This window comes from Mustela putorius, unplaced genomic scaffold (assembly GCF_011764305.1).
Source record: "Mustela putorius furo isolate JIRA1106 unplaced genomic scaffold, ASM1176430v1.1 tig00003863_pilon_pilon_pilon, whole genome shotgun sequence".
NCBI classification, from domain to species: Eukaryota; Metazoa; Chordata; class Mammalia; order Carnivora; family Mustelidae; genus Mustela; species Mustela putorius.
The window spans coordinates 18,907,943-19,196,300 of record NW_025422015.1 but is presented as its reverse complement, the minus strand read 5'-3'; the positions used below and the strand labels follow the sequence as shown (position 1 = coordinate 19,196,300).

The window sequence follows — 288,358 nt, the reverse complement described above, 5'->3', positions numbered from 1 at the left end:
TTGGGACCCTGGGACCCTAAGATTTCTTTTTCTGCTTTCTAGTGTTTATATTGGGCTTCTGTTATTTGCAGCTAAAAGTCTCTGTCTATTATAGATCAAAAAACAAATACACAGAAAACAAATATTCACTCTGGGAAAATCCAAGATATCTGCCTGTGTATACAGTTAGATAGGTCTTAGACAGTTTTTAAGGATTTTCCGGATAGTTTGACTACACTTACTATTTTCACATATTATTTACATTGAGTTGCTTTGATGATATCTGCCAAAACTTTCACACTCAATTCTTCTAGATAAACTCTAAACTATTAATTTAAAAAACACATACTTTCTTTGCATACCTACCAGAGTCTCTTTAAACATTTTACTGATCGATAGTATCTTCATCAATAGAAATGTGTGGAAGGAAGAGGGACAAAATTAAGACCAACCATTCCCACAGTTTTTATTAACTTTTTAAAACAGTGTATCAAGAGAGAATACTATGGGTTGAAATGAGTTTTCTGTATTATTTAGGGATTTGCTTACCCATTATATTAGACATGGTAAATTTTTACATTGTTTGATTTAGGGTGCTTATCTCAGATTCCCCAATCAATGTAGTTTCCTCTGCAACACTAATATTTGGAAAGATCAGGTATTTTAAAACATCTTCTATGTTATGGGTTGTCCTAAGAAAAGCATATGTAATTTCCGGTCATTTTAAGGGTTCCTATTAAAATTACGAGCATATGACTTTTGGACGCTTTGATATGCAAGATCGATTTCTGCCATCCAATAACCTACCATCTGGCATGTGAAGAGATATCCTCTCAGCGTGTTGTGGGTAATCATCAAGGCAAAAAACAGTAATTGTTCCAAAGAACAGAGCTGTGGGCGGTACCACATGAACAGGAAGCTCACCTGGCTTGAGGTGTACACCTGTCCTCTGCTCAAAAGGAGGGGACACAAAAGAGTGGCAGGACGTTCAATTTAGAACCCAGGAAATGCAGAGTTCACTTGTGTGTGTCTAAAATAGAAGAGAACATAACAAAAATATCCTTAAGTATTAAGAATTAATCCCTGTGATCTAAGCCCAAACTCAAGATAATAACCTTAACAAATCTGAACTAAAAAAGTCTTGCATTCTCCATGCTCACAGTCCCTGGGAATTTTGACCACTGGTTGGGTTGAAAACAGCAGGAACAAACGAACAATCATTCGAAGTCATCCAAACTCTTGAGAAGCAGCTTGAAGTATACAACCTGGGAAGAATGGCCTCTGCGTGTCAATCATGTTTGTCAAGAAACAAACATACTTCGTATTAATCTAGTCAATATAATAACCCGCTTTCCCTTATAGCTGTAAGCTTGGAAACTACAGTATTTCTCCCTGCCGAAGTCCTGACATATATATCCACGTGTATGTGTGTGTACTGGCTCATTATTAACCATTAATGTTTGTTTTGTCTTTTTTTATCAACGGTAAAGAATGGTTCTCAAAAATTGAGAGGAAAACACAACGCTTCCAGGAGTCACAGCAATCCATCTTCAAACAATATAAATCAAATAACACATGAGTCATACACCCAGTGAGTCAGTCAAATCCGGGGCTAGGCTAAGCTGGTGATTCATCATTAAACTGAATTCATATTCATGTTTTTCTCATCACTTGAAGGCAAACACAAGAGATTAAATTATTTCTTAAATGCATCTTCTTGACAAACACATCAGACTCACAAATGAAAAGGGTAGCATTGTTGGATGCCAAGTTTGCCTGAAGTCAATCAAATACCTCGGCACCACAAGCGCTGAGCCGTGTGTTGCGGGAGCCTCTGCGGGAAGCCAGTCACACAGGAAGACCCAGGAGAGAAACCTCAAATGCCAAGTCTTGCCCTTTTAACACATGAGGGGCTTATCAAGGAGGAGGAAGCACTGAGTTCCTGTTGCCTTCTCGTGCAATGTGGGCAGCTTACTGTATCTCCCTGAGCCCTGTTTTCATCACCACTGTGCAAATCAGCCTACGTGTCCCATCAGTTTGGGGCGAAGATTGGACATATGGTTTGCTCTCTATTCCCCCAAAGGGAAAAGAAACGAGAGAAGCATCCCTCTGCTGGCCCTGTCCCCAATACCAATACCAAGCCTCATTATGTTAAAGTGAGCTTTTTGTCTCAGGGCTCTATTTAATAACTTCTTTACCATTTGTAGCTTCATGCTGGCCAGGCTGACATTTTATTTATAGGCTGAATCATTTACATGAATCCAGAAGGTCTGCACCTGGTCTCAGGAGGTCACCAGTCACTGTCGTCATTGGGGCAGGTCTGGCAATGCCTACTGTTCTTTGCATTATGCAACTTCTTCCCTATGTGTAAAGAAAGGAGTAACTTTCTTTCCAAAAGTTGGAAGGTGAAGATGGTTTCTAACCGCATGAGGAGTAATGAGAGGTTTTAAGGATTTGATCTTTACATGGCATCTTGTTTCCTTAGTCATGGACCATGCCTGTTCTGTTTCTGTTGCAGCTTGACAAAGTGTCCAATAACCAATCAACAGTAGACTTTGTTCCTTTGGAGAGATTGTACGATGCTTACCAGCAAGACCTCCATGTCTTAACTTCTGTGTCTATCTGTTCTCCGTTTGCACTGATTATCAAGTCCAGTTGTGGGAAAACATGTACCGTGCCCTGTAGTTCTATAGATGAATCACAAAATACAGAATTGAATCAGTGATATGAAGCAGCAAGGAGCATAGATGTATTATTTCTGTTTTATATTTTCAGTTGTCCTTTGCCTTTTACTGAAAGAAGCCACAAGGACCAGCCAAAGTAGACTGTTTTGGCATCTTCCCCCCAACCCTGACTAATATCATCGAGGACATTGTCCATCATAATTCTTTGAATCCAGCTGAGTAATTTCTTTCTGACATACATACTGAATGTGCTTTGCTCTCTCTAGGAAACTGGTGTTTTTCTCCTCATAGACAAGGAAAATAATATAGCTGACAATATTTCCATTTTCACTTTGGGTGGCAAGAAACTCAGAAACACTGCAGAACCAGATTATTGCTATTCTGTTGGACCCCTTGGCTTATGAATTGGAGTCCTATTTTTTCCCTCTGATTCTAACAATATAATCCAATTTATATTTTCCTTGGCATTTATTTTAATTTTATTCTTATATGGCACATATTACTTTGAGGTCATCTCAGAACTTTTGGGATTTAAAGAAGCTTGTCAATCAGTTAATAAAAAAGCGAGAATAGGAGTTTTGGATTATTCCCATGGGTTGTTTTACGGAACCATTGCTGACAAATAGTCTGGTCCTGTGTGTTTTTGGATCATCATGTCAGGATAAGGAGGCTGGGGAGAAAAAGTCTGAGTTCTCTGATGTGTTTCTCTTGACAACTCCCATTACTTAAGAGGACAGATCCTATGTCTCTGAGCCAAACTGCCAGGATTTGCAGAGTCCTGCCTCCTTATCTTGGAAGTAAAGGGACTGAGGTTTGAAAGAGTCAATTTGTGTCCCCTACGGAAGCAAAAAAACCAAACCAAAACAAACAAACAAAAAAACCCCAAAAACCTACTTTGGTGGTATAAAATTTTGGAAGTTTTAGGATTATTTTGTTTTCCTATTTCTAGAGTCAACCTAATTAAAAAACTGTATTTTGTCTGAAAGGAAGATTGGAGTTACTTTCATAGTTTCACACCTTCTATATAGAGAGTTCTAGATTTTTCAACAAAAAGAACAACAGCAACAAAAAGCATCCGGGATGGAGAGGCACATTCACACACGACACATTCCAGAGTGAGACTGCCTCCTCGCCTGTGGAGGTCTTCACTCAGTCTCCGAGGATCCCTCCCTGCCACCCCATCCCACCCATGCCCCAAGGTGGGGACTTAATTAGAAAATAAAACATACCATGGCAGGTATAAGGGGCACCACAGAAGAAAGGAGAAAATTATACAGATTAGTACCCTCGAAGGCACTTTTCCCCTGATTTTTAAATAAGAAACTCTGCATTTTCTTTTTTCTTTTTTTTTTTTTAGAATTGAAGAGTAATTAACATACAACATTGTATTAGTTATAAGTGTACAACATAGTGATTTGATTTTTATGCACATTATGAAATGGTCATCACGATAAGTCTAGTTATCATCTGTCAGCCTACCAGGTTGTCATATTGTTTTTGACTATAGTCTCTATGCTGTGCATTGATTCTCTGTGTCTTATTTATTTTATGACTGGAAGATTGAACCTTTTAATCCTATTCACTTATTTCGTCCATACACTCACACCTCTCCCTTTTAGGGACCAGTTTGTTCTCTGTATCTATTAGTCTGTTACTGTTTTGTTTTGTTCATTTTTTTTTTAGATTCCATGTATAAGTGAAGTCATATGGCACTTGTCTTTCTCTGTCTGTCTTATTTCACTTAGCTTAATATCCTTGAGGTCCATCCATGTTGTTGCAAATAGCAAGATTTCATTCTTTTTATGGCCAAGTAATATTCCATTGTGTATATATACCACATCTTTATCCATTCATCTATTATTTGATACTTAGGTTGCTTCCATATCTCGGCTATTATAAATAATGCTGTGACAAACATAGGGGATATATGTCTCTTTGAGTTAGTGTTTTCATTTTCTTTGGATAAATACCTAGAAGTGGAATTGCTAGATTGTATGATATTTCTATATTTAATTTTTGGAGGAAACACCATACTGCTTCCATCATGGTTACACTAATTTACATTCCTACCCAATAGTGTGTAAGGGGTTCCTTTTCCTCTGCGTCCTTGCTAACTCTTGTTATTTTTTGTCTTTTTGATAACAACAAGGTGCTCAGCATTTTCTTTTTGCATTTGGCCCAACAAATTAGGTAGTTGGCTGGGCCTGGGAATTTAAAAGAAAAGAGAATCTCCAGCCCCATCCTAGGTCTAAATCAGAATGTCTATTTCCAAGATTTCTAGGTAGTTCACTTGCACATTAAAGTTTGAGAAGCACTGATCTAAAGCTATGCTATCCAGTATGATAGTCACTGGCCACATGTGGTTACTGAGGGCTTACAGTGTAGCTAGCCCAAATTGGGATGAGCTGTAAGTATTAAAAAAAACAGGTTTTGAAGATTTGGTATGAAAACAGAATGTAAAACATCAGTAACTTCTGTATTGATTAAGGTTGGCATGACACCATTTGGAGACGTTAAATCAATATATGATTTAATACCATTTTACCTGTTTCCTTTTCTTTTTTAATGTTGAAGCTGGATAATTTCACATTACAGAGTGGTCTGCCTCTGTGGCTCATATTTGTGGCTTACATTATATTTGTACTAGACAGCGCTGGTTAGACTCCCCCTCTCTACTTTTTTGTTTTCATTTCAGCTTATGTATCCTCTGTCACCTATTTTCCGGAGTAGGTTAAATGAGTCCGATACTAAAATGGTAAGCTAATGTCATCGAAAGTGCTCGTGTCTGTCCAGCACTTTAACATGCTACCATTTCTAGATATCGCTGAGTTTTAACTGGAATCTTTAGTACCTTATTCCATTGCAGGCTTCTAGAAGCTTAGCTTACATCGGCATCTCCTAGAGGGCTTGTTAAAATGCCCATCGGTTTGCTGAATCCTGCCTCCAATGTGTCTGACTCAGTCTGCCTGAGGCCGGGCCCCAGAATTTCATTTTTAACAAGTTCCTAGGTGGTATAAAAGCTGCTGGTGTGGAATCCACACTATAAGGCCAAGTGTTCATCATAACTAGATGCCAGAATTGCCTGGGTGACTTAAAAAAAAAAAAAAAATCACTGCGGAGAGTGCCAAAGCCCCACCTCCAAAAACTGGAATTTAGTTTGTTCGGGATGTGGCTATTTATTTTAAACAGCTACCTTTTATTTATTTTTTTAGTTTTATTTATTTATTTTAATGATCTCTATATCCAATGGGAGGCTCTAGCCCAACACCTAAAGATCAAGAGTCAACATGCTCTTCCGTCATTAGAAACTGGACAGAGGTATAGTAAAGAGTCTACCACTAAAATTAATGACAAATTCTTTTATTACATTATTAGTTTGTATATCTTTGAAATCAAGGTGTACAGATTAGCGTGTGAAGTAACAGAGGGATAGGTGAACAGTAAAGAGATGGTGGGCGTGGGCTCGGCTATCAGGAGGAAGGGAAAGTGAAGTTTTGGCAGCCTGAAGAGAAAAATTGACACTGGGAATATTTAAATCTCCAAAATCCTCTGAAAATATGATCATAAAGGAAGTCAAAGATTTTTGTCTTCAAATCATCTTTCTCATGTCTGTCTGCGGTATGAAAAATTCTGCATGACCACTTCCATTTATTGTAAACTTTATGTATAAACACTGGAATTTAAACAAAATATCATCACCTTTATGTACTAAGAATTTATCATTTTGCCATAAAATTGGAACTTTAATTTCCTGAGAATTTATCAAAGACGTTTTTAAAATCCCACAAAAGGGTTAAAATATGTGTTTATAGCCACTCTTCTTTTAACTAGATTTTTTATCATTTTTTTTTATTTGGGCTCTTCCAGTAGTTATTATTTTAATTAAATTTTTTACTGCTAGTGCTCATTTTAATGCACTGAGTGTTATTCCTAATGAAAGGAAAGCAGTTTAATATCATCCAAAACTCAGTGGAGCCTTTGTAAAGTTAATTTTTCTCCAAGGATGGATCTTAAAAATGCCTCAATCTTGCAGACTTGGAACCAAAGTTAAGTCAGTTTCACTTAGATGTTTAGTGACCCACGAAGAGGATTACCACCAGCTTTATGGGGCAAAGCAATATTGCCTGAGTCTAGTAAAATTCTTACTATGCATCCAAGCCCATAGCGATGGAGTTCATCCTCACTCTTCTCTTTCCAACTTCACAGCAGAAAGGATAACCTTCAGGTGTAGGTTTCCATGGAGCCAAGATGGTTCTATCCAGGGCCTGGCATTGACCCCTGGTTCCAAACACTTTCCTTCTATAGCCTGTGTCATGGTTTGTAATCATAGACCGGTATGATTATTTAATCAATGTCTGTTTCTTCCAGTCTGACCTTTGTGCCAAAAGGGTGAGCGGAGTGTTTCACTTGCACACCATTGTGTCCTGCACTGGCCAACCACTTGCCAAGCACACAATGAATGTTTGTTGACTAAAAAATGAAAATTTAAGCTGGGAACATTACAGCAAGCATCCCGATGTCTATCTCACCCTTAATCCAAATGGAGGAAACTAAGAGAAAGTTGATCGTGATTTTCACTTATAATTTGCTTATTTTTAATTATATTTTAGATGATATTTTAGTTAAAATCATTTAGTTAGAAATGATTTAGTCAGCGCTCTGATTTAGCAAGCACTTAGTGTGTTAACCACTCCTTGGTAAACAGTGAACAGGAGGAGGCCACCACATGATGCTGAAAAGTGCATTAGCTAAGAAATAAAAACAATGAAGTAGGACACAGAGACCTGACCCTGAGGAGCCCAGGGCCTGACAGAGAAGAAGCCTCACAATCAAATTACATCCAGTATGGAGTGAATTGCTTTTTCACTCTGGAATTGTGCCCACCCTGGAGAATGCCAGAGACACAGACTCTCTGATCCTTCCCTCCTTTCCTCAATCTTCTGTCTCTCATCTTCTACCTCCTTACACCCAATACAGGGGGGAGCTAAAGTATAACAAGGGATATTCCTCCCCTTTTTTTTAAGTTTTTTATTCATCTGTCAGAGAGAGAGAGACCATGCAAGCACAAACAGAGAGAGCAGAGGCAGAGGGAGAGGCATGCTCTCTGCTGAACAAGGAGCCCAACGGGGGACTGGAGCCCAGCACCAGGATCATGACCTGAGCAGAAGGCAGATGCTTAACCAGCTGAGCCACCCAGGCATCCCAAGGGATATCCCTTTAATGAAGAGCTCATATTTTCCTATTTCCTGACTTAATTTCTCAACAGAGGACCCTGACATTTTCCCCTCTTTGGATTTTTTTCTCCAATGTACATAAAGGAGAATCCCTTCAATCTTCAGTCATTTCGGTGATCAGTATTTTTTTAATTAGGTTGTCAAAACTTTAGAATACTTTTCTCAATCCAGGAGAACCAAAAAAAAAAAAAAAATCCAGTTAAAGAGTGAGCAGGTAATGTTCCTTTAACCCTTCCTGATCCAAAAGAGAAAGGCCATTTGCAGGGAGAATTGCGAGGTGAGATCATGCCCTTCTGAAGAGCAGCTATGTCCTCACGGTCTCAGAAAACTGTCCTTCCCCCCGTGACCTCACCCACATGCCGTGAACAGAGGCACACTTGGCACATGGGGGTCAAACCTGCGGCCCAGAGAAGGAAGAAGAGGAGGCCGGTGTGGATTCCATTGAAGGGGACGGTGAGGAAGGAAGAGAGAACACTAATGTGAAAATGTCACCAACGGCTGCCTTGAAGGGGAAGCCTTTTCTGTTTGAAATATCGAGAAGTTGTGTTGAAACCCATTCATTTGTATGCAGTGGTGTACATCCTCATAGACAATTACTGACCCACACTTAAACCCAACATTTTGCTGCTGATTCACACCCTCCATTTCTCGGATGGGTTTGAATGCAGTATTCCCTGTCTTAAATGAAGGAGGCAAAAAAAAAAAAAAAAAAAAGTCACTCCCTTCTGCCTGGCCCATGTTCCCCGCCTCCTGCCCAGTGCTCCTTGGCCTGTCTCCAAGGTGCCGCTGGCCCTCGGTTCTTATGCTGATCACAGCACATTCTGCCTACTCAGCCCTGCACTTTTCATAGGAAGAATTCAAGATTCCCGAGTTACCTCTCCCTTCCCATTCTCCCCGCCCATTCTCCCTGTACCCAGATCTGAGATAGCCAGCAAGCGATTTACAGATATGATAAGCTGGTAAGAGCCAAAAGAGCCGTCCCTGAAGTTGACGTTGGAAACCAGATTCAGTGCCTTTAGCACAGAGGAACCACTCTCTAAAGGTGACATTTCAAGGAGTATCGGGTAGGAAGGTGCCCAGAGTCAGGGAAGGTGGGAGGATATTAGGGGCTAACTAACAACGGAGACTATTTGGATGGGGGGAGGGGACAATCCTTGGAATACACAAATACACAGAAGATCACTTTAGTTAGTAGCACATATAAAACTCATGGAACAAAACAAAACAAAGTTGAAATAAGCATTTGGTAAACGCAATCAAAGCAAGCAAATGAGACCTCTTTGGGCTGATGGTACTCCCTGCACTTCATGTCTGGGGGTGAGAGAGTGCGGTCACCCCTCAACTGAATACAGCTTATCATACCCCAACAGCTGAGTGCTCGCTAATCAACCCTCACCCACAAGCAGCTTTAAGTCCTGGTCACTGAAACCTTAAATTCCTCCTCAACATATGCTTTTTCTTAAGACCTGGATCTTGATATAGGTTTCAACTCTGTTTATTAACTTAAGCTACAGAGAAACTCCTGATTTTCCAACCTCTGAGGGCATGCTGACTTATTTTCCTTCTCCCTTTTCCCTTTCCTCAGTGAATTTTCCCAGTAATCCTTAGGGAGAGGTGGGGATTACTTTAAATAGTCTGAGAATTACTTGAATTTTAATCTCTCAGTGATCTTTAGCCATGAAGTTAATCATTACTCTTAAAGAAGGTCACTATAACTTAGAATTGGCATTAGAACTGAACTTTTTCTCCAAAGAACCTAAACCCTTCAAACCCAGCCAAGTTTCGCAGCAATCCAAACAGCTTTTCCTTAGTCAGCCGTGGGAGGCAGGTTACAAGAACAGGCAGGCCCAGGTGAGGTTACAGTGAGCTACGTATGGGCCGAGGAATATGGGGTGAGGGAAATCAGCACCACAGTTATTCTAAGTCAGGCCTCATTTTGGTCTTAAGGCCGAAGGGTGCCCTAGCAGAGGCTTCCTCTTTCTTCTTTGCCACAATCCCTCTATCTAACCTCTTCCTCTTCCTCAGCCTTTTTATACAGAAGAAAACTTCAGTGATGAACCAACACATCATCTTATCTTCCATATTTTAGTTTGCCAAACACAGATGCCAAGGTAAATTTTCCTGGTGTCAGACTTCTTGCCCTCTCTCCAGTGTGGCAGCCCCCCGGCCCCCAAATCTCCTCTAGCCTCTCCCTCTGGCGCCCCCGGTCTCCTTGTTTTCCCGGCACTGAGACTCTGTCCCAAGTGACATCTTGCCACCTCACCACCACTGACCCAGGGTCTTTCCAGCCGACCACTCATTCCTAGGAGGATGAGTCTCGCAGCCACATCAAAAACCCAGTTTTTAATAAAGTTTCAGGAAGTCTCCAAAACAAGACAGTTTGATGGCAACAGAAGCAGTTTTATACATAAATGGCCTATGGTGACAAAGAAATCAAAAAGTTCTAGCTTTAGGCATCAGTGTGGGCAGAAGAGAAATCCATCCCTGGTAACAAATGGCCGCTGGGGTATGAATCGCCCGCCTATGGTTGTGATGGGCTCGAGAAAAAGCAAGGATAGGCGAAGGGCCACCTCCACAGCTGCATGTCACTAGGCGGTGACACCCATGCCACCATGTCCCTGGCACGATGATGTATGCCAGGTAAGCAAGATACATCTGTTTCCTGTTCTCACAAAGCTTGCCGTTCAATGGGTAAGAGACGCAATGTGATATGGCAGAGAGAAGAGTGATGTCGGAGTCCATTGGAGGAGTCCTACCCAGTCATGGGGAAGATTTCTGGAAGAGATGCCATCTCAGCTGGGGACTGAAAGCTGGGCGGGAATGACTCAAATGAAACTGAGGACTGGGAGGGAAGGGAAGAGGTTAATCTTGACCAGAACCCGGTGAAGAATGTGTGACTGGTTCTACCTTCCCAGGAAGATAATCAAACCTCATTGGAGTGAAAGACCCAGGGTCTCAAATTCAGTCAGTGGTGGGTATGGGTTTGGTCCTCAGGATAATCACAGCCCAAAGCTGGGCTGGCTTCTTGTGCCACACCAGGCCTCTCTCTAGCTGCACCTCACCTCTCTACCTGTGCCCAGCCCTCAGAGAAGCACGTGACAGGATGGAAGTGTCTGGTCAGAAAGGAGAGCAGGGCAATGCTGACCTGTTGGGATTTCATCACGGAGCTGCCAGGCCTCAGCCAGGATGTGTGTCCTTCAGATCACCTCAGAGTTCCTGTGCAAGGACAGGTTCTGGTGTCCAAGCCGCACACAGTACACAAATTTGTTCCTAAAAAAGTGCATGCAAATGATTTTTAGAAGCCAAAGGGAAGCTTTATTTAGAACAGAACTGTCCCAAGTACCTTTAAGCCAAAGTCTGGTAAACACGGTAGCATTCTCCTTTCTCTTAAAATGAGGCACACGCGGAACACTGAAGCTGGCTTTTCCTAGCTCAACAAATCTCAGGAGATCAGAGACAGTCAGAGGCAGTCGGGCAGGGGCGGTGGGCGAAGGAGCCTGATGAAACAGTTGGCTCTCATGCTGGCCCCATTCATAGGTTTGAATGACACCAAGGAGAAAATTAAGTGACTGACGTAAATGTCCATCCCTAAGTATATTTATTTAAATCCTGAATGGCAAAAGTCAAACACTGTAGATATTAATGAAGAATAAAACAAACATTTGGCTTTTTTTCTTTACTCAATGATAATAGCTTGTTCAAAAGCCTGCCTGCCCGATTTGAGGCCAGCTTCTTGCAGTTCACACAATGGACTTTCCAGTGACAAAAATTTCCTTTTTACATAAAGACAGTGCAGATAATACATTCAAGATGCATAGAGGCGGGGGAGACCTCCCTACCGGAAGTCTGTTGGCTGTGCGGGTTACAGAAAACAACACATCCATTACTTTACTTTTTACTCAGAGCCCAGAATGTCAGCCCACAGCCCTGCTAGCCAGGCAAGGCAATGGAGCACTCAGAAGATCCTGGCTGTGCTTTCAAGGGGGTTTATGTAATGTGTGTAATGTGTGCAAGACTCACAGGCCTGCTGACTGACATGGGTATTTCTGAAGCCACTGGAAGGCTTCATTTTGATGAGGCTACTTGCAAAATTCAATAAGCCCTCTATTGAAGAAGTCACTTCAGGCCGTGACGCTGTTGGCTATTAGCAGCTTGCCAATATGAGCCTGGGTCCAGACAACCCAGTAGCCTGCTCACTTTCCTTTCTAGAAAATACTGAAGACATTTGACTTAACCTAATGCTCTTCACACACATTTCTATTCCAAGAGAAATTAGGGTTCAGCCTCACCAATGCTGAATACAGACATTCCTTAGTTCTGCCATGCCGATTCATTCTGGATTTCCCATGTGTCTCTGTTCTTGAAGAAATCTGATCTGAATTCCTCCTCTGCCAGTTCTCTCTCTTCCTCTCCCCACCTCATCCCCAATCCCTCACCACTACCACCCAGGGTAAACATCAAATAAAGTCAGAGAGAAGTCAGTGAGCTAAGACCATGCCTGATACTTACTCAATGTGGAAGGTTCACATGTACATTATCACATCTGGGACTGACATCTGGCCTGAAGAGCTTTGTTAGATAGCCTCCGCCCTGTACCCCACTCCAGCCTCCAACCCACATTGGACCCCTAGACCAAAGAATAATAAAAATACCCAGTTTTGGGGTGCCTGGGTGGCTCAGTTGGTTGGGTGACTGCCTTCGGCTCAGGTCATGATCCTGGAGTCCCATGATCAAGTCACACATCGGTTTCCCTGCTCAATGAGGAACCTGCTTCTCCCTCTGACCCTCCCCTATGTCATGTTCTCTCTCTCTCTCATTCTCTTTCACTCAAATAAATAAATAAATAAATAAAATCTAAAAAGGAGGAAAAAAAAAAAAGAACACACAGTGTCATTTTAGCTCTTACATTTTAACTAACTTGCTTCTCATTTTTAACAAGACAGAGTTAGCCTATGAAGATAAAAGCAGATGTGAGTGTGTGTAAGAGGGAACTAACACTTAATAACCACCCATTCTGTCCCTGTTGCCTCTCCCAGCCTAGGGTAGTGGTCAAGAGCACTGACTTTGGACCCAAGCTGCTCAAGTTCATACCCCAAAACCATACCTTCTAGCACTGAGAACTTGGCCAGTTTACCTGGCCTCTGTAACTCTTGGTCCTCATCTGTAAAATAGCGAAAGAAACAAGCCAATCTCTTAGGGCCTCTAGGAGGATTACATGATTTAATGTGTGTCAAGCACTTAGCACATGGTAATCCTCAGTACACACTGACTATTGTTACACCAGGGGAGACAAGGGCTGATCTCAGCCAGTAAAGTTTGCTGGTTGCTGTTTTCCAAATTAAAAAACAAAGAAAAAGAAAAAGAAAGAAGAACAGAAAAGGCAGAATTTAAACAGTTATTTGTTTTTACATGTTTTCTTTTATTTTAATGTTGCATTAGAGGCATGGAAAGCATTTTGAGGTTTGTGCTCTAGAAAGGTTATGCGTGGCTGAAAGACTTTTGCAAAGTAAATATAAAGTTGGTTGGGTCCTCCATCTGTGGATATTAAGAGGCTAGAAACCAGGCAGACTCTCCAGAGATTTCCTTGTGAAAGATGGATTATACAGCCAGATCACGAGCCCCGGTAACGTATAAATAAATCTCTTTCTTCAAATCACATTTTTAGAAGATAGCCTTTTATGTTGTGGCTTTTTATAAAAATTAATTGATGTTGTGACATTTCTAGAATCCATCATCCTAAGAAGAAAAGGCTTCATCTACAACTTGCCCCCATATTTGCATCCTGTCCCTGTCTCAATGGTATTAGATGTCTCGTCACAGGGTAAGAATCAATGCAAATGCAATCTACAAGTACAAGAAAACACCATGCCTGTTAGACAGCGAGTGCCCAGATTAAATGTTGAATGAATGAATGAATGAATGAATGAATTGCTAAACGAAAGAATGAATGAAACAGTTCAACAGTGAAGCAATGAGTTGTTTTAGCAGAAAGCATATTTCCCTTGGGAATAATAAGAGATGACTTTCCAGATAATATTTAACCTAAGAGTTATTATTTCTCCATATAACAAGCCAGGAGGTTATGGAAGCCTCTCCCCTTAACAGCCATAGTACAATATCAGACACTCACAGGTATTTGATAGCAGACAAAAGGCACCTGAGCAAAAAGCACGCATGGAGTCAATCTGCCTTGCAAAGAGTTGCATCTGCAGCATTCCCAGAAGCAATCTGCTCACTCCCAGTGGTAGGACAACACCTTCTTTAACCAGTAATTCTGTTTTTCTGAAATTAGGAAAATTAAGCCCTGACTTTTCTAAGCCAATATTTAAAAGCAAGACTCTAGGACCTGTTCCTGGATATGATTTCCTCCTATCTCCAACCTATGCTGCCAAGCTTTGGGATGTGGATAAGCTGTAAAGGTTCTTGCTTTCCCATTTTATATGCCTGAGCCTGACGTTGAGAGGCTCTCTGCTTCTGCTATTCTGGCTACTGGCCAGGTGAACAGTTCATCTTAACAAACATTTTATGACTCTGTGATGGGCTGAAGCTCCCTCACGTGCTCTTCTTTGGACCCTCTGAGAAGCATTTACTTTGACTCCTTCCCACGTAAAGACACGCCAGGTCACCTGGTCAATGAAAGAGCCCTACCCTTAACTCCACAGTGTCAAAGTCTTCAGGGATCAAACTTCTCTGTCTTGTTGGTGATACCCAAAGTATTCTGTCTGAAATGCATACATAATATATGTAGATCCATCTTATCTCAAAACTTGTCTCACACTGTTACCTTCTTCTGATCCAAAAATTCCAATCTCTGGTATCATTAGTAACTAATACGATTCTTCTCTAGACTCTGGGTCCCCATAACCTGCTTGACTCTTCTCAGTATATCTAGAGGTGATGCTTGTCTTGCCTCTATGGATTTAGCGAGGAAAAATTTGTTTTAGTTCAGAGTTTTCTTACAAAGATCATCTGCTCCTTTTTTGTGTTTGATTTTTTCCCCCATTTCTTTTACAAAAATTCTCTCTTTACTCTCATATGCCAGCAGGAAAGAAAGGCCACCACAGGCTGCCTATAGCTAGAGAAGAACCTGATGATATTTTTTAACATCTATCGACATTGTCTTGCCACATTCATTATTATGATCACATGTAGGAAGATGGAGTAGTAACTTCTAAAATGCACACTGGAACTACCCGTTAAAAATTTAAGGGAAGGTCTATAATATTTGAAATTTTCCAGCCAAATTATAATTATCTCTCAATCAATAATGAAACAGTGTGCCAGTCCATGTTCAGTAGGCTTCCTGCTGGTTTTGTGTGGTCATACGCAAGAATGCAAATACCACAAGAGGCAGAGGAATCTCCTAAGGGGAGCTTTGGAACAAAAACAGGTACTAACATCTGCCATTAATGTGCATAGAAGGAAATTGAAATCAAATAGATTTTCTTGAAATTTCAGATTGGCTGCCTCAAGGTGTGGCTGAGCTAATTTGGAAAGACACTAGGTTCAGCAATTAGATTGATTCCCTGTCTCTAAGACCCAGTTGCAAATAAACTTTGTACTTCCCTCCTGTTTTTTTATAATTTTATTTCCAACTTTGGGAACTCTTAGTACACAAATGGCATTGTTGAAAGACCAACAACATGAAAATCCTAAGGAGGCAAGACCAGCCTTTCATTAATAATGGTGACTCATTAAAAGCCAGATGCTTGCTTAAAACATTCCACAGTAATGCTATGGAGACCTCTTCTACATGCTACTTAAAGATTAATACTTAACCACGTTATGGTCCAGTGCCTTCAGCTCTGTCCTGCCCTACAGCATGTACCCAAGTTTCTCACAAATTAATGGGCCATTCATCGCACTAGAGCTCACCTGCTTCCCTAGAATCCAGGATTTACTGCCAACATTCTCACTCTTCCACAAAATTAATAGAGCACTATTAGGACCCAGTGTACTCTGAAAACATCCAGCAATCATAATTCTACATTTAAACTTTTGAGTCCAAGAAATATTAATTATAAAGATAAAAGGCAGAGCAAAAGGGACCACTGTGTATAGTTCTAATTAATCTATCTTAACTATTTCCCATTGCCAAAAACTTAGACATCATGATTCAAAATAAATCAAATATTTAGAAGACTAGGAAAGAAATGACCTTCTAATAAAGACTTGTTTATTCCAGTAGCCTTTCATAAGCTATCTAATTTAATTCTCCCAAAGACCCTACAAGGTATGCATTACTATTTTTACATTACAGGCAATGAAACTGAAGCTCAGGAAAATTATCCTATTTACTAAATGGATATATAAGCACTAAAAGCTATATATAGAATGAGCATTCAAATCCAGGAACACCCAACACAGACCTTTTTCACTAAACACATATTTCCTTCCTAAAACCAACTGATAGTGCTATTATTAAAACCATCAATCAATATTTTTCCTTTCATGTGAGTAATAAAGTTAAACATACATTATTGACAGTGCTCAACTCTTAAAGGAGAAATTTTCCAAAACCTGTAGTTTCACACCTGACTTATCACCAAAATTACCTGGAAAGCACTTAAAATATTTCCTAGGCCCTATTTTAGAACTACTGAGTCAGAATCTCTGAAGAGCGGCCCAGGAATCTCCATAAGTAGAATTATCTCAAGATAATTTTCATAATCAGCCAATTAGGGAACAATTGATTCCTACAGCAATAGAGACAAACTTGAAGACAAAATGCATTATACTTTTTCAAAGTATTATAACTTCCTTTGCTTCATCTCATCCTCATAAACACCTACTGGACAGGATATGGGGCAGATATTTTTATCCTCCTTAGATATAAGCAGAAACTAAGAAAGTAAAGGAGGAAACTTAGATTATCTTCTTCCACCTTCTTAGGTAAAAATGGATGACCTAGAAAAACCAAACTGGGTTTGGATATACAGCATTAAGAATACAAATATCACCGATTTCCCTTCATTTCCTCCTTTCTCTGGGATAATTGGTTGGATAGTGTTAGACGATGAATTGTATCTTTACAAAATTTGTATGTGGATTTCCTAACCTCAGTACTTCAGGTTGTAATCTTATTTGGAAGTAGGGTTGCTGTAGATGTAATCAGTTAAGATGAGGTCGTACTGGAGTAGGCAGGGCCCCTGATCTAATCTACTAGTATCCTTATAAGATGGAAAAATTTGGACACCCATGGACATACGGAGAATACCATATGAAGATGAAGGCAAAAACTAGGATGACTCTATAAACCAAGAAAGTGCTAAAGATTGCCAGCAAACCAACAAAATCAGAGGATGGAACAGATTCTCTTTCACAGTCTCAGAAGGAACCAACTTTGCTGACACCTTGATCTTAGACATCTAGCCTCCAGAGCTGTGAGACAATAAATTCGGTAGTTTAAACCATCCAGTTGGTTGATACTTTGTGTTATAGCATCCCTAGCAAACTAAGAAATAGAAAATAACTCTCACCTCCATGAACACATTTCTTGTTCAGATTTCCATAGAGGAAAAAAATTCAATAAATAAGTTTACCTATCAAAATATGTTTGAAAGGCAATTATGATAGTCATAGGGCTTGGAAGATGTAAGTATACGCCACAGTGAATTAACTCAAAGAAATAGCTTTCTCAATGTAATTTTTTCTATTTGGTGTCTTGAAAAGCAATACAGCAAAAGAATGAAAAAGTGGGGGAAAAAAATGTCCTTATACATCCTACCCTTAGCATTTTCTCCCGACTATTTAGTAGAAAAACATCAATTTGTAGGTCTCTACCCTAATTAAGGAAGCTGTACAATATTGATAATCATGAGCCAAAGCCTCATTCCACTTAATCTCAATGTATCCCGCCACTCCCAGGCTTCTGGGGTAACAGGAATCCATATTTGCTCACATTTCCCACTTGGGGGGTGTAGGAGAAGTTACTCTTCAAATATTTAGTAAACATCACATGATAGGTCCCCAAGTCCATGTAGATGTTTCAGAAAAATTTTTGTCTCAAGATACAAAATACTGGGACACCTGGGTGTTTTAGTCGTCGAGCATCTGCCTTCGGCTCAGGTCATGACCCCAGAGTCCTGGCATCCAGCCCCACATTGGGCTCCCTGCTCAGCGGGAAGCCTGCTTCTCCCTCTCCCACTTCCCTTGCCTATGTTCCCTCTTTCGCTGTGTTTCTGTCAAATAAATAAATAAAATCTTTTTTAAAAAAAGATACAAATTATTTAATAAGATAAATTGAAACTAACATATCTTCAAACAAAAATACTCCAGAGTAAGAGCTGGAGGGTTTTGTCACACATTTGCCAAGTTCTCTCTCTCTCTCCGATAGCTCTGTTTGGCATCTTTGCAACAACATACCCATTGTTTTGGTTGACAAGTCATTTGGATTGATTTCTCTTCAAATAATAAGCATACTTTCCAGTGTTTAACAAAATTGTTTTATAAAACCTGTGTTTTACACGTATGTGGTAATTCACATTATATAACCTGATTTGGGGACACATCTTATGAGTGATTTTTATGATGCAAGTAGTTTTTATGATAAGCTATGTAACCAATTAATAACACCTACAGTGTACAGAGATTATGTCAACATAACTAGTGTTCAGTTGATTATGTAACATTTCCAAATACCAGAATGTTTGGAAATATGTTGACCAAAAATACATGTGCCTTCTCTTAGTTTGACATATCGTGGTTGTGTTGTATTTTAAAGGAACCCAACATGAAGTACTAAATCAAAAACAGAGTTCACCCAATTCTATGTTTGATCTCAAATGATGACATAACAGGGAGGTGGCATAGGAGTCACAGAACCTGGCTTGAAGTCTAAAGTCACTCTCATAATATCACTTCAACCCAGAGTACATTCATGGTATTTAATGCTTTATACTTACCTGTGTAATGACAGATGAAGCCTAAATTAGGAGAGCATGTAGAGGAAAAAACCAAAGAGATAATTTGGAATTATGCCAACGATTTAACACACAGTCCACTGAACAAAGTAAAACTTTCCCATGGAGGAACATAGTCCATGTGTATACAAGAGCAGTTAAATCAAACAGAATTACATTTTTTGGTCCTGGCTGATTCACTGCCACTTATCTACAAAGCCGCAGGATGGCAATAGAGAAATTCCTGTTGTGCAACTATTGTCCAAATGGTTTTATGGAAAAAAAAATGGGGCTATATCCTCTGGTTTGAGTCCAATTTGCTTGTGATCTGGTCATATTCAAGTTATGGAGAAGCCTGTACTCACGCTGACTACAAGTACATATAGCCAAAGTCTTTTGTGATCTGACTCTATCTTTTCTGCCTCCACTCCCACCTTGTCAGTAACCCCTCCTTCCTTCCACTCCGTGGTCTTTAAAAAATAAAATTGGGGATCTACCAGGAACTAGGAACCGTTCTGTGCACCAGCATTACAAGAGAGATAAACAAAACTTTTTCCATAGAGTTTCCATTGTCACGAAGGAACACCAAACCTAGACAAGTATAATGTGTACAGTAGAGATGGCCTTTTGTCCACCAACATTTCCAGAGTGGAGCTGTCACTGGCAGGCAGAGGCCCTGCCCCTAGTTTCACAGCCTGCCTTGCATCCAACCGTGTCCACATCACCAACTTTTGCCAATGCTATATGAACAGAAGTAATATGTATCATTTTCAGGACAGGGTTTTTAAGAACCTGCTGGGCCTTCTCCACTTACGATTCTTCCCCTGGTTCCTGCTGCACACAGAAGACTCTGAGGTCCTGAAGACAGAGCCTCAAAATGAAAGGATCTGGGCACCTGTATCCCAGGTGAAGGTAATCCACCCACTAGCTAGAACATTAGCATTGAACTCTTAAGGGAGCGTGTGTTGCACCTGGAATATATTAAATTATAGAAGTGTTGGGACTAATATTTGCAGGATCTATCATTAATCTCACTAACATAGAATATCAGGTGCCATAACGCTCTGGAGAAAAATAATGCACAGATGGAGAATGTGGAAGGCAACAGCTAAAGAGCTGCTAATCTAAACGGTGATTGAGGAAGACCTCTGTGATTGAGGAAGATGCTCAGTGAGCAGAGATTGGAAGTGAGGGAACAAGTCAAGGAAAGCTCTTGGGAGAAGCTTTTCAGAAAGAAGGAATAGTGAGAGCAAGGGTTCTGAGAGAGGAACATGCTGCCTATCTCCAGGGAAAATGCACAACATGATTGTTCAGGATGCCTAAAGTAGAGCAAACAATGGGGTTCCTTGTAGCAGTTGAGGTCAGAAAGGAAACAGGGAGATCCATCGCATGGGTCTTCACAGGACATCGTAAGATCTTTAGACATTATTCTGAATGAGATGGAATGTCATTGGGAGATTTTGAACATGAGAGTGACAAGATATTCTTTACATTGTGTGAAGATCATTCTGGGTGTTGAGTTGAGATTATGTTGTGTAGAGTTGAAAGGAATAAATGTGGAAGTAAGGAGGTTGTTGCAAAAATCCAGGTGAGAGACGCTGATGGTATAGGTTAGGATCATGGCAGTGGAGGTGAAAAGAAATGGTCAGATGTTTGGGGATATAGGGTTGAGAGAGTTATAATTTTTAAAGATGGGAGATATTATAATTTATTCCATATTGATGGAGATAATTCAGTAGAGAGGGGGAAATTAATGATAAAGTAAAGGAATAGAAGAAATGATGGAGTCTTGTCCCTGAAGAGGAGGAAGGACCTGGGCGTAGGTAAGGGAGCTAGCTTTTGACAGGAGCAGGGTTGGCATTTTTTCTATAGCAGTAGGAAAGAAAGAAGCCTATGGGCTCAGATCCTGGTTTCTGAGTAGATACGATGAAGGAGCATATGAGACCCTCTTCTGATTGCTTCTGTTTTCTCATTGAAACAAAAGGCTAAGTCATCCACTGAAAGTGAGGTAGAAAGTGTGGCTATTTTGAGGAGACAGTAAAAGGTGAACGATGGCCATTTGAGAGGGGGGTGGAGTGAACTGGTTACGAAAATGTGCTAAGAACTCAAGGCTACACTGAGTGCTCCCTTGAGTTCAGTGACCCCAGATAAGACCAGAGCCCATAGACAGGAGTTTTTCTCCAGCTAAGGGCAGCTGTTCAAGCAGAGAGTGGAGTAGGCAGAGTTGGAGCTAACCAAGGTTGAGGGCCATTGAGTCTTTAAGACAAAGTTAGAGAAGGGCAGGGGAGTTGAAGATTTATACCAGGAAATGATGCTAATGATGGCTCACGAAATTTAGTTCAGACAACTGAGGATGCTAGAAGAGTGAGACACAGTGAAAAGTTGTGGAGGTTTATGGATTCCTGGCCCTAGTGTGATCAAAGAATTACTGAGGTCCGGATACTAGAGGCGACAGATTGGAGACTTCTGAACTGAGTTGGAGAGAGTGTGGTTATTGGCAACAAGGCAATCATATCAGACTTTTTACCATTTCCATTCACAGAAGTTCAGGGCATTTCAAACTACTTTTAAATTTGCTCTTGCTAGGCCTTCTTGTTGGAATAATTCTGAATCTCTTCTTTGGTTCTTACTTACTCTTCAGGGCGAAGATCAGATAATACCTCCTTGTGCAGCTCTTCTGTTTCTCCAAGTCAAAATTAATTGCCTTAGCCACGGTGCTCACGTAATGGGTCTTACTCACCTTTCATATGAAGCTCATCTCGCTGTATCATCCTTATATGTTTACAAGTCTGAATCCCACAGCTTGTGATCTTGAAGAGGACAGGAGAATTTCTACTCACCCCCACATTCCCAAGTGATGGCCAAGAGGCTGGCCCTAATCGTTTAATCACAGGGGCCGCAGGCACGCTTGCACTACTCTAGTCCATTTTCCAGTCTCCGGTCAAAGTGATTTCCTTAAAAGCATAAATAAGATCATGTAATCCCCCCTGCTTAGAATCCTTAATGGACTTTCCAATTGCTCTAAAGATAAAGACCAAATTCTTTCCACAGCACATGTGGCCCTGCGGAACCGAGCTTGAACTCACCTCTCTAGCTTCATTGCTCACCATTTTCCCTCTGCCCTTTACACACTACCCTGTCCTCCAGTACTTCCAAAGTGTGCCAGATTTCTTCCTGCAATCTGGGACTTCTCATGTTCATTTCCCTCAATCTGGCACCCTTCATCCCTTTCAGATGTGAGTTCAAATAGCATCCCCTCCGGGATGTCTTTCCTGAATCCTAGCTCAGTGTCGATGACTTTGATATACTCTCCCAAAACCCTATGCTTTTCTCATAGCACTTGGGGGGCAGTTATTATTACATAGTTATATGGATGGTGTTTTGGTTAACGTTTACTCCCACTCTAGTCTGGAAGGCCAGCGAAGGCAGTAATCACTTGGCTCTGTTCTTTGCTGTGTTCATAGTTCCTGCCACTACACCAGACTCAGAACAATACTTCATAAATATTTCTTCACTGAATGACTTTATTAAGCTATTAAATCAATGGTTCTGAAGTTTTTCTTAATATTCTGTAAAATACAGCCAATGTGGTTCTCCAAGCCCTATAGTTTCTGTACGAATAGAAGACACAGTCAAGGGCCACCCTGGTGGCCCAGGGGATTAAGCATCTGTCTTCGGTTCAAGTCATGATCCCAGACTTCATGTCAGGCTCCCTGCTCAGCAGGGAGTCTGCTTTTCCCTTCCCTCTGCTCCCACTCGGCTCATGCTCTCTCTCTCAAATAAATAAATAAAATCTTAAAAAAATTCACACACACACACACACACACACACACACACACACAACCAGTCTTAATGAGTTTTCACACAGATCTTTAAAATACCATAACCAGACACGAGAGATCGTGGTTTGCAATTTATAAGCTATACACAGTTATTTAAATGAAGACCATGTGTAGTTGACTAAATCAAGGGCTATTCCCTCTTGAATGAGTTATCAGGAAACCTGGCTGCAAGGAATATTTCAGAATACACCCCAGGGTTAGAATCAATGCTCACTGGAGTTTTCCTGCATTAAAGATGGCAATATAATGCAAGGCAAGCATGTGTACTTTTGTGTGCATATTTAATTAAGAGCCATTTCCTAAGCCTATTGCATAAAGTGGAAAGTGGATGCTGGCTGTCTACTTTCCATATCTTAATGGAATTTTTCAGATCATAAGCACAAGGGTAGTAAGAAAAAAAATACATAATGTCTTTAGGGAAAAGCCTCATTTGTTCACTTTCATTCTCTTACACCCTAGAAATATAAATATGAGGCATTTATAAATATGCAAAATAGGCAAAATAATAAGCATACGTAACTAAGTCTATTTCTCTTTCTTAAGTTGATTTTCAATGAAGAATACAAAAACCGTTTATATCATTAAATCATTTTCTTCTTATTAAAATAAAATTCCTAGGAACTACTTTGGAGAACTATTTTAAGTTCTACTATAGAAATTTTTAAACAGCAAAGACAGTATAATGAACTCCCTTGATCAACCACCAAGCTTCCATAATTGTCAATCCTCTGCCACTATTTTTTCACCTGAAAAAAAAAATGTATGGAAAGGGAAATACCAGTAAATTCAAAAAGTTGTTTGGAGTTGTACAACTTGCCTCTTCATTCTTTGTCTCCACCACCAGCACCTCCGTGACCCGCCAGACATTAACAACTTTTTATGAAACAGGATGGACCGTGTAGCCATCATCACAGCAAAGAGAAGAGGATTTTTCAAGGACCTCTTCAAGAGGGTCCCCTAGTTAGAACATCTTCAAAGTAATGCCACTCGTTAGTACAAGACTCACATCAGAAGCATTTTGAGATGACTATGACATGAATATATTCAAGATCAATTTTAGAAATTGACGAGCTAAAAAAAAAAGAAAGAAATTGACGAGCTACTCATAATCTGACATAGACATGCTCGTGACTCACAAGCTCTTGTTGCCCACATTGTTCTACAAATCCATGCAAAATGCAGATCACACACAGCTGTTAAAATTTACAATTATACTTCCTTTTTATGAAGCAGAGTTTGAAGGTAAGTTGGTAATGTTACTTGTTTTTATGTTTAAGGAGTGATCTCATAACTTATATACTTTATTTTATATTTTAGGAATTAATCTGAACCCGGGCTATTATAATGATTTTTTAATAGCTTTTGGCCAAGCACATGAAAAATTTGGGTTGACCAATGGAAAGCAGAGATGAATATTCCAATCACCCAGCTTTAAAGTAGCTCAGGGAGGGGGCGCCTGGGTGGCTCAGTTGGTTAAGCAGTTAAGCATCAAGATCCTGGTGTCCTGGGATCAAGCCCCGCATCAGACTCCCTGCTCAAGAGGGAATCTGCTTCTCCCTCTGCCTCTGCAGGTCCCCCTGCTTGTGCTTTCTAGCTCTCAAATAAATGAACAAGATCTTTTTAAAAAGTAAAATAAAATAACGCAGGGAATAAATATATTTTCTGCATTGTTCCAAGGGTGAAGAGAGGTCCCTGGGCTTTATTTTGAACTTGGTCTAGGTAAAAATGGTCCTGCTCTGACCTTGAAGTCCACACCAATGGCTTGGCTATGCACCCTGCACTCCTTTTCCTAATGACTAAATCCCTGGCAGGCGCTCAGTCTCCTCACCACTAAGGCTGAGTGTTGTGCCTCAGACCCAGCACTCTCCCAACTCCCTGACACTTTTTTTGGATTAAATGCAGCTGCAGAGACAGCCTGCACTGATACCCACTTACACGTACCTCCATCTGGGGCTATTATAGGCTCTCAAGCTCCAGGGGCTCATGTCCTTACCCATTAGAAATTACTGATTTGGTATTCACTTTCTTGAGTTGCTATTGGAAATTTCTTCTTATTTAAATCCTTACCACGACACACAACTGAGCCTTCATCGCCTCTTGGAGTCTCCCCAGACTTTGCAGATACACCCCAAGAACCTTTTTCTTGGGTAACATGAGGCTCAGAAAGTCTCAAGTCCTAGAAAGGGTCTTTCCAACCTCTGTTCATTTATTCGCCCATGAACAGGAATATGAGTGAGGCACGAGATGCTCACTGTTCTCCACCTGACTCTTGAGCAGCGACGTCACCTCTTTGCCATAGAACTTCTCGTGGCCTTCTGAGTGAGGCAGAGGAGATGCTGCTTTGACCAGAAGGTAGCCTTTCAAGTGACTGGCTGTTCCCTCCAGAAAGGACACCTAACATGGCAGGTGTCCCTCCAAGGATTCCCCAGGAACGTCAGCCCCTCACCCTCACCCTAACCTTGCAGTATTTCCTCTCAGAGCCTCAAGTCTGTCTTAGTCAGACACTGGTAGACTGGGGCACATTCTTCACCTCCCTGAACACATTTTCCAGTATACATGTGAGAGCAGAGTGTAATGATTCAAGTAGCCAGTGCAGAGTGCACCCCCTGGTTCAGAGGTGCAGTCCGACTGCCTTCCTTCCAGTAACCCAGATCCTGGTGGGGGGAAGGGGACACCAACCAGGAACCGGGGCTGGATTCTAAGTAACACTGTTCTTTATCTTTTCTCAAGACTGCAAAGAACACAATAAGCACACTGAACTCTCTTTCTGGAATGTGAGCCAAAGAGCAGCCACAGAACTTTGTCCTCTTCCAGGCTCTGACTCCCTCTCAGTCTCAAAAGTCATTAGCCCCAAACCTCTTGGTCCCCGTTGAGGGAAAGAACCAGGCAAGGCAGTAGTTTGCTGGTTTTCCAGAGCCCTGAGCCCCAGCTGAAACAATCCCTGTCACCTGATGTGTTCTCTCTCGCTCACACACTTAGAAAAGCATTGCCAAGTACATATAGATTTCTTGGATCATTTTCAATTACTAAGACAAGGTACCAATTGTTAAAGAAAATAAAGCAAAAAAAAAAAAATACCCAAAATTACTGTGAAATCTTTTCATTCCCTGCTCTTTAGGTAATTTGTTCTGATTGCCACTATTTCAAAGACAAGATTACACACCAGGGAGGCAGAAAGATAAAAAAGGGAAATTTGTTCCCTGCTGAGGACCTATCAGAGCTCAGCTTGTGTTTGGAAGCAAAGGCAAATTTTTTTCCGCCCTAATGAAACCTTGTTAACTCTGAACATTGCAGCTGAACTGATCTACTGAGAGGACTTGCTGGGTCATTGGGAGGTTATTAGGGGTCACTGACACATCCAGAGATCACTGCCATTCTTGGCTGTCTTCTTAAAGCAAGAGACCTTAGATATTTACAACAAATTGTCCTCCTTTTGGTATATAAGGAAAGCGGGAGAACAAAATTGAGGCCCATCATCTTTTTCAGGTAAAAATCTGTATCACCCACCTTTGTAAGATATAGACTAGAACATGTGAGTTTTCAAACCTTGATATTCCCCCCCACACACACCATTTTGCCAATTCTCTCTAATAGCAATTGTCTTGTCCTACTAGGATGGTGTTTTTAACTACTTTTTGTAGGTTCAGGTTATGCTAGTTTGTTTACAATGAATCGTTGTTACAGTCACCACAAGAAACAGCAGACAAATGACCTTCAAGACTTGCCAGAAAGAGTAGCAAACCCTCTGTGTGTTAAAGTTATCTGGGTTCCACAGGGTAAGCAGGAGGCAGAGATGTGGAGCTGAATACTTCCTCTGGATTGGGGGAAGGAAAGAACACAATTATAACATTTGATCTACCACCATATTCTTGCATTGGAGTTGCATTCCCATATAACTGAAAACATCTGAAGTAAACACAGAGCAAAGCATGTGCTTTCTAGACCCCTATTCCAAGAGAAGGCAAGAGCAGAAACTCAACACAACAGCTGGGGGGTTCCATGTCATTCATTCATTCAGTGATCCTGGACATTTTAACAGGGCTTTCAGAATGCTTGTGTCATATATAAGAGCTTGCATAAGAAAATGTAGTTTAGAGCTGACCTGGAAGGCAAGTACAGAGTTCTAGAATGGCAGCTTCTCAAAAGGAAAGCTAACAGGAAAAAATAAGATTGTCCCTCCCCATCCCCCAAGAAGGCGATGCTTAGATATCAGACAGGAAAAGTAAAGGATAGAACTGTACAGCCTCTAAGATTCTTTCTAGGTCTACACTGAGATTCTTATTTAGAAGTATACCAATACGCACAGGTGTGCCGTTGTGCATCTGATAGAGCATGTAATTATCTAAATGATATTTGGTTCAATAAAAATTAGTATTTGTGTAAAAAGAGCATGCTTACACAGAAGACATCTCTAAGGTTTGAATTTTAAAAGTAAACAACTTATCCAAAAAGTCATTGAAGAGACTTCAGAAATCACCCCGCCTGGACCTCTTTGTTTTCCAAATGAAGAGTCCTTGGAAAATTCAGAGGTCCCTTGCCTCCAGGCCTCCTAGTAAGGGGCAGAGAAGGAACGGATCCCAGGCCAACTTGGAGCTCTAGCCTCTGCGGTGTGGGCCTCGGGGGTGGGGGGTGGGGGCGGTGGACGCGGACGGACCAGTTGCTTTTGCCTCATGAGGAAACAGCGTCATCTAGTGGCAATGTATCAGTCATCTAGCTGAGCCCTGATTCAATCCTCGCAACATCTTGCTCATCTATTTCTGCTGTCCCAACACAGACAATACTTCGGGCATTTTCCTTTCCCTAGATTTTCTAAAGCCCAAGCACTTCCCAGCGGGACACTTTCCTTCAAACCGCCCCCCTTGCTTATTTATATTTCTCAGGCTTCTCATGCCAAGCTTTCGACAGGCATCAGGAATCATCTCCCTCAGGTACCATCTCCGAGGTGGCTGATGTCCTTCGAGTGTTTCTTGATTCAAGTGTTTAGCAGAATAACACTCTTACTCATGATTTCAGGCCTTCTGCCAATTGATGTGTTTTATCAGAGAAATTTCCTCCTTTCTTTTGAATTTTCGGGTTATGCATTTCATTCAGGCATGCTGATAAAACACTTGCTTTTCCTCTCCTACTGACAGATAAAGGGCATTTTTGTTGCCTTTGAAATAATTCTAGGCATTACTCAGGACAGTTCTGTGAATAAGCATGGGGACTATTCTTGTTAACAGTGAAGTACATCTATTCATTCATCTTTCCTGTTCTCAACCATTTACCAATCTCTTAACAGGTTCCAGAGGCCAGACATGTCCCCTGCCTTCAGGAATATACCTTTGGAAATAGAAAACAAAATATGTCAACAAAAATTGCCGTGTATGAAAAATGCTGTAGTATTAGTTAGCTCAAAGGGAAGGGGAAATCATTCCGCTGAGGCTAGCACGAAGAGCGGCAGGAACAGAAGTGTCGAGTCAGGAAAGTACATGGTATAATAAAGGGTCAGCAAAGAATCCACTATATTCACAAAAAATAAGAGCCCAAGAAGACAAATGGAAAGTGATGTGGCAAAGTCGCACGAATTAGAACACAAAGATGCTTAGAGGCTATCCTCGGGAGCCGGGACTTCATATGCAATGAGATATCATATTATGTACCACAACAAAGAGACTGTTTTGAAGACTCCAAGAAACAAAGTACTTTATTTATTCCAGTCATTTTGAAGCTGTCTTCTTCCTAAATGGCGCCCTCCTTGAAGAGTTGGTATAATTGAGACTTTGGATGGGAATTACGTGTTAGGGCAAAAACTCAGACCTTTTGAATCTCAATTCATTTTTTTCAATAAAGAACTAATCAAAAGCATGAAATGCTAATTAGGAAAATAAAATGATTTTAAATTAGAAACTTTCTGGGTTTTCTTCCAATTTCGTTCTTGTATAAATTCTCTAAAAGCACATTTAAATATTCACAATGGTCCCTTCTAATCATATCACCCTCATTCAACATGTGCCGGCTTTATAAAGGAAAAAATTATTTGATAGGCCTTCTATTGAAAAGCAGTCATAAGAGAGATAGAAACTTTTCGGACTAAAAGATGTGATAAAGGAGAGTAAGGCAAATGTAAATCTACCATGAGCTAAAGAATAAAGGAGAAAAGCACAGCTGTGTAAAGATTTCTAGAAAAGTCTATTTCCCTTGGCTTTGTGAAGACACCAATCTCGTTGGTGTTAGAGGAGAAGATAGAATGCCAGTAAGTATCATTATGAGACAATCTTGGCAACCAATTCTAAGTTAGTAATTAAGAGGTCAACGTTTCTTTTCAAGAATTTTGTTTCTGAACTAGCGCCAGGATTTTCTGTTTTGCTTATAAAAATAGTCCATCTACCTACTGAAATCTTGACTCAGAAGATAACCCTGCTAATCCTGCAATTGTTTCTCTTATTAACCATGCTCACTGAAGTGTCAGGCCTTACAAAGCTCTTCTCCATTTCGACTACCTTTGCAATAGGTAACAGGAGCAATGGATCTGAGCTGACACTCTTCTCCAAATGAATGCCAGACATTTCATATAGAGCTAAAAGCTCAAGTCATATGATACAGTGCATTGGCCATTGCCGTTACCATAGTATTTTATGTTGAGGCTGACATTCCACTCATCAAATGAACACCCAATGGGACTGCCATACTTTGGAAGCTGCCAGACCGCAAAGCATAACTGGACTTACTCAGCTTCTCCTTGGCCCAGCTCAAGAGTCAACTTGTAGATTTAGGTGTGTCATTTCTAAATTCTTCTCTCAGAAAAGTAGTAGCCAAGTGGACCACAGGGAGGTGAGAATAACCTACAGCCAGGCTGCCTCCCAGCTTCCCACTCTACTAGAACGAGCTCCCTTGGCACTCTGCCCCTCTCAGAGCTGCCTCAGAGACCTGAAGCCCGGAATATGTAGACGTCGGCCTGTGGCCCTGTTGGCTCACCTCCATCAGTTGTAAACAGAACCAGGTGACGGAAGCCTCAGCTGGAGAATTTCTTCTCTATACTTGGTCTTCCAAGAGAGGGTATCTGCTCTATGGTTTTCACTGCCTAACAAATAAGAAATGAAAACTGTAAACATTCAGAAAAGTATGTGGGACTTAGGGTAGTGAGATTCTGCATCTTTTGGTAGCCTTGGCCCTACAGGATAGCACACAACAAGGCAGAGCCTCCACACCTCAAGGTTGGCTGTCAGGGTGACAGGTTGGGTGTCATTGCTAAGTAGAATAGTTTACATTCATCGGGACAGCCTTTTATGAGAAGCATTTATGCGGAATGAGTTCAACTGAACTACTGTTAAAAAAAAAATGCAAAATGCAAATGGATATCTACCATGAGCCCGGCACTGTGTTAGACAATGATCAATGTCCTATTCTCGTTGAACTTACAGGTGATATACAAAAAGAAAAAAAGAAAGGAAGGAAGGAAGGAAGGAAGAAAGGAAGGAAGAAGAAAGAAGGAAGAAAAAGAAAAAGAAAAAAAGGAAGCTAATCTGATCTAGAGTTTGACTCTACTGATTAGTGTTTAAACAGACTAAGGGAAAGGGGTAGAAGGAACCAAAGTCCTCATGACCCAGAAACAATGGGATGAATTCCAAAAATTATTAGATGTCTTTGACCTAGGCAGGATAGCCATTCTAGAACAGCTGACATTCCACCTGTCTGCTCTTATATGGTCTGCTTACCTGTATAAAATATAGCCCCAAAACTCTACTCAGTCAAGTCTGACTAGCATATTTCTCAGGGGTAACCTGGAAGGGGACTCTAATATCTCAGCTATCTTCAAACTATAGATTTTATAGATTACGCCTGATTTTATAATTTACATATTCTCTATGGCTGCTTTTGTTCTGTAACATCAGAACTGAGTAGTTGCAAGATAGAAATTATGGCCCATAAAGCCTAAGATATGGATTATCTCACTCTTTTTGGAAAGCTTTCCAGCCCCTGTGATGGCTGATAGACGATGTGAACCAAGTTTATGAAATATTAGGAAGGCATTCTTAAGTGCATCGTGGCCCTTAAGACCAGGAGGTCATATGACAAACATTAGGCATTGAAGACACTCAAAGACAAGCGACCTCACAGGCTGTATGTTGGCTTTAAGAGATGGAGAGCATGATGAACCCCTTCCATGAGCTGCCACTCACACATTTATGGAGGGCATCAATGTCAGACTCAGAAGAGTGTATCCACTTAGCAGAAAATCTGGCCATAGTACTAGAGTCATTTCACAGTAACACTTGGGACAACCAGTCACTTTTTCTTCCTCTACAATGAGAAATGCCTTCCTCTTAGGGACATTCTTGACCAGGATACCCTGGTATGATGGTTTCAGTGAGGGCGAAAGCTGCCCGGAGACAGAAGCATCATGGTGACAGAAGGCAAGGGTATGGTTCTCCACAATATAGCCGGGTCATCAGAGGGATCAGAAGCATGGGCTGCTCGTGATTAAATCCTGCAACATCAGCTCCCCACAGACCACTGGTGTCCCCCCAGGGGAGGTATTTGGGTCCATGCCTACCAGTAGGTAGAAACAAAGTCTGACCAGACTTTGGTCAGTGATGCCACCCAAGTCTATTGTTTCAATGCAATGGGACACACTTCTTCCTGAGACTAAGAACTGGAGTATGACTAGGGCAGGAACCATTGCAGTGGGGGAACCTCCAAGGGCTAAGCAATGCAAAAAGGACCCTTACCCAACAAAGACTGGTCACCCGGCATGGCAAGGGGTCCCTATTTCAGGCATCAGAAGGCTGTGGACACTTATAGACAGCAAAACAACCTCTTGTGAGAGGAGAAGGAGCAGGGAATTGCCAGGCCGGGAAAGGGAAAAGGAGTCAAGAAAAAAGGGTCATCATGTTCTCATGATGTGAGCTTCGGAAAAGCTAGGAAAGAAGGGGCACTGAGCCACTCTCTCCAAAGTTTTCAGGAGGTCTTCCCAGGGCTTTACTTGTCCCAGTTTGCATTCCATTTTTATTCAAGGCTTCACACCAAGGTAGTGAATCTATGCACCCCTGGTAGAGCCTGTGGCTGGTATGGTTGGCCATCTCTTGTCAAGGTGATACTTGGCATTTTGTAGTCTTGGAAGCTCTTGGCTGCCCTCCAAACCCCTAGCAGTATGAGTTCTATCTTCATCTCTGGCCAACAGGGGCTGCTACCAAACACAGGAGTGTGCAGACCCCATGCCTTGGGTTTCCTTGAGCTTAGAATCTCCAGCTACATGCAGAACCAACCAGCTGAAGGGACCCCAGGCAAGGAATGTTACTGCAGCAGCCACAGCCACAGGCAGTAAATTATGATAAATTCACACAATGGGTGATTCAGGGATTGAAGGCCTGAACTCCCCTCCTAGATAAGCAAGAGTCCAGCTTGCCAGACACAGGCCATGTAGGGCCAAGACTGACTTGGTGGTGATCCACAAATCATAGAGCTAAGGAAGACCAGAGCCAAACCAAACACCAAGCAGGCAGTCCATGTGAAATAGAAGTTGAAATGGCCAAGGTAGAAACGTGATCCTTAAACCTTCAAGGCAAGAGGTTAGAAATTGGATACCAGAGACACTGGAAGACAGAGCTAGGAGAGGCAAGCTCTGGGACATACCTGTGGCCTTCTCTGTAGGGGAATGGGCAGGCTATTAGGGAGAGCAAGCCAGATATCTGGGTGAATCTTGATCTGCTAATCCTTCTTGACATACTGGGTGTTAGTGAGTAGTAAAACTAGTTTCCACGAGAGGCTGTTCTGTGATTTTGGAGGAAGTTCTGGACTGTGAATTGGGCTATCTGAGACTTTTCCATACTTACTACTTGTCTCACTAAACAAAGAACTGCTGAACCTGGTCTTCGTGATCTCTAACATAGAGATTCAACTTCATGGGGAAGCTTCACAGAAAATGCAGTTTTAAAGGTCAGCTGGAGTGAGCTGCTTGGAGATGTGCTTTTTACGGGGCTGTAAGGTTTTATATGTGCACCCAAGGTTTAGATTCTGTTGGTGAGTGATTCAACATACTTCTTATGTAAAAGCCTTCGCAAAAGGATGCAGAAAATCTCCCTCTGCCTGTGCCACTGATTAGGTCCCCCAACTTCCAATCTGTGGTCTCTTCCAGAACTAATATGCTGTGATTATTCATAAATCAATCTGTATATTATGATGGAGCATGCTGGCAAAAGCCAGGCCCATATGGGCTTGTACAATTCCCCTAAAATCAATTATTAATGAAGTCTTTGGCTGGCAGATGTTGCATACAAGGATTGGTCTGGTGCCCACAATGTAATCTTCTGTTCCCATGAACAAATCAAGGCTATTGTGATCAATAAAGCCTTGTTAAACATTAGTAAGGGAGTGGGCAAATGGTGCGGAGTTAATAACCTATTACCCATGCTACTGTTCTTCCCTCGATCCAAAATGCCCCTTTCTTCCTCTGCTGGTGCTTGTAGCACCTGCTTGAGCTAAATAGACGTGTATCTCTAAAATCAGACACTATTCATTTATTCATGTTAAGATTCAAAGTTATTTCAACTGATCTCTGAAGAGGCTCCAGTTTGGTTACTTGAGTAATAATTAGGAGTTTCACCAGCTCAAGAAAACTGAAAAACTTGATGCTTTAGATGGGATCTCGTGTTGACCAAGATGTTTATTGGCTCATCGTGAAAGCGACAAGTTGAACAAGAGTATCGTGCATTTCAGTATCTGTTTAGTCAGAAAAATCATTGTCCATCAATGACAGAAAAAATTATCTGGCTAGTTGTTCTGTATTCAGTCTCACAGATGACGGAGGATTAACTCGGACCAGCCTTCTTAGTAGGCTCTCATTCATCAGGACTCCACAATCTGAATGTGTGGTTACTTGAATTCGGTTAAGATGCAGGGTGAACTTAGCATACCCAGGCACCCCAGTGACATAAAAAGCTGTCCACCGACAGAGAGAGCTTCCCTGTGTCAGGCCCTGATCTAAGGGCTCTACAGATACGCCTGTTGAGTCCTTATCACAATCCTATGAGATGCATTATTCGACCCCCTCCTTTTATACATGTGGAAATTGAGAAGTTAAGTACACTGTCTCCTGAATGGTAAACCCAGCCAGCCTAGTTCTAGAACCCCAGAAGTCGGCCGATGACTTCCTAAGGTACATCTTCACTTTGTTCTTGTAAAGTGCTTATTAGAATTGAATCTTTACACGTGTAGAGACACAGAGAATTTGTGTTATCTAACAGACTCAGACTATCTTTGCGCCGAAAGTCTCCACAGAGAGCACCCAGTCCTGTGGCCACTGCATACCCCCTCCCAAGGGGAGCAGCCGCCCTCTCTCTGCTCACCCCCAGGGAAAGGAATTCCGTAGATCCTGCCACACTCCCACTTCAAAGAGCTCAGACCTTTCTTTGAGCTGAAATGTACTTTTCTATATTTCTACCTGTTGGCGGAAACTCCACTCTCTGAAGCCACAATGAAGACACAAAATCCCTTGCTCACTGTTACCCACCGTCCTAAATTATATACTTCCTAGACCCTTGCTCATCACTCAAAGATCACTATTTTGAGATCCAATTATCCTGGTCATTCTTCAATGGGTTTTCTAAGTTTGGGGCAAATCTCATTGGAAAGGTAGGGCCTACAAACAAAGACAGTCATCAGAAGGCCTGAAGGGGCCACAAGGAAGAACACTTCCCGCCACATCCCTTGAGGCTCACCCTGCAAAACTGCTAGCCTCTGCCTTCGTTGCTCACATCTGATAGGTAACCCACCTCCAGTCCAGAGGAAACATTTATTTGTATTAAGCTTGCATCAAATCAAACTTCCCCTATCATATTTTTTTAAAGTGTCCTTTTAATCACAATGTAGGATTTATTATTTATCTCTAATGAATGGCTACTTATTTAAGCCCACAGAAAGACAGAAAGAGAAAAAGGCAGAGTGATATTACTGTGTTCATTCCATCCACAAATCGTTTATATAGACAATAAAAAAAACTCAAAGGCCTGTTAATAAGTTCACAGATATAATGAGATATTTTAGAAAGGATAAAGCAAAAAATGCAGTATTAGCACAGAGCTAAGCTGGACTCTAAAATATTAAAAAGTCCAACCAAAGCGAAAAGTCTGGCAGCTTTCAGACCCTGGGGCTATTTTCCTATACAGTTTCCCGTGTGGAAAAGTGATCAATTAGAGACTAAAATTTTAAGCATTTGTTGACACAAGAGTCATCTCAAATGTTACAGAGGCCAACCAGAAGTTTGTGGTCTGTGGGGTCACGGTTTTGTCAAATAACAGGTTGAATGTGGGGAAACTCACTAATTGACCCTGCTCATGTGAGCCAAAATTCTAACCAAAAAGCAAGGCAGAAAACTAGGCTTATAGACAATAAAATATTCTATTCCTCCATGACAGTAGCAGCAACGAGTTTACAACTCAAGGGGAAGAAACCAATTATTCATATTTTAGACAATTGTTCTTTATGTTGCACAAACTTTGTTTACATAATTCATAGCTACATAATCAAGATCCCACACACAAACGACAATGGATTTTATCTCGGCATACCAAAGGGGTTTAAAATATTTGGAGTAGTGTATTTTAAGATGTGGTTTTTTTCCTTCCAAATCTTTTCATATTCTTTATATCACAAAACAGATTTCAAGTTTAAAAGTCAACAAAGAAAAAAATGGAACATAGATTTTAAATAATAAAGATAAACTGCCTACCATGTAGACCGACACCCCTCTTTCTCCTCTTCCGCTTCCATTTTTTTTTTTTTTTAAAGATTTTATTTATTTATTTGACAGACAGAAATCACAAGTAGGCAGAGAGGCAGGCAGAGAGAGAGGAGGAAGCAGGCTCCCCGCTGAGCAGGGAGCCTGATGCGGGGCTCGATCCCAGGACCCTGGGATCATGACCTGAGCCGAAGGCAGAGGCTTCAACCCACTGAGCCACCCAGGTGCCCCCCCTTCCATTTTTTTGCTGCAGGATAGAGTTTGCTTGTTGTGAAGCCAAAGCTAACACTAAATTATGGTGCTAGTGGTTTTTATTAGATATTTTGAACCCTAGGAGACAATATGAAATGTGAAAGATACATTATAGAAAAGATCTTACTATTGTGTAGACCGTTCTAGGCATCAAAGGCATCTAGTTATCTAGCTGACCTTAGATGTCTGTAACTCTTACTAACCCTGAGCAAGAGGGAAACTGAGTCAAATGCAATTGCATTTCCAAAGACATTTTAAGAGGTTTATGGAGAAATTATAACATGAGTCTATTATTTTCTGACACCTCATTGTCTTTCTTTAAGGACATTTTGAATAAGGAATTAGTAAAGCTTAACATTCCCTTGTTGAACTAATGAAAGGAATAAGATCACAGTCACTGCTGAGCTGCTAATCAGGAATGAGTGTTGGGGCAGGAGAGAGGCAGCTTTTCCCATGTGTCCCACAGTGATATCGACTAAGACATCAATCTTCTTGGCAAAGATGGACAACCTCTGTTTTCTGTTTCCCTGGGGCACAAAGGCATCGGTATCTATGGCATCCCATTGGTCGCAGTAATAAAAAGGAAGAGAAATGAGATTAGTACTTAACGCACATGATTTATTATAATCAATTTTAATACAATCCTCATATATGTAGGTAGAAAAAAGGAAAACTGTCTTGCTATTATCGAGAGAATGTAATGATCGTCACACGGAAAAAAAGGCATACTGAAAATTCATGGTATTTAACAGAAGGGTTAGTAGCAGAGCACTTTTCCCAAGATCATTCTGTCTGTGGGCAGGAAAAATAAAAAGAAAGAAAGAAAGGAACTTTATATATATATAAATATATACTTATATATAAATTCATATAAGTACATATTTATAAAATATAAATATAATAAATATAAAATAAAAAATAAATATTTTTATTTATATATAAATAAATAAACATTTAATATATATATATATCTGTCTCAGGAAAACAGCATATAACAGATAAGACACATAAATAAACAGACATAAACATATATCAGGAAAACAGCAACATGCGTAAGTTTGTACTTTCTATTTAAGGTTACCCAGCCTTCTTTCCTCTCTTGTTCTGTCAACCTTCCCTCAACATCTATACCGACTAACTCCACAGGAGAATTTCATTTTAGATCCATTTTGAGTATCTGAACACTGTCCTAAAGACACAAATCAGAAGTAGATTACAAATGCAAGTAGCAAAGTTCTTATTTCTTAAAAAAATAAATTTGGGGACCCAAAAATGGTTAAAAAAAAAAAAATACGTGTGTGTGTGTGTGTGTGTGTGTGTTTTCTAGGCATCTCTCATATTTAACAAGTGTATCTCCCTGAGATGAATGATCTATGAGAAGTTTTGTCTGCCGTCCAAATGACTGAGGGCCCAGGAAGGAATGCTGTTGAGGGAGGTTTTGTCAGGGGTTTCTGAGTACAAAACACAAAACACACAATGGGAGTTGGAAAATATTTGGAAAAGTCAGAACAACAGCTCGTGTTAATTTTCAGCTGACTCTTGGCTTGCTTTTCCTCTTCACCTCACTGAGAGGAAAGGCGGAAGGCAGTACAACCCTGTGGCTAGCTCTGGGTACAGGTGATTTCCTCTAATTCCATCGTTAAGAGGAACAAGGACTACGGCGGGTGAGGTGTCTGTTTATCTGGAAACAGAAATCCGTGGCAGTGAAAACGATCTTATGTGCAATTAAAAGCAATCAGGCACAATATACCAGATTTACCTATTTGCCTTCACTGACGTGATCTACAGCGCCCAAGATTGAAACAAACAATACACAAAAACAAACAGAACCACGCAAAGAAACACCTTGTAACACAGGACTGCAGCCAAGCACTTATGGTTAGCAAAACATATTGCAGGAGTTCTGACATTTAGACTAGTGATTTCAAAGGTAATACAGCCCCAGAGCTCTTTGTGAAATTCACAGTAGAAGCCCGGTGTTGAAACGAGTAAGGCTAGAGGCTCTGTGGTTGGGATAGTGGAGAGCTGGCCCAGAACTCTGCCTGCTCTGGCCTCTCTTGTTCCCATGGGAGGCATCGGGGTCCTAAGATGGGGGAATCTGGGTCAAAGAGTCATTAATTTAGAAAGACTGTGATGGTCAAAAGGATGGTTAAAACATATCCCAAACACCAAATATTTAAAATACAACATAGGTGAAAAATAAAATGAAACTGAAAAAAAGCTTTAAAGGGAATGATTTTATTCAATTAAATGAGTACTTTAAAAACAATTCTTCAGTCTATGATTGTTTTCTAGATCCCTATTATTCATGAAGAAATAAAACCACACGCCCCAAACTCAGTTAATGGCACCAAACTTCACTTTCCCTCCACATCTCTGTGCTGTACCCACATTTCTTCCGTTACCATGTTCTGTTTGTTCTACCCTGGAGGGTCTCCCAGACCCACCCCTTCTCCATTCACCCAGCAGCTGTCCCAATTCAGGCCCTCATCAATCCTCCCGCCGCCCCACCTCCAGATCCTAAGGTGCCCATACTATAAGGCAACAGTATTGATCCTTCACTCACCTGCTCACAATCCTCTCCTAGCGCTCCGGCATTTGTGGAGCCAAGCCCACACTGCTAGGAGTACCCCAGATCGGTCTGCGCCTGGACCCTGGTTGCCTCTCCAAGCCTCCCCAACCCTCGGAAAGAGCCCTTTCCCCACTTCCTGAACCCAAATACCTCGTGCCTTTGTGTTCATGCTCTTGCTGCTTCAAATGCACTTTGGTCTAAGCATTCCACAACCCTGAAGTCATTCCCCTTCCTCCCTTTTTGACTCAGCATCTATACATCCTTCAAGAATTACTCCTATGTCCTCCTGTAAACCCCTCCCCCAGTGTCCTCAAATGTAGTAGAAACTTCCTTCTTTATGCATTTACACGTCGCATTAAAAACCCTTTTGTAGTGTATATCTCATTGTATTTCATCTTCTGTTACCAGTTTGCCTCAGTCCCCTACCCTGTAGGAGTTATTTTTTTTCACCTCTTCATCCCAGGGGTTTAGCTGGGGCTTAGCAGCACTTGAGGCATGTTCAAAGGTGAAATGAATGAGGGAATGAATGAATACAGGTGCTGAAGAAATCCAGGGACAGAGTTTACCAGGCAAAAAGTAAAGACTTCTATCAATTCACTTTAGTGCAGCAAACAGGTAAGTTCAGCCCCGACCCTGGTCCCACACTTGGTGCGTTCGCATGCGTACGCATTCATTTAACAAACATTGGTTGAGTGCCTGCATGTTTCAGGTGCTGTACTGGACACAGGAATTTCACAAATAAAATCTGCTTCCTGCTTTCAAGGAATTGAGAGTCCAGAGGATGCACCAGATGTGTAAAACATTAGCACCATAAAGAGCCATGGGAGCTACAGTGGGTAGAGGTGGCAAGTTGCAGGCCAAAGAAGGGCACAAGTATCCTACTGGGGAGGCTTCCTTGTGGAAGCATGTCCTAAGGAGCATCCTGAAAGGTAGGGTGAGGACAAGTCAGAGGAAGACCTAGCCAATCACGGGAGATGGCTCGGGCCAATGCCAGGCTGGTGAACAAGGGCACGACAATGAAGTGAAATGGACATCATTTCAGGAAAAATTGTTACAAACCCAGGTCCTAGACGTCAGGACTGTGTCCAAATTTCAATTTGTGTGACCTTTCAATATATATGACCTTGGGAATACTACACCTGCTGTAAAAGAGAAGTAATAACAGTATCCACCTGATAGGAGGGTTGGGAACATTAAGTACAATTAAGCAAAAAGTAAGTGAAATAGCATTTGGAAGGTCCTTGGAGCAGTATCTGGAACACGATGACAGCTGATGGCAGGAACTACAACACAAAGGCACAGTTCAAGACAAGTCTACACCAGCAAGCCTGCACTCCCCTCCCGACCCCAGCAGCGACTTCTACATCATGCTGTGGAGTGTGGATTTCAGTCGGTAGTCATTGATAGAGAGTCTTAGAAGAATTTGAAGTAATAAAGTGCAAAATCATCAGATCTGCATTCTAAGCTCTCGATCTGGTGTGAAGGACACAGTAATAAGTAGCAGGATGATTGACAAGAGCTGGACTGAGATGGCGGCTGGGGGCTGATGGGCAGGTACAGACAATGCGGATGTTACAGACATGGGACAGCAGGACTTGGTCCCCAGAAGTTGGAGGGGACATGAAGGAGGGGGTTGAAGATGATCCTTTGATTTCCAGCTGAAGTGACCAAAGAAGGGAAACCCATAGCCAAGAAAGGAAGCACAGAAAGTAGAATCAGTTGGAGGGGAAATAAGAGTTTCATCTGAGCTGGAGAGGTTCTCAGGCTCTGGGCTCCCTGAGGGCCACTGACAGATGAACATGGTGCAGGCTGCCCTCACAGGTGTGGAAAGCGATGGCATATTACTCACTGTGACTTGAAGCTAAGGAAAGAGACCTATCCATCTGGGAGAGCAAATAAAGTCTGAAGAGAGGAGAAATGAAGGAAAACAAGAGAAACTTTCAAAAGACAGGCCAAGGAGAAATAGGATAGAGAAATTACCGTGTCTTTAGGTGATGAAGTCATGGGGACAAATAGCTTACGAATAAATCCTCTTAAAAAGGTACTTGGAATCAACCTCAAAGATAACTAGAAGAAATATGTTCTGAAGCTCTAGAACCAGTTCTGTTGAGAAAAGACCTTAGAAGGGTTTTTGTTTGGGGGTCATCTATAAAATGGTTTTTAGATAGTTGAAATATCAGAGAATCCATCTGAAGAGGGAAAATTTAAGCCTTCATTTTAAGAGACTGAGAGTAGCCATGTTCTGTGCAGAGATCCTGAGATAATTCTAGAAATAAACAGAATGCCCTAAACTATTTTATCAAGCATACTTCATTTAGCTAGTGATCAAAGGAAGTGGTGGAGTATGGAAATGGTTCAAATAGGTGATGTATATGAAGAATGTTGCTCTCTTGATAGCCATAAATACTCAAGTCATAGGGCATAATGAAGAAGGGAAAATTGGGTTCATCCAAGGTAGATCATAAGAAAGAGGAATATATGTGTAAAATATTCCAGAAAAAAATTTCATATTCTCTCACACAGAAGCTAATTATGATTGAATTTTTATTAATGTGTTTTGATGTATTAAAGATGTCCGAGGGCTAAAAACACACATTATATGTAATAAATAAGTGATTATTTTTATTGCACACTTGTATGTTAAAGTTGTCTGCAGGTTTTAATTGTGTCTTATGCTGGCCATCTACTTCTATCCTAGCCCCCGAACAGTCACTCTCCTATCATAGTCTACAATTTTATCGTCTATTGCCTTTACACATTTACACTATATGAAGTTATCTTGCTGATTTATGTGTTCCTATTTCTTTTTCCCCCCTCATAAGAATGAAAGCTTCATGAAATGAAGGGAATTTGTCGATTTTGTCAGTCCTTATGTTCCCATCTGTTAGCAAAGTACCTAACGTATAGTAGGTATTCAATAAAGTTACATTGAAAGAAATGAATAAGGAAGTTTTTTTTTTTAATTCCGTTGTTATCAAAGAGGACTTCCCTGGTCGCCCTATCTCACATACCACCCCTCAACTCTCCCAGGATCCCAGGATCTTTAATTTTTCTCTTAGCATTCATCATCTGATACATTTGTATTTCTCTGTAGGTGTTTGTCCACCTCCCTGCCATAAGCTCACTGGCAGTAGGTTGTTATGTTCGTCTCTGCGTGTATCCTCAGTCTCAGAACAGTGCCTGGCATGAAGCTGCTCTCAAAAGAAGTGTATAAATATGTGACTATATATTCATATCTGGATGACACTTTATAGTTATGACGCACATCAAGTTCTTTCCCTACATGGAGTACATTCTTTTTCTCCTGCCTTGTGATTAAAGCAATGTCATTATCATCCCTATTCCATGAATTCTATTACATATACATCCCTTTGGCATTGTAAGTCTGGTGACACTTGTGTTCAATGTCCTTTTCCCCTTGTCCCATGCTCTGCCCTTTCCTTCTCCTACCCCTCCACCTGACACCCCTTCAAAGTGCTTGAGTGGCCTCGGGCCATCTCCCATCTTCCAGAGCCTCAGGTCCAGGCAGGAGCCACTCCTCTGTATTTTGCCTTCTTCCGTCATAATTTACCTGTCCATTTTCTCAGGGTAATGACAACTGTAATAGGCAACAGTGTGTTCCCTACACTAAAGTCATCCCATAATTTAATCCCCATGACAACCCTACAGAGTAGCATATTAGCATCACCCCCCATTATTAGCAAAGAAATAACAAGCCCCAGTAACGTGGATGATTTGCAGAGACAATACAATTTTTGAAGACCCCGTTTCAAGCCCAGGTATCGCTGACCTAAAACTCCATGTCCTTTCCACCATCCCCATCGCCAGTTGTCAAAGACAAACTAAGGTGGCTGTAGCTCAGGATGGCTTAGTGTGTGCTTTCTCTTGGAGGGGTGGGGAGGGGAATGTTCATTTCACATGGCATTGCTGGAGACCCAGTTCCTCAATGCAAAGGACCGTGTCTCTAATGGTGGGATCTGACAGATTTGTGAGAGACAGTCTTGAGCAGGGACACCTTCAAGGCAGCTTCCTTGTAATCCGGCTGTCTGAGAAACCAGCTTGCATCCATCTCGATAACCCAGCAGAAAATAGAGTAGAAAGCAAGTGTCGTGTGCCTCTGTCTCCCTGGCTAAGCCAGATTATCCTCCAGACACATGAGAGCTGGTTAGAATAGAATGGCTGGTATGAGCCCTGAGCACTTCCCACCTCATGAATGATTTCTATATTTCAGTGAGATCTCACCCTCCACTCTGAAACCATCAGTCCATCTTTTACTTTATTCATACTGGACCTTGCCTGTTTCCTCTCAAATAAGGTCCTGTCTGCACAATAATTACCCAAAGGGTCATTCTTAACCAGCTCTTTAATGTCACATGGGTGCAAACTCCTTTAAAAAAAAAAAAAGAAAAGAAAAAACACTAGACATAACTTCTGGAATAGCGTTATACAAGCACTGTATGGTCAGAAGCTCTTTGAAGCATCAAAACACATTGATGAGGCAAGTTCTGTTTTCTTAATCCGTCATTTTACAGATGATGAAACTGAGCACAGAGAGATTAAGTAACTTGCCCATGGTCACATAGCTAATGGACCCCAAGGCCGGGATTTGAATCTATATAGTCCGATGACATCAGAATTCCAAATCTTAACCCCACAACACTTAACATTATACCCATATTATTAATGCTAACTGATTAGCAAACATTTTGCCTTTTGTTCGTTATTCATTTTATAGCTTTTATTCCTAACTGTGCCATGCATGCATTTTATTTATTGGTGAGAATTCCGGGAAGATGGGAAGGGAGAAGACAGAATATGAAGCAACTAAGTAAATTTCCCAGCTTGACAGCTCTTGGATTTCAGATAAGCACTTGCACAATCCTATATGTTTCAAAACACAGAGTGTCTTATCCCCTGAGCTACTGGCTTCCCGTATTACCAACAAGCCCACTTTTTATAAAATGTGTTTGTTTTAAAGTGGCCACTGAAGAGGAAGTCTCCTGAATGAGTTCCAGATAAAGCTCAAGGTCACTCAGCTCACCAGAGACATAAGGTGGCTGTATTGGGAGTAGATTCAGAGGAAAATGGTAAGATGAATTTACACACTTTGAACAGGAAATACGCTTGAATGATGAGAGAGGGAAGAGTCAGTTTTCTTACCTCGAGAGGCCTGGAGTGATATTCTAGCCTCAGCCCCATCCCAAAGGCAGAGAATAAGGTGTGTCTGGGACTCTGAGAACGTTGAGCATCTAATACAGATGGGGCTGGTTAACACGCCACATGCGTTCAGTCGGGAAGTTTCTCGGGGCATCTTTAGGACCCCCTTCCAAGCACCCAGTGCCATGCTTGGGATCGAAGATTCCATCCTGAGTGAAGAGGAATTGCTCTCCTACAGTTTACCATTTTGTGTTGTTGACAAGATTTAACCAAATAATCTCACACATGAATATATCATCACAAATGCAAATGAAACATGAGCAGATGCTGACCCCAGGGAGGACGGATCTCCAGGCAGAAGGAACATCATGTACAAAAGCCCTGTGGTAGCAAGTCCACTGCTGGCCCAGAAGCATTTTTGTGAAAATCAGAAAAAATGTACCACTCCTCAAGACACTTTGCTTCTTTGAGAAATTATCATAATTTGCTTAATTTTGTTAGAACAAGATTTTTTACTCTCACCTTCCAGAAAGCCTGTTTATACAATTCTACATTATCTGGACTATTAATGGCATGACTATATGTTGCCCAACAGTATAATGACTGGTCATATTTGGCTTCTGAGCACTTAAAATGTGTTTCATCTAAGGTGAGTTGCACTCTAGGTATGAAGTACACTCTGGATTTCAAAGATTCAGTGAGAGAAAATACAGAATCCCTCAATGCATTTTATGTTTATTAATGACACATTGAAATTGTACCATTTCAATATATGGGGTCAGGCAAGATATTTTATTACTTTAGCTTGCTTTTTAGGTTGTTTTAATGGGGCTACAAGAAAATTTAAAATTACACATGCAGCTGCTGTCTTTGGTTCTCATGACATTTCTACTGGGCAAAGCTGACACACCCTTTGGTGGAATGGCCTCTGTGCTCCACAACCTGGCAAACCATGGTGTGTGCCCCGCATGGCAGGAAAGGACACGATGAGCAGGGGGCAGTGAGAGGAGATCAGAGTCATCGTCCCACAGAGGGCAAAGGGTAGAGCAGTGTAAGATAAGACAGAGACCAGGTCACACTGAGTCCTGTCTTCTAAGCCTGCCAAGTTCAATAAGGTTCATCCTTTGCTTCCTGTTTACAGAGGCCTCCCTTGCTTTGAAGTTTGTCTGATCAGTGATTTATTTTAAAAGCATTTATGGAGCACCTACTGTGTGCTAGGAGCTATCAATGCAAAGGTGAACAAGATAATCTCTACAGAGAAGGAGCCTATGTCTGGGGCAGATGCAGGCAAGCAAAGGAATCATTCAGTAGAGTATGAAAAGTCCTGCAGGCCCTGAATCCCGATGCAAAACAACGGCAAGCTGGTGATGACGAGCGGCTGGGCGACAGAATGTGGGGAATTCAGCAGAGACCCGCACACCCCTCCTAAGGAAAGTCCTCTGTGTGTGCCATCCCGCTGGGGGGCTCTCTCTCCGCACGACAAAACGGAACCTACCCCACCACTGGTCCTGGACACTGCTCAGTGTCCTCACATGGATGTTTCATTCCAACAGGAGGCATGAGCAGTTCTCCGCTGCACTCTGGATTGGTCTGATTTGTGGCTCTTACCACACCTTCTCAAGAGTGGAGAAACCAAACCAGTAACTTTCAGGATGCAGCAGAAAGGAGCTAGTGAAGTCTTCTCTTGAAGACACTGGGGACCAATGGTGGGTAAATCAGAGAGGAGGAATCCTGGAGACCCAAGCCTAAGGGATGTGGAGCCTGGACCCAATCTCTTAACCCCACTGCCACTCATTTTAGAATGAATCCAAAAAATAGTCCTGAATAATAATAATAATACCAGCCATACAAACTCTAACAGATGCTGTACTAAGTCACATGCATTTATTATTTCATTATACCATTATGAAATGGGTGGAACTGTACCAGTTTGTCAAGCCAGAAAACAGATTTACATTGCCAGACCTGCTAGGAGGTGGTAGAAAGATGCCACAAGAGGGCTGGGTGCAGAAGAGATGGGCTCCCCTGTAGCCCCAGAGAGAAGAATTGTTCATGCACCTGCTGCTTGATTATGAGCGTCTCGGGCCTTATAAGTCATCACTGTCTGATCCCCTGCTTCCAGCAGGGCGTCACAGTGGGGTGCTTAGGAATGGGGAGAAAAATGAACAGAGAGGCTAGGAAGGAGATATCACCTCCTCCTAATGCAGGCAAAGTGACTTCCATCCCCCACGAGAGGGAATTTTTTAAAATGGATAGGAAACCAGACTTGGACTAGACCAGTGCACTGGATTCTCAGGGTTTGTACTTACTTGTTTAGTGGTTTCCATACAGTCATACCAGCTCTCTGGAAATGGTTCCTAATCCATAAAATGCAGAGTCAACATCGATTAGCCCTAATCCCCCTACTATCTGGAACAGTCTTTAACCCATGAACACGTACAGCTGAACAGGGGCTTTCCCAAGAAGCCGTGAAACAAATAAGCTCTGGCTCTGGATTCAGTCTCCGTCTCTCAAACAATGCATCTCTGGTTTTGAGCTTTAAATATTCTTGACTCTTGAAACACATTTTCCTTTTTTAAAACTTTCTCTCTAAGAAACTAGTGATATGTTATATGAGAAGATTCTTTTCAGAAATATGCAAAACTGGATTAAGAATGGGGAAAATTGAGCTCTGGACCCAGCTAAGATCTTGAACAGACACCTGTCGCTTTTCCCTGCATGTCAAATGAGAACCATACTGAGTCCACTGGGGTATTGAAGGAAACACTCTGAATCACATGAGGGTTGGGATGAATGTACAACTCAAGGTTGCCAATTTAAATGTTAGTGAACTGGACTGAAATATTTAGACTTAGTATGAACTCGGATCATGGTAAATGACTTGTGCTGGCTCTTCTCTGAATGCTTCGCCCTTGATAGGCCATTTAAACCCCAAGCTACCCTGTTAGGGCAGGTGTGGTGATTGTCCTATCTTACACTCAGAAACAGCAGCACAGAGAAGCTCAGTGAAGCTGTCCAAGGGCAGGCTGTCGCTGAGCGGTCAGACCCGGACGATGGGTTCTTACCAACTACCCCATAGGGCCTAGAGCTCCAGATGTTAAATATGTTCTTACATTTCACTTAAGGAAAAAAAAGAGAGATAGATTCTAAAGATAAATTAGAACACTGGAAATTAAATTACATTTCTTTATGTATTCGATCCAATAGAAAGTATCTAGATCATGATTTCTGTGTATTATTGACTTAATGTTGGGATTCTTTTAAGATAGCCAAGATGACTCATTCTTCTTTCATTCAGAAATCAGTGTGTCTGATTTTTAAAAAGCAAAAAGCCGGATGGAAAATTGCTTTAAAGCTTATTTCTTACCAAAGACCTAACTAAAGTGGACAGTGTTGATTGCACACATGAATCCTCAAGGTCAAGTGCACTGAGACGGCTTGCCAGCATTGCAACCGAAGTGCATGCCAAGCCACCTCCATCCTGCCCATTGAGAGCGATCTGGAGAGGTAGAGGTGTGTCTTCACAGGCCAATCTGCAGCAAGAGACGCCCGAGTGCCCCAGCTCTGAGCAAACAGTGGCCACAGAGGGCTGACGTCAGCCACCGGGTTGGCACGTCAGCCAGGTGGGCTAATCTGCGGGGGCAGATAACCTTTGCTGCAGGCCAAGCCCGTGCCAGCATTCAAAATGGACCGCCCTGAGCTCCTGCACTCATGTAACCTCTCCAGATTTTTATTTTGGTTTGGTTAGCATTGGGTTGTTTGTTTTTGTTTTTTGGTGTTTGGGCTTTTGTTTGGGGGGAGTTTGTGGGGGTTTTTTGGTTTTTTTTTTTTTTAATACCCTACAGTAACCTCGCTAGAATCCAGACAGGAGCACAGCCTTGAAGTCCACAGGCAGGCTCTAGAGCCAGACCACCCAGGAGGGAGGTTGGCTCTGCCCTGCCCCAGCTGTGTGACCTTGATCCAAGTAACTGACCTCCCGGGGCCTCAGTGCCCTCATCTGTGAAATCTGTGAAATTCGGGTAACAGTAGCACCCAGCTCGGTGGGGTGTCTTGAGGATGAGCAGGGTAAAGAACAATGGCTGGGGCCCAGCAAGCCTGAGCTTTTATCACCCAGAGCGCCACGGGACCTGTCACAGCCCATGACACTGTTATCAGTCCTCACAGTGGAGGAGCATCCGGGGTGGCTCAGTCCATTCAGCGTCTGACTCCTGGCTTCAGCTCAGGTTCCCATCTCAGGATTTTGAGATTCAGCTCCTTGTTGTCAGGCTCTGCTCTCAGCAGGGAGTCTGCTTGAGATTCTCTCCTTCTGTCCTTCTCCTACTCTCTAAAATAAATCAATAAGTCTTTTAAAAAAAATTAAAAACATGACACACTGTATGTTAACTTTTTTTGAGATATAACTTGCATAGAATAAAACTCACCATTTCAAAATATATTCACTGCATTGTGCAATCATCCCCACTGTTTAATCCAAGGCGTTTTTTTTTATTTGCAAAAGAAACCATCCCCAAAGCAGTCACCCCCCATCCCCCTTCCCATTGTCCCACACCAAGGAATCCACTTTCTGGCTCCATGGAGTTGCCTGTTCAGGATATTTCCTATATATGGAATTTTAAAACATGTGGCCTTTGGCAAGGATGACTTTTTTTTTATTTTATGTATTTATTTGACAGAAAGAGAGATCACAAGTAGGCAAAGAGAGAGAGAGAGGAGGAAGCAGGCTCCCCACTGAGCAGAAAGCCCGATGGGGGGCTTGATCCCAGGACCCTGGGATCATGACCTGAGCCTAAGGCAGAGGTTTTAACCCCCTGAGCCACCCAGGCACCCCCAAAGATGATCTTTTAAAAGAAGGCTTTACACTTTGGAAGGGAAAGAAGAGGCTCCCACCAGCCTCCCTCCCCACAATAAGGAAGTGTCAGCCACATTGGCTTGCAGTAACAGCTTCTCAAAGGGCTGCCAGGAGGGCGCTCGGCTTGATGCGGGGATCAGAAATGGTTTGAGCTGGAAGGGCATTTTCCATTCCACATCTCACAGCAGAGACACGAGCCAGCAGCCCCTTTTATTGTGCCACCCGCTTCTTCCCTAGTCCGTCTGCAAAGATCAGCAGTGCTCCCCAGACAACCCCAACTTATTACCAACCAACTCCCTCCCGTGACAGGAGGCCTACTCCCCCAGACCTGACCTGGAGGAGCACCTTGCGATAGCTTCATAAGATGAACAACTGCTCAGGTTCAAGGAAACCCAGGCTGAGAACACCCACGGGCTTAAATACACTGGAAGCAGTTCTTCCTTTAAAATATATTGAGGCCAGAGACACCTGGGTGACTCAGTGGATTAAGCAGCCAACTCTTGATTTCGGCTCAGGTCATGATCTCAGGGGTCTGGGATTGAGTCCTGAGCCGGGCTCTGCACTCAGTGGGGTATCAGCTTGAGGTTCTCTGGCTCTCTCAAGCAAATAAGTAACTCTTTTTTAAAGAATAAAATAAAATATACTAAGACCTTCCTTTGGCCTGAGGGGTGCCATTTATTTAACTGCATATGAGGAAGAAAACTCCAGCATTTCTCTCAGACAGAAACAAATAATACAGAATAAAGAACGCCCCACTCTCATTTCCAGTTTGAGAAGAAAACAAAGGTACATTTCATTAGTTTCTCAAACCTTTGAGGTTTTGTGGCAGAGAATCCCAAGACCGAGGGAGGACATGGAGGTACGCATCCAGCCATGGGTTCACAGAGGATGACAGCATCAAAGTCTGGGCTTTCTCAATCTAATGGGGATTGGTGGGGCTATTTGCGTTTCTCCGTCTCGCTCTTCTTCAGATATAAGACACTGGACCCCAAGACCCCTCCAGCTCTAAGAATCAAACAAGTTTCTCTCACTAATTAATTGGCATGATTAATCTCACTAATTAATTGAATGTAGCACCCACATGAAATCTCTCTGCTAAGCACTTTCACCTAACCAGACCTCAGTCGGGGGAAGGAAAAATTAAGTGGCAACTTCTGGTCTGGGAGCTCCTGCTCATCAGATCTGGCCTTGAGAATTGACTAATAGATCCCAGAATGCCACTGGTGTGTTCAGCCACATGGTGATTTGACTGAAATAGAAAGTGTTTTTGTTTTTGTTTTTTAAGGTTTTATTTGTTTATTTGACAGACAGAGATCACAAGTAGGCAGAGAGGCAGGCACAGAGAGAGAGGAGGAAGCAGGCTCCCCACTGAGAAGAGAGCTGGAGGCAGGGCTCCATCCCACGACCCTGAGATCATGACCTGAGCCAAAGGCAGAGGTTTAACCCACCTTTGCATTTTAATGGTTGTCACCACAGCCACATTCTAACATCGCTTTCGGAAAACCAACATCCATCTGAAGTCTGGGTCCATGCCCACTGACAGTCAAATAGCAGAAAGGAGCATGGAACACAAACTGTGGAACTAGACCCAAGTAACAGAGCTAATTATAAAATGGCCCTAGTAGTATCAGGCTGGTTGCCATCAGCGTCTCATTGCCTTTTCTTATTGGCTGACTTGGAAAATGTTGTTTTGTTACCTGAGTGGACTTTGCCTTTCGTGCCAATGGCCAAGAGCCCCACAGCCTGTGTTGTTTCTCTGATTACGTGATTCCTCAGGCCAACTGGGATTTCTTTCTTCTAGATCAGACCTTTTTATCAAAGGACCCAGAGATGACCTCTGCACATTCATTCCTTTACAGCACTGAGGCCATCAATAAGCAGTGAGGTCACATTACACTCTGGCTGAAAAGGGCTTAGAGGCCTACCGAACACAGTGTACCTACTTCTAAGGCTGGGACTTGCCCCAGTTTCTAACTTCTCTAGAACCAAGACTTCAAAGCACTCTGGACATGTTCGGGAACAGATCTGAATATCACACATGTGTTTAAACCGCTCTTGGAAATTAAAAGCAACTTGCATTTCCAGTTTATAAACAGTGACTTAGAGCAATAGAATTCACAAACTAAAAGCAGAGCCCTAATCCTTTTGGGCTTCTTTTCAGATTTTCACATGATTTTGTTTTCCAGTCCATTTGAGCAAAACAAGAGAGATCAGCTTTCACCGTAGTCAAAATATTTTCATGAGCTGACAGAAAATTCTCCTCATGAGGCAGATAAGAGGGTATCCGTGATGTCCAAACAAGGTCAAGCAACCTTGAAGGTCAACAAATGGTTCTCAGGGGGTTGTCTTCAACCTCTCTCCTCTTTAATTGTAACAAACACAATTTTTGGTCTTCCAAGAGTTGTCTTACTGCAAATGCCCAAAATTGAAAATCTCACTCCCTCTACTCATGTTCATAAGCTTCCTCATCTTGGAGGAACCCAGGGGGACTGTGTCAAAATGATCGTTGTCAGAGGAGAAGGAATTAGAGTCAGAGAAGACTTCATTCTGTCTTCATTCTGTCTGAGTAAAGAAGACTTCATTCATTCTTCAGCCCATCAACAATATTCATTGAATCCCCATTGACTGACACCCAATTTGCCATCTGCAGGGAAGCTGCTGCATTTGCTGCTGGGAAAACAAGACACAAAGGTTCTCCTTGAATCCAGCAAGGACGTGGCTGGAGGGGGGTGGCGGGTATTGCTGTTTACACTGGAGCAGGTGGTAGAATTTTATGTAAACCAGTCTTCCTTTTTCAAGGATTCAGGGTGATCATTTTTTACTGAGTATCAGATCATTGTCAACAATCCTCCAGTAAAGGTCAACAGAGGAAAAGTACGAAGGACCAAATTTTGTCTTAATGGACTGATCATGCCTCTGCTACTCTCGTACTTAGAAACTCCTTAATCAGTTTTATCCCTCTTGGGGAGGATGCAAGTAGTGTTACTTGCAAGCACTGGAGTGATTTAATTTCATTATTTTAAGAGTATGTACAAGAGGGGCAGCATTTGTCATCTGAAACTAAGCTAAGTGCTTGTGTGCATGTTTTTCTGCTGAGATTACAGATGTTGCCTTTTGTTTTTTAAAGCAAAGAATGCATTGAAAAATGGACAACCAACCAAGCATCAAGTTTTTGTGTGTGTGTGTGTTGTTTTTTGTTGCTGTTGTTGTTTTTGTTTTTGTTTTCAATTTGAGAGAGAAAGAAAAAACACAAAGCAGGGAGAGGGGGGAGGAAGAGAAGCGGACCGCCTGCTGATCATGGAGCCCTGCAGGGCTTCATCTCAGGACCCTGAGATCACCACTTGAGACAAAACCAAGAGTCAGACACTTAACTGACTGAGCCACCCAGGAGCTCTGCAACCAGGCTTCTAAAGCCAGAGGAGACTTGATAGATCCATTTAGGCCAGGCTTTCTCAGCCTGGGAGCTGTTGTGACTTGGGTCCAGATAGTTCTTTCGCAAGAACTCCCCTGTACACTGTGGGCTACTTACCAACACCCTTGCTTCTCTCTGCTAGATGCCCGTTGTGACAAAAAGAAATGTCTCTCTCTCTCTAGACATTGCCAAATACCTCTGGGGGATAAAATCCCTCCTGGTTGACAACCACTGACATAAATGAAAAGTTGTTGGGATATTTTCTTGTTGTTTGTTGGGAGGGAGGAGGGATGGTGTAGAAAAGTAACCTGCTAAAGGATCTGAAACCCATTTCTAGGAATCAAAACATTTTCCATTCTAGAAACAAAAGAAAAGTGCGATTTGTACAGAAAGCTAGGAGCTCTAACGCAGGGCTTCTGTTAACACAACACAGTCTTGCTTCACAAGCTCCTGAGGAACAATGGGCTTATGTGCAAGGATGAAATAAATTGTGCTTATCCTTCTCTAGATACCGTGTTTCTTACCCTCAGTAGTCCACTAAAAAGTAAATCAAGCCAATTCTAGACCAAATATAAAGTTGGTCCATTTTTTTTGCTTTTGGCATTCTAGAACATATTGAAGACTGAAACGAGAAAGACTAAATCATTAATTTCTTAGGCTGTTGTTCTAATTCCATACGGCTGATGACTGGTTTGTGACTTTCCAAATATATCTCTACCACTAATAAAATGTATGATTGTGTTTCATTTCGTGTATTATAAATACAATAGGTAAGATTCCATATCCAAGTACCTAAGCAGATCAAATTATCTCTTTTTATCACCTTGTTCTCCTTCCCTCCCATCCCAACACAGACACAGGCACTGAGGTGTTTTGTTTTGTTTCAAGATTTGTTAATCTAGTTTTGATTTGCTGTAACTATTAATTTTATCCTATGGCAATAGTTCTCTTTAAAAAAAAAAAAATCAGGGAATCTCTCTCTTACCACCTCTTTAGACAGAAACTTAACTTGTGAAATAAAGCTCCTCTCTTCCTCTTCCCCTGGAAGCTGTCCTTGCAGTGTTTGAAACCACTGATATAGAGAAGAGAATTAAACTTCCAAATTTATAGTTACTATAGACAACACAATGTGTAATACTGTAAGTGAGGTTCTTGAGGACTTTAAGTTCAAAAGGACTACTTTTATATAAGGCAAGTACTCAATTAGCTTCAGAAAAAAATTCATAGTTAGATTCTAAGAGAAGGATAGACTAACATTATAAGGAAGAACAATTCTCTGAGGTTCTTAAAAGAGTAAAAATGACTGCAGTGAAAATTCTGTTTATTGTACAGAGCCATTATTCCATGTAGTTTGGTTAAAAGTCCTCATTAAATATCAGTACTCTGCTGTGAGAAGTCACCTCTCAGTTCAAAACCATACAGGGAGTACACTGAATTCCCATCTTGCCAATCCATGACCCATCTACCTCGTTTTTAGTAGTATCTCCAGCACCCTACCACCTCGGTCACCCAGGACACGTACTGTGCTTTGGAATTCTCTACAAAGGCTCCATCTGATGGGAATTTCCACCTCCTTGTCCCCATCAAGTCAACTGCCATGTTGTTTGGTTTTATTTTTAATTTAGCCTCAAACTTGCCTGATATCTATCCTGAGAATTTCTCTCTGGAAAGAGTTCTGCCTCCTTTTAGGGCCCTTGGACTTTCTGCATTGAGCTGAACTAAAACCATTGTCTTGCCTTTTCATTTTCCTCAAACTTGAGGAAAGTTTCCAAAGAGAGGTGAGTCACAGGGTCATTCCTGAAGGACAAATTCCCCAAGGAAAAGACCCTATTTTTTTCTCCTTTATTCCCTACCTTTTGGCTATAAGAGATACAATAACTTTTCAAATAATGCTTGATAAAATAGAATTGCACATATAGTTAAAAAACAAACAATGGATTATTATGAACCCAGTCATAAACAGGCCAGTCATGGGAATAAGAGCTTACTCAGTTGAGAACAGAGGATTTATGGTTAATTTTATGTAACAACTTGACTAAGTCACAGGGTGTCCAGATGTTTGGCCAAACATTACTCTGGGTGTTTCTGTGAGGGTCTTTCAAGATGAGATTACCTTCAAATTGGTATACTGAGTAAAGCCAATTAACCTTCATAATGGGGGCAAGCCTCATCCCAGCAGCTGTCACCTCACTAGAACAAACCTAGAACACTAGAACACTGACCCTGACCCAGGTATGAGAGAATTCTCCTGCCTGATCGACTTTAAACTTGAACTTCAGCTCTGCAGATTTTGGACTCAACAATCCCCATAACAGCATAAGCCAACTCCCTAAAATTAATTAATTAACTAATTGATTAATTAGAATATGAATATGAACCTATTGGTCTGTTTGTCCGGAGAGCCCTGAGTAAACAAAGAAGAGTTACCAACCATCACAGGACCCTAGGTGAGCATGACAGATAGGTCTGTCAACTGACCCAGCCCCTGAGAAAAGAGCAGCAGAAACAGAATATATGAACCACCTCAGCTTTTTAGCCCAAGAGGGACTGCCGACATCACGGCAAGGAAATGACACACAGGTCTACGGGTTGCCACATCCACAGGGGCAGAAATGGGCCAGTTTTGTGGGACTTGAAGCTCAGACTATGAGTGTTATGGGGGAAGGAGGGTTTTTTTTTTTTTTAAGAAAGAGTCCAAGGGGCGCCTGGGTGGCTCAGTGGTTTAAGCCTCTGCCTTCAGCTCAGGTCATGATCCCAGGGTCCTGGGATCGAGCCCCACATTGGGCTCTCTGCTCTGCAGGGAGCCTGCTTCTCTCTCTGCCTCTGCCTGCCGCTCTGCCTACTTGTGATTTCTCTCTGTTTGTCAAATAAATTAATAAAATATTTTTTTTAAAAAAGTATAAAAACCATACATAGAGGAAAAAAAAGAATCTGAAATAACAAAATTCTTCAGAAATATATAAATTCAATTGAACCCACTATTTGGGGACCTTCCACAGCCTTGGCGGGAGGGAGCTCATCTAAGGGACAGGCCCTAAAGTTTCAGTTTCATTTAGTTGATGGTAAATCCATTTCCAGATGGGAAAATTGAGCTGGATGACCCAGAATCCTCCACCTGAAAATTCTGGCTCAGAGCTTACCCAGCTCCAAAGTTGAGAAAGAAAGAAAAACAGAAGGGAGAATGAGGGCCACTGACAAATGTTGACAACTAACTTTTGAAATTATTTCCAGACTTCAATGAAGTAGCAGATGCCCTCCTAAAATAAAACCAAGTCACAAGTAAAAAAGATATATGCATTTAAACAAAGAAAAAAAATCCCCTAAATAAATAAAATATGGCTCATAGATACAAATGAAATGGCAGCTGCTTACAATCCTGGCAGGTTGTCAATTTCCAGTCAAATGAATGCTAGGAATATAGATAGTGACTTCATCTCAACTCTGAGACAAGGGCACTAAAATTGGCTCACTTCAAAGTTGCTCAAGCAAACCTAATCATTCACACACTGTATGTGTTGATAAATGCAAGCTGTGGAGGTAAAGAATGCTAGTTTCTTGTTTTTAATTCTTGCAATGAAAAGAATGGATTGGTTTTCTGGAATGTCTTAAGAGCCAATAAATGTTACGTTTATATCATGAAAGATAGTTTCAAAGTTTTGTTTACTGGAGACTGGGAGTTCATTTTGGTGAAAATTGATCCTACCTCTTCAAGAACCAGCATGCTTCCATCTAAATTTCTTCTGAATTGAACGCAGGTTATTTGAACTGTGATGGAGAAATAGTTATTCTGTTCTCTGCTACAGCCACAGAGCTTCTTGCAGATTCCATTTCTTCATCTTGACCCTCAGAATCTTAATTTATGAATGAAAGATTCACAACTACCAAAAATAGTCACAACTCTCACCTTGATTCCAAAGATAAGGTATTCTGGGTCAAGGGAAGACAACGTGATTGTTCCGAGAGACCTCGTTTCTCTGCTCTTGTTGATGAGCTAGTACAGAATGGAAGATTGCCAGGTCCTCTTCTCATCAGCCTCAACCAACACAACCACCATCACCAAAGAAGAGCAGGCAAGCCCTCCTTCTCTCCAGAGGAATGTAAAAATGGTGGGCCCTCTCTTGGGAAAAGTGATACCATTGAGGAGTGAGGTGTTTATCTTTGCTATAAACCTCCCTGGGATAAACCTAACCATGGAAGGCTGGCCTTGCTCCTGTGCTCATTACACACTTCAAGTGTTCTTTTCACTCGTTCACAATTACAGAACCTAACGGAAAAAGCACAAATGTGCAGACCCAGAGCTTCGGGAACAGGAAGGAGGGAGTGAAGGAAAATACAAGTGAACTTTATGACAGTGATTTCAAAGCCATTAGAAATAGTGACATGTCATCCCTTAGAATGTCCCCTCACTTTAGTGCCATTACAAGTCCCTTGCTTGAACCAGTCCTTCCCCTACCTCAGAATAATGTGCATGGTGAACTTGTAAAGGAATGAGCTTGTTCCATACACTCCACAGACTGTATGTGTGTGTACACACGTGCAAGTGTGTATATATACAGACATGCATATATATCCACACACATACAGACAAGAATACGCCATTGATTCTCATTATTCATGGTAATGATGCTCTATAAAATCACCTCCAGCACCGAATTCCTGAATACCGAAGCACTGATCCAAAGGAGAAATACACGGTATACAAGGTTAGATTCCTGCAAGCCTCTGGTCACATTTTCATCAACATATCAATATATAACTTTGTTTTATGTGTGTATCTGTTTAAAAATGCCTTCTTCAATGTGTGTTGTTGACTCATTAGCATTGAACTCACAGCCAACAGCACTATACCTCATGACTGAGGCTTATCAAATGCATGTATCTTCTCTGAAAGGCACTTCAGCTTTCTTGTGCTTAGAAACATTAGCACTTTAGCACTAAGTTTGGGAACTGTTTTAAACAGCAAAATCATCAACAAAAAGCACAAAAACATGGCAATAAACAGAGCATGCAAAGGACACTTGTTTATTGTATTAGAGCTAAAACAGAAGGCAGAACATTGCCTTTGTTCACCCTCAGCTGGGACATGAACAGTGAGCAACTCAAATCTGTCACCCCTCCATGCCTGTCCATAAATGAGAGCAAAAGCACTGTGAGTGTTAATTTTGGGGTTACCAATAAATTTTAATGAGTAGGTGAATTCACAAATACAGAGTCAGCAAATAATAAGGGTTACCTGTGCATGTATGTGTATTCATAAAATTGGTGTCGTTACTTTACAGTTTTATTATGATTTAATTAATATTTATTGATACTTATTATTAGCTACAGGGTTCTGTGGTAGATATTCAGAGTACAAAAACATATATAACTTACAATAGCTTTCCTCAAGGAGTGCAAAGATTATAGGGAATCAAACACTTATGTAAAAATGATAAAGCCAGAAGAAAGCCTGAGTGATAGAGATAATACATGTTATAAAAAGTTACACAGACTTTATTGCTGTTACAGGTATTTCATTAATTATTTTCTATATAGTCTTTTTAGGGAAAATAAATTAAGAGTTTAGATCTGTACCGTCCAATTGTGGTAGATACTAGCCCACATGTGGCTAAATTTAAATTGAATTAAATTAAAATTAATTAAATTGAATATTCGGTTCTTGAGTCTCACCAGCCACATGTCAAGTGCTTAAGGGTGACACATGGCTAGTGATTACTGTGTTGGACAGTGTAACTACAGAACATTTTCATCAACACAGAAAGTTCTGTTGGAAGGAAGGAAGGAAGGGAGGGAGGGAGGGAGGGAGGGAGGGAGGAAGGGAGAGAGGAAGAGAAGGGGAGAGGGGGAGAGAAGGAAGGAGGAAGAAAGTGCTGCTGGACAGTGCTCATTCAGGTTTTCTAATGTATATGTGCGGAGAACCAAAGAGGGAAAAATCACCAAAGGCACAAAATTTCCCACTTGAAATTACTGAAACTATAAATTATATAGAATTTTTACACAATTTGAAAAGAAGAGTTTTAAGCTTATCATTTATTATAAACCGGCAATCTTTTATGGTAGCAGCCCAGAAACATTGTGAACTATCTACAAGGTCTTCAGATAACAGTTAAATAAGCAATTTCCTGACACGGAGTCCTCAAATGAGGGCTTATTGCATATCAAAAATAAACATATTCCATGTTTCTGAGTGTCTCCCTCATTTGTTAGTGAATTATCTCAGAGAGGCGCTGAAAGTTCGTATGTACTGTGTAGTTCCTGGAGAATGAAGCAGAAGACACATGTTTAACCACAATTCTATCAATTTCTCACTTTAAACTTTGCCACACAACAATCAAGAATTTGGGATAGAATTGTATTTCATTTACTTCTGTGAGTTTCCCCCCAGAAACTTCCAAAGGTCTTCCCACCTTTGGGTCTCCAGGAACATCAGTAGCTTCTCCAAGACATATTCCTCAGGGTTCCAGTGTTGGAATGGCCGCCATTTTATGAAGGCATGAGAACGGTCCCCTCAAGGCCATAGGGCCTGGGCTTTAACCAGAAGTAAGACACAGATCTATTACATTTTTACAGCCCCAAATAAAAAAGAGCGTTCCAATTTCATTTCCAAATTCCGTCCTCATTCCCGCCCCAGGTTCAGAGGTATTTCTCCATTTCTCCTGTCTGGGGGAGCTGGGGGTGTGGTGCATAGTATCTTTCTATCTTGCACTTGGACCTTTAGCTTTAAGTTTAGAAGATCAAGAATTTACTGTCTTTTTTCTCAAGTGCAATCCTGACAATTTCCCCAAATCTCTCAACCACAGTGAGATATGGGCACAAGAAGAAGAAAAGAACATCCAGGTTGATTTCTCAGGTTTATTATCCCACCACAGACATCAACCTGCAGAGCAAATATTTCTTCAAACAAATTAGTTTTCAGTTTTACTTGATACCAGGTTGTCCCAATTCCTAAGCAATTTCCTACCCCGTTATCATCAGCAGCCAGAAAGGATATAAAGAAGGACCTAACCTGGATCCAGAAAGGCATATTGGATCAGATCAACATAACAAATGTGCCCACAGTCTATAGTTCAACCTTGGATACTTCTTTCATTGCCCTGATCTACACTACACTTCTTTTAAAATAAATAAATAAATAAAATTACTTCATTTTGTCCTAAACTTCTGAATTTACCTTCAGAGACTGCTTGACAAAAAAAACTAGAGAAATGGAGTTTTTACTCCTGAAACTTAGAAGAAATATTGCCTTCCATTCACTGCTTTAAAAAATAATCTGAGGAGCACCTGGGTGGCTCAGTGGGTTAAAGCCGCTGCCTTCAGATCAGGTCATGATCCCAGGATCCTGGGATCAAGCCCCACATCAGGCTGTCTGCTCAGCAGGGTGCCTGCTTCCTCCTCTCTCTCTGCCTGCCTCTCTGCCTACTTGTGATCTCTGTCTGTCAAATAAATAAATAAAATCTTTTAATAAATAAATAAATAATAATCTGACACACCAAGAGGTTGAATTTTTTTCTTAATCTCTATTATTCAAGAGATGTTACCAACCTCTGATAGATTTGGTTTTTAGAAAGAAAGAATGCAGATTTCAAATGTGATTAAATTAAAGGATATTAAGTTAGAGACACAGGCAACCTGCCTCAGCTAGTAGTAGGAATTTAACAAACTGCCCTAGAAACAAGTCTTCTTCAAAAGAAAGAATAAAAATTTTTAAACTAAGTCCTGAGTATAAACTTTCTGGGCATGCCATTTTTTGTTCCGAAAAATGCTTTTCAGCACAACTAGTGTTTTTCCAGTAATGGAACATAGCTATACAGCTATAAGCCCTCACCTAGGACATAAAAAGTGGTTATCATTCAAAAATAGAAGACAGCAAATTGAGTAAGCAAGTTTTAAAAGATGATAGTAGCAACCCTTTCATTTTACTGGTACCCAGTAAGAGGATTCATTCCAAGGATGAATTCCATCTCCAGGTATTGTATCATGCAGGAAGCAACAGACTGAGGTGTGATCAGTAGTTTCAGGGGTGAGAGAGTCTGATTCTTCATTTTCCTCTCTTGTAAATTACAGATGGGCAGAGTGCATTTCAGGTGACAATGCTGTCAGGGGAGGAAAAGATGCTGTCTTATCCAAGAGGACTTTGTGTCCGTGTCTGTGTGCATGTGTGTGCATGCACATGAGCTGCTCAGCAGGTAGCCTAGAAAGATGTTTTCATGTGCTCCTTTTTTTCTCAGACTCCAGCCATGCGGCATTGGGTTTACAGTTTGAGGGACGTTCAGTCTCATAGCCTGCAGTGACCACTGTGTGCAGGAGAAGGAACTCAGGTGCTCCCTGGTCTCTACCAGACAGTCCTGGGTGCGCATATCATTTCTACATCAATGCTGCTGGAGTCTATTATACTTGGCATCCTTTAGATTAGTTAGGATCTTAACACCTACTATGGGTGATTTTCTCTTAAAGAATGTATAAAACATTATAGTAACAAAGCAGATATCTTACAGGGTGGGTTTTTTAATGATTTTATTTCTTTATTTATTTGACAGAGAGAGAGGAGAACATAAACAGGGGGAGGAGCAGAGGGAGAGCGAAAAGCAGACTCCCAGCTGAGCGGGGATCCTGAGGCAGAGCTTGATCCCAGGAATCTGGGATCATGAGCTGAGCAGAAGCCAGATGCTTAACCTACTGAGCCACTCAGTCACCTCTAGGGAGTGACTTTATACTGATACAAGTCTCTCATATTTACCTAGCATATCTACTTAGTGTACACACTTAGAGTATTTAACTCTCCTCCCCTACAGGACGATATTACTTTGAGTACAAATACAAAATGAAATAAATAATAATAGTACTCAGATAATAAATCCAGAGGCTAAATATGTCTTCTATTGAACTTTGTATATATAATCATGCCAATAAACATTAAAGAAGTGATTTGGACAAAGCTGAAACATCCATAGAAGTTCAATTTTTGCTTCTAAATCATACCATTAATATTTTATTTCTTCATTTGGGGGTTTAGTTTTAAACAATTAACAATTAAAAAGAAGAAGAAAAGTCTATTTTAAAGCTCTTTGTCAAGTTCACAAAACTATATCATGTAGGATGAAATCTGTACGAACCAAACAAAATGATTATACCCTACACCCAGCACTGTTTCGCTGTTTCTCATTTAAACATAAATAAAGACAAAGTGGTGACAAAGGATAAAGAATTGAAATAATTCAAGTTCTGTTTCTCCCTCTTTATAACCTCTGTACCTCATTGTCTATTTCAAATCTACTACTTCAGTGCAACGAGCATTAGAACCTCAGGGGTTGGAGACAGAAACTTTGTCAGGAGTGAGCTCAAACAAATCCAAACTATTGTGAACTTAATCTAGAAAAAGCATGTGTGCGGAGCCCACATATGTTGGGGGCCAATGAGATCACTGGAAATTCTCCAAATTAATTTCTATGTACAATGTGAATGTTTATTAAAGGACAAGTAATAAATACTTGTGAATTTAGAGCTAATATATGTATATATTATTAAAACTTAGTAGTAAGCATAAAAATTGTTTACAACTTAAACCAACAACAGATTTTTTTTTTCCCAAGGATCATTTCATCACTGATATTGTTTAGAATTGCTAGCACATGGTGGTGATAAAATGCAGGCTGACCTGCAGTCAGTTTTATTACTGTTTTTAAATTCTCTATATACAATGGACTTCCGTATTGTTGCACAGAGACCTGACTGCTCATAGCACCCCACACTCAGAATACCACTGGCTTCCACTAATGGATTTTTTAAAGATTTTATTTATTTGTCAGAGAGAGAGAGAGAGCACAAGCAGGGGGAACGGCAGGCAGAGGGGGAAGCAGGCTCCCTACTAAGCAAAGAGCCCCTTGCTGGACTCCATTCCAAGACCCTAGGATCATAACCTGAGCCGAAGGCAGACCCTTAGCAGACTGAGCCACCCAGGTGTCCCCCACGAATGGATTTGAAAGAGCATGTACCTACAGAAACTGAATTTGCACGCAAGTTAAAAAAATACCGGAATAAACTCCCAATGGGATAAATTCCCATTGAATTTTTATAGTTTCATTTAATGATATAACATGTAGGGGATCATGGCATGTACTTCAAGAGGTTTGGAATCAACTGAAAATTTAGCTAGTTTCCATAATAACTTACAGTACTCCTTTCATCCCAGAATTTCTCCAAACATTTTTGAAACCTATTTATATTTTCATCAGGGCCCCCATTAGGGGGTCACAAGTACTGTACTTTTACACCTGCTATTTATTTACTACTTCTACTTATTGTTTTCTTTGGACTTTATTCTTTCAAACTTTAATGGCCAACTTGCGGGTTCTGGATTCCATCATTCAGTTATACAGTCTTGGTCACATTTTACAAGTATCTTCAGAGAACAAAAAGGGAAACCAAAGAGGTTGTTCTCTCATTTTTAGATAATATTTTCACCTTTTCCTCACGTCGCTAATGAGACATAAAAATGAACTGAGAAAGGAGAAAAGCCAACCCCCTCCCCTACCCCTCGGCTATAACTCAGGTTTATTTGCAAGAGGCCAACACGTTCAATAGTTTGGAGACTGTCACTAGGACCCTAGAATCACAAAGCTGCCTCCAATTTGCATTTTAAGCCTGGAGTGATCACACGACAATTGTACCTTCCACCAAAAACACAAACACACCTGCTATGTTCACCTGCTAACTACTTAGTACCCCCATTTTGTCGCACAATGACTCTCCTGATAAACAACTTTACTATGGCTAATATTTTAACCTATTACATTCCCACTGTAAGACCAATGTGTTCGTCCCAATCTGTCTATAGTTGGATATAAACAGTGGGTTGCTGGAGTCAGCTGGTACCAGCCCCCAAAAGCTGATGCTTAGGGAGCATCTCTCCCCAATTTATATTCAGTGAGGTCAAACTGGTGGTTTGAAATTGGCCATGGTGGAAATAGTTATACCACAGTAAATGACAAATGCCATAAAACAGCCCCCCCACCCCAACAAGAGGGCTAGCCTTAAAACACTGGCCAGCATACCCTTGGAGATACATACATACAAGTCTGTGGTTTTTGTTTTTATTTTTGTTTTGTTACATCCATTATTATGTCTCACAGGGAACCTCATCCCCATCCATCCTAGCCTAGCCTGCATGCACCTGGTGGAAACCACAAGAAGGCACATGCGTGAATGATTAAAAAGGTACAAGAGTCCACTGAGAGATGCACAATGGTGACCTTGACTACTTCCTCGCTATACAGTAGCAGAAGGAGAGAGGACGCCAGAGTTTTCCAGAATACATGCTATTGCTTTAGTTAGCCAATATGAGAAAGCAAATGTCCTCTGAGCTGTGAGGATGGTGAAGTGAGGATACCATTGGCATATTCAAAGGTTTAACTGAGAGAACATTTCAATGAAGACTATTTGCAAAGCGGTAGGCAGCCCTGAAAGAAATAATGAGCAATGATGAAGCAACAGAAGGATGGGAGCAACTACTACTCCTAAGCCTGAGAGGAAAAAGGAGGAGATACACTTCCTGGAGCCAACCACAGACAGAGAAATTTCCAGAACTGTGGCCAATCGTGCAAGGGCAGGGGGAGATAAATGCCCAGACCTCTCTCTCTCTGTGTCTCCCTCCCTCAACCTCTCCATGGCTCCTATTAGCCAAACCAGCCAGACAGCAACAGGCAAGAGTTCCAGTGACAGGGTCCACTGAGGTCATGTCCCAGAGCACAGGGCACGGCATCCAAAAGCAGAGGGTGAGGTTGGGGAATGGAGGTGAAAGCAAATAACCACCCCCCCCCCCAGGCTCCTAGGCTCTCCTTTCCTCTCTTCGTTTTGCATTCCTTCTTCTACCTCCACGTAGCCCCCAAGTAGGGAAGGAATCACTTAACCATGCACTCTCATGTTTTCGAAAAATAAAAAGATTTGTTTTTCTCACTCTGATGAAAAGAAGGACCCTGAGAGAAAGAAAGGGTTCGGAGGAGCTTAGCCTACCATGGCTGTAATTCCAAGCAACTCCAATCCCAAAGCACTTTTCACATTTTACTTAGAAAAGCCATATAGATTTCAAAGTGCAGAGTCGAAGGTCGGTGTCCACGCTGTCAAGGGAAAAAAAAAAAAAAATAGGACTAACATGGCAAGAATTTCTAGAACCGTCTTTAACAGGCGAAAGGAAGCTAAGACAAACCCTTCCTTGACACAGAAGAGCAATGCGGGTTCCACAGTTTTGCGGGGCCCGACAAATGGACCATTATTCCGGAATTTGGATCACTCCGCAGGGATGTGTTAAGGGCGTTTTCTTCGCTCCAGCTTGGCACAGAATCATGGATGAGCCGCTACAACTTTCACGTCCCCCCTACAGGCACAAGGATGAAGAAAATGCATTTTAAGATCATAAAAACTGTTACCATGTGCTAGCCCTAACACTCAGTAAATGCTCGGTAAAATTATAACAGCAGCCAATCTGGCGTAAGAATCCGCGCAGACCACGCAGACTTTCCCACTCACGCCTTTGGGTGGTGTTTTGGTTGGCTAGGGCGGACTCCCTAAGCGCTACAGGCTGGGGGCTTCAACAACAGAGAAGTTATTTCCTCAGAGCTCTGGAAGCTGAAAGCCCAGGTCTGGTTTCTTCTGAGGCCTCTTTCCTTGGCTCGTGGGGGCCACCTTGTCCCTGTGTCTGCCCACGGCCTTCCATCTGTACTAGTCTGTATCCTAATCTTATAAGGACACTAGTCAGGTTAGATTAGAACCTACTGGCCTCCTTTTGTCCCCCATGGCCTCCTTTTAACTTAATCACCTGTTTAGAGATCCTGCCTCCAAATACAGTCACGGTCTAAGGTACTGGGGATTAAGATTTCAACAGAGGAATTTTAAGGGGGACACCAGTCACCCCCTAATCATTAATATTTATTTCCTTTCTCCCACCCCATCCTGCCATAGCCTCCTGCAGAATGGACCTTTTTTGCCCTGGTCGCCGACTCAAAACGTTCGGTTCCTTGGTTCCTGGCTTTCAGTCCACAGTTTCTGTTTTCAAGCATCACAGGGAAACTATCAAGTTAGAAACTGCTATTTGATTTTTTCAGTTGGTAAGTAAGTATATCCCAGGTTAACGGAAACCTTCTGAGGACAATGTCGTTATGAAAGGGAGAAAAAAATCTAGGACTAACATGGCAAGAATTTCTGGAATCTTAGAAGCTGGAACTGAGAGTGTGAAGGACAGTGAAGATTTTACTTTGGATTCCAATAAATACATGGAAGGAAGGTCCCAGTGCAGCACCTGGGACCAGCGGGCTACCTCCTCTCTTCTCTCTTGCTCATGGGCAGATGTCCGTAGACCCACCTGCCATCCAGGATGGTCAGTTTCTAGCACCTAAGAAGGGTGAGAGAAGCACTCACACCGCATGCCAGCCTGTTGGAGCGCCCTGGTCCAGTGCCAGGTGATGCCCACAGCAGAGCAGGGCTCCCGCGGGGTCAATCACGTCTCCCATTCCTCTGTGTTTGGGCTCTGTGTATGCTCAGCTGTCCTGTGGTCCTTATGGTTTTCCTTAGCCGTAGGAGCTTCCAATGCAAGAGTTGCATATTAAACGTCCTGAAGGGTGAAGAGAAAAATTAAGCATGGTCTTTGAATGATTGAAATGTTATGATTATGATAAAGACTGTGGTGTGTAGTGTAATCCTGATTGGTAACAGTGAGGTCTTCCGGGACTTGCCTAAACTGAAAATACACCATCCTCACTTGTCACACACTCACATTTTCATCTACACACACACCCATGCATCTGGTGTAATTCTGATTCCCCCTATGGCTACGTTCTCCTGTGCCCTTCATTCTACCTGTCTGGTTTCCCCAATAAAACTGGGAGTCACCCTGGATCCTTCCCTCCCCCGACTCCATCAGCACCGGCCAGTTACCCTTGCTGTGGTGTACCTCCTTTCCGACCCTGAAGCCCATCCACTTCGCTCCCCACTGCCAGCACCCAGCTTTGTGCAACTGGATCACTAAAATCCTCGCCTGTCTCTTCCCTCAAGGTACAGACCTGCCTTCACATAATCTCTGTGCCTTGGGCCCTGACAACATAGTGCCTGGCACCTAGCGGGTCTTCAATCACACTTGCTAAATGGATGATTTTCTGATACAACCTCTTCATGCATTTGCAGGAACATATGGCTGCCCAGGTGGTAGGACTGGCAGGCAACCAAATGGAGGACAGGAGTGATTTAAACCCACCTCCCTCCCAACGTGATCTAATGCCAGAAATCTCCACTGGCAGAAGAGACGTAATTCTTGAGCTAAAACATCATGCTTCCAGGAGGCCTGTGTTTAAAAATCAAATCTTGTCCTCTAACACAAGAATTATCACATCCTATCAATTTCTTTGGTCCGTCAGTGAGGTTCTGAAAGGGACAGGAGACAGGTGACTTCGGACAGCTGGTTAGGTGAAATGAGATCCATGACATAAGACGCTACCCCATGGAGGGACTGGGCCTGAAGGAAAAATCACAGAAATAAAATTCAGCATTTCGGCTTTACCTCTAGAATTAGATACATCATAAGAGAGAAAAGCCGGTCGTTCTTGTTTGAGTCAGACACACAAGAGCTGTACTTCCTGTCTCGGGCATCGCTCATGGGCTCAGATTCTACATACAGAGATAATTCTCCTTCTAAACAGGAATCTAATAAAATCATGGGTCTGGATTTCCTGGAATTTTTCTGACTCTGAATATGGACTCATTCCCCAAAACGTTCATGTTCCATGTGCCCTCACGAATGGGTCATTTCTGTGGTGTCTGCGGAGGGAACGCAGGCAGGCAATGCCCTCTCACTGCTGTCAGACGCGACGGCGGCCGTGCTGGATCAAGAGTCATCCTCCCCAAGGGAAGCAAGCTTTGAATTCACCTGAGTCCAAATAGGCTGAAACAAGAGTTAATAAAATAATCCAGTTGGCCAGAAAGTGTTTTACATCTTATTTCTGAAAAGTGCTCTAAACCAGGTTAAATCACCTCAGGATCATCCGCCAGATGTCGCTGGTGGTTCGAGACCCTGCACGTGCACTGGGCTTCCTCCCCCTTCCTTCCCCCACCTCCTTCCTCCCATTCTTTCCTCACTGCCCCCCCTTCCTCTACTCCCCCCACTCCTTCTTCCTTCCTCTGGCCCCCTACCCTTCCTCCCTTTCGCCCACCCTCCGCTTCCCCCTCTCCCTCTATCTCTCCCTCTATCTCTTCCTCCCTCCCCTCCCCCATTCATGCCGTCTTTCCCTTCCCTCCCTCCTTGCCTCCCTTCCTTCTCCTCTCTTCCTCCTCCCCTCTCTTCCTTCTTCACTTCTTGTCATTCTTCATTTTTCATTCCCTTCCATCCTTCATTTATTCAACAAATGCTTGTTGAGGGCTTACCTCAGGACAGATGTGACAAAGAAGAATGAGAGAAAGATAACCGTACACCACCTGTTACACACACACACTCACTCTCGCACTTGCTCACACACTCTCCTATTTGCGGACTGGCCCTGGCAGCTTCTCAGATTGAAATCGATGCTGCCCGTTGTCACACTGCAGTTAGCGGCACGGCATACCTGATATCGAGTGGCTTTCGAAAGACCACCACAGGATGGGACAGCCAAGATGACTGGGAAGACATCTGAGTTTGACTCCTCACTCTGCCTGTGACTTTATGAATGACCTTGACCAGGGATCTGGGCTAAGAAGTCCTCACTGAAGAGAGGAAGGGTGGACCTAGATGCCTACTCATGCTCCTCTGCTGACTCTAACATCTGAAATATCCTCTCAGTGTGTGAAGGGCTCAGAGATCACCAGGAACCCGGTCTTCAAGGTCAGAAATGGGAAAATGAAAGCCATAAAAACATAACTAAATAAAGACCTGGCTCTCTGAAACCCTCGCCTATCAAGGAATATATAACAAACGTAAGCAAATCTTATGTCCACTAGCACAAAATATTCAAACTGCTATTCTGGGTCAGGCCTTTGCAGGAGCAAGGTGAACGAGCCAGAGGCTAGAGAGCAGATCGCGAAAAATTTCCGCAGAGAAGCAGCGCCACCTGCTGCTGTTCAGTGGTTCTGCACTTCGTCAATACAAATCACCAATCTCCAGTCCCGGGCTTCGGTGAATATGGAATCAGGAGTATCGATTTTAATCAGAAGCTGAGCTTTTAAACTTTGACAAGACTATCAGACTTTGGAAAGATTTCTCCACAGGTTAATTTGAGCCATATTTTAGGTTTACTTTTGCATCAAACTCTTCAGACATGCTACATATCTTTCTTTATAAATCAGCCTCAGTGATGTGTGCTAATAAAAGCCACTCAGGCAAAAACTGTTATTCCGAGTGCCTGACTAGGCTCGAAGATCTGAACTGTCCTTTAGTTCAAACTCCATTAGTTATTCAACCAACGTGGTCAGATCTCTAAATCTCCCACCAGCTCTAAAATTCAGCCACCTGGAGAAAATCATGTTATCTGTTGAGTTGTATTGGACCTGGGACATTTCATATACTGAGGGATAGAGAGACCAGTAAGACACATTCCTGATCTGTCATTGTGGAGAACTGGCATGAAAATATACACACGTAAGTAGCAATTATAACAAGTAAATAATCATGATGATCGACAAAGAAAATAAGTCCCAGGGTAGAATGGACTATAGCTGCTCGGTGAGCTGGGGTTTGAACAGGCAGCCAGAGAGGCTTTAAAAGAGAGGAAATGTGTCTTGAGCTGCAGCTGCAGAATTACTAGGATTAGGATAAATTCAGGGATTATGGAAAAAATGGGCATGCACAAAACAGAGAGGCAGAAAACATGTTAAAAGTTCTTGGCTAAAAGGAAAAGGAAAAACCATGAAATGTCATATACTTGAGAAACACCAGAGAGATTAACTCAACCTGAGTAAGACTTTTCAGAATAGAATGAGATAAGGCAGGAAAGGGAAATTGAGACATGATTAGATATTTTGTAAATGCGAGGATAGGGAGTTTGAGCTCATTCCTGTAAGTCACCGTAAAGCCCTGTAGATTTCTGGGAAATAAAATAAAATGATCAGAAGTGTGTTTTAAGAAAACCCACCTGGCAATCAGATACAGGATGAATGATTCAAAGAGGTGAAAAGATGCCCTGAATGTGGAAAAAAAAAAAAAAAAGCTGAAGAAGGAGGGTTTTCAAGGTCATAGATGTGTACCTAAAAGCAGAAAAGGAATCTGGCTCTCTGAAGGTTTTCTGTATTAAGGAATGCATAATAACTTAAAATTACTCTGAATATCAAACCCAGGGAATGCCCATTATATGGTAAGGAAGAAGAAAAGGAGTTACTGTGTACACACACACACACACACACACAGCCAAAAAGTAGCTACTGAGGGAAAACAATCCTGACCCAAAGTCTAAGAGAAGCAATAGCAATGTTAAGGTCCAGAAATATCTAGAAAGTTAAGAATTGGAAAAGAATTGGCTAAATGTGGTTAAACATGGTTACACATAACAATGTGTAATTATTACATAAAATAATGCGTCAGTAATGAATGAGCTAACTGATTGGTTGCTTGTTTAATATTTTTTCATTATTCAGGTTTGGGCAGGAAGGAAGCTTAGAAATATCTCCCTCTTGAAGCAGTAACCATTTGTGCTATATCCTCCCAAATAGATTTCCGATTCCAGGGTTGTGTCCAGTGGTGGGATCTCACTCCCATGCTAGGTGGGCCATCCAGAGATTTCTGTGAACACTCAGACACAAGTATCGTATGTCTCTCCCAGCCCCCCAATGCTTGTTCTTTTCCGTAAAACTAGATAACCACAGTCATTCTGGATAGTCTATTTTGCCAATGTCTTTCTAGAATAAGAGGGCTGAACAGGACAGTAACATCTGTCCAAGGATATGGTCCAAGAAATTTGATTGTGTGTTATGAGTCGGTCAGCGGCTTGGAAGTGATGGAGAATGATCCAGAACTCCTCTGGCCTGAATCACAATCCTGCGGTCTGGTCTGGTTTGCTGGCGGGTACTTGGATTCCAAACTCTACTTTGAGCCTGAGCTCCAAGGGAGCGGAATGGGAACTGAAGCTTTCTTTTCAAAGATTCAAAGATTAGGGGTGCCTGAGTGGCTCAGTGGGTTAAAGCCTCCACTCAGTCGGAGTCTGCAGTGGACTTGCGGCTGGGATTCTTTTTCTTAGCTCCTCCTAATGAGCAAGGTCACTTTAGTCCTGCACTTGGGTCCTTGATCGTGCTAAACCTATAGCATATGCTCTTATGTTACTCCCTATAAAGTTTTTTTTTCCTTTTAGACAGCATTTCAGCTCAGACCTAACACTGGATTTGGTACTTGGTAAATATTTAATAAATACTTAATGTTCCAATATAGAATTTTAAGTTTGGTTGCTTCGCTATTCCACCAAGAACTAACTTTCTCATTTCTTCCCCTTACTTTTTAGCTCTATCTCCCCATAAAAATCTGTTTAGGGCAATGATTGTGTCTTAGTATGCCCATTTCACCAAAACCTGACACAGCAATTGATATGAGCTAATGAATTAATTTTTTAGATAGTAGTGCAAATTCTTTCTTATTTTTTTTAAGATTTTACTTATTTATTTGACAGACAGAGATCACAAGCAGGCAGAGAGCCGGTGGGTGGGGGGGTGGGGGGTGCAGAGCAGGCTCTCCATTGAGCAGAGAGCCCAATGCGGGGCCTGACCCCAGAACCTTGAGATCATAACCTGAGCCTTAGGTGGAGGCTTCACCCACCAAGCTACCTAGGCACCCCACAAATTCTTGATGGATTAGACAGCGTATCATAAAATGAATGTTCTATTTTCATTAGAAATACTATCTCAGATATATTTTTATGGTGCTACTAAATTGGCAACAGGTCGATTTTCTTCTTATTCGTATCATTTATTGAAACTACACCTGTACTTAAGAGTCGATTTACTTGTACCTCCATACAACAGAATATGATTCAAGAGTTTAAAAAAAGTACAAACTACAGGTATGTGCTGTGCCATGGATGAATTCCAAAAATGCTATGCTTACTGGGAAAAAAAAAAAAAAACAGACAAAAGAAATCACAGGTTATGTGGTTCTATTTATACAAAATATCCAGAAAAGGCAAAGCTATGAAGACAAAACGTAAACTCATGGTGGCTAGGAGTTAGGGTTGGGGGACGAGGGGGACAATGGAGATTAGCAATAAATGTATATATTGGGGAGATTGAAAATGTTCTAAAATAGACCCATGGTGAGGGTTGCACAACTCGGTAAATTTACTAAAGAATAACTTAAAAGGCATGAAGATACATATGCAAAATATGCCATGACAATATTTTTTAAGTCAGTTTAGGTCTCTGCAAGTTTTTTAACATTTTTAAGGCTGCATGAAGTTCCAAGCAGACATGAACATCTTTAATGGGCGAGGTAGTTTTTGAATGGAGAGAGTACAGAGGCTTTTGAAGAGCACAGTACCCCCCTAAATAAATTATTAATGGCCTCTCTGTTATACCTAGGTTGAAATTGCCATCCAGCATCTGCAACACTGGAAAGGTTTTGTCTCCACAAGACCCAAGGAAAATGTGCTCCGGGTTTCGGCGCGCTACCCCATCGCAGATCTTTCCATGAGCACATCAACTGGATTCCTGTGTCAGATTTGCAAGTTAAGGACGCCTGGGTGGCTCAGTCAATTTAGAGTCCGCCTTCGGCTTATGTCATGATCCCAGGGTCCTGGAATCAAGTCCTGCATTGGGTTCCCTGCTCAGTAGGGAGTCTGCTTCTCCCTCTGTGCTTCACACTGCCCTCTCTCTTCCAAAGAAATAAAATCTTAATAAATAAATAAATAAATAAATAAAATAAATATTTGTTAGTTAATGAGGTGGGTCCCTAGGGAAGGAGAGACATAGAGTCTGATTAAAGGTGAGTTCAACATTGACATAAACAGAAACACCACTGGATCCCTTCCTCTGTCCAATGTGACTGTGTCTTAGCATAATTCTTACTTGTACTTGTTACTGTGCTGGAAAGACTCTCTTCCCACTCTGAGTTCCATTATAAGGACTCTCTTCTGTTAGGCTTTGTGTGTATCCTGTCCCTCAGGGAAGACAGACATGCTTCAGGAAGAGAAAATTGGGGAGGAAAAGCCCAAATCATCAGCCCACCCACATAAGGAAACTTACGGTGTTCACACCACCTTGTTGTCTTTTTCACTTTTCATATCACATCACGAACATCTTTCCTTGAATCGGAGCTTGTGTTTTGCTTTAGCAGTAGAATTCACACCATTTTGCTATTTTGGATGGAGAGGAGTGTGAGGTGCTGGGAGCCCCCACCTTCAGGCATGAGACCCCTGAGCTCTGCAGACATAGCTGGAAGGGCCATGATCATGACATCCACGTTCGTGGCCGAAGAGCATTTTATTTATGGATGAACTGTGACTTTTCAAACGTATTTCTTCTGTAGGACGTGGAGTTTATGCCCAGTTTTCATTATTTTAAATAAGATTGTAGTAAGCAGCAGATAGCTAAATCATTATGCAAATTTAGGATATTTTCTGAAATAAACTCCTAAAAGTGTTACTGCTGGTTCAAATACATGCACCTAGATACACAGATTGAAAAATTCCACTCTTAAAAACTTTGTGCTGATCAACTCTTAGCAGCAGAATATGAAAGTGTTTGCTTCCTTAGTCGTCAAATAGTATTTTTTAAATTCCTGTCAAAAACTAAACTAAACTGGGATGCCTGGGTGGCTCAGTTGGTTGGGCAGCTGCCTTTGGCTCAGGTCATGATCCCAGCGTCCTGGGATCGAGTCCCACATCGGGCTCCTTGCTCAGCAGGGAGCCTGCTTCTCCCTCTGCCTCTGCCTGCCATTCTGTCTGCCTGTGCTCGCTCTCTCCCCGCCCCCTCTCTCTGATAAATAAATAAAATCTTTAAAAAATAAATAAATAAAATAAATATAAAATATAAAAATCCCTCTCAATTTGAAAGGTAGAGAATTTTTACAACTGTTCATATACTCTTGAGGCTGGATAATTTTTCCATATCTAGTAGCCATGTGTGTTGTCATGTTCTTTCTATCTTTAGTTCTTGGTTTTTAATTTTTTTTTCTTATAATCTTTGAATTTTTTTTTTTAAGATTTTATTTATTTATTTGACAGATCACAGAGAAGCAGTCAGAGAGAGAGGAGGAGGAAGCAGGCTCCCTGCTGAGCAGAGATCCTGATGTGGGGCTTGATGCCAGGACTCTGGGATCATGACCATGACCGGAGCCGAAGGCAGAGGCTTTAACCCACTGAGCCACTCAGGCACCCCTAATCTTTGAATCTTTGAAAAGGAAGCTTCAGTTCACATTCCGCTCCCTCGGAGCTCAGGCTCAAAGTAGAGTTTGGAATCCAAGTACCCGCCAGCAAACCAGACCAGACCGCAGGATTGTGATTCAGGCCACAGGAGTCCTGGATCATTCTCCATCACTTCCAAGACGCTGACCGACTCATAACACACAATCAAATTTCTTGGACCATATCCTTGGACACATAATTTCATAGAAATTTCAAAGAGTTCTGCCATTTCTGAAGAGAAAGACAAACTCAGAGGTCTTAGAGGTTGTGATCAGATAAGGATCTCCCTATCAGGCTTGCAACAGAATCTTTGCAAGATACATTTAAGTCCCAATGAAGTCTTGTGTAAAGTGAAAGAGGAGGCTGGAGAATGTGGCAGCCGGCTCACCTCTGCGCGGTCCTCAGGATTCCCTTATCGCTGGCTACTCCGTTTCCTTGCCTCCTTCCTGGCTTCCTTCCCTCTTTGCCTCCCTCCTGTCCTTTCCTTCTTTTCCCCTTCCTTCCTTTCTTTCTGCCTTTCGCCTCCTATTTGGGAATACCCATACAAGATACTGTGGGGTTTCGAAATAATAAAACAATAAGCCCTGTTCCAAAGGTGTGCATAGGACATGCACTCAGAAAATAATTTAAAAATTAGCCCTTTCCTTTTGAAAGAAAAATCTTCCCATGTATGGATCCCTGTACTTTCTACAAGCTAGCAAAAAGATGCTCAAAGGTGAATTCTTAATATTTAAATTTTTTTACACACAAAGGTTACAAATGTTTGCTTTAAAAACTTAAGCACTATTAAACTGTATAAACATAGAGTAAAAGTGGGCCACGCATGCACAGTAATGTGGAAAAGACACAGACGTCCCCTTCGCCGCAGTAAGAGCATGAGAGTGCCCCTGCAGACATGTTCCCATGTATGCACACATCCGTAACATGTATGTAGCAAAATGCTGCGTAAGCCTTCTCCTTCAGTCTTGACATCTTGGCTAAAGCTCCAAAGCTAAGGAGGAGTCCACAAGTCCACACACTGTAAATTGTGCTGAGGAGCTGCCCCAACTCCCTTCAGCCTTACCAAGTTGGCCAAACTGGTCCTTCTAGACTTACCCCACCACTCCATCCATCTTCCAGAAGCAGAAGGTCAGGCTCATGGCAGGGGAAAGGGAGTCTTCTGGGTAGTGAAGTGTAAGCCTGGGGAAAGGTGCTTTGGCAGGAACTGAGATGCTGGCTTCCAGTCCCCACCACAACCCATTCAAGGAGGGTTCCATAGACACCAGTCCTAGGGAAGGAGCATCTCAACCAGCCTGTTTACTCAGCCATGTGACCGCATGAAGGAGCCCACTATGCATTCCTTAGCATATCAGCACACAAAGCTGAGAACCTGCTTCTCAACTCTCACCTACTGCTTAGAGGCCACTGAGGCCGCCTGTGATGGCAGAGCAAGGGGAGAGGACAGGGTCAGAGCAAGGGGCTCACCCACTGTCAGTGAGCTGTGATCTGAGTCCCTGGTGATTAGTTAAATATAGGGGCAAATATTGAAACATCATTGTTTAATGGGTTAGCAGGAAAATTTTTTTTAATTCAGAAAATTTTGTGTTGACGATAATCGGTGGGAAAGGCCATTCTCAGACATTATATGTAGGGATTACAAATTTAAATATCTTCTTTAGAGAAAAATGGGTAGAATCCATCAAAATTTTAAAGACATGATGCCTTTTCACCTAGTAATTCCACTTCTAGCCCTCTGTCTTACAAAACAACCACAATATTCTTCCAAGGGCTGTTGGGAGACTCTGGACGTATTCAGAGTCTCCCAACAGGGCTTGCACTAAAGGAATGTCAGTGGGGATGAAGGGGAGATGGACATAAGAGATCGTTAATAGGTCGAATTAACCGGATTTAGAGGCTGTCGTGGGTTGTATTTTGTCCCTCAGAAAGATATATTGAAGTCCTGAGCATGCATGAATGTGACCTTATTTGGAAATAAAGTCTTTGTAGATGAAGTTAAGTTTAGGTAAGGTCACACTAGTTATGGTGAGTCCTAAATCCAGTATGACTTGTGTCTCATAAGAGGAGAAGAGACAGAAGCGGAGGAGAACGTCATATGACAATGAAGACAGTGATTGGAGTGTTGTTTCTATGAGGCAAGAGATGCTGAGATTATCAGAAACTAAGAAGAAAGCATGGAACAGCTTCTCCCCTAGAGTCTTCAGACAGAGCACGAGCCCGGAGACATCTTGATTCTGGACCCCTTCAGATCTGTAAGAGAATAAATTCTTGTTGGTTTAAGCAAAAACATTTGTGGTCATTTAAGGCAGCCGGAGAAGCTAACAGAGGCCAGTTGGTTTAAGTGGTCCAGAGGAGGCAGGAGTCAAACGTGACATAGTTGTGTCAGGTTTGGGCCACTGTGTAGACGCTGGTGCTGTGAACTGTGGTAATGAGTGCAAAGCACAAACAAGCCAGAGCCGCTGGGTCAGGGCGCGGCAGGAGTAACCGGGTCCATGTTTTCCATGGTTGGTCCTCGCCCTGGGGTCTACCTACTTGGATAAGTCTGGCCTTCATTTAGAAAGAAAAACTGAGGAGATCAAAAATAGGCTGACGGGACAGGTGAGTGAATCTTGAGAAATGTCACACTTGTTTGAAAAACATCTGTATTCAGACTGGAACCAACACGGGGAGTTCTGGGAGCCGGGCCCGTTTCCCACCTCGGAGCTGAATCTCTGGAGCTGGTAGGGGTCTGCTCTGGGTCCCCGGGTGCACGTGGAAGCCAGTCAGACAGCAGGCACCCCAGAGTGTGTGGAATGTCCTGCAGGGAGAGGCGGCAAGACGGGGGTGAGCCTATCCTTCACGAGTGGGACACTCACACCACAGAGCCTCCATCTCTCACCGCGAAGCAGCAATGGGAGACACGTAAAGGATTGTGAGAACTGACATAAGCTCAGTCAGTTCAAGCAGTTTATTTTACAGAGAAGGAAAATCAGACCCAGAGAAGTTCAGTGATTTATTCAAGGTCATGAACAATTGGGTTTCAGAACTCGAACTGGAAAGTGCTCTTTTCATCACACATTTCTAAGGTCTCTTTCAGTCTTTAGATCCGATGCTTATAAAAGCAACTTATAAATAGAATAAGGTGATAGAAGTTTCTAAATAGTACCGCACAGCAAACATGGCTACTTAAGGAGAGAACTAATTAGAATTAATCAATCTCATAATTCCAAGGTCTCACATTAATTTTGTGCATTAGCGCAAAACCCATGTGGCAGGTCATGTGAAAGCAGATCAGTCAGGTCGATAGCTTCTTTGGTTCTTCGGGAGCATCAAGAACATTGTCAAAATCCTTTCATTACAAACGTCTGCATGATGGATTTTCACTGATGTTCCCTGTTACACAGCAAGTGGGTTGGCTAAAAATTTTCCCTAACATGTTCCCATCATATTTCTAAAACGAAAACGGAGTGACAGCAGCCTTGCCCTAAAGTTAGTGCCTAGAAATTGTGAAAAATAGGAGTGGGCTGCTTTCCCAGGGGATGTATTCACTGAAAACAAGCATCGCTCAGGTCAAATTGAAGCAGGCTCCAAGGTCTGAGCTGGACTTTGAGCGTGCCTGACAAATGAAGGGTGCATGCACCTGCCGGCTGTCACCTCCAGATGTGATCACAGACCAAGGCTCAGCTGCTGCCAGAAGTCACAGGGCAGGAAGCTCATCCCTCCCAGCGAGAACAGGACAGAGGAAGGCCAATCTCCGCCCCTACTTCTCTTCCTTTCTTCCTCTTTTCTTTCTCTCAGACCGTCCAGTTTCCCCCTCCTCTGCCTTTCCTTTGTCTTCATTCTTCTTCTCTCTCTGCTCCTCTTTCTACCTCTTTCCTAGTTTCCCATGTATCATGCCTCTTTCCCTGAATCCTCAACCCCAACTCTGATCTATTACTGGATATATGAAAATGAAGTCACTTTATATCAATATAAGTCAATCATTCCAATGCCTCAAAAAGACTAGCCCCATGGTAATGAGTGAGATCTGTCCTTTCCTTCTAAAAGGCTGTAGTGAGTCTAAATGGTCATAAGATGACTGCCAGGAGATCACCAGTGCAAGGAGATTGCAGGTCCCATAAAGGCAGCGCCATCTTGGTCCTTCCTTGGTTCCGTGGATGTCCAAGTATCAACATCATCGGAATCTAGTAACAGAAATTCCCAACTCCATTCCCAGTTGAGATGGTAAACTGAGCATGTGTAGGAAGTAACCCCTTCTACTTTAAACACATAGAATGGGTAGAAATACCAGATTTTTTTAAAAGTGGCAATGTGTATATGAGAACAAGACCTTTGAGGACATAGCTGTGAGAAAGTACTGAAGCCAGGTAGTACTCAGGTGTCTTGAGAGGAGACATGTTCCAGAAGACACAAGTTCTAGAGGTGAATCCCTGAGCCCCTACTCAGCAGGTGGTTAGAACTGGACTCCTTACGGACAGCCAAGGGTGAAAAAGCCAAGTGCCTGTTGGGTGCCCAGAACACTCTACCCAAAAGTTTTAAGCTACCTATCAGCATTCTTCCAATAACCTTCAAAGTTGATAAAGTTATAACTCCAGTGGACTCTCTCTGAAGGTTTTAATCTAGAGAAATGACAGAACCAAAGGAATCTTGCAACCAAACCTGCTTTAATCCTATTTTTTTTACATCTCAGCTTATCCAATAATCAGTTGGCATAGAAATAGACTATTGGCTTCTAATGCCAAATCTTTGGAATCTGGCCTGAAATCAGTCATCCTTGCATTTGTCCTAACCCTGTACCAGACATAGGTCATACGTATCCAACAGACACCCCCTGTTGGTTTTATGGACATCAGTTAAGAGCTCTATTGTTGGCAGCCTATTTAGAGACTCTCGGCTGGAAACACTGGCTGCTTCGTTGGTTAACGATATGTCTGAGCCTTTCACTGAGGGCTGCGAAATCTTAATGGAGCAGGATCCCAGAAGGGCGATCCGGGCTCATTTAGATTCTGCAGCACATACATGAACAGCTGTCCTGCTCATGTTTTTATTATAATCCTTGCTTTCCATCTGGGAGAGCTACCTCCTGAACACTTCCTTACCTGAGAAAGTGATGGTCTTCGCTTCTCACCCAGATCGCCGAAATACGGGTTTACAAAGGGCTTTTCGTTCCCTCACATCATAATGCCGTCATCTCTGTAGAATCTTATAAGCTCACAAAAATATGTTCATGGGATAACCCAAGTCCTATGTGATAGGTAATGGTACTAAGGTTTTTATCCACCAATGAGAAAAAAAAGGCTTGGGGAGGTTTGGTGACCCGCTTAAGATTACACAGAAGAACTGGGACTTGAGTCCAACTCTCTGGTCCCTACACCAGGCACCCCAATGGCCTTTACTTCCAAAGACCATGACCTTCCACTCTCTCCCTGTCTTGACACTGGTTGACATTGGCTACCTTGCACTCTTATTTTTTATTGTGGCAAAATACACAAACCATAAAATATATCAATTAGCCATTTTTAAGTGTACAGTTCAGTAGCATGAACTATATTCACATTGTTGTATACCATCATCACCATCCAATTCCAGAATTTTTCTTCCCACTCAAACTGAACTCCATACCCATTAAACAATAATTCCTATTTCCTCTTCCCACCGCCCCCCCAGCCCCAGGCAACCGTTAATCTACTCTCTGTCTCTATGAATGAGACATAGGGACCTCCTGTAAGTAGAATCACACACTATTCACCCTTCTGCTTCTGGCTTATGTCACTTCACAGAATGTTTCCAAGGCTTATCCATATTGTAGCGTATATTGGAAGTTCAATTATTTTTAAGCCTGAATAATAGTGCATTGTATGTAAATACCACATTTTGTTCACACATTCATCTGTTGATAGTTCCCTGAACTCTTACTTCCTTCTTTGGGAAATAGCACTTTGATTTTCCTTTGTGAAATTTCCTCCTCCCATTGGGTAAAGTCTGCAGGAAGCTTGAAGATGTTCTGGGCCGGGGCACCTGGGCGACTCAGTCAGTTAAGTGTCCCACTCTTGATTTCTGCTCATGTCATGATCTCAGGGCTGTGAGTTCGAGCCCTAGGTTGGTTCCACACTGGGCATGGAAACTGCTTAAGATCCTCCCTCTCCCTCCCTTTCTTAAAAAAAAAAAAAAAAATGCTCTGGGCTGGGAACAGCTAGCAAGCTGCTGCTCTCCTAGAATTGAAACCCAAGCAATATGATAAACAGAATAAAAATGTGATGGTTTTTTCAAAACACAGCTATTACCAAGCAAAACTAAGTAGTAGTTTGGGCTACATAGAAATGTCTCAGCTTGTATTTATTCCCAATCCTTGCCTTCCAGTTTTCCTTTGATTATGTGACATACTCAACAGCCAGTACTAGATTCTGCTGCTAGAAATCAAAGAACTCTAATATTCATCAAAACCAAATGAATGGTACCCCACTTCCACAGCCTCCATTCTGGCTATGGGCATGAGTTATTTTCCCCCTAAAAGAATGTGTTCTTTATATTATTTGTTTTTTTTTATATTATTTGTTTACATAGATTTGTGTGGAGAGGATACAATGTGTAGGGGATAGGGAGAAGGAAAAATCAGCTGGGAGTTTGCTGCCATGTTTTTGCCCAATGGATGAACTTGAGTTTCCTTAAGGAATCTACTGGTCTTCATTATTGCTTATTTTTATGTCAAACCTGGGCCTACTATGTAAAGACTTAATTGTCAATCGTCAGTATTCAGAGGCATTATAACTCCCTCTAATCTGGTGTCCCCGGATGCCCTGAAGGGCACTGATAGTTGTTTACAGAATGATCTCTTTTCATCAGTGAGAATCACCCACAAAATCAAATACGACAGTCAAGCTCCCATTTTTGCCCACCAAAAAACTCCTGTTTCTCTCAAAACAGCCATCTGCTCAATAAATAATTGTTGAATACCTGAAATATACCAGACACTGGGTTCTTAGGTTCTAGGGATCCAGCAGCTAACAGGACATACTCTCTGTCCTTCGGAAGCTCACCTTCTTGTGGGAGAGAGACCAAAGGCAACGTACTAATCAAGAAAACTGTAAAATTCTAACTCAAACTCAGCTGAGTGCTCTGAGAAATTCTGAAGGAGGATGTCTCCTAGTCAGGTTTGCAGATAAGGCTTTCCCTGGAGGAAAGGGTGATGGAAATGAGTTTCGGAAGATAGAGTACATAGGGGTTGTCCAAGTGGAACAGCAGGGGGCTGAGGGTTTGGGCAGTCGGCAGCCCAGGCAAAGGTACCAGCAAAAGTTGAGATGTTTGGGAAACCCGGCATCTCTGTCTCAGAAAATTGTAGCTCTTCCATTCTTATTTTACCTAAGAGTTTTCCCATGGATTTTTTTTTTTTTAATGCCTTAATGTACCCTATCTAATGCACGCTATCTAAGGTACCCTATCTAACAGCAGCTGTGTTAGACCGGTTTTGGCTGGGTCCCAGCATCTGCCGCCCATTTCTCCATCCACTTCCTTCCCTTCTTCCATGCTTGCGCCATCCCCTGGCTCTTGATCAACATGCCCGGCCCAGCTGGGAAGAGCATCTTCTGGGCTGAAAAATAAGGGATTAAAGGAGCTTCCGGCTCAAGTCCATGTGGTGGGTAGTTTCACCCTGACCTTGTGCTTGGATTCTGATAACCACGTCACTGAGATAAGACTCTGTTTTGCCTGCAGGTCTGGTGACAGCTACCCCTCTGGGTAACCTTCCTGCTGCTCCCAGCACTGTCCGGCATCAGGGCTCTGTCTTGTTTTTTCCTCTCTTTCTGTTGGGAATCAGAGGCCCGTTTGGGAATTCCAGGAGGGCCCCTCTGTCTATGACAACATGTCCTGAGGCCAATCCCAGCCCACCATAGTTTGGGAACTTCTACTTTGTATTTCTAAAGGTAACAGGTGACCCCTGGTAGGACAGGGGCCCTCCGGCTTACAGGTGCTTGCAGTGACTGCCCCCTGGTGGTCATTAACACACCGCGCTCTGGCCTCCTAGCCCGCTGTCCTGGGCATCGGGCCCTTCAGCTGGAGCCCCACTCCTTTTGGGGACATGCAGTGCAGGGTCCTGGCTCTTTCTAGTCTCCCGCAGTTAACCAGGCCATTCCGCAGCCATAGCGGACCCCACACTGAATCACAGCCGGACCACCACCCTGCCCTCTAATCCAGAGCTCTTCATACTCCGCCCACATCCTGTAACTAGTAAGTGAAACTAGCTCTGTTAACTAGGACTCAGGAACTCTGACTCATATGTAAAAAATAACTTGTGATTAGACAAGGATTTTCTTTTCATTACTTGCAGAGCACTATTATCATCAGTATGCATTTCCTTGGCTGGTCAAGAAGGATTCGTAACAACACCGTCTTCAGCTGATGTCATTCACACCTTCTGCGGACTGACAGAGACCGTGACGGTAAACCGAGAGGCCAGGATCCGTGATGATTAGATCAGTGCGTGCAAACAGATCCCCCATCGCATGTACGCCCCCTTCCAGAGGTGGGGCCAGGATTCCAGTGAGGAAGGTTATAGATGGCTGCAGTTCTCTGCTGAACACTCAAGGCTCCTGTCTCCTGCCCCAGGCTCTCCCACCCCAAGACACTCAGGGCGGCAGGTTGGGAAATAGCATCACGTCTTCCCATTACAGAGCAAGCCTGTGGAAGGAAACCCCTCACTCACAAGGAGCTCGTATTTCCAACCCCCTCTCACCCCGCCCAACCCCCCACCCATGCCATTTTGCAATCCCTGTACCAGAAGAGCACGTCAGCATGTGCTAGCTCATACACAGGGTGGACACTAAGGATGGCTAGCCAAGCTGGACTTTTCCCCTGTTCCTGCTCCCTGGCACAATATGAAGAGGAGATGGGTGTCCCCTACCATGTCCCCCTTCCCCACCACCTGAACAGAACAACCATTTCCTTGAACACTGCCCAAGCTGCAAGAGAGGCCAAGCTCAGAAAATGTGCCAGGGTACATTAGCTGTCACCCCACCTCACATGATGTCTCAGAACCTGTAACCTAATACTCGTCCCCACAATCTTAACACTTCATCTTGCTTTGCAATCCTCGGTGACAGAGATGCCCGCGTAGAGCGCCGGGGAGCCCATGATAGGAGCTCTGAGTACAGGCTGTTCTGACCATATCTGAGAAATACCTGCGGGTGTGGGAGATGGAGGGAGGTGAGGTGGGGAACGTTTGATGATACAGATATTAAAAAAAAAAAATCCAGAATTGGCGCATTAATAAAATATATCAAAAAAATAAAAAGAAAAAGAAGAAGGAGGGGGAAGGAAAAGGAGGATGAGGAGGCAGGAAAGGAATGCAAATGAGACAAAGCCAAGTCCCCTTCTCCCCCCTCTCCGGTGAAGGGTCCCCATGGGCCTTACAGTCGCTGTGACACTTGTCACTGCAAGCCTTCAGTCTGGTTCCACAGAGTTTAATAATGTTTTCTTTTTAAATGATCAACCCCACCTGCTCAATTTTGGCAAGCAGATGTCACCAGGATGGGCATAGCTCTAGCTGTAAACAAAGATGGGAGCTATGGTCCTGGTCCCCCCACAACATCCCCGGGCCCCTCCCACCTCATGGTTGCAGAATGCAGCACATGGAAGTCATTCTGACTGGGGAGTACTGGGGGCTGGGGATAGCTAGTCTAACTCAGGAATCCGTTTTCCCTTTAGCTTAAAGCTTGCCCTTTTGCTTCAGCAGCACCCAGACTTGATAAAAGAACTCCCTCTGAGCTCCCGAGGGTCCCAGGTTATATCTCCATGGCAGCCTTTCCCATCCACCAGAGGCACACAGTGCTGACACCCCAGAGTGTCTGCAAAGGCCTGACTAGGATCGAACAGGATTTAGGCAAGGTGTGCCCCCAAATCTGGGCCAGTTCAAATATGTGCATCGTTCCCCACCTCCCTCCGGCTCAAACAGTGGATGGTATCTTTAGAAATATTTGCATTTTGAAATCTCAGGCTGATATTTTTAAGGTAAGCCCTGTTGGAGAAATGTAACAGTTTGCAAATGTAGGCTATAAAGGATTAAAGACATTGTTAAAAGAAAGTGTTTCTTATAAAACATTTGCTTTCAGGGATGTGATTATTTAATCCAGGAAAGCTATACTTTGTTAAAAATCAAGTCAAGAATACGTAACTGAATGGGAAAACTCCATGCTAGAAAATAAATATCTAGTAGGGCAATCAAAGGTTAACAGGAGATCAGAAATTCCCGGAAGAAAGAAAATAAAGCTGTGAAATTCATTGTGAACCGTAGCTCCACGGAACAGAGTGAGCGTGCCCAAAATAAACAGAGACTCGCAGGACCAGGATGCATTGCTTCTGTTACCCTCCCTCAATGCACTTGGCTTCTTTAAGGAGGCGCAATGGCCAGAAATCACTCCTGTGGAGCAACCTCGGCTCCACAGAGACCCAAGACATATCTGTTTAGAGGCAATTCTCTTCTGCAGGTGCTAGAAAGGTCACCTATGCCTAAGGAGTGGAGTCATCCTCCAGGAAAGGGCTACACCATCACAATCAGGTTTTATTAAAAGTGCCTCCATGTTCAAAAATAATTTCCTTTTCTAGAATTCCAGTCTGCCTCTTTCCCACCGGCAATGAAACCCTGTGCTCTTTCGGAACTTCCCGACATTATCCCACGAGGGAAATACCAATTCGTGATAATTTCCACCTTGCATTATATATTATTTATTTACCTGACTTTGTGTTATTTAGTTTTGCTTCCATTCCTCGGTTGTTCTCTCTTGCTCCCTCACTTGGAAACTCCTTGAAGGGACACGCTCAGAATCTGCTTTTCTTTTGTGCTCCATTGTGTGAGCCTACAAATATTATGGGCATTTGAAATACTCTCATTGGGGGGCACCTGGGTGGCTCAGTGGGTTAAGCCTCTGCCTTCGGCTCAGGTCATGATCTCAGGGTCCTGGGATCGAGTCCCACATCGGGCTCTCTGCTCAGCAGGGAGCCTGCTTCCTCCTCTCTCTCTCTCTGCCTGCCTCTCTGCCTACCTGTGATCTCTCTCTGTCAAATAAATAAATAAAATCTTTAAAAAAAAAAAAACTCTCATTGGATAGTCAATGAGAGTATTTCAAATGCCCGTAATTTAGGCACGATGTGCCCCCAAAACTGGGCCAGTTCAAATATGTGCATCGTATCACACATTTAAAAAAAAAGTATCACACATTTAAAATGAAATGCTTGAGGAAACCTTTGTTCTAAGTTATTATTGAAAAGATTCCTTTCAGATACAATACTTTAAGAAAGATATGAAAAATGGCCATTTCCATTCTAAACTCATGACCTGAACTTCCTGACCACTTGATCTCGATAGACTGAGTTGGTAGACTCCTGGTGGGTTAGAGCCTTTCCTTTTCCGTAGACCTTCTTAATATGATAACACCACCCACTGGAACTTGCCTTTTTCATTTCTTCTCTAGACTAAGCCTGCAACCCCAAAATGCGGGACTTATCCTAGCGCTGCCATTTATCCCCATTCTGTGCTGTGAGTACAGAGTCTTAAGGACCCTCCTGGGGCTTAGAAAACCCAATTACCCACAGCATCTCATCACTTTTCTTCCATCTAGTCATGTTTTTCTCCCAGAACATAGTCACTCAAGCGCAACATCCAAATACTCACTTAGACTGTCATAGTTATTTTTTTTCTTTCTTTAAGAGCTAATAAAGGGGTGCTGTTTCAAGCTTCAAAAAAATATCACTTCAGGATCATGATTATTGGGGACTGAAAGCACTTGAGAAAAAGAAGACACAGGAAGTGCTCTCTGCCCTATTCCTGTCTACCTAAAAGCAGAGCATAAATTCCCCTTTTGAAGGTGTCCTCTGCCCTCTCCCATCCCAGGAAGACGAGAGCAACCCTTATCAGCAGAAACGGAGACAGGACCTAGGCAAGTCTCTGTAAATGAATTTTACTGAATACCCCTTATCTAACATTAGTTTTCCCCATTTGTTTACCTTCCCACAATTTATCATCCCTAGAGGCTCAAACCCCCTTTCCTGCATATAGTCTCGTCTCCGCAATGTGTCACCCCTTGATTTGAACGGCATATAACTCCCCCAACCCCAAGCCTAACTATTACTTGGAGTTTTCATTTTTGCAGAGGTGGGGGCATTCCCCATGCATGTAAAATTAAAAATAAAATCTGGGGGCGCCTGGGTGGCTCAGTGGCTTAAAGCCTCTGCCTTTGGCTCAGGTCATGATCCCAGGGTCCTGGGATGTAGCCTCACATCGGGCTCTGTGCTCAGCGGGGAGCCTGCTTCCTCCTCTCTCTCTGCCTGCCTCTCTGCCTACTTGTGATCTCTGTCTGTCAAATAAATAAATAAAATCTAAAAAATAAAATTAAATAAATAAAAAATAAAATCTGTATGCTTTTTCTCTTGTTAATCTGCCCTTTGTAAGTTTAATTTACAGGCCACAGGGACAGAACATAGAAGGTAGAGGAAACATTTTCCCCCCTTACAGAAATAAGAGGAAAAACACTTTCACCTAATTTTTTTTTTTTTGGGTGGGTATCAAGTTCAAAACTTTACACTAGCCACAGTCACAGAACTACCACAGGAATAAGAAAAAGGGGAACCAATGACTTCAGGGTTTTTAAGAAGTAAAGGTAGAAGCTGTAGATGACACGTCCAGGCAGTGGCCCCAGAGACTTTCCTGATAATCATGTCATCTCCTCATTAAATGGCCAGGTTATCCTACTAGAAGGCTTCATTTCTTCAGGTATTAATTCATCACTTTAGTGAGTTTAATCCAAAGCTCTCAAGTCAGTACATTTCTGATTTCAAATTCCTGTAAAATTTTTAGCTCATGTTCCCAAGTGACTTTTTTCTTATTAGATGGATTTATTGGCCCCTACTGTCACTCTCAATTTTTCAGCTGTAAAGTGTTTTCTACTCCATCAGACCCCAGACACACACTTTGAAGAGCATTACAAAAAGTCTAGAACTTATTCCAGAAGTCCAGTCACCCTTAGCCTAGATTTCTGGGGAGTGGTTCTCAAGGGGTCACATTTAATAAACTCTGACTGGAACTGTGGGCGGGGCCAGACCATACCTGTCCGAGTGGAGCCTGAGGGCCCCGGCCCCATTCCTCACCACCTGGGCCACAGCCCTCAGCCAAGAAATAAGAACTTGGCATCAGATTCTGTACTGTCTGATGAACCAAGACACCTGCCCTTTGTATTCTTTTTTAATTTTTTATTTTTTATTTAAATTTCTATTTAAATTTTTAAAATAAAAAAATAATTTTTAGAATGTATCTAACATTTATTTTTTATTATAAAAAACAATTTTTATTTAAATTCCAGTGAACATACAATGTAATATTAGATTCGGATGCATATTTTTGTTTGTGGAATGAATGTGCCTACTCAGATATCAGTAAAAACTAGCATAATTAGGACCACTTCAGCCTTATCATAAACAAGTGTGTTAACTCCCCAGGACGTGAGAAAGCTCATAGTGTCATATGGTGATTTTTATTCTTATTAAGCTCAGTCCAGCAAACACGTATTCAAGTTCCACTCTGTCTACACTGATCTGCCATTGGGATCGAAGAAATCTTGGCATGACTAATATGAGACTCCAATCCCTGATTTCCAGTAGCTGATATTCTCCAGAGAATGGAACTTATTTTCAGAACGCTTTACATGAAGCATGGAGATGAGGTTTATATCAGTTTCAAAATATGTTGATCAAAAAAGAAAAAGAAGACTGGACCACCCAAAGCCCTTCCGAGCTTAAAAATGAGATGTTGCTCATTGTGTAGTTGACCTCTGAGGCAATCAAAATAGGATGTAAAAAGCTCTCTATCGCTGCCAAGATTTAAATCATTTTTCCAAAATGGGTTTGCCAAAACAAAAGGAGGTGTTTTCTGCAGCAACCTGCTTAGCAATCCCGAGGAATCACGGTATTTTTTTAGGTCTCTGCAGCTATCTGCCCCTTCCACTTATGATAGCAAAGCATAATGAACTGTCCAAAGGCAGAAATAGCAACGCTCACCTTATCATGCCAAGGGATGTCATATTCTTTCTATAAACAATATGGTGCAAAGGTTCAGGAAGAGTGCGAGGTCTGACCTGCAGCGATTTTTCCACGACTCATCAGTTTGGACAGTTACAAGAAATCAAGAGAAGGGATTTTCTTGCCTAATGATTTCTAACCTTAAGTTCAGGGAGTTAGTCTCTCTCAAGATTAGAAGGCACGAAACACATCCTGAGGAAAGGGTGCAGTGCGTTTTCTGCGAATACTGTCCCGGGGCTGTGAACTCTCTCTCTCTCTTTATTTAGGATATCAGAGGAAGGAGCAGGACAGGGAAGGAGGTTCAGTCTGCTCAGCTCAGAGGAGGTGCCTCAGTAAGCGTTTTCTGTCGCTGCCATGGGGACTAGGACAATATCCATCCTGATGATGGAGCTCGGTCTGATTGCAGACCACCAATAGCCAGGTCCCAGCCAGTGGCCTCGGGATCCCAGAGGCTTATAAATAACCCCTCAGAACTGCTTTCTGCTGATTTATTACTACAAACCGATAGAGTGCCTTTCCCCGAAGATACCAGAAATTAATGCAGAAAGGACACGGGGAGCATGTACTTTGGTATACTTCACACATCAGAGAAATCCAAAGCTTCCAAAAGGGTTAAACAGGCTGATCGTCAGGTTTTTACCTATCTCGACGATTTCTACGTGCTTTGATTTCTTAAGGATGTTACATAGAAATCTGATTTCTCCTCTTTAGGAGTTTGTGCGCTCTGGGGCCTTATTTCCCAGTGACAGACCCTGTGTCCGATGCGTGGACACAGGTGCCGGCCCAGAGCTCCGCTCCCACTCAGGCATGTGGCAGGTGGTGCTGCGGAAACGGAGCCCCCGACAGGAGTGACACAGAATCAGTGACTGCTCCCCCACCCCACACCCCGGACCCCTTCTCAGGGGCACCACCTGTGCTGGGGTCCTCCAGAAAAGGGGTTTCCGCCCTCTTCCACCGCCCACTATTTCTGAGCTCGAAACATTAAAATAAAGTACTTCTAATTTTACGTATAAACTCAAATGGTAATTAAAACCCTTTTCTCCCCAGTATCTTGGCCTCAGTGGATACAGAGGCCAGCTGCTTACTATCTGTGGGAGGCAAGTCCAAAATAGTTACGAGAATTTGCAATTATCTTTCACTGTCCTCAGAATACCCCTCTCTCGGATGCTTGTCTATTTCTGTACCTCCAGTTCCACTTGGAGGGAGTGTTTGCTGTAGGATCTTTGGCAAGCCAGTTAGCCTCTTTGTGCCTCAGTGGTCCATCGGGAAATGGGGAGTGACACAGGGTGATCCCAGGATCCCTGGCAATGCTGCCTCGCTATGATTCAATGACCTCGCCGGTCCTTAATATTCCGAGGAGTATTTTTCAGTGCTTTGTTGGAAAACGTTGAGTCACACTGGAAAGGCAGTTACGAGATGAGGTTGGAGTGTAATGATACCTCCTGAAAAAAGATTGGACTGAGGAATGTGGACGAGGAATGCAATGAGCTGTGGGATGGAAAGTGAAATTCGAGTGAGGACATGACATATCCTTTGCTAATGGGCAACATTGGGCAAATTCCCGATGCTTGATGAATGGCCAGTTGCAGTCGGAAATAGGACTCTTCCCAGAAAGCCTGCCCATCATATCTTTGGCAAGGCCTCCGAGAAGTGAGTCTGATGCTTTGCACAGGCCCTGGGGTGAGTCAGCACTGACTGGGGTCCTGACGGGCAGAGCAGCCGAGACTGACGATATGAATGCTCGGACCCGTTAGGCTAATGGCCACGAGGACACGTTCTTCTCAGAAGGCTTGCTTTTGACACCCATGAACAAAATGTTGTCCTAAAACTACACGCTGAAACCTTCATCTGAAAAGCCTGAAGTGAGGGTCTTGTCCACAGGACACCCTAGAGGTGGGTTCAGCCCTAATGTAGGTCACAGGCAGCCACACCCATGTCCAAGAAAAGGACATGGGAACTTCCCAGCAGATAAGGAAATCCAAAGCTTTGGCGTTTTCTTTTAAAAGTCTCAGGTCAGGCTTAGGGGAGATCCAGTAGGGATGGCCTGAGGCAGGTGAATTATCCGGAAACAGCCCCTCCTGCTCCATGCGCAGGCCATGGGAAGGAGGTTCTCTTGCCCTCTTCCTCTCTGGAATGCCAGCTGAGCAGACTGGCCAAGCCAGGTGGACCAGAGGAGGCTTCCTCCCTTGACCTGACCAGGGGCAGATTTCCCAGGTTGAGCCTCCAGGACCTCGGGGGAGCTCAGATCTCTTAAGGCAACCAGGGCTCAGAGGGCCAACGACTTAGAATACTCCGGACTGTGTAGAGCCCATTCTTCCCAATTCCCACAAGTATAACCAAGCATCACTGGGAGAGCTTTTAAATACATATGCTATTATTTACAAAAGACTGTTCAAACATGTTTTAAAAAAATAAACTCAAAGGGTACCTCATGATTTAAATGAACCTCTCTCTGTTATGCCAAATAGCCCTTTGCCTGGCCATAGTTCTACTCTTCAGAAGCAACTTTGTTTTGTTTTTGGTTTGGTTTTGGGTCACACAGAGAGAGAGATTGAGAGAGAGAGAACAAGCAGGGGAGGGGCAGGGAGCCTGATGAAGGACTGAGCCACCCAGGCGCCCCAGAAGCAAGCATTTTTAAACAGTTCTGGTTTGAGGTCTTCTCTACCACAGAACTAGTCCATGTGTGTGCACCTGTGCTTCTGGCCTTACCAGCTTCAGAGAATACATATCTGCTTCCTGTGAGGAAAGGTGTGCATTTCACACACTTTGTACTCTGAGCTCACCTCCTCCATTTCACCTTCCAGTTTTTGTTGGTGACATTAACATTTTGAGATCTTAAGTGGGTCCATGCATCACTTTAAATAATCTGCCTCAATCCTTGCTTCTTGATTCATCGTCTTCTGGCATCAAGGACCCACTCCCTGTGCAGTAAGATGAGGAAAGTAGATTGCCACGGGCTAGCCTCCGGCTCACACTTTCCTCTTCAAGACTCATTACCTGATTCATCATCTGGGCTTGAACCTCTATACTGTTCTGTCATTTTAAGTTTGTTTTCTGTACTTTGTCTGTAGCTCGACTTTAAAAATTAAAAAAGCCAGTGAGAAATATTCATAATGTTAAGATTATATAAATACTAATTGCAGAACCAAGTAGCATGGGGATGCCTGGGTGACTCAGTCAGTTAAGCGTATGCCTTCAGCTCAGATCATGATCTCAGGATCCTGGGATGGAGCCCTGAGTTGGGCTCCTTGCTCAGTGGAGAGCCTGTTTCTCCCTCTACCTGCTGCTCCCCCTGCTTTTGTGTTCTTTCTCTCTTTCTCTCTGGAAAATCAATAAATAAAATCTTTTTTAAAAAAGGGGGGGTGTCTGGGTGGTTCAGTGGGTTAAGCCTCTGCCTTCGGCTCAGGTCGTGATCTCAGGGTTCCGGGATGGAGCCCCACATCTGGCTCTCTGCTTGGCAGGGAGCCTGCCCCCCGCCCCCCGCCTGCTGCTCTGCCTACTTGTGATCTCTCTCTCTCTCTCTCTCTGTTAAGTAAATAAATAAAATCTTAAAAGAGAGAGAGAGAGAGAACCAAGTAATATGTAAGACCCATAAAGATGGAAATGCAACTTTATGTCACCAAAAAATCCATCCAAAAAATAATGGAATAATGGAGTCGCTTTATTTAGACCCTTTCTTTCTTTCCAAGTCACATAGCACTTCAATTCACTTCATCTGATCATCACTTCTGAATAGTTTTGTTCCCTTTATTGTAATGGAGAGAACAGACTTGGGGGACCTTTTTACAGTTTAAAGATCTTCCAGATTGTTACACATCTTTTTAACCAGGGTTCGTCAACCACCACGTCCTGTCTACAGTATTCTACTTCGGGCCAACTGCTTTCTAGGACTGTTTGCTGCTGCTAATTTGAAATTTCTTTTCATTTTGTTCCTCAGAAGTTCTGCTGTGTGTTGGATTCGTTTTTCATTCTCCTGAGGTACAACCCAAATCACAACGGAAAGAGAAAACTCCTGGGACACGGTCTTATTTTGCCTGGATCCTTGAGTAACAGGCTAGCTGGCTACAAGATTTAGGTTCAAAATAGCGTTTCCTGAGAACTTTGAAATCTTGCTCTGCTGTCTTCCAAAATCAGTACTATTAATGGAAAATGTACGATGTGGAAAATGTGGGTTTGGGGGCTTGGGGGCAGAGCTTGTAGGTATCCTGGTAATTCTCACTGCAAGCTTTATGTTAGGAATTGTTACATTTCAGCAGAATAGCTCCTGGCACGTGGTGAGTGTCTTTCATGGGGACGTTTTTTCGTTCAGATATTCATTTTTATCATGTATTTGCTTCTCCACCTCTGTTCTCTCATCTCAGATGAATCATCAGCTTTCCGGATCGATCCCCCATCGCAACTTCTCTCTCATATGTTTCCTTTCTGTCATTCTCTGCATCCTGAGTTACTCTCTCAACTTGACCTTCCAGATTAGTACTTTAGCTGTCAGCCAAACCAATGGTTCCATTCTATTGATTTTTCATTTTATCTGGGGAGCCAATGTTTCATTTTCAAGGTCTCTCTCACGCCCCTGCTTCGCTCCTTTGGCATAGCCACGCTCTGTGGTGACTAATGTGCTGGGTGCTCAAATCTCTGAGACAAATTCAATGTTCAACAACCTCTTCTTTTATCTCTTTCTCCCCCAGTTAGTTGGTCTTTTATCCAAACAGTTCATGAGCCTTGACTGACCCATAATAATGTTGAATAAAAAGTGTACTGGTTGACTATTATAGGTAGTAGGCAAATTTATCTTTTGGGGTTTGGAAAAGCAGTTTACTGGTAACCCCCTTCCCTGGATGGAGGGGCTAACCTTATGTTTCTGCATGCAAGGGATCAGAGACAGGCTTCTTTTGGGGCTGCATAGACAGCTCAGTGTGCACCTTCCAAAGGAGCCATGGAGGGAAGACCTGCTCTACCTGGGCGGGGAAGTGCTTCGGTGGATGTCTCTCTGCTGCGAAGCTGCAGGGTCCCAAGTTATCTCAGTCTCCGTGCCACGCACCACACTGGAGACCTTCTCCCAGGAAGGTCAGCTCTGGTGTGTGAGCACTTCCTCTGGGTCTAGGAGGGGACCAGTGCAGGAGGGGCTACTCCTGAGACCCGGGAAGACAGGGAGGAGGGATCATGGAGCCGCAGCTCCTACAGAGGGTTCTGGAAGTCCTTGACACTCCAAGTAAAATCAGGCCCCACCCAGACCTACTGGATCTCAATCTGCCTGTGAACCAGAGATCTCCCGGACTGGGGAGAACTGAAAGGCACACTCAGAAGCTGGGCTCCTCAGAGTCCCTGTTCCTGCCTGCCCGGCACCTGCTTTCCATCTGGGTCACCTCTTGATCAGCCCCCCACGGTGGCTCTGTGGGGAAGAGGGGACTCACTATGCTGTGAGCTCCCCCTGTGCAGGCGCCAGGCTGTCCCCCTGCCACGACCCACAATCCACGATCCACTTTTTCCTTTCAGTATGTAGTTCCTACGTGTGAAAGAGCACAGCAAACATGCAAGCCCCCATCACCCAGCTCAGAAATAAAACTCAACAGATAGGATCGGAACCCTCGTGAGTCCCCTTTGAGGGTTTTCCGGAGTGGCCCTACGTCCAGCAGGCGGGGGACCTGGCCGCCTTGCAGCCACAGAGGCACTGCTCTGTGGGGACTCTGTCATCACACTGGTGTAGACCCACAGGGGACCCGAAATCAAAGCCACTGGTGTTCACAACTGAGCACTGGGCCCGTGTTGGGGTGATAGAGAATGGGATCTGGTCCATGGGACCACCTCATGAGCCCAGGAGAAGCTTCTGACGCTCCAGAGAGGCACAGAGGAGGGAACTGGCATCCAGAATGGCTGTCCGCAGGAAGCAGTCCCCTCCACAAGACAAGATCCAGAGCCCAGACAAGAAAGCACAGGAGCAGGGCCAGCTCCACGTCCTAGAGAACAGTCTTGGAGGCAGAACACAAGCAGGGTGGGAGGTGGGTCTTGAGGCATGGGGAGCAAAGACATTCAGTCACCAGAATGTGGAATCAAGATGTGGCTTAGGTTTCAGAAATAAGGACGAGCTTGGGCTAGACCAGGTACAAGACCAAAGATGTGGGTCTTAGAGACTAGGAGCTGCTGAAATCCCTCCTACTGCCTCTTGGAATTGCTTCTAGATTTAACTAATGAAGACTCCGGGGCGTGAGCTGGAGAACAGGGCGGGTGAGAAAAGGAGAAGGGAGCGGAGGGAGAAGCCGGGAACCCAGTATGATTCGGCACCGCTGCTTGGGCTCCAAATGGCTTGTGTTTTTCAGCATTTGAGAACAAGCCAACATATCCGAAAACCTACACAAACCACAAAGACTATTCTGCCCCACTCTGGCCCAACCCACATCCGGAAACACCATGCAACGAACACCCCAGAGCATCAGGAAGACCTCATTCCATCCCTGGAAGTTGTTTGGTGCACCTTCTGGGTGCCAGGCCCTGTGCTGGGAATGTAGACTTTGGGGGGCGGGGGGGGGGTGTTGGGGAGCAGCACTGCCTGGGCCTTCAGGCAATTCCTCTCTAGCTGGGCAGTCAGACATGCAAACGGTTGGTTTCAGTTGGTGTAGGAAGGGCTGTGCCTGAGGAGTTCCTGAGTTGCACGCCTGAGAGGGAGGGGGAGAGGGAGGGAGACACGGAGAGGAGACCCAACACAACGTGTTCCATGAACTGTAAGACTGTGGCTGCTGTGCAAGTGTGAGTGGTCAGAAATCATGGCTTTGGAGACTGAGAGCCAGCCCTGGGTTCAAATCCTTTCTCTGCCCCTTAGCATTCGTATAACCTTGAGTATGCAACTTTAATCTCTGTAAACCTCAGTTTTCTCCTCTGATCATTAGGAGACCAAAAAAAAAAAAAAAGCCACAGGAAATACCTCTATCACTTTGCATGAAGTCCATACCCCTAAAAGGAACAAAGGATAATTCAAGAAGAAGACATACGTCATACTGGCTACTAAAATTGCTTAACGTTTATTCTTTTAGGATTAGTGGGTTCTAAGCCTCATGGGAAACAGACCCGAAGAACTGGAATTGATTACACTCGAATAGAAATGGATCAAACTATTTCCTCTTCTTGCTTCAAATTTCCTTCAAAAGTAGTCATTATTTTTATTTTTCCCTGACCTTTTACAGATGTATTTAGTGGGACCTACCATTTAGGTCTGCTCGGACAAATTCCATGCTATGTTTATCATTGACATTCTTATATATACTTAAAAATGGGAAAAAAATGATTATCTGTGAATTTCCAAGAATTCAATCAAAACAATGAAAAAAACTACAGCAAGGACACAATACAGAAGGAAGCTGACAATTACTTGGCTTCCTTTTTGTGCATTCCTGCTCAGAAGTCTCTTCTTTGACTCCACCGGGAAAACAGTCAGCCTCTCTGTGACAACATGAGAGTACAAACTGCTGAGCCTAAGGTAGAGAAACCCCGCTGAGCAAAGATGTGGCAGAAATTTATGCCGGGGTATCTGCTCGCCGCACTGAACTACTGATTCTCTGCAGCCAGCCGTGGACCACGGCTTCTCCACTAGCCAGGGTCAGTGTTTAATGGTGATGGTTTTGACTTCAGTGAAAAATTCGTAAGAGTCCTTGGCTCCTTCTCTACCTACCCCAGAACTCTTCATCCCCCCAAAAGGAAGGTTGAGCTCTCTGATGAGCCAGCAGTTCGTCCAGACCAAGCCAGACTGCAATTTCTTAGCCACCCGGTGAATACGGCCCACGTTGCTGGACCACACCGTGGCCGCCAGCCCGTATTTAACACTGTTGGCTCTTTGAATCACTTCGTCTTCGCTATCGAAGGGGACGACACACGTCACTGGACCAAATATCTCTTCTTTCATGCAGCAAGATTCATCCTTAATGTCTGTTATTACTGTGGGAAGCATAAAGTATCCTGCACAATTCCTCGGGGGGAGACTCAACGTGTCCACCCCCTCACCACACAGAATCTGGGCCCCTTCCGACCGGGCTCGCTTGATGTAACTTCTGACCTGGGAGGGTGAAAACCATGATTAGCAACATCTTACCATTTGCCTTGACACAAAGCAGCAGAAAGTTTAATATTTTTGAATCATCTAGGAAATATGGATAAGGCCATTGCTAAGAAATCTAAAGTTGATTGTCTTTTTGCTCAGCTGCTAAGCCTGAGGGTGGAAGTGCTCTGACCATCACTTGGGCAGTCAGCCTCCAGACGGAAGAGGAGGGGTGTCATTTTTTTACTGTCTAAGTATGAGGCACATAGATAAATGCTTTTCATACATTCTCATTTAGTTCTCTCAAAACTCCATTAGCATTATTACCACCTATTTGCTGATGATAAAATTAGATCTCAGAAAAGGTAGATGGTTCATACCACTAGTAAACAGGAAAGCTAGAATTCACACTCAGGGATATTCAGTAATTAGATACACAAAAGAATAGTTACTCCTTGTGTGGGGTGGTGGGGAGGGGGCTCTGTCCACTGCAGAATATGGGAGATTGAATGGTGCGTAAGACCAAAGACCAAGAAAGGCTTCCGGAACAAATCCTTTCTAACTTCTAGTCTCATTACTGATTACATTCTGAAAACACATCTAGTTAATACAGAATAGCTAAATATAATGGGAAATATTATGTAATAAGTAAATCCAGTAACTTTGAGATAGTGACAGATGTTTATTCACAATGGTTGTAGAAATGACTCCTTATAAAAGGATACATATGTTTATGTATGGAAATTTCATTACAGTCACAATGATTACATTATCCTACCTCTGAGCATAGGAGAAGTAGAAAAGTGATCTCAAAAATTAAAAGCATAAAACAACGGCTAAGCAGTACATCAAAGGCAGAGTAAATTTTGAAGTCATACTTTGGATCCCTACATATCATCTATTACTCTGAGCATTCTGTCCTGTATTAGATAAGTACTCCATTGTAGAACTATACCCAACATAGAGTTATGTGTTTGCCATACAAAAATTATAAAGTACTGTTGTCTTATTTTTAATTTTGCTCTAGCTTATAGAATACTTAATAAACCATGAGGTCAAAGACTTCTAAAAAATAGAATATTTGGAACAGCTTCGTATTCCCCTCTGCTACACATTTTCCCCCAACACGTGCCCTGATCTCAAAGCTCTCCCAGAAAAAGCCCTTGTCTAGTTTGCAGATGAAAACTAAATTACATCTGGGCTTCTCTTTCCCCTATTCTCTTACTCCTCTTGAAACAACCCACTTAGACTAATTAAAAGATGTCAAAGACAGCATAATGCGTGTACAGGGGAAGTTGAGGCAAAGATCTCCAGGAGCACCTGCTGAATGCAGGGCCAGAACTTTTTTCCATGATTAAACATGGAGTGGCTTTAGATCATCTCGTCTACAAATTTCATGATTATCTCTGAGACAGTCTTGAATAACAAAATATGAAGGAAAGTGTCTGTTTTCAAAATGCAAACCTTTCAAAAATTTTAATATATAACATATATTAAACTCACACTAAACTAAATTTATTTTCTGGATGATAGAATGATATTTCAACTTGCAGCTCAGGAACTGAGATTTCAGGAAAATGTGAAAAAAGAAAATGTTGTGACCGCTAATATGCCATAAAATGTAATAAATTATAACTACAAAATTTTCTCTAAGAGCAGAGAGTAGCTAGTACTTGTTAGCTTTGCCCATAAAATCCTGGCACAGAGGTCAGGTGGGTAGGCGGGGAGCCCCAAGAGTTCAAATCCCAGAGCCTCCACCTGCTCGCAGAGGGATTTTTAATGCTCAGTTTCCCCTCTGAAAAATGGGATTAACACTCCCATCTATTCATAAGCTTAGATAAAATGTATGTAAAATATTTAGCATAATGTCTGGCACGCAGTAAGTCTTTTGAATGCCAGCCACCACTGGTACTGTTCTCGAAGAAGGTGATGATATCACACACCATCTGAGGCTTACGAGCAGGGAGACTTCAGAGACATGCCCACCCAGCAAGTCCGTTTTGTTTTGTTTGTTTGTTTTTAAATCTGACAGAAGCAGCTAGCAAACTGCCAAAGTGGACCTTTGTTAACAGCCTGCAGCCTGGCCCTATCGGGGAATGCACCTGTGAATCTGCCCTGCGCTCCGCCAGCCTCACTGTTAACACTCAGAATCCCATCTCCGATTTCCTGCATCTTTGGGCAGGCTGGCATCGAGCCAGATTTTCTGGACAGTCGCATGGAAAAGCATTCGATGGGGGGGTGGGGAAGAGAAACAAAAACAAAAAGCAACCTGCCAAACAGGCAGAGAGCCTTTTCTACCCTCCTTGTGGACAGAGTCGCCTGCATCCCTGGGAGGGATGCTGCGGAGCAAGCTGCGTCTCTGTGAGGTTCTGAGCCCTTTGCCGTGACCGAACAGCTTAACAGCTTCTGCATATTCTACTCGGACTCCTGGGTCACTGCCTCGCCATCTATCCTGACAACCACAGAGAAGCAAGATGGACACAAAGACCCCAGACTCTGCAGGGCTAGTTTGCTTCACAGCAGACACAGACCAGCTGCAGAAGAGAAGCAGGATAGAAGATGGCCGCCTGGCCTCCCCTGGGACACAGCCTCCACAGCTCTCTGGTGAGAGGCGAGGACAGATGACCACTGGTGGAACGTCCGCACACCCTTCTTGATCTCCGAAGCGGCATACCCAGCTGAAAAGAGTCCCACTGAAAAGGTCACATTTACACTGCCCTCGCTGCTTCCATTATCTCTCTCTCAAGGGCCAAGATACCCAGCACCTCCTCACAAGAATCCATCTGCAAGCCCCCCCATCATGGGTCCACCTGGTGGGAGACTCAGAGGGGACTTCATGACTCCTTCATCTGGGCACCTGTGCTCAAGGTGGAGCAGTGAAGATGACAGATGTCCAGGAGCCATTGAAGTCTTAGTAGGACTGACCCGTGGCCTCACATGGGGGAGGCAATGTAAGCCCACCTGCGGGGCACTCTACTCTAGCAGGGAGAGATCTAGTCTGTAGGACAACAAAACAAGAGGGCTCCACTGATCGAAGCAAGTTTATATATGGTGGAGTAATGGGAATACGATCTTTAGTGTTCTTCCCTAGAAAAAAGAAAAAAAATGAAATAAAATGGCCAGGGCGCCTGGGTGGCTCAGCCGGTTAAGTGTCTCCCTTTGGCTCAGGTCATGATCACAGGGTTCTGGGATGGAGCCCAGCATGGGGCTCCCTGCTCAGCTGGGAGCCTGCTTCTCTCTTCCCCCGCTGCTCATGCTCCCTTACCTGCTCTCTCTTTCAAATAAATAAAGTCTTTTAATAATAATAATTGGCCAATGATTAAAAAAAAATTTTGAAATTTTTTTTAAGATTTTATTTATTTATTTAATTGACAGAGATCACAAGTACCCAGAGAGGCAGGCAGAGAGAGAGGAGGAAGCAGGCTCCCCGCTGAGCAGAGAGCCCGATGCGGGGCTCAATCCCAGGACCTGGGATCATGACCTAAGCCGAAGGCAGAGGCCTCAACCCACTGAGCCACCCAGGTGCCCCAATTTTGAAATTTTTAACTGTGTGTACAAATCTTTCTCCCTAAAAGCAGCAGAGCCATGCAGCTTTCTGAAACGAGTACAGAGTAATTAATTGTACTTTGTTTTAATAAGCAAGTGCCTGAAAAATTATTTTCTATAAGGATCAAGTAGAAAGTCAAGAGAGGTTAATTGAAAAATCTGCAGTTTGGCGCACAATCATGTGCTACATTGGTTTCTTAGTGTGGACAACTGTATCGTGGACTTGGAAGATGTTAGCAAACGGGAAAGCTGCGTGAGTGGATATAGAAACTCTCTGCCCTGAGATTCTGAGATTTTTCTATAAATCTTAAGTTATTCCAAAATAGAAAGTTTATTTCTTTTCTTAGTTATTTGACCGAGATAGAAAATATATCATGGTAAAAATACAAGGGAGTTTTTAAAAACTTCTGTTTGAAAGATAAATTTGGGCTAATGTTCAAATGTGGTCAGGAAAAAAAAAAAAAAAACCCAAACTGCTAACTGTAAGCTTCACCATTTTCAAAGCTATTCAAGGCACTTAAGTACACTACATTGAAAGGACAGTAAGCAAACAAAATCCAACCAACATGTTAAATAAACACTTGTCTTTCCAGAATAATTTGGTTTCATAGAAGATGATATTTCTGGGCTAGGATTTGTGAAGGAGTGGTTGACACCAGGCCTAAAACCTCGTCAATGTTTCAAGTCTTAAAAAAAAATCAAATCTCATTTGTGGTTTAGATCTATCAGTGTTCTTGGTTTTTGTCCACATCTTCTGTGGCTACAATGCTAGAAACAACGGGAATCCCTTCTGATGTCCTGCAGGACTGTTTCAAACCCTCTCCTCCCTCCTGAGCCCTCAGCACCTTCTCCCTTCTTCACCCTGCTTCGTAGTTCACTGGGAAAACCAAAGAAATAAGAGGAGACCACTGAGCTGCTATACCCTTGGCTAAGAGCCTCTGTGCTTCACAGTGCTGTAAAGGTCAAAGTTAAAATGTAGTTAATCTCCCAATTGTATGCAGAGTCAAAGATTTCTACAAAATTAAGTAAAGGCTCTGTCCCTCACTAGCTAATGGACAGGGGTACATCTTCCTTGGTGGGTCTCAGTTACCACAGCTGAAAACAAAGTCTCCCGGCTCCAGCGTTCTGTGACTTATTTTGGGAGTCACATCAGGTAATACATGAAGATGACCTTAAAGACCTAAATTCCATAAACCACCCAGAGACCATCAATGACTTCTCCCACATAGACCACCACTAACTCTACCCACTAAGGACCACATAACCAGCAGACATGGCACGTCTGGAATTGCATCTGCTGTAAGCCACAGGCAGAACCCATTCCACTGGGAACTTTTATCGATGGAAATTCCTGCCACCCTTAATCCATGTCATTCTTATCCACTGACCATTATTTTCAAATTTTCTCTTCCTCGCTCTCTACATGCTGACTCCTCCAATTCTTTTATTCCGTGTACACATGGCTTTAACCTGGACAACATGTGTAGACTCTGTATCCAGAGACCATTTCCTACAGGTCAGATTTTTTTTAAGAACAGGATAGTAATGAACAACATTTCAAAGCAGGAATGTGTGCTATGCCCTGCACTGGGCTTCTCCCCAAACCCCCATTGCAGAAAATTGACTTACTTTCTCCAAATGAGCTTTACTTATCAGAGCTCCCATGCTGGCTGATGGATCAGAGGGAATGCCAACTTTCCACATTCTGGTAGCTTGTACAAACTTCTCCAAAAATTCACTATAGATGCTCTTCTGGACAAAGATTCTGCTGGTACAGAGGCAGATTTCACCCTGCCAAGAATGACACATGAGGACAATGACAAGACACACTCCTTCATGGGTAGGTCGCCCTGCATCTCTGATCACCTACCTGACAGGTGCCAGGCACTGGTCTAGGCCATGGGAGACACTGATAAACAAAACAATGCCCCACCACTACGAACAAATACTCTTGTGGGGAAGTCAGGCAACAGCACAGGTCAATGAGCTCAACCAATAATATAATTTCAGGTCATGAGCAAAACAATACAAAAAAACTAAGCAGAGGATGGGAACAGAAATCAATGGGAAAGTGCCGCTTTTAGTCCCTTGGAGTAAAGGGAGTTCTGGAAGGCCCTTGTGAGGAGGGGCTATCTGAATTGACCCTTGGTTGGTGGGGAGGCGCTGACTGGGCTAGATGCCAAGGAAGGCAATTCTCAGGAGGCAGGACCTGCTTCTCGCTGCAGGAGTGTGCTTGCAGGGGTGTGGTGTGTGAGGCAAGGCAGAAGGCAGGCAGGGCTGAGGCTGGGAGTGGAGGCAGGAATGGGGGCAGGGAGAGTAAGAAAGGAGGGCAGGAGGTGAGGGCAAGGCCCTACCATGCGGAGTCCCACAGACTCACAAGGAGTTTGCATCTTGCTCCCGGGATCATGAAAAGCCGGTGGAAGGCTTTAAGCAGCAGCATGATATGATGGATTTCCATTGTTAAAGAGTCGTTTTGGTAGCCGTGGGGAGTAGAATGGAAGAGAACGAGAGTGGAGTCAGAGTAGAGTTCACAGAGTATTCCAGAAGTCCAGGCATGCAGAGGTAGCTTGCACCAGGGCAGGACCAGCGGAGCTGGGGTAAGTGATAGGTATCCACCGACATCACCAGATTCATTAAGGGACGTAGGACCCCCAAGTGCAAGAAAACTGGTATTGATGCTCTGCGGAAGCAGGGGTTCCAGGATTTTTAGAGTAATTGAACCAACGGGATGGGTTGATGGATTAGTGAGATAGGAGGTTGGGGTAAGAACAAGGTTGAGTCCCAGGTTTTTGATGGAACCTTGGATGGTAGTGCTTTACCCCCCAAAGGCAAACCTAAGGCAGGGAGAGGAGCTGTATTGCAGGGATAGGGATGAAGGGAAAGCAAGAGTTCTGGCTGGCATGGGTTAAGGTTCGGATGCCTACTAGACATCCAAACAGAGATACTGCCTGTTCGGGGCAGAGGTGCTAACAGGAGCCTGAGTAAAAAATGATCCTTACTGTCGTCTGAATATAGTGTGCAGTCACTTACAAACCACAGTCGAGACATCTCAAATCATTATGTATGTATGGTTAGTACATTTCTGCATAAATAACGATTTTCACATTTATATTTGATCTTCAAACCATCCTAAGGATGGAATATTTCTAATTATTTTGACAACTGTGCAAAGGTGTATTGTCCAAGTCAAATAGTCACTGTTTCGGAAAAAAGAATTCTCTCTGCCATCCAGCATCACTGTAAGAACCATCTGTGTATCTGGCTTGGGAACTCTCCAGACACAAGTGTCCCCTGCCATGGGGGGGAGGGAGGGTGTGGTAAAGAGAGTTGGGGGGTTACACAGTCAGGGCTTTCCTGATTACTTAGTGCCAGGAAAGCCGAGGTAATGCCAGGATCTCTGGTAGCATGACTTTTGAGGAAATGAGAAAAGGGAAATACTATTTACTACATTCCAGAGACCGTGCAGGGTGCTTTTTTCATAATAATTCTACGGAGCCATAGGTTTCCCAGCTTACAATTAGGAAATGGAGCTTTGAATGAACCCAAGCCCAGGGCCACCAGGCACAGGAAGTTTCAACTTCAGGCCAAGTGATGCTGAAGTCCATTCATTTTCTTCAGTGTCTCACAGCTTGTCGGAGCGTGAGTGCACCCCTGGCTGAAGGAGACTACGTGTGGCAGAGATGTTTCACAGGGCCCCATTATGTTCAACTGAGGGAGAAGTGTTCACTCCTTGGGACTCAGCTCTTGGTTAAGGAAAAAGAAACCAGCCCTGGTAGTTCGCCTAAAATCTGCCTATTGTCTTGAGTTAGCCAGCTGGGTTCCTGTCCTCTTCCCCAAGGCCATTTAAAATACCCCCCCAAGAGGAAGGTTCTCTTAGCAGTTTCAAGTTCTGGCACAATCCTGGTAGCCAAGAAGCCACAGTCCATCTCAGCGCTCAGAGTACGTTTTTGTTTTTTGGTTTTGGTTTTTTGGTTTTTTTTCATGCAGAGTTCACCTGATGTCCTCTGGGCTGTATCGCAGTCCACAGCTTGTCCCTAACCCCGTGTTGTCACTAAAACACCAAAACGCTTGATTTCATTGTTCATTTGGATACTTGTTTACTTTAATGATTGAAATAGCTGTATCATAAAATTGCAAGTCTATTTTCTAAAATCTTAAAATTTAAGTCTGTTGATCCAGAAAAACGCTCTCTACAGACACAGTCAAGCCACTTTCTCTAAGAATGACTGTGAGAGAAATAATTACAATGATAACAATCACAAAAATAACCACTGTCAAGAATGGCTTTCATTCTACAACTCACAAAATCGCTACTAGAAGACATCAATACTGCTTCCAGGAGTTTCCAGGCAAGGAAATGAAGGTTCAAAAGGTAACGTAAAGCAACTTGGGCATCTTTCTTTCTATGGCAGTTCTAACTCTTCAGTGGATTCTTTGTTCGCTGCTGAAATTTTTAAAAAGCAGGCCTTTGGAGAAAATCATTCAGTATTTGTGCACACCTGCTCTACCCAAGACCTGATGCTGGGGCGTTTAAAGTCAAACGTAGCCCCAGAGCAGACTCTGTGAGGCTTACCATCTGGTCTATCTGGGTCAGTGTTCCTAACCCTTTGGGATGCCATCGCCTCGAAGAATCCGCTGAGAACTCTGGCTTCCAGAAAAACATCTCACAATTTTGGGAGATACCAAGTTGCCCATGACTCTGTGACATCAGCAACATCTTCTAGACAGGTTTAGGCATTTATTTCTAAGTGTGTGCTACATTTAGGATGCTTTGGGGAGCACAAGGTTTACTGGAGATAGGACATTCAGACAGCAAGAAGAGAATGGGGGCAACTCTATGAATATAGGTATGAAAAAGCTTAGAGGAGCAAACAGTCAGTCCATAGCTTATACCCGATAAAGCTCAAGAACAGGTGTTTGCCAAACAGAAGCTGTGATTCCACAAGAACCACAGATGGACATTGAGACAAAACAGAGTCGATGGCATAACACAATGTCAAAATCTCCTTTCCCTGAAATAGCCCCAGATTGACCCACTCACTCCTGGTTTGGCACTGTGATGAAACGGATCCAGGCTAACTGGGTCACAGAATTTTAAAACAAACAAACAAACAAACTCAAAACAAAACACACCAACCCAGAGGACACACCTGGTTGGCGAAGCTGGACCTGACAGTCGTTGGAATGCACTCCTCCAGGTTGGCATCCTCGAAGATGATAGCGGGGTTCTTGCCCCCCAGCTCCAGGGACAGCTTCTTGCAGTGCGGGGCACTCAGCTGTGTGATCCGCTCGGCCGTGGGCTGGCTCCCCGTGAAGGAAATGAGGGGTACCTCTGGATGGGACACCAGGGCCTCGCCAACCCTGGGCCCTGTTCCAAACACAATATTTACCACACCTGGTGGGACACCTGGACAGGAAACAGAACAGTCTCCAGGTCTGTATCTGGATGGGATACAGAAAAAATAACAGAAATTACAACAGTAATTCTTCTCCGTGTGTTGAGAACTTTCAGTGACAAGGAGGTTGTCCTTGAAAGTGAAGTAGTTCGAATGGAGGGGAGCGTGTTTTATGGCCGTCTCTAGTTTAATGGCAAAGCAAAGACTATAGTGCAAATCCAGTGTGCCCTAGGTGGGATATTTCCAGGTGCTTTGCCTTAGAATAATGAAGAGTAGAACCTTCTAATTAATTCATTCCATAATATTGACTAGGCATCAAGGGATCAGGTCACAGAGATGTCCTCAGGCAGGTCAAGCCCTGTAAGGTAAGAAGAACCCTGCTCCACATAGGCATTGAGGAGTCACAATTCAGTGTGAAAATGTGAAGTGCACAGAAGGAAAGATTGACTTGGCCCAGGGAAGGGAGGGAGGGCTCCCTTGGGTTCCCTTGGGCTCCCTTGGACTCCTCCAAGAAGGTGAGTATTGAGTTAAAGGTCCTGTGTCCCATGGTACAGACATACACTCTAGAACTGACTTAAAGTGCCAAATACACCCTAAAACGGGAGCCCCATCTTTCTAGCATGAGACCCTACTGCTCCCCACTGGCCCCCCCTACGCTAAAGCTCTAGTTTGCCAGATAGATTAATACCACTAAGTGCCCGCATTCACTGTGGGCCAGTCACTGCTGGAAGCGATCTAGATCTCCCAGCTACTGGATAAGGCAGGGAGGATTCATATCCTCACCTCAACCAAACTGAGGCAGAATGAGGCTAAAGGGCAGCAACTAGGAGGCAAAACCGGGGGCACGCGGTTAACAAATAAATACGTGAATGAATGAATGGAGACTTCGTGTACATTATCCAAATCAGAAATGGTCCTTGACTCTGGAAAGCTTTATGTGTCCAGAAAGAAAATCTAAGTGCAAACGTGTTGTATCTTAGGATTTAGGAGATTAGCTGAGTTTCTTTCCCATATTTCTCCAGCCTGGAAGTACAGATGCAGAAAACCTCCAACGTGTAAGGTTTTTTAACTACTTCCCTGCTCCCACTATCTTTCCCTATCCAGGTTAGACATTCTCTTCCTAACAGAAACATGCTCTGTTGGATTAAAACCATCTCTTCCAGAATATGCTTTTAGAGTACAAATAACAAGTTGGCGTTGATGATCCACCATCAACCAGAATACCTTCCCATCAAGCCAGAGCCCAGGAGTGATAACCTGAGGGGATCACCCCCTTCAGGTGAGCCTCAGAGACAGGTGTGGGGAATCAATGACTCCTGGTGGTATCCGGGGGAGCTTCCCCTCTAATGGCCTCTCCTTTACAGGCAGGTGCACACATACTGAAATCTAGCTTGGGTTGGTCCTGGATCACAAGTCACTGCCATGGAGAGCAGGCCCAGAGTCAGACACCATGTGACAGCCGCTAAGCCCGTTTTGGAGCAGAGAGGGGTCTCAGGAGAGAGGCCCTCACGGTGGTTGATGGGGGAGAAACAAGGTCAAGTTTCCCACCATTTGCAGGCTGGGGGGTCCTGCATCTCCATCAGACAGTGAGCATGTGAATATTTTCCCAATACTTTCTGATTGGGGGTGGGAGGCAAGAGAAGGTGGATTATTGGGCTTTATAAATCCGGAAGGCAAAAATGGATCAAATCACTGCTAATGTATACAACAGCATTTTAATGAAGAGTGAAGAAAACTCAGAAACACCACGTATTTATCATCCCAGGAAAATGAGTTCACTTCAGCAGGCCAGTTGCCCTCTATACAACGGCATTAACACTTTACATTCCCTTGAACTTTGGTGGTAATGTGTTTGCCTACTGGCCAGTAATGCTCAGCACCACTTTGCCAATTTGATCGAGACAGTAATGAAATGTTTCTAGAGACATTGACCCTCTACCCTTAAGATATGCCAGTTACCAGAGAAAGGAGGCACTACAATGGCAAAGAATAATTTGGTAAAACTCAGAATAGGTGGCTAACAGACAGCACGGGGCATAGATCCCCTGCACCAGGGACCGGGATGGGGAAGGATGGCAACAAGCTTCCACTGGGCAGAACAAAACTAGGAAAGGACAGAAATCTGCTTTCACTGGACACTCCAGGAATGAGGCATGCGTCTGGTGCTGCCAAGAAGAAATAACTGTTCTAGAACTATAAAAGGGGGTACTCACTGTATACTTTTTAAAATTACTTTACGTCACAGGAGGGTCAACTGTCAAGTCTGTTTGAATGCTCTGGACCTGAGGACTGCTCTATAAATATCAAGAACCAGCAGGTCTTCTTAGTTTTCTTTTGCGTCGGTATTCAACACGTCCCGTACAGATTCTTAATCCAAATGGAGAAACTGAGGGCTTAAGACAGGTGCAATTTGAGCCTTACACTCTCCGTGGTGCCCAGAGAAGAAAGTTTAGCAAAGCCAGCAGAGGCAGGGAAGGAAGGAAGAACTGTCTTGGTATAACAAGCCTATTCATTCTCAAGAAATAAGATCAACGCTATGCGAGTTCATGGAAATGTAGAACTCTCGTGTAGCCCAGGAGCTGGGCATATAGAAGGGGAGAGTGCTTAGGGAAGAGAAATCTTCATAGATCAAGATGTGGTTGACTTCAAGAGAGAGTGGTTCTGGGAACACAGCTCTGTGGCTTCGCCCCACCTGCAGGGCTGCCCTCCCCAACATAGATCACGGCACAGCATCGGCCCCTTCTCTCCACTCCAGGAAACCTATAGCCAACAGAGAGGGAAGAAAGGCCTTGGAACTCTGTAGATACTAGGCACTTAATTTTGCAAAGAATGGCATTAGAAAATGATCCCTCATGTAAAGAAGGAATGATACCCTTGGGACATGAGAGAGATAGGCACATTTCTATCATAACCTTCTAGAAGCCTAGAGCATCCATAAATGTCACCCCAAAGGCTGAAGCTGGAGGCCTCATTCCTTTGTACAATACAAGGGAAATGGGCAGCTAGACTAGGGTCATAAGGCCACACAGTTCACCCTGCCATCTAAATCCTGGAGTAAAAACTGGCTCAACTTTCTTGGAAGCCAGTATGTATGTTTTTGCTTAGAGAGATAAGGTATCCAGAAGAGGGAGGTATGCCTTCTTTCCAACCACGTACTTTATGGATATGGGTGAGCCCAACACTACCTTCTCTGTGGACTTGAAGGAAGTGCGCAGAGCAGGGTGCGTATGGAGACCTGAGCAGAGGGACCTAACAGCAAGGGGCTTTCCTATGGGTTACAAGCTAGGCTCTCCTGACACAACCCTGGTGCAGAGTCAGACCACACCCATGCTGAGTTATACCCTAGAACCTACTACCCAGGAACATACCTTGAACATTGCCAGGACACTGTTGACATAAAGAGGCCAAGGAGCCATATTATATCAACTTTCACACGGTGGCTCCAAATGTAGAGAAAACTGAGGGAGGTATATTCAAATCTCTTAAAAATACCCATTTCTAGCAGGTATCGTATAACCATACAAACCAGAGAAGTACTTAAGGGCAGTCTTATTTGCATCAAGATTGAGAAGTGGTTCAAATAGAAGATTTAAACCATCCGCTGAAGACATCTCTGGAGCAGGCTGGTGTGGGAGTTGACAGGGATCTTTAAGCCTTTCTCACTTACAGGTGTGCAATCATGCCACTGCCTGCCAGCCCCTCCCCCCTCAGACACCGGGAGGACACGGGTGAAGAAGAGGAAGGAGTGTGATCCAACCCTGTGTGTGAAGGGGATTTCTCAGAAAAGGCTCAGAGAGAGGAAAACCCAAGATGTCACTGGAACCAATTTTGGTGAGCAGATTTCTAGTCAGAATAACTTTTCACATGTCAGAGATGCTGTGGCGGCTGAGACCCACAAAACTTGCAACCCCGAAGCCAGTCCTGCACCTCTCCAACGCCACCGCTCATTACCTGCTTTCTCCAGGAGTTTGCACATCATCCACGCCGTCACTGACGTCAGCTCGCTGGGCTTGGCTATCACGGTATTGCCAGCCGCGAGGGCCGGCGCCACCTTCCAGGTCAGCAAGTAGAGTGGCAAATTCCAAGGGCTGATCAGACCAGCTACAAGAGGAGAACAGAAACACTGCCACCAAAGGCAGGACCCTCAAACTAGGCTGGCCAGACTGGGTTTATTGGCGTGGAACTCCTCCACCCTGCGTGAAACTTGGGCTTACCCTTCTAAAACCCCCACTTTGGCTTACTTGTAGCCAACTTTGGGGAAATGACTCTAAAATGTATTACAAACAACTGTGCCTCTTAAAACTATAAAGCAATACAATTTACTATTTTCTTGTTGATGTAACAGCTGTATTTATGAACAAGGCAATGTAAGCTCCAGGGCCAAGAGGCTGTCACCTGTTACTAAACAGTTCCAGAACGTGAGGAGTTTTGAGATTTATAGACTGGCCTTTACATTTTTTTTTTTTAAACTTCTCTCTCCTTCTTCATCATCCAACTGTCTAGCTACTATTTCTTTTAAGTTTTTCCATCACTGTTTCTAACCTGTTGTGGATTAAGGCATAAAATCTCAAGCTTTTTAGAATTAGTGGTAAAATAAGAGCAAATACATTCTTAGTCTGCCATGTGGGGGCCTTCTGATTAGTAAAGCCAGGAAAATTTGATGCATAGACTATGAAATCCATCTTGGCCAGCCAGAAAACTTTTTAATAAAAAATTCTCTCTGGGTTATCACCTGTTTCATGACCAGATAGAATTGCTAAATAAGTAACAGAAGCAGCATCTAGAATGTGTCTCCATGCAATGTTCTGAAACCATAAAACTTCCAACCATAAAACTCTCAAAAAAAAAAAATTTACTTTATGAATTTGTAAATGGATTCATCTTATTTATACTCTTCCCTTAAACCTATGCTGTGAAAGTCAATATATATTTTATATGATTATATTTCTCACTAGAAACTCTTTTCTTTATAGGATAACAGTTTTTTTCAGCATGATATATCACCATACTTCTAAGAGAGAAGTTTGAGTTTTTCCTAATTCCTTCAAAATGTGATTTCCAAAGAGTTCAAATAATCAAAGTGGTAATGTGTCCCATTTTCGTTCCTTTAAATTTATTTACTTTTATCCCATCATAAAATGTAACTAGTAAGTATGCGTATTTGGTGGGTGGAGGAACAGTGACATCTAGTGGATAGTTTGAGCCATTGCTCAGGTTCACTTATCCTCTAAAAGAAAGCAGGAAGCAGTTAATTCAGAGCGCCCTACGCGTACTAATTTATTTAATTCACACTAACATATATAAATATAAAATTAAAACTATTCTCCCAGCTTTTAAGACAAGAATCCTGAGGTATACAAATGTTATGAAATTGGCCCTGCACATACCCAAAATCCTTGCTCTTGACTACAAAACTCTCTGGGGGCAAAAAAAAAATGTTTTTTTAATGTGGGCGGCGGGGGGAACCTTCGTATGTGAATTTTCTCCCGGCATCCTTCTTTTCCTGCTAATTTCCCAAGAACAGTGTTCCAGGAATAAGTAGGGAATGTGAGACAAAGAAAATTAACTAGAAACAGATTTTTGAGGCCCATTCATTTTCGGCCGAAGTAGAAGTCATCTCTTTCCTTCCTCTCGGTCTGTTCCTTTAGACCAGTTCTACAGAATGGAGGGAGCATCCCTGTGCACCCCCGCAGGGCAGGCTTTCCCCGAGCACCCACCGATCCCCACCGGGGCCCGCACGGTGTAGTGCAGACAGCCCAGGTGGTCCATGTGCGTGCACTCAGACGTGTGGTGCAGGATGGAGGAGGCGAAGAACCGGAAGTTCTGCACAGACCGGGGAATGTCCATGGTTCTGGCCAGTGTTACGGTTTTCCCTGAAAGAAGCCAACAACAGAAAGCACAGTCCACCTGCTTCCCCGGGGATGGAGAAGACATGATGGTACATGTATCCCAGCTCACGCAGACGGAACCTTGGTCCTCTCCAGCCTGAAACTTCATCCCCTGACGACACAGAGAGCTGGTCGTGGTCTCATAGAACCGTGAAATAATTAGGTATGAAGTTATCAGATGAAATGGGGGGGGGGGGCGTTAAAATTAAGTGAAACCATCTTTGCTTTGCGGGCTGAACAATTCGTGGCTATCATGAATCTGCCAGATGCTACCACTCCATTCACATCAGCTTTTTCAAGTCAAAATCACCAAGCTTCTTACCTGCTAGGAGGGCTTGGAGTAATGGGTATTAAGACAGCTGTAGTTGCATGACACAATGAAACCACTTTGACAAACAGATGATGTATACTACACGTCTCCCCATCACGGGGTGGAGTCCTTAAGATGGGAACGTGCCAGAAAGGCTGAGGGGACCCCAAGGATGCTGTGTGGCCCTCACTCACTCACCACGTGCCCCATGTATATGCCCTAGCTTCTGAACTGAACAAAAAGAGAAACATAGCTTTTCTGGGTTGTTCCTTAGTTGTCTTTGGTGATTCAGGGGGACTCCCAGTGTAGCAGCATGGGCAGGAAGCATCTCCTGAAAAGTTTGGACTCAGGCTGCCTTCTAACTTTAAGCTGATTTATAAGCATCCATATCATTTTAAAAGATCTTGGGGTTTCCCAATAGATATTACTATTGGACATTTAATCCATTACTTACGCTTCTGGGAAGGAGTTAAAATTGGGAAGTTGTGTTGGGAGTTCGATACTGACATACAGATTCTTTCTAAACAACCTGCTTTTCAATTATTTTTGCTTTGAATGGTCTACCCAGAAGGATCCTCTTCTTCCCTTCACCCAACATCTACTCCCCTTGCCAAAAACCCTGGCAGTGCCTTCCACGAAATGGACAAAGTATATTTATTTCCTTGCCCCTGAAACTTGGGCTCAGCCGTGACCTGCTTGGACCATCAGAACGGGGCAGGAGTCTGCCAGATGCAAGCCTCCTGCATGGAGGCTTCTCATGGCTTCTCTGCCATGAGAAGCACAGGTGCGGCTAGACTGATGGGCCCGGCAGGGTGGGGAGGGGGGGCGACTCAGGAGGCTACTATGGAGGAAGTACCCGAGTCCCATCCCTTGTAGTTAAGAGGCTGAAGGTCACCTGACCAGTCGGAAGGAGGGCAGGCATGGCCTGCATCTGAGGATTAGTACTGCACTCTTCCTTAGGCACCGCACTGGCCAGCGGCACTCACCTTGGTCCCTGGATTCTGCCTGGGCCAGCTCCTCCAGGGACTGTTCCAGCAGATCCGCCAGCCGGTGCAGCACCTGCGAACGCTCCTGGGGGCTCCGGGCCGACCAGCCGGGGAAGGCTGCTCTGGCCGCCTCCACTGCAGCTTCGATCTTTGAGGAGCAAGAGGAAGAGGATCAGCTTAAAACCGTTGCTCCTGAGGTTGGATGAATCCAGAATCCACAGGTCCACCCACGCCTAATTTCCTCTGCCTGATTTCAAATATTCAAGGCCTCCTCATGCTGAGTTACCTGCAAAGTGGTGTTTACGTGACCAGAGAATCAGGGGCACCACAAAAATAGAGAAGAATGCTCCATTTTGACCAGGGTATTCAGATGCGGCCATTAGAAGGAAGCTATTTGAATTTTAACAGATGCACATTTTTAATCATGTTAAAATACAAAAAATTTTTTCAGTAGCGTATGAGAGAGAAAACATCACCGAGATGTGTAGAATCCCTCAGCTTTTAATCCAGATCCAACATATCTGACAAAGCCTAAAAGTTTGTTTGAAATCATATCCTCAGATTGTCATTTCCACTCAAAATGACCATTCAAGCACCTGGGTGGCTCAGTGGACTAAAGCCTCAGTTCAGGTCATGATCCCAGGGTCCTGGGATTGAGCCCCGCATCAGGCTCTCTGCTGAGCAGGGAGCCTGCTTCCCTTCCTCTCTCTGTCTGCCTCTCTGCCTAATTGTGATCTCTTCCTGTCAAATAAATAAATAAAATCTTCTTTTAAAAAAAATCCACTCAAAAATTACTTATTTTTATATATAAAGAATATGCTAACCACACAAATTATTTTATTTCACCTGTTTTAGAATTCTCTACCCGGACTATTGCTATGCCTATTTTGTGGATGAGGAAACCGAGGCACAGAGAACTCAAGTAACTCAGTAGAGGTCACACAGCTAATAAGTGACAGCATCAGGACTCAAACCCAGATCTCTGTGGTTCCAAGACCACAGCTGGCCTGCTATGGCAGAGCCACGGTCCCTGTAGCCTGCCTGGCTCTGCCCAGTGAGAGGCCTCTGTGGGAAAGGAGAGCGTCCGTATTTGAACAGATAGCTTGGAAACCTGACATTGGAGCAAATCTAAAAGGAAACAGTATATGGGAAGGTTCGAGCAAGGCCAGTTCCTGCAAGGCAAAATGAGTCTTGGGGTCTTCAGCGAAGTCGAAGCAAAGTCTATCCCGGAGACAGCAAATCCATAGCCTGTGTCTCAGCTTTCTCCCCCCTCACACGCATGACAAGACTCTAGAATTACTCACAGCTTTCTTCCACACCTGGGCCCGGGCCCAGCCTCGGAATCCTTTTCCATAGGCTTCAGGCAACCACGAGCCGCTTTCTCGCGTCACGTGACCTGACAGTTCAGCCGCCCTCTCCCCCAAATCTGATCCAAGCTCCTTCTCTGTTTCCTTTATAAACAGAGTCACTTCCAGCTGAGCTGAATAAAGGATGACATGATTCTCCTCTTCATTATAAATTATAAATGTCTGGAAAAGTGGTGGTTTCTGTTGAAAAGCTGGATCTCTACTGTGGACCCGAGGACGGGATGAAGGGAGAGGGTGAGCTGTGCTGTTCACCACCAGAAGCCCCGCCTCCCCCGGGCCTGGCTGCCCGCCAACAAGAGAAGGGCTCCTTCCTCCCGTGCTCAGTGTAAAATCTCATCTTCCTGAGGTTGTCAATACAAAATCTAAGATTTTTGCTATGCAGAAAACTCAGGTCCAGTCATATGTTCTAAGGTGGCTTATGTCTGTGAAGTATAGAATACGTATTAAATCTATATGAGCAGGGGCGCCTGGGTGGCTCAGTGGGTTAAAGCCTCTGCCTTCAGCTCAGGTCATGATCCCAGAGTCCTGGGATGGAGCCCCGCATCGGGCTCTCTGCTCCGCACGGAGTCTGCTTCCCCCTCTCTCTCTGCCTGCCTCTCTGCCTACTTGTGATCTCTGTCAAATAAATAAATAAAATCTTTTAAAAAAAAATCTATATGAGCAAAAGTTAACACCTGGAAAGCATTTACATATGCCAAACACAAAGGGCTTTGCATCAGTCTATTTCATCCTCAGAACCACACAATAAGACAGGTATTACTGTTATTCCCATTTTATAGGTAAGGAGACTGAAGCACAAGGAAGTTCAGCTCTAAGTCAAGACAGTAGATACTGAGCAGTACAGCTGGTCTTCGGAGCCATGGGGTCAGACTCTGGTTTCTGCTTATGATCGCAAAGCTATCATGTAAATACCACCGCAAATCTGTGTGTGTGTGTGTGTGTGTGTGAGAGAGATCTAGGCATCAGAGATGAGAATGTTAGCTCACTGTCATCTGTGGGATAAGGGTGATGATAGAGTCTTATTTGTAGGTTGTTATGACTCCCATTGGGTGTAATTTGTATTAGAGGGCTTAGGGAACGTGGAGCACACAGCAAAACCTGTTAGCAACACCAGCAGCACTTTCTTTAAGAGACTTTCTGTGAAACTGGGTGTGCAGTTTGTGTGTTGATGATATTTTTCAAGTGAGCAAAAACTGAGACTTGTGGGATCAGAGAGAATATTTACAAGTTAAATTGCTGGGAAATCCAAAATATTTGTTCCTCTCCTAGCAGATGCCTCTGTACTGCATTCTATCTTCTGAAAAGGCATGAACCATTAGCTGCAGAAAATATTTCAACAACATTTGTCATATTTGTCACCTTTAAAAGCACTTTGGAAAACACTTAGAGACCAGGAGGATTGGATAGCACAAAGCTAGATTTCCCACATCTATCCCAAGTCATTTGAAACAGAATTGTGGGTTACAGTTTAACCAACAGATTAGTCAATGTTTGCAAACTTTTGTCCACAAGTCTAAAGGTTTTTTTTTTTAATGCAAGACAGTTTTAAAATATTATTAATAAAAGAGAAATAGTGGCTTAGTATAAGAAGGCTTATTTATAGATACTTATTTGTATATGAAGATTACAGTTGGCTTTTAAATAATCTAGTTCTAAAAAATTGTTTTGAAGAATAAATAAATAATCTAGTTCTTTGTGCCTTAAAAAGTAAAACCCGTTAGGCATTAGATGAGCATACACACATCAGCCATATTCATCACCCCAGACATTGTCAAAGAAATAACAAATATATCCAACATTTTATAAAACTTCTTAAATAAAATTTTGCATCACTAAAAAAATTTTAATGTTTATACCATTAAGCACTTTGAGTGACGGTGTTAAATTTAAATGCAAAAATACATGGGACTTTGATTTTGCATTTCATCAAATGATCAGTTTTAAATCACTAGATGTTTTAAAGACATAAGGCATTATTAGAGGATAATCTAAAATCAATCCCTGGGTTTTTCACTTTTGCTTTAGTGGAGCAACAAGTTTGGGGTTTTTTTTGTTGTTGTTGTTTGTTTTGTTTTTGGTTTTGTTTTTAGAAATCCATGAATATAGTGGCAAAGTTAGGCAACGCTTAGTAAAGAAAAGGAAACAGAAACATGGGCCATTCTTAACAAAAAATACTTTTTACTAGACCCCTGCTAAGGACTGAGAAACGCAGCTGTGTATTAAGACGCCTCGTTGACCACTTGCGTTCTGGGCGAAGTCATGGGCTTCGTGCCAGGCGTAGGCATCCCCGTTTGAAAGCTCACCGGAGGCCACTCGCTTTTACGTTAGCACCTGCTTTCACTCACCAAAAGAAATACGAAGAGGATTTTCACTTCTATGAAAAAAACCGTTACCATACTTATTATTTCTTTCCCAAAAGCCAAGTTGCCTAACGCGGACTTCCTGAATGGAAGATAGTCTTCACTTGACACCATTTCAAAAGGTGTCATAAGAACGCTTTCGGATGCCTGGGAATCCTGCACCCTAAAAGTCCCATTACCAAGCAGACCTTCCCAGCACTAAAATCGTCCCTCTGCTAGGGTTTAACAATTCTACACCTTTTCCCATCTCCCTTTGCTCCTAGAAAAGTAACACGTAATTCATCAGCACATGAGGTATATTTCCATCTTCCCTAAGTGAATATACTCACCTCTTCTCTCTCTCTCTTTTTAAGATTTATTCATTTATTTATATGAGAGAAAGAGGGGGAGGGGAGGGGCAAAGGCGGAGGGAGAAAGAGCCTTTAAGCAGACTCTGCGCTGAGCACAAGCCCAGTGCGGGGCTCGACCCTACGGCCCGGTGATCACACAGAACCTAAGCGAGACCAAGAGATGCTCAACGAACTGCCCCAGCCAGGCACCCCACTCACCTCCTCTTTCCCACTGTTTGGCACTCTGCAATATACTTCTCCCGTGGACGGATCATAAGAATCAAGATAGGAGTTACAAGGTACAAACTTTCCATTAATGAAGTTTTCTAGCGTCAGAAGTGCCTTTGTTCCAGCCATGGTGATCGCGACCCCCGTGCCTTTCTCCTTGGCAGTTGTCTCCTTCGGTTCTCCCTGCACGCTCCTCTACCCTGAGTTAGCCCCACCCTTGCTTCCAGTCCCGAAACCCTCATTTGCCAGGCAGTGAAAGTGGGAGGTGGCCTGACGCTCAGGAATGTTCCAGTCTCCAAACTCTGAGTGAAGAAGATTTAGGAATATTTCACAGACTTCCAGTATATTACGAGAAAGGGATAATAATATGGTAAGCTAACATCAGCTTGTGTCCATGGCCCTTTAAGATGTCAGAAGGCACCTGTGTGACTCCTTTTATTGGGTTCACACTATAAACGATTTATTGTTCAAACATGGAGGGCCAGACCCTGAAGCAAGTGCTTGACATGAATCTATTCATTTATTCCACACAACAATGCTTTATAAAGTGAAGTCATTAAATCTCTGAATGGTACAAGGAATTGAGCCTCAAAGAAGTTAATTTGTCCAAAATCTCTGTTAGTAAGGCATGAACTTTAATCTGTTTATCTTCAAATCATGTGATTTTCTTCAACACATCACTGCCCTAACTCCGCAGAGGTGACTGAAGACAGACTCTCTCTTTCGGTCTCCCGTCTGTTTTCCTACCCTCTTCGTGAACAGTCCCTCCATTCTGAAATCAGCAGCTCACACCCTCCCCACTGTGCCACGCCAGTAAGGGCACAAGCTGCATCCATGCATGAATACAAGTAACCCACAGAGATTTATAGCCATGATGCATGTAAGAATTTCTATAAATTGGTAAGGGAAATGAGAAATCCAATTGAAAAAAAATAAGCAAAGTCTATACAAAACCAATTCATAGTAAAAGAGATGCGATTGGCCAAAGAAGGCCTGAAAGACGCTGCACCTCATGTTAATCAAGAGGATATGAAATACAGACAGGGGCCCTGATTCCCCAGTCAGACTGGAAAACTGTAACACCCACTGTGTGTGCAGGTGTGCGAAAGCACGTGCTCTCCCCCTCCCCTGATTCAGGGCAGTGGGGGTGGGGGGCCGGGGGGCAGCGGTGTGGTCATAGAACACCAGTTAGGGCAGTCTGGAAGCATCACCATTTAAAATGTGCCCACTTGGGGCACATGGGTGGTTCAGTTGGTTGAGCCACTGCCTTCAGCTCAGGTCATGATCCTGGAGTCCTGGAATCAAGTCCTGCATTGGGCTTCCTGCTCACAGGGGTTCTTTTTCTCCCTCTGCCCTTCCCCTCTCATGCTCTCTCTTTCTCATTCTCTCAAATAAATAAATAAAATATTTAAAAATAAAAAATTTTAAAAAATAAAATGGCTAGGAATTCCCCTTTTCAGAATCTCTTCCAGAGAATTTCTTGCTTTGGTGCAAGTAGGTAAGTCACAGGGCATCATTTTTTATTGTAATTTCAAAATAGAAAATAGAAAATACCTACCAACTGACAATTATGATACTGAGTTAAGACAACCAGCGGTCCTGCGTAAGGAATGTGATTTAGCCATTTCACTGTTAAGTGAAAAAGGAGAGCTAGTGGATAATAAACACAACAGGATCTCCTGGGATGCTGCTTAAGGGGGATGGAAGGGGAAGAGCGAGGATTCCTCTTTTTTTTTTTTATCTTCCTCTTTTTACTCCATATAGTTTAAATTTCTGGTGAACCTATAGGAATATGCAACTTTTGTAGTTAAAATTTAGTCAAATGTGAGATACCAATACTCTAAATCCGTCAGTCATTTGGGACTTTGGCTGGCTTGTTTACGTCCTCAGGCCCTCCCCGCTCCCAACTTAATTGGTCTTTCCCTAAATGATCTCCAGAATGCTTGCAGATCACGCATGCAAACAAGAGGGTCTCTGCTCCGTGTGCAATGAAGCTTCAGGCCTTTCTGCAAATCTAAAACTGCCCTGTGATGGTCTGCTGAACACAGGACCAAGCCCCTTGGTCTTTTCTCCTTTGCAGCTCAAAGCCTCTGCAGAACCTTTGGCATTAGAACTCATTTTATATAACGTGGTCACATTCTTGAGGCTCCTTCTCCCTACCCAGTAAGAAGCGGGGAAGAAGTTCAAAGATGAAAAAAAAATTTTTTCTCAGCCTAAAATTCTTAACCTTTCCTGTTCCAGGTGAGTTTTCTCTTTTCTTTCTCTCGTGTGGGTGGTTTCTGGTCATTTGGATGTGCTTCTGTTGAATACCTAGTCACACATAGAGAAAAAGGGACCACCCACATTACAAACAGATACAATGCTACACACAGTGCGGGTCTGTTCCAGGACACGCAAATACTGTGTGTATTTCAAAGTCTAATAGGAGGAAAGGGTTACATTGGGTTAGACAGCTGAGGGAAGGCCCAGTCCAGCAGAGGTACCCAGACAATATTGACATCCAGTAACAGGGAAGAGAGGCCACTATGCCTGAGATGGGGGTGTACAAAGGAGGGGTGGGTAGCAGCGGCTCCTGCAGATGTGGAGTTGGGGGGGGCAGGAGGCGGGGGCTGCAGCAGAAGCTACCCGCTGTAGCTGCAGAGATGCTGACAGAGACTGGAGACAGAAGGTAGCATCTCCTCCCTCCTCCTCCTTCTAGGTTCTTCCTAGGGGCCTCCCATTGGCAGAAAGCCAGTTGGCAAGAGATGTGAGCCATATGATTTGCAGACCCCAGCCCTGGTCCCACAGAACACAGTAGCAGGGAGCCCAGAACAGAGTGATCTCAGGGAAATACCCAGCCCAGGCAGACAGACCTTCCCTAGACTATGTCCCTGGTTCTCCCACTCTCAGCTTCTTGTGTCTTTTTTTCTCCTTCTGAACCTCCTAAAAGCGCACCTTTCTCCCAAGCACTTCATGCTCAAAAATATGCCTGACCCTCCCTTTCCCTCACCCACTTAACTGAGATTTCTCTCACCCCAGCATTTGAGAAAAAATCTGATTATGTGACAGAAGCAACAGAGACTAATGTGGATTGATTAGTCAGATTTTTTTTTTTTTGATCTTTTTGTATAGCTCATAATAATCCAAAAGATTCCAAGTAGAGGACTGCTTAAGGGAGAGCTTTCTAAAGAAACAGACTTCCTAAGTCTGGGGGTGGCATTTTCTGCCACATAATAGCAGAGTAGTGTGAGAAGATGGACCTAGTACTTCTAAAAAGGGTGGGTGTTTCTCCAAGCTTCCCCACACAGAAACAGGCCCGGCCTCTGAGCTGACGCGGGATTAGTCATAGTTGCACTTTGCACCACTTGCTATTCAAGCTTGACCTTGTCCATTTTGGCATAATCCAATGGCCCTCACCTTCCTCCCTCTGTCCTAGCAGCCCTCTTCTGTCCACACTGCACCCACTGACCCCCGCATGCAGATCAACCTCTGATCTGACTCTGGAACCAGAGCTCAGTTGAAGTGGGAGGCACTTCCTTGGGACGCAGCAACCAGCCTCACTTTGACCTGAGCCCTAATCTGCCTTCATACCCGAAATGCAGGACCAGTCATCTCTTGCCTTGTTTCCCTTAAGAAGACATAAAACCCTGGGGCACCTTGGTGGCTCAGTGGGTTAAAGCCTCTGCCTTCGGCTCGGGCCATGATCTCAGGGTTCTGGGATCAAGCCCCACATAGGGCTCTCTGCTCGGCAGGGAGCCTGCTTCTTCCCTTCTCTCTCTGCCTGTCTCTCTGCCTACTTGTGATCTCTGTCTGTCAAATAAATAAATAAAATCTTAAAAAAAAAAAAAAGACATAAAACCCTATATCCAGGCCTACAAATAGAGACCTTGCTCCCCTGTGGTCCCACCTGCCTTCCTGTACTTCTGGATGTGACCTGCTCCTGAATTCTCTGGGCTGGACCACTTGCACTCCGAAGTGGGTCCTGCTGAGTGCTGGGGTAGCGTTCAAGGGTATTCCCATTGGCAGCAACCAGGTCTGCCTCCACCCACACCCCCAGTGGACGGATTAGTGCCAAGTCTGGCACAGTAAGAATAGAGGACTCAGGACTGTACGCTCAGCTGACAAAAACTATAAACATGATCTATGGAGCTTACTCATATTCTGAAGACTAAGAGTTCCAGAATATTTCAGAAGAAGATAGAGTGTTTTCACGTCAGAGACAAAAAGCATTCCTTTTGAGAAGGGGAGGCATTCGCTGATGTAGAGCGCTCCCAGGTGTGAGGATGGAGAGCCCCGTGTGAGTTCCCTGGAGGGATCAGAGGATGGAACTCAGGAGACTTGGGAGACTCGGGAGATGGCTAAGGAAGGATGGGGAGGAAGTTAACGGGCAGCCAAGAAGTGGGTAATCCCAGGCAGAGGAATATCTATTCAGAACCCCACCTGCCTTGTCTCCACAAGAAACTTGACCAGCAGACTATCTCCTCTCCGGCCCCATGTCCTTCTCCTCCCTCCTGGTTCTGCAGTCTTTCCATGAGCCCATCTCTCCACTATAATAGGGGATCATGGGACCAGGGTGGAGGAAAGCAGGAGCCTGGCAGTGGAGGTGTGTACCTTCTCCAACAGAACATTGCTCCGAGAATCACAAGATTAAACCCAGTTGATGGGGTGCCGAATTGATATTTAAAAAGCCACAATCTACTTCGTATCCCCATATAATTTAATTGACCTCTTTATGTGGTTGGTTTTACACTGCTACTTCTACCTATTTCAGTGATTTCCATGTAAGAAAAAGTCACTTCTGAGAGCTAGAAGCTGGCAGGGCCTCACAGGCAGGCCATGGTGTTCTTCTGTCAAACATTAACAATTCCTAAATCTCTGACGTCAGACTAGGTCGCTCTGTGATCACCCCTGAGGGAAAACCCAAGTACTGTGTAAACCTTAAAAATGATGGAACTACCCCCTCTTGTGGCGAACTTGAGTGACTGCCGTCGCTGTGCGTGTTCATTGCCCTGGCCTCTTAGATAAAAGTGGGTCCCTCAGCTGCAGAATTACTCCGTTTCTGACAGCACCCAGTCCAGAAGAAACCCTTGTTTACTTGAGCCCTCCTCAAAATTACCTACTTCCACATGTCAATTCTTTAACAGGCCCTCCTTACGCCTTCTTACTGAGCTCCTTGTCCTCTGTGGTCTGTGTTCTCTCTTGCTGCAGCAAGCATCAATAGAAATAATTTTGACTAGTTGTGCCCTGGTGGTCTTTGACAGATGACGGGCACCAGCCTATGCTTGCTGAATAATATTCTGTCACGACCTCCCTAATTAAAGCTTTGGACTACCTCCATGATCTGAGCATTTACATCCTGCCTCCCCACTTCCTTCACCCCTCTCCCACAAGGACATCTTACCCTCACTTGTAAACTACACACAGGTAAAGAATGGGTTCATGGGTTGCATTCCCTCTAACTTAAAGTTTTATATATTTAGCTCCTGTGTTCCTTTGTCTTTTAAAATTTAGTGCTGCAGAAAAGACTGGGGTTCATTTTTTGTTGCTTTGAAGATGACTTTTTGGGGAGCTTTGTTTTGGTCCCAAGATTTGTTTTAATCTTAGAAATGTAAAAGTTTTAACAGAAAAAAAATGTGATTGTAATCCCTTTGTAATGTTTTCCATAAAAACATCATACTGTCTTCAACTGCAATCTTGGGTTCTATCATTTTCATCCATCTGTATCTAGACTGGTTTCTGAGGAGAATTTCAGCTCATCAATTCACTGTATGCAATTAGTATCTATTTTTACAGGCTTTGGATGTTGCTATTGTGATTTGGGTCCCCATGCCATCTCTTCTAACCTATTTTGATTCTGTTCTCAACCCATCAAATCTACATCTCACGGACACCATGCAGCAGTTAAAGGAAAACTTCTGTTACCTACAATGCACAGGAAAGAAACGTTTTTGCCTCCACCTGCTCAGAACCCTAAGCGTACTTCTGCTTTTTCCATGGAGCTGTTACTATGTTTCATAGTCATCTTTAAAAGAATTCTATGTAAGCCCAGTGCTGGCAGGCGAGAATGCAGTGAGTTCTGTCGGCCATCTCGGCCATCGCATGTCCGTGCGGGTGCTGGCAGAATCCCTGGCAGCCAGTTGATTTCCTGGCCCGATTCTGAAATGCAAGCACAACTGAATCCCCAAGGCTTATGAGCTCACCCCAGGTCAGGAAATTCTCTGTCCAACGTAGGGCTGTGTCTTAACAGACAAGAGGACAGACAGAAGCAGTGCTGAAGTTTGCTTCCCTAAGTTTTCTTTTTCCTTCACTATAAAAATAGCCCCGCACACACAGCATTAGAATAGAAATAAAAACTTGTAATTTTCGGACAATGCAGGCATAAGGAAATTAAGATCATTTGTATTGCTATCACCAGCATTAATTCTCACAATCACTTAACAATCGTTTATGTGCTAGGGACTAAGACCAATAATGAAATAATAAACAGAAAAGGTCTCTTTCCTCTTGGGACTCAGATTTCAGTAGGAGAAAATAGTGAATTATACGAATAAATGTGAAATTGCAGCCCTGAAAGTGTTCCAGGGAGAGGAACGGGGTCCTCTGAAAGCGCATACCAGCCCACCTTCTGCTACTGTGAGTAGAGTCCCGGGGTTCCCTGGGAAAGTGGTGCAGAGCTGGCCCACAGGAGCCAAACCTCACGCTTCACCTCGAATTCCAGTTGATCCTTATCATGCAGTTACATGCCTGTCTCATCAGTGTTTTCTAAAATCTTGAATAGCTTTGGCATTTTCAAAGAACCAGACTATTATTCATCCATTCTACTTCTTCTGAGATCTCTGATACAGAAGGGCTTTTGATGGCTCAAACAAAGGTTACCATTGGGCTCATCTGGCCCCTGGGACCCGTCCTTCGTGTCAGTGTGACGCTGCGGGCTTGTGCCAGTTCTGGTCCTACTGAGAAGATTCTCACTCATGTGGCTCTTCTTCCTGGAGGTGGGTGGGTTCTAAAGAATGTTTCTCACTGTTGGTGGGATTTTAAATGTTGCTCGTTTGGAGGCCACAAGCTGCCCTCTTGGATGATTTTGCCAAAGCAAAACCTGTCCCCCCCAACCTCCCCCACTATTTTCTAAACAGGCAGGTGGGAGACTATAATTTACAGACTGAATTACTTTAACCCAAGAGAATCTTCTATAGAAGTAAAATTTTACTTCAGCATTAATGTTATCCCTCCCCATCTAGACCCTTCTGCATTGTCCTTAGGGTACATTCCTGCTGGATGCTTTCATATTGTTAATTCTCCTTTGTAGTTTGTGGTACTGATAATCCATTCCCACCCCGGCTGGGCTGTCAGCACAGTGACCTGCACTCCAGAGCTCTCTCCTGCGCCTAGAATATGGCAAGCTCATGTTGAGGAAGGAGAAAATGTTTTTACATTAATATCTTCATGGATATTTTAGAGGAAAACCAAAAAGTGATGACCCAGTGATTTTTATTGGGTCTTCTGGAATGTGTGTGTTTGTTTCAGCTGTATAACCTTGATGAACTCCTATAGATCAGTAATATGCTAGGAACATTCAAATAATTTTGTATTTTTAGAACATTTTTTTAAAAGCTACTAATACATATTTTTGAAAATCTCATTATAAAAAGATCACAGAAAGGCCCAAATAGTCATTAATAATGAACATGTGAAATAACACTGAGTCAAAATATGGATCTATGTTTTTAAGCCCAGTTACTCTACAGGCAACTGAGCAGTAAAGACTCAGAGTTGAGATCAGAGAACAAAGCCACCTGTGTGACCAAACAGTAAAACCACACATAGCGAGAAGAAACACAGTATGGGAGGCAGAGTAACCCCAGAGGAATGTACTGTTATGAATATGGGTGAAGTTTCATGGGGAGGATTTCCACCAAAACCAAACTTGGGCATGCTTGCTGCTGTATGTATGTCTTGTCCCCTAGCCCCAATCTCCCACTGCCAGCACACCTGTCCCACAGGTGGTCCCCTTAATGTCACCACCCCCCCTTCAGCAAAACCAGTTGTAAACATAATGTAAATAAAAAGACCATACCTCACCACAATATAAGAAGGAATAAAATTCATTTCTACTACTGCTACCACCATTTGTTTTATGCTATATTCTTATTTAAAGTTAATTCTATCATGACCTTACATAACATGGTGGCTGTTTCTTGTTCTTGGCTGCCAGCCCTACGAGGTCTCAATCCATTTCCCTTTCCTGAAAGCACCCTCAATTTCCTTCCCAGGAATCTCAGCTATATGCTGTGGGTAATTCACTTCACACTCAACTACAAGGATGCCCTAGGTAAAGAAATTAGACTCAACGATAAGATATTTCTAGAACTTCTGGAAAACACCTGCTCTTTTAAACCTGCTCTTGACTCTTGATGAAGCCTCTGAAGATTTATGTGTGAAACTTCAAGGGGTTCTGTATGGAGTCTGGGGGCAAAACCAACCCTGGGGAAGGCAGAGTAGAGATGAGTCTTTGCTCACACTGCGAGCTGCTTGATCTAGGTGGAGTCAAAGCAAGTCTGCTGCTAGTCTTTCTTTTTTGCTTAAGTCACTGTAAGTTAGGTTTTGCCAGATTTACCAGTTACATTCCTAGTTAACATAATATATAAACAGAATACTTTCTTATCTTAGCAAGTTTATCTGAAATAACAATTACTCCAATACTTTTCAGTAAAGAAATGTGTGATCCGGGTATATTCACTGTGATGGTTCTCCAAGCAGCACATTTACACCCTGTGCATTTTAGCACATGGATGTAGTCTTCCGCAGAACTAAGGACATGCTGTTGTATATGGTAAGTCACCAACGTACAAATCACACCATTCCCCAATAAAGAAAGCTTAGCATACAGTCTATCAGATCAGAGTCCCAGGCTCGGCTGAGCACGAATTCTACTCTAAAGCAGCTCGTACTCAGGAGGCAATGCAACAAAAACCTGTTAACTAAATATACCTTGGAGTTTGCTGTTGAAACTTCAAACAAAAACATGACTTTTACTCCCAGGGGACTTGCAGTCTATAAGGTATGCGAGATAAAGTTATCATATATGTAATTCTAAATGAGAGCAGAAGAGGGTGGCCTGAGTGCTCAGTCGGTTAAGTTCCAACTCTTGATTTTGGCTCAGGTCATCATTTCAGGGTCACGAGATCGAGTCCTGTGCCAGGCTCTGCACTGGGCATGGAGTCTGCTCAATGTTCTCTCTCCCTCTACCCATCCTCTCAATAAATAAATAAATAGGAGAAATAAAATTATGGTGAGAAATAGAGGAGATGAAATTTGACCTGCTGTTAGGAAAACAAACAAACAAAAAACAACAAGAATTCATATGAAAGAGCCAAGAAACTTAGGTGAAACAGATCCCATAAAATCCTTAGGTCATTCTTAGCAATGGTGGTAAAGAATCTCAACAGAATCTAAGAAACAAAACACAGTCTGCTGTTATGCTCAAACTAAGGCATTTTATTAAAGCTGGCTTTATACTTTAAATAATATCTTTGTTACCAAAGGGACAGTTTCCACTAATTCCAAACTAAGATTTCAAAAGTTCATTTGGTAGAAGAATATTCTTATGCTCAACACCAAACACCTTTCCTATAATCTTCAGGAAATCTTTTCTTAGTTAACTAAAAAACAAACAAACAAACAAAAACCACTCAGATTGAGTACTAACTGCCTCAACAATCCATTTTATTACTTTTCCTTAAAATGTGTGCAGTAAAGTTGAACACTGTAAACATCTGTGGTATGGCTGGAAGTAGAGTTGATTTCATGACGACTGAATGTCTTCTATTACATACTTCTGATGGTTTACACAAACCTCAGCAAATCTATTCACTAACATTTCAAAGGGAAAGCCAGTTGTTTTAATGAAAGTGTAGTATTAGCCTTTCTTTGCCATTTGGCAACTTGAAATTTTTGCAGGAGTGATGATTAATACTTCTTTGCAGCTGATTATATCATTTTAAGTTTCTCTCTTGTTTAAAAAAATAACTGCACATTGTTCCTTGAACTTGAACAACTGGATTCTTTAAAAACAGAGGTTAGCTATTTCACTGCATTTGGAAACATGGTAGAAATTTTGACCCATCATTCTTTTATCTGTAAGAGAAAAAAAGAAAAGGTGCTATAATTTAATCAGTCGCATTTTAAGAAAACAAAAGGAAAATGGCAGCAATATAATCACTATGTTAAGATGAAACTTCTTTTTTCCTGTAACTTTTCCCCTTTTCCAGTCATGCTATTTCTAAGACTTACTACAATCTCTCCATTATTCTCCACAAGAAACTATCTTATTTCTAGAATGCTCTTTTAGAAAGAAAGCTTTGGCTGACTGTGAGACCATGCGTGAGGCAACATTTGCTGAATGCCAGTTACTGTGCCAAGCATTTGTGACAGCCCTTTCACTTTGCAATGGTGGGAGATAAGTTCTCATACCCAGTTTTTACAGGTGAATGAACTGAAGGACTGCTAGGACTCAGTAGGGCGGTAACAAACTTGGGCAGCTGAATACCAAAGCCTTTCACAGGTTGCAAGTGTAACTAAATTTTGATGCAACTTTAACAGAGCCCAGTGTTCAAAGTAGACATCCCATTAAATACAGTGAATAATTTTTATGCAGAAAACAGCCACATGAAGTGTTCATTATAAATATAGTATTTCTAAGATTTTAATCATGATTGTGTGGAAGTACATGTAAATTACTGAAGCTTGCTGGTTCACCTCTGGCTATTTTCTTCAAAACTCAACTGCACCTTACATGATACATCTTAGATCCCTTTCAGAAACATTCATTGAACTTTCTGAATGGATTATTTTAAATGCACAGAGAACCAGTTATTTAAAGAAAAAAAAAAAAGTAATAAAAGCTCTTCCAACAAACGAAATCACCTCCCCCAATTCATTTGACTCTTTAAGACTGTTCACATAATCTGGATTGCTTACTTACAAATCTATTTTTCAACAAACTTACTTAAATTCTGAGAAACATTATTTGTGGAGAGGACAGTTCAGAAGGGTCATTATGAAAAGTTCTAAAGCCCAACATTTTCTTGCCATCATTTAAAAAAAGTTTAATATAAATTTTAAAATCTTGTTCTACTACTATAACTGTATTCCCCTTAAGTCATAAGCTCTCAGGAATCATTCTTATGAAGTAGGTACAGAAAGACACCCGCACCCACAAGCCACCAGTCCCCTCCCAATACCTCCGTGACCACGCCTGCGGCAATGGTCGAGCCACTGTAGCGCAGCATGAACCTGCCCAGCTCCTTGAAGTCTTTGTACAGCTCCAGAGCCACCGGGCGTTGTGTCTGCAGCTCCACCAAGGCATTCTGGCCTTTAGTCAACAGTCTGTCAAATAAAAGGTGGGTTGGGAACAGGGATGGCCCACACAGGTGAATAAACACAGTAACAACTGAAAAATAAGTATTTCACATTCGATCAACAAATCAACTTTCACAAACTTCAAAAGAAAAGGTTTTTTTAAATGAAAATATATGCCCTTGTGTTTTTCTGGGCTACTTGAAAGAAATGAGAGGAATGATTCTAGATAGAAGAAGAAATGTTAGCTGGTTCATTTTACATGTACTTTTTTTTTTAACCTATCTTCTAAATACAACTCTTGAAGGATCTTATAACCAAATGCTCAAGGACCCTCCACCAAAGCTTTCCCTTTCATTCCTCATGGAACTGAGAGGTTCAGTTAATACAGAAAGTAAAGAAAAGAGGGATACAATATAAAATTCTAACAGGTAGATTATATGTTAGGAAAGTTACCTATGAAAAGGATAATCTCCTACTGCCAACAGACTATTCTAAATTTCTCTTTCCCTCCCTCCTCTCTCTCTCACATAGACTAGTGATTCTTTAACAGGGGTTCAGAAGAAAATCACATAAGATTGTTCCACAATATGGTGTTTGTAGGAAATGAAGGAGGGGGGGACAGACACAGGAGACATGAGCCTGACTGTAAACAGTTTCATACAAATACATAACAAAAATCCTTGTGTATTGGCTCATGTAAACTTACTAAAAGAATATAACCCCAAAGGGTGCATTCTGAAAAGGTTCTCTAGTTTAATTCTGATGTGCTCTAGAAGGATAGAAGATAGCAATTATAGACTCTCCTTCTGCAAGATTAGTTCAGGGACAGACAGATTAGAATAAGCCAAACTCAAGTTTCTTTTTCTTTTTTTTTTTAAATATGGAACGCTTCACGAATTTGCGTGTCATCCTTGCGCAGGGGCCATGCTAATCTTCTCTGTATCGTTCCAATTTTAGTATATGTGCTGCCGAAGCGAGCACACCAAACTCAAGTTTCTAAGAAAGTATTCCAAAACTTCCAAACATTGGTTTTGGGCAATTTCAGTCCAAAGTCCCATTCCTAAGAAAGGAGAGCATCTAATATCTTCATTATTTGCATTTAAGTATTGTTTTTAGAAAGCCTGATTCCATTCCACATAAAGCAGTTGAGTCTACAATATCCTTGAAGTGGAAATGAAGGAGAAAGACTAAATTATATTGGTGCAAAATAAGAGAAAAGCTACAAATAAGGCGCCAGGGAAAATTACTATAAAAATATATTAAAACCTAGCATCACTGAGCAAGGACTTTGTAGCAGAAGCAAGGAGGGGAAAATTCAGGATTAGATGTGATGAATCAATTCTAGATTAAGAATTCTCCAAATCACTTGTGTGATGGGTCAAACAACCTGGCTTCTGCCAAAAATAACATAGTGTATGTGAATCAAGATACTAGATTAAAACCCTGAGTGCCCCTCACTAGCTCTGTGAACCTGAACATGTTATATCACCTTTCTACACTTCAGTTTCCTTATCTGAAAAATGGGGAAAATAGCACGTGCTTCATAGGGTTGCTAAGAATGTATATCATGTGAAAGCAGTCATGATAGAGCCCAGGAAACAGTGGTCCTCAAGTAATGTTAGCCATTAGTTACAGTTCTCAGAACAGGAGCCACACTTGCGCCAGAAGCTAAAGATTCGGGTTAAAAATGAAGATTGGTCACTACACTGAAAAATGCACAGAACTATTGAGTCATTAAGCTGCACATCTGAAACTAACACAACATTGTACAGTTCAGTAAGTTCTTAAAATTTATCTTAAAAAATAAAATAAAGGACTACCTCTAAGAGAGAGATTAAGGAGTCCTTTCTTCGTAACTAATGGAGAAACAGGCCTTGGGTTCAGAGCAGTATGAAAACTCCTTTCTTGTAGCCAAACTATGAACCCATTAACCCCCTCTGGCCTCCTACACAGGTGCAAATGAGGAGGAACACCCAAAGACTAAAAAAGGGGGATTTTGGGTGGGATTCCCCAGAGGGCTAAAGTGAGGAAAACCCCAAAGCTAGAGCAGCCAAGCCAAACTGTGGTTACCCTTTATTGAATTAGGGTAAGAAACTTAATTTTCTCAGGAAGCACTTCCCTTGAAAAATCCCAACCTTGTCCCAGCCAAAGGGACCTGTCCACATTTAGGCCTGGATATTAATGGTAATCAGAGGGTAACAGGGCACCTGGGTGGCTCAGTCTATTAGTCAGCTGCCTTCGGCTCAGGTTATGATCCCAGGGTCCTGGGACCAAGTCCCACATTGGGCTCCCTGCTCAGCGGGGAGCCTGCTTCTCCCTCTGCCTGCCACTCCCCCTGCTTGTGCTCTCTCTCTCTCTCTCTGACAAATAAATAAATAAATAAAATCTTAAACAAAAAAATCAGAAGGAAACAACATGGTGGTGATAGCTTAGCTTAAAGCTCCAAGTGGATTCTGAGCAGAAAAATTCCTGGAAGCTATACAGTATGTAATTCACTTTCTTCTTAGAGTGTTCTTAGCATAGGGAATGATTCTCATTAAGGGAGTGACAAGATAGTTAAGAGGAACACTCAGCTGGAATTTGGAACTAGTGGCTAGACATAATTCAAATTCATTCTTTAAAATGCAGAACTGATTTTTTTAAGTGCCCGTTGTTTTTATATCCTCAGTATCTAGGGCCTGATGCAAACATATAAATTTATACGTAAATTTTAATATACAATTCACACCCCACTGCCACCATCCACAACAGAAATTATATCTAGCATTCATACCTAGGTAGGAGCTTAAATAGATGTTTTGTGTTTCCTTTAATCTAGTTTTTTTTTGGGGGGGTAGATTTTGGGAGCAAGTAAAAATAGACTTCACTTATCACAAACAGAAATACTATAAAAATGAATTAACCAGTAAAAAATCTGCTAAGTTGCTTGTGTTCACTCTATGCATTAAAACACTCACTTTGGCTTCTTCTTTGTGACTTCACCTGTGCTTTTGTTTAAGACACTAATCAGTCGTTTAATAACGGCAGGTTCACTGACAGTCTGGTAGTGTAACAGCACCTAAAACAAAAAATTGTCACATCAAAACACCCTTTACTGTACATCTGTGGCCTTTCACTCTGACAGTCACCTGTCATCATGTTATTACAGCCAGCGCTCCCACTGGGAACTTCCAGGGTCTCCAGCTGCTTCCTCTAAGTCCCAGCAGTTTGCCCAGGGTGCTCCCTAATTTACTAAGGCAAAGAGGTCACGGAGCCGATTCCAGGTTCTCCTCCACCACACCTCACTGTGTGAACCTTAATAGATCATACAACTTTCTTTACAGGACACGATCAGACAGTGTCCCATGGAGGAGATGCTTGAGGAGATGCTCAACAGATGCAAACTGCTCCCTCATGAGAAAGAGGGAAGGGGGATCTTGTCACAGTCAGCAAGACTTAATGTATTCACTGTTGGATAATGAGAATAAAAGACTATGTCGGAGGGTAGACAAGCTTTGAAGTTGGGACGGATTCTACAGTTTCCAGGGGTATGATTTAAGGCAAGTCCTTAAAGGCCCTTTACCCCCAACACCTCCAGCCTCAGGCTCCCCACCACTGAGGAAAATCAGATGATGGTATTTTGAAGCGGTGCCCAGGACATGGTAAACATTCAGTTAACTGATGACCTCAGATATTTGCTATTACTGTTCATGTTTTATGTGTAAGGAAGTTTAATATCAAAAAGGCAAAGTGACTTCATGTGGCCATGGCGACATGTTTCAGAGGTGAACTTTACACTGAGGTCAACTGGAGGCAGAGCCGGACTGGCTATCCTGATTTAAATAATAAGCACTGAGTGTGCAACCTGTCCGCGGTAGGGTAGTGGAAAGACCAAACACTAAGGAAGTGGCAAAGCTAAAGTTTAACTGGCTTGAAGTACCATTTTATGCTGCTTGCTTGAAGAAACACTGACACTTCTACTATGAAACTTCCTGGCTCAAACATACGTATGCACATTCAGAAAATAGAAATACCTGGCGGATCTATGGATCCACAATCCTGAACTCTAATTTTCCAAAAACCGAGTCTTTCAATCAGCTCTTGGTTAATTCTGTCCACTTCTCTCTCTAGGACAATGCTGTCCATAGTCCAGAACCATCTGCTCTCACCCGAGTTAAGATGCAGGCTCCTTCCTGCTCTCTCTGCCACCACTCTTACCGCCTCTCACCCATTTCTCATATGTCTACCAGACTGATTTTCTAAAAGATAGACTTAATGGTACCTCCTTGCTTTTTAAAATCTCAGAAACTTTAATTCCACCACAAGGCACCACGGCTCTTCTCAACCTGACCGTCACTTTCTTCTCCATCCTCATCTTTCTCCGTCTCTCTCGCATTCTCTGCTCCAGACACATAGCGCTTCCACTCCCTACATGAACCAAGTCCTTTCTAATCTTCAGGCTTTTACATGTATTTTGCTTCTGGCCAGAACACATCAGCTTCATCTGGCTAACTCTTACTCATCTTACTCTACCTCTCTTAGAGTAAAGCACTGCTTCTTACAAGAAATCTGAACCCCTAGTCTGAGATAGATCCCTTCATCTGTGTTCTGTAATCCCACAATGTAACATCTCACCTTTATTGTAACTGCTGTTTTAAGTGTCAGTCATCCCAGGTAAATATAAACTGCATAAGACTAGGAACTATGTACACCAGTGCAGTGCCAGATATTTAATCCACGCTCAGTAAATATCTGTGAAATAAATAAAAGTATGAAGGAAAAGAACACCTAAAACACATGGAGTAAATCAGTCTTGTGGTGTTCATTTTTTTAAGGCACAACTGAACCTCCATCACTCTGCAAAGGCAAATTAGTTTTGGGTTTTTGTTGTTTTTATTTTGTATTGTTTCCATTTTTTGGCATCTGACCATTATAAACTGGAAACATTCTAGAAAAATTTAACAACCAACCCTTAGGGGAAATCCATAATGCATGAAAAAGTCACATTTGGGCATCCAATAGATTCAGGGGTCAAGAGCACCAATGTATAACATTAATGTAGGTCTACATATCAAAGAAACATTTCTTTTGCAACAAACAAGTAAATAAGCAGATGTTGGCTCAGGTGTGACTAAGAAATTGGTACTGGTCTCCATCCACGGCTTGCCAAATTTGAAACAGAGGCACATAAACCTACTTAAGCTTCTTCTAACCTATTTGTGAACTATGTGTGGGTTCCATCCAATGAAGTGGATAAAGAATGAGTTGTGGCAGTATGGGGTTAAGTTTTATTTGTTTTTTATCTCCACACCATCTTACAGGTAGTAGCTCAAAAACAAACAAACAAACAAAAAACAACCCTTGTAGAACACATGAGTGAAAAAAATCTACATGTAAGTAAGTGGAAAGTAATTATATATTATCTTAACATTTAATTCATATTATATATAACCAAAGCCATCTATAATTCAAAACAGTCTGCAGCCTAATATAAAAGGAAAAGAAAGTACTGGATTTCAAAGTGGACAGTACTGAGTCTGAGTCCTGGCTTCATCACTTCTCATTCGGATAGTCACCACATCTGAGTTTCCAATTCCTCATCCTTAAGTGCAGACAACACTAACGTAAGTGCACAATCTTACCTGCAATTCCAAAATCCAAAAGATTGAAAACCTAAGTTTTCCTAATTCTGCTATACACCCATTTAACTAGTAAAACAGCACTAGCAGTAAGGCAATTTACAGTCCTTATTTATTTCACTTAGCATTAATATTAATAAGACCTGGCACAGAATGGTTAGTATGTTTGATTACAGGGTGTTGCCCATTCTCTGTTAGGGGTTTTATGTAACATACATGCATCACATCACCCTTCTATCATCTGAATATTTCTGCATTCTGAAACACAGTAGCTTGAAAAGTTTCAGGTAAGGGTTGGGACTCCACATCATGTTGTGAAAATAAAATTATAAACTATAATGAGCTACGTAATCTGTTGGGTGGCAAAATGAGCCAATTATTATTTTCCTTATACCTCCAGGTAACCTATATTACAAAGTTATCAATGAATGTATGGTCATTTAGTTTGCAACAAGGATGCCAAGACCACTCAACAGAGAAAGGACAGTCTTTACAAGAAATGGTGCTGGGAAAACTGGATATCCACAAGCAAAAGAATGAAGATGAAACCTTACTTTACTCAAGTACAAAAAATTAATTCAAAATAGATCAAAGAGCCAAACGAAAGAACTAAAACTAAAACTCAAAGAAGAAAACAGAGGGGGGAGTTTCCTTGATGTTGAATCTGGCAATGAGTTCTTATATAAGACACCAAAAGTACAGGCAATCAAAGAAAAAGATAAAGAGGACCTCATCAAAATTAAAAACTTTTGTACATCAAACAGTACTATTAAAAGGTCAAAAAGACAACCCACAGAATGAAGAAAATATCTTCAAAGCATGTATCTGACAAGGGATTAATATCCAAAATATATAAAGAAGTGAAAAGACGCCCAACATCACTAGCTATTAGGGAAGTACAAATCAAAAGCACAGTGAGATAACACTTCACACCCATTAGAGTTTGCCTCTTATAAACAAACAACATAAATCACACATCCACCAAAACACACACACACTAACAAGTGTTGATGAGGAAGTAGAGAAATTAGAACCATTGTGCACTGCTGACAGGAACATGAACTGAGATAGCTACTATGGAAAACAGTTTGATGGTTCCACAAAAAGTTGAACACAGAATGACCGTGTGATCCAACAATTCCACTCCTAGGTATACACCCGAAAAAAGTGAGAATAAGGGCTCCAACAGATACTTAAATACCGATGTTCAATTGCCCACAGATGGAAACAATCTTAACGTCCATTAACAGATGAATGGATAAACAATAGGGGGCGTATACATACAAAAAACAACCTTCAACCTTACAAAGAAATGAAATTGTGATACATGCTACAACACCAATGATCTCTGACAACATTATGCTATGCTAAGTGAAGTAAGTCAAACACCAAAGAACAAAACTGTATGAGTCCACTTATAGGAGGCACCTAGAATACGCAAACTCATAGAGAAAACAGAAGAGCAGCTGTCAGAGGAAAAGGGGAAGGGATAACAGGGAGTTACTGTTTAATGGGGACAGAGTTTCAGAAGGGGATGAGGAAAAAGTTCTGGAGATGGATGGCGTTGATGTGAGTGTACTTAATGCCACTGAACTGAACACTTAAAATCATTAAAATGGTAAATTTTACGTTTACAAAATATTTTACCACAATAAAAAAAGCATGAATTTAAAGTCTAACACATTCTTCTATTTTTTCTTCTTAAATTGAGTTTATCATATAAACCAAAAGACACAAATCTATTTCTGTAGTGTTAAGAAATTAGTCCCTGAAACAGTGTTATTTTAATTGCCTAGGAAGCCTTTTTGTGATTTAAAAACAAAACAAACAAAAACTGAAGGTTTCTTTCCACAAGGGGTAGATTAAATGACGAAACACGACTATTTTTTCTGAAACAAATTTCATCCGGGGATTCGTCAATCAATATACGCGGGTGGAATCGCATAAAACAGCACTGACAAACTTTCAATTCATACATATTTTTAAGAAAGTACAGTAGACAGGAAGACAGTATTACTATAGAAAGTTACTACTGACCTCTTGACCTCTCTGCCTCTCCAATGGCAAAAAAATTATTGCTGCATGAGTAAAACCACGCAGTAACCAACCTCTCCAGCTTCTCCCCACTGGACATATTGCTTTCTAAGAACAGGGGCATTCATTCATAGCAAATTAGCTGTAGTTTCTTGCCTATCAAACATGAATTCTAAATATTTAAAAACGAAATATTTTCAACTAAGCCATTTTTGGGGGAGAGAAACTTTTACTCCTTTTTTTTTTTTAGCACATGGGAGAAATGGAATATGGATTATAAAACTAAAATACTTTAACAGTATCTTATAATTTTTATTTGATCAAACTTACATAGAAATAATTACAAAGGATTATAATCAAAGCACATGGTTATCTCAAATAAAGGTGTATAAGTATAAAATGAATTTAAATGAGCTAAATAAATTTATTCCTGACCCCTAAAACATTACCACTAACTAAATTAAGTTTAAAGGTCAATTATTATTCTTGTCTTATTTTTATTGCAATGATGCATCAAATGGTGAAAACAATCTATATTTCCAAAGGCAAGTCATTTAATTCCACGGAGACACATTTTTTTGTCCTACAAATCTGTGCTACATAGGCTGATCAAGAAAAGAAAAGCCTAGTCTAGGGGAAAATGTCATCTGTTAAATGGCAAAAACAAAGTATCAAACTATAAACAGAGTATGGCCCCCAAACATATGAAAAAAAATTACATGTAAGAGAAGGAACCCATGTAATTCACAAGCAGTATGTATTCTAAGTAACATTATAGTATAAAATCCTCCTCCTCCCCATTAATGTGTATGTTTAAATGATGCTGGACAATAATAATCTACCAAATTAACCTCACAGCCTGCAGGGTTTGAACGTGTTGCTTCAGCCCAGTTAAAGTTAACTCTGTGGCAAGCATCCCTAGAACAGACTCATAAATACCAACGTGCACACATTTAAAAAAAAAAAAATCGCTAAAATGTAAAGTGTAGAGATAATTATGTATTATGTAATTACAGAATATTCTTATCTTTTGTGTGTTTTCCAAAGTTTTATATATATTACTTTTATGATAGGAAAGTACTATAAATAAGCATACTAAAGCAAGAACAGAAAGACACAATCTGAGAAGCTTAGTCAAATAACCTTAAAACACAATAAAAAAATCTACCACTTTCCCTAGATGAATTTGACTATTATTATCATTAGTTTGTATCCTACTGATTATAGTTCTTCTTAATGCCTCTTTGAAAAAATCCCCAGCCTCAAGGACCAAAATAAAAAAGTAAAAATGACTTTCAAAGTCTAATGTCATATTTTTCTGGATTAGAATATTAAGATGTTACTTGAAAATAACTAGAGCATTATCACTTGAAAAGTAAGTTACTACTTTTTAGGATGAAGTTACTTTGAAATTTACTTTAAATCAACGATAACAAACATTTCAAAACTTACAGGAAATCCTTTAGTGATAGGAATTTCAATATTAAAGATGAGGATTCGAGCTCTGAAACGAGTACAAGCTTTAATGGGTTCTTTGGGGCCACAAAATATGCAGCCAACACTGTAACAAAACAAAACAAAAGAGAAAGAGAGAAGGTAGTTGGAGGAAAGGTAAGTATACATCCAAGAGCAATACCTCTAAAACCATTTACAAAGGAAAACAATCAAGTAAATTGGGGACTTTTACTAAACACTCCCTTTTGGGTTAAAGCAAAGCTTTATTAACCTTACACCATTTTTATACATTATAGTTTTCATTCAAAGGACATGTCAAGTACACATGCTGCATGTATTATTTTCAGTTTTAAACAGGTTTTGCTCATCATTCATATGTTTCTACGAGTGCCTATTTTTGGCCAAATGAAATTCAAAATTAATACTCATTCTTTCAGTTTAGCGAGTGAACAGCAAAATCTATGTTTTGAGGTCCTATATCCAAAACAATGGTTGCTTAAATTCATTTTCTCACTCACTTGATCTTGATGATATCCATGCCAACCAACGTAAGACTAACATGATCACCAGCTGCCGCCCAGTCGACAGGTTCATCATGCAGAGTGATTCCTGGAAATGAGTAAGAACCAAAGCATACAGTGAAACACCTCGATATCAAATCATAACAACCAAAAGAGCTTGCCTGATTTATGCTTCATCAGTCACTACTCATCATTTTCAATATGAATGGATTGAGAATGAGAAGTGTTACCGTGAGCGTTGAGGGAAACACACTTCCTCTACACTTGACTCTTCTAGAACACCACCCTAAACATAAAGTGACTCTTACTTGTCCAAAAGAGGCTGAGTTCAGCTTAATTAATCAAAATTTTAAAACTCATTTATACAACCGGTATATTCCTTAAACACACCTATTCAAACAGTTCACTTGCATTAACAGGTACAAGCGCAATAATGCAGTTCAAATTACTTGATAACATAAAATATGGGACTAAGGAAGGTGTCCAGTAGTATTTTATTCTCTTGAACTTTGCTTTTAATTAGACAATCACCTCAACAGCCACCTGAGTTCTCTGAGGAACTCTTAGGGCATCAGTGCTCAGTCAGATGGTGCTCTTCACAGGTCCCTTCACTACTCCTGGCTCAAAAGAAATGCTTCCCAGAGAGAGAGGTGAACAATGATAACTGACTACATGAAAAGTGTAGGAAACTGAATTCAAAAAACGGTCCCAGGTGTTGCTATATAGCTTTATTACCAAGGGATAATCCTGGAGAACAATAACAAAGGGCATTACTCAGCTACCTTATTCAAAAGCTTTTAAAAGGTATCTCATATTTTCTGATTCTAAGGGGCAATAAAAGCGGTAAGTTCCTTTCCACTAGAACTTGAACCTTTTGATGAAGACAGTACACAGGCCAACCACTGTGAAAGAGTGGACTGATGTGTTTTTAGTAAATTATAACTCATCCCTATCTTTCTCAAAATACTTACTTTTTCCATGTAGCATATTAAGAAACTCTTAACTAAGTTTCCTTTAGACTTTTTATGAGTTCAAGGAGAACTTTAAGAACTCTGAGACAACCTATAGTTTTATTTAGAATTTAATGTATGTACACACCTGCATTAATCTAAGAGGGCCATAACTTCCAACAAGGCATCAGAGAGGTTCTTGACTCTAAAAAGTGTTAACAATTATGATACGAAGAAACGTTTGTTAAATTTTCAACTAATTAAATTTGGTTTTAAAATGTAAACTTAAAGTGACTATATCTGATTTTTGCTCTGAAATGTGGAACTGAACACAGGGGCTAGCTACTTACAAACAACAGAGATTGCCTTTAGCTTAAGATTCTGAGAGCTTTCATACTAGAAGTCAATTAGCAATATAAAATTGTTTAGAGGCAATCTATCAACTGATTTTTTCCCTCCAAACATGTTACACTGTCCTATATAGGATATTCATCTTCTTAAGGACCTTCTTCACTGGACAGACATCACACAAAGAAGTTCTTTTATAACAATCCATGAACCTGATATGTTAATAAAATGAAAACTTAATTTAGAATTTTCATTTGTTGGTAGCAGACTTAGTCACTTCTCTCTTTTAGGATACTATGGGTTAGTGACAGAATTGTTGAGATAGAAGGTGCACTGAAAAATCAAGTAAATGAAGCAAAAGCAAGAGTTAGAAATTGAGGACTGAGAACTTCCAAGTTGAGTTACAACAGTGGCTGTCAAGGAGTGGGGAGAGCTCAGGTGCTTCTGATACAGCTACCCCTTAAGATTAAAGATAAATTGTTAAGAGTTTTTCTGGTGGGGAAGGGACAGGAAGGAGAAAGGAAAAGAATGTGGTACTTCCAGAGTTAAATTATGATTTCAGAGGTCACAAAGAGCCAATCTGTAAGATCCAGGATAATTTTAGGATCATGGTTTTAATTCATGCTTATTGATTATTTTAAAAATTCTTGTTCTCAAAAAAGCTCATTAACATACAAACAAATTCATATTTCAAAAGTGTTGTAGCTCTTGATCACTTTAAAACACAAAAGCAGAGATGTGAACTTGTAAACAATACATCAACGGAAAATGATTCTTTTATGAAAAGCATGCATTACTGGGGCGCCTGGGTGCCCCAGTCAGCTGACCGTCCGACTCTCAGTTTCGGCTCAGGTCATGATCTCACGTTTGTGAAGTCGAGCTTCATGGGGCTCCGCACTCAGTGGGAAGTCTGCTTGAGATTCTCTCTCCCTCTGCTCCTCCCCCTGCTTGCACTCTTGAGCTCTCTCTCTAAAATAAATAAATCTTGGGGCACGTGGGTGGCTCACTTGGTTAAGCATTTGCCTTCAGCTTAGGCCATGATCCCAGGGTCCTGGGATCAAGCCCTGCATTGGGCTCTCTGCTCAGTGGGGAGTTTGCTTCTCCCTCTGCCTCTCCCCGTGCTTATGCTCGGTCGCTCGTTCTCTCTCTGTCAAATAAATAAAAGCTTTTGAAAAAAAAAAATCTTTAAAAAAATATGTGTGAATTATTTTTTATCTAAACAGAATTCTCATGATTCCTAGGCTGGCAAAAAGAAAAAAGTAAAATGGAAGTAACTTCGGCTTTCATTCCCTTACTCATTTTTAAATTTAGTTTAAACTCTGTTACCTAAACAGATATTAATTTCTTATAATCTTTAAGAAATCAGCTTTTAAAGTAAGAAAATAAATTCGAACAAAATGTACATTCAAATTTATGAACCAGTCAGGTACAACTCTGGATATAAGCTATATCCAGAGGAGGGGCACCCAGGTGGCTCAGTCGATTAAGCAACGTTGAGCACTCAGTCGATTAAGCTCTTGGTTTCAGCTCAGGTTGTGATCTCAGGGTGGGGAGATCGAGACCTACACTGGCTCCATGCTCAGTGGGGAAAATCAGCTTCGGATTCTCTTTCCCTCTCCCTCTGAAACTCCCACTCCTTCTCTCCCTCTCAAAAGAAATACATAAATCTTTAAAAAAAAAAAAATAAAAAAAGAGAAAAAGTACTGAAATCTAAAAACTTAGTATTCTCAGTATACTTTAGTTTAAAATTGTTACAAATTATTACTCTATAGTACAAAATAGATCATCAGTTTCATGTTGAAGCTGGAGGCTTAGTTGGAAGCTAGATTAAGATAAGTACAGAATTCTAAACTTTTAAGCAGAATTCAGAAGAATAACAAAGTACACTTGCAAGTACAAAGGATTTGAAGATAGAAATAGTTACCGGTCATTATGAAAGGCCATATATTACAGGTGGGAAAGCAGGACTGTGGCACGTTAGCTCAATTTCTCTTTTCAACATTAGGATTCTCTGCATTTGCATCTTATTTTCTTAGGTTTGTGCAAAAAAGAACTTTCTTGGTATAAACATGATCAAAGCTGTTAACTTATAGTAATTCTGAAATACACATTTCAAAACAACACAGCACAGCAAGAGCAAGCAGTCTGCTTTGTTACTGTCTAGTTCCAGGATGGGGTTAGATTTAATTTCTGCTACTGAATACTATTTTAAATGTATCTGTCAGGTGTCTATACATCTGGTTAAATCCTAACCAGGCTTTAAGAATCAGAAAAAAAAAAAAAGAAGAAGAAGAAGAAAATCTACCACAGTTAGAATGTTCTATGTACATTTATATACACATAGTCACAACAGAAAAAATCGTTTAATGTTTTCACATTTTTATCTTCAACAGTTAGTATCACTTTGACAGTCAGTTACAATTTCACTAAGAGGTTATTTACTCAGGAGTTAATAACTAAACTACTTTTTAAAAATCTGCTGTCTCAACTTAAAGGTTTTTAGCAAAAGAATCTTACAGAGGAATACCTTTTGCAGTACAAGTTTCATTAGGAGGCATTGCTAGTAGTCGGTCACCAGTCTGGATATAACCAGCTTCAATTTTACCAGTTACACAAAATCCAGATCCTTGATCTGCAAAACATGCCCAAATCTTACAATTCATATAGCAATGTTATCTGATGATTGCTGCTGTCAGCTACAGTTACAAGGAGTTAAACAAAACTAGCAGTGCAATGAACATTAAATAGTGATCATTTCAGAATTTTTAACATATATACTAAATACAGCATACCACATTCTACTCTAGACTTTCCTGCAAATCACAACATTCATGTGATAAAAAGTGAAATTCATTCTTTTTTCAAATATTTACTGAATGCTTACTAAGTACCAAGGCATGTACTAACCTAAAAGATGAAAATATAAGCCCCTACCCATAAAGGGTTTACTACTCCAGCAAAGAGAAAGGCAAAGACAATTACACTGTCCAGAAACAAGTATTATTTAAAATGCACAATAAAAATAGAAAAAGGTACACAAAAGAATCCATGATGAGGGGAATGACTGCACTTTAACTGGGTACTAAGAAGGGGAAAGAACAGGAGTTTACCAGGTACTTATGCATATGGGTGGGGGAGGTGTGGGGAGAAGGAAAACACTGCTGACCCAGGACACTGCGCAAAGGCACAGTGTCATAACTGCCTGTGAGATGTGCTAAGACCTACATGTCACTTATATGACATGTTTATGGGACCATAGCGAGAAGGAGAAAAAGGCAAGACATGAGGCAACAGGGATAGACAAGAGACAAATTAATAAAGGACCCTCATAAATCATGCTCAGGGCTAGAATTGCATCCTCAGTTAAAGAATAGGAAGGCAGTAAAGAATTGTGAACAGAGAAGTGATGTGTTGTTATTTCTGTGTCAGAGAGGAAAGGGGGTTGACTGAAATGCATACACTGCAGACAGACAGACGGTAGGTATTTGGGTGATGAGGTAAATGACAGATAAGGGCAAAAAGGGAGAAATCTTAAGATGATGGTGAGATTTGTCTCACATTTAATGTGAGACAGGAAATTAAGGAACAAGATCCATTTAAGGCTTGGTGAATGTAAAGTGTCTACAAGACATTCCAGAGGGCACCAATCACATCAAATTCCAAGAGAATGGGAGCCCGGGAAGCACAATCCCTGTGGAGATGTCTAGAAGCGGTTAGCACATGTACCCAGAGAGTAATATACGGATCTGGGAACCATCTAGACGCAGGAGGTACAGGACCCATGGATGTTTGAAAACAGCAGATAGACTAAGAAAAAGACTGAAGCAACAGAACACTAGTTAGGAGTCAGAAAAAGAGGAGCCTGCAAAGAAGATACAGAGAAACAGGACAACAGGAGAAAGTGGGTCACAGAAACGGACGGAGGAAAGTTTCAAGGCAGATACGGCTACCAGTCTCGGAAATAAAGCCAAATTCAAGTAAGGTGGAAGTAAGACAGAACTGAACAATGAGTACTGGTTTTGGCAACCAAAAGGTCATTTGGTAATGTCAGTGGGAACATGCTGACAGGGAGGAGTATAAGAAGAAGCCAGGAAGCAGCCCAAGGAGAGAACAAAAGATGAAAAAGCATAGTCAGCAAATATTGTTAATCAAAACATTACTTTTGTATTTTGTATTTTGAATAGATAACAGGCATTCTAAAAAAGCATTACCACATTTCTTCTACTTCTAGAATTGGGAAGCTAATAATAATGAATCATATCAATTTCACTGAATGATTTTTAGGGAAGTACCTTCATTCATCCACTTATTAAACATTTATTAAACATGTACTATGTGCCAGGCACTGAGCTAGGTCCTGCAGATAAAGACATAGAAGAGACAGTACTGACCCTTAAGGACTTCACAATCTAAGTTAAATAAAATGCACAGAAACAATTATAATACCACACAAACAATGCAATTGCAGAGGATGCAGAGAACACAGAGGGGCACCATAGGATATGTGCGTGGGGAAGCCAGTTCTGAAGCCACTCTGCACTGCCTACTCTGTGATAACGGAGATTTGGGAGACCACTGACATCTGTACTGTAATGATTATTCCAACATACAGACTATATCCTTTTAGTTATTAAGACCTTTATTTCATTTCTGTTTTATAGTTTTCTAAAGAGGATCTTGTACACATTAGACTGGAGGTACCCTGAGGGATTTAATACAACACCTTCTCTAGATGGCCTTCTAAGTTTTTCCTCCTTTGCATACTCTTCTCAGTCATCTGGTACCAGACAGAGTTTCATTTCATCTTACAGTCACTCTTTTACCTTACTAATATTTCTTTATAAGCAGCTTCTCTTTTTACCAATGTATGGTATCTATCTCCTGACTGGACCCAGACCACTACAGATGGGTAGGAGATGGGCAAGTGAAGAAAAACAGAACACTGGGCAACAAAGACTCCATGTGGTTAAGAGAGAGTTACCAATCCAGTCTGGCTGAAGGATACAGAAACTAAAGAGATGAGAAGAGAGAAAAAAAACACAGGTGGTTAGAAAGAGAAAAGATAAAGAGGTCCACACCAGGAGGATGAGTAGGAGCTGGGGAAATGACGTAAATGAAGCAAACTGGAGAGTTTTCTGGGCAGGAGAGCTAAAGAACTAGAACTATGCACTTCAAGAATAATTTGGCAATGATCCTTACACTGGCCACAGAGAAGGGAGAATATCAAGACAGTATCATAATTTCGTAAGAAAAGAGGTCAGGAGAAAATAAAAGCAGGGGCCAGAATGAAGCAGCACTAATGAGGGAGCACTTACCTTTGAAAACATCAGACACACATAATCTAAAAGGCTTATCAATAGATCGCTGAGGAGGCTTGAAAGAATCTGGAAAAAATGGCCAAAAAACCACAAGATTTAATTTAAAAGTAATTTTTGACTCCAGTCCAGTCGGCCCATTATAGACCCGAGTCTCCCAGAAAATAACTTTCTTTTATGAATACTAATAGCAAATTGACTCTCATTCATATAACACTTGGTAGTTTATGTTTTCATACAAATTATCTCATTTAAGCTTAACAACAGTCTGTAAGTTAGGTAGGGTAGGCCTGAGCCTCATTAACTAAATAAAGAAAATGGAGTATTATTTTAAATACTGCAGATGATTTCAAAAATCATAGTTGCGTAGGGAGGATGGGTTTTAAAAGACCTGGCAACTTTTCAGGATTACTTGTGGAGACTCCTGAAGGTAAGGATGAGGAAAGAAAATGTGTTTTTGTTTTTGTTTTGTTTTGGTGAGTTTTCAATCTTGTTTACATATCACTTTTTCAAAAATAGTTTAAGCTAAAGAAAACGCTTGGAGTTTTGCCCAAGCTGGTGAGAGTTGGTAAAAATTGTCACGTGTGTTTCCATAGGCAGGTGAGAAGATGGAGAAGATGATCCACTAAAGAGGAAGTCGTTAAGTAATATGGGTATGTGGGTGTTTTAAAACTCAAGCTATCTGGTCTCCACTACCCCCAAAGGATAAAGAAAAATAGCTGCATTAGGAAAATCAAGAGTATTTATCCAGTCATTTCCAAATTAATAAAGATGAAAAGTAAGATACTCATTAGACTGAATTGAAAACATTTTGTTACTCTTGATTTGCCTTTGAAATACAAATTTCTTAGTGATGCCTACAATATGTGAGGCTTTCTCTTTGGTGTGATATCACTGACCTTCTTATGTGATGAAGATGAAATCACTTGTCAATGCAAACTGCATTAGAATTTGATGAAATAAAGCTTTAAGTTTGAGAAATAAAGATACATTTTAAAAAAATTATATATATTTATATTTATTATATAAATATAATACCCTAGCTCTTCTGATTATAAATCCTATGCTTTTTCGCATACAACAATGCCTCCCAACAAGAACTGTAACTAACCATATCAAGCTTATAAATGCATCAAAATTAGTATGGCAGTATACTTACCAATTTGTTCTAATAAACAAAGTCCTTTATACCATTTTGTGAGTTCATTTGATTGAGATCTTGTGATTAGATTTTCACCACTGAGACCACTCGTAGGGATAAAAGCTACATCACTTTCCTATTAAAAAGAATTGAATATTTGAAACTTAGTACACTGCTTTCAAAAAGTTAAAAGGTTCACTATTACCATGCTGCACCTAGTCTGTAAATGCAACAATGTACTTTTTTAAAAGTAGTAGAAATCAAAGAACCAACAGTTTTCAACTGTTTTGATTTTGTGGGAAACTTAAAAATTTGTTCCAAAACACTCAAAGCATTTTAACCTGGTAATATAGGCATACTTCATTCACACTTTGCTAGAGAAATTCCTCCCCACTACTTTCCACTGTAATGGAAGTATAATTTCCATTCCTCTGTGACCTCCCTAAACCCAATTTACTAACTGCAGAAAAGTATTTTATTTACATTAAATTCAAGCCAACTTATAAAATGTGCATTTTCTATGGTGAAGTAACCCAAAAAACATAAGATATATTTGCTACCAGGCAGAAATAAAAAATAAAATTAAACATATTTAGTAAGACAAGAACACCAAATACTGGGTTTTTCTGCCATATCAGTAAGATGAGACTTGAGGTTAACTATACAAATTTAAAATTATCTTACCTTAAAACCTGCTTGCTTAAGAAAGTGCCCAAGCTTTCCAGTAATCTCTTGAAACCTTTCTTGTTGCCAATTAACCTGATAAAGATTCAATTTTTAAAACTACACTTCAGACCATGCTATATATAAAATTTAAATTTCTGCAATAAAATGTAAAGCAAGACAGTAAAATATAAACATAAAATCTATTAAATATGAAATCTATTAAAATTTAAACTCAGAGTATGAGATCTTACTATTAACATCATCTAAAAATAACTTTTCCTACAACAGAAAGCCCAGAAACAAACTTCAATACACACAGAACGTTTTGTATATGCTGTAAGTGATTTCAAATTTAAGAAGAAAGAGTGAATAATTTATTAAACTGTGCTCAGACCAACTACTGAAGTAAAATAAAATTATTGATACACCCCCCCAAGCCAAAGAGACTAAAAATGTATATGTGATATGAACTCTGTATGCTGCAGTATTTAGGATTAAGTGTAACAAGACAAAACTTACTTGGAAATTCTTGTCAAAATAAGATGAATTAATGGGTGGACACGGGGTAGACAAAGATGCCATCAAGTACATAGGAGAATCTTAGGTAACGGGTATAATATGGTATTTATTATAGAATTCTTTCTACTATTCTTTCCTTTTTTCTATTCTCTGTATTTGAGAATTTTCAAACTAATAAAAGGTGTATGTAATAATGATACTGTAAAAGAACTATGTAGAAAAGTGCAGGTAAAAAAGTATCTGATCCCAGGGTAAGAAAATACTTAATCATAAAAAAAGAATCAAAAGAAAATACTTATAAATTTGAATATATGTCAAAACATACAAAATGAAAAGTAAAAAAATTGGGAAAGTATCTAAGACAAGATAAAGGATTAATATTTTTAATAAATAAATTATACTTAAAAATTGCTAAGAGAAGTTTTAAAAAGAGCAAATTATATATATAATTCCAAAATTAAAAACATAAATGGTTATAAAGTATATTTAAATATTAACATTCAAGTTAACAAAAAAAGAGACATGCTTTGAATATGAAGTTGGAAAATAATCACTTAAAAATAGCAGTGTTAACAAATGTTTGGGAAAGTACATATACTATATGTGTTGAGAGTAAGTAACTGGAACTTTTCTTGAAGGCATTTTGATCATACATATAGCAAGTCGTAAAAATGCATATGACCTTAGGTGCAGAAATTCCCAAAGAATAAGCTTTTTCTAAGTACACACATACACACACACGTCTGGAAATATTCACAAATAGGGGATTATTTGAATAAGTTAATATATCTTTAAAACAGACTAGAAAAAAGCTTTAAAAACCACCTGTTCATACAAAAGTTCATTACTTGGAAACATGCACAAGAACATTATCATTTTTTTTTAAAGGAGATAACATAATAGCGTTATGAAGAAAAATACTTTTACATATAAAAATAAACAGATGGATCTGCAAAATGAAAAGTCAAAAGATTTCAGGGGGAAAAGGGGAGTTGGAAAATAGGATATTTCAGGTTTCTTTATACTAAATTAAATTGTGTATTATTTTATAACTAAAAACAATTTTAAGATTTTTTTAAAATTTAAATTCAATTAGCCAACATATAGTAACTCATTAGTTTTTGGATAAGATTTTAAAATTAATGTTGGAAGTGAGAGAAGACATCTTTTTGCTTAAAAATTACTTGTATCTTATGTATTTAATATGAGGATCATGAATTCTTTAAATATGGCCACCAGACTGATAAGACGTACTCTAGTGACCTCTGAGGTCCTTGATAGGGCAGGATAACATCTTAACTAACATCTGAAATGAAAGGAATGCTCATTTGCCTTCAAATACCTGATCCATCTTATTGACTGCAACCGCAAGCTGGGTGACTCCAAGAGAGCGAACCAAGAGGCCATGTTCTCGTGTTTGTCCCCCAGTCTCAAACCCAGCTTCAAACTCTCCTCTGCTGGCGTCTACAACTAAAATGGCTACATCTGCCTAAGAAAGAAGAAATAATCAAAACTAGGAATAACATCACAGCATTTTAATTCAAAGGACAGATTAGTTGATTAACTATGGTCAGACTTTAAAGGTAGACTTTAACCTGACCCCAAGCCCCAAAGCAAAACAAAAGACTTATACAGATGGATTAAAATTTAAATATAAAAAAAAACTAGCATGTGGCCAAAAATAATGACATAAAGAATTAAAAAATTCCCATATTTGATTACATACCAATTAAATATCAAGGCAAAGGAAATACATAAACAGTTAAAACATAAAAATAAGTAAAATAAATAAAAATAAAACAGGGACAGATATTTGTAAGTTATAATCTTAATATGAACTTTACTAAAACAGGGAAAATAGACACAGCTCTGTAGAAAAATAGTTAAAGGGTACAAACAAACAATTTGCTCGAAAAATACAAATGGCCGAGAAACATGAAAAAATTCAAATTCACTAGAAACCAAAAACAAAAGACATTAAAAATACATGAACATATACTTTCCTTCTCTCACTTTCAGAAATCACATAAGCAAGACTTGAAAGACAGAAAGATTTACTACAGGCAAAGGCACAGCACCGCCTGTGCTTAAGGGAGGAAGCTAGCTTAAGGGAGGAAGCTAGCTTTCTGGGGGGCATTTTCACAGTAAGTATCAAGTCTTAAAATTATATATATTTTGCTTTCCATCACTTCCATTTCCTGGAATTTATCCTAGAGAATTATAAACTATTTATGATAATGAAAAACTGTGAACAAATGAGTTCAAAAATAGCACATTCACCCTTTAAGGCAGAGAAAAAGAACCTTGACTTAACAAAGGTTCCGAACCTTTCTGGAGCATTTTGAGAAGCAGGTGAAAGACATTTTTCCTCTCACACGCCATTTACACACAAAGAAAGAAGGAAGTAAGCTAACCTTTGCCTTATTTCCTTTTCCTCTTTAGCCTTATTGACACTAGTTTTATGGGTTCCCACTATTTCTTTTGTGTTGATGCTTTTTTTTTTTTAAAGATTTTATTTATTTATTTATTTATTTATTTATTTATTTATTTGGGAGAGAGAGAGAAAGCACAAAAGCAGGGGGAACAGCAGGCAGAGGGAGAAGCAGAGAACCCAATGCGGAACTCATTCCCAGGACCCCAAGATAACGACCTGAGCCGAAGGCAGACCCTAAACTGACTGAACCACCCAGGCATCCCTGTGTTGATACTTCTTTCTGTGACTCCACTTACATCATGTGGATGCAGTCTTTGAAAATTTGCGGAGAATGCTTTGTGCAATCACAGGTGTCCCTCTACTGTCATCCTCATCAAGTACTTCTGTCAATGCACTGTCAGGACATCCCTGAAAGGAGGACTCTTATTTTTTTTCCCCCTTTGCGGTTTTTGCCTTGCAGGCCTACCTATTCTTACAGAAATCTGTTTTCCTACAATCCAGGATGTAATGACAAACTCCAGCAGTGCCCTCCAGAGCTAGCTCAGACTGGTACTAGATAATCGCTCTCTCGAGGATCCTTTTACATTCCATCCACAGTCAGCGCTCTGGTCTTCTGGTCTGAACAGAGTCCAAAATAGCTTTCCTCTTCCTTGTTTCCTCAATGACATTTTAAGTTTGTGCCATCCAGTTTTTAAAGAATCTCAAATATATTGCCATATAATCTTCACCATAATGAGAAATAAAATGGTCCAAAAGTAAAGAATTTATCAGACACTTTGCTCTGAACAGAACTTTAAATTAGAAGTACCATCCACATACTCTGGTGGGGCAATTTACACCATGATTTCTATTCCTTTTTGCTTACCCAAATATTCCTGCCTTTCTTCTCATCTAAAACTCAGCATTCATTTCCAATCCTTCATGACCTGAGACACTGAACTCTAATTTCTTCAATGAGATCCAGTTCTTTGGACAAGAATTCTTGGTTAAGAGCACAAATTGGAGCAATTCATTTGGAAATGGACACTGTTTCACTCATGTGTACTCACTGAGGCCTCACACCTCCAGTAAATTGTTTAATCTTGCTGTAAGTGTGGAATGACAATACTGTACACCTGAAAATATTACATTATATCTAAACTAACTGGAATGTAAGTGAAAACTTAAAAAGAAAAAAAAAAATTGCTCACTTCACAGAAACACTGAAGAGTAAGTGTAGTTTATATAAAGCACCCTGCCCTGACCTTCCAAATCCTAGGCTCAATAACTGTAAATCTCCTTCTCATCAGGTTTTACTAATATAACTGTCAAATTGTATTTATTTCCTTAGGTTAAGATTTGAAAATCATTGGGACGCCTGGGTGGCTCAGTTGATTAAGCATCTGCCTTCGGCTGGGGCATGATCCCAGAGTCTGGGGATCCAGTTCCACATTCGGCTCCTTGCTCAGTGGGGAGCCTGCTTCTCTCTCTTGCTGTTTCCCCTGCTTGTGCTCTCTCTCTCTCTCTCTCTGGCAAATAACTAAACAAAATCTAAAACAAAACAAAACTCTGAAATTTATTGAATTGACATTAAGATATCTAAGGCAATAAATATTCTTCCTAATTCTCTTTCCCATTACCATCTCCAAAAACTTGGGGGGCAATTTCTCTTTTTTCTTGCAGCAGCTTGCCTTTGGGAGCTCAAATGCCTACCCATCTTCAAGGAAGCCTTTCAGCACAACAAAGAGAGCTTTCCTTATCACGTATACTGTGTATATACTTCTTGTGGTACATTTGTGTTGACCTTTCGTCTTTGTATGTTTCACCTTCCTATGTGATTTCCTTGAGGAGAAGCAGCATATCGCACATTTTAGCTTATATCCCTAAAAGCCCACCCCAGTATTTTGCACACTAAGTTCCCTAATATGTTGAGCCCGTTTCTTTGTCATATAATAGAATTCAATTAGATAATTTCTGAAATCCTTTCCTATCCTAATTCCATTAGCCATGTTGAATAAATGATCTTTATGATTATTCTGGAGTCTAAGATTCTAGGATTCAAAAACATTTTACTGTAACTGTTTGTTTTGGTATTTCCCTCTCCCATTAAACTAACAAAATGTGCTTCTTAGTTCATACCCCTATATTGCTTACCATAGTCCTTGGCACACAGCAGGCATTCAGCAAGTATTCATTGAATGAAAACACACACACACAAGGAAACAAAGGGAAAAATACATTGTTTCCTTTGGTACATGAAATGGTAAATACACTAATTTAAACTAGGGATGAGGCACCAGGATGGCTCAGTTGGTAGAACATGCAACTCTTGGTCTCTGGGTTGTGGATTCAAGCCCCACCACGGGTAGAGAGTTTACTTAAAAACAAAATCTTTAAAAAAAAAAAAAAAAAAGTAAAATAAAATGGGAATAATATACACCTTCCTAGAAGGAGTAAACTACATGTATACAAAACACCTCATATAGTGTCTAGCCCATATCTGGTACTCAATCAAGAGTGTTATTTTTTAATCTTCAATATCTTGTTCAGTCCATGGATCTTAAATTATTATATTGAAATTATGTATCAATTTCCTGAAATAGAATATTTTCTCATTCATCTTCAAAATATTCTAATTTATTTATAGAACATCCTTTTTAGGTTGATGAATGCTCGTATTAACATTCCCTTTAAACAGATGTTAAGAACTCAGAAAATGCCAATTGCTTAAGTCACACTTTCTGCCAAGTGACACAGGCAAACTTTTGAACTCTTTATATTTTCCAATAACTCTTTATATTTTCCATCTTTTATTGAAAAAGAAGCTATGGCCTCTATGTACAGTGCTACTTTCATTGTTTTAATTTTTTAAAGTTATTATCTTTGATTTTTTTCAGTATCCTTAAGAATTATATAATTCTACAAATTGCAACTGTTTTTTAATCCTACAAGGAAAGTAAATAAACCACAGGGGCAAAACTCCCAAGCTTCACTGTTTCTGCTTTTAAAAGATATAGGCCTTGAAAATAAATACAGTATAAAGGCAGATATTGAAACATTCACTCCAACTCATTAATATAATATAAAGCTATATTTCATCAAGTACCTTACTAGTATTTTTACTATAAGAAATTCATGGCTTTTATAGAATAAATAGAAAAATATAATATATATATAATATATAAATACATAATTAATATGTAGTTATATAATAACTAAAAAAAGTTTTATATAGGACCAATAAGAACATAAAAATACAATCTATGTTTTCCAATTTTTTCAAAAGTTAAATTTTTTAATTTCAAAATATTTTAGAAGTTATAATCCTAGAATTATAAGCTCAGCATCAGGAAATTGCATGTACAATCAGTGTAGTATAATTCAGGAAACATCTGAATACCTGGGCTGCTCCTGTAATCATATTTGGAATGAAATCCTTATGGCCTGGAGCATCCATTAACGTAATAACTTTGGTTGTGGTCTCAAACTTCGTCATACCAACATCCATTGTTACTCCCCTTAAAGAAAACATAATATGGTTAGATCACACTATAGAAATAATCAATGCTATGGACTAAATTATTTAATAATATGGGCTAAATGATAGTCTAAATTCTTAAGAAATAATGGGAGTTTTATTACACAGTCTACTATTTTGATGAATTAAGCTACCAATTGGGGCTAGAATTTCTGCTGTAACAAAATAACATGTGTATGTCTTTAAAATAAGGCTGTAGATACCACAAGAACATAATCAAAATGCTGGATTATTTCCCATTTCTTTTTTTTTTTCCTTTTGGTAAAAGGCTAGGTAGACTGTAAACAGAGAAAGATATATGGGGATACCTTTGGAGGAAGAAACAGTAACTACTGCACACCAGAGAAGGTAAAGTGAAGAATGACTACTATCAGGAGGCAGTTTTCATCATGTATATATACAGATGCTTCACTAATTATAAAAATAAACTTATAAACTTTCATTTGCAAGGCAGATTAGTATGTTACACAATTAGAAAAAATGAAATATCAAAGGAGATAGTAATTTTTTTTAAAAATTGAGAAAGATAAACAGCAGTTTGTTTCACATCCCATTTCATCTTTCCTGGAGACCAACACAGTACCGCTTCTTAGCCACAAAAATGTAGGTTCGGTTTATAAGAAAGCCCAGGAAGAGTCTACAAAGGTACTAAGTCTTTCCAGACATCAGGAAAAGGAAGTTGGGTGGGCAATAAACTGGGTAATCATTCATCCTGGTTTGCCCCAAACAGTCCAGAATAATGGATGGGCCATCCCTTTTACTGCCAAGCGTTCTGACAATTAGAGTAATTTATGTGTCTCCCCTAGCAGAGTGTTGAGGTAACTTTGGGTCTCCCTGATCAAGTCATTCCAGCTTAATCTAAAACAATGGGCTATTTAACTTGGTGGAAATGATGCTTAATTCTAATAATCCTCAAATAATCACCCAGAATAAAAACCAAGACTTATTCTGAGCTCCTCCCAATACTGCTTTGACCAGAATATACTCTTGAGCCAGCTCTGGTCTACATTTGTAACCCTAAGGATATGAAAATGTCACTTGTTTTACTAATTTCTGTTCAACCTGAGAAGAGACGACTTATAAATATTTAACATGGTGGGATAAGTAACACACTGTATTTCTGAAATACTATGAAGGAACATACAGTGGTGAGTTAAAATTCTTATTAGGTATCTAGACGTATCTGCTATCTACAGAACCAAAGAATATTCTAAAATTGCATCATACTAAGCATAGAAAACTACCAGCAGCAAAAAATAACAGCCAACCAGTAGATGTATTATCAAAAATAAAAAATAAAAAAAACCATGAAAATTACTATTCTAGGAATTAGATTATTTTTTATTATCAAAAATAAAAAATAAAAAAAACCATGAAAATTACTGACTATTCTAGGAATTAGATAGTTTGCTCACTTGCCAGCTCAACTAAGTCATTCTAACTTAAATTTTATTGTTATCTTTGCCCACTTAACAGATGACATAAATATAACTAAAGAGCCATATATTTTAATAATCTGTTTGGTAACCTGGTAGGTAGAAATAAATTATTTAGTCTTCTAACACTGACATCATACCAGGATTCCACTGTTTTCCAATATTCATGTTCCAAAAATTTGCGGCCAACTAATTTTCCTTACTAATTGGAAAACAAACTTATGATGCGATATAGACTAAAAAAGACCAACTACAAGAAAAAAAAAACACCCACCATGATATAAAATTCTGTTTATCAAAAAAACTAAAGAATATTATGTCCCCCCCTTCATTGAGAATTACCTTATATATTATAATGTAGACTATTCAAGACTCAAGAAAATAAATACACACTTTTTTTAAAAAGTATGAAAATCCAAATATATTTTCTAATTATACTCAGAAGGAAGACAGGGAACACGGAATAATTTCTTTGTTGATTTAGGACTTTTGGGAGGACTTCAGAGTCTTCAGTCATTTCTTTGACACAGTTGATATACCTGCCATTTCACTTACTAGGTGTCCTCATTCTTTCCTGACAAAGGTGTCATTGGTTCCCCCATCTCTGACAGTTGTGACATGATATAAACCACCACTCTGAATACTCTGAAAGAAACACTTTGGCTGGGGTATATGAATAGCTGTTCTCTCCTGCAGAGTTAGCAACGGGCACAGTAACTGACTAGACTAAATCTCTATTGTAGGAAGTAGATCTAATGACTAGTTCATTGATTCTATCTCATAAAAACATACTACAGAAAGTATAAAGATGAATTAAGTCTGATAATTTAAATATACTGGTCATTTTAATTCCAGACAGAAGACAGTTTACTACAAAAAGTTACCTTCCCTTAAAGTTACCTTATATAAAATTTAGTCTTATTCATAATTTTAATTCCAAATCAAGTCAATTTAACAAATACTTAGGGGGGACAACTAAAACTTCTCCCACAGAATAATTAACTAAGGTTTTTTACTACCATTTTCCTGTGTGTGGTGTTTTTTTTTAAGTTTTTTTGATAAACATTCTTTTCAACTATTCTCATAGAATTTGGAAGAGTAGAAAATGTATGTAGATATAATGAAACTATAATAAAAATATTTCCCTCACAAAAGCTTTTCTCTAAAAGAAGTTTCTTAAAATATTTCAGGACATGTTTCATACATATTCAACACATACTATATACTTATTTAAAAGACTATATATCATTTCAAACTAAAAATTTTGAAATATAGTGACTACCTTTCCCTTTCTTCGCCAGTCTCATCCAAGACCCATGCATATGCAAACGAAGCTTTGCCAGCCTTTTTAGACTCTTGTTCATACTTATGCATAGTTCTTTTGTTTACATTACCCAGAAGATAAAGCATATGGCCCATCAGAGTACTTTTCCCAGCATCAACATGACCTAAGGAAAATTGATTCAGGATTAATACTAGGTACATTTTCCAGACGCTGTTCACATTGAGGTGTTACATGAATATGTAATCCACTAGTTCACGTCAGTGTTTAGAGTAATAAATACCAGTTTTTATCAAATGATAGTTAAAGTAAATGGAGAAAAAAAGAGTCTCTTGAGAGAGGGGGGAAATTTCCTTGACTTCTGGAAATTCGAACTGTCAGTAAGACATGGCATTTTCAGAACAGTCACAAAATGAAAATGCCACAAGCAAGTCTAATGACCTCCTTGGTAATCTGGCATTATTTTCCCCAGGGTGACTAGAAAGCACTATGATGTGATACCTCCTTGCTTGTGTCCATTTTCACCCAGAGAGACACTCAGAGTGGGAACGAGTATACATGCTGCCACCAGGAAGTGGCCAGGCTATGGCAGAGGTGACCAGGCACCAAGAAAAACAAAGGGCATTACCAATGACCACCAAGTTGAGGAGCTGCTTCCCTCCTTGCCGCTTCTCCAGTTCCGCTTTGACATCTATCTGCTGCCTCAGCTTGCCAGACTTTTTCACCGGTGTTGGTGTTGAGCTCTGCTCTTCTGATGTTTGAATGGTGTGGGATGGAAGAACTGGTTTAGAAACAGTGTCAAGAACATCAGAAGCAGCAATGCCAGTTCCTTCACTAAGATGTCCTTTTTGAGGTGTGTGGAAACTATGACCATTTTCTTCAGTTACTCTACAGAAAGCAGAGATAGGAAAAAAAAAATGTTTAAACCAACTCAACTGACACCCTATAAGGTCAGAAGGGCAGAGAAGTTGTCTTTTCTTATTCCTTATACGGAATATGTTGGTTGCAGACCAACAATGATCTCTTCTAAGTGGCCACTCTATTAAGGTGGAAATGGTAAGTAGTTAGACCCAAACCACACAAATATAGACTTGGAGGATCCCAGGAGAAAAACAGTCCAGCAAACACTAAGATAAGAAGAAAATATTCTATAAAATAACTGAATTCATGACCACATAGCCTTAGCCATATAATCCTATCAGAACAAATGCATAATGGAGATATTTTGTAAAACTTGGTACTAAATGTGTTCCTAGAGATAAAGTACTATTTAAAAAAAAAAAAAAAGCTTCATCCCTAACTCATTCTTCTAACAGGACAGAGATTAACAATCTTTTTTGTTCAAACACTATCCTTAAGGGAGCTAACTCTGTCTACATTTTCTTAATAATTTCAACAAAGAAGTTTTTATTTAATTCATTAATTCAACTAATACTTGATTTTCTAAAAACTACAACTTCTACTAGGCATTGACGTTGAAAAGAAAAGAAGATGCTGATGAGAAATTTATCTACTAATCCCAAAAGCTTACAATCTAGTGTGGGACTCCAATACATAAAGTAGACCCCAAGGCCATGTAGAATAACCTACTCGCTCTTTGATAATGATGATGCCCCCAAAAGTAAACACGGCCCTTAGTTCATTAGCTTTTTGTTATCTACAGAAACTGTATCAGTGCAATCCATCCCATGGACAGCTAGCAGCGATGGGATCTAATCAACCAGACTACAATACAGTTTACATTCCTTTCAGGGACACAGATAAACAGAAATAGGACAAAGAACAGGTTAAACTGCAAATTATTAAGAATGAAACCAATTCTATCCAATTCAATTTGGAACTGGCAAAGAATTACATACAAAAAACAGTTCATGTGAGAACAGTACATTATTTTCTTCTTATCCACAGTAACAAAAAAATGGACTCATTTTTCCCCTCTCAGGGCATTTTCATATGCTGAACACTGACCTTCATCCTAGTCCTCAGGGAAAAGTCCCATTAGTTATATTTGCAACTTCCTTAAAAACCTCATACCCACTCCCTTTCTCTCTCTTGCTTTCGTCAATCTCTACTAACAATTTTGGTGTTGTTTGTTGACACCATGTAGACAGATTAGCTTCATCTAGACCCACAGGGGAAAAAAATTTATGCATGTGAAAAGATTCCAATCCTTTTAAAGGATTTCAACAGGGTAAATTAAGTGAAATCTGAGACTATAATTTGCAAACATTTGAATGACCACAGTTAGTTCTAAAACCAAACATGACAACTCTGCATTTAGACAAGTTGAAAAAACCCTACAAATTATAATAAAAGTGTTCAACCAAAGTAACTAGACATGGGCTCTGGTTCTGATCAGACCTGGGAGAAATCACAATTTCTGGTTTCAAATCTCTGTTTTTAGTACAGAAGCTTTTCTTCAAAGGGAAGTTTATGTTAACTCCAGTACAGAGAAGAGATCCAAGCAGAACAGCTATGACTGACAGCAGGTAGAGGCCTGAAACTCAGCTGGCCCAGTGGAGGAAGGGCTTCACAAAGCAGGGGTCTGACTGGATTATTTCATGTACAACTCAATCACATGAAAGGCTTGATTTTCTCTTGATGTCATGAAAACATTCAAATAAAGTCTAAGTAAAATACAAATTCATTCGATAAATTGTACAGTTTTAGAAGGAGGTGAACCAAGTAATTAGGAAAGCATCCTAGCTAAGTCTGTGCTTAGTAAAAACTTCTATATATTACGAAGCAAAACTCAGTATTTTAAGGTTTTGAAAAATCTCTAAGATGAGGCCTAAAAAGGCTATAACTATTGACTGATATGAAAAAAAAAAGTAAGTTGGTTGAATTTTTTCAGGTGCTTTCTGATACAATTTTGTAAACTTACCTATTATTAAAAAATGACTACTCTGGTATTTTTCCTAAGCCATTGTTCCAAAAGTAGGATTATTTCTACAGGAATGTAGGGACTTAATCTTTCTTCTTCATTTATTTAAATGAGACTGGGAAGCTAATTTAAATTCAAGAGTATTTATTGTCTATGTAAGGTTCTAACCATTTATACTTAAATAAGCTTCTTCTAGAGAGGTATTTATCATCTTTAATATTAGTGAAGAAAAAGTTTGCTGTTTTAGTTTCTTCTAAGCAATGCATTACCCCTTTTTTATGAGCTGCCATTGGGAATCACACTACATAGGTATCTATGATACTGAAATCTTGACTCAGAAGCATTTTGTTATCCTTCTCTGTGCTTCCTCAAGATCAAATCAGAATTACAGCTTAAGTTTTATCCTTAGTATAAACTTTCTGAAAAATCCTATATAAGTATTTGACACCATATAGCTTGGTCCTTAAGCAATATTATACATTGCTGAGTATCCTGATCTCTACCTACAGACCTCTCATGTTCTGATGACTTCTCTCCTAGAGCCGTAACAAAATATTGATGCACAGGCTGCTTTTTCACCTTTATGTTTTTCCAAGTTTGTTTATTTATTTGTTTAATATTTAGTTTATTTATTTATTTGACAGAGAGAGAGATAGCCAGAGGGTACAAGCAGAGGAAACAAAAGAAGGAGCAGGAGAAGCAGACTCCCCACTGAGCAGGGAGCCCAATGTGGGACTGAATCCCAGGACCCTGGGACCATGACCTGAGCCGAAGGCAGAAGTTTCTCCGACTAAGCCACCCGGGCACCCCTCCAAGTTTATTTTTAAAATAAAACATATTTCCCCAAGGACTCTGATCAATAAATAAGCTATTCTATGAAAGAAATATGATGAACATTAATGGTCCCTGTCCTCATGAAGTATATAGTCTTGTAAGGTTCTGAAAGGCTTGTATTACACTTGTGAAGTACAGAGTTAGGTTGTCAAGAATTATTAACTTGTACTTACTATGTTTTTCTTGATCATTTATTATAATTATTCCCATAGATAATTGTGCACTTACTTTTAATGTGATACATTAATTTGGGTTTATTTGTATGTAAGATTTCTAAAACATTTTTCAATAAGATTATAAAATCCTTAGTATAAGGAATTATATATTCTATTTATTTTTCTTCCTCTTAGTGGAGATAATCCCATTATCTGTATGGTTCCCCAAACACAAGAATAAAAAAGAAATTTATGATTCTGACAGAAATCTTTCTGAGAGAAAAGAAATACATTAGGTTTTTGGTAACTAAATGAGGACTCAAAATTATTGTAGTGGGCTACAGTTACCCAAATTAAATGTGATCCATTTTAATTCATTAAATGTCACTCATTAAAATTTCATTCATACAGTCATTCAACATACACTGAACACTTATTCTGTCCTAGATATGGGATACTTCCCTTCACCTAATTGGAATCTAAATCAAGTATTGCTTCTATAAAATCAAAAAAATTGAACTAAGTGATCATAAAGATTCTTTACAACCAAGACTTGTGAAACTTCCATTAATTTATTTTTTTTCCATTTTTTAAAGATGTTATTTATTTATTTTTAAATTTTTACTTATTTTTTTGAAACTTCCATTAATTTAGATACAGCAATGTTATAAGGGAGAAAAATAAGGCTGCTTAGTTCTTATTTCTTGAAATTAAAAAAAAATCCTCTATTTTTTTGTTTATATTTCATAATGTTGACTCTTATCTATCTAAAGGACAGACAAAATAGATGTATAATTTATAAGTAAAGGATTTAAGAAATAATTAAACAATCTGAAAATTTTTGAAGAGGTTTAAAGTTAATGTTTAAAGTTAATGTTTCAAAGAGGTTTAAAGTTTACTGTGTTGTTAAGTCTCAAGCAACCAATTTCCCTGGCTTACAAAAACTCTTCAGAGAGGCGCCTAAGTGGCTCAGTCAGTTTAAGGGGCTGCCTTTGGCTCAGGTCATGATCTCAAGTCCTCATATCCAGCCCACATAGAGCTCCCTGCTCAGCAGGGAGCCTGCTTCTCCTTCTCATTCTGCCTTTCCCCCTGCTTGTGCTCTGTCTCTCTCTCACTGGAATAAATAAAATCTTTAAAAAGAAAGAAAGAAAGAAAAAAACTCTTGGGGGAATCCTCTTATGATAAGAACAAATGAGTGCTACTAATGTAGGATCTATAATTTCTCACCAGATTTGAAATTCTAGGTATGTTTCACTTTATATTTTGTGACTTTGTTCTAGTGATCCATTTCATTCAACCTGAAAATCTAAGAGAGTTTAAAAATTAAAGTTAGAAAAAAAATTTTAATTAATGATTACATGATTCACCAACCACTTGTATTTCCCAAACACTGCTTACCTACGCCATCTAGTGGTAGGGTTCCCAAGCTCAGAATGCTAGATTTCACAAAATTGAGGATTTTTGTTAAAATTTATTTAATTTATATGAGAAAATGGACAGTGAGATAGATTGAGTAACATGCATATTTAGTATCAAGCCTAATTTCTCAACCCCTTTTCTTTGTACCATGTCACACTGAGGACCCACGTTACTTCAACCTTACTGACACATCATGCAAAATTTATTAAGGTAGGTTCTCTTTTTAACAGTCAAGTGGAAGACAATACTTATTTCCAAAAAAAGATGGGGGAGGGCTTAAGAACTTACCCAGGCACTTCGAATCCCATAGTTTGCTTCTTTCCAGACACAGTCATTTTAGCAACTTTTGGCACAATTTCAGATTCACTTCGAGATGACTGGGAGTCTACTGATTTTCCTAATTAGAGAGTAAAATGTGAAGGGCTAATAAGTTAAAGCTGATTTCTAGAAAATGTTACATACTATATACTACATAAATATACAGCATGATAATTTAGTATTATAGAATTTGTATCTTTATACATATTATTTTCTCTAAAAAATTAAGTGAACATTAAAATGCTGAAATTCTTCTGTTACCTATATTCTGGGAAATCCCCTACTACTGGGACGCTGCTATGCTTAATCTCTACCAAATCTCTTCCTAATTTTGAACTGACTCTTAAGTTTCAGTATTAAGAGGTCACAAGGTGGTTTCTGCTCTAAGCCTTGCTCTGACAGAATACCTAGACCCTAGGTCCCTGTCTCCTACCACACCCTTTCATGCTACTAAAATTGTTTGGTCAGTTAGCAGATGGCTAAGCTATTTTTAATCTCATGATACCTATAAACTGATGAGCAAGTTAAGAGGCTGCTGAACCCCCTACTTGTGCTCCCTCTCTCACTGTGTCTGTCAGATAAATAAATAAAATCCTTAAAAATAAAAATAAATAAAATAAAATAAAAAGAGGCTGCTGAATTGTGCTGGACACTGTATATACTTTACTTGCACACAATACTAGGCTTAGGAAGATATTTGATATCTAACAGGGATATGGGGGAAGAAAAAGTGAATTAAGAACAAGATCAATTAAGAGCTAGGTCAAAGACTTTAATGCATTTGATATTTAAAAAACAGACCTGTGATTTATGGAATTCTTTAGAATGTAACTTCGTAATTTTCAGTAATATTACCATCAGGATTGGGTCCACTTAAAACTGGAAACTGCACATGATACACTGGTAAATACATGTACATAAATTACTTTTTAAGTTAGAAAAGGTAAATTAATGTATATAATGCATACAAAATGTTTGTTATTTGCCTACTCTATGCCAATCCCTATGCTGGAAATATAATGGCAAACAAAAGCAGACATAATCCCTGTGCTGAGAGAGCTTAAATCAAGTGGACAAGGTGCACTTAGTAACCAAAAATAAAAAACTATTAGTGTTAGAATATGTACACGTACCATAAGGTTTGGTGGCAGGGCCCACAAAATAGAAGCTTCCACAGGAAAGCTAAGAGTTCAGCAATGATGCTAAAGGAAAGACCTACACAGAAAGGAAGAGCACTGTGAACTACACACAAGGAAGAGTACTGTGAACAGAGAGAGTAGCCTGCACAGTGACTGTGCTGTGGGAGGCAGCGTGGACCTCAGAGGAAGTAAAAACAGAAGGGAAAGGGAACGCAGCTCACTAACTGAAGCTTAAGCGGGGACAGCGGCCAGGCCACACAGGGAGCCCTCAGGCCAGGCCAGAGAGCCTAACACTTGTTCTAACAAAATAGGAAGCCACCAAAACGATGTAAGCAAGTAAGAGGAAGACCAAGAGAGAGGAGAAGATAGAGTCAAGCTCAAGGACAGGTGTGGGCTGGAGCATCTATCTGTGATTCATCAGCACATGGTAAGTAGTTGAAGACACACACCTAAGTGAGATCACAAAGCAAGTGAATACAGACTAAGAACAGAAGTAGTTCTAGGACAGGGCCTTGAAAGAAATCCAGCCTTTAATCATTACAGGGACCCTGAGCCTGCAAAAGGTGACTAAGGAGGGCCGGGGTGGGGGGTGCCAAGGAAGCCTGGGGAAGAGTGGCTGATGGGGCTGGCACCACCCAAGTATCGGGAAACATTCACTAGTGACATGATCGCCTCAAGTAAAGGTCACTGGTAGAGTCTGTAAGAGCCATCTGGGAGAAGTGAGAGAAGGAAACATCACAATGGGTTTAAAAAAAGAAAAAAAAAGTGAAGATGAGAAAACAGAGGCAGTCCCTAGCCACGATCTCTTATCCACACTTCTACAATGTGAAAGCTCTGGAAAATTAAGGTTTTCGTCTTATTTGAATTTGGAAGCAAAACCTGACCTAAACTGACATGAAGGCTATGATAGCCCTTATTTATCCCACTTAAAGTGAAAAGTCATACATATCAAGGTCAGAAATCACAATGTGATGATTACAGGGTGCAGCCCCCCATTCCACTGAGGTTATCACACCATAGGTAGTACATACATGGTAATGCTTTTCCACATTCCAAAACTTCAGATTCCTGAGGCAACTCTGGTCCCAACAGCTTTCGATGAGAGAATACAGGCATGTGCAAATGACTCACTTAAAAAGTTTGGCTGGAAAGGGAGGGCTATGGTAGAATGGTAGCAAAAAGGTCAGCTGAGGGATGCCTGGGTGGCTCAGTGGGCTAAGCCTCTGCCTTCTGCTCAAGTCATGATCTCAGGGTCCTGGGATCGAGCCCTGCATCGGGCTCTCTGCTTGGTGGGGAGCCTGCTTCCCCCTCTCTCTGCCTGCCTTTCTGCCTACTTGTGATCTTTTTCTCTCAAACAAATCTTAAAAAAAAAAAAAGTTCAGCTGATAGAAAGGACAGCACTGAGAGGCACTGGTTGAAAATATTAGGAAGAGATAACATCCCATTACATATTTTAGAACTCCTGGGAAAGCAGAAAGGGAAAGGATATGAGGCATAGGCCGAATCTAAATTAAGACAGGTATTACTGTACAGGAGGTAGGTTTGTTTGTTGAGGAGCTGGAAGATGAAAATTCCTAATGGTTAGCTTCTACTTACTCTATCACAAGGAGCCAGTTACCTGGTGAGACTGAGGGTGAACAAGGGAAGTAAAAGAACTGGTGAAGCAAATGGTTTTCAATAGTCATCATACAAGGGGGAATGGCTGGACAGTAGTGAAGGCCCACTTAAGATCTGTGATAACACCTGAAACTGATGTAACACTGTGGGTCAATGATACTCAAATAAAAACATCTTTTAAAAAGATAGGTGATAATAAATTTATAATGGAATCACTCTGCCTTTCTTTATGACTTTTTTTTTTAAAGATTTTTATCTATTTATTTGACAGACAGAGAGAGATCACAAGTAGGCAGAAGACAGGCAGAGAGAGAGGGGGAAGCAGGCTCCCCGCTGAGCAGAGAGCCCGATGTGGGGCTCGATCCCAGGACCCTGAGATCATGACCTGAGCTGAAGGCAGAGGCTTAAACCACTGAGCCACCCAGGCGCCCCTCTTTGTGACTTTTTCTAGAAATGTTCAGCCATTTAGGAACAGGCACAGCAAAGGCATTAACTACTTCATTCAGGGTTACATTTCTACCCAACAGATGCAAGGAGAAAGCAGAGAAATAAGGCAGTTATAGGTACTGGCAAAATGGGAGGAAAAGTTATTGAAATTAATCAAACAGGAATCCTAAGTGGGATTAAACAAATAAAATGACAAAGGAAGAGTACTGATGTACTGGGATAAAGAAGAGAGGTCCACAGGTCAAGAGAAGGTCATGACCTGAGAAGCACAACTAGATAGTCGTGGTCAGAACAGGACTGTGAATTCATGATTCTGAAGGAGGGGAATTAGAATGAATTGCTAAGGAGTTAAAGGTCACTGGAAATCAAGTGGTCAAGAAACTGTAAGTCCAGGTGGGGTTTCTGTCAGTGTTTTCTCACACTGATGCACAAATAAGCTACGATCATCAAGAACTGAAGCTGAAGAAGAGTACTATAGGCCAACTGCCAGTATTCAATGAACAAGGAAGCGTGGACAACGAGGTTGCTCAGTAAATGACAGCAGTAAGGACTAATGAACAGGTGATTTAGGCAAAAGATGGGAATTTCAAAGGCGCAGAGACTTGAGGGGGGAAAAAAAAGAATGGAGGAATAAGGAAAAGGCAGTAAAGAGAACAAAGTTGACATTCCAGGCCCTAAGGTTTGAGAGAATTGAAGTGAAGTAAGGCAAGGAGTGGAAAAAACACTTGGAAAACACTGAAAATTACAGAGAGGTTTGATTTTTATGGAAGAGAAAAAAAAAAAAAAGCAGTTCCAGAGTTATAGGAAAGTAGAGAGGAGTGAGAGATGAGACAGGGCTAAAAAAGGAGGACACACGGTACTGACGACGATGATGATGATGACGCTGGTGGTAGTGCTGGTGTCTGTAGGTAGGTAAGACATCCTAAGGCAAGGCAAAGAGGCATGGTGGATTTTGGCCTCTATCCAAACAGGGCAGAAGAGTCATAAAGCACAGAAATGTCTTATTTCAAGCTATCCAGGACTAATTCCCACTTCCTACACATTTAGTACATTAAAACACTGTAATTTTGACTTAAAAAAAAAACTAAAACTAAAATGACATAGAAGGTCTTAAGCACAAAAATCACAATATGATCTTATAGTACTTCTGTGGGATGCAATAAATATAAAACCTTTTCACTTCTAGTGATTCTTATCTATAAGACATCAAACACAAGATGTAGTATTTCAAAAATTCAATTAAGTGAAAAAATCTTTTTTTTTCTCAGAGTAAAATAAGTCTAGTATTATAGTTCTGACTATCACCCATTACAGCAGTAATTCTGAAAACTTATTTAGGTCATATATCCCTTTAAGAAGCTCACAAAAAGGGCGCCTGGGTGGCTCAGTGGGTTAAGCTGCTGCCTTCGGCTCAGGTCATGATCCCAGAGTCCTGGGATCGAGTCCCGCATCGGGCTCTCTGCTCAGCAGGGAGCCTGCTTCCTCCTCTCTCTCTGCCTGCCTCTCTGCCTACTTGTGATCTCTGTCTGTCAAATAAATAAATAAAATCTTTAAAAAAAAAAAAAAAAAAAAAAAGAAGCTCACAAAAACAATGAGAAATACTTGCCAGAAAAACTCACCATACACACTAATTTTGCATGCTATTTCAAGGGGTTCAATAATTCTACCTGTAGAATCCTCCCTTTGATAAACTTGACTTGGGCTATTTTGGAAATACGCGAATTTCAATTTGGTGTTATCCACAAAGAAAAAAGATACATTCAGTAAATTCCCACTGAGCTGTTGTCAACAGCAATGTGATACACTTCCACTTACCCAACCATATTACAAAGTTCCTCTCATAATTACTTCAGACTGATGCCAGGCAAAATCTACAACTAAGTTAGAAGTGAACTAATAACTCAAATAACCAGTCATGGATCACTAAGAGACACATATGAGTATTTGAAGCCATCACATAAAAGTATGAAATGTTTACTGTGTTCTCCGACCTTCCCCAACCAACTAGAAATTCATTCACTGCATAACATACCTCAAAAAACTGAGCATTAAATTTTCAGAAAGTCCAAAAAATGTCAGTATGGAATGAATACTTGCACAGAAAAAGGAGGCATGGCTTCTAGTTCCTGCTCTGCCACACTACTTAGCTACTACCTACCTTACAGCTTAAGCAGTCCCCTTAATTTTGCTAGCTTCAGTTTTCTGATCTACAGATCATCCTCAACCTACAATGGAGTCAGGTCCCAATAAATCCATCAGAAGCTGAAAACATCATAAGCTGAGAATGTATTTAATACACCCAACCTACAGAACTTCAAAGTTTAGCCTAGCCTACTTTAAATATGCTCAGAACATTTGCATTGGCCTACAGTTGGGACAGCTTATCTAATACAAAGCCTACTTTTTAGTATAGTGGTGAGTATCCAATGTAATCTACTGAGTACTGTACAGAAAGTGAAAAACAGAATGCCTGTGTGCATACTGGCTGAAGACCCCCGTGATCAGGTGAGTTACTGGAAGGTGCAGCTCACCACCACTGTCCAGCATCATGAGGGAAGACAACACCACATTATCAACTGAATAAAGATCAAAATTCGAAATCCAAAGTATGGTTTCTAATGAATGCATATCTTCAGCAACACTGTAAAGTCAAAACATTAAGTAGAACCATTTTAAGTGGGAAACCATCTGTTACAATGAAATAAATGATTTCTGTCCAGTATTAGGTCTCTGACTCCCAAACCACTAAAATGATTTTTAAATCAAATAGCCCATTAGGAGGTAAAAGTAAAATGTGCCATTCCAGAGGAAAATAATCAATGTCCTCCCCCAAGTCATATAAAACCAATCACAAAAAGATCTGCATTCTGAAATTTCAAGTATTAGTGACTAGTGTTCAGGCTCTAGGAAAACGGAGGAGAATCAATCATCATTTTGATTTTTCATTCAGATGGAAAAAACAGCTTACCCAGCTGATCAAGCTTAACCTGCTTATTATATAGACGAAAAAATGACACAAGGAAATTAAGTGACTTCACAGGAGGTGGCAGGACCCGCACTTAATCATCTCACCCTACCTGTCCAATTCACCATTCTCAAATACTAGTTGTCTCTAAAGCAAAGCCTTCTTTTGTCCCTGTAGTTATTCCTTCATGGGATGCTTTCTCCAGGACTTCACTGCTTCTTTTCTCAACTGAGATCTAAATAGCAGTGTCTAAGTTTTCTCTTAAATACAAAATTATCTAGGTCCCTTGCCCTGAAAATCTTTTTTAATGTATATGCCTTTGTAAAAGATACAAAGCTCAATTTCCCCAGCATCACACAACTATATCATAATCTTGCTGAATTTACTGAACATGTAAACTTACATATCCACATGATTTACCTATCTCTGATTTAATTTTTTGGTCTTAAAACACACTCAATTTTAGACTACCAGCTCTTGGGAGGGTGAAAACTGTCTTATACATATGTTCACATATTCCATAGCACATGAAAACAGTACTGTGCCCACAAAAAACATTCCAGAGAGTTTAATGATTATTAATCCCTAAGAGTTTACATTTTGAAGACATGAGATAATCTACTGCTTCTGCAAATTGTCGTCAATCTCTTCTTTGGACAATAACGTCAACTTACTCTCTATTACTTGCACTTAATACCAGTCACCTCCTAACCCTAAGAGATCTGCATTCTAGAAAGCCAATTATGGGCATTCTTGTATGCTCTCCTGTTAGGTGCTTACATGTTCTTTTGCCTTCATAACAACTATGCCAAGTATGTATAATCATACCTACTTTACTTTAGGAAAACTGAGGTCTGTATTGGGTTGATTTGACAAAGGCTATACAACTGTGGCCTGTGATATAACTGGGTTTAGAAAAAGACATGAATCGCATGGTGGCTATTCTCAAAGGGCTTATATACTACCCTGGGAGACAATTATAAAGTGGTAGAGATGAGTTATAGAAACAATAAGAGAATTCAAAGTATGCATCTAATTAGGAAAGTCTTGCAACAAATGAAATTTGACATGACCCTGAAAAGAAAAAGAAGGCAAAAATAATTTGAGAAAAAGCATATTTAAGGGTCAACCAGGCAAAAATCTGAGTAAGACTGGGCTTTGTCACAGAGAGTAACAAAAAAGTATACTTTATCTTTAGATTGAGCCCAGTTTTTTTTTCTTCTTAATTTGCTTAAGTATCATGCAAGTAAGTTTAAAGAGTACATAATAACAACAACAAAAGAATGATCCAGTAGTACAAAATCCAAAGGGACTATTTTGGGAAGAAGCAAGCCAAGCTGATGCTGACGTTCATCTGGAAGAGTAAATGTGAGAGAATGACCAATAAAATGTTTAAATTAAGAATAATAGGGGACTTGAACTACCAGATATTGAGACCTCTTATAAAGCTGGAGTAAATTAAAATGGGGTCATAAGAATAGTTTGATGAATGAGAACAGAGCATCTGCAAATGGACCAATTAATAGGAATATATTTCTTATACATAAGAACAGCATTTGAGTATATACAAAAATATTTAAGAATATGCAGAGTTACAAATAGAAATTCAGTATATGCAAAGTGGTATTTCAAATCAGTGGGAAAAGGATGGGTTATTCCATGTTGTATTGGGAATACTGGCCATTCACTGGAAAGAAATGTTCTATCATATGTCTGTGGTGTATCATATATAAATTCTTTGTTGATCAAAGATATGAATATAAAGAAGAAAAATATAAAAATATATTTATAGGCCACCTCGGTGGCTCAGGTGGTTAAGTGACTGCCTTTGGCTCAGGTCATGATCCCGGAGTCCTGGGATCTGTCCCACATGGGGCTCCCTGCTTAGCAGGGAGCCTATGCTTCTCTCTCTCCCTCTGCCTGCTACTCCCCCTGTTTGTACACACACTCTCTCTATCAAATAAATAAAATCTTAAAACAAAATAAAAATAAAAATATATTTATAGGGGCACCTAAGTGGCTTAGTCAGTTAAGCCTCTATCTTCTGCTCAGGTCATGATCCCAGGGTCCTGGAACAGAGCCTCACAATGTGCTCCCTGCTCAGCAGGAAGCCTGTCTCTCCCTTTCCCTCTGCCCCTCCCCCGCTGCTTGTGCATTCTCGCTCTCTCAAATAAAATCTTTACAGAATATATTTCCTTTAGAAATATGTATTTATAATCTTTAAGTAAGACTAACAAGTTTTATATAAGATTTCTCCCTGATTAAATATACCACAAGGAAACATAAAATATGTAGGGGAAATATATATATATAATAAAAGAACTCCTGAGAAGGAAAAGTGAATTGGGGGAAATCGGAAGGAGAGATGAAGCATGAGAGACTGTGGACTCTGAGAAACAAACTGAGGGTTTTGGAGGGAGGAATGGAGGGGGATAGGTGAGCCTGGTGGTGGGTATTATGGAGGGCACATATTGCATGGAGCACTGGGTGTGGGGCATAAACAGTGAACTTTGGAACACTGAAAAACAAAATAAAATTATAATTAAAAAAATAATAATAAAAGAGCTCCTAACAAACCAACAAGAGAAAACAACTCAGAGAGAAAGAAGTGAACAATAAAAGCACCAGGTCAAGATACACAAGTCAAAGAAAGGTGTAGCAGTGGAAAGGGGAACACAAATCAGAGGGGACTGAGGAAAAGGGCTAAAAAGTGGAGGTGGTAGGAGAGAGGACAGAGAGAGAGACAGGGCAGAGGAACAAATAGATATATTTCTACTTTTTTATTAGTATCTAGAGTTGCCAAGGGAAAGAGGAAGAAGAGTGCTATCTTACACTATTAGCAAGAGCACAGCCTGATGTACTTTTGGCACAGAAAAATGTGATAAAGTCAAAAATTTTACTATGTACATTATACTTCTGGCAATGTGTTCTACATAAATATTAACAGGACTATAGAATGGTGTATGAACAACATTATTTACTGTGGTGCTATCTGTAATGGCAAAAAAAGGTGGGTGTATGTCAATAAGGGAACAGTTAAACAAATTACAGTACATCCAAACAATCAAGATATTAAAAGTAGTAAACCCACACTCATGAAAAGGAAACCATGACACATTAAGTGGAAAAAGCAAGTACAAGATTAAATAGCAAAGATGCTGTATCACTATATTATCGGCATTAAAAAGTCCACAAGAATGGAAGTGAACTTTTAGAAGTGATTACATCTAGAGAGTGATAATAAAAAGGAGGTATCTTTCATTTCAAAATGTATATACATTGCTTCTTGGCCTTTGGCTAAGATCAAGTGCAAAATGTATATACTTCTATGATAACAACTATATTATTTTTATAATTAAAAATGTTTAAGTGAAGGGGTGCCTGGGTGGCTCAGTTGGTTAAGCATCTAATTTCAGCTCAGGTCGTGATCTCAGGGTCCTAGGATCAAGCCTGCACAGGACTTCCTGCTTGGCAGGGAGTCTGCTGCCCCACCCCCAGTTTGTGCTCTCTTTCCCTGTCATATAAATAAAATTTTTAAAATGTTTAAGTGAAAAGCATACAAATTAAGCTAAATACTTCAAAACACTAAAAACTTCTTTCTACACTGTTCTTCAGGGCACTCTTGATTTTTCTTAGAAGTTAATAATATAAATCCTACTTGACAATAACAGAATCAGCATACCACAACCCAAACTCTTCCCACCGATGATCCTGAATACCACACACTACTGAAAAGTTTGTGTTCGGAAACAAAAGTGCCAAGTTCATCTAGCCAGTCATTCGATGACAACTATATATTCAGAATGCTCCACTAAGCTGAAAGAAATACTCTCGATTAGACTCTGAAGCTTCTTGACAGAAATGGCTGTAATTTTTTTCTTTCTCTCTTTCTGCAAATATTTATACTTTGTACCTCATTGATGCATGTTTGCTGACTGCTGAAGTGAACAAACAAAATCACTGCCTCCTAGCTCTTCCAATGCTCTGACAAATTTCTAAAGGAATAAGGATGAAAACTAAAAGGGAATTATCAATGTGACTTCTCTGAACAACGTCATGGTAACTCTATCTTGCACACCTCGCGTGCTCTAGAGCTGGATTTCCCAGCCTTGGTCCTGCTGATACTTCGGCAGGAAAGTTTTCTGCTGGGGGGTTAGGGGGCGCAGGGAGGTGTTCTGGCGTCCCCTCCGCAGGATGTTTAGCAGCATTTCCTTAGGGTCTACAGACACTTTCCTCCAGGTGAGGTCTGCTCTATAATTATTTGAAAAAACATTAAATACACACTCTATACCCTATAATCACCATCTCAAAAGCACAGATCCTCTCCTAACTCATCTTCTTGCCCACAAACTGATCAAATGCCTTTTCTTGTCCAATCAAGCTTGAAATCCCAGTTATTGATTTCTGATTCCTTTTCTCAAAACCTCTATCTACTACCAATACTAATTCTATTTACCTTTTCCCCATAAACATTTCTCAAATTTGTCCTTTCCTTTCCTTTCCCATCTACTTAGGTCAGGCCCTTAAGACCTCAAGGCTGATTTACCTTTCAAAACTCATCTCTTCCCTACTACTCCTGTAAGTGGACTGAAATTTTCTGGCACACGCACCTCTTGTCTTCTCACATCCAGGGCCATGGCCCATTCTATTTCCATGTTCATGCAAATACCGTTATTTTCATTAAAATTATTCATACAAGGAAGCCAAGGCTTCTTGATAATGCTGGAATCACAGAGGCCAACGTTAGCACTGTATGATCAAAGATTCAGATTCATCCTACAAAAATTTACTGAGAACCTACGAGGCAGAAACACCTGTCTCCTCTGTGTAATTGGCAATAGAATAAAGTAACTGTAGATCCAGTTGCACACTTTCATGCTTCCATAGGAGAACCCCCATAACCACTCCATGTCAAAAGCCTCCAACTTACAACAGTCTGGTCAAGTAGGTAAGACATGGACTCTGCTGCAAGACAGCCTAGGTGGAATCCAGGCTCTGCTATTAACTATGTGACTTCAAATGAGTTATAGAACTTCCTTCAGTGCCTAGGTTCCTCATCTACAAAATAACAATAATGGAATCTACCTTACAGAGATGTTATGAGATTTTAAAAAAGCCAATACACGTATACTGCTTAGAGCAACGTGTGACATATATTAAGTATTCAGTGCTCCATAGCAATGACAAAAAGCAGCATAGTCTGTGGGTCTCTGATATTACCAAAATACCAACTTCCTTTTCCTCATTTGAAACCAGGGTAGCCACAGACACATATTACTCTCTGGCAATCACATATTAATGATGGGGAGAAGGAATATGCCAACTGTGTGACACTGCGCTAGGTACTAGGATAAACAGATAAAGTAATACAACATAATTCCTATCCTCAAGAAACAGAAGTCTACTAGAGGTAACACATGTACTACCATGGGAAGTGTGACAATGTAGGAAAAATCAGTGTACAGGAAAGGTGCCACCCATCCACACTGAAAGAATTTCCTTTAAAATATTCCTAATAAATCTTGGAGGACAAAATAAGGAAAAGGGGATCAGGAAATAAGACACAATGCCTGAAATAATAGGACTACTGGTATATCAGCATGCCTGGGACACAGGATAAGAGGGTAAGTGGGTAAGACATAAGAAAGCAGGCAACACACTGAGGGACATGAAAAACACTGGGGAATTTAACTTGGTTATGAAATATAAGATGACTCACCAACATATTATGCTTAGCGAAATAAGTCAATCAGAGAAAGACAACTATCAAATGATCTCCCTGATACAAGAAAGTGGAAGATGCAATGAGGGGGGTTTGGGGGGGTAGGAAAATGAAACAAGATGGGATCGGGAGGGAGACAAACCATAAGAGACTCTTAATCTCACAAAACAAACTGAAGGTTGCCAGGGAGAGGGGGTAGGGAGAGCGTGGTGGGGTTATGGACATTGGGGAGGGTATGTACTATGGTGAATGCTGTGAAGTGTTTAAACCTGGTGATTCACAGACCTGCACCTCTGGGGCTAATAATATATTATATGTTAATTAAAAAAAAAAAAAAAAGACTCACCAACAGAATTAAAGTATTAGAATAAAGTATCAAAGCTTTTAAAACTCACTCTGACCACAGCATGGAAAACGGATTATGAAGGCAAGACTGGAGAGAGAACAGTTAGAAAACTGTTGTCCTAACACATTCAAGAAATTCTATGCATTGACCCAAAATAAGAACGATTGGAGACAATGAAAGGGATATCCAAGCTATTACAAGGTAAAATTAGAACTACTTGATACCTGGATGTATGTAAGCAGGTGAGATAAGTAAAAGTTTCCACAAATTTTCCAGCAAGGAAGAAAGATCAGATGTTTCTGTCATTACCGAAAAAAAAATATATTCCAAAGAACTAAAAGAAATCTGCTATCAGTGTCTTGCTTCTCTTGACTGGTCCTTTCATCAAGGCAAAATTACAAAAGTCCATACAGAAACTGCCTCCTCCTAAATAGACGGGGATTGCCACCAACTTATTTTTTTAAACACTGCTTAGATACTATCTCGGGTCTTGAGAGTTTTGCAAGTTAAATTATAACATGTTCTTGGCACTGGGGACACAAAGATGAGTAACAGTCTCTGTTTTCAGGTAACTTTCATTCTAAATGTGAAAGACATGTAGACAGACGAGACTGAAAGAAAATACAGACAAAGAGATTAAAGAGAATTTTGCGGGAGACAAGTGCTACAACTATAACTGAGCAAGTACCAAAGCACAGGGAGTGAGAAAGTGCAAACGGGCAGAAGAGCAAAATACATCCGTACATAGTGATGAGGAATTAAATGTCAGGGAGGCAACAAATCAAGATCTTAATCCCCAGGACTCTAAATCAGATACAAATATAGAACACATTGGGTCTGAGATTCTTGTAAGGCAAAAAGAACTTGGATAGAAACCTGGATAATCACGTTTGCAGAACAGAAGAAAGGAGAGCCCTATTTAAACACAGGAAGCAACTTATGGCCTGGGAACAGATGAGGCAGCCTCTGGAAAGGGATGGATGACAAGGCAGGCAGGCCACGGAGGAACTCTAACGAATACAGGTGTAAGCAGAAAATAAGTGTTCACATTCCTTGTAGAATCCTTCCATGGAGTTTAGATTCATGTAGTCAGGCAATTTTGTGGGCTATATTTTTAGAGATCATGTGCTCCAGTCCCTCCTTTTACAGATGAAAAATTTAAGTAGATTTCTAAAGATCACATGTCTCATGGAAATTTTGTTTCTTTTCTCTGGGCTGCTTCCAAGCCATGTTCCCCTTTCCCATTTCTGGTTGCACCGCCTCCAGACTTCATGGGCTTGATTTTCCCAAGACGGCTGAACCAGGTTTATTTTGAAGTTAAATGTATACAAAACTGCTCAATCAAATCTCTATAAACTGTCAATCCTTTGTCAAGATGATGATGATGTGATTTTAGCGAGGTTAATCATTAGTAGCTACTCAAATGCTTCAGATAAGTTGTTAAAATCAAGAATTCTGATTTCCTTTAATGTTTGCATTTCAAAATCTCCGAAGAATCTATTTGGTTAGAGCTTAGTAGTTAAATCATTCTCTGGCCGGGGCGCCTGGGTGGCTGAATGAGTTGAACCTCTGCCTTCGGCTCGGGTCTTGGTCCCAAGGTCCTGGGATCAAGACCGACATCGGGCTCTCTGCTCAGCAGGGAGGCTGCTTCCTCCTCTCTCTCTCTATCTACCTTTCTGTCTACTTGTGAGCTCTGTCTGTCAAATAAATAAATAAAATCTTAAAAAAAAAAATTCTCTGGTTAGCAAAGAAGTTTCTGATACAATTTTAAATTCCACTGGGAAACCAGAAGGATAAGCTAATCTTACCCTAATAACAAATACATGCATACTAACTCCTTAACCTTTTGCTGATGCTGATTTTCGGAGGGGAAAGTGATATTTAGGCTCTAAAGCATAAGGCTATCAATTTTAGGTTCACACGATACTCCTAAATTCTTACTGATGAGAACTCCAGACCAAAATGATATGACTTGAAGTCAAAAACCTTTACTGGATATTCTCATACAGCATATATTGTTTTCTGACTATACTGTAAAATATCAATATAAAATATGTGCCTTATCTTTCCAACTAACCTATGAGCTCCAGAAGGGTACTTTTTGATGTTTTCCACAACATCCAGTCCAGTGCCTGGTTCATACATACTAGTCACTCAAATATTTAATAAGATTACATAATTTTATAGATGGAAAAAAGTAATATATTCTCTAAGCCAGTGATTCTCAGCTTGGGAAGAGAAGGTGGAGGAAAGAACAAGACCATCCTTGTCCCTCTTCCTTTGAAAATCCTTGTCACTGGAAGATACTGATGCTGACAAAGAATTATATCTCTCAGATGTCCTGAGGCAGAAAAGTAACTGAGAATAATTTATCAGGATAAAAATAAATTTATAAATAAAGAAGTGAGGTTCATGTAGGTTAAACAATTTGATCAACCCAGATTAACATTCTTTGCAAATTACAACCACCTACCTCTTGTTGACTGGTTTCAGGTTCATACCTAAAAAGATGTTTGAAGATCTGTCTCAAGTCAGGAAATTAGTTCAGATGCCCTTCTAAGGTTCCTGCCCTCACAATCCTATTTTTAAAAATAACTAGTTAGCCTACTCAGTGAGAATCTCTCCCCCATATGCATGTAATTAATCTCTAAATAACACCAACTGTAAAAGTTATTAACACGTTAATAATATCAGGCACATCAAATAGAGGACTAGTTATCTAGGAAATAATACTCTTAAAACCAATTAAAAATAACAAAGGTGTGTTTGGTTTTTTCCCATGTAAAATTCCCAACTAAACATAAGAAATGTTACAAGGAACACGTTCAAAATGTAGGCTTGTTCTCGTGATGGCATTAAATAATTTTAAATTTGAAGCACCTATAAAGATGTAAAAACACTAATATAAAACACTAGTTTTTGTTTTAAATTAAAAATGCTTTTCACGATTTTTTAATCAGTGTTTTTCAATTCACTGAATTAAACTGGGATATAAAAATTCATTCTGTATTTAAAAGTGTGTGCCCAGACAGATATAAAATGTAAAGAAAGAATAGGATATAAAATTGTATGTATAATAATTATACACAAAAACCCAAAAACCTCAGTGAGATAAAGAATAAATATGCACAGGAAAAAATTGAAAAAAAATATGGCAAAACACAAAACTATTATCTCTGGGTAAGAAAATCATGAGTGACTTTTCCCCTTTTTTCTAATTAACTATATATTACTTTGATATTGAGAAAAATAGGTGACTAGATGAAAAGAAAAATTTCAGAAAGAGAAAATAATTGTGTAGACTTATAAGGCTAAGATAGAAACATTCAAAATATATCTGTAACAGACTCTTAATGTAAGATAAATTTATGATTTAAAGTCATTCGGATCAAAACACCATGAGTTTAAAAAACATTCAAAATTACTTAGAAAGAAAAGGGGGTTGGAGTGGTGGGGGGAGTTCCAAGTAAGTATACTTTTGCCATCAATCATTACTGTTCCTAAAAACGTTTCAAATACATCAGTACATACAGGTATACTCACACACAAAAAGAAGACTTTTCAAAATTTCAGAGAAACCAGTCTTAAATTTTCAATGAAAAACAACTACTTCAGCTATGAAATCATTTCAGTGAATCTGACTACATATTTAAATTCTAGTTACCAGATGTACATTCAAAAAGCACATCAACTAGGTTACACAGAATATACCACTTCCTTCTATATTACAGCTGCACTGACTATATGATTTATTCAGTATGAATTATTTTTTCACTTTAAAACTTTTTATATAGAAAAATTTGCCTCATCAAATCCACCATGCAGCACCATCAGCTATCACACAGAAGAAAAAGTTTCACCCCAAAATATTAATTGGGATCAGGTTTCAATATAAATATTGTTGAGCCAGCAATCTTTGAAAACTAAAAAACTTTAGATGAACAGATTTCAATCTGTATATTACTTTAGATTATATACCTTCAAGTAGCAGCCACAAAATTTAAAATCTAATATATGTAACGAATTTAAATTACAGTAGTTGAAGCATTCTATAGCAATAAAATCCTGGCTACTTCAAGAGTTAAAAAATAAAGACAGTACTATACTACTACTAATTTTCCTTTTAAAAAAGCCATTGACACTTTGTTAATAGTGCTGTGATAAAAATTTTGTTAGACCAGAATTAGAAACAAAGCCTTTTTATTTTACAGAATAAAATGTGTATTTCAAATATACATATACATCAGTATCCCTAATCATTCTTTCTTAGACCTTCTCTCACTCTAAGCTTTCCCTGAGAAACCTCATCTATACTCCTATTCCTGGGATTATCCACTGATGAGACCCCCCCTACAAATCTTCTTAATACTTCACATCTTAAATTTAGGCATGAATGTGTATTTGAGAAACACCTCAATACAGAATAACTAAATTTAATGAGCTCCTAACTGTGCCAAGACCTGCTATAATGGCTTAATATATGACTTCATTCAACATTGTAACTACCCTAAAAATAAGATTATTATCCTAATTTTGCAAATGAGGAACTTGTGACACACAAGGTTAAGAAATTTGCTAAAGACTCAAAGGTAGTAAGTGGTTCAAATGGAGTATAAATCCAAGCAATCTACACAAGTGCCTGTGCTCTTCTCCAAATTACTGTGGAAACTAGGAGTGAGAATCAACTTTCGGTTATAAAATCAGTAACACACTAAATATTTGGACAGAGGAAAAGGCACAGAAGAAAAGTCTCATACTACAGATAGGAGCTGAAGTAAGGAGAAAGTTTACAAGAACCTTGTTGAAAATTTCAGGAAAGAGGTCCAATTTAAAAAGAGGGGAGTAAAAATTAAACTGTTATAATTCAAATTTAAAAGCTATTAAATTTCATTAATATTCTCATTAACTAGGTGTTATTCACACTGCTTTATTTTGAGGACTGTAAAATATACACGTATACACACATACCCCGGCCTACATAGGTTTATCTTAATCCTTATTTCCACTTAGTCTTCAATTTCTTTCCTAAATTCTACCTTTGGGATCTTCCAAGAACATGGCCTTAAAGACAGAAGAAGCTACTGCACTGAAAAATCCTTAAAAAAAAAAAAAATGAAGTTTTAAAAGCATACACAAAAGGTCATATACTAACTGCAGACATCATCGTGAATTTTTTTTTTTTAATTTATTTATTTGACAGACAGAGATCACAAGTAGGCAGAGAGGCAGGCAGAGAGAGAGGAGGAAGCAGGTTCCCCGCTGAGCAGGGAGCCCAACGCGGGGCTCGATCCCAGGACCCTGGGACCACGACCTGAGCCGAAGGCTGAGGCTTTAACCCCCTGAGCCACCCAGGCGCCCCTCATCGTGAATTCTTATGTGGGACCAAGAGTCATTCCCAAATGATTTAAGAAGACCTGATAAAATTGAACATTACCCATACCCAGAGATAATTCCCTGCTAACAAATGTAAGGAATTTTAAAGCAATTAGTAAAAGAAAAAAGATAAAAGAAACAAGCACTATTTTAAGAGACTACTATATGGCAGAAGCTGGGTTAAATAAATCTTAATTCATTTGAAGTAGATAACATTATTGCCATTTTAAAGACAGACTCAGAAAAATCCAGTCACTTTACCAATCATGCAGATAACGAATGACAGAGCTAGTTTGCAAAACAATACTGATCTAATTTGGAGCTACTATGCCCTCCTACTGTATCACACACAACTGATCACAGCATAAAAGCTGGTATGTTGAAAATCTGGAAGAAAATAAAGTTTGACCCTTCTTTACACACCACACAAAAATAAATTTTAGAAGAATTAGAAGTCAAACATCAAAAAAAATTCATATAATTCTCTCAAAAGAAAATTTAGAATGTTTATAACCTAGAGATTGAGGCGGAGGAGGGAGGTGTTAAATCCAAGATTGGAACCTGGTAAATTAACAAGACAGATACAGTGTCATCAAGTTTTTAAATTTTTATGTAGAAAAAGAGATGATAAAGAAAATAAAGACTAGGAAAATTATTTACAATGCATACAACTAAAAAAAGCTCTCTCCCAGACACTGGCCTTAGCCATATATTTACACATATGTCTCCTTAGGCAAGGGAACAAAAACAAAAAGAAAATATTGGAAATACACCAAAGTAACAGTGAAGGAAACCATAAACAAAATGAAAAAGAAACCTACTGAATGGGAGAAGATATTTGCAAACAATGATATCCAATAAGGGGTTAATATCCAAAATATATAAAGAACTCACATAACACCAAAAAATAATCTGATTACAAAACAGGCAGAAGACCTGAACAGACATTTTTCCAAAGAAGACAAACAAATGGCCAAAAGCCACATGAAAAGATGCTCAACATCACTCAGGATCAGGGAAATGTAAATCAAAACCACAATGAAGCATCCCTTCACACCTGTCAGAATGGCCAGTATCCAAAAGACAGGACAAAACAAGTGTTGGCAAGGATATAGAGAAAAGGGAACCCTTGTGCATAGCTGTTGGGAATGCAAACTGGTACAACCACTGTGGAAAACAGTATATATGGAGGCTCCACAAAAAATTAAAAATAAAAATACCATATGATACAGTTATTCCACTACTGGGTATTTACTCAAAGAAAACAAGCACATTAATTTGAAAAGATGTATGCACCGTGATGTTTACTGCAGCATTATTTACCATAGCCAAGACATGGAAACAACCGAAGTGTCCATCAATCAATGAATGGATAAATATGTGATACATACATAATGCACACAAACACACACACACACACAGGAATACTATTCAACCATAATAAATGCATGAAATCTTGCTATTTGTAACAACATTGACAGACCTAGAGAAAGTTAAGCTAAGTGAACTAAGTCAGAGAAAAGACAAATACCACATGATTTCATTTATATGTGGAATCTAAAAAACAAATGAACAAAAAATCCCTCTCAAATACAAAGGTTGCCAGAGGGGAGGTAGGTGAGGAGTTAGGTGAAGGAGATTAAGAGGTACAAACTTCCAGTTATAAAACAGTCATGGAGTTGAAAAGTACAGCATAGGGAATAAAGTCAATTATAATGTCACATGGTAACAGATGTTGATTACACTTACTGTGGTAAGCATTGAGTAATGTATAGAATTGTTGAATCATTATGTAGTACACTTGAAAATAATACAACATTGTATGTCAATTATACTCAGTTTCTTTAAATTAGTATCTGTATAATATAAAGACTTCAAATTAGTAAGGAAAAGACTATCTAATCAAAAATGGGCAAAGGATACTATTACCAATCCACAGAAGAAAGTTCGAATGGCAAATGAATATATGAACATACTTGACTTCATTAATGATCATAGAAATGCAAACTAAAATAGCAACAATACATTAATTTCTCACTTGTCAGACTCCCCAAATCAAGAAAAGTACTAACACCTACTGCTGGAAAAGGGATGAACCACAGTAACTTTCATAAAGAATAGCCACACCTATTTAAAGCAAACAATACACCTTTCAACATAGCACTCCCACTACAGATCTATCTCCTAACATCAAAAGCCCTGGCTTATAAGGATGTTTGCAAATGTTCTATAAACAGTGTTCTTCATAGGAACAAAAATTGGGAATAAAATGAATATCCTCCAATACAGTAAATTTTTAATAAACTGTAGCATAGCCACATCATGGAATATTATAAAATCACCAAAAAGAGTAAATTGGAAATATCCCGGCTAAGAATGTATTATAAGGAAAATGAAATTACGGTATTTTAATAAAACATTAATGAAAAAAATCCGTGTATTGTCATGTCTGTTTCTACATATTATGTGAAAATAAAGAAATATATAGGAGAATCTATATCAGGCTGTTTAAAATGACTAAGTAGAGAGAAGAGCCAAAAGGGGCTTATACAAAAACATCATGAATGATGAAAAAAAAAGTCTAAATATGTTAGCCACTGGAGGGCACTTGATGTAATGAGGACATGCAACTGATGAAACATTGGACTCTACCACTGAAACTAATGATACACTATGTTAATTGACTGATTTTTTTATAAAAAAGTCAGAAGTCCTTTAAGCACCCCAGTGCATTAGCCTTTAATAGAATCACCTTTTAACTGCACTTGTTCCTTGGTAGTGAAAGAGCACTTCCTTTCTTTGAACGAAGTCAGTCAGCCCTTGGTGAGCATTTTCTATGTGCCATACAGTGTGCAATAGCACATCATGGACTATTTCACTTAAAATAGAAACTTCTAAGTTAGATACTGTTTTCTCAAGAGTAAGTGGTATTTTATACAATACCAACCTATGTAACAGCATGCACAATGCAGCACAGATAAAATTTTCAGGAACACATGAGTGACCGTCATCATCACAGCAAGCCTCCCAAAAATGGCATAAAAAAGTCACCATCTTTGACTCTTACCAATTAGTGAAAGAAAACTTCAATACAAATATATAAGCCATCAGTGAAATACAATTATCCTTTATAAAATATCAGAAATGCTATTATGATTAAAAATTAAATATAAGAAGTAAATTAGTACAATCTTTCTAAAGGGTAACTTCACAATATGTAGAAAAGCATTAAAAATGTCCATACTTTTTCAGCTAGCTACTCTATCCAGTATTACTCTATAATTATCTTTTTAACAGAATTGAAAAAATATACAAATGTACAAAATGTTTGCCGAAGCGTTTTTTGTAATAATAAATTGAAAACTTTAAGTTCCTAGAGTTAAGTGATTAAATAACAGAATACTATGAAAACCTAAATTTGCTGGCATACAAAAAAAAGTCTGGATGGTTGCTAGGGGTGGGGGGGTGGGCGGGGAAATGAAGAGCTGTTTTGAATACAGAGTTTTAGTTTTGCAAGATGAAAAAGTTCTGGAGATTGGTTGCAAAATACTGTGAATATACTTAACATTACTGAACTGTACATTTAAAAATGGTTAACTTGGTTGCATCCACACCTTGCCTATTGTGAATAATGCTGCAGTAAACATAGGATGCATATAAAAAATGGTTAATGTAGTAAATTTTATGTTATGTGTATTTTACCCAATTAAAAATAAAATTGAAAAAAATTTTTTTAAAACTTTTAAAAAGTCTATGGTACATGATTAAGTTATAATGTGTTTAAAAAGTGATGTGTGGTCCCATTTAAAAAAAAAACTAATATTCTCTATATACAGAAACAGGTACACAAAAAATGTATAAAAGAGACACTGGTATTAGAAACATCTTACTAGAAACGTTGGTTTCGCCATGTACTAGTTTCGTGGCCTAGAACAAGATGTTTAGTCATTTTTGAGCTTCTGATCCTCCAGGTGTAAAACTAGGATATAAATAATCCCTACATGGGGTGCCTGGGTGGCTTAGTTGAGCATCTGCCTTCAGCTCAGTTCATGATCCCAGATCCTGGGATCACGCCCTGCGTCAGGGTCCCTGCTCAGTGGAAAGCCTGCTTCTCCCTCTCCCTCTGCCTCTCTCCCTGCATCCCCCAACTCTCTCAAAATAAATAAAACCTGAAAAAAAACTCTATGTGATTATTGTGAATATTAAAGGAGAAAACAGAGATAAAAAGTACAATATCCGGCATATAAGTAATCACTCATATTGTCTACTGTTATTGCTTAAATGCATCAAAATGCTATTAACTCTAAATTCTGGATAATGGGACTAGGTACAATGTTTTTTCTTTCATTTCCTCATTTGAATTTTTTAGTTTGCTCAAGAAACACTATTATTTATTTAAGCTTTTGCTATAAAATGGCACCAGGCCTGCAACTACAAAAAAATTAAATTTTTCAAGATTTTAAATCAAACAGAATTGTTGCTCAAGAAATGGAAGAACACAAAGTGACTTAAAATTAAATGAGAAAGGGCTTCATTTCTTAGGACTGCTCATTTGCAAGGATTTAGAAATTAATACCTGTTCTCTATACATGAATGCCTTGTCTCTTAGTGAAGTCATTACTGGCAGAAAAAGTACTTGAAAGTAATTTCTGAATACATCACTGATGGTAAAGATGACTTCCTTAACAAAGCACTTAAATTTATCCTTAAAATACTTACCAAAACACACCGAACAAGGTTAAATTCTTAGAATATAAAACTTTGTCGTGAGTACTATGTAACCATGAAAAAAGCAATGGAGTTCAAAAGAACTCATTTTGAGTTACAATTTGCCCCTCAATATTCATATGAAATTAACTCCAATTATTTATTTTACTTGAACCTCAATTTCTTCCACCTAACCCCCAGATTCTCCTGAAGACGAGGATGATACTGGAGCTATTATAAAGCTCCACAGAAAAGTCTGTGACCTAGATCTATGTCTCTAATGGCTACCACACGGTTTTCTCATAAAAAATGAATATGAAAATTAAATACTAAAATGAATTGTTTGCTTCCATTCTACTCCTTGCTCAAGTACTTAGCAATACTTATGTACATGCATTAAGCACTCAAAAACATACTAAAAGAAGTGCTTAGGAATCAAATATGAAAGTATACACCTGTAATCAGATTATAATTTCTATGGTTGGAAAAAAAAATTAATTAAGCCTAAGAGAAAACTCTGTATTTAGCATTCATGCAATTCTTATAAGGTACTAGCTCTATCAAGATGATAAACTGTTTTGAGAATCTAAAGCAAATTATTTTTAAATTAAGCAATTAGGGTTTTAAGTTTTTCCAGTGTAGGTGTACAAAGAGAATCTTAAGACCTATCTGAAAACATTCTGAACCAGATGAGTTTCTTCAGTGAAATAAACCACTTCCTTTCAAAAGCCCACATAATTTTAAAGCAGAAAGCCAATTAATTCTGAAGTTTTCTATACAAGTATAAAATTCTTCTGATTGCTTGAATAAAGTTACTTAGTGATAAGCTAGTGAAAAAAATTTTTCAAAGAAAGATATTGAAAGGGACATAAAAATACTGTAGTTTAAATTAAATATGCCTATTTTAAACTCATTACAACAAAGGATTAAAGTAAAATGAAATATATATTTTAAGCACATTACTGAAAGTTCATATAAAAGTGTTCATAACATCTCATTATTTAAAGCTTTCTTTGTAATACAAACTTTTTAAATTAAAACTGGGATTTGTTTTGGGGACAAAGATAAAAATCTCACAAAATGCTCTACCCAAGAGGAAAGAGGAGGCTGCATCTCCTAAACATCTAATGTCACTTTCTCTTCAATTTAGTCAGGTAATGCTGAAAAGACAAATACAGCACAATAAAGAAGTAGGAAAAAATGATCCTGTTGCAGACACATTTACAATTCTGCTTTTATCTTTTTTTTAACTCCTGTACCTTCTTTCGTGAGTAACCTACCATTAAGACTCAAGAACATGAAAGTACAGTTATAAATAATATTTTACATTCAAATAGGAGAATACAGATATACTATATGAAGACTGTTTAATAGAGTATTAACACTATAAAACCTAGCAAAGCGATGCTAGAAAATACAACTTCACTAAGTAAAATTAGACTTTCTTTTCCAAATGAAGGGAAAAGAAGAAGAAACGCAAAGGGAAAAGAAAATGAGTAGATTTCTAAACAGTATGGGCAAGCCAATGTCTTAAGACAAGTCTTACCAAAAACAGTAGTTCAACTACAAAGTACACTATTGAAATAGATTTCTCCAAAGCCTCCAACATTTTTAAACAATCAGTTCTTTGAATGATCTAATTAATTTAAATAATTAATGCCTACTTTATTTGTAAGGCAATGGAAATATCAATTTAAGAACTGTAAAAACCATTAAATTTAAATTACATGATTCCTTTACCAGATTTGCAGACAGCTATTTTTCTCAATGCTTACTTTTTTTAAGGCCAACGATTTTTCTAAAAAATAAAAAATAAATAAAATAAACTTAATGTTAGAAAAAGCCTCAATAGCCATCAAAGAGTTTAACCTCATCTTACATAATAATATCCACTGTGAGGAAAACTATTTTTCTTCCAAGTTAGGTTGACGAATTATACAATTTTGAAGATAAATATTAAGATTTTTCTGTCAAGAACGTTCCTTTCAAACAATACTATATGTATCTCAATTTGGATGCCTTTGTTTAAAAAAAAAAAAAAGAGTCCGTGTTACTCAGTTTTGGAGAGTGTTTTCTCCCTTAGCAGATTTAAGGTAGCAAGGAAAACACCAGAAAACTTAAAGATATACCCAGGATTTTACTCTCTAAATATATGCTCTTTTAGCAGTCCACTCATATTAATGTGTAACAAAATTACACAATAACCCATCAAAGGTCATTTATATTTGCTATTGGTGATTTTCCATACTACATATGTTAAAAAAAATGAACTAAAATGTTAGCCGAATTAAGGAGACACATCGACATTTAATGCATTATTTTAGACATCAGAGTTCTAATTCATTACACCTAATAAAAGGCCACTTTTCACACAAGTATTAAGTTCTTGTTCCAAAATCCTAAAAGTACAAAGACAATGAAATATTCTCTACATGAGAAATAGATTTCCTTCTATGCTGCTCAGTGGTACATCATGATTAAATCAGGTTGATATGGTTAGTGGAATCATTATACCTAAGCATTTAAATCTTTGGTACAAAGTCTGCCTTATTCATGAGTCTCTCCAATCAGTCTAGTTTTACAGTTGAGAAGGCGGTGTTTAATCTGTCAACTGCTTTAAGGAAAAAAAATGTCTAGTCTCTATCCCATTTTCTACACACACACATGCACACATACATGCGCATGTGCACACAGGGTAGGCGGGGTAAGGAAGGTAGGAGAGGGAAAGAGAACAATACTAAGGATAAAAGAGAAGATGATAAAAACACGAGGAGAAAAAGTTGGAAAGCAAGCCTGCAGAATTCAGAAATACAGGGGGAGAAAACACTAGAGAAGTAAAAGCCACACTAAAAGCAGCAGAATCAGACTAGCTAGCAACATACAACACTAGAAAACAGTACAGCAATGTCTGCAAAGCCCTCCACAAAAGAAAGAGGGACCCGAAACCATTATCTCCCATGCAAACACAGGCCACAGAATCATTTTCAAATATTCAAAAATTTGGGAAACATTTCACACATATATATTTTACAAGGTGATCTGTCAAACCATATGTCAAAGTCAAATGATACAAAAAGAAACCTAATTATGAGAAATCTATTTTAAAATAACTATGGTTGGTTCGAAACTAAGGAAGTTTTGAATACAGAATAAAATTAAAATGCTATAAATCTTGGCAATAAATAACATAACTAAAAATACAGGACAAAAAGAGAGAAGGGGGCAGGTATGAGAAAGTGTAACTTTGCTGAGCTCAACTTTTAAATCCAGGACTCCTTAAATAACTGTTTAAAGTTAATAATTCAGTTAGTAGAAATTAAACATATTATAAAAGGTATAAATAAGAACTTAAAATATCAACAGAAACTATGAGAAATAGAGTGGAGATGAAGTATAAATTAATTACTTCATCTTTCATAATGAGATCAACAGGTACCTTTTAGGGTTGGAAAATTTAAAAATTAAAGTATGTTACTATGTTACAAAGACAGTACAAATCTCTAAGTTATCAAAGAGTACATACCAAGTCAAAACACAGACCACATATCACAGAAAGCATTATATCTATCCTATCATTCTCATAAATGAGAAAAACTCATCTATTAAAACAGTCTCTGGCAAACACAATTACACACATCTACAGGAGGAACAACTAAACCAAAGTGATTCAAAGCAAAAGGATGAACAAATACAACTTAGAGAAAGCAGCAATCATGACAGTAAGCAAACTGAATTTAAGTCAAAAAACATAAAACAAATCATAGAGGAACTTTATATTAATGAAGACGTCAAATCCAGACAGATCATGTTCAAAAGGCATAGGGTAAAACCTGTAAGTAGTAAGATGAAATAAAATGCAAGGGTATTATTATATTTTAACTTACCTCTCTCAGCTTAAAACACTAATTAAGGAAACAGAATTTAAGTAGGAATACTGAACCCTGTAACAATTTAAAAGTAACTAACAAGGGGCACCTGGGTGGCTCAGTCAGTTCAGCATCTACCTGCCTTTGTTTCAGGTTATGATCCCAGGTCCTGGGATGGAGCCCTGCATAGGCTCCCTGGTCAATGGGGAGTCCGCTTCTCCCCATTTCTCTCCCTTTGCCCCTCCCTGCCACCTGTGCCACCTGTGTACTCTCTCTCAAATAAATAATCTTTTAAAAATAAATAAATAAATAGTAACCCAAAAAAGTAACTAACAGAAATGTATCATATTTTGTATTCTTCAGGCAGAATTCATACTCTTGACAAGTGCTTATGAAACCATTCTAAAACTACATTGGGCCTCAAAGAAAAAACCTCAATATACTTCAATAAGTAAAGGACAGAGAGCACATTCTCTGATAACAGTACAATGAAAGCAGTAATCACAACAACAATAATAACAAAACTCCCACAACAACCTGGAAACTGTAAAATTCTTTCAGGTTCTTGGCTTAAAAAGGAAATCAAAATCAAAAATCAAAACTGTGAATTATCCAGAAAATAAAGTAACTCTAAAAGAACCCAGAAAATAATAGTAATTCTAAAAGAATCCATGAGCCACAGCAAATGCAGTACCCACAGGAAAAATATAATTTCAGAGACCTAAGAAAATGAGACAGAATGTGAACAATGCATATCTACTACAAGGATAGTGGGGAAGAATAAGGAAACGGTGGAGCTAGGACTCCAATCAAACAATTTATTTCTTAATAACAGGGAGAAATCTGAAACTAAATGACGGGTCCATGAGTGATTGCTAATTATTTTCTGAAATTTTTTGTTTGCAATCTCATAAATAAAAATTAACCTCTAAGGGTAAAGAATTAAAAATGTGTTTGAGTCAAATGTTCCACTCACAAAGGAAGGAAAAAAAAATGGAAAACAGATTTGGTAATAAGCAGATGAACTCACAAACTAATGAAAAAATACCAGTAGAGCTAATTATTAATCCAGGAGCCAGTCCTCAGAGAATAAAACAAAGGTAATTGAGAAAAAAAAAAATGGGCAGAGGGGAAGAGCAAAGTAGAGGGGAGAAAACAATATTTAAAATAAGAATGGAGATAGGGTTGCCTAGCTGGCTCAGTTGGAAGAGCAAGCAACTCTTGATCTTGGGGACCTAATTTTGAGCACCTTGTGGGCTGTAGAAATTACTTAAATAAATAAACTACCAAAAATAATTAAATAAGAATGGAGATTTAACTGCATATAAGAATAAAAAAAAAAAGACAATGTTTGCTATAATGCTGAACAAATACATTTGTGAACCATGAAGATAGTTTTCTAAGAAAAACAAAACATTCAAACTGACCCCAGAATATTGAGAAAGATAAATCCTATGATGAAAGGAATAACTTCAATGCTCTTTAAATTAATTAAGGATATAGGTGCCTGAGTGGCTCGGTCATTAAGCATCTGCCTTCGCCTCGCGTCATGATCCCAGCATACTGGGATCGAGCCCCACACTGGGATCCTGCCCAGGAGAAGCCTGCTTCTCCCTCTCTCACTCCCCCTGCTTATGTTCCCTCTCTTGCTGTGACTCTTTCTGTCAAATAAATTAAAAAATCTTTAAAACAATAAATAAATAGAATAATCTCTATTTTTTAAAAAATTACTTAAGGATAAAGAAAAACTCTAAATTCTCTATAAAAACATCACAAAGAGAAACCAAAACCCAAACACATACATACATACACATAACTACAAATTAAATTTATGAATAGATGGAATAATCTTGAATAAAATATTAGCAAACAAAATCCATCATATTAAAAGAACAATTTACCATGACCATAGGGTTGTTCCAATATTACAGGTCTACTAGAAAATCTACTAAATAAAGTTTAATGTTTAATAATGTAATATCAAAAGCCTCTTGCCATCTATAAAAACAAGTATATTTTCTCCACAAAGCTTCTGATATCATTAAACATCTAAATAACAATTTTTTTCAGAAAAGTTGAGAAGCTGTTTCCAAATTAGATAATCAAGTGGGATAAGTGACAGAAACTATGAAAAAGGAAAGAAGAAACAAGAGAGCCTACAAAACATAATCAAAATTATACAATAACTGTTACAGTAATTAAAAATCTGGTATTGGCATAAAATGAGCCAAAGAAATGGAACAGTAGAGTCCCAAATTAGATAGAGAAGAACTTAGTGCATGCCAAAGATGGCAGCTCAAATAAAGTTAAGAAAGAAAAGGGATATGTAATTCAAGAAAAGGTACCATTACAAATCCAGTTGTTCGAAAGACAAGATGCTGGTGAAGAAACTGGATTCCAATCTTACTCCCTAATGGCAGCTGGATCAAAGACTTAAAGGTGTTAAAAAAAGAAAGAAAGAAAGAAAGAAAAAGAGACAACTCTGGCAAAGGTCAAATGTATTAGAAAAAATGAATAATCTTTTAAAAAATTATCTTGTAGTGGAACAGAATTTTCAAACAAAAACCTTTAAGAGAAAGATCAACACATTCGAATGTATTAAAATTAAAATTCTGTCTTATAAAAATGACAAGCTGGGAATCCGAAAAAGTTTTTTCCATGCATATAACAATGGACTAATATCTTTACCATTTAAATACACATATGTGTATGCATATGTGTATACAATACATACATACGTTGTATGTATACACACACACACACACACACACACAAAGAGTCATTACGAGTAATAAGCAGAAAAATGGGCAAAGATTAATAGACAGTTCCCAGAAGAAGAAATAGAAATGTATCTAAATATACAATAAAGCAGTTACCTTAACTCTATTTAAGACATACAAATAAATGAAAAAATATTTTCTAATTATCAGGTTGGTGTAATACCAAAAAGAGTAATAATATTTGTGAGAATCTGAAGAGAAACACTGACAAACTTGTGAGAAGGAAATCGGAACAACCTATGTTAAAGACAATTAGGTAGTATCAATCAAAAATTTAAAGTCTATATTTTTTGGCTTAGAAATTCAATTTCTAAAAATGTAGGATGTTCATTTTGGAGTCATAGCAAAAGCAACTGAAAATACTTTAAAATGAGTATCAACAAGGGCTATTTACTGTACAACCCTATTATGGAATTCTATACAGCTTCTGAAAAGAATGAGATTGATCTCTACATAAATGGTAAGGAATGATAGGCAAAATGCTTTGGTAAATGATACAGATATAAAAGTGTCATGTATCTTTCCATTTGTCTAAATATGTACATGTAGGTACACATATGTGATATGTAAGTAAACTTCTAGAGGAATAATACAAAAGAAGCAAACTGTTTACAGATTTATTTACAACTTCCTGTAGGGAACAAGAATGTGGGACTGTATTAAGGACCACACTCACTTTCTACTTAAACCCTTTCCTACATCTATGAGCCAGACGTATTCTAAGCTGAGAAAACAGAGGCAAACACATAAAATCCCTGTACCCATAGCAACTGCATGGGGGGCATGGGGATTGGTAAGGAGACAGATAAGAAAACAATAACTGTGCAAACACACACAATGTCAGATGATCTAAGTGCTGTGAGAAACAATAAAGCGGGGTTACAAGGGAAAGGGACTACATGCACCAGGGAGGAAGACTATAATTTTACATGGAATTGTAATAAAAGGAATATAGTGAACTAGGATGCATATGAAGGTTCCCCTACACCAGGATTGGGATAAAGTCATATACAGACTACAACCTGAAGGATGGTCAGCCAGGATGAGTAATGCGGGCAACAGTACGGGTAAAACACTACAAAGAAGCAGAAAAAACTCAAGTGGCTTATTCTTGAGTGGGTTGGGGAGAGGGGCACATATGAGCAGAACCCAGCTCCTAAAAGGTCTTATAAAATAATTTTTAAAATTTATACAAAGGATAGAAAGAGCTAAATTTGGAAAAGTTACTATGGCTGTAATGTGTCAAGTGTTTTGGGCGAAATAAACCGAGAAGTAAAGAAACCAGACAATGTTTCAGTAATTCTGCCCCAAACTAATGGCCTTTAAAAGGTAAAGTAGCAATAAGGATGGAGACTAGTGGGTCAAAACATGTACAGTCCATCCTTATTACTCACCGTTTCCATACCTGCAAATTTACCTATTCACTAAAATGTATTAACCTCAAAAATCACTATGTGCTGCAGGCATTTTTGCAATCATGCCCACAAAAGTGCAGAGAAGCAAAAAATTAGAACCCCCCAACATGCACAGTCCTAGCTGAGGTCAAAAGGTGATAGATACTCTGCCTTCTTGTTTCAGCTCTCACACCATAAACAAATACCCTTTTTATGACCTATCTAGTGTCACATTTTTCATATTACAATTTTAGTTGGTAATTTTGCTGTTTAAAATGGTCCCCCCTTTAGCATGGTATGTTAAGTCCTCCAAAGTAAACATTTATTAAATTCTACCTTTTGGAAAGCAAGAATTCTAAGTGACAAATATCTTAGAAGAAATTCTTTACAACCAGATAGTTTTGTGTTTTGTTTTGTTTAATTTGTTTATAGGAACATAAAAGCAGGTATCTTCAGCATAAATTATTAAAATCCCATTCTGAAGGATCAAGTTTATCTAAAAAATCCCTACGGATAAACTGTGATGTTTTCTTATTTAAGAGAATCCCAGAATTATAATTTATTTCAATGTAGCTTTTACAAAAATGTATATATACACTCAAAATGACAAGTCTTTTACACCCTAAAAATTAAAAATATAATGTACAACTGCATACATCGAGTCTTATATAATCTTAGAAGAAAACCAGTAAAGAAATTACTATCAACACTTCCCTGTCTGGTCAACATTCTCTTTGTTTGTATAAGTAACAAAAAGCAATTTTTAGGCTACTACAAAAATGACTCCATAACCAAACATATACTTGTAGGAACACAAAACAAAAAACCGGTTGATACAGTTCTTCCTCAATGTGTAAGTGTGTACTTGTTTATTTGTAATGGTCCACATATAAATTCAGGGTCAATTTAAAAAGTAAATAATCACATAAGAACTCATTACTTTTCTCTTAACTGTGTTTATCTTAACAGTGCTCCCTTTTACATACAAAGAAAAGCACGGTACTAGTTTAATCTCTAGTATAGTGTGACAATCAGTTGGATGACCTGCCACTTGGAATACTAAACATTGAAATATAACACGCTGGGAATATTTATTACTATTTATATGAGAAGAAAAAAAGGGTAAAAGAAAAGTTCAAGAAAGGAGGATTCAAAGCCAAAAAGAGATTAGAATGAGAGTTATTAAACTAGAAGCAGGAAAAAAGTAAAACAAAAAAAGAAAAGTTAAGCAAAATGTCATGTACACAAGTGAAACCCTAGTTCTTGTCAATTAATGGAAAAGAAGAACCATAACCAAAAAAGCCAAATGAAGACTTTAGAATGCAAGAGGACAAAACATCCATGAACCACTTAAATCATTTAGATCATTTAAAGACAAAAAAAAGTGAGCAAAAATAGTAATTTTAAATATCTTTTGTATTTTATGTCACTTAGAATATAATTACAGTATCATTTACATTCCTAAAGAAAAATGCTCTTGATCATAATCAAAAATGGCTTTGCATCACAAAACTGATAATGGAATTAGAAAATAATCTAAAACTCTTAGCATACCTGAGCTACCAAGACAGCAGTCAGTCAAAAACCAGCAGTTGGTGCAGAATATGCACTTAGTGCAAGCAATCATCATCACTGGGAATATATCCATAAAGAGGCACTGGTCTCTTTATCAATGGCCAAAGGCCAAAGGAAGAAGGGACAAGGGACCTTCTCGGTTCCACTCTCTGAATCTCAGAAACTGTGACACATCCTTAGTCAATAAGGCCATATCATGTATGTGCCTCATGGACGAGTAGGCATGACAAGGGCAACAGGGAGACCTATCATTCTGCAACAAAGTTTTTCCCCTAAATAATCTTACAATCCTAATCAGTCAACAAAAGGAGACCTAGTTCACTCTACAAAATCTACTATATGGCTTAAAGGTATTGTATTTCCGCTTAAAAATCTGTTATAAAAGAAGGTAAAATAATAGTACCACTGTTCAATTTCACTATGGGTTAAGTATTTGTGGGTTCATGTGCAAAGTGGACCACTTGCATAACACTTAATCTATCTGGAATTATTGTCAGTTCCAAACAGACTCATAGAATACAATTAATTCTAAGTGGCAGATTGCCCATACATAAATCTAGTTGATGAGTCATATACTAATTTTGCAAAATTACTAAAATGTTTCATCAAGGTTTAAGGCTAGGAAAACAAAATCAGCAGTTGAGTTCATTCAAACTTTAAAATCGACCATAAACAAAACGTGATTTATATGATCTCCTAAGCATCAGTATGATGTGCACTGAAATATACAGTTAAAAACAAAACTGAAGACATCATGAAAAAAAGTCGTCAAGAACAATGAAGACATAATTCTGGCTTAAGTTTTCCCACCAAAACACTGGATATAAAAACATCATACACAGTTAAAAATATTGGAATGTCATTCTGAAAATAAACTGAAACAAGAAATACAAAAAAAACAAAAATATTATCAAAAGCATAGTGAAGTAGCTGCCAGAGAAAAATATTTCTTTACTGGGAAAAGGCCAGCTATTTCATTTTCATTAAGAAATAACATTCTAGATACTATTTTTTTCCTGCAAGAAATATTAATAATACACCATCAGCACCCTCTTACGTAAAAGACTGTAATTCCTAATTCGAAATTTCCTTAGTATTCCTGATTCCTAGAAACTATAAGTATAAATTCACATTGGTCTTAGCATTAGTAATGCCTCTCATGCTACTGATTTCTTCCCCTAAGACAGTGGTTCTTAAGTAAAAGTAACATATCAAAATCACCTAGGGACTATTTTGAAAATACACATTCCCAAATGCCAACCCTCAGAGACTGACCACCATGTCTAGAGTGAAGCTACAGTATCTGTGTTTTGAAAAAATTTCCCCAGCGATTCTGATTGTTCGCTAAGGACCACTGCTTTAAGGGATGAATTACATACTTGTTCTAGCAACTAGAAGAGCTCTTACTGGTCTACCATTGCTGTAACTTTGTCACTGCAGTATCAAAAAGGAAAATTCCACATTTCATTACTCACAGTAAAAAAAAAAAAAAGTAAGAGATCTGATAAAACTATCTACTCAAACAACATGCAGCCATACTTGAAAACACTTCCTACATACTTATTGCAGTGTGCATTTAGGACAAATGGTTTTGAAAATGTATAAAAGTAATTTAGTATTAATCCAACTTCAGTACGTACATGGTCCTTTAAAGGTTTTTCATTTCATTACCATCAAAAATGTATTTCAACAACCTCCACAGTATTCTGAAGAGTCAGGAATTTTAAAATTTTCTAATAGAAAAATTTTAAGTATTCACCTACAGAAAAATAATGAATGGGAATGATATCACTAATATTTTAAAATATAATTACGGCTCACCTATGCTATGCCACGTATCATAAGAAAAATCTTCATCACTAAACTCTAATAATCCCAAGTGGCATTTTCGTTTAAGAACGAAGCACAAAAATACTTTATAAAAGAAAATGTCTTGTTGTAAAAACTTATAAAGTTGAATGCTGAAACAAAAATATCTGAGAGGTTTGATTTCACAATATCAAGTTTCCATATACGCTTTGTAAACACACCCATTTTAGGCTATCAACTTAAATAAAGCCAGTTATCACTTAAAAGAAGATATAGTTTAAAAAAATTTTTTCAGTGCAAAAACACATATCAACTAAAACTATCAACTGACTTAAGACGATTTTAATGTAAAAATCACAACTTGAATCCCATAATACCAAGTAATTCTATAAAGACTAAATTAAAACAGAAGCTCTTCAACAGTTAGCAAGTTTTCCTTTTGTTACTATTCTCTAGTGAAAGCTTTCTTTTGATTAGCTTTTACAATGTCATCAGGAGATGCAGATTTGAAGTCAAATGGTGTTATTGCTATAAGAGGACTTATTTCTTTGTCCTTCACGTCTTGAACTTGTCTACTATAAAGAAAAGTCTTATATAGGTCAAGAGTGCGTCGCTTGCAGCTTTTCAGTGGGTAACGAAGACACAGTGTTGAAGCAAAAGCTGAAGGTCTAGCAGCAAGGGCCTTGGTCCAAGAGAGAGAAAAAGGTGGTTTCCTAGTCAAAGAGCCTTTATTGGTTTTCTTATTAGCCTTAGCAGAATTGAAACTTTTCCCTAACTTTGAACTTAAAACTTTTGTTTCTGATGTTGGAGCAACTGATTGGTCTACTGCATGTTTTGGAACAAGATGAGGGGTTTTTATAAGGACACTAAGATCAATATTTGAATCTATTCCAGGTGACCTTATTTCAGATAAACTGAGCTTAGAAGACTCCTTCCTAATTTGAGTGTTGTCTATATCAATTGTTTCTGCAATCAAATCAGAAAGTGACAAATTCTCAAGATCTCTTGTAGGAGAAGCTTTACAAAATGCCAAAGATGACAGGGATCCTGTTAATTCTGATATTCCAGTCGAAGATGGATACCGATTTGCTAGCTGTGACAGGGGAAAGGATCCCAAACTTGGATCTGTGAAACTGGCAGATGACTGGTTACAAAGATCAGATAAAGGAAAGCACTGGCTTGGATTGTTTTCTTTGTGTTCCTGAAAGAGTTCAGCTAGGGATGGACTTTCACACTGGGAAAACTGCAAACTGTCATTTTTTAAAATGGAATTCTTAGTACTTTGTTCAACTGAAGAAACACTTCCAACTTCAGTCATTTTAGCAGCGTTTACATTATCATGAGCTGTATCTTCCAATGTGCTAGTTAAGAGCGAAGGATTACTTAAACTTCCTATGCTGTTTTGTACTAGAATGCTTTGCAAATCAGGTAGTGAACTATTCTGAGTACATAAAGAGTTATTAGGTGTTATGTCCTTTGTCATTAAGGATTTTAAATCTGGTATTTCTTTGAATGAAGAATCATCTTTGGAAACACATTCAGATTCATGAGGTCTTAACATATCAGCACCTAGATTCATTGAAAACAGACCTTCCAGACTACCTGTGTTTGATAATCTGACTGATGGTTGACTTTTACAAGAATCTCTTGGCATATCATCAATTAGGTCAGCTAGTGACAGCTCTTTTGTTAACTTACATGATTCTAGTTTCTTTTCACTTTTAGGTCTGTCAAGTTTCTTTTTTTTGTGGAGTAAATAGTGACTTGGTATAACTGAGGAATTAGGATATAATCCAGATTTTCCTACTGGGCCAGAAAAATCAAAGGGTTTGCTACTATAATCCAAGTGGTTTGCAGATTGAGGACAAGAGCTTTGAATATTATCAGCTGAAACTTCAGAGGAAGATAATAAGACTCCTTACCTTACAAAAGCCATTAATTTTCAGATGAATAGGTTGATAAATGCAGAAGGCAGTCACAGCAACCAAAAGGAAACATGAAATGAGGCATTTAATTACTAAATGTTTCTTTTGATTATAACATGAATAAAGTGATCAAACATTTGATCATTATTTAATAAAAGTGAACACTCTAAAAAAACAATAATAAAGGAATTTTACCTTCCTTTAACCATCTTAAAGTGACCTTCTCACTTTGCTCACTGATATATACAAATACAAGTACCAAGTTAGTCAATATTCTAATTTTCACAAATTTTATAATGTGAGGTTTAAACATACTAAAATTATCATCAGAACTGTCAAATTCAAAATGTCTAAAAGACCAGTGAAAGGAACTTATTTAGTTCATCTTCTCCTATATTCTTAATGTATTAAAAACATGCAAACAAATAACATTCTGTAATTTCTGGAATAAACTACTAATAAAGATAAAATACTATAGACTCATTTTCATTTGGTCAGTTACAGGTACCTCCCCATCAAAATTCTTTTAAAATTTAAACAAAAAATGAAAAAACACCCTTATTTCATGTTAAGAGACTGCATACAACTTTGTTATGGTGAAAATCTAGTCCTCGGGATATAGGAAATATCAAGCCAGTTAATAAATCACCATGCTCCTACGGACAGACACCATACCAATTATTATAAAGATACCTCAGTTCCCTTCTTATGCCAATTAAATTCAAAAACTAACCCCAAATTCTATAAATTTAAAATAAAAGATCAGGCTTTGAAATGCAAGAACAGTATAATTATGATACTTACAACATTTAAATAAAACTAATACATTTACAAATGCTATAAACATAAGGGCATTTTTGTAATTAATTGTCTGGCTATTAATTTCCATCTCCTGAGCCATCAGAGTTAATAAAAAAAAAAATTTAAAAACTTTCTAAGCTACTGACAAGAAGCAACAAGTGTCTTGTCTTGTTTTTATCTGATTTTATTCCCCCCATATTCTTCTAGTTTTCAAAAAAGCAGGGAAATAATCAAAAAACAATCTTTAACAAAGGAAAGAAAACACAGCACTCAGTTTAAAGATTCACAAATGGGTAAATCAATTGATGATCATCAGGATTACTGTAACATGCACAATTTTCTGCCCATTTTTCTAAACAGCTAAAGCAAATCAAAGCCTCTTTTAAAGCATTAACTGTAAAAAAACTAAAAGAAAACAAGTAAAAGCATACCTTTTGCTATCTTCCCTGTAGATATTGCTCCCTCACTCTTGACCTTCCAATTCTGCATTTTATCTTGTTCCAGAACCATTGCCAAAGCCTTCTGCACATCAAACTTGTTCTTCAGAACGGCTTCAATCAAAGTGTCATCTGGCACAGTGTCTCCAAGCACCTCTCTCATGTGATCAAGGCATGAATAAAGACGAGCTAGAACAGAAAGTAAATAAAGCCATACCTAAATGATGTCATGAAAGAACCCTCAGTTTTCAAAACAAAACAAAAGAAGGATTTGAAACTCTATTAGGATGTCCAACTTTCCTCCTTCCTGGGCAAAAATTACTTACAATGACTATATTTTTATCCACAATATACCTATCTTTCCCTATTAGAGCTCATGAAACAATAAATATTGCTAAAAGAAAATAAATCACTTAAGTTTCTCTCCTAAATAAATGAAGATCTCAGTCAAATATTCCAGTTACTAAATAACAGTCACACAACCAATATTTCAACCATCGAGTTAACCATACACTCCTCAAAAAATATACTTAATAAAATGCAAATTTCCTTTGAAGACATAAGAGACATTTTTGTACCATTCTTACCCACAATCACTACTGTGAACAACTGCAATAAACCTAATAAATTCTGGTGTATTGATCAACAATCACGTTCACACAGGAAGCAGAGATTAACTACTCTTTACTATACCTTGATCAATTCCACTCAGCTGATGGTTCAAAAGAGAATTGGAGGACTCTTTCAGATCGTCGTAATCGTATTCTTCTACAGGCTCACCAAGGGAAGGTCTGTCACGCCGCGAGTAAATAAATTGAGCAGCTAGAAGAGAAAATGATGGGAAAATGCTGTAGCACAGCCACTTCCCAGTAAGTCTTTTGTTCCCGACAAAAGTTGAAATAGAAATTAAAGATTCTGACCTACCACCTATGGCCATTTACCCACATTCTATAATAATGGATAGAATCAAAAACAAAGACAAAATATACCATATCCTAAATCCTGGTCGGATGTCCTCAGTAACTACTCACTGGCTTTAACAACCATCCTCCTTCTTTCTTCCCATCTCTAACAGCTCCACCGAGCTGACTTTTGTCATAGTTTTCGAACACTACCTTTCCTAACACCTCATCCCTGCCTACTACTCCATCTTCCATGCAAAATGTTCTCATCTTTGGAACAAATATTTCAAACCACATACCAAACCTGCTTATCTGCATAATTAAGAAAATACTAAAAACAAGTTAATTTTCACTTTCCAAGAATTGCTGATTTTGCTTGAACCCTACAGCTGACCAAAATCATAGGCCTTAACTTTTGAACAACTCCTACTGTCAAACACTGTCTACGCTGTATACTAGTGTCACATACCTCACTGAGTTTCAGCGACTAGTCTATGCCATTCTACAGCAGTGTCATTACTTAATATATAGCTGGTATTGTAGATTTCATTAAAAGGAGGAAAGACAATATATGCCTGAGTATCATAAATAAAACGCAAGTGAGCAAAGGAGAAAATCATCACACGCATCCCAAGTGCTAACTCTTCCACCTCAGCTGGATTCCCAATGAACTCAATTCCTAGGACTGTGCTCAATTGTGAAGAAATAAAATTAAAGAATAAGAAGGAAATTTCAATACAGTATTCTACAGGCAAGGTGTTATTAGGGATTTTATATTATTTAGTTTTCTGGAAGAGCACAGAACACTGAAGTCTATACTGCTTAGTGTTCCTACACTTAACTTTTGTTCATGTTGTCAAGAAGGCACATCTACGAAAGAAAGGGAAGCTAACTCCATTCAAAGTTTGCAACTACTGCATATAAATAATGCACATACAGACCAGATAATAATACTATGGCTTATGTGTAACTCCCATATGCAGAAGGCTGTAGCATAACAGCTATCTATGCATAGACTAAATCAACAATGGCCTTATGGAAGAGTAGGAAAGGCCAAGAAAAAAAATGTAATGATGTATTTTAAAAGCCAAAAGAGCAATATAGATAACAAGTGCCAAAGAAGCACAGAAGATTAAGTAATCACTGAAGATCAGCACAGTTCTAAAAAATGAGGTAAGAGGGTCAGAAAAACTGAGGAAGAGGTGGAAGACATGTTGGACAAGAAAAACAAACAAGAGAGATACAGGACAGCTGAGAGATTCAATCTATTCTGCTACAAGGCATGTTACCTCAACAAGACCTATTCACACAAATGGTAAAGAGGAGAATGATGAGGACATAATATGCAAGTGCTTTGACTTATGAGATTTTTTTTTTCCCCTCAACACTTAGAGAGGGAGGGGATGTTTGGCATCACCTAAAAGCAGCAGGGACAAGGGAATACCCAGCACAGAATATGACACTGTATCTATAATGGGACTGCAATGCCAGAGAGACCCACAGGCTTCCTCTTGGCTCAGTTTGGAGGACGTGTGTCGCTTTGTGCATGCTTACTGCTTGGCTCTCCAACATCTGTGAGCATTTGCCTTTGCAACATTATTCATTAGTTCAACTTTTTCTCACATTTCTATAAAGATTTTTACGTTTTTTAAAATGTAAACTCCTATATTTACTGGAATATTTCTTTATTAGCAAGTTAAGGTATCTTTTCAAATGTGCAAGCATTTTTATTAAGATGATTACTGCTTTTAATAGTACTTTACAGGTTGACTCATCTGTCATGATCCTAGTTTTTCCCAGATGTTCTGTTATTTTCAGTATACAGTTTTGAAGACCATAAGGTTTTTCAAGAATACACACATTATGTTTTATATATTTCTCCCTATTTTTATCCCCCTTCAGTACAAGAATAGAACACTATTAAAAAGTCAGCATGGCTAAACAGAAGAGTCTTCCTATTTACAGACTCTCTAAGATGACCACTAATTTCATGTTAAAATCTCAGAACGAGGATGTGTCTTACAATCAAATGGCATCCAACATCATGCAACATTTAGACTGACAGAAGATTTACTTTAGGTGGTACCTAAAATTACAATATGCCTTACATTCTGTGGCGATTAATAAAATGTGGTAGTACTAAAAAACATAAACTGGGCCACTTTGTGCCTGGTGATTTACAAATTATTTTCCTAGCTATAATACACTATTCAGTTTAGCCTAAAAGTAACAAATATACTTGCCTCAACTTCCTCTCATAGCTTTTACCTGTGAGGAAAACCCCAAGAAAAATAAAAAATTAAGTGAGGGAAAAAATCAGATAATTTCCCCCAACAATTTTTACTTAGGAAATACTGACAGGAAAAGGGAAGTTGTCAATATCCAGGCTGCAACTCAACCTCAGAGGAGCTATTTTTTCCGGGTTGGGGTGGGGGGTTCTTACCCCAGATGAACACACAAACCCAACTCAGAAACCTATACTATGGCCACTGTTTTGGAAGCAGTGTTGGCTAGATTTGCTGGCAAGTGGGGAGGAAAGGAGGATAGACAAAGTCCCCCAGGAAAATAATTACTAGTGGGGAAAAATAGTCCAAATCTTTGAAGTTGAAATGAGAGCCCAAAAGGCAACAAATACAATAAAATAGTAAGAAAAAAAGCAACGGAGAGAAAAAGGATAATAAAAAATGCTATTTGTTTCTAAATTTAAATCACAAACTTTAATGGAAATGCTTTTTGAAAAATTGGGGACACCCATGTTGACGTTTAAAACTTAAGGCAGTTTAACAAACATGAAAGTTTTAAGAATTCAAAACCTGATTCAAAACCAAATTGTTTCCTTAACACCTTAAAATAAAAATCATCTAAGAGGCATTCATTAATGACACAGCTGTCTGGGCTTCTTGCTCTAAAGGTTCTGATTCAGTGAGGTTGGATATGGGGCAGGAAACCTGTATTTTTTTTTTAATTTTATTTATTTATTTGACAGACAGAGATTACAAGTAGGCAGAGAGGCAGTCAGAGAGAGGAGGAAGCAGGCTCCCTGATGAGCAGAGGGCCCGATGTGGGGCTCGATCCCAGGACCCCGGGATCATGACCTGAGCCGAAGGCAGAGGCTTTAACCCACTGAGCCACCCGGGCACCCCAGGAAACCTGTATTTTTAAAGCTGCATTTGGTCTCCCAGCTAACCAATATCATCAGGGAAGATCAGGAAATACTGGCCTACAAGCCCCCCCAGAGTCCACTCTGTACAGTCAATCAATTCCCTTCCCAAAATACAGCCCCCTCACTCAAAACCCTTCACTAAGCTGACAGGACACACCTACAATTAAAAATTGCCTTCCAGGGGCACCTGGGTGGCTCAGTGGGTTAAAGCCTCTGCCTTCAGCTCAGGTCATGATCCCAGGGTCCTGGGATCGAGCCCTGCATCCCAGTGGGCTCTCTGCTCAGTGGGGAGTTTGCTTCCCCCTCTCTCTCTGCCTGTCTCTCTGCCTACTTGGGATCTCTGTCTGCCAAATAAATAAAATCTTAAAAAAAAAAAAAAATATTCTTCCACAGCTTGCCTCCTACTTTCTTTCCTAGTCCTCTTTCCTGCTGCATCATATGTGTTCTCAAATAAGCCTCACATAGAGGCCACTGCTCAAGCGCTATTTTCTTCCTCGGAACAAAGCCATTCTTCCTCCCAAATTGACCAGTCCAATCTCCCTTCCTTCCAGAAGCCTTCCCAGGCCCCTTCATGTAGGACTATGGCTCCACCCACCACACTGCTATGGCATGTCTGAAGACGACCTCTAACATGCTAAACTAATTTATAAATTTATTAAATAGGGGTTTTCATACACATTAATACTCAATAAAGATTTTGAGTTGGAACGCACTGAATAAAGATTACTACTGCTTAAGTTATCATTGAAGACCTTTTGACTACAGTAGCTCAGATACCTTGTTAACAAATGAAAAACGAAGCAAGAGTCAATTACTATGAATGTCTCAGGAACAATCAATCACAAAAAGCCAACTAGGCTTTCCCAAATAATGCAACCCTTAAGCTATAGCCAAACAAATAATTTCTTTACTTTGTTTCCTGTCTTCTCTATAAAACCCCTGCTCCTAGCTCCATTCCAGTGGAGCACGCCTAACCACCTCCAGTTTGGAGCTACCTGATTCAAAATGATGTTTGCTCAAATAAATTCTTAAAAATTTCAATATGCTTTGGTTTATCTTTAACACTTCTAATTTTAGTAGGCAAAACAAAACCCATAACTGTTCAAATAAAGTTATATATATGTTGTTTTTGCCATCCCCAATTCCTTGACATATGTTCAATATTCAGTATCAAAGTCAATCTTTCCAAAGGAAAAAAAGCTGTAACATTTAAAAATCATGAAAACTGTGCTTAGTAAAGTTCAAAAAAATACAAGCGCTGATGAATTTTAGAAAAATGCCTATTGATAAAGCACTCAATTATCAGAATTCTTTAAGACCATGACTATGATCATCTCTACAATAACAGTGGCAGTTTGAGAACAGAGAGGATCCTTCTAAAACTCTTCATTATTTTTCCTGAAAATCACCTGGAAAATATACCACTAAAGAAGAAAAGTTTCTGATCTAATATCATCACTATGTTTTAAAAAATTTAAAAATCCCAAACCAGATGTTTTTGTTAAAAATACAGTTTGTCACAGAAAAAACTCAAAACCATTTAACTATCTCCTGCTTCAATAGTATCACTGACTTCTTGGAGTATACCAAAGTAACTCAAATTATAAAACTTTCCTGAATATGAACCACACACAAGATACACATAAAGAGCTATGAGAGACACAAGGATAAACTCTGACCTCAGGAAAGCTAGACCATGAGTGTAAATCTCAGAAAAATACCCTCAGAATGTCTGACCTCAGAATGTATCATCAATTCCTAACACAAGATTAAGCATGATTTATTCAGATAAGACTAGATAAATCAATGTGTTAACCTGCAAGATTAAGATTTCTTTCAGTAGTTCCTCCCTCTATAAAGGTTCCCACCCCTGTACAAGTCAGATTCAAGCAACTTCTAAATCTGTAGGCCTTAACTCCTCTAATTATCTCTAGAATTTCTCTCCAAATCTAATGCTACCACCCTTGTCCTAAACAAATGATTCTCAAAGCAAGCATCAACATACCATTGAGGGCTTGTTAAAACAGTAGCTGTGCTCCATTCTTGAGTTTCTGACTGAAACAGGGCCAAGAATTACTTTTCTAATAAATTCTCAAGTGATGCTAATGGCACATGGACATTTTAAGAACAACTGTCTAATATCTCCATCTTTAGTTAGTATTATAGCCTCCAAACTAATCTATGTATATCCACTCATGTACCGCCTTCAATCCAGTCTCTACTTTGTAGAAGGGATTTTTTTTAAACTCCAATCTAATTATCACACCCATATCATCTTCTCATTTCATGAGCATGTCATGCTCTCTATTGTGCTTAACAATATGAGTGATGAAGTTCATGCTAGCAGCTATCACTTAATCACCTAGTCAACTCTGACAGTATTATTACAGGAGCCCGCAAGGGTTAAGCCATGAAGTTTTCTTTAACATTGCAAATGGCATGTGTCTGAGAGGTTCCTTGGACAAAAACTTTTTTTGTTTTATTTCTTTTATTTTATTCCTCATCCCTATGCAATGTGGCCTTGAACCCCTGCATAAGGAGCTCTAAAGGAATGCTGATGAAGCCATCTGAGCTTCACACCCAGCCTTCATTCTGCTTTGTGATACTGGGGTTGCAGTCTCCAGGAAGTTCATTTCTTCGACAGTTAGCTCCTTTGGGGATCAGCCAATGAGGAAGATGCTAAAGGGAGACTGGAAGGCCAGGGGAAGAACACAAGTGCTCCTTTCCTTTTTACTATTTGTGCATCCCCCTTTGCCTCACCCACATTGCGCACTACAGTAACAGCAATTAGAACCAGTGAGCAGTCTGCCCAAAACTCCCAAAACCAGCTTCCATGTGTCCCCACCTACATCCCTCAGACACCATGACCAGCAAGCCAGCTAGAATTCCCTCTTCAAAAGGCTGAATTGTCAGCCTTTTGCCGACACCAGTACCAGCCATGCAGTCCCCCTCCTCAGAGAGTTGAATCCCCCATTTCACAGTCCCTCCTCTGAATTTCAGAGGCAAAGCAGAACCCTCGTCACAGGTCTAAGCCCCAGCTCCAAGGAGGCATTCTACAAGCTTCTAAAAAGTTGGGTCTGACCTCACCCATTTGCTCCTCTACAACTAAATGCTTCCTGAAGTTACCGCCTTCCTTGGTATTTTGCTTGCCTTTCTTGCATTTTTCACTCTTTAAAATCTGGTGAACTTCTTGTATTAAATTCTCTCTGACAAAACAACTGGTGCAATTTCTATCTCCTAATAGGATCCTGATTGGTAACAGTGTAACACTAGAGAAAGAGGAAAGGCCTTGATTAATAAGACTAAATGAGGAAAGTACAAATAAAGAGCTAGATGCATTTCAGAGGAACAAGTAACAGGATAAGAAATGGCAGGAAGAGAAGAGGTGCTAAGACAACTTGTGGAACACCTATGCTTTATAAAGAAAGTCAAAAGAACATATCTGGTCTTCAGAGACTGAAAGGGAGCTTAAAGCAAGCACAGGGGTACAGGACAGCTCTGCAGACTATATGGTATTAAAGACAAAGCGGATTTTGATACAAATGTTAATTGTATTAAGCCTTTGAAGTCACAGAAAATGAGTTTTGTGAATTATATTTATGTTGTACCTAACTATATTTAATTTTACCCTTTCCTGGCAGAGTAAAATTCAACAATGCATTTTAACCAAAAGTTTATAGAGTAGGCAGAAATATGAAGACAAATACATTGTTAAGGAAATTAGGAGAAAAGGTCTGGTCAAAGACTATGTCTTTGCTGAAAAGAAGGTATGAATGTATCATGTTTCCTTTATATGGTGTCAAGAAGAACTCTTTCAGCTGGTAAAGACAGGAGATGAAGCTCTAATGTGGAGTCCTATAGGAGCGTGAACTCTAAATCATTCTGTCTCCAGGAAGACTGACCTACATGGATTTGGTTGATTTAACAAACTGTTTAATAGTAGATAAACTGAAGTACCATATGAAGAGAAGTCTATGCGTGACACTTCAATGTTTCTAAGATTCAAGAGATTGCTGAATATATAAAACTAATTACTACCGGCCTTCAGAAGTTCTAGATTTTCGTTACTGACTAAATTACCATTTCGGTACAACTCAGATTATTTGCAAGTTACAAAGAATACTGGAAAAAACATAGTTTTCAAAATTTTCTTCAAATGTTTAAAGCTAAATGATGAAATCAAAACTTTAGTCTCTATTCATGGGTAAAGAAATAATTTTATACATTTATAAAAGTTAAAGACATTATCTTTTTAAATGTTACATAACATTATAGTCTTATGGAACACTCTAGTCCTAGAATGACAATAATACTTAACATTTTTTAACAACCAAATAAGTGGAAATCAAATTATTTTTTAAAAGTCACCTGTTGATGGCGAAATACAATAATCATCCTCTACAGACTGGCCATAGAGATCATCATCTTCAAAATCTAAAATAAAAAAACAAGAGACAAATTCTTCATAAGTTCCATTTTATATTCTTAGTTATTAACGAAGGAGCATCTGAATTCTCTCCAAACTAAACTGTCCCTCAAAATTAAAGGAGCTTGGAATGTCTATTTCTCCAAAAAATTCTAAAAATTTTACCCCAATGTAGGTACTTACTTTCTATATTCATAAAGACATACATAGTTCTTTGGTTTTTAAGCTAACTGGGTTTTCTTAAAATTCTTCCAAGTTTTCACTGCATGTGATTAAAAAATGATAGTATCAGAGACCTCAAACTTGAATCATCTCTCCAGGGTTAAAAATCTGAAGTCATCAATCATTCTTTTCACCAAGTGCCCTTCCATGACCAAAGCATTTGTTTCCCATACAACTAACTAGTATAAGGAATACAATCAGAGCATGAAAGCAGTTTTTCTTCATGTCCAGCTGGTTAATTTCTATAAAAACCATCTTATCCTAAATTCCCTTATGCTCTTTGTTCATGCTGATGGAGACTTTTTTCCTACTGACCAGAATATGCACTTTGCCCAGATTTTCCTAAGGCTGTTTCTTTTTCCTCAGTAAGGTTCTAGCTAAAACATCACCTATTTGCATATGTCTTCCCTGACCATTCTGGTAAAGCCACAAGCCCCCCTGCCACTTCCACTCTCTCGCACACTCCTCCATTTGTCTTCAAAACACTATTATCTGTTTCATTCCATGAGACTATAAGCTCCTTCAGGGAAAGGTTCTGTCTTAGCCAACTACCTGGCACAAGGCTAGAACTAAATTAGTTTTCCTTTTATTATAAATTAGTGAATCAATTTAAAACTAAAACATACAAAAAAGGTAAATATATTTACATAAATGCATTCATTTGATATATAGATTATGCCAAGGACTATTAGACATATCTGAGGGACAACAGTGAATGACAGGTACATTTCCAGATCTCTATGAATCTAAAATCTAACAGGAAAAAAGACACAAAAGCAGGCAATTACAAAATTACATGATAAGTGTCTGAGACATGAGAAATACAGAGTGATTATAGAGTGATTTGGGATCACACATACGAACAACAAAAACAGAACTGGGAGTGGGGTGGCTAAGGAAAGATCCCCTGGAATACAGTATTTAAGCAAATTCCAGAGGATAGTTAGCTAGTTTCTGACGGTATTCATATAGTAGGAACACATGTTCAAGGGATGAAACATCTACAGCAAAGAAAAATTAAATAAATGCTACTACTGGATAAAAATATGTAGCTGCCTGGGATGCCTGGGTGGCTCAGCCAGTTAACTGTCTGCCTTCGGTTCAGGTCATGATCCCCAGGGTCCTGTGATCCAACCCAATCCTTGGCTCCCTGCTCAGCAGAGAGCCTGCTTCCCCCTCTCTCTGCTGCTCCCTCTCTCCCCTCTCTCTGCTGCTCCCTTGCTTGTGCTCTCTCTCTCTCCTCCTGTCAAATAAATAAGTAAAATCTTTTTAAAAATATGTAACAGTCAATAAACTATTAGACCACAATCCCAAGTAAACACTTTATTATCAGCAAATTAATAAGGAGCCACTTGAAAATACTATTTTTAGATATGAATGCCAAGAAACTTTTCTAGGTCAGTTTTTCAACTGAAATTGATCCTAACAGTGCCACAATATAAAAAAAATGAAGAGAATTCTTTCCTAAGATTTTTGTAAAGTGGTTCTTCTCCTCAGTAAAATTCTGTAATATTTACTGCACATAAAGCATTGTTCCAGCTACTGGAATAAATATAACAATAGAGCAAACATAACAATAAGGTATGGACTATGCCCTCCTAGCACTTTTAAATTAGTAGTTAACATAGCATTAGCTGAATGAAGGCAGCCAAGTAAAGTACTACCCAAATTACAAAGAACAAAGTGAAAGTTAAATAGAGGAACCAATAGGTTTAAAGCACATACTCTCTAATAACATCATATTACTTTTAAGAATTTTCAAATTATTATTTGAAATTAATTCAAGGGGGGAAACTTTAAGATAAAAGAGAAATAAACTGAATCCTTAAAATGAGTAGAACTTTTATAACCAGAAATTGGGGATGAACTTCCTATGCTATAGGAACAGCTTGTTTATGATGTCATCAATTGTTCCAAAGAAACATGAAGGACAACCTGAACTGGAATTGCCTAGGTGAAAAGAGATTTAGCACTTACTCCCACATGCCAAGCACCTCTCCTCCAGAAGGACTTTACTTCACATAGAAATCCTGCTTAAATTCCGCCAACCCACACTGAATAAGGTGTTCTCACTTACATAGCTCCCACAGCACCTTGGGAGTAATTTTTGTAGCATGTCATACTCGACTCATCTGTTACTTGTATATTCTCCCCTTTAGAGTCTCTCAAACATCCAACTATCAGTCCCCAAAGCTTAGAGCAGTACTCTAAGCACTCCATTAATGAAGAATAAGCACTCAATTAATGTTGGTTGAGGAAATTATAAATACTTATTAATAAATAAGTTGCAATTAGGCCTATTCATATTTTTCATATCATAACCTCAAAAATAACTGTCGGGCTAAAGTCATCTCACAGGTAGCAGTGATCCACACGCCATGTTTACATCCACTGCAACACTTAAAACGGCCTCTAATCTTAAATGAACACCAGGAACATAACACATGACAAGCTGACTAGGTGACAGTCTCCAAATGTAGCACAGGGTGTTAGCTACCCTCCACTGTGGTTAGGGCAATACTGATGTTCTAGAATAATTGTCTGGCAGTGCCAGTAACAACCACCAACATATTAAGCACACTTACACGACCTGCACTTTAAAAAGCAATAGGTCTTTACTCCTTTTTTGTACTCCTTCATATTTGTTTATAATTTTAGTTTGCATGATGCTGGTGATGCCTATAATTATCCACTGTGGAGAGGATGCACTTACCCTAAACTAATTCTAACTCCTTTTAAACTCCTAGAGAACATTCATATGCTCATTTGTATTTCATTTTTTTTTTTTAATCAAGAAGTATGATCCAGAGCCCCCCTGCTTCTAGCATCGACTTTTTTTCTCCTCCCATTCCAGATCCATGATCGACCAAGAACTGGGTATACACACCTCAAGATCATCTGATCCACTTATTCACTGGGTCTTTCTGATATCTTTTTTATCATCTCCTAACTTTCCAATTTAACTTGAAACTCATAGAGAATAAGTTATCTGCTCAAGCCAGGTTTTGTACTAAGTATGTATGAACAAACAACAATTTACCACGTAAATCTAGTTACAGCAGACAGCTGAATGTAAGCATGAAGTCAACCGGCCTTTTACAAATTAGCACAGTTTCATGAGCATTTCTGAAAGGGGGGTCGGAAGACACTACCTAGAAGTAGACAATTGTCTACCCGAACTGGGAGGAGAAAATGGGGGGGGGGGATGATAATGCTTACGTGCACAAATATCAGCAGATCCCAACATTCCCAAATGTCCTTCCCATACGACGGCATGCAGCAACCTCCCTCTCCCTAAATAAAATCAATCCCAGAGGGCAGAAATCATGACTTAAAACAATGCCATTCGCGGGCACTCAGATGTATTGTTATTTTCTCCAACTGAGGCTACTCCGAATTCCAGCCTGACACCACTAACGAGAAACTCACAGATCCAAGTGGGAGCCAACGGGCTGAGATTCCAGCTGGAACCGCGAAAGTGACGTTCCGGCATGCCCTGCCACCTACCTTCATCGTAGTTATAGCCTCGGACATTCCGATGCCGGGCCATGGCGGCGGAGAGGGCGTTTGCCACCCCTTAGAAAACACACGGTTTAGATACTGATAAAGCGCCAACTGCGGCCTGGAGACCACATACGCGCCATCTTGACTTCCGGCAGGCCTCCGCGCTGAGCGCTTGCGCACGCGCGACGACTTAGCTGCGCACTGCACGACGGTAACGTCTCAGGGTCACCCGCCTCCCTGGGGCGCATGCGCAGAGATGTGCGTGGACGTAGTCTTTTAGCATGGTGCCCGCCCACAGACAGGTTGACTGACAGAGGGCTCAAAGGGGCGGGATCCCAGTCCCTCGTTTTTTGTCGGTTTGTACCAAAAACTTGGGAGCCGGCGTTCCTGACCTACGTCAGCGTCCCAGGTTATTTCCGGGGTCTGGTTTCTGATAATGAAGCAGACTGTGTACTCAATAGAAGCAGGAAACTTAGGTAACTTTAACCTTTGAGGCCTAGTTAGGGACGTAATAGGCACTCACAAATTGGTACTCGTTTAGTTTAAGAAGTAGTCCAAGATTTAGAGGGGGGTAAAAAAGGACTCTTTAAATGGGTAGATACGGTTTAAAGGAGAATCTGGCTACAATAGGTCACCATGCCTTCGATTATGTTAATTTATGGTTTTACGTATATGCTCCATCCTGCGTTAACATCTCTAGGAAGCAGAGGTCGGCCCTTGGCGAGGCAGGCAGTATCAGCATCATGAATTCTTTGAGCATTCACTAAACACATAATCACGTGTAACATGCTAAGGGTATTAAATATAGCTTTTTGGACATAGCGTTGGCCTTAGATGTCCTCATTTCTTAGCACACAAAGTGGAAACAAAAACACAAAGTGAATGATGCCGTGTAAAAAAACAACGTCATTATCATACTAAAATTACGTTTCGGTTTTAGCCTGTGTTTTCAAAATGGTGATAATTTACACCAAATTCTAGAAATGAAAGCTTCCTCAACTTTACTATACATAATAAAAAAAAGAATGATGCAGTTCATATTTGTAAGTGGCTTAAATATAATTTAAATGTGCATTTGACTGTGTCTGACTACCAAGTGTTTGTTCTTAACTATCATTGATGTTTAATGTAGCTCCAAGACAAAATTATACAAAAAAAGTTGCTAATTTTATATGGCCTAAGGGTTTTATTTTGCACTTTTAGGTAATTTTTATGTTGCAGCCTGTTTCTTTGTAAAATGGAGATAGTAATAGTATCTAACTCACAGAGTGGTGAATAATAAATTATGCTTTTAAGATGATTTCACACAGATCTCAGACGCTTTAAAATATTAGGCATTATTAAAATACAAATAGCAGCTTCTAGTGTGGTATAATTGTCAGTTATGAGCTTCAGTACCTCACTGAGGTACGAAGAGGATGAGTTATAAAATGACCACATAAACAGTACTACAAAGCAATGAAGAAGAAAATATTACTTCTGTCTGAGGGATAGTATATAATTTGCCTCTGGTTTATCAATAATGCACTCTCTTACATTCTAAATACTTTTTAGAGCCTTGACTACATCTCAAGCAATAGAGCTTCTTCAGCAGTGAAGACTTCACTGACTTCCTCAGAAAGTGTTAGGGATTTTATTCTCAGCCCCTAGAACTCTTTAGTTGTGATTTTTGTCTTGTGGTTTGATTGAAAGTACCAAAACTTTGGAGTCATACAAGCCTGGATTTCAGCGCCAGTTCTGCCACATTCTGTTAACTTTTGGGAGCTCAATTTATTTATCTGGAAAATGGGCATAAAAAGATATGTCTTCTGTTTTGTGAAAAGTAAATGAAGTGATGGATGTAAAACAGAGCTGTTACATAACAAGTTCTGTAAGAGAGGAAAATACCTCTACCTTCTTTGGGTCTCCGACTCTAAAAGCAGGAGAAAAGCATGTAAGTTTAAATTTTTGCACATACATGGGAGCCTTCACAAGAGAATGAAGATCCAAAGAAGTGACCAGAGCAGGAAGCTTTTATACCTTCTAAACTAAAAAACGGGGTTCCTGGGCAGCCCAGTCTGTTAAATATCTGCCTTTGGCTCGGGTCATGATCTCAGGGTCCTGGAATGGAATCCCATTGTCAGGCTCCCTACTCATGGGTAGCCTGCTTCTCAGGTTCCTCCCCCCTCATGCTCTCTCTGGCTCTGTCTCTCTCTCAAATAAATAAATAAAATCTTTTCTAAATTTAAATTAAATTTAAAAATGATCAACTTGTCAAGAATTGTTAAGACAAAGGGATATGGGCTATGGATAGTAAATTGTGGGGAAGTAACTAGGAAATGTATGGTGGGGCAAGAGTGTACAAAACAAGCCGAAGATAAGGGTTATTTCAGTAAATTTGTACAGATCCATTTCAGCATCAATTCCCAGTCTCTGGCGATAAGGACACTTTTTCATCCTGGTATAGGGAGGGTACCTTTCTCATAAGGGAAATGACATGGCTTGTTTTATATAGAAAAGGATAAATTTGCTATTTCTGAGGTTCCTTCAGCTCAGAACAATCAGTATGCCAAAGTCGCATATTTTGGGGTGAAAGGCTCTGGACTCCTTCAATACTCAATAAATGCTAGTTCTCTATCCAACTAATTGGAAAGCTTTATCTTTGTTTCCCCAGGACTGTGAATGTTTGCCGAGTGAACTAATGAATTTTAAAATAATAGATCCTCTGAGAAAGACAAATACCACATGATTTCATTCATATATGGAATCTAAAAAAACAAAAGAAAAAACAAATGAAAAGCAGAATCAGACCTGTACATAGGGAGAACAAACTGATAGTTGCCAGAGGGTAAGGGGGATGGGCAAATGGGTGGAGGCGCGTTGGACATAAGGCTTCCAATTATGGAACAAAAAGGTCATAAGAATAAATGGCATAGCATAGAGAATATGGTTAGTGATATTATAATTTCACTGTATGGTGACATATGGTAGCTCCATGTGTTAGGAGCACAGCATATTGTATAGAGCAGTAATCACTGTGTTGGACACCTGAAACTAATGTAATACTGTGTGTCAACTATACTCAAATAAAATAATTGTTAAAAAATGATACAGTCTCTCAGTATTTTTAACAAGTGGCATAAACAACCACACAAATAATTCATTTTTACATCAACTCATTAAAAAAGTTACAAATGAAAATAGCATAGATTACTGAAAAGTTTTTAATACTTTTATTGAGGAATCCTTGATAAACAATAAACTACACATATTTAAAGTATACAATTTGATACATTTTGACATGTGTATTTACCCGTCAACCCATTAACCCAAACAAGATAATGAACATGTCCAGATTCCCAAAAATTTCCTCATAATCTCTCTCCTGCAACCCCCTCCCCACCCCGAGGCCTCCTCACCCTGGTCCCATGCAGCAATTAATCTCTGTCACTATAGATATCAGTTTGTATTTTCCAAAATTTTACATACTGAAGTCATATAATAGGTTTTCTCTTTTATAGGTCTTCATTTGCTCAACATAATAATTTTGAGATTCATCAGTATAGGTGCTTTAATCAATAGTTCATTCCTTTTTATTGCAGAGGGGAATTCCATTGTATGGATATACCACAATTTATTTTTCCATTCACCTATTGATAGCTATTTGGGTCATTTTCAATTTTGGCTACTATAAATAGGGCTACTATGATTATCCATGTACAGTTCTTTTTATGGCCATACACTGATTTCTCCTAGATAAATACCTAGGAGAGGAATAGCTGGATGATATGACAGATTATTTCTAGCTTTTTAAGAAACTGCTGAACTGGTTGCCTGGGTGGCTCAGTGGGTTAAAGCCTCTGCCTTCAGCTCAGGTCATGATCTCAGGGTCCTGGGATCAAACCCCACATCAGGCTCTCTGCTCGGCAGGGAGCCTGCTTCCCCCTCTCTCTCTGCCTACTTGTGATCTCTGTCTGTCAAATAAATAAATAAAATCTTTAAAAAAGAATTGTAAATTTTATATGGATGGAAGTCTGAAAGGAGATAATTGAAAAAAAAGTCAGGAAGTTAGCATTATGGCCTTCAAGGGTGGGAATTAAGTGAACTAGAGCCAATGAATTAATCTAATCACAAGGGTCCATCTCCACCTGTACTGGCTTTATGGCCTTAGGCAAATTGCTTAGCTCCTTTCTAAAGGACTAATAATGGTGACATCTAACAGATATCTAATCCAGATAGTGCTGTCATTACCTAATGATCATAACTATGTTTCCTAACATTAATCAAGTGTCTACTTTTAACTTGGTAAAGTTAAAAAAAGAAAGAAAAAAAAAAAGAAAAAAACTGCCAAACTGTTTTCCCAAGTGGTTGTAATATTTTATGCTCCCACCATCTGCACAGTTCCAGTTTCTCCACTGGTTATGGTCTAAAGATGTGCTTATTTGACATTTCTATATCCTTGGTAAAATGTCTTGAGTCTTTTTGTCTATTTTCAATAAGGTGTTTTTTTTCTTATTTTTTACTTTAGAGAGTTGTTTTAATATTCTGGATAAAACTACTTTATCTGATACAATTTGTAAATATTTCTCCCATTCGTAACTGGTCTTTTCATTCTCTAACAGTGTCTTTCGAATAGTGGAAGTTTTTAGGTTTGATGAAGTTCAGTTCATCAATTTTTTAAAATAATATATCTTTTAAAATATGGATACTGTATCTAAGATATCTTTGCCTAACCCAAAGTCACAAAAATTTTCTCTTAATTTTTAAAAAAGTTTAATGGTCTACATTTAGATTTTTTTAATCCATTTTCAGCTGATCCATTTTAGCTGATTTTTGTGTATGGTATAAGGTTTGGATCAAAGTTCATTTATATATATATGCAGTTGTTCCAGAACAATTATTGTTAAATATAAAAAGGTCCTTTTCCCACTTAGGTTCATCTGCATCTTTATCAAAAATCAGTTGTCCATATATGTCTGATCTGTTTCTAGGTTCTACATTCTATCGATGTAGCTTGACACCAATACCATGTTGTCATGATTATTGTATCTTCAAAATCCTTTTTTTTTTTTTTAGATTTTATTTATTTGTTAGAGAGAGAGAGAGAGCATGAGAGACAGCAGGGGCAGAGGGAAAGGAAGAAACAGACTCATTGCTGGGCAGGGAACCCTATGTGGGACTCGATCCCAGGACCCCGGGATCACAACCTGAGCCAAAGGCATACGCTTAATGAACTGAGATACCCAGGTGCCCCTCAAAATTCTTAAAATTAGATAATGTTAATCCTTCAAACTTCTTATTTTTCAGAGTTTTCTAGCTAGTCTAGGTCCTTGACATTCTATATGAATTTTTTTTAAAGATTTTATTTATTTATTTGAGAGAGAGAGGTGGAAAGCACAGAGGGAGAACAAAAGGGAGAAGCAGACTCCCCACAGAGTGAGCAGCCCGACATGGGGCTCAATCCCAGGACCCTGGGATCATGACCCGAGCCAAAGGCAGATGCTTAACCAACTGAGCCACCCAGGTGCCCTCTATATGAATTTTTAAATGAGGTGATCAATTATTACAAATATTCTTGCTGAGAGTTTGACTGGTATTTTACTGAATGTATAGATCAGTTTGGGGAAAATTGATATTTTAACATTGTTACAAATATGTACTCTTTCAACACATGACATCATATGTCTCTCCATTTATAAGGATGTTTAATTTCTCTCAATAATGCTTGCCAGTTTGCAGTGACTAGTCTTACACAACTTTTGATAATGTAGTTCTTATTATTCCATGTGTTTTTATTCTATTATAGATAATAATTTTTATTTTTTTAAAGATTTTATTTATTTATTTGACAGAGGGAGAGAGATCACAAATAGGCAGAGAGGCAGGCAAAGAGAGAGGAGGAAGCAGGCTCCCCGCTGAGCAAAGAGCCCGATGCGGGGCTCATTCCCAGGAGCCTGAGATCATGACCCAAGCCGAAGGCAGAGGCTTAACCCACTGAGCCACCCAGATGCCCCTAGATAATAATTTTTAAAATTTCAAGGTAAAGGTACATAATTACACTATTAAAATTAGTAAGTTAATTAGTGCCATGGATACACCAAAAATGTACTTATATATGATAGGAATAAGGTGGAAAAATAAAAATTAAAAATAAATTACATTAGCATAGAAAATATGATCAAATACCTATTATTAATATAAAGAAATAGGAATAAAGCCTAAACTGAAACTGGAAAATATTGCTCCGAATAATAAAGTCACATTAAATGGAGAAATATACTATGTCATTTTAACAGGAAGAGATGCCAAATGCCCCCAAATGAATTTATATTTAATATTATCCTGGTTAGATCCTAACAATTCTTTGGTAGAAATTGACAATCAGATTCTGTAATTTAAGCAGAGCTGCAATGATTCTGGAATAGTCAAGACAATCTCAAAAAGGAATGTCTTTCTCCAGACGCCTGGTAAACACAGTCAGTTAAGTGCCTGACTCGGTTCCAGCTCAGGTCTTGATCCCAGGGTTGTGAGAGAGAGCCCCAGGTTGGGCTCTACTCTCAGCATGGATCCTGCTTGAGATTCTCTTTCCCTCTACCCCACTTCTCCCTCTCATGTGCGCACGTGCTCTCTCTCTCTAATAAATAAATCTTTAAAAAAAATGACCTTCTCAAGTTGAAGGATTTACACTATCACTAAGACTTGCTTTAATGGTAACAGCAAGGAAGACAGTGTGATATTGATTCAAGGATAGACAAATACACCACGGAAACACTATAGACAATCCAGAAACAGGTTCATACACATGTAATCATCCAGTTTACAACGAAGGCACCACTGCAGCTCAGGAGGAGAAAGGATGGTCTTGTCAATAATAGTTTGATCACAATTCTAGAAAAAATACAGAAAAATATCTATATGACAGCAAGATGGGTAAAGATTTTTAATCGGGTACAGAAAACCCTAACTAATTCATAAATTCAACTTTATTAAAATTAAGAACTTCTGTTAGTCAAAAGACATCAAGGAAGTAAAAAGGTTACGTCTAGGAGGAAATATACTACAATATATATATATATCTCATAAAAAACTCCTATCTAGAACATAAATGGAAACGTATGCACCCCTTCAAAATATTTACTCCTGCCCCAAATTAAAAATTTGTTGAAGTCCCAAATAAGCACTTTACCAAAAAAAGAATAACAACATGGGCATTGAGCATTTGAAAAGGTCCCTAACACCATTAATCACCAAAAATAAATGCAAATAAAATCATGATGGGTACATCCCTACCAGAATGACTAAACTTAATAGTAGGGGTTGGAAAGGATGTAGAGCAATTGGAAGTCTCATAAGTAAAGTACATATGCAAATTGGTACAACTACTTTGAAGAACTTCTGACAGTATCACTAAATACTAAACATATATATGCCTTGTAACCCAAAGATGCTACTCCTAAGTATAGACTCAACAAAAATTAGTACTTGTGTTAAGGAATGTTTGTAGTAATCATATTCATAACAGTCCAAAAGTGAAAAAAAAATAGTTCAAAAATGTAAACAAATGTAAGCCAAATATTTATTAACAGTGGAATAGATTAATCAGTTGTGACATACCCATTTAATAGGAAACTATACAACATTGAAAAACAGCAAAGGAGATTTTGTATATAATTTAACATATGCACTATATTCAAAATTTATATAATGTAATGTTTTGTGCTGTATATTTAAGGTTTACGCAGATTGCAATATGAAAGTTATACCTCAAAAACAAATTAAAAGAAAAATGGGAGGGAAAATCCATGGAATTTTCAAGATTATCTTTTTTTTAATAAAGATTTATTTATTTGAGAAAGAGAGAGAGTGTATGTGCACATAGAGGGAGAGTGTAAGGGAGAAGCAGACTCTCCACTGAGCAAGGAGCCTGATGCAGGATTCAATCCCAGGAACCTGGGATCATAATCTGAGCCAAAGGCTGATGCTTAACCAACTGAGCCACCCAGGTACCCCAAGATTATCTTTTTTTAAAGATATATTTATTTATTTGGGGAGGTGGGGCAGAGAGAAAGGGAGAGTCTTAAACAGACTCCCAGCTGAGCAGGGAGCCCAACTCAGGGCTCAGTCTCAGGACCCAGAGATCATGATCTGAGCTGAAATAAAAAATGGGATCCTTAATGAACTGAGCCACCCAGGCACCCATGTAGTCCACCATTCTTAAAAAGAAATGAAGGAATTGGTCATAATCATTAGGAAAGGGGAGGGATAGAGGAATGGTTGTAACTGTGACATTAAACACAGTATATAAGAAAAGTTCTGGAGCTTTCAAATTAAATGCCTAGGAAAATGTGGCCTATACTACAAAGTCTAAAATGACTTTGATATCTAAAAGGATCCCTTTGGGGTCCTTTGTAGTTCTGTGGCTGTGATTATACACTAATAACATAAATCGATTCATCTTGGTTGTTCTTACCAAATATCTATAGTATCTATAAAGATATTATTTGATTTTCCTCCTGACCTTTTTTTTGTTGTTAAGATTTTATTTACTTATTTGAGAGAAAGAGAGAATGAGAGAGAGAACATGAGAGGAGAGAGGTCAGCTGGAGAAGCAGACTCCCTGCCGAGCAGGGAGCCCAGTGTGAGACTCGATTCGGGAACTCCAGGATCATGACCTGAGCTGAAGACGTCTAGTCGCTCAACCAACTGAGCCATCCATGTGCCCCACCCCCTCCTGACCTTCTAAATTAATTCTAGAACCTTCTGTCTGACCTAATGATATGCTTGCCCTCCTTTATGGAGTTTCCTCTAGCTGCCCTCACATATTATTTTTTCTTTCTTCATTTTTTCTTCTTTTATTTTTAAGGCATAAATTTAGTTCAGTGAAAATTGGCAGGATTCAGTGAATATGCACATCACCAGGACAAAGATTTGCCCTCAAAGGGCTTGAGGCCATTCAGGGATTCCATGTTTGACAGAAGCATTCACAGCATAACTAAACAAACAAGAAGCTATTTAGAGAAGCTGAAATGGATCTTCAAAGAAGAGTCAGTGGTTGGTTTATAATTTCTCTCTGGTATTATAGAGCTTAGTGCAGAACATATCAAAACCTTGGAAAGGCAATGGTCGATCATGAACTTCATAAGGCAGAATAATTCCTGACGAGAACGAAATAGAAGTCAAAGATCTTTACATTTATTTATTTATTTACTTATTTTATTTCAGAACTCTACATTTAGATAAGAACTACTAAACAGGGAGTACCAGCAAAACAATAATGCCTGGAGAAAACCTCCTTCTTCCAAAGGTAGGTTCTTCTAATCACCAATCCTGGGCCCTCTGGTTGTCAAGCACTTTATCATGAAATATAATAATAAATGCAGTTCAGGACTTCTTTATAAGATTCACTTTTTCTGCAGTTTATGTTGTTTTAAATGTCCTAGTAATAGTTAATCCTCCAGTTTAAAAATCTTGGACTTGAAAATCATTGGAGCCACGTTACCTTCAAAATAGGTCCAGATCCTTAGAATGATATTGTGATTTCACTGCTGCCTGGGTTTCCACCTCAACTGTCACCACTCCACCCTCTTACCTGAGGTACTCTAGGTCACAGCTCCTGCTGTTAGGTTTTGAGTCCAGTCATGCTTTTCCTGCTGTAGGACATTCGCACACTCTGTTCCTTTGCATATTGCCCAGGGGGATCTTCAATGACATCATACATTCTGTGATGCCTTCCTTAGCTCTCACAGAATACGGACCCCTAATCTGTGCCCTTTATTTGTCTCAGCTGTAAAACATTAATAATATTCTAATTGTCTATGTTTGCTTCTAACCCTCTTCCCCTCCCTAACCAGATATAAATTTCTTAAAGCAGGACATTCTAGTTTATCATGTATCTTCAGCATGCAAAATAGTGGCTAGTATAAGACTGGAATAAATAAAATATATTTTGTTGAGTGATTGTTGAATAAATCTATAACAGGAAAAACATATTTGTAAGGGAGAAGAATTTCATGACTTTTTAGACCTCAGTATCAATAAGGTGCTGAAGAAACTGTTTGCAAGGAATGAGAGAGTGGGTAATATGGAAAGAGGCTGTGAGTAGAAATTTCTAAAATCTAAGAGTCTCTTAATAACCCAAAAGAAATGAAACATGTTCACACAAACATTTGTACACAAATGTTCAAAGTAGCATTATCCATGATAGTCAAAAGGTAGGACCAACTGAAATGTGCATTACCTGATAAATGGATATAAAATGTGCTATATCCATGAAATGGAACATGATTTGACAATAAAAAGAAATGAAATACTGATAATATGCTATGACAAGGATGAATCTTGAAAACATTACATTAACTAAAACAAGCCAGTCACAAAAACAAACAAACAAACAAACAAAAAACAAAAACCTATATATTGCATGTATATGAAATGCCAGCCTGGCAAGTCTGTAAAGATAGAAAGGAGGCTAGCGGTTGCCTGGGGCTAAGCAAGCAGATGAGGAGCGACTGCTAATGGGCACTGGGGGGGTTCTTCTGGGAGTGAGAGAAATGTTCTAAATTTATGTGGTGATAGTTATACAACTCTGAAAATATACGAAAACCACTTTTTAAATTATACACTTTAAGGTGTGAATTATATACATTAATTATATATCAATAAAGCTGTTATTTTTAAAAAAGAGTCTCTTTTAGTGAAATTCTGTTTTAGATAAATATTCAATCATCCTCCTGTGAAATGGTGCAGTGAGAACGTTTTGTACCTTCGTACCTTACTATAGTAATTATGAGCCACCAGGGCAAAAAAAAAAAAACCTTGTTCTACCATTTACCAACTCTGCAATGGTGGGTCAATTGTTCATTTTCTTTTCTTTTTTTTTTTTGAAAGATTTTATTTATTCATTTGAGAGAGAGAGAGAAAGTATAAGCGGGGGAGAGGCAGGGAGGGAGGGAAAAGCAGACTCCTTCCCCACCAAGCAGGGAACCCGACATGAGACTCAGTCCCAGGACCCTGGGATCATGACCAGAGCTGAAGGCAGAGGCCCAACCATCCAAGCCACCCAGGCACCCCCAATGCTCATTTTCTGATGCCTTAGCTACTGTACTGCGAAATGGTGAAAAAAAAACTGAACTGCCTTGAATAGCAACAAGGATTTGAACGTCTCAATTCCACAAAGCACCTAAACAGCTCCTGGCACACAGAAAGCACTCCAGCAATTCTTCTTGGGCCCCACTAACTACACCTCAAGTGGGACAGAGGCCATCTGGCCCTTGAATGCAATGTTGGTCCCCACTGAGATGGGAGATGGGAATGGTCTGGTTTTGTGCTTTGGTGGTGGCATCTACCACTGATGGTCTTGAACTTTACCACTTGCCTCCAATGGTAAGACCCCCCACAAGGCCTTCCCTTCTTAGTACAGGTGTGTTAGTCCATCACAACTTTTAGTACTTTCCAGTTCCTTGGCAGGGCTAATGAGTTTCAGATGTTTTCTCAGTTCTGTGCTGCAGCAAAGTGAGACTCAATAGGTCTGTCCTCAGTCAAAGCTCTCAGTCTCTGTCAAGGTAATACTGCACCATCCACTACTCCGCCTTCAGCATTGGATTCCACACCATGTCTAAGAAGCTTTCTTGAGGAACTTGCAACTTCTCCCAATTATCTTAAAAAAAAAAAAAAATCAAAGCCCAGCTCTCAGTATTCCTGAATTTATCCAATCCACCTGGAAATCTCTAACATAATGGCTCCTATGCAGGTTGAAGGGAACATAGATTTCTGGTTTTACATTGTGTTATGTTCATTGTTCCCCCAAACTTGTTGTCATATGAAAGATTCAGTGTAGATTACTCTACTAATGTTTAAAGTAGCAATGTATAGGAGCAGAGCCTGAAAGAACACATGAGGCCATACGGTTAGAAGTTGGAGATATTTAGAGGATATTCCCAATTAAATGTGTTTTTGTTATGTGATGGAATTAGTGTTTTAGTCATCAGTGAGATAAAGATAGCTAATGTTTATTTAGCACCTGCCGTATTTTAGGCATTGCAATATGTGCTTGAAAAGCTCTGTTTACCTAAAAGAAAACATAGTCATTAAGCTCCTTGATATTAGCCTTGGTGATGATTTTGTATTTAATACCAAAAGGAAAGGTGACATAATCAAGATTGTTAAAGGGGGACCACATCAAACTGAAAAGCCTCTGCGCAGCAAGGGAAACCATCAACAAAACGAAAAGGCAGCCAACCAAATGGGAGAAAATCGTGGCAAACTATATACTGCATTCCTCCGCTATCCAGAAGTAGAAAATGTTCTTATGAAAGCTTTCGTAAACCAAAATGTCACTAATTTATACAGAAAAACTTTTGAAAAATTTTAGGCCCTAAAAACCCTCTCTTAGGCTTTTCTGATACCTTAGGACACATCTTGCTAATGGATGCACAACATAAATTAAGATGAAGCACAGATGTTCACATAGTTCAAAGCTATGGCGGCTTGGCACTAAGGTGCTGAGTGTAGTTCCTGGGGTAGCAGCTTGGTGGTGCCACTCTCGCTGCCAGGGTTGCGCTCTGCCCCTCTAGTGGCTCGCTGCAAAACAAATGATGGACAACTTTTTCACTTTTCACCTTTTTTCATGAAAACAAAAATTCGTTACTGATTTCTTTCAGTTAATGAAACAGGTACTAATCCACTTTTCGTAAGAAAAGTGGCATAATGAGAACTTTCAAAAAGTAGGGGTACCTGTATCTGATAATGAATTAATATCCAAAATATACAAAGAATTCATATAACTCAGTAGCCAAAAAAAAAAAAAAAAAAAGATTAAAAATAGGCAGAGGATCTGCTTAGACATTTTCCCAAATAAGAACTACGGGTGGTACATGAAAACCCATTCAATATCACTAATCAGCAGGGAAATGCAAATCAACAGCACAATGAGGTATCACCTCACACCTGTTCGAATGGCTATTATAAAAAGACAAGACATAATGAGTATTATTGAGAATGTTGAGAATGCCGCACTGTTGGCAGGAAGGTAAACTGGAAAACAGCATGGATGCTCCTCAAAAATCTTAAAATGGAATTACTATATGATCAATTCCACTTCTGGGTATTTATCCAAAAAAATGAAAATATTAACTCAGACATATGCAATCCCATGTTCATTGCAGCATTATTTATAATAGCCAACTTAAGCGTGTATCAGTGGATGAATGGTTTAAAAATGTGGTTTAAAATGTGGTTTAAAAATATACAACAGAATATTACTCAACCACAAAAAAGAATGAAGTCTTGCCATTTATGGCAACATGGATGGACCTTGAGAGCATTCTGCTAAGTGAAATAAGTCAGAGAAAAACAAATACTGTATGATCTCATTTACATGTAGAATTATTACAATAAAAACAAAAATACAAAACAACCAAGTTCTGGGGCACCTGGGTGGCTCAGTGCATTAAGCCTCTGCTTTCAGCTCAGATCATTTTCTCAGGGTCCTGGGATTGAGCCCCACATCGGGCTCTCTACTCAGCAGGGAGCTTGCTTCCATCTCTCTCTCTGCCTGCCTCTGCCTACTTGTGATCTCTCTCTGTCAAATAAAATAAAATCTTAAAAAAAAAAAAAACCCAAGTTCATGGACACAGAGAACAGACTGGTGAAGGGAACTAAAGGGAACTGAATGAGTGACAGTAGTCAAAATGTACAAACTTCCAGTTATAAAATATGTCAGTCCAGCATGGTGACTATAGTCAATAATTCTGTATTGCATATTTGAAAGTTGTTAAGAGAATAGATACTAAAAGTTCCCATCACAAGAAAAAGAATTTGTAACTATGTATGGTTGAAAGATGTTAATTAGATTTATTGTGGTGATCATTTTACAATATACACAAATACTGAATAATTATATTGTATACCTGAAAATAATATACAATTGACCCTTGATGAGCACAGGTTTGAACTGCATGGGCCAACTTAAATGGGGATTTTTTTAAAAAAATAAATATAATATAGCACCATAAATGTATTTTTCTTATAGTTTTTAATAACATTTTCTTTTCTCTAGCTTACTTTATGGTAAGCATACAGTATATAATACACATAAACACACAAATATATTAATCAGCTGTTTATGTTATTGTCATGGCTTCCAGTCAACAATAGGCTATTAGTAGTTAAGTTTTGGGGAAGTCAAAAGTTATACACAGATTTTCAGTTGTGTGGGGTGTCAGCATCCCTAACCGCCACATTGTTCAAGGGTCAACTGTGATATTGTATGTCAAGTATACCTCAAAAAAGAGTTCCTTCACCTGACTTCCATCCATTGGTTTTCTATAGAATTAGCCTCACTGGTTTAGCTAGTGTTCAGATTTAATAAACCACATTAGAGATACGTAAAAACACACGGTAACACACTGCTGCTGGAACTTGTTCATTCTCTACTACTGATAGACTCTTGGGCAAGTAACTTGATTTCTGAGGACCCCAATTTCCTAAATGCATAATAAAGGGCCTTGAGAAACTTTCCTCTGTAGTATTTTCTTTGATTCTTTAATTTTCCATCATTCTTCTCCTTTTTTCATTCCATGCCTATCACTTCTTTTAGGACAACTCCTAGACTCTTTTCCTATATAAATTCATTGCACAATGATCATTCGCTTAGTATTTAAACACATTTTATACAAAATTATTTTGTACTTTTCTTTGATAGTTAATACATGAATTCCACTGCCTTATAACCCGGGTGACACCTTTAATTAGACCTGTGGAATTCTACCATGAATTCATGGTAGATGAATGCATTTGAAAGACACATGTTTAAAGCATGCTGAAAATACCATGCATTTGAAAGACACATGTTGAAAGCATGCTGAAAATACCAACAAATCAAAATTTAAAGTAGGTTTTTGAGAAATCTGAACTCACCCAAACTATAAATTCATATCTGTATTCCATGATAATGGGCACCTAATAGGCTTTTAAAAATACATACTGGAAAAATTCTACAAATATCAGAAGAGGAACAGATGTGGGTTTACCATAAAACTAAGAAGATGAAGCTTCAGAAGCCCTCACTTCCATGAACTACCCCCACCCCCCGCCCGCAGAGGCCTTGGGAGGCGCCAAACGAGCTTGTTCACACAGTCATTGGGTTGTGTGAAATTTCGAAACTATAGTGTACTCTCATGCATGGTAAAGATCTCAATGACCCTGCACTTCAACTTTCCTTCCAAAATAATTCCTCTCATGTTGGATGTCAATGATGTGGCCACATACATTTTTAGATTCTGCCTAGGGAAAGTTGAGGTGGGGATAGCTTTCCTTGAGTTTAGCGAAACATATTTCTTTTGTTCACACTTACCTCTACTTTATGAGGAGGACATCAACAAGGTAATTAATTGTATCATCACTTCAAAGGATATTGGTGATTAGTCAAGAAGTCACAAAATGCACTGAAGTGCACTTTAGTCAGTCCTAAACCTTACGTGACATTACTAGGATCACGTAACATTATATGACACTACCATTATGCGTTGTGAAACTGAAAGAAACTTTTCTAGATCTTCAACAATGAAAAAACCAGAAAGGAAATTTCTGTCAGCTTATGCTGCTTGAATCACCTTTCTATTCCTCCTACAGAAAATAATACAAAATCATTGTCACAGAAAGAAGAGATCAAATTACAGGCAAGCAAAAAATGTAGGAAAAAGTATCACAGAAGTGTGATAGACAATGAGTTCCTAAATATGTTATTTTTATGGATTTTTATTATATTTGTGATAGTTGTCAGTTTTTTAAAATGAATTTATAATTTTTTGAGATTCTCTTTTTCAATCTGGTTTATTTCAATGGTTTATTAAATCTGAACACTGAACACTAAATACATACTTTTTGAAATAATTTTTTAATAATTTCATATTTCTTTTTTTCAAGAAGGACCCCCAAATTAAATAAAGTATAGACTCCACCAAGGCTGAATCTACTTTGATAAGAAACATCCCAGAGGGGTGCCTGGGTGGTTCAGTCAGGTAAGTATTTGACTCTTGGTTTTGGCTCAGGCCATGGTCTCAGGGTCAGGAGAGGAAGCTCCATTTTGAACTCTGCGTGCTGCACGAAATCTGCTTGTTCCTCTCCCTTCCCCCCTGCTCCTCCCCCTGCTTGTTTTTCCTCTCTCTCAAATAAATAACTAAAATCTTAAAAAAAAAAAAAAAAAGATAAGTCACAGATAAATAATCTGAAATAACATGGCAGCTCCCTCCATTTTATTCCTCTTCTTCAAGCATTAGTCAGAAGCTGCAGTTTAAAAGTCTATAGTTTCTTAAAAAAGGAATAATGCAGAGGTAGTGGGGAAGATACCAGAAGAAAAAAAAAAAAAAAAAGAAGAGGTGCTTGATTGTTGTGTTGTTGGAAAAAGGAAGACCAAAGAAAATGTATTTGTTTGGATTGAAGGGTTGAAGAAAGCTGAGTAAGAAAAATGTTGGGGGGGAATATTTCAGTGAAAAGATGAAATGTGGATTTGTATATCCTGGTTTAAATCCAAGCTTGCTAGACATACACTGTTAGTGTACACACAAATTCATTTAGGATCTATACACCGTCCATTGCTGTGTATCATCTTGAATGCTGCCTGTGTTTGTTTAACTTAGGGATACACACTGTTCCTTTGCCATGGGAAAGAGATAAATCCACCATATAAAATGCTCCAAGGCACCAATAGAATACAAATAACAAATCAAAGGGCAAAGCATTTTTAAATGCCAAGGGAAAATTCAAAGCAATGAAAATTTGCAAATCAAATTTAAAGGAGAAAAAAGCATAAACATAAAGGTAGGGTTTGAAAAGGTGAAATAGACTCATCAGAAGTCATTTAGAACAGTGACCTGTTTGAGGGATTTTCCTTCCTTGCCTTGTCATGCTGTTTTCTTTTAAAAGGCAGTAGATGGTGATAAGCCTCCCAAGGCCTCTGCAGGCGGGGGGGGGGGGGGGGGGGGGGGGGGGGGGGGGGGGGGGGGGGGGGGGGGGGGGGGGGGGGGGGGGGTGTAGTTCATGGAAGTGAGGGCTTCTGAAGCTTCATCTTCTTAGTTTTATGGTAAACCCACATCTGTTCCTCTTCTGATATTTGTAGAATTTTTCCAGCATGTATTTTTAAAAGCCTATTAGGTGCCCATTATCATGGAATACAGATATGAATTTATAGTTTGGGTGAGTTCAGATTTCTCAAAAACCTACTTTAAATTTTGATTTGTTGGTATTTTCAGCATGCTTTCAACATGTGTCTTTCAAATGCATGGATGCTTCATGGTAGAATTCCACAGGTCTAATTAAAGATGTCACCCTGGTCATAAGGCCAGTGTCTATGAATTGTTTAGGAACTTAAATCTGGAAAAACCCTCAGAAGAAAAGAATAAAATAATATAAATCAAACCATTTAAGCTACTTGAGATCATTCTTCATAGAACTCCTTCAGAGGTGAAAGTTGGAAAGTGAGGAAAACAGAAGAGAAGCTTTTCTTTCTCCCTCATCTGAATATGTGTATAGGGCAGGAGGCATTGGTCCTCTTAGAAAATTAGGATATGGTGCAGTCACACAATAGTCCTAATATAGGACCACAGATTTTGTAGACTATCCCATAAAATGTTAACAGTTCTGAAAAAAATCAGACTGATAGAGCCCCTTGATACTGATTAATTTAGTGTAACTTGACCAAAGGTCATTTAAAAGACTTTTGGCTCCTAAGGAAAGCATTCAATGTGATCGGTTATTTTTTCAAATTTTTCTTATGTACTGACTTGTGATTCTCAGATATGATTTTAATAAGCAAGAGTTACTTTTGACTTTGGTTAAGATATACACGTTGATAGGACTAGAAGGTTTATAGTCATGTTTGCATTTAGATAAATAGAAAAAGCGTCAGTTCTTTTCAAGTAGAATGCTGAGTAACAACTAGTCCTAATGATTACCCATTACCACCGTGATGGGTTATATTTTTCTAAGATGCCCTCATCAGTATTCCACATCTAACCTTCCACATCTAACCTGTTTCGCTTACCATGTGAGGCTGGCAATCCTCCATTGAAAGATTTGTGACCACAGCAAAAGGTGTCCTCCAACGCTAAGCCATGAAAGGTGATGCGTCTTCCACCTGATCCTCTTGAGATGCTCACCCTGGAACCCAGCCACCATATCGTGAAGAAGTCAAATACCCACATGGAAAAAGCCAATGTAGGTGTTCCTGCCTTAGCTGAGATTCCAGATGGCAGCCGGCATCCACAACCTTGAGGCTTCAGATGATCCCAGTTGCTAGCTTTCCAGATATCCCAGCTAATGCTGAATGAAATAGAGAATATCTGTCCTCACTAATCCTATACTCATTGCAGATTTATGAACAAAAATAAATGTCTTTGTTTAAGCCAGTGAGTTTTGGAGTGATTTGTTATATAACAATAAATAGCCAAATAATTATCAACCCAAAAATATTTTAGGCAGAGACAGCAATAAATATCTCCAAGTTAAAAAAAAAAATTTCCACAGAGTGCCTGTGGACTCTCATAATTTATAAAAATGCTAATGGTAGTAGGGCACCTGGGTGGTATAGTCAGTTAAGCGTCTGACCATTGGTTTCTACTCAGGTAGTGATCTCAGGGTCATGAGATCAAGCCAAGAGTAGGGCTCTGCACTTAGCACGGAGTCTGCTTAAGACTCTTTTTCCCTCTTCTTCTGCCCCTCCCTACTCTCAAAAAAAAAAAAAAAAAGAAGAAGAAGAAGAAGAATCTTTAAACACAATTAATGATAAGTGAGATTTCTTTTTCTTTTTTATTTCTTTTATCATTAGCCACCATTTTGAAAACTGCCTCCTAGGTATACCAAGAAAAATCACAAAAGATCTTTCTATTCCTTTCTGTTGATAATTTACACTAAGATTACTCAGGAAGGCTGGTGTAACAAGGCCTTGATTTTCTAACTGGAAAATGTATGTTATGAAATTGTGTCCTTTCCACTCTTTCACATGTTACCCAACATAGCGATTGCCTGAAAAGTTTTAAGGAACAAATACTTTATTCAAAGTTTTATGCTTTTTTTTTTTCCAAAGGTTTATGCTTTTTTAAAAAACCACAGCTCAACAAAGAAACTTTTGACACATTTTCTTCCCAAGTAATGTTAATGTGGGTCATTCACGATTTTTCTTAAAAATATGACTAAAAGTGTTATTACATGTTGATTGTGCTAATAATTGATTCAGACTCACCACAAGGACTGTTTGTTCCTTCAGTCATTTTTTGATGAGTAAATGAAAAAGAGGGCTAGAAACTCAGCAGCCTACAGCCAACCACATCACCAAGAAAGTCTTCATAAAATTCAATAAACACAACATCCTCTGTAAGAATATTTTTAAACCTTCAGTAAGATTCTTAAGAATTGGGATGCCTGGGTGGCTCAATCGATTAAGCTACTGCCTTCGAATCAAGTCATGATCCCAGGGTCCTGGGATTGAGTCCTGCATGGGGCTCCTACCTTGCCAGGGAGCCTGCTTCTGTCTCTGCCTCTGCCTGCTTGTGTGCTCTCTCTCATTCTCCTCTCTCTCTCTCTCTCTCTGACAAATAAATGAATAAAATCTTTTTAAAAAAAAAAATATTCTTAAGAATTACTTGTCCCCTCCAGGCGTTTTAGACTAGACAGAAAGTGAGGCAATGTCATTCCCACACTCAGAGTACATTAGTGTATGTATTTCTGTTTTAATGTCTGGGTGAGTCTAGGTAAGTCACAGCTTCTTGACAGCCAATGATAAAGAAGAAAAAGCAATGAAAAGTTTGAGAGGAAAATGATGCTGAAATTATGATTAAAGAAAAAAAATCACAGGGACCCTGGGTGGCTCAGTTGGTTAAGCGTCTGCCTTCAGCTCAGCTCACCAAGTCCTGTACCGGACTCCTTGCTCAGCCAGGGAGCCTTCTTCTCCCTCTGCCTGTGCTGCCTACCACTCCCCTGCTTTGCTCTCTCTCTCTCTCTGACAAATAAATAAATAAAATCTTTTTTTTTTTTAAATCACAATCTGGCCAAAAGGCTAACAGAAAGAGCCCAGTACAGACTAGTCTTTACATTGGCCTCCTTTTCTTCTCAGCCATGGTATTTGCTTGATAAAGTCTGAACCTGTACAGAGATTTTGCCTTGGCTGGCTGCTTCTACTTCAGGAAAAGAACCTTTGGGGAATGTACTGATGTTTTAGAAAGAGAGATATTTAGAAGTAGTTAATGTGTCTTAGTATAGGCACTGGAGAGTAGGTGGTAAATGGGGGATTGAGAAAGAATCTAGATCATTCTGAGCTGTGGTAGGATGGAATCCTGGAGTCCTTCATGTAAGCAGACTCCCAGTATTTAGCATGGGTCTCAGGTGACCTAGTACACTACTTCATTTATTAACATAAGCAGTGACTAGAGAAAACTTTTTCGAGAAGAAATGCATAGGAAGACTCCTTTGTTTTGCTTCCTTTTAAGGAGAAATTTGGCACAAAAAAAGAATAACTGGGTATCATTTAGAAGCCTTTGTTCTGGTTACTAATCAACAGTCACTGTGCAACTTGAGGAAGAACTCATTTTACCCTCGATTGCCTGTTTGCTTGTTTTTAAGCAAGTTTTACTACATGACCTCTAAGTTTAACATTTCTACGATTTTTGAATAACAGCAATACCAGCTCTGTCATCTTTGAATGTGAAAGAAATATATATATAGTGTCCTTCACTAGATCTGAAAATAAGAGCAAGTTTCTAGCTTTAACACTTAGTGTTGGTATGACCTGCTTATTCTATAAGGAAATGCTTATAGAGTATGGCAAATAACATGCTCATTTCCACATATAAAAAGTTGTTTGAAATGTCTCATCTTGATTATCTATCTGGATAATAATTTTAGAATTGAAAATTTTGCCCACTTCTCTCTGCCTTTTAATATATGCTATACAAATGAAATGTAAAAAACAACATAGTCTCTGTTCTAAAATTGTTTATAAGCAATATGCATAAATTTGAACATTAGTTAAATAAATATTAATACTGAAAAATTTGCTTTCTGGGAAGTTGATGAAAGGGAACATGGGAATTGGGGGATTATAGACAGATGCCAATGAAGACTGAGAATGATTCAGGGACTAACTATAAGAGGGTGAATACTGTGCTTTACAAAAAATTTTTTGAATGGCTTAGAGGTATTTAGTCTAGAGAAAGGAGACCGAAGAAAGTTATGGCTGTTATTATCGAATATGTTGAAAACTGCCTATAGGTTACAGATCAGTTTATTTTGTGTTGCCCTAGAAAAGTGGGATTTATAAGAGGAAAAGTTTCAGTTGAGTATATAAGGACAACTTAAATGAAGTTTTTCAATAGTAGAATGGCGTGTCTTCAGAGACAGTGAATTTCCCATTATGAAAAATAACTTGTTGAGAAAATTTTAAGAATATTTCTTCATTTGGGAAATGACTGGGCTACAAATCCTTTTATGAGCTCATGCATCTCTAGAAATGATTCTGTTTTTAATTAAATAGTAAGCAAAGGCAAGAAAACATTTTCAGCAAAAAAATAGAGACTGAAAGAAAAGCTCAGTTTTGGGAATGTAATAGGTTTCCAATTAGAAAATTGTGCAGAAAAGGGAATATGAAATGGGAAAAGACAAGATGAGTAAATAGGTTTAGCCAGGCATAACACTGACCTTCAGGGTAAGGGTTGGGACCTTGCACCAAAATGTAACCAGAAGTTGACAGATTAACAAGAAGAGAAAGGAAACAAATCAGAAGAGTAAGTAAAGACCCAGTGCTAAACATGGGTCAGGCATCCAATGACTTTGAGATTGTAGCAATTTAAGTAGGAAAAGACAGGACATGGGCTAAATCCTTGACCAGGTACTTTTGCATAATTTATGCCAACGAATGAGATACAGTGGGGGAGGGACAGGAAAATGAGAAGTTGGGAAAAGATAGAGGGAAAGGGAAATGTGAGGTCAGTTTTTGTGAAGGTTAGGGAGAGGACTTTCCAAAGGACCTGCAGAATTTAGACTTTTTTTTGCTTTTGTTTTTGTTTTTATATTATTTCTGCATTAAGCAAAAGGGAATTCTTTTCTGGAAAGTAAGTAAAATCTGAGCCCTTTGTACATTTGTATTTATTTAAGATTACACACTACTCCAAGAAAAAAGTATGCTAATATCCCCACATCCTGGTCAAATTCCCAGTCAAATAATTTCATTCTCTCTGCCTAAATCCTCTGCTGTTTGAGGGAAGTCATACTTCATTTTTACTTCCTTAAAAGCTAATAAAACATGTCTGGAGTTGTTCACACAATTATACTATGTGGTATAATGGGATTCTCAGATTTTTGTAAAGTCCACAAGCTCTTTATATCCTTCAAAAAAGACTCTAAATTGAAGTTGCCAGCATTTTGCCAAATACTAACATTTTGGATCTCTATGATGTAATTAACATATGTTTATAGAGCATCATAACTAGGGAATAAAATTTAATATAATTACTTTTATAGAGCAATGTGGCATCTTCCCTTAAATTACATGATAGAAAGCAACTTCTAACTTTTCTTGTATTTTACACAATTCTCTTTGGAATGCTCTTTGGACTCACCATAGAAATCCAAGAAAACATCAACTTCTCCTTGCTCTTGGGTTTTTCTGAATTCTCTTTTCTATTAAGGCAAGACAAAACTTGGCCTGGTTGTTGGAAAATCCTGGCATCATAGGAGGGTGGAAACTTGGCCCTAATCCAATAAACTTTCATGATAACGCTCTTTCAGCTTCATATTGGTGATTTAATTTGATAACCAGAAAGAAAGGCACGACTTAACAATACATCAGCTTACTATCCAGTTTGCTTTATGGTCTGAAGTATGAAATTCTATTACCCATTGCTGGGATAAGTGTCATATCTTACAAAGACTAATCTTGTTCAGCAGATGCACTTTTAAAATGTATACATCTAATTGAAAACCAATCTGATAACAAGGACATGACTGCAGAAAGATGATTCAGTTGTATCAATGTACTTGTCACTCAGACCTCAACCAAAAAAAAAAAAAAATAATAATAATAATAATGTGATGGGGCTGGGTGGGTGTTAAAAGCATGCAAAGTCTTGATAATATGAAAACATTAACCACAAGATGAAAAGAAGAAACTTTTTTTGACGTTGCAGGCAAAATACTGTCTAATAAGTTTTTTAAGACTTTATTACATGAGTATAAGGAGACAAAGTGTCAACTTGCCTGAAAAATTAGTAAATCTTATAAGAGGTTTCATTTACTTTGGTCTTTATCATTATTTTCTAAAATGGAGATTATGCATATTGTTTTGACTCATTCTCAAATGTATGTTTGAAATTGGGAATATAATTCTTCTGTGCTTCAAACAATGCATCTAATTTTGTGTATTAGTGGGGAGGAAGACATTTCTCCTAACTTTTTAGTTGCAGAAAATGTGTTCTAACTTCCCACCATTTCTCATTTTCTCTAATTTTCTTGCTCCAGAGTCTTTGTTGTGGTTGTCAATTGTTGTTGTTGTTATTTGTCAATATAATGCAATATGATTCTGCTTGTAGGAAATACTGGCCACGTCCAATAGCCTGTAACTGAAAATGAAGGTTGTTCTCTGTGCATTCTTTAATACTTTAATAGAATACTTAATTTAACTATGTCCAATTTCACATGAGAATCTGTTCCTCTGAAAACTACTTAAACAATTCTATGGTAGGAACAATTTCTTAATGTTTGCAAAGTCCAGCTCTAAAAAGCTACATTTTCCTAATTATTTCAACCAGCCCCTCCCTACCACAGAAACCAAATCCATACGATATAGTCACACAAGAATATTATTTGATATATTGATCAGGGGACCCTAGTATTCCCAGGGACTTAATTTTTTTCTAATTATAGTAATCCATCTTTCTTCATAGATGGATAATTGATTGCTCTTTACCTGACTTTTTTCACTTCTACTTGACCTTGAGTTGACCTTACTATCTTACTGTAACTTTAAGTGGCAGAAATAGAAGTTATTCCTTCCTTCCTTCCTCCCTCTCTTCCTTTCTTCTTGTTATTTATTCTAGTTAGGAGGTTAGGAGGTTAAGAATTTAACTAAGCATGTGTTTTGGTTCACTTTTTAATATTTTTTTTGTTTGGTTGGTTATACTAGAAATTTGATTGAATAGACCTGTGAAAGAACTCATATGTTATTTATTATTATTATATCCATGGAATACCATTTCACTTCTCACATCTTTAAGAATTTTATTAGAAAAATTCACAGACTAATTAATAGCTTTTCATTCCTATGTTCATTTAAAATGCAAACATAAAAACATTAAATGAGGAGCACCTGGGTGGCTCAGTGGGTTAAGCCTCTGCCTTCAGCTCAGGTCATGATCTCAGGTCCTGGGATCAAGCCCCACATGGGGCTCTCTGCTCAGCATGGAGCTTGCTTCCCCCCATCTCTCTCTGCCTGCTTCTCTGCCTACTTGTCACCTCTGTCAAATAAATAAATAAAATCTTTTTTAAAAAAATTAAATGAATATAGACAATGTTTCTAATTCCATTTTAAAGAACTAAGCAAATAATATTGATATTTTATATTTGTGTTTTAGGCAAAGCTAAAATATGACTATATCTGATTTCCTCTTTGATGTCCTGAACCTGTAGTGCCTCTGTGAACTTTCAAATGCTAGTATCATTTCAAAATTTCCTATTATTGACTATGACTCAATGCATCATTTCTTCTTGGGGGGGATCTTTGGACTTTAAATCAGGCTTCCTAAAACCAAATGCCTAAACCTAAAGGTAAGAGTGCCTAGTAGTTGGCATTTTGGTCACAGGAAAATCAGTGGGGTTCTATACTTTCGGAAAAGGGAAAACACATTAGTGCATATATTGTCCAAGCATTTATTAACTCTTACTATATGATGAGCTTTTTATTAGAAACTAGAGATACACACTGAGAAAAGAAAAGAAATATAAAACTACGAGGATACAGCCTAAAGAAAATAACACTGTCATTGAATACCACCAGCTGTTCTCTACCTGGAACACTCACACCCACTCCCCTTGCTCTTGACTCCTTCCCAGTGTGAGTTCACTCATGCTATCCTGCATTCCTCCTTCACCTCCCCACTCCCCATCACCTGTTCAACTTCTATTCCTTTTTCAGGTTTCAACCTAAATGTCACTCCTTCAGGGAGACCTTCTCCAACTCCACAGACTCAGCGAGGTATACCAGCTATGAACTTGCGATTGTTTTTAAAGATTTCATTTGTCAGAGAAAGAGAAGACAAGCAGGGGGAATGGCAGGCAGAGGGAGAAGCAGACTCCCTGCTGAGCAGAGAGCCAGATGCGGGACGCTGGGATCACAAGCTGAGCTGAAGGCAGATGCCCAACTGACTGAACCACCCAGGTGTCCTTGCAATTTTTCCTTATAATTAATTTCAACCATTTTATTATATTAATCACTTAATGTCTATCTATGGAAATTTAACAAAGAAACATGTTTGTTTGTTGTTGTTGTTTGCTACTATATTCTTAATACCTTTCACATTTCCAGGCTTATAGTAAGTGCTCAATAAATACTTTCTGAATTAACAAATGAATGAATAGATGCAATACAACACTGATAAATGAAAAGGTATGTTTATTTAATAAATAGGGTGAGAGGGTGCCTGGGTGGCTCAGTAGGTTAAAGCCTCTGCCTTCAGCTCAGGTCATGATCTCGGAGTCCTGGGATCGAGCCCCACATGGAGATCTCTGCTCAGCAGGCGGCCTGCTTCCTCCTCTCTCTCTGCGTGCTTCTCTGCCTACATGTGATCTTTGTCTGTCAAATAAATAAATAAAATCTTTATAAATAAATAAATAAAAATAAATAGGGTGAGTAAAATAGAAAGCATTTTTTAAAGTAAAGATAAAAACATGATTGGTTCATGACTCCAGTGTTTTAACTTGCTCCCTGCTGCCTGGAGTCCACATGCCCTCTCAAATCTTTCTACAGTGTGTTATTATAACTAAGTTTTACAACTCCATCTTTACTACTTTCTGAGTCCTCATTTTAGATTATAGTACTATCAAATTATCTTGGAAAGTCTAGGCACACATTCACCTTCTTTTTTTTTTTCTTTTTTACTAAATGAAAGTTGTTTGTAATGAAATAACAATGTATATCTCTGGATACTTAAGACCAAAAAAAAAAAAAGTGTATACTGTGGAATGCCTCTCTTCCTAACATCTAATGTACTTTGACTCCCTCACATTGATCAGAAGTCCAGCTGGGATCACAAATATTAAAAAGCAATGGTCAAAATTACATGTACTGATTATTATGTCATTATCTCAGCTCGAAACCCTGTTTTGTGATGCTGGGGCTGAGACTGTGCAAAGTACACTGTCCTTTGCCATCTGACTCCTGGCTAAGCTCAGCCAATAGAAGATACTAGAAAGAGGCAGCGATGCTGGAGCTGAAGAAAGGACTTGCTCCTTCCTGTTTGCTTTCTGTTTTGTTGGTGGTGGTGTCTCAGCAAAGGTCTGTCACCCTGGCAGAGGCAAAGGTTTCTGTGTCCTGTTAGCCTCACCATACCGCCTCCCACCCCCGACCCTGCACTGTTAACCACCAGGGTCTAGTCAGAAAAACAGAAACTATGCCAAATTAATATAAGGAGAGACAGAATGAGTGTTAAAGAACTGGAAAGCAAAAAGAGGCCACTGAAGTGAAAGAGAGATAAGCAACCCCAGGAAACGGCTACCACCCAAAGGCAAAAAGGAAGAAGTGGGAGTTATCAGAACCTAGAGGCCTGCAGGAAGGGCTCAGCAGAGCCTCTGAGGAGGGGCTGTGCCTGGATGGTGCTGATGCCCAGGAGCTCAAAGGAGGAAGAGGAAGTTCACAGAGCTGGGACTCAGACCCTGAAAGCGGGTGCTGCCTGGCTGGGACAGCACGTACAGAAAGAATCTTCAGTGTGAGCCTACGCTGTGTCCACTGCTGTGATCCAGGAATAGCTACGCATATTTGTTTATTTGTTTTGGTACCAGGAGGAGGAAATAGGGTTTAGTAACCAAATGCCTAAGGGGAAAGATGGGTGAACAAAGAGCAAGCACGACATTTAATTCTTAGCAAGGTCTCTTCAGATTCAGGATCTGAATCGAATTCAGAGATCAGGATTCAGAGATCATTTCCATGAGGGTCTTCGTAAAATACAAGGCAGGAGGAATAGCTCTTAGACTTCCACACGACAAAGTATCTCGTGAACTGTAGGAAATGAGTGCTCTGTCCCCCAGTTTCTGAGAACGACCCTGTGTCACGACGAGCTGATAGAAGCTGACTTGCATGTGGTGCCGTTCAGCCGGGTGTTGCTACTGCCAAGCTGAAAATCAGAGAATGCAAGTGTTCAATAGGGAACAGTCTTAAAAGGTGTAACTGGAAGGTAAGTTCTTTCACAGGTGCTAGATCCTTCCCTCAATATTCTCTACCCTACAAATGGATTTTGAAGTAACATTTTGATTTCTCGGTGAGGTATTCATTGAATCGTTATTGATATTTTCAGCCTAAAGCACAAAGTCTTGTGTGAGATTCAGAAACATTTGTAGGTTCCATTGAGAACACATGTCCCTGCTATGAAATTTTGATTCAGTTAAAATGTGTGCTAATTAAATTAGGTATTACTAATTATGTGAAATATGGGAAACACATGTCACAAATATCGAGAGTAATTTAATACCATGCCTGTATTTACAACATACCTTATTTTTTCAGGAGGTCGTTCCCCACATAGTCTCTCACATGGGGAACCACAGAACTCAGTGGCTTCCATGCATTAAAGCCTTTGTTTTACCATAAAAAGTGGTGTGCTAACATGTCCAAAAAGAAACATGGAAGCTCTGCCACCAAATTCTAACCATGAGTTCCCCTTAAAATCTTTTAATCTTAAATTAGAGGAAGTAAGCCTTTATGGAGCCAGAATTTTTATTAATTTAAAGAACATTAAATGTCCAATCATTTGCTTTGGGGTATACATAAAAAGATGTCAAATGCAACAGAACATTTAAAAAACATTCTGAAACGCTGTCACTCCATATGCTGGAGGGCATACTGTAGTATTGCAGAGAATTGTTGGAAGCATGGTTTTCCTGTAACACTTTTTGTACTAACAATGATATTTAAGCAGACAATCTGCTCAAGGCTCCTGCCTCCTCAATTATTTACAGTCTATGTCTAATGTATGCCTGACACATTTATTTCTGTGAACAGCAAGTATTTTGATGTGGAAAGAAGCTGTTTGTAAGCATTGCCACATGGTCCTTAGGATATCTGAGCACATAAGACAGTCCTTTCTTTTTAAACTAGGAAACAAAGGCAATCCATAGACTAGAGAGAAGCACTGTTGTTTTGTTCATTTAAAATGTTTCATGGATTTTTACATTGCTTTTAACTTAAGACACGAAAGGTATATTGTACAAAAAGTAATTTCCTTTTTACATAATAAAAACGTTCTCCCTAAGAGCTGAAAATATGCCTTAACACACACACACACACACACACACACACACTCACACACACACAGTCCCTCAGGAAAGGGTAGAATATTTACTAGCTGAAGGCATTTTAAGAAATCTCTGGGGGCACCTGGGTGGTTCAGATGGTTACACATCTGCCTTTGGCTCTGGTCATGATCTCTAGGTCCTAGGATCGAGCCCCATGTTAGGCTCCCTAGCTCAGCGGGGAATCTGCTTTTCCCTCTCCCTCTGCCTCTCCCCCTATTTGTGCTCTGTCTCTTTCTCTCTCAAAAGAATAAATAAAATCTTTAAAAAAGAAAAAAGAGAGAGAGAGAAATCTCTGATCACTCACTAGCTGAGCACTGGGCTAACAGAGCAGAGACTTAAGCGGTTATGCACAAAAAAATATACAGACTTTATATAATTAGTTTGGAAAGCCACCAAATAAACAAATAGCATTAGTGACAACAAACCCTTGGGCTTCCATATTTCCACAGTTTGCCACAGTATATTATTTCAATTGTCCAATTCCTAATATAAAATAATTAGAAGACACACACAAAAAAAACAGGAAAGTATGGTTCATTCACAGGAAAACAGTAGTTTACAAAAACTGTTTCTGAAAAAACACAGACAATAGATGGCTTAGACAAAGACTTTAAATCAGTTTAAGGAACTAAAGGAAACCAGGGCGCCTGTGTGGTTCAGTCATTAAGCATCTGCCTTTGGCTTGGGTCCTGATCCCAGGGTGCTGGGATCAAGCCCCAGGTCAGGTTCCTTGCTCAGTGGAAGACTGCGTCTACCTCACCCACTCCCCCTGCTTGTGTCCCCTCTCTTGTTGTCTCTCTCTGTGTCAAATAAATAAATAAAATCTTTAAAACAACACCAAAAAGGAACTAAAGGAAACCATGCTAAAGAATCAGGGCAAGTATGAGAATGGTGCCTCATCAAATAGAGAATATCAATAAATTAGTAGGAACTATAAAAATGAACCAAATAGAAATTATGGAGTTGAAAAGTACAATAACTGAAATGAAAATATCACTAGAAGGGCTTGGTATCAAATTTCAACTGACAGAAGAAAGAATCAGTATCCTTGAAGATAAGTCAATTGAGATTATCTAGTTTAAGAAACATGAAGGAAAAGAGAATGAAGAGACATAAATAGAGCCTCAGAGACTGTGCTCACTTCGGCAGCACATATACAGAGCCTAAGAGACAGTTGTACCAAAATAAATATAATGGAATCAGTTGTACCAAGATAAGTATAATGGAAGTTCCAGAAGGAAAGGAGACAGAGAAAGGAGCAGAAGGAATATTTGAAGAAGTAACTGTTTAAAACTTTCTTAATTTAATGTAAAACATTAATCTGCACATTCAAGAAGCTCAATAAACACTAAGTGGGATAAACTCAAAGAGATTAAGAGCTAGGTAAACTGTCATTTATCATTGTCAAACTATTGCAAGACAAACATAAAGAAAGAATCTTGAAGGCCCAAGAGAAAAAAGTGGTTCACCATGTCCAAGGGATCCTCAGTAAGAGTTACATTCTGACTTCTAATCAGAGCTCATGAAATCCAGAAGGCAGTGAGATAACACATTTAAAGTGCTGAAATGGAATGACTGTCTACCAAGAATTTTATATCCAGCAAAACTGTCCTTCAAAAATGAAGAAATTGAGGGGCGCCTGGGTGGCCCAGTGGGTTAAAGCCTCTGCCTTCGGCTCAGGTCATGATCTCAGGGTCCTGGGATGGAGTCCCACATCAGGCTCTCTGCTCAGCAGGGAGCCTGCTTCCTCCTCTCTCTCTGCCTGCCTCTCTGCCTGCCTTTGTGCCTACTTGTGATGTCTCTCTGTCAAATAAATAAATAAAATCTTAAAAAAAAGAAAAACCATCAGTGGAAAAAAATATGTAAGTGAATATAAAGATAGCACACATTCGTTTTGGGGGTAACTCTTTTCTTCTTCTACTTGATTTAAAAGACAGTTGTATAAACAATCATGTAACTGTGTTGATAGGCTTCTAACAACACAGTGGAAAGGGGGGATGGAGCTATATTTGAGCAAAATTTTTGATAATATTGAAATTAGATCACTCTTAACCCAATGTCTTTTTTTTTAACCCAATGTTTTTAAATTTACATGCTACTGACAATCTCCAGAGAAACTTCCAAGAAAAATAACAGATACATATATACATATGTATATGTATATATATAGGGAGAGAGAGAGAAACAAGGGAATTAAAATGTTACACAAGAATGTGCTAATTTAACATAAAAGCAGGCAATTAATATTAAATTTTATTCAACTTTTTGGCCTAATGTGATAAAATTAAACTTCTGCGTTCCTATTAGGTAAGATGATCACATAATTTATATCAAAATCAAAGGAGTTTTGAAAGTGACTGAGGAAATTATTAATAATTATGTCAAGACAAAAGGCATAAGTCAGAACTGTCTCTTGTTAAAGGATATACAATCACCCTCCTTTTAAGAGAAATGCTTAGGTATTTTGAAAAATTTAGTTTGTATGATATATCTGGCTATAATCTCCTAGAGCAAATTAGGTACGATGATTTAACATTTTGATACAATCTGATTATGATAAATTACTTTTAATGATTTAAATATGGCCACTACCACCAGGTAAATATTTTGTCTGGGATTTTATTGGCTATATAAACCAATTTAAGGACAATGTCTTACAGTTTTCATGATACAGATTTTGTGTATATATTGTTAGATGTATCCCTAAGCATCTCATGCTTTTTATGCTATTGTAATCTGTATGTTTTCAATTTGTTTATTGTTAATGTAAAAAGAGAATTTATTTTTGTATATTGACCTTGTATTCTACAACCTTGATAGATTCACTTATTATTTCTGGCAGTTTTTTGTAGTTTTCATTTTATCCTGTTACACAAGACTAATATTTGAAAATACCAATGCTTGCTTACTGATGAAGATGCAGGGAAATTGTATTTGCAAATGTAAATTATTAATGCCCTTTTGGAAAACATTTTGATTGCATCTATTAAAATTGAAATTCAAACATACATATATTTTTAGCCTAGCAGTCTCACTGCTGGGAATCTATTTCATAGCCCATGTAAGGATACATGTACAAAGATGTTGATTACAGCTCTCCTTTGTGATAGCAGGAAATGAAGTTGATGTGACCAATAGTTGAGTGGTTACGTACTATATCCATCCGTTGCTTAAGCTAGCTTCAATGGGTTTCTCTGACTTCAGGAAAAACCTGTTTCAGCAAAGGACTGTACAGTACACCAATAATGTTTCATTTCCAGATCCTATATGTGCTGAAAACTCTCTTGAAGATTTATTACTGCAAAACAGTATTTATTCTTTATTCTTTCTAAAGCTTTGTCTTGCTTTGAGAATAGGTATCCATAGTCTGCAAAACAATTATTTGTCCCTTTCAAATTTGCATAATGGACATGCAGCTACCCAATTTTTTACTCAGTTGCCAGAGATTTTTCATATTTTGTTAAAAAAAAAAACTTATTCAAGGGGCACCTGAGCGGCTCAATCAGTTAAGTGCCTGCCTTTGGTTCAGGTTATAATCCCAGGGTTCTGGGACTGAGCCCCGTGTTGGGCTCCCTGCTCAGCAGAGAGCCTGCCTCTCCCTCTCTCTGCCTGCTGCTCTCCCTTGCTTGTGCTCTCATTTTCTCTCTCAAATAAATAAATAAAATCTCTAAAAAAAAAAAAAGGTTACTCAAATACAGCAGTGTATCTACTTAACCTACTGCTAACTCTTTTTTAAAACTCTGGTTTCTATCTCTCCTCCATTATCAATTCCTTAAAGAGAAAAACAAACAAGCAAACAAAAACAAAGAAAACTATTCTGACAGATGATGAGATTACCATGACTTCCACATATTTCCTTGTACTACCTTCTTTCATGCATACTTTTAGTGTTGGATGCTGTCTTGAAATTATTCCTAACGTCACTGTATATCATATTAAATGTCTATTTTTATTGCTATGTAGACTTTTTACCCTTTGAAAAAATACACAAACACTTTTCTAATAAAAATAAAAATGAAGCAGTAAAGAGATATTATAATCAGATCTTCTGCAAGGCCACCAGAGTACGGATGGTTATCTTTTTAGGGATTGACATATGAGAGGACTGATTTATAGCACATTCTTGGAACAAACTACTATCTGGAGGACCTAGCAGAGAGAAAAAAATGCAAAGACTTAAAGAAACTTAAAAAAAAAAGGCCACTTTTGCATAGTCATTAACTGCAGAGAATATGGTTTATGCTCTTTTAAAGAAATTATTTGAAATACCAGATGCAAGGGGGAAGTCAGAAGCAGTGACAGATGCTACAAATGGGTGCTGCAAGCTAGGCTTGTCAGGCTTAGAGAGGGACACACAGTATGGACTAGGGGAAACATGGTAATTATTTCCTTTTCTATTTTTTTTAAATCTAGAATTATAATGAAACCCCTTTTTACATTTTTCTTTATCTAATATCCTCTTGCCTAAAATGTCCTTATTCTGCTCTTAGTGTCCTGAACAACTACAACTTAAGTCAGTTCTCAGAGTACTGTATTTCCTCATCTTTTGCCATGAACCAGAGATGTCATATAAGAATAAACTGAAAACTGGTGGAAAGTACATTCTTCAGAGATAAATAACTCTCCTTCACCAAATCTAGACTACAAGGTGTGCTTTCAAGGGCTCAAAATTCTTAAAAATATCTACTGGGCTAATACTCAAGGTGACCCTTCAGTGTAATTAGCAAAGATGTTAGTTTGTTTCCTGCTGTGAGGGAAATATACAATAGTATTGAGTATTTTCATGCATTTGATATATTCAGCCAGCTAATTCATAGACAGCTAAATTCAGTAAGTATGATGGCTTAAAATGAACATTTCCAGGGTGCCTGTGTGACTCAGTCAGTTAATCATCCAACTTTTGATTTTCACTCAGGTCATGATTTTAGGTTCATGATCTCAGGGTCATGAGATGGAGCTCCACATTAGGCTCTGTCCTCATCGGGGAGTCTGCTTGAGATTCCCTCTCTTTTTCTCTCTCTCTCTCTCCCCCTGCCCTACCCTCCCTCTTTCTCTCTCTCTCTCTCTCTCTCTCTAAAAATAAAATAATTAAATCTTTAAAAAAAAAAAAAAGCATTTCCTGGTGTGCCTGGGTGGCTCAGTCTGTTAAGAAATTGCCTTCAGCTCAGGTCATATTCTCAGGGTGCTGGGATTGAGCCCCACATCAGGCTCTCTGCTCAGCAGGGAGTTTGCTTCTCCCTCTCACTCTCCCTCTGTGTTCTCACTCTCTCTCAAATAAATTAAAAAAAAAAAAAAAACTTAAAAAAGATAGTAAAGCAAGGTGATTTTCAAAATCAATGACCAAAGAAGCTTCTCAGAAGAAAGAGATAGATCTCTTTCTTCTGAGAAGCTTCTTTGGTCATTGATTTTGAAGATATATATATATCTTGCAATATTTCCTGAATATATATTTCCTGCTTCTCAAACCTTCAGCTCTTATAAGAAAAGTGCCAAATAAATATTAACTGACAATCAATACATTTTATCTATGATGGTATAGCCATGAAAAAAACCTTAAAGGTGGTGTTTACAGTGTTAATCAAATGTAGGAAACCATAATTTGGTGAAGAATGACAAAAATGTAGGAAGGAAGGAATAGCAGTTTGTGAAATTCAACCTTGACTCTACCTCATCTGTTGAGAATGAAATTTATGCTGCAAATTTAAAGCATGGTCTCCAAGGAAAGATCAAAATTAATGAAAAAACTTATAAACATGGTGGAGATGCTGTAATCATCAAATAATTGGGAGTAAAATCACTATAACTTGAGAGGTACCTTTTGCTAAAAATTACATACAGGGAATTTCACCGAGAAAACCCTAAAAAAGAAAATCTATGTGACTGACCCCTGGTTGTCAAAGCAGAGATTACCCAGGATAAACATGAGGGGGTGGCGGATTACAGCCCATTTTTTAAATGGTAACACTGGTATATGACTTTGAGTCAAACTTGGAAGTCTCTCTCCTCTACAAAAAGGCAAGTGAGGCTTTAAAATTACTGCCAATTAATGCAAGAATTGAACCAACCTGCTTTTGAATGTAAGTGCTAAAGGAATTTTTTTTTAAGGATTTTATTTACTTTTTTAAAATATTTAAAGATTTTTATTTACTTATTTGACAGACAGAGTTCGCAAGTATGCAGAGAGGCAGGCGGGGGTGCTGAGAGGCTCTGCCCCCTGCGGGACTCGACCCCAGGACCTTGAGATCATGACCTGAGCCAAAGGCAGAGGCTTAACCCACTGAGCTACCCAGGCACCCTGGTAGTTGACCTTACAAAAAGAAATGCACCTTTCTACAGTCAAATATTGGGGAAAAAGCCCAAAATGGTTTGTGTTCAAAATAGTATTAATTAATGTCTTGAATACTTTACAAATTAATCTTTAGGCTTAAGCCTGAGTATTCCCTAGCCAACTTCAGAAGATCTACTTTACCCTTCCTTGAGGTCAGCAGGGGAGCCCCTCAACAAGGGGAGTTAGGAAGGCACAAGCTGATTTGTCATACCCCTCCCCCACACACCACAGCACACTTCTTGCACGAGTTACCCATGGCTGCAGACAGAGCGATGTGCTGCATGGACTAGCTCTAGAGATGCCATGAGCAAGTTCACCTAATTTAGGCCAATGCTTTCATGTGTTTCTGTGTATGCAACCATACCACAGAAAGATGACTTCAACTGCTTTCACATGAGGTAGCTCTCCCAATGCATTTTCTCTTTTTTTTAATATAATAATTGCCTCCAGATTGACTGGGTTCTAAATGAATTGTGAATTTGGTAAAAGCCTGAACTTTGTGTTTCTATATTCCACATCTTGTGTCTGTTACTACTATTATGATTCTGCACTCTGGATTTTCAAGCCTCAAAAATAACCACAGTGTCAATACCAGTGGCTCCGTTTAGAATATTCCATCCGCAGGAAGTCAACACAGATAACTTTCACCAGAACATCCCAGCTCTCAGTGACCCTTGAAGATCTTTATATTCAAATGATGCATTTAAAAAAGACAATCACACCTATTTTTACTTAATTTCAGCCACATCTGGAAGGAAATTTATTCTGAACTCCATTACTCGAATATTATGGTGGTTACTCAATTCTTGAAACTAGGGAAAATTAGCCTGAGATCTGGAAAGAGCAGCAAAAATGATGAGGCAACCCACAGAATGGGAGAAGATATTTGCAAACGACAGTACAGACAAAAGGTTGATATCCAGGATCTATAAAGAACTCCTCAAACTCAACACACACAAAACAGACAATCATACCAAAAAATGGGCAGAAGATATGAACAGACACTTCTCCAATGAAGACATACAAATGGCTATCAGACACATGAAAAAATGTTCATCATCACTAGCCATCAGGGAGATTCGAATTAAAACCACATTGAGATATCACCTTACACCAGTTAGAATGGCCAAAATTAGCAAGACAGAAAACAACATGTGTTGGAGGGGATGTGGAGAAAGGGGAACCCTCTTCCACTGTTGGTGGGAATGCAAGTTGGGCAGCCTTTTTGGAGAACAGTGTGGAGATTCCTCAAGATATTAAAAATAGAACTTTCCAATGACCCTGCTACTGCACTCCTGGGTATTTACCCCAAAGATACAGATGTAGTGAAAAGATGGGCCACCTGTACCCCAATATTTATAGCAGCAATGGCCACAGTCGCCAAACTGTGGAAAGAACCAAGATGCCCTTGAACGGACGAATGGATAAGGAAGATGTGGTCCATATACACTATGGAGTACTATGCCTCCATCAGAAAGGATGAATACCCAACTTTTGTAGCAACATGGACGGGACTGGAAGAGATTATTCCAGATTCTTATCATGGTGAACTAGACTATGGCAAAAAAAAAAATAAATAAATAAATAAAATAAAATAAGATAAATAATAAATAAATAAATAAATAAATAAATAAAATAAGATAAATAAAATAAATAAATAAAATAAAATAAAAACCTGAGTAACAGAAATACTGTTTGGCATGTACAAAGAGCCACACAGAGACACACATCCCTAGGTAAGGGCATTGTGTTAAGCTAGTGATACCATTACACTTCAGTTTCTTCTATAAAATGGAAATGTAACTACTTCATGGCATTGCTATGAGGATTACAACATGATGGGGATGCACTCATACTTGACAGGATGCACTCGATATATTGATGCTATTAGTATTAGGAAAGTGTTTTTCTGCTCATGATACAGACAGAGGTTAAGCACTGGACCAGAGTATTTATGATGACTACCTAGAAAGACTTTGGCTTCTAAGGTGATGTCATAGCATAGGAATTAAGACAAAAACTTTTTTTTTTTTAAGATTTTATTTATTTATTTGACAGAGAGAAATCCCAAGTAGATGGAGGGGCAGGCAGAGAGAGAGAGAGAGAGGGAAGCAGGTCCCTGCTGAGCAGAGAGCCCGATGCGGGACTGAATCCCAGGACCCTGAGATCATGACCTGAGCCGAAGGCAGCGGCTTAACCCACTGAGCCACCCAGGCGCCCCTTAAGACAAAAACTTACATATCCTTTTGAGACTCAATGAAAAAGAAAAATCTGAGGGTGCTGAGGGCTAGCCCATGGTTGAATTAACACAGCTGGACCAGGTGGCTGATTAGGACAACCAGCTGGTTGAGGACAATCATCTCCTTCCCCTTCCCAACCCATAAAACCTAGAACTCCATGCCTTTTTGGGTGAGCTTTGCACCTTCATGTATGAAGCAAGCAAGGATCTCATCAAACAGGTCCCACTGAGTATATTACCAATGACTTTCACCAAATACCACCTGCGTCCTGCCTCCTTTCCACACCTTCCTGCCCATCCACCACCACTAAGGAAACACCTTTATTATCTATCATGATTATGTTTTATTTCTTTAAGCAAAAGACATTCCACAAAACATTTCACTTATGAACAGATTCAAAACCTAAGTTCCACTACTTTAAAAATGGTCATGTGATTATGTTTTTTTTTCCCATGAGGGAGTTACACCTTTGTAAACCATATGGTTAGGGGACAAGACAGAACATGAGTCACAGTACACATGGGAACAAACAGCCAAACAGCCAGACATGAAGACAGACAGCGTCACAACAACTCCAGAGGCTGGCAGTTTCTAAAGTAGAATCATTTCTTTTCTTTTCTTTTTTTCTTTTTTTTCTTTTGTACAAGGCAAACCACAGCTACTTGTGTGGTTGCTGTGTAGCTAAAGGCCATGGCTCTCCTATCACATGATCTCAAATAGAGCTGGCATTCTTCCAGGGAGCAGGTGCTAACGGTCCTTAAAAACCAGTTTTTAAAAGAGACTATAGAAGGGTCAAAAGACACAGTCAGCTGTCATCCCAAGGCGATATGCTTTGAAATCGAAAGAAACCTGGGTTTCTGAGAAAATTGGCATCACAGTTGAACAGAGATTCCAGCACATGAGCAGGACACGACTTACTCACCATTTCTCTTTCTCGAGACCTACTATGTGCCAAGTACTATGCACCTCCCTAGTTTTATCTATTCAAATCCTGCTGTTCCTTTAAATCTCTGTGAATCATCACTTCCTTCCCAGACTAGGTCAAATCCTTCTAGAAAGACTGGTAATACTATGTATCTCTCCTTCACAGCTCTTATAGCTCTTACAGCTGAATTTTACATTCATTTATGTTATTCTTTGATTAACATCGTTCAAAACTGAATGAATGAATGAATGAATGAATGAATGAATGAATGAATAGCACATTTTCTGACACAGGTAGGTACTCAAAAAGCTTCCATTTAATTAACTATAACTTAAATATATGAAACAATACCTTTGTCAAAGATCTTAAGTTTGAAAACATTTAAAATAGGCACAAGATAGAAGCAGTAAATGGGGGCAGATATGACAATAGAGTCTTTGATGTTGATAGAAAGGCAAACTGGAAAATATTCACCCTTCAGAAGCTCAAATCCACCCACACTGGAAATTGTCACTAACGTATTCTCGCCCAGGAATAACACATACCTTGAGTTGTGAAGCTTGTCTTATTCTTTTATACTAGAAAGAGGTCAAGGGGGAAAGAGAAGACAACACAGTTCTAACAAATCCAGGTTGGACTGGGCAAAAAACGCCCAACTAATTCAGACACCAAAACAGTGAGAAGTTATGTGGTCTAGATTTTAAATAGTCTATTATCCCTCTGATATTCCAAACCTCCAAATATTTTATATTTTATATTTTATATTTATTCTGAGGGACTGGGCAATTTTTCCTTCATTTAGTTACACTGGTTGGCTTGGAATAAAATCTTCTGTGTATTATTTTTCAGTAACAAAAAATTACAGCGGCATCCAATTTATGATAACTTCATTTTCTGGGTTTCATAAACTCTTGGTTGTTACTTTGTGAGAAAATCTGGAGCTCCGGTCATTTCTCAAAAGATGAATTTTTCCGGTCATTACCAATGCGGTAAGCGGAATAATGGCCTCCACTGTTGTCCCAATCTTAATCCTTGGACACTGTATGTTAGTTTACATGGAAATGGAGGACTTTACAGATGTAAAGATTAATGTTAAGGACCTCGAGATGGGAAGATTATCTAGGCCAACCCAACCTAATCACAGGAGTCTTTAAAAGCAGGAACTTTTCCTCGCTAAGGTCAGCATCAGAGGGGGATGTATGAAATACACAGGAGAGTTAGAGAACAGTGATTGGAGGAGTCAATCCCCTGCCGCTGTTGTTGAAGATGAGGAAGAGGACCATGAGCTAAGGAATGTGACTAGCCCCTGAACCTGGCACCTCATTTTCCCCTGGGTCTCCAGAAAGGAGTACAGCCCGACAGACACCTTAACTTGAGCCCGATAAAAACTGTGCCACACTTCTGATGTACAGAGACGTAAGATAATAAATTTGTGTTTTAAACCACTAAGTTTGTGTAAACTTGTTACAGAAGCAGTAAAGAGTGGTTGCAGCTAACCCCACCCGTATGCCCCACTGCTCTGTTGGCCTGCCCTTTGGGGGGTACCTACTTACCTTGATCTTCAATGCCAAATAAGAGCATATCCTTTTAGAGGATGTGTGACGATTAAAACCAACACATGTAGTATGAATAATGCATGTAACTAAATGGAATCGGCCGTGATACAAAGAGCCATGACCAAGTTCAGGCATGCACAGGCACTGACAATGACATTACAACCACCCCCTCACTGACGGTGATCTAGAACGGTAAGACTCAGCCCCATTTCCAACACACTGGAGTGTGAACAAATAGAAACTATGGAATGCGGAAGGTAGGCACTGTGCTCTTCGCTCTTCACAGACCCCACCATTCCCCACCACCAGCTCCTCATGCTCACTGGCATTACCTGCCTGGCCTCTGAGGGCCCTGGTGTAATCTTTCAGCATCCTCTTTTATGGATAGGAAATGCAGTTCTAAACCTGCTATTTCTCTTCTCTTCTGGTCAGTTTTATAAACAACTACATGGCTAATTTTTTTTTTTTAAACAAAGTCTTATCTACATCTGTCTTTCCTGACTGGAAACTCCAAACTCTTAATGGTCCTGCATTTTGACTGAAAAAGCACAAACCCTTCACCCTGGCACCCGAGGCCCATCATGGTGCTGCTCTTTACCAAAACATACCTAAACCCAGCATGTTTTTCCCAACAGCATTCTCCTGGCCTCACTCTCCTCCTCTATGTATCTAAGTGCTAAGATATTGTTAGAATTGAGCTGAAGAGGGGCGCCTGGGTGGCTGAGTTTGTTGAGCGTCTGGGCTCAGGTCATGATTCCAGGGTCTTGGGATCACATTGGGCTCCCTGCTCAGCAAAGAGCCTGCTTCTCCCTCTCTCTCTGCCACTCTCCCTATTTGTACTCTCTCATTCTGTCAAATAAATAAAATCTTAAAAAAAAAAAAAAAAGGAATTGAGCTGAAGATTCAGCTCCTCCATGAAACTATTATCAACCACCACAGTCCTTGATCGCCCCCTCTGACTCCTTGTATCAGGTGTCTAAGGTCTCCAAATTTGCTGATATTGCTAGCACCGTGCCCTAAATCATATAAGATGGCAGTTGTTAATGACTGTGAAAATGGTCCCAGACTTTTTATTGTCCCTTTACTCTGCTTTGCTCACCTCTCAACTGGCAATTTACTGAGGCCTTTTACTTTGCCTGAAACACCTTTTGCTTCCATGTAACCTACTCAACCTTCAAGAGTCAGCTCAAGTTTCCTACTTTGCCTAAAAACTGAGCCACTCTAGCTCATGCCATCAGCACTATTTGAATTATTAATTTGGACAACTGAGTCTGTTCTGTGCTATCTAGTTGATACATGTAATGCATAGTTTTTTCCTCCAACAAAATTTAAACTCTTTAAGACAAGAACTTTAATCATACTTTTTAGATATTAAAATTTCATCCCTTGGATGAAATTTCGTCCCTTGGAAAAGTTGCTCAATATCTAAGAGCCTCAGTTTCCTCATTTGCAAAATGGAGAATATGTATGAGAAGGAGCCTATCGAAGTGCCTGGCATGTAGTAAGTCCTCATTAAATATTTACTGTTGCCTAATATTGGTTTATAAGCTTCTATCCCATCTCAGTCCCCGCCACTGAGTCCATGTTTACATAAAGGCTACTGGTTAGACTAATTATTTCATCCCTAAACTGGTGTAATTCTAATCTTTGGAATGGTTTGCTGCTCACCACAATGACCACAACTAATGATATGCTATCCAGAGGACAGACACTCCCAGAGGTCGGTGCTTTGTTAGTGAGATATTGAAGAAAAACACTGTCATCTTTGATCCTGTACCTTATATTTTCCAACTATAATAACATCTGCCTCCTTAACAAGAGTTTTGTGAAGTTCAAATGAGATAAATTATGTGAAAGTGTTTTATGTTTTATAAAGTACCATTAACATAGGTTATTATTATTCCAGTGTCCTTATTTATAATGTTGTTTCAATTAAATCGCTTTCCCAAATACAGTTGAAAGATCTATACTCAAAGATCACTCTTTTATCCCTTCATTCCCTCTATCAACAAATAATTATGAATGGTCTATTACGGGCAGAGTACATTAGTCACAAAGTGGGATACAAAAATGTAATGCGCCTACCCTTAAAAACCTTCATATGATCCTTTTTCCCTTCTCACCTTTCACCTTAAGCCATCCTGTTTACCAACTGAACGTTACGTGTCTGCACATGCGACAGGATGGGGTGGAGAAAGGAGCTGAGTAGGTGACACTGAAAGGGACTGTATGAACAACTCTGTTGTACCATGTGAACCACAAGAACTGTATTTATAGCGTAGTGAATCTTCTAGAGATGAAAAGTCCCAGCCCCAGAAAGCAATGCCAAATTATGAAAAATCCGGAGGCAGAAGAAAACCACCAAAGGGTATTCTTTAAAAAAAAAAAAAAGCAAACTCTGACCACATATCATTATGACTCATAGTAAAATGGTCCTTGGTGATTCACTGCTACTTATTTTTTTTAAGCATGATAATTATCTTTACTGCTTAAATTAAGTTTTCTTATTTCCAAAAACAATTTTTTAAAATCTTTGAGGCTTTGTTGGATTTTTATTCCATTGTTTAATGTAAATAAGATTAAATACTCTGGGCCTTTCAAGTCTAACATGAGGCTTGGTTACACTTTTGTAATACAGGATGTATTTGGAGTTTCCATTCTAGATCATTATTTGAAAGGATAAAAAGATTTTTTTTTAATTGTATGTTAGCTATGAAGTAGAATTTTAAAAATATATATTAAAACAATGTATTCAAACACCGAGCACTTAAAGATAAGCAAAGGAAGAGAGAACAGTACGGAAGGAAAAATTGATGAGATATTCTCACTGTCTATACTTAAACAAGTATTAACCTACTTCCAAACCAGTATCAGATTCAGAGTAAATAAGTTTTTGACACGTGCATGACTATGGTTACATTTAAGTGAAAATGGCCTGGCCTGAGGCTGAAAATCATCTGAAACACTAACCACCTCAAGTATCATGAATACATTTGTTCATTAATAAGTGCGTTCGTGTGATGGGTAGATTAGATGCAATTGAGCTCTCCATTGAGTAATTTAATTTATATATATTTTTAATGCCTTGTCATTTGTGAAAAAGGAAATAACCTGAAATGCTCTAAAGAATAGCAAAATTATATCCTCCAAAGACCAATTTACCCTCTGAGCTTGATCCTTGTTCTTCTGTACTTCTCTACATCTTCCATGGTACTTGGCACACCATACTTGGTTGTTTGATTTTTTTTTTTTTATACTGAAGTGAATTCATTGAAAAATAAACCACGCTGAGAGGGGAATGTGCATTTCTACATACCTATTTTAACAATAGAATCTGTCTTAGTGGGCAGAAAGCTAAACTACTTTGCCAAGAATTTCATTATTTAATTAACCAGCACTCCTACTAATTTACACCATGTGCTCAACCAGATCACTTACTCTTCTGTTTCCTCATGTTGGTTTGTTTAATAATTCTTTTACTATTTGTGAGATAGGACTGTCTTTTCTGACTTTACGAATGCATGAGTATATTCTTTGTACCTGCCAACCTAGGTAGGGATACACAACGAACTCATTAAAAGGCTGAAGTCCAAGTGTATTAAAATACTAAAACAAGACTTAAGCTACTACCTACTCCAGAATGCTGTAAGATTTTAGAGAAACATATATTCACATTGTCTTGTATGTCTGAAACATATTTAAAAGAATGTCTCAGACACTTATGAACTATCATGTTGTGAGAGTTAATTCTATCTTTGACCCTAATTATGATTTTTATTCCTTTTATTTTCTCTTAAGCCTCTATATTTAAAGAAAGCTACTGAGAAAACAACTGATCCATACTGGTAATAAACATGCATTTTTAATACAAAGTCTTTTCAAATACCTTCAACCTAGCCAATGAACTGCTGAGTTTGGTAATATTACTGATCCTATTTTTCAGATTCTGTAATTAAGCAGAGGATCAGGTAGTAAAAAAAGGCATCAGTTAGTTCAATATATACACAGCAGCATTGCTCAAGAGAATTAGAGGTAACTAGAAGGAACGACACATGCACAAAATTCAAAGTTGGCTGGTAGTTCTACCAGTGAACACTATCAACATTACTTAATTAGGCACCAGACTGCTTCTTTATGAATCCTTCAAAAATACGTATTAGTACTTTAGTAAGTACCAAACACTATTTCAATAATGTTGAATCACTTGTAATTTTTCAGTCCTCCTAAGACGTTTTGAGGCTGGTATTCTTATTGTTCCCATTTTATAGATGAAGAAGCAAGGATACATAGAAGTCAGAGCCCACGGCCCACACAGCTAGTAAGTGAAGGACCTGGGAGCCAAACACAGAACTCTGGATTTTAAGCCTCTATAAAGCAAGAAGCATTCCTGCCATAATTAACATGGTACACAGCATGTAGAGGCATTTATTCAGTATTTGCCGAATAGAATTATGACAGGTTTTGGTCATATATTAGTAATTTGGTCGATGAAAGGTCTGGGTCAACACAAGTTACTGAGCTTTTCTCTGCCAGCCACTCTCTCCAAAGTAAACCAAAGCTACTACCTTTCATTGATGTTTACTGGGGCAAAAGGGCTTTAGTGAACGAAACGAACTGGAACGACCATTGCAGCTTGCTCTTGAAGTTGGGTACCAGTCAGCACGCTCTCAGAACCCCAGTTACTCTCTTCATCAGGAAAATAGGAAGACTCCGTATCCTGAGAAAGAAGCTACGAGAATTAGAGAGAATAAAGTGCTGCAGAAAGTAATCTGTAGTAATCAAGAGCTTAATAATAATAATGCGAGCAATTATTATTATTATCTCATTAGCTCTAAAGCACACCTCAAGCTGGTGGAACAAATGGAACTAGAACCTGGGTCTTCGGATTTCTAATCCAGCCTGTCCAAATGCTCACTGTTCTGCCTCTCCTCTCTGGCTATTAGAGGTAAATTAAATAACAAACATCCACTGAACACTACCATCATATTTCCAATGCACACCATTTTTAAGTGCTGTTTTTCAGCCCGATTGCAAAAATAATTTTGCAGTGTTGCAGGAGAACAAAGCAATTTGGTCTTTCTGATTAAGGAACTCTACTGACACTACATCAGGATTAAATTCACTTTGGAAAGCAGATGTTATATATCAAAACCACAAAACGTTATCAGGGCGGTTCCCTCAGGAGACACTTACTGGCAAAAAACTTCTAACACTATCAAAAAATTTAACATTTTTCTCATTATAAGAGTTTATGGTAGAAAATTTTAGAAAGTACAAAGGAAAAGAAAAACAGTCCAAAAAAATTCTCCAGAAATGCCATCACTGAGAAAAGCACAGGCCTGTGGGAAAAAAAAATGGAACTGTTCTACAGTGTATGCAATTTTTGTTATTTGTGTTTTACTTCTGTAATAGACATTTCTTCATGTCATTAAATATTCTTGTATAACATCACCTTAAAAGACCATGTGGCATTCTATTATATGAATACACAATAATTTAGTACCACTTGCCACAGTGCCTCTGTCAAGTGAATGAAACTTGCCAGCAAATAAAAATCCATCTTTGTCCCTTTGTTGCTGTTTTTCTTTAAATGACATCTCGCTAACCCTTCAAAACCTAAAATTTCTTTCCTTACTAATGATACCCAAATTTAAAAATATATTTGTCTTTCATTTTATGTTCTTCTCCTGTGAAAGCCTATTCACATATTTAATCACTTTTATATGGGACATATTTTACTATTTATTTCTATGTACTGTTTATGTAATAGTCCTTTGCTATAAAAATAGCAGTATTTCCATTAGTCTCTTTTCTTTTGACTTTTAGTTTTTAATGTTTTTACCAAAAAAAAAAAAACTTCATGTTTTCATTTTTTTTTTAAGATTTTATTTATTTATCAGAGAAAGGGAGAGAGTGAGCACAGGCAGACAGAATGGCAGGCAGAGGCAGAGGGAGAAGCAGGCTCCCTGCTGAGTAAGGAGCCCGATGTGGGACTCGATCCCAAGACGCTGGGATCATGACCTGAGCCGAAGGCAGCCGCTCAACCAACTGAGCCACCCAGGCGTCCCACGTTTTCATTTTTTATGTAATTTAATCTGCTACGTTTGGCACCAAGCTTAGAAATGCTCATCCTACCAGAGATTTTAAAGATATTAACAGTTATTCTCTGGCACTTAAAGGTTTTAGTTTTAATATTTAAGAAGTTATTACCCCTGAGATCTGTTTTTGGACCTTCCTGGAGGTAGGAATATACACATACATAGAGATCCCTATATAAAAGTATATATATAGGGGCACCTGGGTGGCTCAGTTGGCTAAGTAACTGCCTTCAGCTCAGGTCATGATCCCAGGGTCCTGGAATCGAGTCCCGCATCAGGCTTCCTGCTCCATGGGGAGTCTGCGCCCTCTGACCTTCTCCCCTTTCATGCTCTCTCTCACTGTCTCTCTCTCAAATAAATAAATTAAATCTTTTTTTAAAAGTATATATATAATATACATTTTATATTTTCTTCCTCAAATAATTAGCCATTTGCTGTAACACCATTTATTGAATTACTATCCTTTCCCCCAGTGATTTGAATTACCACTTAGTTCAAATACTACGCTCTTTTTTTTTTTTTTTAAGATTTTGTTTATTTATTTGAGAGTGAGAGTATGTGTGACAGAGAGAAAGAGAGAGAGCATGAGCAAGGGAGAGGGGCAGAGGGAGAGTCTGACTGGAGGACTGAATCCCAGGACCCTCAGATCAAGACCTGAGCCAAAGGCAGGCCCTTAACTGATTGGACTACACACATGCCCCCACATACTACATTCTGGTAGTGTTTATGGACTTTTCATTCCTATACCAATTCCACATTATTTTAATTATAGTGACTTAATGTTACTTCATAAAACTAATAGCAAAAATCTCTCCCATTGCTTTTCATTTCCTAGAATTTCTTGGCAAGTCTAATTCAGATTTTCTTCCAAATAAATTTAAAATTTATTTTGACATAGTTTTGTAGCTAAGGATTCACAATTTGTTTATTAGTGATTGTTCTTCCACAAAATGCCTAAAATTGCAATACTTTTGACTAGTAGAAGAAAACAAGGTTGGAGATTATAAAACAAAGTACTAAAGAAAGCTGTGAATGATTTTTCCCATGTCTGTAATTTCAAGGTAGTCCTTCAGATGAAGATATACATGAAACCAACATGTTTGACTCACTTCTACTTCATCATAAAGCTGATGATTTTGCCCCACAATATTTCTGAAAGCATGAGCTGTGTGATTTTGGTCTAGAATCATGGTATGTTTAAAATTGAGCAATTTTAAGCTAAGAATAATTTTTTTTTTTACTTAAAAATTAGGAAAGGGACATGAGTTCTATGCTTCCTTTAAGATTCAGATCACATTCACTTTCTTACAGGAAGCCTTCGCCATTGCCATTCTCTCCAAACATTGGAATTCTCTCTTTACTGAGAAGAGCTATCAGACTGTCTCGTGGTATATACTGCCTTTTGCTGTTGAGGAGGGTGTGTGTGTGTGTGTGTACGCACACACGTGTGGCCACGCACACACGTGTGGCCAGATGAATCCACTCTCTATAGCAGACTGCAAACACTATTCACCCAGTGTCCCAGAGCCAATACGCTCAAAATGTGACCTTTGGGGGGTCATTTCCAATCCTGCCATTCCATGTGTGTGTTTTCATTTCTTCAGTACCTCATAGTCTGGTACTGGTATTGGAGTATTATACTACTTATTTGATTTAAAATATCATAGCTTTTATGATTAACCTACACCAGTTAGCATTATGTTGGTGTGTAGATCATCTAGGAGTTTATACTGTGAAGATTTTTTTTTAAAGGACTTCTGAGGGAAAATTATGGAATAAAGCAGGACTGTAGAATGTCTCTTCCAAACATAGCAAATAAAATTGAATTATAAAGTTAGAAAAGGGATGAGGAGGAGGACAAAACTTTTGGATGGGGAACAACATAACACTGCATAGCTTCTAAATCTTCCCCCAGGCATAATCAGCAAGGAGCTAAAAGTCCTGCAGAACAGTGTTAGGGTACCCACTGATAGCGATGGGAAAAGTCTAGAGAAATTCCTCAAAAGTAGAAGCCTCTACAATTAACCTGGAAGTTTGACTGAAGCAGAAGGTTATCAGTACCTGTCACCCTGCAGGTGCTATGCTGTCTTAGGGTGGGACCAAAACCTGTACATGGGCTATGCCTCTGGCTAAATGGACTGAGTTACAGGACAAGACGTTTCAAACACTAAAAAGGCTACAGAACAAGATTTCCCAGTAAAGGCTGCATGAGCCCAGATTATATTCGTTCTCTTTCTTTTCCCTTACCTCTTTGAAAAGTGGTTTGAAAGAATAAAACTACTCTCAAATATTAGTCCAGAGAGGAAATAATAAATAGTTCCAGAGGTAAGTAGGAAGAGAATTAGGGAGAACACACCCACACTGTCTTATAAAAGGCAGAATGTTTGAACTAAGCCATCTAACTAAAACGTGAACAGGAAGGAGAAAATGTCATGGCAATTAGACAAACGCAGGAAGGAAGGAAGGAAGGAGGGAACGAACGAAGGAAGGAAGGAAGGAAGGAAGGAAGGAAGGAAAATGGAGAACAGGGAGGGATAGTGGGAGGGACCATGATTTGAGCAGAAACCAAGAGTCAGAGGCTTAACAGACCTAGCCACCCAGGCACCCCTATAAACTATTCTTTTTAATTTTTAACAAAATTTTTTAAAAAGTCATTACATTTTTATGACTGATGTAAAGATTTCTTTTAAAAAAACTGTGATAAAAATATATATAACATAAAATTTGCCCTTTTAACCATGCTTAAGTGCACACCTCTGTGCCATTAAGTATGTTTACAATGTTGTGCAACCATCAGGGTTACCCATCTCCAGAACTTTTTAATCATCCCAAACAGAAATTCTGTACCCATTAAATAATAACTCCCCAATACCCCCTTCTCCAGCCTCTAGTAACCACTATTCTACTTTTGTCTCTACGAATTTGCCTCTTCTGGTCCCTCTTTTAAGTGGAATCAATCATATGATATTGGTTCTTTTGTGTCTGGCTTACTTCACCCACTGTAATATTTTCAGTGTTCATCTGTATTGTAGCCTGTGTCAATGTCATTCCTTTTTAAGACTGGATAACATTCCATTGCATGTCTATACCACATTTCATTTACTCATTTATCTGTTTGGGCTGTTTCTACCTTTTGGCTATAAGGAATAATGCAATTATGAGCATTGGTGTACAAGTATCTGTTGGAGTCTTTGCTTTCAATTCCATTGAGCATATACGTAGAAGTGGAATTGCTGGATGACAATAATTTTACTTAATTTTTCTACTTAACATTTTTGCTATAATGTTTTCCACAGTAGCTATCCCATTTTACATTCCCATTAGCAGTGCATGATTCCAGTTTGCCATTTCCTTGACAAACAGGTTTTGTTCTTGGCTTTTTATTTCTATTTTTATTTTTTTTAATGTATTTATTTGACAGACAGAGATCACAAGTAGGCAGGCAGAGAGAGAGAGAGAGGAGGAAGCAAGCTCCCCGCCGAGCAGGGAGCCTGATGTGGGACTTGATCCCATGACCTGAGCCAAAGGCAGAGGCTTTAACTCACTGAGCCACCCAGGCGCCCCTTGGCTTTTTATTTTTAATAAAAGCCACAGTAATAGATAAGCAGGGCTACTTCATTGTGTTTTTGATTTGCATTTTCTTATTGATTAGTTTTGCTGATGATCTTTTCAAGTGTTAATTGGACATTCCTATATATTCTTTGGAGAAAAATCTATTCAGGTCCTTTGCTCAATTTTGAATTGAATTGTTAGTTTTTTGTTGTTGTTAAGTTAAGTTATATATTCTGGATTTTAATTTCTTATCAGATATATGATTGGCAAATGTCTATCTTCTGTGGGTTGCCCTTTCACTCTGTTGTGTTCTTGGATGCATGAAACTTTTTAATGTTGATGAAGTCCAGTTTATCTATTTCGTCTTTTGTGGCCTATCCTTTTGGTATGTTATAGAAGGAATCAGTGCCATGTCCAACGTCATGAAGCTTTTTCCTGGTTTCTTCTACAAGTTATATTGTTTTTATCTCTTAGATTTAAATCTCTCATCCATTTTGAGCTAACTTTTGTATATGATGCAAGGTAAGGGCCCAACTTCATTCTTACACATGTAAAGTCATTACTTTTTAATAAATGTTATCTTCCAGCAATTTAGACTCGGACATTGAAGACTCACCCAGGAGAGAGTGCAGTGTGCACCCAGGCGCCCTGAGGCACCTCTGTGCCATAAGTGACCCAGAGCCGTCGCTGAGCCACTCTTCCCATTGCTCCCACTCATCATTTCCTGAAGGCTGCTGTAGACGGGTACAAGAGCTGCTTTTTCTTTTTTAAACATCTACAAGCACCTGTTCTTTGAAGTGGGTGTCAGCTGCACATGCAACACCCATCATCACATGACAGCTGTTTTTAGTTAGTGGAAAATGCTGCAATACTTTACTTACTTGCCACCCTGCTTAAAAATCCACAAACTAAAATTTCTCACAAGGGCTAATTATTTTTTTTCTCAAGTAACTTTTTTTATATCAAAAGATTTTTTTAACTATTTAAACAAAATGGCATATTTCAAAAATAGTATCTTATAGGCCAGTTGTCAGACTAGAAATAGCAAAAATTCTTGGCAGCCTTCCAACTGGAAAGGCAGATGAATGATCATTTAAAAAGTCACCAGCAGCAAACAGGACACACATCACAAAAACAAAATACTATAGGTCAATGGAGATGACAAATATGTTCATTTTGTAAGTATTCCATAGTGCTTTTTCTAACTCATATCAATTGGTTTTTTCCTCTATATAAATCAACCTGTAAGTAGTAATTCACATTACATCTATCCAAAAATGTTTTAATAATTTATACCAAGTAACACTATCATGAAATATTTCTAGATCAATTATTTCTGCTTTCAAGGCTGCTATAATTATCTGAAATAAGAAATGAGCACGCTTAATTAAAGCAGACTATAGGAAGATCCTTACAATTTCCACCAGAAGGAAATTCTACTACCTAACTCTATAAAATCCATTTTTCTCAGGCCAAACACTTGATATTCTATTCCTCTTCGTCAAATATCATGAGAAACTATGGTGTGTACCTTACGTTGGTTACATAATTTGTGAGGACCCATGCAAAGTCAAAGCGCAGAACTCCCTGTTTTAAAAAAAAATTTAAAGACCCTACTAACAATTTGAAGATGGCAGGGCTTCAAACCAAGTACAAGGCCATTCTGAACGTGGAGCCCTGTGCAACCCCATAGGCTTCATACCCATGAAGTCACTGTTACATGTATTTGTTTCTGTGTTTACCCTTGTAGATTTCTGAGATCCCAGTTGCAAATACTAATTCTCAGATGCTGCCAAGAACTCATTTTCTTTACTTTTCTTTTTTTTCTCCCCATAATATAATCATTTTGTCTCCTCCCTAGGATGTGGTAGCCCCATCTCTTGGTTGCTGTGCTAACTTTCTACCTTCTGTGAAACTATGTTGTAACTGTCCCCTCTCCATTTTGTTTCTAAATGTATATCCAGATTCCACTGTGAATAATTCATTCAACAATAGCAAATATTGATCATTTTGGTTTGGGTTGCTCCAAACAGGCCCTGAGACAAGAATTTGAGGGTAAATATTTACTTGAGACGTGCAAGAAGGAAGGGGAGTGGGGAAACGATACTAGGAAGGGAAGGAAGCCAATAAACTGTGTGTTGTTAAGAGAGCTACTTCAGTCCCAGAAGTCCTGCCTCCATTTCCTTCTCTGAACCTCCATGGAAGGACAAGGAAACTATAGTATTTGTACAGCAAATGCTGAGAATTAACAATTGAGGGCTGCTCTTTGGCAGAGGTTCGGGTCGCAAATCCTCAAGCCTGATGCCTACATGGGCAAAATGACCTTCTATAGTTTCTGGAAAGCTAGCTGAAGACACAGATATTGGCAGCTGGAATTTGGTTTCAATGATACAGGGTGAGGCACAGACGACATCTACTTCGTCTGGTGCCTGCTTTTTCCCAGTGCTTTTTCTAAGTGCTGGGAATATAGGCCATCAACAAAATCCAAACTCATGAAATTCACGTTCTGATTGAGAACATAGACAATACACAAACATATAATAGAAGATGGTAAGTGCTATAAAAAAAAATAAAGCTTATTATGGGAATACAAAAGGGGAACTGGGTTAGGAAGGAGGGTTGGGGAAAGTCTCTCTGTAAGGTCATGTTTGAGCAGTGATCTAAGCCAGTGAGGAAGAAAGCCTCATGGGTATCAGGGGTAGGGAGATCCAAGCTGGAGGAAGAGTAAGTACAATGGCCCTGAGATAAGAATACACCAGCATGTTCAGGAAGGAGCAAGAAGGCTAATGTTGCTGGCTAGATTGCCGGAAGAAAGGAAAAGAGTCGTACAGTGAGAAGAGTAGGTTGAAGTGAAATCATTCAGGGCTTTGTAGACCACACAAAGGACTTGGTATTTCATTTTGTTTTGCTGTATTCTGTTCTGAAATGGAAAAAGTGGAGGCTTCAGAGTAGAGAGTGATTTGATCTGTGGTGTCACCAATCAGAATTCATAGTGGCCATATTGTTTCTGTTTTTCACCCTATATATACTAATAGTTAGTAACAGACATCTGTAGGCCAAAGCTGCCTAGCTTTTTTATGGTTACCGTAATGTAACTTAAGAAACAAAACACTAAAAATAGTAAGGTAAACACATGATCACTCATCCATTCATCCATATGTTGAGAAAACCTTTCAAAGTTGAGTAATTCCTGCTCCCCAGCCCCCACTGCCATCTGGGACAAGCTGCTGTGGGGGTGTGGCAACTGGGAGACATGACCTATTAAGGAGCATAAAGCAGAATGAAGAACTAAGACAAAGATGCTGGCCAACCTAATTATTGCTGCTTCTCGTTTTTCCTTTCCTTTTCTTTTCTTCAAATAGCTTCAAAGAGCTACCAAAAAAAGAGTTCCAATCAAACATACACCATAGTTCTAGACATGAGAAAATATTTAACATATATTCTTGAATTACAAAAATCTGTACTAATTTTTTAAAAGTCATTATAGATTTTTTTATTTTAAAAATTTAAATTATAAAAAGTAAGTACTAAATGCACATATTAACATAAGCAGCAGAATATGTACAAGTTTACCCCCCAAAAAATCACACAAGGGGTTTGCTTGTGTCCCCAGGAGGCTAAGCCTCTAGGCCAGGGATCATCATGATGAGGAAATTAAATTTCCCTTTTACTAGAAGACTGAACTACTGTGATTGTTGAAAATGGGGCTGGGGAATCAGGATAGGGAATTGGGGTTCCTCCTGCTGAACTGAAAGTTGTGAAATGTTGCTCCCTCTCAGGGGGTGAGTGGTGGATCAGGAGGAAGGAGAAGCTCATCTACCAGGATATCTGCATCCTAGCTAGCTCAGGTTTTCATGGGACAAAATGGTTGAAATGGAAAAATTGACTTCAGTCCTCTGTTCCATCTGCTAGAAGACAGCAGGTTAAGTTTAAAGTATATACCCTTGAAACAGACTTTTTTTTCCCTGTTTTTTAGTATTCTACTAAAGGCAGAAAAGCAAAGGAGTCATCTCTCCTTCACTGAAAGAATGCTTCTCTTGTGGCCAAGGCCAGTTTTGTTCATAGCAAAGACAGACAAGGGGGCAGCAGTTCTAGGGAAGGATAAAGGAGAAGTCCCAGAGAGTCTCAAAATAATGTTGCATCTGTGATGCTGGACAGGTGTCATGGCCAGAATCTAGAAAGGGGAATGGAGGAGTCATGTGGCCCTTCCAAGACTTAGACTGAAGGGAGCCCCATGGGCAGGTGAACAACAAGGACAGCAGGTATGAGAGAGAAGAAGGTCTTGTCTGCCCATTAGTTAGGATTTATAGAGGGAGATATTTGGAGGACAGCACTCTCCCAGATAGTCTGCAAAATGTGGGGTTAAGAAAAAATTATACTCTGCTCAGAATGACTAAGGAGTCACATTTGGATTGAATATCAAGTCTTAAACGCCAGGAAGGAGAATAATCCTTCTGAGTTTAGGACACAAATGGTCACCGAGTTAACAGAAGGAGCAATGAAGCGTTCTTTAATCTTCCTTAGAGTCTTCTTTTACCACTAAAAGGTGTATACAGTCTTGTCTTTAAAAAAAATACTTAATGTAATGTCTGTTTTTTACATTTATTTTTCTTAATCTCATTCAGAAACTGCAAACTTGGTGGGATGCTTGAGTGAGCCACTGGGTTAAACATCTGACTCTTGGTTTCGGCTCAGATCATGATCTCAGGGTGGTGAGATCAAGCCTCACCTTGGGCTCTGTGCTCAGGCGCAGAGTCTGCTTGAGACCCTCTCTCTCCCTCTCCCCCTCTCCCCCACCTGCACATGCATGCCTGCTCTCTCACTTTCTAAAATAAACAAATAAATCCTTTTTTTTTTTTTAAGGGGGGGGGATGAAAGAAAGAAACTGCAAACTTGGTGTATTTTTCCTGGATCACGATCTTTCTGATTTTGTTAACTTTAGCAAACTTCATTTTAAACAGAAAGCAGATCAGCATGTCTAGTCCTTACATTGAGGTCCTAAGTCCTAACTGCGATTCTAAAGATCAAATTAAAGATCATTCTTTGAGCAAGACAACAAGCATAATTTCTTATTTAGAAATTACAGTTATAATACACATAGTTATGACTACTCTTCACCTGCACAACTATCTCTGTTCTTATAGGTATTAAGACGGAGGTGGAAGGGAAGAGAGAAATTATGATGATAAATAAAATAAATATGTCTTGACAGCTTTTGTAGTGAGTAGAATTGCTACTAATAACAATAAAATCCTGGCTAGTAATGTATTTTACATACAAGGCACTGATAATCATGTAGTGTAGGAAGATCATTTCTGAAACTACCTTGGCTAAGCTGTGTATATAAGTAACAATTCATCTTTGTCATAGACATTCAGAATTTTTCCTTTTTTTTTGAAAGATTCTTATTTATCTGAAGAGAGAGAGACCACACACCAGCAGTGGGGGGAGGGGCAGAGGGGAAGGGACAGAGAATCTCAAGAAGACTCCCCACTGAGCTTGGATTGGAGCCCAATGCAGGGCTTGATCTCACGACTCCTAGATCATGATTTGAGCCACAATCAAGAGCTGGACACTCAACTGACTAAGCCACCAAAGTGCCCCCTTTTATTTCCATTCTTACAGATAAAAAGCTAAATTATTTTAATGCTATAACAGAAGTCTCTTTTTCTTTCCCACAAGTTCTGAAAGAAAAAAGGAACTCAACAGAGCAATATGAGGGAAAAATCTTCAAATGTACTCTACATATTCAAACATCATAATAAAACTTCAGAAAAGCCAACTTCATTCTGTATTTATATCATCATTATTTGGGGGGAAAATCTCAGATGGCAATAAACATTGTCTTTCCATCAAATAGCAGTAATAATAGACAAGCATCTTTATATAATACAAATTAAAAAACAGAAGCAGCTTTTGTCTAATAAAGTACTGAAAATTCCACCTCAAATTTATAATCTTTAAACTCATTTGTAATCATTAAACTCACTGTCTCCACAGTCTTGGAACTACTAGCCATGTTGGGAATAAGGAAAAGGCATTAAGGAAAAAAAATCCTTGATTTCTTTCTCAAAATAGTGTGCATGTCATGAAATAGATAAGAAAACGAGGCACTGTGATATACATTGGTTGAATTGTATGCTTCTTTACCATAGGGATCATGTCTTACTCAATTTGTTCTTTACAGTTTCTTCCACAGTGTAGACCCAATGGTTTACAGGACAGCAGGTTTTCATTATCGGAGAATAATTTGTCCTGGAAAAATCTCACTTAAAGTAAATCAGCTTAAAAGAGAGAACAAATGCCATGTACAGAGCGAACAAAAGGCTTGATTCTCTTATTTTAAAAAATGTAACCAAAACTTATAAAACTCAGTATTTCATCTTGTATTTTACAGAAGTTAAAATTATAGCTATGCAGTAATTATTAGAACAAAGAATGACTCAAGTATTGGTTTTTCTTTTTTTTAAAGGTTTATTTACTTATTTTTAGAGAAAGAGAGGACCAGGGCAGGCGAAGGGGCAGAGGGAGAGAATCTCAAGCAGATTCCCCACTGAGCACAGAACCTAATATGGGGCTGGATCCCGTGACCTTGAGATCATGACCTGAGCCAAAATCAAGAGTAGACCGCTTAATTGACCTAGCCACCCAGGTACCCCAAGCATTGGTTCTTTCTTTTTTTTTTTTAAGACTTTATTTCATTTGACAGAGAGAGAGAGAGTGAGATCACACTCTCAGAGAGGAAGGTAGAGAGACTGTGGGGGGGTGGTGCAGGCTCCCTGCGGAGTAGAGAGATGGATGTGGGGCTCAATCACAGGACTCTGAGATCACAACCTGAGGTGAAGGCAGAGGCTTAACCCACTGAGCTACCCAGGTGTCCCGCATTGGTTCTTTTTAAGGTAACTTTTCTGACAAAGATATAGACTAGCAGGATATGCCATTCCCTACCTGTTTGATTTTTGTAAAATGATTGTAGCTAGAGTCATTACAAATTGCTCTAGTACTCGAATTTTCCAAGATGCCCTCTTAATACACTGTTATACAAACGAGTCTCTGAAATGCCTATTATGTTACTAGTCCTGTCAATTATTTCTTCTTTGGTGATTAACTGATCTAATTCCACCAGGTTCTCATCTGTCAATAGCTTCTTTTATACATTGGAATCTTTTTCCATCACTGCTTTCATTGATTTTTGTAAGATTTCCATTTTCACTTCATAATCAATAGTATTGTATTTGATTCATATTATTAGATGTTTCCAACATCCAAAGAGTCATTAAGAAATTCATTACCAAAAATGCTGATGTGATGGAAATGTATGCTGATTTAAAGAGAGTGGGTATTCGTAAAGATTATATTGGGTTTTGATAACTTTAACATCCCTATGTAACAATCCTCATTTTAGAGGGTCAGTTACCAAAAGCAAAAAAAAAAAAAAAAAAAAAAAAAAAAAAAGCCCACGCCTGTTAAATTAACAAACAACAAAAAGCAAATATGGAATAAATACCCAAGCACACACTGATATAGAACATGCACTACATAGTTTGTAGAAGTGGGTACATATGGGCTAAGTTGTGAAAAATTTCGAGACTTACCTGTTGAAAGCTCTTTTACGTTGAAATTTCAGCATCAACAATGTACTCATGAAGTATAACCCCAAAACCCACTGATATTAAGTGGGCCTATGAAGAAAGAGCCATTTTACTGTACTTCTTCTATAAATTGTATCTTTTGGAACCAGTGGTAGTTGAGTCAAATGAATGCTTTACTTTTATTATGGCTTTTTTGGCCCAATGATTAGTCCATTTTCTCTTTATTCTGAAAAAGATAGACTCTTTAGGATCATTTTGAATATTTTAATCTCTCAGTAGAAGAGCAGTCTAGGACTGCTACTACTCTTAACTACAACAAATATTTACTCCTCTCTGTTTCTTAGAAAGCACTCAGGTTGTTTAGAAATGGATCAGACCATTGGTGCGCTAGTGGTGATTCTAAATGATGGCAAGATAAACAATGTAACAGAGAACCTAACATAAGGATGTGCCCTGGCTAGACCCAAAGATTGAGCGTAGTAAAAGATGACTTAAATGATGAGCAAAGGAAATTGCCTTTTCTGAACACACTTTTACAGACAATACAACTCTGCACTGGAATTTGCAAGAAGGTAAAGAGTCCCTATTTATTGAGGGCCTTTTATGTAACCTCAAGTTCTTAATATATCTCATTTCAATTCATTAACTAGACAAGTCAAATTATCTTCTACTTTCTAGTTTGTTTTTGTTTTTAGATAGCCCTTATTTCATCTGAAATTTGGGTATGTCTCTGTGCCCAGCCAACTTTTTCCAAATAATTTATTAAATTTCCCAATAATGTTTATTAACATTTGCTCATAGATTTAAGTTGCTGTATTAATCATATTAATCATATGTGTATATAAATAGGATTGAATTCTGAACTATCTATTCTGTTCTATTGATCTTTATGTCCACTTTATCATCAATATCATACTATGTTCATTAGTAAAGTCTTCTGCTTTCATATGTAGTAATGCAAATTCCAGTGATTATGATTTCCTCCAATTTTCTATTAAATGTTTTTGCATATTTTTCCTCTTTGAATTTTAGAATTATTTCCAGAAAATTTTTAGAATTAAACTTCATTAAAATTTTTAAAAATTTGGATAATATTTTAATAGGGACTGCACTTAACTTATACATGAATTTAGGTAGAAATTTTTTTTTTTTACAATATTAAATCTTCCCATCTAAGAACATGGCTTATCTCTCCATGTTTTCAGTTCTTCTTTGACAACCTTAAGTTTGACTGTTTTCTTCATATAGCTCTCACGATTATTGTTATTAAAAACTTTCCTTGTTATTGCTATGCTGAGTGGGATTTTTTTTCCTATTCTTTTTTCTTACCAGTTATTGTGATATATAGCACATTATTTATTTTTTTATGTTAATCTTGTATCTGGGCCACCTTAATGGATTCTTATATTAGATATTATAGTTCATCTATTGATTCTTTTTCAAATTCCTGAATAGGTACTCACATCTCCATAAGTTGTAATTTTACCTCTTCCTTTTTAATATTTATATTTTCAATTTATGTTTCTTAGTGAATTTTTAGGGTCTTTATTACATATTAAATGATAGTAGTTTAGCAGAAATTCTTGTCTTTGTAGGAATTCTAATATATCACCATAAGAATGTTGGGCATAGGTTCTTGGTAAAGACCTAGTTTATGAAAATTTCTATATTTATGAGTTTTTTTGCTAATAAACTTTTTTCTACATCTGTTGAGATAATATGTGTTTTCTCCTTAAAGGTTATGGACATTACTCCCAAAGAAGTTTAAAACTGACCATTTTCCTTTCTCCACAAATGTAATTTCAGGGAAGTAATTACAATAGGATGTATGTCTTGAAGAGGCTGAGAGGGATAAATATACTGAAAAAGCCACACTGTCCCGTACAGTGCCAGGTCATCTCGTGTGCATCGGATTCCACCGAGACTGATGATACACCTCACCCTGATGACATGGGTTCTCATAAATATTGAGCTCTAGCCGTAGGAGAATTGCCACAGCCGTAGGAATACAAAGCTGGGCTTAGACAGTGTCAGTTGAACTCCCAGGAGTTCTCATGCGTCTCCCACACTTCTGGACTTACTATCTGCAACTGTACATCTGCTAGTGTCCTCTGTCTGTTGTTGGAGAATGCTGCTGGCCTCTTTGCTGTGTATCCTGATTGCAGTGACTTCCTTCTGTAGCTTCTAGATAAGTAATTTTTCTTGATTTATCAGGAGGTGTCTCTGGTCTCTCAGTCAATTCCATCTTACCATTCACATTTATCAACATGGTGGGTGTGAGATCTTTTAATCTAATAAGTTACATAAATATACTTTCTAATGATAAAGCAATTTTTGCATTGCTGGAATACATTCTTTATTTCATGAAATTTTAATTTTTTCATATACTATTAAACCAAATATACTCAAGAATTTACTAGATGATAAAGGTTACTAACTTTTCTGTTGAAAAGATGGAATTTTTTAACATATGTTATGTGAAAAGTGGGTAGTGTATAAAAATATTAAATGGGATTCATCTTTTACATTGCACACTAAGGTACACTACAAATGTGCCAATGATTAAATGTTAACCATGATATAAAAGTGTAAAGGTGCAAGAAGGAAATATGTGTGTATTTATTTTTAACTCTGGAGTAGAAAAAGTCTTTTTTTTAAAAGGTGATATTTTTAAATAATCTCTTTGCCCAACATGGGGCTCAAACTCACAACCCCAAGATCAAGAGTTGCATGCTCCACTGACTGAGCTGCCAGGCACCCCAGAATAAGTTTTTCTAAACCAAGGCCCCAAATGCAAAAGCCAAGAATAAGGAAAAGGTTGATGAAATGAACCACATAAAAATGAGAAATTCTATATAGAAAAACCACCATAAACATATCTAAAATAAAATGATAAATTGAGACAAAGCATTTGAAATTCATAGCAGGAGAAATACTTTAAAGGTTCCTGGATACTTTCTCTGATTCTTCATTTAAAAGCCTTTAGAAATAAAGAAGAAAAAAAAAGATCAGCATCTGAGAGAAAACCTAGTTCACAGAAAAGGAAACACAAAGAGTCCTAACGTATGAGGAGATGTTCAGCCTTACTCATAACAAGAACAATATACCTTAAAACTACCCTAAAATAATATTGTTCATCTACCATATTATCAAAGCTCCCAAGAGCAAGTGGGGGGGAGAAAGCCTGTTCATGCAATTTGGGTAGGCATGCAAAAGAGAGCAAAGTCCATAAAGGGAAATTTGGCCAGACCAGGCAAAACTGTAATTTGCTTTCCACTCCTGCAAGTTTTCCTATAGATATTCCTGTTTTATGTAAAATGCTATATTTCCTAGGTTATTCAATGTTACTGGTTATTATAGAAAAAATTTTAATGGGGCGCTTCATGTTCACCGAAAAATTTTTTAAAAATGTTAATGGGGCAACCCAAGTGTCTATCAGAAGAGAACAGCTAAAATAAATTGTGGTAAACCCAGGCAATGGAATACTAGGCTATTATAAAAAGCAGGTGAAGAAGATTTGCTTGTATTGATGTGGAAAGATCTTTAGGATACATTGCTAAGTGAAACACAAGCAAGGTAAAGAAACACAAGCAAGGTAAAGAAGTGTATCGTCTGCTTCCTACAATGCTATTAATCAGCTATGGACATAATCACTGTCACAGCAGTAGCTCTCAAAGTATGGTCTGGAGACTTCAATATCCTTTCAGAACTCCATAAGATCAAACTATTTTCCTGACAATACTAAAAATGTATTTGCTCAGTTTGGGCCACTTACTAAAATTTATAAAAACACATTAATGAAACCTCCAGAAATAAAGGCGGCCTTGGACTTACTAATTCAAATTAATCTGGTTGACATTTCCCTTGCTCTGTCACTTACGCCCTGCCATTATCTGGGGCACTTAGGTCAGGCTGTAAAGAAATGAATGACACTGCCTGGTAAGTGTAGGAAAACAGACCACAGAAGCAGACCACTCGCTTTTTAAGACTTGTTCTTTCCAAAAAGAAATTCACAAAAAGAGAAAGAGGATCACAAAATGAATAAAAAAAGTTTGTCAAAATTAAATCCTTTTCCTTTCAGACTTTGGGGAAAGTACGGCAAATAAATAAGGTTCTAGGTCATAGTAAATAAAAATTTAGATTGGCAATTTATTTCTGCTTAACAAATAATTATAGACCTATTAAATAAGGGCTTTGTAGTCATTGCTCTGTGTAGCTGGAACCAGATGCTTGGTCACATGGGAAATTAAATGAGGGTGGAAAGCTGCCTCTACTGAAAGATAATTCAACAGTTTATGGCATTTGCCGTATACAAATGTTTTTCCCCTGTATAAAATGTTTCTGAATCATGGTCTCCAGGGCACATACTTTGAGCTGTTTTTTCCTGGAATAGTGTTTCATTTACACAACTAGCCCATATTTTCTTCTGTGATTCTCCATATGACTAATGAAGCCTAGTTCTGACATTACGATTTAGGGGAATATTGGTGGCCATGGAGTGCGTAGTGTTGACTGGTCCCACACACTGATTACAAACACACAACTGGCTGACTAGCCTCCATTATCTTTTCTTTTTAATCCTGATTTTTATTTTTATTTTACTTATTTTTAAGATTTTATTTATTTATTTGACAGATTACAAGTAGGCAGAGAGGCAGGCAGAGAGAGAGGGGGAAACAGGCTCCCTGCTGAGCAGAGAGCCCGATGCAGGGCTCAATCCCAGGACCCCGGGATCATGACCTGAGCTGAAGACAGAGGCTTAACCCACTGAGCCACCCAGGTGCCCCTCATCCTGATTTTTTTTCTTTTTTTTTAATTTTTAAATTTTTTATAAACATATAATATATTTTTATCCCCCTGGATACAGGTATGTGAATTGCCAGGTTTACACACTTCACAGCACTCACTATAGCACATACCCTCCCCAATGTCCCTTCTTCCAACCCCCTCCCCCCAGCAACCCTCAGTTTGTTTTGTGAGATTAAGAGTCACTTATGGTTTGTCTCCCTCCCAATCCCATCTTGTTTCATTTATTCTTCTCCTACCCCCTTAACTCCCCATGTTGCATCTCCACTTCCTCATATCAGGGAGATCATATGATAGTTGTCTTTCTCTGCTTGACTTATTTCGCTAAGCATGATACGCTCTAATTCCATCCACGTCGTCACAAATGGCAAGATTTCATTTCTTTTGATGGCTGCATAGTATTCCATTGTGTATATATACCACATCTTCTTGATCCATTCATCTGTTGATGGACATTTATGTTCTTTCCATAGTTAGGCTATTGTGGACATTGCTGCTATAAACATTTGGGTGCACGTGCCCCTTCAGATCACTACGTTTGTATCTTTAGGGCCTTCATCCTGATTTTTAAAGATGACCTATTAACTAACAGTTTTCCTCCTATACTGGCTCTTGGACCTATACCTCCAATAAAAATGCTTAGGCCACTAGTTCTTAAGGTTCTACAGAGACTTTCCCCCAAGAGATAGCTCCAAGTTTCGTCACTTCTTGCTAACCCAGTCTATCAGCCCCTCACAGGTCCCAGCTTTTCAAGTTTACAACATTGAAGAGCTACTGTAGCATATGCGCCCTGACAATGTTTTTCCCTTCCTGCTCAAGTTCATCTGATTATCCATCCTTGTATAATAGCTCCTTAAGTAGATACATCTATATTTCTGTTTACTCACAAACACCAGTAAAATGAGTGCCTCTGTGTACAATTTAAGTTCTGAGTATGTTTATTTGCAAAATAATGAAACCACTTGAAAAGTAAATGCATTTCAAACTAGGATATTAATATATAACATTCTTCTAAGGTTGTATCAAAATAATATTTGTATTTCTTCACCTAAAAGATAAACGTAAAATAAACACAAAAGCTGATGTTTCTGGTCACCTGGGTGGCTCAGTTGGTTAAGCATCTAACTTGTTTTCAGCTCAGGTCATGATCTCACAGGTCCTTGGATCACACTCCTGGTCAGGCTCCATGCTCAGTGGGAAGGCTGCTTGGGATTCTCTCCTTCCCTGTCCTTTTGTCCATCTCCCCACTCACAGTCTCTTTTTTCTCTCCCAATATAAATCTTTTTTTTTTTCTTTCAAAAAGCTGGTGTTTCCTAAAATTGAAGCTTCAATTAGCTCCTCAAATAGACAGAATGATTATAGTATCAAAAGGACCTCAAAGTTTGATTTCACTAAAGGTCACATGTCGAATTTAAATAATGTTTTAATTTCCAGCATCATTTCATTTTAAGCTCCTCTGTGGAATCTAGGATTTAGTATTCTTTCCAGAATTTCTTTTTAGACATAGTTTTGGTTTTGTTTTGTGTTTTTTTCAAGACAGTTTTTAAAAGAAGGTATTCAAACTGCCAACACATCCTGAATATGTCTGGGGGGCTTAGTCACGACTGGGTTTATAATCTGTTACCTAAAGATGGAAGTTTCTGAATGACACTAACACTTGCTGGCAATTGAATTCTCATGATGAATGTAAACACCTCATTTACAAAATGTGTCAATTAATTATAAAGAATCCAAAAAATGCAAGAACAAGAAAAAATAAGCCAAATCAACTGTACTAAATCTTATTTAATCTCATACAGTAATCCTTTCTCTTTATCAGAATATTGTCCGGAAATTCTCATGTCCGTAGTTTGCTCCTACTATCTTTGGATGTCAGCTTCTCCAGCAAGCCTTCCGTAAATCTTCTACGTTCAGGGAAAAATAGGGTGACCCCCCAAGGGTTCCTTTTCTTTTTAGCCCTTCCTTACTCATCAGTAAGCTGAAGGTAGAGAGTATTCGTAGAATGTATGCATATCAAGAAGTGAAATTAAAACAGTGGAGTTAATTCTGTGAAATATTTCCTCTGTTCTGGGAAGAGTGAAAAGCATATGTATGAACTACAGAATAAGAATAGTGTGATTTCAGTAACCCTGCATATGAAGTCATTGCTCTTATATTTGTATTTAAGACCGTGGACAAAATAAAGATGAGCAGTAGATTCATGCTAATTTTAAATTTTAATTTTTCTTTAAAATTCTTTAAAAATTTTAATTTTTCTTTAAAATGACATTAAATGGGGGGGGGAGGGGAAGCCACCACCAAGTGGAAAGGGACTCTAGAAAAAAAAGAATAAGGCCTCTATAGAGTACCTTTAATGGCACCCTTTTTCTGCCTTTGCAATAACAAGGGTTTCTGAATTTTCATTTTGTAGCAGGTCATACAGATTGTGTGGCTTTGATTATAATGATGCATCAAAGAGGCTGCTTTGAAGTCTAAAGAAGTTCAATATCTTCCAGAATGTCTACTCTATAGACAGATGGTAGGTAGATATTATTTATTCATTCTATTCAAGCTGCACTATGTATTTCTGAGGCATGAATACGTGGGACAACACTTCCTTAGAACCTGCTTCCCAATATTCATTGCCTTCATGTTGTGCATAGTTTTAAGTCTCGGAGATTTGAATCTCTTTCCAGTACTGCACCTGTGCTGGGCTCTCTGTGAGGCTCTAGAGCATTTCATCACTAGCATGCAGTGTGCTTAATGACCTTTAGGGCAAGATCAGGTGGTTCCTCTGTTCTTCACACTAGGGAAGGAAAGACCTGCTTGTAAAATGCAACAAATGTTTCCTGGATTGAAGCCAATTTATTTTTGATCTTCATTTGATCTTCATTTTGACTAATCCTTTTCTTTGTGTGATTTCCTTTTGTTGATATGCCAAAATTCTGCCAACTTGTTTCCTTTCTCAAAAAAACCCCTCATTTCTGTTAAGTTTAATTTAGTATTCAGATTTGCTTGCCAAAAGTAAATTAAATCCCTTCTGCCCTAGCACCAAGCCCTAACCAGGTCAGAAGCATATCTTGTAAAATGTCTTGGCAATTGGCTCATCTACATGCTGGTTGTGCCTTTTCCTTTCAAAGACTGTCATATATTGGACTTTATGAATATGTTTAATGGAGGTGAGGGAAAACCCAGGATTCTCTTTCCACTTATTCATTCTCACAAGAAAATATTTTCATCTCACTGTGGTCCAATCTATACAACGCCAACTATCTAGGTAATGCAGACAATACATTCAGTTTGAATTTGCATTGCCCAGGCCACTGAATTGCCCAAGATGCCTATGATCCCAATGCAGGAATGTGATAAGGACATGACCGACCCACTCTGTAGCCTATTTTGGGATCTGTGCTAGGCAACCTGGCCTTATGGAAATTTGTACACTCACCTCATTGCAGGTAATCTCTCAGCAAGACCAACATCCTCTTGCAAAGCTTTGCTAAACTATATGCTAAGAGAAACCTTCTTTTTCCAGATGAAACTATTCAGAGGTTTGGGCAAAGCAAACTAATGCACCAATTAGCACTGTTAGCTCAGCAGTTTCAACATGCAAGTTTGCTTCCAAAAACCTCCCTTTGAGCCTGAGTTTGCAAGAGGTTCAGATCTCCTGAGTTTCACTTTGAGTGTCAAGTTCAAGCAGAACCCAAAAGAAAACTCAAATCAAAACCCATTCTGGACCTTCTGAGTTTCACCTGGCTTCTACCTGAAAGAACCACCTAGTGTTCCCTTGAAACTCTACCCAAGTTTGCATGCAACTCAACTGAAATCCAATTCAGCATTGCAGAAAGGTTTGCAAACCTCCATAAAATATGCTGTGAACCTAGGATGACCTTTGGGTATCCAAGGAGGTTTACTAAAGTTTTTCAAAAGTTTAACTTCAACAGCACTGTTACGACCTAGTGAAGAATGTATATGTCATATTTTAAACTATAATTCACCTCCAGTAAATCTATGTATCACATATAATTGGCCCCAAGGGATGAGTATTTCTATTTTCTAAAATTATTTTTCATCTCTTTATACTCTTTGAAAGAGGAGGGATTCTGGCCAATTGGTGAGAAAGTTAGTGGCTACCACTACGTGCTATTTTCACCTCACTATTGTCTATGGCAAAATCCACAAGCTCGGGCATGTTATTAAGCATGGACTATAAAGTGGGCCCGGGAATCTAGAAATTTCTAATGGCGAACAGTTGAGATAATCCAATATCTTAGCACAACACAGTGGGTTGGAACAACCTGTCACAGAAGAAACTTCCACTTTTTAAAATGAAGATAAAACTGCACTTACTCGTCCCTTTGTTCTTTAGGCAAAATCTCTTCCCGTTTCATCTCTGCCTAACCCCCCACCCACTTCTCTCGCCACAAAGCCCTACTGTGTTCTCCTGATAATCCCCGTTCACTCTCCCTCCTCTAACCATTTACCCCTTTCCTCTTCCCTGTTCTACATTACCTGCCAGTCTTCCTTCCTCCATCTCCTTTTCCCCCAAGCCCCTTGGAGGGATTTTTGGACTGGTTTTCGGCTGCTGCTTCTTTACCACTGTTGTGAACCAGCCTCCAAGAGCCCCTTCCACATTCCTGAGCCTACATCAGGCTTGGAGCTTCCACTCCTATTCTTATTGTTCTCAGAGCTGTCATTTTGGAAACTCCTCAAGAGGGGAGTTTGTGTGACTGTTTTCAGGGGCTGACATGCTGACATTAAGCAACACTGTGCAGCAACTGTGGGTGACAGAATAGCTTTATTCCATACACCTAACACAAATAGAACAGGGGCGGGGGGGGGGTGGTGGCGGGAATAAGGTACAGCAGAAAAAAGCATGGATCTTGAAGTCAAACAGATGTGGGCTGGAATAGCATCTTCGCCATGGTGAGTGACCCTCTTGGAGTTGTTTCCTTATCAGTGAAATGGGGATCCTTACACCTACCTCAAAATGTTAAGGGACTAAATGAAATAAAGCACATTATAGAGACTTAGTTCATGTTAATTCTTTACCCTTAATAGTTCCTTAGGAGAAAATACTGCATCTCACATGTTGGGCTTAAATAAGGGTGGTTTAGTGGGAAGCTAGAAACCTCTTATTTTTAGCCTTTCTCATGCAGTGTAACTTTTCTGTTGGAGCCCTAAAGTAATGTGGTGACTTTGCATGGAGGCACGGACACCAGACTCAAAGAAGTCTCCTCCTATGTTCTCTTTTGGGATGCATCTTCCAAAATGCTCATTTTGCTAAAGCCAGTGATCTCATGCTATCTGCTTGATTTAGAGCACTTGTCTAGCTAAGGAGAATGTTATTAAAAATAATATATCCATAACTCTTGTTTGTCTATTACTTTGCAAATAAAAATATTCATTGATAAATATTATTAGGAACAAAAACCAAATTAAAACTTAATAGTGCTTATCATTGTAAACATTATTTAGTTACATTATTGCTATTATTAGCATACAAATATTAAAATTAAAAGGATTTGACTCAGTTCTTCAGGGTTAAAGTCACAAAGACACATAACAATGTTGAGCATCGGGCCATCTGGGTGGCTCTGTTGGATAGGCATCCAACTCTTGATTTCAGCTCAGGCCATGATCTCAAGGTCCTGGAATCGAGCTCAGCATGAAGCTTGAGATTCTCTCCCTGTCTCTCTGCCATTCTCCCTCCACACTCACACTCTTTCTCACTCACTGTCTCTCAATAATAATAAATCTAAAAAAAATGTTGAACATCGTTTTTGACTGTGTGTCAGATGAAAAGCTTTTCTTTTTTTCTTTATTTATTTGTATGACCTATAGTCAACATACAATGCTCTATTAGTTTCAGGTTATAACACAGTGATTCCACCCTCTAGACATCCTGCTATGTGCACCACAAGTGTAGCTTCCATTTGTTACCATATGATATCATCGACTATATTCCCTGTTCTATGCCTTTTATCCCCCCGATTCATTCATTCCATGCCTGGAAGCCTGTTATCTCCCACTCCCCTTCACCCATTTTGCCTCTCCCCCGACCCCTCCAGTCTCTGACAACAGCTGATGTACTCTCTGTGTTTATGGGTCTGGTTCTGCTTTTGTTTGTCTGTTTGTTTGAAAAACTATTCTAAGTAAAGGTCTTAATCTCTATTCACGTCAACACACACAGGTTTTGAAACTTAATTTTTCTGTAGATACATGCACTTAAAGATAAGTCAGATTCATCATGGACTTCTCAGTATCTTTCATGTAGTTTTTTTCCCATTTTGGTAAATACATACAACAACCAAATAATAATTGGGTGAAATGTACTAATTACTATATTGTTATTGTATCTATCTAAGGCCCACACTCTAAGCAACAGCAAAATGTCTGAATCAAAAATGAAGAATTCTGTCAATCACTCAGTGTTCTTTGTTTAATTTTATAAAGACATTGTATCTAGAGCCAATGAAACAAGATGAGTTAGTGTTTGGTGCCATGTGAATTAGACTTATTTAAAATGTCTGTTGGATTTAAATTTGTGTAAAAAGTAATGATCTATTAATATTCGAAGGAAGCCTAGTTCAAATGTTTAATAATATTTGCTTTCTTAGATTAAGTAGAATTCACAGTCAAAAATTTGTCTCAAGAAAAAATGCCATATGTGAAAAGAGGAAAGGTCTTTTGTGCTCAACTTTGTTACTATGTATACTAATAAGTGTTTGTTGAATGAGTGAAAAGCATAATAAATGAATAGGTGAACTATTCACTCTAGGAAAGGAAGCGGACCAAGCAAATATCAGGGAAAGAGTGAGCCAGAGAGATGACTGTGCCCAACTTGAAGGAGGCTGGGCCCATAGTAGGGCTCACCACAGGACAGCTAGATAGAAGCATGACGCTGAAGGTGATACAGGCCAGAGCCCAGCAGTCTGCAAGAAACAGAGAACCAAAAGTAAAAAGAGAGGCAGATCACATTCAGATGCATAGTATAAACTGGTAGGGCTAGCAGGATAGCAAATGCTAGAGTAAATCAAGAGCTAAACTATGCGGCACGGAATCCTTCTAGAAATACAGCAAGCAAGCAAGAACAGACAGATTACCTGAATAAATGTTTTAGCCTTAGTCACTTAGTCTTATAAACAGCAGTTTGCATTCTGTTTTGGTTTTGCTTTTGCTTTTAAGTTTTCATTTTAATTCCAGTGAACATACAGTGTTGTATTAGTCCCAGGTGGACAATATGGTGATTCAACAATTCCATATGGCAGTTTGCATTTTGAATTTACAAGCTTCCAGGGAATTGCCTGGATGGAAGAAAAGAATAGAGGGGGAAAGTCCGGGTGGAAGAGTAAAGGGGAGGGAGGAAGGAAGAGATGAAAACAAGAAAATAAAAGAGAAAGTAAAGGGAGATGACAATAGGAAAGAAAAAACAAAGAGACAAAGGAAGGTAAAAATGGACGAAGGAGACAAGGGCAGGGAGGTGAGAAGGAAGGAAGTTCCCAAGGATTGGGAGGAATCTTCATTATTTTTCCACTGGTCCTAATAGACACAACAGTCCATTGGCTCATTTATTGACACCAATTTCCCAGCGTACCTAGCCAGGCATCTTTGAGGTTTGTAACTTTGGCACAGAAATGGCTCCAGTCTCAGAAGATAGCTCTGAAATAAATACGAGGGATGTTTCCTTCTAACCACAAATCTGTAGGAGTGAGATTCAAAGAGAAAGAAAAATGAAAATATTATATTGTGTTTGAATGTTTGTCCTGAGGTCATTACCCAGTTATGATTCATTTTACCCAGCAAGGAAAGTTAGGGGTACCCCTTTCATGAGTCAAAATCTTTTTCTTGTGGATTCCTTTGTTTTGAGTATTTTATTTCTCGATTTGTTAAACACTATCAATGTCAAAAGTCATAACAAATGGAAAACTAGCTGAAACCATCACCACAATAATATGATTAAAAACAGGGGCATCAATCCTGCGGGCTACACTTGATAAAGATGACTAACATTTTTGTCTTCTCTAATTAATAAATATTAACCAGTAGTCAGGAACAATAGATGCTGTTTATACTCTAACTAGTTCCTTACTTCTTCTAGATTTGAGTACTGAGCTTCCAGATGTCACTCAGAACATACACTTGGGGGAAAAAATTATACTTATATATAATAGAAAGTTAGATCAGGTACATTATCAGCCCTAACAATGGGCTGGGATAATGTAACTGGGTTCAGGGGCACCTGGGTGACTCAGTCGGTTAAGCATCTGCTTTGGGCTCAGGTCATGATCTCAGGGTCCTGGGATGGAGCTCATGTCAGGCTTCCGGCTCAGCAGGAAGCCTACTTCTCCCTCTATTTCTGCCTCTTTCACCCTGTTTGTTCTTGTTCTCTCTCTCTCAAATAAATAAATATATGTATAAATGGGCTTGGCAAGGAGGCAAGAGAAAATAAGGGATTGGAGATCTCAAATGAGATCTCAGAAATAACTGGGTACATAGCTCTTCTTCTTCCATTAAACAGCTCTTAGGCACCACTATCATGAGACGCTACTACTAACGAGAAGATCATCGTTCTAGGCCATCAGCATTTATGCTACTACTAATAAAGACAACAACAATGGCTTACATTTACTGCATATTGCCAAGAGCTATTCTAAGCAAATTAATAGTTAATCCTGAGAACAAGTCTAAGTGATGGATGCTATTGTTATTCTCTGCTATTTTGTTGAATTGATGAGAGCAGATTGACTCTTAATAAATTAATTATCCAAATTCAGGTCCCCAAATCACAACAATTGATAGCAATAATAACTATCAGTAATACAACAAGGTGGTATAAAGGTATGGTGTGCTCTTGTTGAAAGAGTTTGGGTCAGATATCCAGTCACTGGTGCTCTGGACTAGAAACAGGAGACTGGACTTCCACCCGCCCAGCTCTGGCTGTATCACCTTCCTCCTAAAAAAGGAGAATAATAATGATTATCCATTCACCGCATGACTTATTGTAAGGCTCAAATGAGTAAAAGAACTGCTTGTTATTTTAATGATGTTAAGCATGAGCATATCAGATAATGGAAGAAATGGAAAGACATATATTTGCTCAACGTTGTAACAGATTTTGATTATCTTTTTTAGCATTGAATAATCATATATTCATTTTTGATAAACAGGATAACTACTTATAACTATGATAATAAATGGATCTCTAAGATGCTGCGGGCATGTGATAGATAAGTATACATTTAAACCAGACATGCGTGGGTTCAAATCCAAACTAGCTGGGCAATTTGTAAAAATTTCCTAACCTCTTCAGTGTCCTCATCTATAATACACTCGATCTTAGCCAAAAGGCCGAGAAGCGATTCCTCATCTATCATAATAGGATCTGTCTCATGGGATTTTTCTTATAAGGTTATTGTGAGGATTAAATGAGTCAGTAGAAGTAAAGCACTCAGAATTAATATCAATTATATAAAATATACTGTATAAGTGTTTGCAATTATTATGAATTGTAACACAGATTCAGGTAGAGAAAGTTACATTATTTTGTTTCTAAATCACTCCATCCTCATAATCATGAATTCCAAAGGCATCACTATATGATTGTTCTCAAATCCTTTAAACAATTTCGTATTACACACATACTACTCACCCAACACTATGCCAGTTACTGGACTGTAACAGCAACAACTGAGACTGAGAAAGATGCCAGTCTCAACTATTGAAAACTTTGAATTATGTTCTTTAAATAAATGCAACTTTATCATTTCATATCTACACAATGATGGGCTATTGGGCCAAAGGGAGTACTGGTAAGTAGATTCTTTTGTAGACTTGATTTTATAAAATACAGAAAGTTTTAATATATTATATATATAACTTGAAAGTACATAAACATGATATCAGGCTTCATTGAGGTAGCCCCTGCTTTTTGCAAGTTCATATTATGCTACTTGGTTTTTACCGAAGACCTACATTAGTACCTACTTTCAGTCACCAAAAGATATGCAAGGAGGATTTTTGCTTTTATGAAAAAAAGGCAAAAATTGAAAATAACATTCATCATTTGCTTTGCAGTGAGTCCTTACAGAGGCAGTGCATGCCCCCATCAGCAAGATGGGGGCCCATCAGCAAGAGGCACCCATCAAGCTCCTTCCCCCAGAGCTACTGTCAGCAGCTCCGCATTATGCTGCCAGAGTTTGAACTGGGTCTGTGAGCATCTGTGCTTTATCTTGATTTATTTTATACTTCCATTAATAAGATGTGTCCTGAAGTATATCAGAAAAGCCTATGAGAGGTTATTTTCTGAGTTTGGGTGTGTTAAAAAATGTTCCATGTAAATTAATGGTAACTGCTTTTTCATCTTATACCATTTTGGCTTAAGAAAGTTTTCGTAGGAATGCTCTACTTTTGGACGGTCCGAGAAACAGGTATCTGAAAAGTGTGTTCTCTCTTAGAGAGAGAACATGATCCTTGCAGTCTCTTAGACCACTTTGTGTTTACTGAATCCATTTAGCATAGAGAGACCAAAGGACATCTTAACCCTATGCCAGCTACCAAAAATTCCCAATAGCCTGTCCAAAGTCATGATGTTTTACCATACATTCAAGCTAATACATGAATATTCTTCTCTTTGAAAATGTGCAATTATGTTTAAGCTGTTTCTTTCTAGACCAAATTTTCAACGGCTAGCTGAAGTTCCCAAATGAAATGAACATGTTTACTTAATGGTTTCTTATAGCAAATATCGTACCTGGGCTAAGGAGTTGGTGGCTTCCTCCTGCCCCACTTCTTGCCCCTGTCAGAGCACAGCTGGAGCATTAGGTTCAGTTCTGATATTCGTTCTGGGCATCACATTTTAGGACAAACTTTAACGAAATGAAACACAGTTGGAAGAGAATTAAGATTTGGAACCACTTCATATGAGACAATTGAAAAAAACTGGGACACCTGGTCCAGAGACAAGATGACGTGTTGAGACAGAAAATAATACCTTTTCTCCAGATCTCTGAAGGGCTAGGACTGTGAGAGTTATTGACCTAGTTATTCTCTTTGGCTTCAGAACAGTGGTCTTCAAACAGAAGCACTCAGGGGGAGCTTATGAAAGCAGGGATCTGGGCTCCAGAGCCACCAGCGACTGTTTGAATGGCCCTCTGTGGAGGAGAGTTGAAGAAACTGCATTTCTGCACGAACCACAGGTGATGATGATGCAGGTGGTCTCAGGGGCACACTTCATCAAGCACTACATTCCAGGCTGAACAAAAATCACTGGGTCAATGTCACAAGGGATAGATTACAGCTCAATACACGCAAACACACACACACACACACACACACACACACACACACACACACACGCCCTTCCTAAGCATTAAAGCTTCTCTAAAATGGAAAGACTTCTTTTGTTGTACTTTCCTATTATTAATAGGCTCCAACAGGACCCTTGGTGACCACAGTCAAGATGTCATAGAAATGAGTGTTCAATAGGCAAATGCAAGAGGGACTTGATTGCTAATGAGAGTGTTTGTTTCTGGACTTGTTAAATGAAGATGTTGTTTCTGATCATTATCCTTTATACAGAAGTTACTTGGCAGTAGGACAGATGAAAAAAGGAGTGTCCATAAAGACTTCTGTTAATTTGGAAACAGGGACAACTGATCAATTAATTTTTTTCTTTGAAGGACCCCTAATTAAATTAAGTTATGATTATAGGGGAAATATTAGAATATTTTATTTTCCCCTGCGCTACTTTTGCTACGAGATGAATTTTTTTAAGTAATCTCTATACCCAGTGTGGGGTTTGAACTCACAACCCTGAGACTAAGAGTCACATGTTCTAACGACTGAGCCAGCCAGGTGCCTCAATAAGATGAATGCTTGAGCTTTGTGAATAACTTAGCATATGTTGACCAAAGATGGTAAGACACCGTGTGTGACACAAGTACTTGGGATTGGCCAGACATTCCCGTGGGGTGTGGGGAACAGAGAGATGAAAGAAAAAGGGGATAAAAATATAAAAAGTATCTTTTATACTTGTATTTCACCAATTTTCTCCCCAAATTTCACTTGTCAGCCTTCAACTGACTACAAGTCAGGAGTTCAAAGTCAAAAGCAGTTGTTCTAAAAAGAAGAAATAGAAGCAGGAGGACAAATGACATCTTTTCACTTCCTGGACAATTTGATATTGACAGGGAGAGAGGACTGATTCATCATAGGTCAGATGTGATGGGAAACCAAGAATGAGACATTAGTTCCATTTGTGGTTTGGCTGTGTGAACTGACAGTCTGCAGGGTGTGAGGGCAAGCTGAGGGCCGATTCACGCCCTTTCCTTTTATAATAAAAAAAATGCCCTTCCTCTGTGAGGCAAAAGTACATACTTTATAAAAATAGGGATGCAGGTTAAGAGAAGAAGGATATCGATGCATCTCTTTATCTGAGAATGAGGAAAGCCATGCTGGTCATTGGAAGACCTTCCTGAGGAAATCACATTCTAGCCAAGCTCCAAATGAACAAAGGAATCCTGATACGTGAAGATCACAAAGAACAGCTTACCAGGCAGAGGGACCAGTGCTTGCTTCAAATGTACAAAAGATTACTTTGGTGAGGGAGAAGGAGCTAGTTTCCAGGGTTAGGGATCCTGGGAAGAATCCAGAGGCCAGTAATATGTCTCATCTAGTCCTTGTGGTTGGGAAGTAATAGCCACAACGACCATTAAAGATGGAGAGCCTCCATGTTAGGCTCTGACTGACACAAAGAGACCACTGGGCCTGCACACTGACTGGACAGGAACCATAGAATTCCTGCTTTCCTAACACTTATTTGGAGGACCAGCTAATTCAATGGAGACACGTGGTGGAGTTACAGCCCCATGGTTCTACTTTGGCCAGTGAAAGATCAGAGATAGGAAGTGGTCAGCAGATAAACTGGCTGGTTGCTGATCCTCCTCTCTGAGGGCCTGTTTCTAGATGTTTTTGTGCAACCCCTTGGCAAGGAAGGCCTTGTGATACCATACAACCAGCTAAGAGTGGCCAGCCCAGTAGGACCCTCCTCTTGAATTTATTCTTCCTTGTTTCCTGCCTTACTAAGTCCTTTTCCCTCTCACTCCTGTTTCCTGGGATTGCCCTCCAGAAGAGAAATAACACATAAGCTTTTGCCTCAGGAAGTTTTCTGGAGAACTTACTCTAAGATGCATATATTATTAATGTATTTAATCCTCACAAAAAATTCATGAGGCAGGTACTATTAATATCCTTATGCTATAGATAAAGACATTGAACACAGAATTATGTAACAGAGGTGTACGGCTGGTGAGTGGGTGGGCTGACCTGTGAACCCAGACAATCTGGCTCCTCAGCCTCTATGTTGGACTGTCCTGGAGATGCTAGGCACATTCATGGGGCAGGGGCTGAATTCAAGATAAGCTTACAAATGATCATATGCAATGAATGAGCCTATTCTCAGGGAGTAGTGCCCCTCTCTCTCCACTTCCTAGGAGAGGTCAGGAAGCACATTATTAGGCTCCCTAGGCCCACATGGCTAGACTTACTGTATTGGAAGAGGCCCACCTGCGCAATCAGCTAGTCTTCATCAGAAATGGCATTAACCACTTACCAAACCGTGCTGAGCACTGTTTGAGCAGGGAAAACAGAGCAAAAACAGAAAAGCAGGGCCAGGATCCAAATAAGGCAAAAGAGGCATTTGCCCAAGGCATAAAATTTAAGGAGGTCCCAAATACCCAGTAATCTAGAGAAATCATATTTCAATGGAATAATTTTAAAAATATAAACCAATGCAGAAAATGTCATGATGAACAAAACATCAGGGCCATACTCAATCCCAGAGCAGAATTAAGACTCTTTTTAAATAACTTTGGTGTATAGGCCTACCTAACACACATACTTGAATTCCTTGTACAAGGACTAACATAAATAGTTACAATATATGTCCAACATCATACTCCCCTACTGCCAACCTAGGGGCATTAAATAACATTAAATTATATTATTCAGATTTAAAGTTACCTTTAATTATCCCTACTTTTGAAAATGAAATTAAAAAAAAAAACACTATTTTCTCACTGATTTTTTTTTTCAATCTTAGAGTTAAATAACAAAATTTGATTGCAGGTGACAGAAAATATCAATATTCAACAAATATTCATTAATGTTCAATAAATGAGGAAACTGAAAATGGATTATAAGCATACTTTACAATTTTCGTATTTTTATTTTAGTCTAACAAATGAGATAGTTTAAAATTACAAAACCAGTTTAAGTTTATGAAACTATCAATTCTTAGCTTAAAATGATAAAACTATACGTCTTGATATGTGCTAGCTTTGAGGTGCTTGGGTGGAAAGGTGTTCTGCTGTGCCTAGGGAGAATTATCTTCTGGGTTGGGAAAAAAAGATTCTCTGAAGAGTTAAACTACTCCTGAATTGCCTCACCATCTTCTATTTCGGCATGGATTTTGTAAAATGAAGCAGATCTAGGAAAGTCTCTGCAAGCTGCTCCCCAGCACCACTGGTGGTGGTGGCCAGTCTGGAGAGAGGGGATTTCCCAGCTGCGGAGGAGAGCAGAAGGGAATACCCACTAGAATCAATGATCACTTGGCATCGACTGAACTTCCTCTTCCTAAACTTGCTGAGGCACTTCTTAAAATCAAAACGAAACATAGCAACAACAACAAAAAGACCCTTCTTTCTTTGACAACCGAACACCCGTGATACCTGTGAGGCTGCTAAATCGTACTTTCCCAGTGGGTCAGGCTGGAACTTGATTTTCCTGCTTTTGCACTGGTGCACATGGAGAGAAGGCAGCTGCTCTTTCCATCCCCCACTCCTCCAGGTCTCAGACACCAGGTCCACACACACCTCACTGGGCGTACTTCCTTAGGATGCCTGCAGCCTCTGGTCATTCTGGAAGTTCTTTGTTGTGTATTTATTTACATTTCATATGCCATGGAGCTGATAGGATCCTTGAATGCACCACAGAAATAAACCTCCCTCCAGTATTAATAACGGTTAGGGGGAAAGTGCTTCCTATGATCTTTGAATGACCTTTAAATGATCATTCAAAATGAGTTAAGCAGGAAAGTTTCTATCATCGGGTTCCTACGTACGTATTATAAAGGTTTGCTAGTCAGAAGTCTATAGCACAAAAATAAAATAAATGACCTTCAGTGCCTTTAGCTACTATCTTTAATGAGGAATTAGTGTAACCATTTCCTTAGGTAGCAGCCAGTGCGTAACAGCCAGCGCTCACACACCCACGGGCAACTTAACGTGCAGACTTTTTCCCCCCCTGAAAAACAAAGGAGACAAAACTCCGCTTTTGCCCCAGCGCTTTCAGTGTCCTAAAAGAGAATGTTGCAGAAACCACCATAATAAATCTTAATACTCAAATGAGCATGTTTAAAAGCTCCATCAAGATTTACCACAAGGTCTCTCTCTCTAGTTTGTCATGCCTCTGGTGTGGACTCAGAGGTTCTTCTGGAATTCATATTTGAGCAAGTTTCTGCTTAAAGGGCAAGAGCAGTGCTGTGTGAAAGTTCTCCATGAAAGTTCTGCTCCGGGCAGTCTCAACAATAACTAACAAAACAAAACAAAAATGGTAATGCATGCACAGCAAATAATTTTCCAGCTAGGTCAAGCCCAATAGAAAAGTGAAAGCATTCTTTTAGACACCATGTACCTGCCAGCCGCTGAACAATTCAGTTTTAAATACTGTCATTAGCCTCTTTCTATCGCCAGGGGGAAAGTGTCTCATGCTGTAAAAACAACAGCAAATCGTCAATGAATTTCATTTTAGAATCTGCACATTTCATGTCTCCAGATGTGAGATTGGATAGAGAACAGAGTGGATGAGAAGGAAGAGGGAAAAAGCACTTTGGATAATTTCGTCCCTCACAAAAAGATGACTATGTAAATGAATAGAACGTAAACTTCCCAACTATGAATGAGATATTAGTTCACCTAAGGAATGTGATAATCTCCGAAACTTTAAGTGTGTGTGGTCAGTGACTATTTCTTTTTTATTTTCATTCTCCTTTGTTTGAAGGGGAAGGATAGCAACTAGACACTGGAAAACCACACCTACACTAAATAAAATCAAGGAAGCCCAGGGGTTCCTACCATTTAAGAAAATATTGAGTAGAGGGCTTGGGTGGGTCAGAGGGTTAAGCCTCTGCCTTCGGCTCAGGTCACGATCTCAGGGTCCTGGGATCCAGCCCCTAATCGGGATCTCTGCTCACAGGGAGCCTGCTGCCCCCCCTCTCTCTGCCTGCCTCTCTGCCTACTTGCCATCTCTCTCTCTCTCTCTCTGTCAAATAAATAAATAAAATCTTAAATAGAAAAGAAAAGAAAATGTTGAGCAAAAAACTAACCTTAAGAGTACATTTATATTTAACTTTGACTTAATTTTTTTTCACTCTACAGTTATATCTCTATGGGAAAATAGGGAAGGAGGTTTGTGTTCAACCCTCTTTTCAGGCATGTCTATTATTATAGATTGACTGCCCACCACCAATGTTTACGTGACAGCCTGAGGTACCTCCTGGGATCAAAGCCCTCCCTTAAGAAAAAAGGAAAAATGGTTCACACAAGCATCATGGTTATGATCCAGTTTGGGTTTGTTTCATTTAAAAGGCTTAAGTCAGAGAAGAAGGGGCTCTAAGCTCAGCACATAGCTGTCATTCAGTTGTCTCCCCTGATCCAGACCCCAAGTACTACACTGGCCTTCAAGCTGTTATCCTAAAAACGCTGTGACGTTAGAACACGGGGGCGGGGGGAGGGGGACAGGAAGAGCCATGGGGAAAACTTGTAAACTCAGCCCAGGTGGACTGAGCCCCCTTTCCTGCTCAGGACACAGCTTGGAAATGCTAGAGGACATCGGGCTCCATGAGAAACCCAGTGCCCAGCATTCCTGCTGCAATGGTGGCCGTGCCTAAGGCACATCTACTGAGCCTGGTGGGGATGGCTTCTCACAGGCACTCTAGCGAGCCACAGGGGACACGGAAGGGTGAGGAGAAAAGCTTGGGAAGGAAGAAGGCACAGCCCTATGTGGAAGCTAGTAGGTCTTATTTTGTTACAAGTGCAAGTAAGACTAAGTGAAGGTCATGAGATAATAAGTGAAAGAGTCAAAGACATACGAATTTATGCACACCTTCACTGCAATAAAATCATTTTAAATCTACAGTAAATGTAATGATGGATAATTGTGACTGCACCTTTTGAAATGAATCAAGATAATAGAGTAGATTTCTTTACCAACTTTTGTATTTGTGTTTAGGAAATTCAATCTCATGGTTTACCCTCTGGGATGTTAACATGATTGGACTATTTCATCGTATGCCCTAACTTGAAAACATATTTCATCCAGTCCAGCAGACTGTGGGATACATGCTTCTAATAGCCCTGGATTAAAGAAGAAGAATTAATTCAGAAGGATGACAGTAAGTGCAGAAAAGGGCAAATGCAAGCCCTCTGGCATAGAATCATGCACCCCTTCACCACCTGGTATGACCTGCTAGTGTTCCCATGGCTGCTTGGTGATCCCAGAGTCAGCAGGTGAAAGCTCTAGGCAGAGAGTTGGGAAACCCCAAATGGAATCCTTCTGGCTCTTGTTCATCTTCTCTTTGACCTTGGGCAAGTCATGTAACTTTCTATTTTCTTTCCCCATCTGTAGAATGGGCTGATAATAACACCTGCCCCGCCCAAACTTATATGAAGGTTATGAGGAAGAATTAGATAATGTCTGCACTGAGTTTTGTTCTCCTTAGAAGAAAGTCCCTATAAAACTCAAGGCAGAAATTCATTATGAGGACTGATGAGATCAAAGCCTGCAGTCATGAGCTGGGGAAGCTTTCCCCTGCACAGGGAGCATTTACTGCTCTACACTCTTAATAACATTCCTCCCTTAATATTCTACAGTGATTTGCAGATAGTCATTAAGCAAATCTTGCTGCCCTTAAGCAAGGTGCAATTTGCACTGTAACAGCCTAAAGCTTTATGGAAATAAATTCTTAGGAGGAGCAAAGTCAGTGCTTA

General features: G+C 39.4%; 2 protein-coding genes, 1 long non-coding RNA gene and 1 other non-coding gene across 7 annotated transcripts; all 4 read right to left on the bottom strand.

Moving 5' to 3' along the window:
* Positions 1–62,274: 62,274 nt before the first annotated feature.
* On the bottom strand, positions 62,275–66,520 carry LOC101679804. The gene is made up of 3 exons (XR_198563.3): positions 65,843–66,520; positions 65,011–65,203; positions 62,275–63,970 (listed from the first exon to the last, which is right to left on the bottom strand). It is a non-coding gene; the product is annotated as an uncharacterized LOC101679804 (long non-coding RNA).
* Positions 66,521–93,962: 27,442 nt separating this feature from the next.
* On the bottom strand, positions 93,963–115,620 carry ALDH8A1 (aldehyde dehydrogenase 8 family member A1). Its single transcript, XM_004740245.2, has 7 exons — positions 115,397–115,620; positions 111,122–111,269; positions 109,655–109,810; positions 107,889–108,038; positions 103,692–103,948; positions 100,171–100,332; positions 93,963–95,013 (listed from the first exon to the last, which is right to left on the bottom strand). Exons 1-7 carry the CDS (start codon positions 115,532–115,534, stop codon positions 94,561–94,563), a joined length of 1,464 nt encoding a protein of 487 aa, XP_004740302.1. The 5' UTR covers positions 115,535–115,620; the 3' UTR covers positions 93,963–94,560.
* Positions 115,621–124,858: 9,238 nt separating this feature from the next.
* Positions 124,859–208,925, bottom strand: HBS1L (HBS1 like translational GTPase). Of its 4 annotated transcripts, XM_004740249.3 has the most exons (18): positions 208,712–208,911; positions 204,925–204,990; positions 197,185–197,313; positions 196,486–196,680; positions 159,559–159,667; positions 154,607–154,866; positions 153,979–154,144; positions 151,123–151,240; positions 146,652–146,798; positions 144,809–144,883; positions 144,143–144,260; positions 142,984–143,052; positions 140,196–140,300; positions 136,368–136,458; positions 135,847–135,955; positions 129,700–129,800; positions 126,625–126,769; positions 124,859–125,518 (listed from the first exon to the last, which is right to left on the bottom strand). In XM_004740249.3, the coding sequence occupies exons 1-18, from the start codon at positions 208,752–208,754 to the stop codon at positions 125,507–125,509; spliced, it is 2,058 nt and encodes a 685-aa protein (XP_004740306.1). In that variant the 5' UTR covers positions 208,755–208,911; the 3' UTR covers positions 124,859–125,506. The 4 variants fall into 4 exon arrangements, 3 of the variants coding, with proteins under 3 accessions (XP_004740306.1, XP_044922270.1, XP_004740308.1); XR_001182012.2 differs by lacking the exons at positions 124,859–125,518; positions 126,625–126,769 and adding an exon at positions 131,357–131,473 and having other exon boundaries at positions 129,712–129,800; positions 208,712–208,913; XM_045066335.1 differs by lacking the exons at positions 124,859–125,518; positions 126,625–126,769; positions 129,700–129,800; positions 135,847–135,955 and adding an exon at positions 137,469–137,525 and having other exon boundaries at positions 208,712–208,913.
* LOC123387867 lies at positions 127,617–127,723 on the bottom strand. The gene has a single exon (XR_006602366.1). It is a non-coding gene; the product is annotated as a U6 spliceosomal RNA (small nuclear RNA).
* Positions 208,926–288,358: the final 79,433 nt, after the last annotated feature.

Excerpts from the sequence above, each read along its gene's own strand:
- ALDH8A1 (XM_004740245.2), bottom strand. The coding sequence starts at position 115,534 with ATGGCTGGAACAAAGGCACTTCTGACGCTAGAAAACTTCATTAATGGA. Across the intron at positions 109,811-111,121 it reads GGCAGAATCCAGGGACCAAG|GGAAAACCGTAACACTGGCC; the intron begins GTGAGTGCCGCT and ends GGCTTCTTTCAG. Across the intron at positions 95,014-100,170 it reads GTAAAGCTCATTTGGAGAAA|GTCAGAAGTTACATCAAGCG; the intron begins GTAAGTCAATTT and ends TCACCCTCCCAG.
- HBS1L (XM_004740249.3), bottom strand. The coding sequence starts at position 208,754 with ATGGCCCGGCATCGGAATGTCCGAGGCTATAACTACGATGAAG. Across the intron at positions 204,991-208,711 it reads AGGCTATAACTACGATGAAG|ATTTTGAAGATGATGATCTC; the intron begins GTAGGTGGCAGG and ends TTTTTATTTTAG. Across the intron at positions 159,668-196,485 it reads TACAGGGAAGATAGCAAAAG|GAAAATCAGTAGACTCCCAG; the intron begins GTATGCTTTTAC and ends CTCTCTAATTAG.